This window comes from Styela clava, chromosome 6 (genome assembly GCF_964204865.1).
Source record: "Styela clava chromosome 6, kaStyClav1.hap1.2, whole genome shotgun sequence".
Taxonomy (NCBI): domain Eukaryota; kingdom Metazoa; phylum Chordata; class Ascidiacea; order Stolidobranchia; family Styelidae; genus Styela; species Styela clava.
Window position 1 is genome coordinate 3,827,711 of NC_135255.1, and position 248,217 is coordinate 4,075,927.

Below are 248,217 nucleotides of genomic sequence, written 5' to 3' on the forward strand. Positions count from 1 at the left end.
ACTGTTCGTGTTGCACCGATTGATAGACCAAGGCAATATATTATCACACAAGAACTTCAACCCGGCGAGAATACGGTAGGGTTTGATTGATTGTATGCTGAACTATATATGTTTTGTAATAATATGCTTTTCATTTTTATTCAGTTTTGAAATCATGTAGAAACATTTGTTCATTGGTTGAACTGTTAATATTTTAGATAAGATAGATAGATTAATCACTCTACTTATTTCTGGTCTTATTTTGTGATTTTCTGTTGCACTGAAATTCAAACAGAGGTACTGGAGTTCATTTTTACCCAAATATAGGATAGGATGTACTTATTTAAACTGGGAGAGAGGAAAGCCTATAAGATGACTTAACCCTTAACAACGGCCTGGTTACCACTGCATGTCGAGTATGGGATTAGTTAGTTACTTGTTTTCAGAAGCAGGGACTTGATGGCGGAGGAAGTCGTAATCGACCAGTTGCCAATCAACCATTTTACTAGGCCATGTACATTAAATTTAGATATGTCAACTGGTCAGTCATTATTAGTCCCTGACTGCTAACCTAAACTATTTATTTTCTTCAATCCTATACACCTATCTACACATTGTGACTTGACAATTTGATGGTATGTGTCGCGTTTTATTAAGACACTTTTGTAAATAAAATTTGATCGAATATTTTTAACACTTTTATATAGATAACTCTTGATTCTGACCGACTTATTCCTGGCGAGAGTTATATCGTGACAATTTCATCAAAGCTTGTAGGAAATAAAGAACAAAACACAAATGTCTTGCGAAATGATGTCGTTTTAGGTAACTTCTCTATTTTAATCTTCTGTTTATAATTATTGCTCACTATGTTTTGTGTATATAAAATTTGTTATTATCTTTCCTTGATTAATGAGAAAACCAAGATTACCTAATATTTCAATTTTATTTTTTCACAGCCTTGCCAGAATATCCCGCAATTATTGAAGATGAAATTAATCAAAACAATGCAATATTAACACTGACTCCTCACTACGAAGGCAGTTTGTACAATATTAAGGTATGTATGAGTTAACACTTAGGTAATTTATGATAATAATATATCCAAAGCAGTCATGGTTCTGATACACAGGAAAAAGCATTTAGGCTATATCCAAAGTCTCAATTTCTGAAAATCCTTAAAGCCTAAGTCACCGTGGGTTTAAGATGGAATAATCAATGAGGTGCGTTGCTTGCCGGCTTTGTAGATTTATACACCTTTCCTTATAACCAGTTTAGCACAAAATCAATATTATATGTTATATATTGAAAGATACATACCGTAATTTCTATCCCAAATAATTATTATAAATATCAGTGAATTTCCTTTTCTATTTTATACAGGTACATGACACAGTACAAGGAAGAGATGTTCGAGTTCTCGAAAATCAAACAGAACCTACCATCACCTTGAATCGATTGGTACCAGGACGATTGTATCATGTTTCTGTGCAAAGAAGTGTCCGAGGAATAAAGAGTCCCTTCTCAGAATTTTTTGAACTTCAAATGAGTAAGACAATCATTGTTTTGATAATTTTTATTGCTGGGTATATCTCAGATTTAGATTAACTGTCAGATTCATCTTTTTCCAAATGCATGCTACTTTTTGCAATGTCGATCAAAAATTTTCATCTTGTGAGCATCGAACATGTAATGCATGTGAAAACAATCAAATTATTGTTTTGTCGATTCTTTAATTAGGGCAATGTACAATAAGAATAAGTACAACATTGTTAGCATCTACTGATGTTAAAATCTGCATTACTTTCTTTATCTGCGCACATGATTTGGTAAAAAGACAAACTGAAAATAATTGCTAATATAGTATGAAGACCAGAATAATTCTTTTGTTTTTCAGAACCCAGTTCGATAGCTTCACTCGAAGCTACAGAAATCACAAGAAATTCCATTCAATTTACTGTGAATGCTGGATCTGGAGATTTTACAAGATTTATTGTAAGCTTTATAATATAATTTCTCTCGTTTTACTTATCTTTAAGAGGCGACTGATTGGTTTCAAGGACTTTTGGGTAGTTTACTATATATAAAAAAGGCATTTTAAAACTAAATGTGATGTTACACCATTCAATTTTTTTTTTGTTTCAAATCAAAAACAAAATGAGCATTTGTTTCTAATATTTCAAGTAATCTTGGAATGCTATAATCTCATTTTTACTTAATAGATAAAAATAATAAAATATTTTTGTTTAAAGTTTAACTACTCCTTTGTAGATGACAATTATCAGTCCTAGTCATCCACAGTTGAATGGTAAAAAAGTTATCATCAGAAGAAATAGAAAAGCAACTGTGACTGGTTTAAAGCCTGGAACAACTTACAGATTTTCTGTTGTTGCTGAAAGTGGTGGAAAGATAGTCCAGAAGAGTAGGCAGATAACTTCAGGATTCACAACAAAAAAAGGTATATAATGTCATAAGATTATTTAGAGACAGTAAGAAAATAATAAATAAATATATGTATGATATTGGGGAATTTGAGAACGGATATTTGCTTTTATACAAGTTGTCAGAAAGATAGCACCAGTTATCTAGTTTGAAAAATTGAGATGGACATTTTTTACATAATAAAAACTATGTCTATGTCCCAATACACTTTTTGTGTACAAAAAAGTAAATATGCCTGTCATATCTGATTCATAAGCTATCAGGTATTGGTTATCTCTTATTATCTGCTACCTAGTTTTACACCGGATTAATTGCTCTGAAATATTTTGCATCACTATTGAAATAAATCTGAAAAATTTTCCTTTCTTCTACATATTTGCATTACTAATTTCATAAATTTATAATTGTGATTCAGGACCTTCTAAACCTTCTAAACCAAAGACAACTAAAGCTCCAAAAACTACAGAGGCACCAACGATTAGAATGCCAAAGTACAGGTGATGCTAATTTACTCAGTTGCCAATTCCCTTGTTTGAAGTGTATGAAGTTGATAATTTGGATTGAACATGGATCCTGGTCTTCTTAAAAATACTTTATCTTAATACTTTCATCTTAATTTTATCTTGTAGATAACCTTGTTTAAGACAAGGGACTAAAACACTCAGAAACCAAGAAATAGATATTTTATTATTGATGCATGGGTGTTTTGTTTACAAGTTTGAATTTAAATTCTAATATATAAGTATAAACTGAGTATTGCCTGTTTGTCAATGATTGATTGATTTATGAGACTATAGTGAAATGGAAAAGCAATTTACCATAATAAAAATTAATATAATCACCAGTCATATTACCGCTATAATCATCAGTCATGTTACCACTTAAGCATGGAAAATTTGTATATCTGTACACTAAATGTTATCAAAATAATTGGCATACACATACAATATCTAGCATTTTTTATCTGACAAATGTTTTTTCTTTGAATATTCTATTTTTAATCCCTACTATCTTCAGTAGTTACTGGTATATCATCATTTTGACATCTAACTAATTAAAAATGTACTTCAGAACAATGTCATTTTGAGACTCAGATATAATCGATAGAAATTGAATATTTTTATGCACCTATGATACTAAGTACAGTTTCATCGAAAAAAAAATTCTTAGAAAATCCCTTATATTAATGCTTACTATTTTTTGCAGTTGAATTATCTCTACTTTTATTTAATTCAATTTCTAGTTTCTAACCAAGTTTCCACTTCTGTATTCAGACCAAGATGTGTACTCAACCGTCCAAAACTTAATTTGGTCTTCCTTGTGTCGACTGCAAGAGGAGTGTCCAATAGCGATTACAATCATGTCAAAAGTTTTATTTCCAACATAGTGAGGGAAATTGCTTTCGGAACGCAGTCCGTTCTTGTTTCAGTAATTGAGTTTAATACAGAAGGATATATTCAAATTGGTTTGACCCAGTATTTGTCTAAAACTCAACTATTGAAAGCTATTGGTGATATGAGCAAAAAGGCAGCTGGAAAGAATAATGTTGTCAAAGGTATGTAAATAAGTTGGATTTTATATATTAGTTCGATCATCATGCTGATGCTTTGAAATTCTTTTTTTTTTATATATAAAAAATAAACTATTTTGATCACCTCATTATCAATTGTAAATCAACACTATTCAGTATTGTTTTTGTATGGATATATTGTAATACTGATTTATCATATTTCACAAAGCGCAACACGGATGAAATCTCTCACATAAAAATATGTCTGATATGATACATCGTCAATTTCCCATTTTCGTATAATGTAATTTCTGGTTTCTGCCCGAAAATTTAGGAACACTAAAATATTTGGTGTTAGAGTTATACGGTTCTACTTGCTATTTTGCTTTGATTACATTCTTAAAAAAGGGCAAAGTTGTTTCTTTCAGGTTGCCTCTTATTCTAAATATGTAGAATTTTGTATCAAGTTATGATATTTTTTTAGGATTTGCACAATATATACGTGAGATACAGTCTGCAGGAAGAAATGACGCAGAGAAGATGATTTTCCTCATTACTAAAGATAATGCAGATGATGGACCTAGAGCTATTTCAACGTAAGATCATCCAAAACTTGAATTGGAAATGTATTTATAATGTATGTATTGGAAATGTCAAACAAAATAAGCTCCATGACTACCAACTTACTCTGGGTGTAATGACTATAGTGAGCTATGCTAGCAATGGAATTCAAATTTTTTCAAACATTGTAACATGGTCGCCTGTATGTGAACTTTTATCGGCCAGACAGAATGAAAAACTATAAAAATAGGTCACTTTTTGTGCCTATAACCTTTCAGTTATTTTAACATTCATATATTTGCATTACAGACGTGTTAAAAATGATGGCACTGTTATCACTGCTATTGCTGTTGGAAGCGAACCTGATGATAAGATACTAAATATGTTAGCCTCGAGGAATGATCGAAGAGTGCGATTGCCAAATTATCGAGCCTTCAGAGATAGAACTTTTGTTAACAGTGTTGTTAAGGATATTGAATGTCGTCCTAAAGGTATGCATTACTAACAGAGGCATTTTTAAACATAGTGTTAGCGACTTATACAAAGATGTTTCTTCTTTTGTTCAGGAATTGACATAATAGTAGCCTGTGGAGCCTTTACTCATTATCAGAGAAAAATGCGGCACTAAATCATATTTGAGCAATTTATTGATAATTAGAACATGCATGATAAATGAATCCACGAATTTGAAATAGAATAACAATGATACATCTATTGTTACTTTAAGGAGGTGGCTTGGGAGAACCTAGTGTCAGAACAACCACAGAAAGCATTGTTACAAGTCCTACTTTACCAAGCACTGTACGAGAAAAATCTCCATCAAGTAAGTATAAATGCCAGATAAAGCCTGTTATACTGTATTTGTTTAGAACTCCTAACATATCGGTCAAGTACAAGTTGCTGGAAAACTATGGCTATAACTCCTACTTTGGGAATTATGTGAGGACTATACACTTTTCCTATTTTCTATCAAGGTGGAAAAGCATAATAAAATAAGGTGTTCTCATATTTCATAAAAAAATATCCCAATAAATTAGAGTATGAAACGACTTCTGTTGTAGTTGCTAATTAAACTAGTTAGATATTAATCTGACTCCAAACAGAATATATAATAGGTTACTTGTTCAAGTTGAGACGTCTGTTAATTTAATATAACAGCAAGGATCTAGACAATTGCCTGTATAGATTTTATTTCCTTCGATAAAGTTATTATTCATAACAGTAGCGATCATCAGATTTATTAACGATATTTATTAACGTTTGACGATAATGATGACGATCTCTTGTATGTTATGTTGAAATATTATATTGGAATCTTCTAGAACAGGGCTACTCAACTATTTTTACCGAAGATCCGCATACAAAACTTTAAAAATATTTGGGTCCGGTCTTTCCAGAAATTATATTTCGGCACCCTTAAACACGCATTTCCTCGGCCGACTAATGATTATTAACTAATCAAGATTGTTTAATATGGTGTAATAGTTGTTTTAATATATATTTAAATCTATAAAAGTGATTTTATAAAAGGAAACTTTAAAAGTGCGGCTATTAATCCAAAATAAAGAATTAGGCGCGGTCCGAATCATATACCCGAAAGGTCCAGATTCGGACCGCGGTCTGCAAGTTGAGTAGCCCTGTTCTAGAATATTCTCCAATATTTATGACTTAAGAATTATTTTTAGTCTTGATGTCATTATTTCCAAAATTATTGGTTAATTTGTTACAAGTAAAACAGTATTAATCTGGGTGAAATATAGGGTCCCGTAAGACTCAGAAAAACGTTAGAAATAAATAAAAAGAATAGTAACACAATCCACCACATCTCCAAGTACTGAAAATTTGAAATCGATTGATCCATTACTTGTGGAGAAAAATTATTTTGCCCAATAACAATGACAATTCGACACTTCATGTCCATAAATCTTCAACTGTATAAATCAATGCTTCTTAGTCTTAGAAGTAAATAATATTTCATGCTACATTCAATGCCTTACACAGTAATATACTGTTCAAAAGTGATGAATTACTTTTTATTCCTTTGTATCATTGATTTTGTAAGTGAGTGTATATATTACAGTATATATTTTTACTTTAAAGGCATTGCTTTCATGTGTATGACACACTTAGAAATGTGAAAATGTCAAAATATGTTTTCGCAGAACCCAAAAGAGTGAGAGCAACTACAGTCAATTCAAACTCGATAACAGTACAGTGGGATGAAGAGGAGGATATTAAAGTGAGTTGATAAAATATGGTGCATATTGCAAGGTTAACTTCAACTCAATGAAATAGCTGTATTAAAAGAGTTTATTAATTGAATAACACCGTTTGAGATCTACAATAAGGATGTTAGGAATCTGCTTGTTTGTACACTTTGCTATTCAAAATTGTTATTTTGTAATTATTAATTGTTGTTGCGTACATTTTGAACTCTGTGAAATGTAAACAGTATTATTGTGGCTGCCATGTCATGTTTTGGCTACGATGTTGGCCGCATATTTTTTCTAATTATGACTTTATCAACTAATATCTAATTATCTTTATATCAAATTATCAACTTTTAAATCCTAGGATCATTGCGAGAAATACATTTTCAACAATTTGATAATAATTGAAGTCACTTTCAGCTCTAGAGATCATATTTTTAATACAGATCTACAATCTCAAAATATTCTATTTCGGGAACCCGGCAAATCCTGAAGCTCCAGTAACAGCATTTGAATATAATTTAACATCGCCTTACAAAGAAGTAAAACCATTGTTACCTGGCAGTAGTTACTCAATAATAGCAACTAATCTTCGCGATGGAGATGCATCGGAATTTATTGAAATTTTTGAAACTACGGGTATGTGAGATGGTTTTAATTTGTGACTTGCAAATGCATGTTTTTCTGGACATGAATTGCCATATTTTTATACTAAAAAGAGTGAAGTTAGAAACTTTTGATTCTAACTCATAATGTATTAACCTGAATGAATATTTTGATACTGGTAATTTTTTATTCAATAACTTTGAAATGCAATGTTGCGTAACAGCGGTTATGACAATTTCCACAATGGTATCAGTGTTATTGGTTTCAATTGCTTAATTGCCAACATTTATTTAGGTTCACTCCATAAAAAACTTTGTGTGGTTAGTTTTTCATGGAGTATTGATTATGTGGTATCATTTGTTCAACATTTTTCAAAAAAATTGGCCAATTTTATTTGATATTTAAAGTTTCTCTTTGCATCTATTATCTTGCTTGGACATTTGGAAATAGGGTATCCCATTGCATATTGGCTTATGTTTGATTTCTTCGATTTTTTCATGATAGAATATATTAATTTATCATATTTTATGAACATTTTTTGAGAACATAATTTTTGAATCTCATTTTCAGCACCTTCACCTATTGCATTAGAGCCAACGCTCATTGGCCCTAAAAATGTTGTGTTAAGTTTCTACTCTCTCAGTGGAAATGCTGAAGAATATATAATATCAATCGCATCGAAAGATCAGCCTGATATACCATTAAAAACTATTCTTGTGAGTATTAGAATAACTTATTTTATTGATACAGCATCTGAAGCTCATTTTCTATTTCCTTATTTTGTGTTTCTGTTTTATGATATTGCAATATTTTACCTGTTTCAGAATGAGCACATAGCTTTGGTTAAATGGCAAACTATTGCAACATTTTTAGATGTAGTATTGTTTATTGTTATTTATATTCTAATTTACATAAGGCTTCCGAAAGTACAGACGCGGTTATATTTGAAGAATTAGACACCGACCAAGAGTACATTGTCTCAGGTTATGCTAGAAGTGGGACGAGGAATGGAAAAACTCAAACAATAACTGTGAAAACTCGTCCAGGTATTCAGATGTGTACTGTTAAACTTTTATAGGTATTGGTAAATTTTTGCTATAAACAAGCTTCTGGTTGAAACATTTATTACATTTTTTATTTCAGCACCTTTGATGAACAAACCAAAAATAGATATGGATTGGAAGACAGCTACACCATTTAGATTTGGTAATGCATTATTTGATTAATTTCAACTACATTTTTGTACATGTTTTCATGTTAAAAAACCTTAGTAAACCGGCGTGGCGGTGTGGCTCATCGTGCTAAGCCATGGGAATACGCTCGCCACTGCACCTCTGATTACTCTGCGTGGGTTCGCAGGTTCGAATCCCATGCAGGGATGATTATGTGCAAGAGGATTGCTGGACTCCTCGCCGCCGAAGGGTGATTCACGTAACCGCTGGTCGGTTACGGCTTCCTCCACCATCAAGTCCATGCTTGAAACAAATAACTAACTAACCCCATACCCGACATGGAATGGTTACCGGACGAGAGGCCGTGGTTCGCCATATGGAAAAGCCATATTATCAGCTTTCCTTTCCTCGGGATAAATATGTATATCCTATCCTAACCATCATTATTACTATTGCAGATAAATACACATTCCTTGTCACTGTTACACCTGTATCAGCTGCTTTAAAAATAACTGAGCGACCTGATGATAATGCTTTATATTATGAGATAAGTGTTGTATCATCGAATGGAGAAGTCCGAAGTAGATCATATCTGAGACCAGAGGTACCCCATGTGTTTCTAAGCATCTTGTTTTTTATAGATGGAAAATGCTTGTTAAGAGCACAATTTTGATGGCATGGTTGGCCTGGATTTTGTTTAGTCTCACCTTATTGAGCTTCTCCATTGCTTTTGCTCTCTTTTGGTATGAATTTTTGCCCTATTTTAAACAATTGTTGTACACATTAGAGGACTGCAAGGAACACAAAAAAATAGGCTGGTTCGTTTTTTTTGTGACCTGAATTGACTTACCGGTATACTTGTCTCTTGCCGCTTTTTGAATGGTAATTAAAAAAAAAATTTCAAATTCTCAGCAGGTTCAAAAGCATAATTTTATTGTAAAAGACCTTTCAATGCATATTATCTAGTTTGGTCATTTTTAGGTTTACTTGAGAGAATTCTGATCTCTTTACTAAACGTAGTCTTTTCTTTGAAGCAATAACAAATTTTTTTCAAACTTTAGGAAGACACTTTCCAAACCAACACAATTTTAACACCTGGTGAAGTATACACTTTGCTCGTAACTCCTATCACAGCTGAAGGACCATTAACAGAAATGGATTCACAATTCACAACTCGTTAGTTTTTATCATAAACTTATTTACTTCTAATATTAGTCAGATTATTTATATATTTAGTGAAAATTCATCTGTGTCCTGATAAGGGAATTTGAATTGCTGCAATTGTTATGTTGGCATCTTAGGTCACAGATCTTGTGTTGAAGTTCGGGGGACCTTTCGCTCAAATCAAGCCTACCCTTTTCTGCAAAGTGTTGTAAACTGAAGGCTATTTTGAATTGAAAAGATTTCATTCCTCCAATCGAGTACTGTTCCTTATGCTTTAAGCAGATTTTTGCACAGAGCCTTGTTCAAAACGAATAAGCATTCAAGTAAAAAAGTACTTAAAGAAAACACAATTTGTCATCTTCAAAGAATAAATTTACAATTTTGTTAATCTGTTTTATATTCAGCAACGTTGACAAGACCTTATAACGTACGAGCAACAAATATTACCATGGATTCCTTCAATATTGCGTGGGATCCTGACAATTATGCAAATGTAAGTTACACTAAGAATATCATTCTAATAAAAACTTTCAATATGTTTATTGAAGAGTAGAATGTGTTATAACTTATAGGACTATATACAAAAAAAGTCAGAAAAATTCCGAATACAGTGTGTTCATTTCAAACTGGCCTTACCGAATCTTTTTTGTGACCATTGAAAAGGTATCCTACTTATAATACTGTTTTGCAAGAATTGAACCAACACCAAAAATGATTATTGGATAATACTAAAGCAAGCTAAGCAAATGTTATTGACAAAAGTAATTTTGCTTTACTGCTAATAAATCATGAATTGAGTATTTTCAAAATATTATGTTTACATTCTGACATCATAATCTGTCATTGGCTTTTGTTTACCTTCAATACATCTTTTATCTTTTTATCAATATATGAAAAATTTTAGGTTTATTCCGTTAAAGTCATTTATCTTGGTTATGGTGATGACAGAGGAGAAGTTGTTGTTTACGAAAGCACTGGTTTGAATAATCCTGACATTGATGTCAAGGGACTTCCATCCGGTGGAAAGTTTAGAATTGAAGTTGCCAACAGAGCGAATGGTGCAACATCGAGAACAACATCTATTGAGGAAACTATATGTATGACAATATATGATCATTTCATCTAAACACTTTTCAACATGGCTTATCAGAACTATTGTTATTTTAGATCCAGCACCTTTAGCCAGTTTAGAGCAACTAGGAAGAAATTTGGACAATGTTCGGATGACATTTATTCCTGGACCTGGTGATGCAGATCAATTTATATTCACAATTGCCGAAGAAAATAATCCTACTGTTGTGTTAAAAACTGTTACGGTAAACGTTTAAGGTTTATTACAATAGGTAATAAGATATAGGCAGTTTTTAAAATAACTCATAGATGTAGATGGTTGTAATTATTTTAGACATTATGCTAATACAAGTTTAAAATAAGATACATTTTTTTAATATTTCAACATTTCAATATAGGTACCGTTGACAGATGACAGGGATATAAACAACATTGTTTCATTTACTAACTTATCCCCTAATGAAAAATTCATCGTCACTGGATATGCACAACGTGGAGATCTTAGAAGTTCAGAAACTACTAGTCCAGCTCAAACAGGTGCGAATAGAATATTCAGGATTCATTTTGAGATGTATGTTAATGTGTTGTTCGTTTATAATTCATTGTTATTGGGTACAAAGTCTTCTCAATGATTACTCTAAAACATTGTTATTGATGTCTGTATTCATGTTGTTGTTGCTGACACAAAATATCTTTTTGCTCTCTGACTGATTGACCAGTCGCTTTTTACTGTTTATTAGAAGAAGGACAAATTTTTACAGTTATTTATTTTGTTCTGTATGTATTGGACCTAACACAATATGTATGTTTTCAGTAAAACAATAAGCATTCATTTTTATAGAGTTGAGCATTGATCACTTTTTATTTTTTGTTCAAATTTCAATCATTTCATCAATATACAGAATCAGCTGGTGCTCCAACAAATCTTCGGGTAGAGGACAAAACCACATCATCATTTGTCATTAAATGGGATAGAGATGACAGCGCTGATGTGAGTACATTTTATTCTTTATTACTACATTTGTTGAAGGTCTTTATTGTTGTTGGAATTTGGATGAAATTATACAACATAAGTTAAAATAGTAAAATCAGGCTAAAAGGAACTTTTATCCTATATTATTGATTTAGTAAGTTTTTCTTTATAATGATGTAACTGGTAAGCTTGGCAACATTTTTCAGTCATATTACCTGCAAGTCTTCCGTCTTGGTGAGGAAGGGCAATTCAGAATATATGGCAACAATGGTCTGACAGAACCACAACAAACACTGGATAGACTAACACCTGGAAGAACATATAGGATACAGCTTGCTAGTGTTCGCAGAGGAGTAACTTCAGATACAACAACTATTGAGGAAACTGTCGGTGAGATTAAATACTTTCATTTCGACATGACCTTTGATCTATGAGACGAAAATACTGGAGTGGGCGCAATGTCATAAAGATTTGGTATAAAAATATTAGCCAAACAATATTATCTCCAGCATTTCAATGGTATCGACGTTTTGTGGCACTTTCATGGAAATCGAAATATTGGCTCAGTATATATACGGTATATTAAATTGTCTAGCACAGTGGTTCTCGAACTTTTTAAGCCGCGTCCCGATTTTTAGAATTTGACAAGTCTCCTGCCCCACCTCAAGAATAACTAGCTAACAATAAGCTACAAATAACAGATAGTAAGGCGAAAACATGTTTTATTCGAAAAGCACATTGAAAATATGTGGATGGATCGTAAATATCCAAAATAAGGTGGTTCACCTCTCACCGTTTGACAACCACTGGTCTAGCAGGTATTGCCCCTTTATAGACATAACACAATGTTGATATCCACTGACTTTAGATAGATATTTATAGAAAGAGAAGAAATGCTAACTGTCATAACACTGGTAAAATAACATGAATCGACTTGCTTTTGTCTGCAGTTGATACAAGATATATTAAAGTTGAAAATCATTATATACTGGATATAATTTTTTCTTAATTTAAAAACAAGTACAAATTAAAACATCTCATATTTTCAGATCTCATACCACCTCAAAACTTAAGACTTCAAGAAGTTGGAGAGGATTATATCATTGTCAGATTCGACATTGCACCTAGTTATTTTGACGGTATTACCTTTCAACTTGCATCTAAAGTATTTCCGGATTCTATTATTGACGGCACAACGGTATGTATATGTTACTCTGAATGAAGCATGAGCCGAAACATCGTTATTTTATTGCATCAAGTTTTAAATAGGAATTTTAATGGAAAAACTAAGCGTTTTGTTCATATCATAATTTTGAATCAAAATTTTTGTACAACTACCGTAATACTCCAAGCGTATTCCATACGTGATGACAAATGCTATAGAATGGATTGGGTTCTTTTTACTTTAGGCTCGTTTGATGTCTTCAAATATTTATTTTTATTCCCTGTATTTGAACAAACTGCAAATTCGTATTTTTAGAATACTTTTACTCTTTTTTTTGTCATAGAATTAAAGTTCACATACTTTGTGTCAGTATCTTTGTTTTATATATTTCGTTTTTTCCATTTTATTCTTTTTGTTTTTTGTTTTTTCATGTTGTTTCAATTTAATTCCGTTGACAGGTAAAAGTAGTTGATGGGAAATACAATCCTTTGGTTAGATTTTCTAATCTTGAACCAGGAACAGAATACCTCATTACCGGATTTTCTTATGTTGAAGGATATGAAAGTGAACCAGTAACATTGGAGGTCCAGACTGGTATGTCATTTTTCAAAATAATATAAGTTAATAATGATGACTCTGCATTTGTATACAATATGATTTACTCAAATAACTCAAGTAACTGATATATTTTCTGATATATTTTTTACACTCGTGCATTTCTTGTTAATAAGCAATTTAAATGGATGTTATCAATTTTAGAACAACCTCCACCACGCCCAACTAACGTTCGAGTGGATGATTTGGCAACAACTTCATTTACTGTTAGATGGGATGAACACGAAGATGTTGATGTGAGTATTGAATTCATCTTGTATTCATTTTTAATTCTATAATTGAACTTCTCACAATAATCTGGCTTAGTTATAATCCATTAAATCTGCTAACACTACAAAACTGTTTCATTTATTTGATTTCAACAAGGCCCTGTAAAAACTCTTAAGTATAGTTGTTCATTCTCACATTATTTTTATGAAAGTATTCAATCTCAGCAACATTGTTTTATTATTTCAGCTGTACTCATGTGAAGTATTCTTTGAGCCACAGCCTGGTGTAATAGGCACTCGGGGTAGAGTATATCGCAATACTGCACTTGAATCACCAGAAGTTATTTTGACTGAACTTACTCCCGGAGCTCGGTATACGATTGTAGTTGCTAACATTGTAGGACGAAGAACATCTGAAACTGTTGAACTATCAGAAAGAACATGTGAATGTTTTATATTTTATTTATACGACAGGCATTGTTCTATTTATATTATTTTTATTTGGTATTCAGTACAAGATATGGTTACAGGCAAAGTAGACTACATGGTAGCAGTTCTTTTTCAAAATTCACTAACAAATGTTTTGAAACGCACACAATAAAATTAACAGTTCACTTTCAAAGATTTCCCACTAGGTACACATTTTTTGGCTTAATACAATTAGATACAAGGTAGTCACTGTCTTTCTCATATCAAGTGATCATATATTGCCGGATTATTTTGAAAAGGTTACTCTCTTACTAGCTTTATAGACAGTAAGATACTTAATGCTGTGATTAGAAATGCTATCTTTCATTTCATGTGTGGGAGATTTCATTATATCTAAAATTATTTCAGCATGATCATCATATCTTAAAATTTATTTTGTGAAAGATAGGTTCAATCATAATTTGAGAGCAAAATAATTGAATTGGGTTTGTTCTAAACTTTTTTAATTAGTATAGTTTAATTTGAGCGAATTTGAATACCTGATTTCAATTCAGCTTCATTCTCTTTCAAACATTTGCTTAGCTTTTATAGTCCTCCAATTATTTTACCACTCTTTTTAACTTTCAATTTGTTCTTTTTTAAGATCCTTTGCAGCTGAAAAGTTTCGAACAAACTGGTGAAGGTTTTGATTTCGTCAGATTACAATTTCTACCTGGAGAAGGAGTTGTTGATGATTTCACATTCACTATTGCACGAGCTGATAACATAGAAACAATATTAGAATCTACAAGGGTAAACTAAAGACTATATGATTGATTTCTTTTTGTTGGCTCCACTATTATATTCTACAGTCTCTAACTTTGCATTATTTTTAGGTTGACATTATAAATGGAAGAGTGAACAATGTTGTTACATTTAATGATTTATCTCCTAATACGCAATATGTTGTATCTGGATATTCAACAAGTGGAAATAAGAATAGCGCAGTAACCAATATCATGGCCAAAACAAGTACATTTTATTTATTCAAGTTGGTTTATAGTTGATGTTATTCTGGATTCTGGGAGGATAACACAAGTCTATAAATATATCTTTTTTGTTGATCGAATTATACTACTTTGTATTGCATGCCCTATATTCTTTAGATACCGTTATTATGTAGTACATGTGCAAGAGTGATATGTCACAGATGCCTGTTGCATGTAATTGGGTAGTATATGTTAAATACTAAATTATAGTATCTTCTTATCATTTTTATAAAATATTTTCCATTACTACAGGAGGTGAATTAGCCAGCCCATCTAATCTACGCATTGAAGATGTTACAACTAATTCTTTTACTGTCAAATGGGATCAAGCAGATAATGTTGATGTGAGTATTTGTTGCTTTTCTATTCGAGGTAATCTTAATGTCTTATAATTCTATCAAGATGTCACAGATAATACATAGGCTTTTTTTTAAATGATCATCCGAATTCGTAAAAGGGAGTTATGAGGTTTCGAATGGTAAGAATAGAATCGGATCATAGCTTATTGTTTATTGTGATGTACTTGGTTCCCTAACGGATTTATAAGCTATAAGCTCAAGCTTTTCATTTTTGATTTTCTATTCCCATTTTAGTTCTACTTTGCCGAAATTTTCTTACTGGGCGAAGATTCGAGTCAAAGAGTATTTTTCACTAATGCATCAAAAGTACCTGAAATAAAATCACCTCCTTTAACACCTGGTGGAAGATATAGAATTGATGTTGCAAATATTGGTGGTGGAAGAATGTCGGACAAAATGGGCATTGAAGAAACAACAAGTGAGAGGAAATGATTGAACAAATAGGGCTGACTAAATTGAATATCTACTGACTTGGGAATGAAACAATTTGTTCAAATTGAATTAATTGTCTGTTTGGATAAGATCAAGCAATTAAATCATTCTATTTACTGTAACAACCACGAGCAAATAAGCAATAGAAAATATGAAAGAGTGGATATGATCATGGACAATTTTATCTATTGTACAATTACTTTTTCTCTGCAATATAAAATTACTAGCTGTATGAGTTATTGTTTTGGCGATGAGTGGAGACAAATAATATTACTGAAATGTTCAAGAATCTTTATGTACGTTTTGTAATTTGGGACTAGTTTAGTGTAACATACCTTTATATGAGGTAAACAGATAATTCGATAAAATTTATTGCGTTAAGCACTAGCTTCAGACAAGAATATGCAGAATATGTATCCGATACCTACCTTCAATATTAAAAAGTGACCGACGTGATTGGGATATTTGATACTGATGGAGTTCATTGGTGTTTTTAAAAATGTTCATAAAAAATCACAGTTACCGGTATTACAAAAATTATATGCTTCTTAGAAGAACTGATACTGTTTCAATATGGCTTGCCACTCAATATGGCTTGAGGAGAAACAATATTTGCGTCGATTCCAACAAGGATAGGCTTCAAACATCTAAAAACCTATTCACCATTTCATTTCAGCTCCGATGCCGATACAAAATCTGAGAATTTTAAATCTGAATACTAATTCTGCAACAATTACATTCGATGTTTTACCTGGAATCGTGGATTCATTTGATATAAGAATTGCTCTCAAAGAAGTTCCCGATTTACCTTTTGAATTCAAAGAGGTATGAATCATCATTTCAATGAAAATGAATTAAAAATTAAAATGACATTCAAATTAATTAATTCATTTTACAAGGTTAAAGTTGAGAATGGCAGAGTTAATGCACTGGTTAGATTTTCTGATCTTGAACCTGGAAGGGAATATGAAGTGACTGGAATCGCGAAAAGTGGAGAATCGGAAAGCAGACCCGCAAAAATTCAATTCAGCACAGGTATTGAATATTGATTCTCTGTGGACCATCCTTTGAGTTAAATTTTATGAGTGTCTTTGAGTTATACCATTCTATTATGTTATATCTGTTAGCTTAAATATTACAGCACGGTAACTTATATAGCTGATAGAGGTAGTTTAAAGATGAAATATTTTGTTTTACCTTTGAAGATATCTCTACCCCAGCACCAATCAATGTTCGAGTGGATGATGTAGAAACAACTTCATTTACTGTTCGATGGAATGAGCAAGATGATGTGGATGTATGTTTTTTCTTTGATAATAAGCGTTTTCTAGGCAATCAAAAAAAAAAACCAGTATATCCAATGCTTATTATTAATGATTTATAACAAATCATGTCACTATGCAATTATCAGTTTATTTTTTAAGCAATTACAAAGAAATGAAAATCATAGAAAGCTGGCAAATATTTGCTAATTATTGAACTTGCTTCCATGCTTCCGAAAACAAACAATACAGTAAAACTAACTTGCTTCCATGCTTCCGAAAACAAACAATACAGTAAAACTAATCCCATACCCGACTTGGAATGGTAACCGGACGAGAGACCGTGGTTCGCCATATGGATAAGCCGTCTTATCGACTTTCCTCTCCCCCGGGATAAATATGTAAATCCTATCCTATCCTATCCTTGAGCAAAATATTTAGAGGCCTGCTAAACAATAAATAATCTTGGTTTAAAATAAAGATATTGCTTACCGAGTAGTGGGATTGGTAATCAATTTAGTCAGTTTATTATGTAATCTGAAATTTGATAATATACGGTAGGCCATCCATGTTTCTACTGTAGTATATCTGTATATTCATTAATAGCCTACGTGTTTTGAGTAGATATTTTATATATATAAGTAAATTATATATAATTAAACTGACTAATGGAAACTACTCTTTGTTTTTCAGTTTTATTCTTGTGTTGTTTTCCTCCTGCCACCCCCAGGCAGTTTAGGAGCACCTGCTCCAATATATAGTAACTCACAACTGAGTTCGCCGGAAGCGATCATTACTGGTTTAACCCCTGGTGCTCGTTATGGAATTGAAGTCGCAAATATTGTTGGAGACAAAACATCTGGAATGGTAGATTTGGAACAACGCACCAGTAAGTACCTGTTTTGGATCTCTATAAGATAAGGTCGTCATATTTATTCAGCGGAGAGAAAAGTTGATGAGTCAAATTTATTATATGCTGAACCACGGGCTCCCAGATGTCCCAGATGCATAGACCTAATGGTGGATGTGCAAGGAAAGCATGTTGTAACGATTAGCACAATGTTGACATTTTTTGTTCAATAAATTAGCAGGTTATAGTATTTTTGTGAACGTCATTACACTATGACACCAGTCTTCTTACTGTTTTTATCATTTTACTGAATTAGTCACTAGTTATCATCTATTCACTATAGATGTTCTAGTTTGTCAACAATGTTTTTAAGCACCAAATGTTTTTGTAATTCTTCTTCCATCCATCAGTTTTCTTAATGGCTTTCAATTCTTCACTATTAATGTCTTTGTGTTCTGTGGATGAACTCACAACATTTATGATTTCAATTCTTTCCACTTGTAGTTGAGTGATCGGTGTCTTTGAGTAAAATTATATAAACAAGATTCTATATTTGATTCTATATTACGATTTCCAAAAATTATATTGTATGAAAGGAACTAGAATATGTTTGTTACTTCGTTACTTTGTTACTTATAATGAAGGATTTTACATGTTTTATTTTAACAAGCCTTTTAACAAGCAGTTACAAATCACGCGGAACGCCTAAAATTTGAAAAACTTCTGTTTATACAATGTTCAATTTTCTTGCTTCAAACAGATCCTTCCCCATTGGAAACTTTGGAACAAATCGATGAAGGGTTTGACTATGTCACTCTACAGTTTCTACCAGGAGATGGAATTGCAGACCAATTTACTTTCAATATTGCCCAAGCAGATGACTTAAAAACATTACTGGATTCAAAAAGGGTACTTACACAGGAAGTTTTATGCAGTCTGAAAATTATTTAGCATAATATTGCCTATGTGTTATAAAATATAGAGATTGGACACATGATTCGAAGGAAGTTACTTATGACACACAAAATTTTGACTCGAATTATTACTTTGATTACCATAGATCAGTGGTTTTCAACCGAGTTCACTATATCGAGTTCACTTGGGTTGTGCCAATACAGTCCAAGGTTTTGCAAGTTTCCATTCAAATAAGAGAGTCCACATTAATATATGTATATTGTTCAGCTAAAATCAAAGTTGCCTAGTTATCAAATAAAGATTATTAGGTTAATTATTGTTTCAAGTAAATCTGATCAATGCTTTCTATTAAACTGTATGATTTAGACTAAAATCTATTAATCTACCAGTTCTATATTTCTACATTCCTTTGCCATTGGACATTTTGTAAAAAAGGGACAATTGGAAATTTTCCTGAAAAATAGTCAGGATTTTCCCTCGTAACAGGTTGAAGTTTCTGCTGGTCGTTTCAACAACAGAGTGACATTCAGAGGTCTAGCCTTCAATACCCAGTACGTTGTTACTGGATATTCAACAAGTGGAGATCAAAGCAGTACACCAACAAACACAATAGTCAAAACAGGTATTTTAAACATTTTACAATTCATTTTGCCTAAAAAAATGATAGCTTCCCAAGCACGAAAATGTTTTGATTGAAAACATCTTGCAGCCTACCATATGTCTCGCTGACTGAATACTCATAACACAACTTGGTTTTCTCTCTCAACAAAATTACCTTTTTAGATGGTGAAGTTTCTGCTCCAACCAACCTTCGAATTGAAGAAAAGAAATCAAATTCATTCACCCTCAAATGGGATGAAGCTGAGGGCATTGATGTACGTAATGTGATGAAATTTCAAATTTGACACCGTGTGATCCACTTTTCGCTACACCAATGTGATAAATTTTATTTTGTTATATTTGTATAAAGTATGGAATACATGATTAAACTGCAATGCTAGGTTATGCTAGATTACTTTTCACCAAAAAAAAAGGACGACAATGGAAGTTCGTTTAAAAGAGATGTGTTGCTCAATATGCAGACAATGACTACTCTAATAATTAAATTATTTTTTAATTTCAGTATTACTATATAGAAGTATTCTTACTCGGAGTTAATAATTCGATCCAAAGAGTCTACTTCAACAATGGGTCAAGAGTTCCAGAACTAGAATTACTCTCTTTAATACCTGGAGGAAGATATAGGATTCATGTTGCTAATATTGCTGGAGGAAGGCTATCAAAGAAAATAACCACTGAAGAAACACTTGGTGAGTTTTTTAAGATCCTTGTTTCTATTGTTTTCATTAATACCTGCCTGGACAATTGAGTGATTAATAGTGTACTTAATATTGCTAGTCAGTGTGCAGAATCAAAGTATCAAAACTTCGATACGGAAAAAAAATAAATCTTAAATCGGTATTTGATATAGCTAGAATATTTCTAAGGCTCAAAGTTGAGAAAGAATCATTGTAGTTTTACAAATCTTTAAAACATTTAGTTATAATTTTTCAGATCCAATGCAAATGCAGAATTTGCAAATTTTTGATGTGGGAACTGATTATGCTTTATTAACTTTTGATGCATCACCCGGAATCGTAGATTCGTTTGAATTGACGATTGCAGCAGAAGAACTTCCTGATTTTATAATAAAAACAAATGAGGTAAGTGAATTTCATTCCATTACAAAGAAATGACTAAAAATAATAATACAGGTTGTAAATGATATGAATCGAATGACGATGATAGAGTGTGCTTCAGTCTGATTGTTAGCTTATTTGTAAGAAAATATTTTGAATAATAAAAAGTGACCAACGTGATTGGCATATTTGATGCTGATTATGAAGTCAATTGCTGATTTTGAAAGTGCTCTCAAAAAACACAATTTAAAACCATCTTATTGCAGGTTAAAGTTGTCAATGGTACTGTGAATGCATTAGTTCGATTTTCCGATCTCAATCCAGGGAAATCGTACATAGTATCTGGAATTGCAAAAAGTGGCCAGGCCAATAGTTCACCAGCAACTTTTACATTTACGACTGGTAAGTTTTGACCGACTAATTGCATGTAAGCAATCATAGCATGTGTATCTTTATTTTTGTTGATAAGAATACTATGCTTTATGTATACCTATGCAGTATATCTTACTAGCTGGTTATGATTAGGTTTAAACTGATAATATCTGCTGTTTCTGATCATGACAGTACTCTACGTATTATTGCATGAGTTCGGTGTGGTTAATATGAAAATGGTCAAAATTAAAATAGAGTACTTTCATGCTATTATATATTTATCCAGTAGAAAAAGGAATTATTTATACAATGTAATTTTTCTGTATGAAAATTGTTAATGAGTTTGGCGTTCAAGATATAACATATTTAATATAGAAGACACAACTGTATATTATCATACTCCATGCCAGCAAGTTGGTACAGGGCAATGACTTTGATGGACTATATCCAGGGCTTCTGTCAGCTTGAAGCTAAAAATTAGGATAAGTGTAAAATTGAGTTGCTTTTTGGACATTTAGGAGTATTTATCAACTTCAACGATTTGCTTATTCAATTTTGCATTGACCCTACCAATTTTGAACATATCATTTTACATATAACGGCAATGATTTGGGAGACACATGATTTAAATAAAGTTTTTATTGTCTTTGATAAAATAGATATATTTTCTCTAGATTTGTTTTGTCATAATTTTTCTCTAATATATTATACCCGCTAGAAAAACTTTCACCACGTCCCGGCAATGTAAGAGTTGAAGACTTGACCTCAACATCATTTACTGTACGCTGGGATGAACATGAGGATGCAGAAGTAAGTATTAACAACATTTCAAACAGCTAAAAATAATATTATATAGCTAAAGAGTAGAACCTCTGCAGTTTTGCATACAGACCATTATATTATAAAAAAAATTTTTATCCAATAATCCTATATTTTGAGCAAAAAATGTGGCACTTGTTGTTCTATCAAAACATAAAATTTTATCTACAGTAAAATTATAAACCAAACAAATTACTTTTTCACATTTGCATTATTTCAAATATTTCTTAGTTTTGATTATCGCCATAAAACTTGATACACATGCATAACAATATTTGCTAGAGTAATTGCATTACATTTTCAGTCATATTCGGCTGAAGTTTATCTCATAACACCTTCTGGAGGACGTAGAAGAGTCTACGGAGGTTTTGGATTGACTAGATCTGAAGCCTTCATTACTGGATTGAATCCAGGATCTTTTTATTCCATAGAAGTTTCAAACATTGTTGATGGAAAGACATCAGAAATGGTTACGATTAATAAAATAACAAGTATGCATGTTCTTGAATATCAGTCTGAAAGATTAAATAAATATTTTTTGCAGTAACCGCTTCAAGGTCTTTTGTTTATTTCTTTTAAGTCTTTCACCCACACAGTGTTCATTGACAATATTTTATCATCATACTTGACTCTATATTATCATTTTTAATTATACAATATCAATTTCAATATATATAGAATGCAAATTACCTTTCATTTATATTATTTATAATTCTTACAAAATATTGTCTCAGGGAAAAATATCACTGTCAAAACTTCTATTCTAATTATTGTAGAATTCTAATGGTGAATCGATCGTTAACATTTGATATCAATTACTTATTCTATAACACAGCTCCGAATTCAGTGGCTAGCATGACACAAGTTGGCAGCAGTCTCAATAACATAAGATTTCTATTTGTACCTGGTGAAGGCAGTGCTGACCAATTCACATTCAGTATTGCCAGAGAAAATGCACCAAATGTTCAAATTTTCACAAAAACAGTAAGTTAGAAATGTGATTTTAATTTAAAATGCAGATATGTTTAGATAATTTGTATTCTAGTATTGTAATATGAAAAGAAAGTCTTTGAGTTCTGCATTTGTCCCAGCAACCTATACCGGTCAAATCCTTTACTTGCTACTTGGATGAGACTGAATAATACCAACCGTTGTATTCTACCCCACTACAAATTTCAGCTGTAAAACAAGATGAAATTTTATTTAAAAATAATGTGTTATCTGTAGTTTGCTATGTGTTTTAATTGATTTGTAACTTTGAAACATTTATTTTGCAAAAGCTTTCTATCTTTTACATGGTATATTATCTCAAATTTGCATGGGGTACAAAGATTTTGAAAAATGAAGTGCACAAACACGCAAGCCCTAAGTCCTTAGAGCAGTGTTTCCCAACCCGAGTCCGCGGTCTCAAATGAGTCCGCGGAGCGGTTGAATGAGTTCGCAACGAGCCAGATATTCACTGCGGGTCGCAAACGTTTTTGCGAAACTTAACCATCAGCCACGATTTACGTTAGAATTTACATAAAACATAAAAAGCAAGTTTATTCATATAACATTCATCGAGTCAATAATTTCTGAATACTGAATGAGTAGGGCTTGGCATATATTCGAATATTCAACTATTAGAATAGCAATTTATTATTCGAAAATTTGGTAACAGATGACGCGACAGGTCGCTTGCGCGTCGTTTAATCGAACGATTGGATTTGGTCGTTGTGGTTCGAGGAATAATTTTTCTGGTAGGTGTCAATGGTGGCAACCTAAATTTTCTAAATTGAAAAGCGGCAATACAAAATACTGAAAATAAAACTGCAAACACCATAGGTTTTTTAAAAACGCTTTTTTAGACATGTTGCAAATGCCAAATTTCGGGTGCTAATGTAGTATTCGTATCAGGGCATTTCCCTCAGAATTCTTTGCTTTACTGCAGGGTCCGCAACCTACGGCCCGCGGAGCAATATAATCAGGCCTGCGACGCTTCTCTGAATTATAGTAACAAAACAGCTGTTTTTTACGATTTTACTTAGACTAAATTATATCATAACCGAACAAGTATATAATTCACAATTACTCGTTGAATGAGCCTATAAATTAATTATAATTAGGCATTCAATGGCAACAAAACGCAGAAAAGTTGAACGCTAAGTGCAATTGTTTCAATATTTAAATGGTCAGTCTTCGGGCGCTGCTTAAAATTTAATTTCTGATCTGTGTGAAAAAATGTGATTCATTGGCCATACGTCCGGCTTTTAACTTTCCAAAAATATGAGCGGCCAACCAATGACTTGCAACCTTTAATTTTGGCCTGCGAGCGACAAAATGTTGCCGGCTTCTGGCTTTACTGTTGTACGAACAGCTCATATTTGTCGAATTCACAAAAATACGAATCAAAACAAAATATAATCGGGCACTTTACCACGCCTTTTATGGGTCCACGGATTGTCAGAATATTTTCTGAATAGTTTGGCTTTTATTTCGTCAACACAACCGCAGATTGAAATGATCACAATTAAATTATTATTAAAGCAAGGCAATGAATATTTTATTTTGATTTACTAATATACTAATTATATTTTTATTAAGTACTAAATCGAGTTGTACTTTCTAGAAATTTATAGCAGTCATTTAACTTCTGATCTGTTTGAAAAAATGTGATTCATTGGCCATACGCCCGGCTTTTAACTTTCTAAAAATATGCGCGGCCCACCAATGACTTGCAACCTTTATTTTTGGCCTGCGGGCGACAAAATGTTGTCGACTCCTGGCTTTACTGTTGTACGAACAACTCATATTTGTCGAATTCACAAAAATATGAATCAAAACAAAATATAATCGGGCACTTTACCACACCTTTTATGGGTCCACGGATTGTCATGATATTTTCTGAATAGTTTGGCTTTTATTTCGTTAACACAACCGCAGATTAAAATGATCACAATTAAATTAATATTAAAGCAAGGCGATGAATATTTTTTATTTACTAATATACTAATTATATTTTTATTAAGTGCTAAATCAAGTTGTACAACGGCAATAACAAATTTGCAAGATCGCAAATAATTTATATCAAAACTAAATATATACCCGGCAATATATTCTGAATTATTATGTTCGCAGATTGCCGTGGCATTTCAAAGAAGTAATGCTTTCATCTTGTCATAAATCAACACAACCGCGAGTGACCATGAACACAATTAAATTAAAATAAGAACACATTTTAAATTCTTGTCGTTGTCAAGGATTGAATATTGTGCGACAGGAAAAGCCATTTATACACTAAAGAAGTTGGCCCTTTTAACAAAGGCGTAATTGCGTAGCATTTCCGATTTTGAAATTCGATAAAATTCTGTTGTGTTTGGTTTTATTACTTCTTCACACAGAGTACGGTTGCAATAAACTCACGTTGAGTATGCAAAGGTTTTCGCCAGTGAGAAAATAGTTCGCGACCAAAAAAGGGAAACGCTGCCTTAGAGAAACATATTTGATGTGGTAACTATCGGAGTTGTAAATTTAATGAAAAATAATTTAGGTTGATGTTGAAAACGGAAAAGTTAACAATGTCATTGTTTTTGATAATCTATCACCTGATACACAATATATTGTTACTGGTTTCGCTACAAGTGGAAATGTGAATAGTGCATCGATGAGTGAACTTTTCAAAACAGGTACCAACTATTAGTAGTTTTTTGAATAATTAGTTCAATTGTTTCAATAGAGCCAAATTTGATCTGAATTTTTTTGCTAAATTGATGTTGTTGTTGGGACAGAAAATCGCTTTTTGAATTTTTTTTGTTGAGAATGGAATTGTTTTCTATATTGTCTATGTTCCAACAAAGACTTATGATTTGCCAAGTTCCTGTGGTTCTATTTTATTTATGTCAAATAAAGCAATCTTCAACAAAACTTTTTACAAACTTCATTTTTGCAAATTTAAATTATTTTTAGGACATTGATCCAAGACATGAATTTTTATATAGTACGGTAATATGGTAATAAATTTTTATTATCAAATATAGATGGCAATTTTTTTATGATTTTTTATAAATTCAAGTTGGAGATGCACCAGATCCAACAAACGTTCAACTAGTCGATGTAACTTCCAATTCATTTACTGTGAGATGGGACCAAGCTGATAATGTACAAGTAAGTTTGTTTTTACCGTTCACGAAGCAGCTTGTTTCTAAATATTAATAATCAGATCTACTTATAATTTTATCAATTTTGTTATATTTGCAGTATTACTTTTGTGAAGTGTTCTATGTTCCAAAAGAAGGGGTGCCAGTACGAGTGTATTTTAACAATGGATCTAGAGTACCTGACGTGCGGTTACCAAATTTATCACCAGGCGGAACTTATCGTGTTGAAGTTGCTAATATTGGTGCTAATGGGAAAATGTCAAACAGATTCATCATCACTGAAACTCTTGGTGAGATTGTGAATTTTGTTGAATTAAATATATTTGGATTACTTTGTGTTTAGGAATATTCAATTTTCTCAATACTAGGATAATTATTATAGTGTGGATGGCAACCAAAAGTACGATAACTGCATTGTTAAACACGAATTTTAGCTAACGGAGTTAGTCATCTGATATGAATTTATGTTATAGGTGAAAGAATGTTAGCTAGGCAGCTGCATGTGTAATGCCACAACAAATCAATATACTATAATTGTGTCACTGAATGTCACACATTGTGTGTATCAATCCTAAGTATTATAGCTATCTTCGTATCCTCCATCCTTTTTGAATAAAATGTATGATAAAACCAATAAAAGTGTTAACAGTCTCATCATTCTTCCGCTGATTTATTTGAATTTGTGTTCTAATTAAAATAATAATCCAGCTCAAATCAAGCATAGTTTTGGGTTATTGTTATTCATTTCCTTTTTTATTATTGAAATTTAAACATGTATTATACTATTCGATTGCTTCTTGTTCAAAATTGTTTAAACATTGTTTTCCTGTTTAGAGCCTCCCTCAATTCAAGATCTACAAGTATTTGATGTTGGAGATGATTTTGTGACAATTACTTTTGGAATTTCTCCGGGTATTTCAGACAGCTTTGAATTTTCCATCGCTCTCAGAGAGGACTCTAGTAGAATTTTGGACTTTCGTGAGGTATCATGTGTGATTTTCATTTATTGAACCTCTATCATTATCTTTTTTAACTCTTGATCGTGACTTTGACTTATGTGGGGAATACTGTCCACGTTTAAAGTCTAGATTTTTTTGTCTTACCTATCGAACCTCAATATTGTCAAACTACTAATAGCACTGACTACACATTGTTTCATGCAAAGCTAGTTCTGCTTACTATCTTATTAGTAGTTGGACTAGAGCAAAAACAAGTTTCAAGTTATGTTTATTCAGGTTAAAGTGGCAGATGGATCTGTGAATAATTTGGTTAGATTTCCAAATCTCGATCCTGGGAGAGAATACATTATAACAGGAGTTGCAAAAAGTGGAAACAAATCTAGTTCACCTGTAACAATTGATGTCAAAACTGGTATTCGCTTTATTTTATATTATTTCAACCCATAAAACTAATAAATAAACTAATAAAATAAAACTAAAACTAATAACCTGTATGACGGGAGGAAATTGAAGATGCCACTGTAGGCTTTTTGTACTTTGAATATTAACAATTCTGTCTACTGTAAATTTATGTGCTTCAGCGTGATCCTAAGTGGTGTAATATCTGATACAGATAGCGTTTTGTGATCAAGAAGAAAATTGTTATCATTATGTAATATAAGTTTAGTTCTGTTTTTTTTTTCTGTTTAAGAAACACCTCTTGGTTCTCCAAAAAATCTCAGAATATTTGATGTCACATCAACATCATTTGTGGTGCAATGGGATCGAATGGATGGAGCTGACGTGAGTTTTATTTATGTTTGCCAATTTTGTCCTGAATAAAACTCCATGTAAACAATATTTCAGTATATTATACCTTAAGTGATGTAAATGAATTGTACCATGCAAACAGGTAATAAACTGAACATTTATATTATTGCACATAGCTTTTGTAATGTGTAGATTACAGTTCTAAATGAGTAACATTTTTTAATGAATTCATTGTAAATTAATGAACTTTCATTTTCAGAGATACCTTTGTGAAGTGTATAGAATTGAAAGTGGTGAAAAAGGATCTCGAACAAGAATGTATTACAATACGGGATTGAGTGCTCCAGAAGCATTAGTCACAAGATTGAAGCCTGGTTCCCGATATTTTATTCAAGTTGCAAATATAAGAAATGGTGAAACGTCTCCAAAGATTTCTGCTCAAGAAACAGTCTGTGAGTATTTCTTGTTTACTAACTGTTGCCTATGTTATGTATGTTGACTTTTATAAAGCTCAGTCAAAATTTTTATCTTGTCACTATCAGCCGAAGCTTCGAATTAAAATACCTGTATCGATAAACTGCAACTCAGAAAATCAAATTTATTACCAATTTAGTATATTCTTTATTATACATGTATCGTATATTTTTCCAGATCCATTCCCTATTCAAACACTTGCTCAAAATATCAAAGAACCAGAAAGAATTGGACTTTTGTTCAGACCCGGAGCTGGTACAGCTGAGAAGTTTATTTTTACAATTGCAACTGAAAGCCAGCCAGATATTTTGATTGATACAATTGAGGTAATTGTTTTTTGTTTTTCAATCAGATTTGACAATACCAGTGAACTAGTCCTAGTGCCTTGTCATATTAGTCAGCGAAATTTGGCTGTGTTGGCTGTAAATAAATCATAATGGTTGTGATCATGATTGTGTATTTTAAGGTGATTTCTTGAAAATGATTTTTTTTGCTATATTTGCTGCTTGAACTCATATGGTGTCACTGACTGGATGACTCACTGAGTCTTTCACGACCCCTCATCAATTGCTAGATTCAATGTTTCTGTTTTTGTTGGTTTTTCATGTGTGTTTATTGCTTTACATTGATCACGATAAAAATACCTATTTGAATCTGAATCCATCCAACATTTAATCATAAAGAACACTAAACTATTTCCTTATGTTTTTGATCAGAAATAAGACTTATATATTGTTTCGATAAATTTGTGGCTTCCCATGTTATTAATGGTTGAACAAAAATTACATTTATCTCCAACTATTTGTTCTATCACTTTTAATTGCCAAATAGCTAAATATGAAAGCATCATCTGAATGACTAGTCTTGTTCACTTTTTCTTACTCGCATTGACTTACTGGGACTTGTTTTCCCCTCAAATTTATTTAAAAAAAAAAGCCACTATGTATTTTCTATTGAACTATTTTTGTGACTTTGCATTTATCAAATGTTGTAGTTTGCTTTTTCATATATTCTTACATTGTGCACTATTGGCAAATCATATCAATGTATTTCAAATTTTTGCACTCATATTGTGAACATAGCTGAACTTATCTCTACTTAATATGGCTATAGGTAAATGTATTTGAAGAAACTGCAAATAATCAAATTGAGTTCTTGAATCTTCAACAAGATACAAAATATATTGTGACTGGAATTGCTATCAGTGGAAAAAGAAACAGTACATCAGTGAATAGTAATGTAGAAACAGGTAAATCTCCCCATGTTATCAGATAAATTAGAAGCACGGTTTAATTAAAGAGTGACATAAGAAGCAATTATACATTATATAGGCAGAGACATAAAAACAATGAATGCTTTATATTTACACTATGCAATAGCTTGAGTTTGTTGTGAACTAAACTATTGTTTAAAGTGGGCAGGTGTGAGTATTGCTACAAATCTGCTTTCAATAAGTATTTAACCATTCTTGTTATTAGATTATTCAATTTTCGAACTTAGAATGGACCAATGGATGACCTTAAAAAAGTTTTGTTGTTGTTTATTTTCAACTGCTGTACTAATTGCTTTTGAATGTTTTCTTCTAGAATGCTTATTTTATTTTTGCTGATTTTAAAATTAGATGATAACAGAAACTATCCGCTGAATAATTTTTGACAATCTTGATCTCAATGACATCAAATGTTTAGGCAATGGTAGCGATGTGTGTATCTATATTCTGCACATTGCTATCTCAACTGCTTTTGTATTAGAATATCTCCATTGCAATTTCTAATTCATAATATATATTTCTTTTAGCCAAAGAGCTTACTGCACCAACTAATCTAAGAATTGAAAATGTCACTACTGGCTCTTTCATGGTAAAATGGGATTCAGTAGAAGGAGCCGATGTGAGTACCTGGTAGTGATTATTATCATTTTAATGAATGCATTCATTTTTCAATTAAATGAAGGCATTCTTAGAATGCAAAAATTTCCAGTAAGCCAATGTTTTAATTTCGAATTCAATAATGTGTTCAAATTTATTGGTAATTGTGATAAGATGTGTGAATAAAAAATGGCTCAAGCAAGTGACAAAAGTGCTGTCAGTGTTTGTGAATATTCGATGCAGGTCTCAGGGAAAGCGTATCATTTACTTTTTATAGTTTGTGATTAAATTATCAGCAAATGCTTCAATTATGTTTTTTACCTATAAATACATGATTATCTGTCTTTACATTAGTATTTAGAAAAAAATTTTGGTCTTTTTCTCAGTTTGTGTTCATATCTAAGTGTATGAAAAAGTAATGTTCAAAAAGAAAAACAGTGAGATGATACGACACGGTATATCTAAAGAAGATATTAGAAGAAAATTTTTAAATAATAACTTTCAAGTAGTTGTAACCTATTTTTGAAACCTTATAATTTGGATAATCAAATGAATCTGATATCGATATAAATTTTTTTTTAGTTTTATTCAGTTGTAACTTCGCTCGATGCAGAAACCGTACAACCACTACTTCAGGGATCCAGCACTGGTTTTGCATCACCAGAATATTTTGCTTCACAATTGATACCAGGTGGAAAATACACAGTTGAGGTATCAGCTATACGTAATGATCAAACATCTCCTAAGTCAACTATTGATGGAACAGTCAGTAAGTATTTTTACAAATACAGTATAGGTTTAGACATGATATGTATGATGGCTAGGTAGAAGTATTAGAAAATCACTGCGCCTAATATAGACATAGTTATCACACTTTCTCAATTTTCACAGACCCATCACAGATTAAAAGTATGAGGCAGATAATGGCACGTCCTACTGAAATAGCGCTGAGCTACGAGAGTGGACCTGGTTTTGCAGATGAATTCATATTCGAAATAGCTGCTGATGATGATCCCGATATAATTTTAGGAATGGAATTAGTAAGATGCTTAGTATTTACTGTGAAGTGATTATTATTATTGCTTCATTTTTAGTCCAAATTTTGACCTAATTTTGATTGTTGAAATTTAAATTTTTTATGGTAACTTATGCTATCCAAATTTACAGACTAAGTTTTTGATATCAGATGATATAATTTCACTACTTTTGTTTGAAAATTTGAATATAATTTTTGTTGTTTCTAATGGTATATCATCTTATTCATTTTCAATTATTACTCAATCAGGTCAAGCCAAATGATGGAGCAGTAGTATTTTCTTATCTTGAACCTGACACTCAATATACTGTGAATGGGTTTGCCAGGAGTGGTGACAAAATTAGTAAACGTCTCCCTCTGGATGTTAATACAGGTTTGCATTCAAAATATAATTGTCATCAATGATGTATTATTAGACTTCTCATTTCACCGTCATGAAGTGAACCTGTGAATTTTTTGAACAGAAGTATCTATAACATGGTCTGTGAATTCAAAATTTTGTTTGAATTTTGTGTTGATATTGGATATATAAAAAAATAGTGTAAGGATAATATAGAAAAAAAGATATCTGTAAAAGTTATTTTTTCCTGAAAATTTTGCTTCAATGAAAATTCTATAAGCTTATATATTGCTAAGTTTTGGATAAACGGATCCACATTGTAATGTAAACATCCTGATTTTGAAAACTCCGTTTTAACCAAATCTTTCATTATGCTACTGTAGGCCTATTAATTTTTATTTTTTATAGACTTGACCTTGATAGTGTGTATTTATCATAAGTTGTTCATCTATAAAATATTTTCTATATTATTTTAATTTAACCACTTATAGTACCAGATGAACGTCTGCCACCCACACCAACGAATCTTCGAGTTACAAACGTTACATCTAACTCATTTTTTGTTCGATGGGATGAACATTCCGATGTTGAGGTATAATATCATATCACTAATATATGGAGTACCGGTAATAAGTACCTACTCTTAAGTAATCTATATTTCCTTATGAAAAAAATATACTCATCACTAATTTTCCACAAGTTATACGAGCCTTTATTTCCAGAGGCTGCTAATAGATATCAAATTTCAATTACAACTCATGTACCAAATTAGCAGAACATTGTTAGTAAATTTCACCTAGCTGAAATAAGTTAGTGTAGGACATACAGTCAAATCTTCATTTGAATGGCCTTCTTTGTGCTATTAGGCTGCACTGTAGACACAAATTCTGTGGAGCCATTATGGTGTTGTTTATCACCATTGTTGTAGTTTCCTGAGAAAATATTTTGCCCATAAGATGAGTTTTAGCTTGAAAATTTCAAATATTTTTACAGGTTTATGCAATTGAAGTCATATATGAAGAGCCAGGCAAACAAACAAGAGTATACATAAGCACAGAGTTGATATCACCTTCAGTGAATGTAACAAACTTGTTGCCTGGAGGAACCTACACAATACGAGTTGCCAATATAGCATCTGGAAAATATTCTTATGGAATGACCTCACTAGCAACACTATGTGAGTATTTATACAAGATTAGATTTATCTATTGATTTTTCTTAAATATTCTATTCATAATTGCTGTTATTAAGACCAAAATTCTATTTTATCTTCAATTACAAAACATATCACTTTTTTAATTCTATAACATTCCGTCTAACTTGAGCCAGGCTTCCTCATACAGGTAGTTTACAAAGATCATAGTTGTTGTTAATGATTTGTTCTTTTTTCATAATTGTTGTACACAGCTTGTCTGGAAAAGACTGACTTTTGTCAGACTAATCATTACAGAATAGAATTATAACAAATGCGTCTTCTACTGATTATACTAGCGATATGACCCAGTCTAAAAAGCAGCATTTTGTACCATGCCATCTTAGTAAATGTAGTAAACCTTGCTATCACTAAATAAATTACCTTCAATTTACATACATAATTACCAACTTAACTTTCAGTTCCTTCTCCATTGAGTGATGTCGAAGTAGTTGATATAACTTCGGATTCAGTCGGTATTAAATTTATACCTGGACCTGGACAAGCAGATAAATATACTTTTACTGTATCATCCGCTGCGGATCCTGATGTTGAAGTGGATTCTATTGTGAAGGTGAGTTTATTTGACTTGCATGAACATTTTAAACCGTGAGGAAATATTGTCTCTATTGTTTTCTGGCTCGTTGATACTTTACGTGCTATATATATATATTACATTTGTATGTTTCATGTGTTTTATGTCATACAACCTTCATGGAACATTATTACCACCAGATCTTTCATAAAATTAATTAAATAGTCTTCATATTTGAATTATATTTACAACATTAACATCAATATTTTGAATTTGGCTGATTCTTCACTGCCTCCGATCGATCATAGTTGGTTACGGTTCATAACTTTTCCTATAACATTAACTCGAACTCGATGAATGGAATATTGTCAATTTATCTTTGAACCAATATTGGAATATATCTTCAGTAGGTTTGATAGATAATATGTACAAATCTTTGTTTTTAGATTTATTACCTTTTATAAACTTAAATCATATTTTTATATTAAGCGTGTTATTGATCGTGGAGTGGAGAACGTAGTCACATTCAATGTCTTACAGCCTGAAAGTACATATAAAATAACTGGTTTTGTTGAGAAAGGTGATCGCAAGAGTTCAAATACAACCATCGAAGTTACAACAGGTCAGAGTCATAGCTTATATTCAAATTTTTATTATTTGCATGAATTATTTTGAATGAATGGTTTATGAATTCATATGAGCTGGTATACCCTAAACTTGTTTTTTCTTGGCATATCATAATAACACTGCTCAACAACACTTCTAAAGGAAAGTTATTAGTCCGAATTTTGGCACTTGCGCTGGCATGCTCAAAATACATTTGGTTCAAAGTTTATTTGAGGCTTGGGAGAGTATTATGCCGTATAATGACTTGAAGGCCCTTCTTTGTAAATATCCATTTTAAATACCCTCCTTCCCTCGTTGAGACACTCGTTAGCATTGCCGTAGTGTAGTAGAAGTCATTCAAATTGCAATTGGGACTATATATCCATTCATATTCCCAACAATTTAGAGCAGGGGTCGGCAACCTACGGCTCGTGGGCCGGATCCGGCCAGCGGAGTACTATAGTCCGGCCCTCGACGTCTCACTGAATTATGGTAACAAAACAGGTGTTTTGACGATTATATTCTGTACGTAACAGAATTTATTGTAAGACAAGTGTAGACTAGATTATATTATAATCTAACAAGTATAAAATTCATAAGTACTCGTTTATGGAGCCCATAATTTAATTATAATTAGACAAATGGCAACAAAACGCAGAAAAGTTGATGCTTAATGCAAATGGTTCGAATGAAAGAAATCTATATTCTATTCGAGAGATGTATCACTGCTTCATTTTTATTATAAAAAGTATCATCTGTTCGATTTTCAACTTTCTAGAAATATGTGCGGCTCGCCAATGTCTTGCAACGTCTTTTGGTCCGTGAGCGACAAAAGGCTCTCCTGATTTAGAGGCTATAATAGTGAAGAACAGCAATGGACTTTAGCTTAAGCTTTAACTGTATTACCTTTTTATCTGCCTTTTTTGTGTAAAACATTTGGGTACAACTTGCTTATAATTTTTCCATATTTCAGCCCCAGAAGATGACACAGTTATAAAAGAAAAATGTAAGTTACTTTTTTTCCATTCATATTTTAGAATACCCTTCATATGTAGTGTGGGATTATACTTACTGAATTTCTTTTGTTCCTTCAGATTATCTAAATCCACCACGACACATTCGATATCACAGAGTAACCAGTAGTTCCTTTGGTGTTCAATGGGATTGGGAAGAGGAAGCGAAGGTGAGGAGTTTGCTAATTGAATGTAGTATCTCTACCTGCATATAAGTATAAAAATATTACTCTGATTCATATAGGCTATTTCGTCAAAAATGCTAATCCCACAAAATACTTGGCTCATTGCCTTGAAAACATGTAACTTGACTTCCAGTTACAAGTCAAGTTAGGAATCTAACTTCCAATTTTGATCACTCAATTCACAAAGTCTGTAAATTTGATTTCATCACCAGCAAAAATGGCAGGTTTCATGGTTTAAGTCTTAAAAAACTCAAATAAAAATCACTTTAGTTATAAATGGAATATGCATTTGAAATCTTTTTTCCTTATTTGTGTTATTCAGAAATATCACATCGAAGTGCGGTATCTGGGTGATCCAGTGAATCCAATACAAGAAAATGCTGAGTTAATATTCAGCAAATCTAGCGATGAACCAAGTTTTGATGTATTTGGTGACAAGTTTGTACCGGGGGGACTGTACAGTATTAGTGTTTGGAATGAGGGAGAAGGTGGAAAATCAGCCACACGCTCATTTATAGATACTTTACGTAAGTTTTATGTAGAAAAATCCAAAAGAAATATAAATAAAAGGGCAGTTTTTGTTAAACGAAATTATGTAAGATAACTGCAAACTTGCTTGTTCCACTAAATAATTGTTATTAGTTGTTTTATTATTATAACTGGTTAAAAAGGTATGAAATGTGGGATCGATCAATCAGTCCTAGTCATTGGGTCAATCATTGTCATCTAGTTGAGCAATTTAGAATTTTAACTCAAATCGATGTTGTTAATATGCTCATTACCTTACTTAACCTAATCCTCCCGGTTTGACGCATGCGCGACGTTTCAGACGTTTTGCAATGCTGTGTGTATACCATGAGGTCTGGAATGTTTGTTATGGTCTTGCTTGAAAGGAAATCTTATTCCCCACACAACGATATGAGAATGAACCTTATATGACATTTAGAAGTGATAAAATTTCGCTTACATATCACGCGTGTACTTCCCGCTGCGATATAAAAACGTCGCACAACAAGAAAAGGATTCCATAAACCTTGGCGTTGCGCGCTAACCAATAACAAAAGCTAGTATGATAAGGTCTTATTTTGAAGGTCATTTTATATGCTACATAACATAGGAGAGTGGACATCTCACAACGTCAGGAAGTTATAAAAATATCGAGTCGTTTGATCGCAGCTGCCTCACCGAAAAAAAGTTAGGCGTTTTATCTCGCAAATTCTCCTTGTCTGACGATTATAAGCTTTTATGATTCATAATAAATGTTTTATTATGACTCACAAAAGCTTTCAACGCGATAAAGCACAAACAAACAACCGATCGATCTATCAAGCTGGCCTGATTCGATGTGGTGACTTCTCAAACGGAAAATTTCTAAAACGCTTGAACAATGCGCGCTATGGAAAAGCGTTTAGTATCATATGAAAGAGAAAACCAATGTGCAGTCAACTGTATAGTTACATTTCAGCTTTACAATAGGTATAGACGTCCAACAGCTGATAGAATGAGAGAGTGTAAATATTTTTGTTATTTTTTGACGTTACGAGAGACCTCTTGAAAGAGGTGTTTTAGTTTACGGTCCTCCAGTGACATCTAGCGTATAGTACTCTAAAATACCTTTCCAATGGTATATAATTATTGTATATTGGGTAAATTTTGGGGGTCGTATGACATTAATAAAAATCTATTCAAAATTGGGCTCGATTGGGCGTCTGAATCAGGTTAATATAATAATGTTAAATTGGGTGGGAATTTGGTGAGATTATTCAGATTTCCCAAATGTTATTGACTTTGCTAATGGATATACGAAACGACATAATATGAAAATGTTAGCAGTGTTTTTTCATTGTAGAATATCTATTTGTACATAAAGTATCAAAATATAATTTTTCAATACAAGGCGCCCCACCGGTGAAAAATTTGATGCAAACAGAGACTGGTCCAAATAACATCACAGTTGAATTTACATATGGGGATGGGTTTTCACAATCACATACTGTGACATTAACACCATTCACTAAATCTCGGGATATTTCGAAAGGAGGACAAACACAAACAGTAAGCACTCATTCTCATGTTGTACGTAATTTTATGGTAATAGTCTCTTGATTTTCATTTATGATTGCCTTTTGTGGCTTTACATATCATACAGCTTATGCCAAAAAAAGAGTTTTTGCTCGTTCCATTAATTAAGTAACTTCTTTCATAAAACATAGTGATTGTTTAAGGATGACATAAAAGCATATTTACAAACAAATTTGTTAATTCATTGAAAAAATGATATTGTTACTTCCACAATGTATGTCTACAGTAACGGCATTTGTGTAAGGTAAAATTACCTGTGAATTGCTTGTCATAATGCCTCAAATGATAAACAAAATTGTGTTTGATCAGAAGACACTCGGAAATTTCGTTTTCTAACTTTAAATTTTTTTCCCAGTAGTTTGCTTAAAGTATTTAACTACTGTAATACATGTTATGGATGTTTAGGTCAAACCAAATGTTCATGATCAATTAAGAGTGTAATAATAATGGTTTATGTTTATCAATTACTGGTTGTCCTAAGCCCTGTTTGAACCAAATAAGGGAAATATCTCATAAAATTGATGGTTATAAATCACAACACTATATTTGGTGAAACATTTCTATACTCCTGTTTCTTCTAGGTCAATTTGCCAACTAATGACAGTTCTAAGGTAGAAATTGTAAAGTTCTCAAACTTAATACCAGGACAGTATTATACTGTGTCGGTAGTGGCCAAGAGCGATGAAAGAAAAAGTGATGCTGTGTCAATCCTTGCAAAATCAGGTATTTGAGAGTTTTTTTCCTTTTTTTATTCGGAGGCAGAGGCAACTGTAAAACTGCCTTGATGACTATTTTACTTTTTAGAATATCTTATTTCAAAAGAAAACAATGTTTCACTATCGAAAATGCTGCCGTATATACAGATCTTATATCAGTGCTTATTGAGATGTCAAATACATGAAGTTTTATTTATATGATAACAATGATCACTATATCATATTATCATTTCTAAGCCTTTTTTCATTTATTTACTTTTAACTCAGGGGAACCACTTGAAAGCATCATTGTCAGACCAACACCAACTTCAACAGGAGTCACATTCACATCTCCGTACAAAACTGGACTCACCCATTTTGTGGTCAGTTTCAGAAATATTGATGATGGTAATGATGATGACGACCTACCAACTGAATCTATGAAATACATTCCAGGACAAACAGTATGTTAGAGTTTTTTATTAATGCTCCTTATAATGATATTTCTATTTGCTTGACCTTTTAAAACCAGTGTTTCACCCATTTCAGCATTTATTTATTTAAATCTATTTTCATTCTAATGTATTTTTTTATCTCTATTTTACTGTACAAAATATTAACAAATAGATTCAATAGAATGCCCACAAACGCAATGCTTCTAATTTAAATTCCTCTCCTTTGTGAGGAATGTTTATAATTCCGATCACAAGCTAGTATAATTGAATGCATTCGTAATATACCGTAAGCAATTGACATTACTTATTGTTTGCAATCAACCTAATTTTGATCATGTTTTCAACAGACATACTCATTTGAAACTGGTCAGTATTTTGTACCAGTCACTGGGTATGTTGTAGAAGTTCAGCTTACTGGAAGAATGGAAACTGTTTCATTTAATGAAACATTCTACACATGTAAGTCATGATATCACGAAGGTTTTGAATATTTTACTGATTCTGTATACTTTTTGCGATTGGTAAGCATTAGTTACAAAAGAATAACAAATTGATATTAACGTCTCATCCAATTCCAGAGGAAAATTACTTTACTGCGAAGCTTATCATTATTTTCAATCCAGTAACCCATGCCGTTACTAACATTCTATTCAGTCCATTGCTTTTTTGTAATTTGTTCCAAGTAATCGTTAAAATAGAGTTACATTACAATTATACCGGTATCTTAATTATACATACTGGAACCAGTATCAGAACCCTGTGGCACTCCTCCCTTCTGCCCCTCAAATATCTTTCCGCTTCTAATTTTGGCCCACGGTCAATCAACTTTGGGAACCACTGATTTAATGTATTTGAATGAAGTTACTATGATAATGCTTGTATATCTATAATTTTTTTAGTGCCTCTTGCTCCTCCAAAAAATGTTCGAATTGATGATTTAACAACGGATTCCTTCATTCTCACTTGGGATGTTGAACCATTTGCAAAAGTAAAATTTTTTTTAGTGCTTTGTGAATGCTTTGGACAATAGTTGAGTCAACATTTTAAATAAAAATGTATATTATCAAAATAAAACTCAGAAGTGAATTTTTCTAATTTCCTAACATTTTGATTTGTCGGATGCGAGGAAAAAAATAAAAGTGTAATACATTCATATACCATCAAACCACTAATATAAATGTGCAGATAAACAAAAGTTCAATTTTTATTTTTATATAATGCCTAAATTGTGTAAATGTTCATGATGCATTTTCCACAGAATTATCATTATGAAGTAAAATCTCGTGGCAGTCCTACCAGACCTGTAGAAGATGAAATTCCAATAATAGGAAATTCAGATACTCCACGCTTTGAAGTTGAAAATCTCATACCTGGAAGCATATATTCAATTAAATCCACCAATAACGCCAATGGTGCTGACTCCAAAACAATTGTCACAGAAGAAATCACATGTAAGTTATAAGCATAATATATTTATTTATCAAAAAGGTCATGCCAATAGTCAGTGTTGTCTCTACCATTTTAATTTCAAATTTAATTACTTTATCGCTAGATCCCATACCAGTCATGATCTTTCAACAAACTGAATGGGGACATGATTACATCAAATTAAGATTTGCACCAGGAAAAGGAGGGCTTTATGACAATCATACTATCACTCTCAAAGCTAAAACAAATCCAGTATTTGAAAAAACTGAAACGGTAATTTTGTTATTATTTTTATTCACTCCAGTCTCCACACTATTTGTACTTAACAACATAAGATATATTATACTTGATATGTGTATTGATATATATATTTGTGATTGTATAAACATTTTCTGTGAAATGAGTTGGTAAATAAAATAAATATTGCACAAGAAGTTTGCAAAACAACTTCGCAACTATCAATATTTCCATGTTCGATTTGTGGATTGATGTGCTCAGTCTCAATGGGGAGCCATTCAAAAATAAAAGCACTCCTGATTGAATGTCGTATTCTGCTTCGCTTGAAGCATCTACTCAAATTGATTGTTGGCGCCAGATGCTATAATCAACATCTTGGTCAATAAAATTGACTTTGGCTCTCAGTTTATGGGTCTCGATCGTGGATTACGTCTCCGAATGCCAGCACTTTAACTCTGAAACCCTAGTTTCCAGTTTGTACACAAATCTTGTTATCATTTTTATTATATCCTTTGGAGGTATGAATATCACATTGGGCAAGCAAAGTTATTCATTTTTACTGCTAATCTATTACTAATCTTCATTATCATCGTGCATAAGATTCAAATAATTTCATAAGGCAGAAGTGGATAATGGTATTCAGTAATTCTTTCGGTTGACTTGTTTGACAGAAATTATAAAATTATGCTGGAACAAACATGATATATATGCTCCTATCTGTCGCGTTTGAGTGACAAATTCAAAATAATAATCAAAAATCTAAATAATCAAAATTTGAAATACTTCAAACACAGATTCAAAGTCAAAAGCAAAGATCTGTTACCTTCACTGGTTTGTCACCATCGACTGATTATGAAGCATCCATTTACTCACAAAGTGGCGAACGTAGAAGCAAGGTTGAAGTAATCGATGTTAACACAGGTGAATTTTTAATTATACTTTCTGTGAATCGTAATATGAAATAAGGAAATACGATAAAAGACAGTTAATCTTAAATATGTAAAATAAATTCTTGATTGATTACTTATACTTACTAAGCATATTTCTGAACCAATGAAAAGAGCTGAAAATTCATCTATTTCAATCTAATCACCGGTTGTACTGTACTTTTCCAAGGCGTTTAATCCTAAACTTGGACCGGGATTGATATAGGTATATATTTGTAGCAAATAGTAGAAGTGCGCATATGCAGTGGTATTCATGCCATTGAGGGAGTCTGCATAATTTTTCCCAAAAATGTTACAGACTTACTTTCAATCTATTTTTAGGCTATGAATGTATGAAAATGCTCTGTAGTAGGAGTAAGAGATTTCTTGCAATCTCTGTGTTATAATTTCCATTGTGTCCATATTGTAGATTGTGATTGATTGTATTTTATTGGGAATTTTTAGTGACTGCGCCTCCAGATTTACTTAACGTAACAGATGTAGGCACACGTTCAGTTACCTTAATCTACAGTGGTGACGAGTCTGCAGAGTCCTATGTCTTCAATGTGTATCCAAAAAATTTTATCCATTTTCCACGACAAAGAGAAGTAATTTTTGTGATATTGTTATTTTTATTTTTTTTTCATTTGCATTTGTGTTGAACATTTGAAAATTTCTTGTTTTTTGCTAACTATGTATACATAAGTATTTATTTCTAACAAATTTTCCCTTTTTCTAGCTATCAATTCAATTCAATTTATTGAGCTTAAGTTTAAGTATCAACATGTTTTGGAATACACAATCTTCCAATATACATTCAGTACAATTTTTTAATTAGCTATCACAATATACTTTATTTATGATACATTTTTGACTGACTATATGTAAATGTAATGACTTTTAATGTACATTCTTAAAGTGATAATATTCAAGTGAATTTTGATGTGTATTCATATAACAAAGGTTACAGAATCGAAAGGTGAAATAACAATTGATGGACTTTCGCCGAATATTGAATATATTGTTACATTTCATACCCATACTGCTGGCGAAGATAGTGCGAATTTGACCCAAACTTTCAAAACTGGTGAGATAATATTTTATCTAAAAAATGGATAATTGGCAGAAATATAAACATGTAGCAGATTACAGCATTCTTCTTACTATCAGGGCAACAAACAATATTCATGCAGCCAACAATAAATTGAGTAGTTATGTAACTATTCGTGAATGATAACCATACTGTTAACCATGACTCAATGTATAATTCAATCAACTTATTAGATTTCTCTCCTTACAATAAATATGTCATCTAATTGTTTAACTTGTTTGCCACTTGAACCTAATTTCTTTTATAATGTACTTATTTTCATTAAGATCGAGGTGCTGGCGGAGACATTGATGATAATGTTGTGATTGATCCAAAGCTTCAATATTTCTCGTAAGTAATTCTTTTTATCTGAAGAATAATAGGTATTTGTCTGTTAAATTCCTTCAAGTCTAACACTAATTAGTTTGATTTTGGATTTATGTCTGTAGCAATGTAAGTCATAAATATCATATTCTACCCTTGTTAATTCCTTGTTTATCAAAAATGGAGTGGAAAAAATTCACTAAAAAATAAAATTACAAAACACTCAGTAAATCACCACAAAAGAAGTACCATAAAATTACTGAATAACTATTATAAATTTACTTTGAAATGATATAGAGTTGACACAGAATTTATATATGATTACTACAGAAAAAGTGTGCTCATCTTTAGAACTTGATTTCATTTGCTGTATATTTGTCATGTTTTTCAGTCCTGAATGTGCTGTTAGTGATATACGTCTGTATGTCACATTTATTGTTTCAACATCACAAAATGTCCGTTTGTTTCAATTCAATCACATTCGTAAATTTGTGGCGGCTGTAGTTAGGGATTTGAGGATAGTTCAAATGGACTATGCAGTAATTTCTGTGATTGGAGTCAATTCTGAAGCCACACTGCTCATGGACTTCCGCAATCGACAAAGATATACCAGACATTCTATTGCACAAGACATTGATACTTTGTCATTAGAACCATCTAGACCGAGTGAAAATAATCTTGGGAAAGGTATGATGATTTATAGAAATACAAATGTTTTCATTTTAGTAAATGTTTTCAAATAATAACTAAAAAACATATCCTCTGCTTCATTTGCATTAAATGACAGAGTTAGTAAACTCTATTATTTTACGCAGTCTCCACTTTTTACCCCTTATAAGCCTTCTCAGGCAGGGAATATCCTGTGAACTACCTGGTAGGATTAATGGTATATCTCATATATTATTCTCAAATAGTACTCTGAAAGCTAAAATTCCGGAGCTAATTTTAAAACCCTGTGTGTCACTGCTTAATAAGCAGCATTGGTTTCCTATTGCTTCTCTTCTTCAGTAAAATTGGGTGTTCAATTTTTATTTCTCCTAATTTTGTATGCCTTTTTACTGGCTGAATAAACTTGATTATGACAAAATTTTATAATTGTAGGTTTATCATTCTATGCTGATCATATGAAGGATGTAGATGGTCAACAACTAGTTTACATAATAACAAGAGACAAAGTATCTGACGACGTGAAAACAATATACAGGTATTTTATGCGAAACCTTTATTATGTTTAATTCTTTTGTACAAAAGCCATAACTAAACCAACAATGCATAACCAATAACTTAATTTGAAAAGAATGGAAAATTACTTGTGCGTCATAAACTACAAATATTATAAAATATTATAAATATAATTATAAAGAGGTAGTGAGAAAAAAATAACTGCTAGACTGAACAAAATTTGTTTATATCAAATTTTATCTTCATTTTAGACGTCTTCAATCTCAGAATGTTGTAACGAGGATAATCGGAATAGGAAATTGCACAGATGAACAATTATCATTTATGAGAACATCAGTTTCTTATACAAATACAGTTTGCTTTCCTACTTATCAATCATTGAAAAATGCCGAAATTATTGAAAATGTCACTAGAGATATTGAATGCAGACTTGAGGGTAAGTATGGGATTTTTCTATGTGTTTTTAAACCAGCACATACCTGTACCAGGTGGATTATATTCTTGATCTGTTAGTAATGAATTAAATGTTGTGACATAGGCCAGTTGTGTTCCACTTTGACATATAGCATATCGCGGTAGAGTTTTCACTAAAGCCTCTGCATTGAGTTTCTCAAATCATCCTTTTATGGTAACATATGAATGAAAGATTCTCCCATATTGTTATGTATCTTTGGTTGCAAGTTTTTCTTATTTTGAGAACTGTATTTTTTGACCCCTCAGATTCTATTACGATCGTTCCAACGCCTGTATCTGCAAATATAAGATTCAGTCTACCTGGACTCCTGGGTGTTTTAAAATATGATTATGAAATTACGCTTATTGGTGATGAGAATGCAACAGTAAGCAACTCCATTGAGCAACGTTCTTCTGTTGAGGTAAATTAATATTCAACCATAAATAATTTGTTTTTTAAATAATTTGTAGCCTTTTTCATCTTTTTATAAGAAGTCAGTCAGTCGATAGAACTAGCTATCTTCATCTTGAAAATATGAAATTTTGTACCGCAGTCATATCTTATTATTTAGCTGTATAATATATCATTTTAAAACAATCAAAATAAAATAAATTTCACGGCAAAATTATATACTAATACCTACGGTGTGTACTATATATTTATACAAATATTTAAATTTGGTTCATAAACACTGAATTGGATGCTGAATGTAAAAATACTACGAACTTCATTACATTTGTTGTAGGATAGGATTTTCATATTTCTTCTGTGATAGAAGAAAGATGATGAGACGGTTCTATTATTTTTCACTTGTCCATTTAATATTTTTTAATTATCTTTCTATCATGACCTTATGTGGAGTATGTAAAATCAAGAAGTCAATTTTTTCTAATTACCGGTTTATATTATGTGTTGAAATTATAAAAAAAATGCTGCACGATTGATCGTTCCAAGTTATGCGCCAAATAGTCTTTTTTTAAATTCACTTTTTAACATTGAAGACTTACAATTTTGAGACACCTTGGGATCTGAGGCCAAATTCACGATACATATTCACACTATATCCTGATAGTAATAGGGAGTATGAAGCAAGGCACAGGGAATTTAGAACACGTAAGTTTCAGATATATATTTAAAGTTTATCGTTATCAAAAGATTATATATTATTTAAATAAATGCGTATACCTGTTGATGTAAAAGCATTTTTGTGAGCTTTGGAGATTTTGGACTTAATAGGAATTGCTCAATTTTTCTTGAGTTTGGATTTAAGTTAGAATTGGTTGCGTGAATATAACATTGCCCAAATAGCAAATTCGATCAATAATGATAAATATTATTCATTAAATTTAAAGTATAATGTTTTTATATTTAGTACAGACAAATTCATTTGTTTGGTTGTTATTATAGAGCCTCTACCGAGCCCAAAAAATCTGATCGTAACTGATGTTACTAATGATTCATTCATTGTGGATTGGGATGATGAAAAATATGCTGATGTAAGTATTCAATAGATTTTTTGAAATTGCCATTATGCAGTTGTTTATTGTGAATAAGTGGAATTTTTATATTCGAAAAATACTCAACATGAATAGTGTTTAACGCAGTGGTTCCCAACCTTTTTCTGCATTACCCACTTCTGATTTAGAATATTTCTTCATTCCCGAAATACTGGAGTCTCCGATAAAATATCATAAGACATGAATTTGCTGTTGGGGTAGAATTCAAGGCGCCCAAAAACATTTTTCGTGGCATTCTAACATAATAAAAATGTTGTAGAAGACAGGTTTATCACCCATTTTGATTTGTGTGCTAGTTGAACTACTATTTTTTTTCGTCTACATTTATTCAGTTTTTCATAGTGCTATTCATTACACTTTTGCATACATGCAGTCTTCAATTTTTTAAATTTAGTTTAGATTACCAGAGCAAATTGCACTACAATACGATATAAACACATAAAAATATGAAATAAAAATAGTGATAAGATTAAAATTCTTAGTCCGGGATTATGGGTTTGTGTTCGTAGTGGTGTATGGAACACCAAACAAACAAAGAAAAGATTAAAACGCCAATGTGTAAACAAATCCGACCAAATATACCCAAACCATTGAACCGAAAACGAATTCAGAATTCATGCTTCAAAGTTTTCTTCATGATACCTGACTACCTACGCCTGCGTTGGCATATTTCTCAGCTAATTATCATATATTATGATTCTCTATTGTTTTTAACTGATCTTACAACTTTTGCTCAATCTTTTTAGTTGTACAGTCTTCAAGTGGTCTATCTTGGAAGACCAATAGATTCAATTTCAGCCTCACTTGAGAGTGGAATAGATCGAAAATTCAATACAGAATCGCATTTTCTTGAGGACGACATGTTGCCTGGATCTAGATACTATTTATGGGCCAGAAATGAGGCGAATGATGAAAAATCTATTCCGATACCATCAGAAGTAATCACATGTAAGATAAGAATCAATGTCAACAATTCATTCTGTAATTGACACTCAATCTATAAACGAGTTACTTGAAGTAAACTCATGACAGAGCCCACTTTAAAGGGAAAAGTTAGTCGGATCTAAAGTCAACATATTGCTGCTAATCAAATACACCAATTCATAATTTAGCAATTTGTACAAATTGTTTCATTCAAATTGTTGAGATATGTAGTTGAAAACCATTTTGTATAAGGCTCAAACCAATCTCGAGTCTTGCTTGCAAAAGCTTTCAACTATTTACTACAAAGACTATTTGTCAGTTTCTATCAACATCAATTGATATAAAGTTAAAAAGCTTTTTTCTTTGATTCTAATACAGATCCAAATCCAGTACGAAACTTGACTTTGGCTGAAAAACCCATTAGGTCAATCAAAGTAACATTTGAAAGACCAGTAGAAGATGGATTAGCAGATTATTATATTGCAACGTTGAGAGAAATTGATTCAGACGTTATTTTAGAGGTATTTATTTTATGATTTTGTATTCTCAAATCTTGTATGATAATTTTTTTCATCTATAATTATCTCATTTTTACTTACCTGTATATTTTCAATTCATATTTCAAACTTTTCAAAAGTTCAAAGTCATGATTTAACAAATTTTGTAATGTTTTGTTACAGAAAAGATACATATCATGGGAAACCACAACAACAGAATTTTTCCGTTTCAAATCTGACACAAAATATTTAATATCTGTCTGGGCAAGAAGCGGAAGGCTGAGCAGTACCATTGAGGAAATTACTGTCACGACGGGTATTAACATATTATTGAATATCAAAATAATAATTCTTTAAACAGCTAGGATTTTGGGCATTTTTTCATGTTACAATATGGAATATGCATTGACATCATGTGACCATCTCATAAAGCAGCATTTCAGTTCTATTATTTTGATTTACATTTTACAAGTTTGCTCAATGCAAGGTTTCATACTTTGAACTAAAAGTGGAAAAAGTACTTCAAGTTCTGAGATTTGAGAGAGAGATTTACACAGAGGTTTTGATTAAGGTTAACACAAGACCTAAAACAACGGTAACCATTCCAGCTACTTAGCAGGAATACCTGCCTATATCTTTATGTGAACTTTGTATACAATTACGAAAGTGACACCTTTTTTGTAATTTTTTTTTTTTGAAATGACAAATTTTGCTTTTCATTTTTAAAATATAATTCTGCTTACAATTTTTAATATACCTTGATTCTTAAGAAACTTATTACTCTGTGAGGTTTTCGGTGAATCTCTCAAGTTACTATTCCATATGATATACAACCAAATTTCAGTAGTAAATCAAATTCCCAGCTGCAATGTATATGCAGTTTATATATTTGCCAAGATCAGGATATTAAGCGCTCATTGCGGTATATTATGCCTTTGGTATTTTATCATGCAGATAAAACGGAGAAACTGGTGGAAGAACCTGATCCACCTGGAAATCTACGTGTGATAGATTTTGGAAGATATCACATGGATTTCAGTTTTACTTCGACCGCTGAAAAGCCTGATATGTATATTTTTAAAGTTGTACTTTTAGAAGATCCGGACCAGTTTAGGCCACCTACAATTAGGGTGAGCTAATGGCAATTGTGGCTATTTGTAACATTTTATGAACACTAAAACTTACATTCAGAAAAGCAATTCGATGCAGACCCACTACAGAAATCATAATTTTAATTTTTGTAATAGGAAATCTTTTTATATTCCTTTGTAATAAACACACGTGGCATCGCCTCAAGTTGAAAATTAAGTCTACAACTCAGTATTCAGTCTGGGTAAGAAGGTGGAGTAAAGTGACACAACATTACATAGATATGCAACATGAGTATGAATATTTTAGCAGACATCTTGTGTAAAATCTGTTATTTGTATATTCGTTAGTGCTAGCAAAATCATCTATAATTATATTATTGAGAAAGCAGTAGATTGTTCAAACCAGACCAGCATTTCAATCTCCATATTGTACCTATAGGGTAACATCATTGAAGCATTTGTTCAAAATAACAGTCTTTTTTCATCAACAGATTGCAGCATCTGATGTATCCGATGATTCGATCAACATTCATTCATTCAAAGACTTGCAACCTAGCACTTATTATAAATTAGTTGCTTCTACTGAGAAGGACTCTGTTCCAAGTGATGAGATTGAGCGGTTTTTCAATACAGGTAAACTATATTAGAATAGATCATGAAAGACAGACGGAATACGTTATATGTGATGAATATCATTTCATAACAACTCCTGCACTTTATAGTGGTGGAATCTATGTTTTCTTCTCCTAAAGACACCCAAAAGTAGATACGATTTGATTAGATACTATACGATTTTGAGGCTGCTTTGCTTGATGAAAAGTAATATGTTTCCTTTATTAAATGTTTCAAGTCTCCAAGCAAATATTGTGCTACTGTTGTTAAACATTTCAGTACATCTGACATGACTTATTTTGTTTGCTGATGGTTTTTAAGCTATGCAACCTGTTTTTCGTGTGTATTGGCATTTTTGACTTATTGATTGGATGGAATTGAGTCAGATTATTTTCATACTTATAAGACATGGTTGCGTACCATTGGTCTACAACTATATACCAGTAGTTTTTGGCATTCTATTCTAATGAACTAATTGTATTTTTAGCTCCTGAGCCCATCGAGAATGTAACTGTGATTCCAGGTTATCGTGAAGCATCTGTTTTCATCAATATTCCTCCTCCACCTTACTACATTGATGTCATCAAGTAATATGTTTTTGTTATGAATTTTATGAAAAACTTAACTGATATCTTTCAATTATGAAATAGAATTACAAATTAATCATCAATTATAACAATGAGTGGAATTTTATATGTCAGTTTCAAAACTCCCAGTCCTAGTTTGAGTCATTTTGATCTTCATTTGACACCAAACTTCATGAAGCTCTCACTCAAATTTGTACATAAACAAAGCCAACAATGCTATAATATTCTCAGTTTTATTTTTTATTCGTACAGACAGAAAATGTTTGTGGAAATAAATAAAATTGAATTTTTCATAATACAATATGTATTTTCACTTTTGAATTGCATTTTTTTAGAATTGGTGTTTTAAACGAAGTTTCTGAAATCCCTCCTCGAGTTGTTTCTGTTGACTCTGATGATAAATCAATCAATGAAACGTTCATCTCATTACCACCAGCAACCAAGCATACGGTTACTATAACACCTGTTACCAATGGAGTGGATGGACCAACCACTTATTATAATGTTACAACAAGTAAGCTTAGTTGATATATAATAAATAACACTGTTTTGCCTTCCGCTATATGCTGAGTTAGACTCGTATTAATATATTTTTATGGTAAAATATTTAAAGGCTGAATCTTGTAACACCATATAAACAAAATAATGCTACAGACAAGAGGATCAGTATTGACATGGATAAAGCTAGAAATACATAAATTTGAAGCTACATGAGACCCACAATTATTTCGTTTATTTAGCTTAGTATTTACATTCAAGAGCACTTTGCTCAAATAATTAGTCCTGAACTTGTTTACAGAAGTTGTCTGCGAGCTTCCAATTATTGGGATTTCTCACTTCTCTCGAACCCATCTGCAATTTACTGCATGTCTGCATGTGCCTTTTTCACATATTTTATATTGTAACATTTTCTTTACATTCCAGAACCTATGCCTCCTGCTAATTTCAAAATACATGAAACTGGAGTCTACAATGTAACGCTGAGTTTTAACCCTTCATCAGGAATACCAGACGAATATGTATTTAGTCTGGTTCCCGCTGATGAACCGGAATCAGACCCAGTTGTTGAAATAGTATGCCAACTTTCATATCATTATTTCAGAGTCAAGTTACATTAATGTCCTTTTAAAACTTTCATTACTTCAATATCTCATGTTGAACATCATCTATAAATAGCGGGGGAAGGAAAAAGTGTGATTGTTTTTGAGTGCGAGTGCAGAGCAATAGTTTTGTTTTCTTCTCATTTGTAGGTGTCTGCTGATGGTATTTCCCATTCTGTACCATATCTTGTTGCAATACCATCACTTCAATCGGGTACTAAATATATTGTATTAGGTCGAACAAGGATAAATGATGTCGAAAGCGATCCAGCTATTTTGGAATTTTACACTGGTATGTTGTTAATAAATAGCAAATCTATTTCAAAGTATTTTAATATTCTCTGAATTTCATCGATTTTACAATAATTTCCTTTTTGTAATTTTCTATCTTTTGACTTCTAAAAATAGATTTTTATGTACAAAGAAAAATTGTTGAAAAATGTTAAAATTACTATGGTATTTGTAGCAACTTTCCAAACTGAAAAATCAAAAGTTCCTTTGATTTTGTCACCTTTTCATGATTTTTTTATCAAGTTTTTGATAGTGTATGTAAACCATTAATTAAGGGTTCGGGCATCAACTAAAACAACTAATCATAAATTGAAGCGCTAATGCTACAAATAGCGAGAGCTTTATTTTTGAAATGTTGAAATTTTTCTTTTAAATGTTACAACGATATTTTATTATTGATTTTGTTGTTTTATTTTAGCTCCTGAACAAGTGGAAAATGTTTTCATTGAACCAGGTCCCACTTTTTCTACAATAACATTTACGGCAAAACCAGAACAAAGTGATTTTTATAAGTATGTATCAGAAATGTTTAAAATAACAATAAAAGAATGAATGATTTTATGTAAAGTTTTATAGGACTCAACTGTACGAGTTCAGGTTTTTTATAGAATAAATGCAAAAGTGAAAGTATTTTCTCTGATTAATAATGTATACTCAACTATTGGTTATTTATCATTACTCAATAAAAAAAGATTTGTTTGTCAAACAAAATGCTAAATTGTGCCTGCAAATTTCGAAGATTCTCCTTCTACTTAAAACGTGTATTTACTTTTTCTTTGTCTCCTTCGATTTTTATCCACTGTTCGGGTATGTATTTACTATTTACTATTGAAATTTTGTAAAAATAGTCTCAAAAATCACTTTATCTCATATTAATTATTGGTCAGAACAATCGGTTTTAGTAATAAATAATAACTTGCATAGTGTACCCCATTTTACCCCAAAACAACTAGATATTCAGACTATGGCTACTTGGCTTTACTTTATATGGAAGATACCTGAATTTCCAATTACTATATGATTTCAGTATTACATATTTTGATTTATTATATGTACCATTAGGCTGCTTGTACCCATTCACAAAATCTTCATTCGACACATTGGTTCCCAAAAATTTAAATGAGATAAATATTTTGTTCTATATAATTCCTTAACTATTTGGTTCGACTTTTACATAATATTCATTTCTTCACCAGGATGGTTCTCATGAATAATGCCGGTAATCCAATTGAATCATACGATATGCCTTCAATTTCTGGAAGATATGTATATAATCATACATTTTATCGATTGACACCATCAACACTTTATGCAATTTCTGTGACGCCAATATACAGGAATAACAATGGCCCAGGCATAACAAATGGTTTCAGAACAAGTAGGATTATTTTTTATTTGTTTTTGAAATTAAAATAAATAAAACTAGGCCCGAAGGTACAAGGTTTAGATAGGTACAAGGCCCAAAATTATGTACAATTGTCTAATATATTTTTATTGATTCAGAATCTTTCCCACCACAAAACATGCAAATTATTGAAACTGGGACCAATTTTGTGAACATCGGTTTCACAAGAAATGAGGGAAATGTGCAGCAATATATTTTTAGAGCAACTGAATCTGACAATCCTGATGCCGAGGAAGTTACAGAAACAGTAAATTTACTTTTAAACTAAAACGTCTAAAATATTTGATTTTGAATTATAAGATCAAAACATATGCAAAACAGTGTTCTATAAAAATGTGTTTAACATAATATAAATACAGAAAACTAACTAAGATTTTTAACTATACAATCCAATTGAAGCTTTATTATTGAAGTATTATATGTAAAATAGCAAACAGTCATTTTTATAATCAAAGATTTGATTTTGTTACATTTCTCAATCTGGAAGTGTTTTTCTATTTTTAGATGTGGATCTAACCAGAGTTTTCATATTTCATATAGCACAAATTATTGTGACTTTGAGGTTTTTTTGAAAAAACATGGAAAAATTTTTTTCGTTGTATTTTCTTGAATGTCATTTTGATTAATATTGTAAAATACTCAAGCATTTTGTTATACAGTACATAATTTTATACAAACTTCAAATTACTTGTTCATTGACAAACAAATTAATTTGTGTTTTGGCCTAAAGACTTTGTAATAATCCATATGTACAATTTAATGCCACTATGCATTTGTTACCGAAATGCAATTTTACCATTTAATTTATTTAAGGTGTTGCCACAATTTGTGAGCCCAAGCATAATGAATACAGTTTTACTTGAAACATTGGAACCTGGTACAAGTTATACAATTGAAGGATGGACAACTTCTGATAGTGGGAATAGCGATATACAATCTCAGTCTGTTCAAACAGGTCAGTAGTTACATTGGTCGAGACAAGATGAAATCAAAATGATTTGAAGTTCAGGATTTCATATCTCATGTCAGCGGTTCCCAAAGAATTCTGTTGAACATAACTGATATATGGTTGCCAATTTTACATATTGTAATTATTATGAATGTTTTTTTTTTGGTATATGAATCGAATCAATAAATTTATTTTTAAGAAAAAAGCAGGCAGCGATGAGAAAAAAGAGTTGACCTTTCCATGATGACGTTACATACAACAATTTTATTTATATTCTTTTATCTAGATTGTTTGCCAATAACATTGTATTTGGACATCGCTTGGCCCATTGTATGGAAGAACGATGATTTGCATATTAACTATTCATACAAAATTTTACCAATTGTGTTTTTTAAACTTTTTCTATTTTTTCAGTACCTGCTAAAGTAGTTGTTCAGAGTTCTGACCTTATTGATGATGATGTCTTCATAAGATTCAATGCCGCCGAAGGGAATGCCGATTTTTATAGGTAGCATACTCCATTTTCGCTATGGTATTGTTAGGTAACTAAAATTGGAGTTTTCAGTTGGAAGTTTTATTCATACATCCATGAAGTCTCTTTTGTGTGCACAATTTCCTATTTACTCTTTATTTAATTTTTACCTTTAACGTTGCTTTACAGAATAATTTTCAAGTCGATGGATTCCGGTATCACTTCCTTTGAAAACGACATACCATCAGTTGAGGACCAGTTACAATATACAATAAGTTTTCCTGTAAATCCCGGCACTAGATATTTGGGAACAATTGTTACGCACAGTGGTTTATTGCAAAGTGCTCCTGTTAATGTGAACCTGACAACAAGTATGTCCATTTTAACTGGTTATTTGATTCTTCAAAATTTGGTCAAAAATAGAGTCAAAGGTTCTCTATACCATAATGCTGTTTGTCATATAAGAGACTTTTTGGAAAAATTGGTGTGTATTTATTGGCTATAAGCAATTGTAGTAATAATGTATCCTGTCCTAAAATCATCAGCGGTTTATTCCTAAGGCAAACAACAGCGCACAATATTCGAACCTTTGAATTCACACAAGGTGGAAGGTTCTGATTTTCTACAGTATTGTAAATGATGATCCTAAAAGAACAAATTGTATATTAAGATAGTTTTCATCATTGTCAGAAAGATTGTGCCTAAACTTTTTTCTCAAATATACAATTTCATCAAGATTTGGTTACAATTTTCAGTGCATTTGCATGATTTTTCTATGAGTTCATAGACTAATGAAACAAAATAAGCAAAAATATGTTATATACTGTAATACAATTTAACTATAAAATATAAACCATAAAAAGCAAAATTTAAATGTCATTTGTGTTACAACTTACAGCAATGTACAATAATTCCATTCTTATATTTTACTTTTATTTTCAGACCTTCAACTATTCACAACTATGGAAGTCATTGATTATAGTGAAAATTATCTGTCATTTAGGTGTATATACCCTGATGATACGTTAGATAGCGTTGACTTCACAATATATCGTAATGATAACTCCAACCCAATTCAAATCAAAACTGTGGTAAGTGCTAAGATTGAAAAAAAAAATTAGTCACTCTGTAGTTTATTTTTTCTCCAGTGCTGGAATATGTAATGTACATATACAGTGTAGAATAGAATGAGAAATAGCAGTTCAGAGTGAAGAGAGACATGAAAAACCACTACTGTTTTTTGAGCAGCAACACCCTAGATATGTGTAACACAAACTGAAAATTAAATAACTAAAAATAAGGAAGACAAACTGAACATAATGTACATAGGAAATGTATGTATGTCAAGGCAGCAAGAGTTAATCGTTCATACAGAAAATAGCCTCATTTGATCTAACAAAACTGGATTTGTTTTCACGCCCATAGCATGTTTCTAAGCACATCTGAACAAAATAACACAGGGCTACTAATTTATTGGGATTTTGGGAACCGCTCTAAATTTGTCAGCCTAGCATATTGTGGACCCCATTATCTTCTCATTGCTGTGACTTCAAGATAATAACTAGATCAAGATAACAGGGTCTCGTAGACAATTCAATCATAATCTGAACACATTTTCTGATTGTTCTTATAGGAAAACATTAACAAATCAACAACGTACCAAGTTAGCTTTGGCGACTTGGATCCTGACACATTATATCGTTTAACTGCAATACCTACTAAGCACAACAAAACTGGCCCTACATCGCAGGTTATAACCTCAACAGGTTAGTAATATTGGGTATACATACTTATTTTTTATCTTTTTTTATCATCGATTTGTATATTATAGTATATGATACTGATATATCATTTTATTTTCCAGCACGAAAATCTCTTGAAAATATTGCAATAACACCTGGGGCAGAAAATGTAAACATATTTGTGGAAGTTGATCCACAGGCAACGGGCAATATGATGTAAGAATATTGTTTATTGTGCTTTATGCAAAAGAATAACTGCTTCCATTCTTGAATACATAATAATTTTACTAGTATGATGAAAATACATTGAACTGAATTGAAATATCCATCATGTATTCGAAAAATATAACTTTCTATATCTTTTTTTTACAATTTCTCCACAATTAATTATTCTTTCTGTTTTGATTTGCATTCCTTATTTACACTATGTTAAACTGTACAACAATTTGCAGCATTTCAGTGTCAGATGGCAGCAATGAAGTAGTACCAGAAAAAGAGTATCCTGCCACACCAGGACAAAAATTTTTCAACATTACTTTGGGTCCTTTACAACCAACAGTCAAACATACTGTCGTAATTACTCCTATAGTCAATGGGGAAAAGGGGATTATAGATGAAAGAAACTTCACCACAAGTAAGAGAAACAAAACTTTACTGTTTCATAATACAGTATGATTCCTATCAATTTTTTCTCATTTCATCAATAAGTTTCTATGTTGAAAAAATGCAACGTAGACCCTTTACCAGCAATTTTTTTTTTTTGAATAGGCCATCACATGTGTAATGGGAAAGCATATTTATACAATGAGATTTAGGCATCAAATAATTTTTCTCAATCCTACAAAGAACTTAATGCTGAATGTTACAAAATAGTTACCTACTTGTTGTGGCAACGGTACACAAATTGCCTGGCTTGCAATTACTGGCCAATATATTCAATTAAGCTCTGAAAATATTTTGAATTCTATTTAAGATCATTTCTTCCGAGACATTCCTTATTTCATTTTATCATTTGAATGTATACAGTAATTTTATTTTAATAATTTAGTATTCTTAGACAAAAAATCGAGCTTAGTTAGGCAACATTTGAATGGATTTTCTTAGAATCTCTACCTCCTGGCAAGTTGGAAATGGGAGAGATCGATGAAAATGAGGCCAAATTAGTTTTCATACCAGCACCTGGAACACCTGATGAATTTGTTTTCACGATTGTACCTGCTCTTGAACCTGATTCAACTCCTATTACTGTTAAGGTATTCTATACACAATACCTGAATTTAATGTCATAGTTTTATGAACTAGATGTTGATAATAGCCTAATAATAAACAGCTGAAAATATATACTCACCCTGATATGTTGTTGTTTAAACAATTCATCAGATAATGTTCATTATTGACCGCTATCTCAAGTTGATATTGACAGTCGTCACATTTAGTATTATGCACCATTTTCTCATGGATAACAAAATTCATTTTTGCAGTGCTTTTTACTCTCAAACTTACTAAGAAGTTATTTACAGATATGTAGAAAAAAAAGTAATTTTGGAAAGACTGTGAAATTTTCTGTTTGGCACTCTACCTAATTGCCATGGTCTACCTAATTTATTGCACCCTAGGTTAATAGAGAGTAGGAGATTAGAACAGGACAACTTCAAAATGCAAGACAACATAAAGCAAACACTATAGATTTTTGATACCGTTATTAAGTTGTTCTGATATCATGTGGCACTTTGGCAAGAATCTGCTGCACCATCATAATTTCATTTTTACGTCTGTGTATGTATCACCAAGACTCTTTCACCAATTATTTTTATGAAGCGTCTATATTAATAAATGGGAAATATTTCAATAAACCCTTTTTATCAATAATTATTGCCATTTGTTTAACTAGAAGTGTTACAAATTCAGATTCCTGCGTTTGAAGTTGTGAAGCTGAAAGAAAATACAATTGATATTCCAAAGTTAGCGCCAAGTACAAAATATGTTATAACATCATGGACAATTCACAATAATCGAGAAAGTGATCATGTAACATTGGAATTTTACACAGGTATGAAATCAACTTGTGGTTTTAAAACATTAGTTGATATAGAATCATGATCTGTGTTTAATTTTACTGAATTACAATGGAAGATATTATAAAACATTGAGTGAATGATAATATAAGCGATGACATTCACAGTGTTATATCCGATATCATTTCCTCCTATGAGTCTCAAATTTTTGCTAATAGGCAGGTTGATACTGCAAAAGTCACCAGAAAATTTGTAATTATTCGATTACGGATATTTTTCAAAATTTACAAGTATCACATTTAAAAAATGTTACGACTTTATTTTTTGATGTGACAATATTTCAGTTGAAGTAAAGTAGATAATCACTCATAGTTCCTAACAAGCTTTTGTCTTATTACAGTACCAGAAGAAGTAAGAAATGTAACCATTCTATCTGATGTTGAATTTGTAAAATTTTCATTCGATGTTGAACCAGATACAGCTGATAGTTACAGGTACATATTTTTCACTTAGTTCTGATCATTATAAAAAATGTGGTTAATTTTGTGCACTAGGTAGGCTTGGATTCCAAATCACAGGGCAAAACTGATCTTCAAATTGAAATCTAAAATAATTCTGACAACCATATTTGATAGTATGTGTTCTTATTTACAAATGACTTAAATTATTTTAAAAAATCTTGTCCATTGGATTCAACTCAAGGCTGCACCCAAACCCAAGTCCAAAAATCTTGATCGTTGCATATTACTGATTTTTAACTTACTTGATCAGAAAGTTTAGTTGGTTTAGTTTAATTGGTTCCTGCAACTACACAATCAGTGCAAAGTTTGATGTTTTCACTGAAATTACATATTTAAAAAATTAACAACATGTTATATTTTATTTAAGAGTAATTCTGAAAAATAGAAATTTGTTGACTGTTCGGGAAGAATGGTTACCATCTGTTCTGGGACAGGAGACATACAGTCATTGGTTTTGGAACTTGAACATGACAACAACATATTACATTTCCATTATACCAGTACTGAACGAAAGATCAGGAAAAGAGTCGATGACTCGATTTGTTACAAGTATTTTAAATAATTTATTTTTTATTTTTTTGGAAATCGATCGAACTTTTGATGAAGCATATAGTAAATTACTGAACTGTAATTTGTTGTTCAATTTATTTCAATCAAATTTTAAATCAATACCTATTAAATTATTGTCATTTTCCAGGATCATTGCCACCCAATAATATGCACATTGTGAATGTGGGAACAACATTTATCGAAGTTGGTTTTGAAAGTGTACCAGGAGTAATCACACTATATACCTTTGAAACTCAAGAATTGGACGATCCAACATCTTTGCCTATATCCAAATCAGTAAGATACTAGTTTTTTTCATTAAATGGCTGTGAAGATTTCTGTTTCTAAGTATCCCTTTTCAGTTTTCAAGTGATTCCCCTTCTCTAAATTTCTTCTTATTATTGATGTTTGCTTTTGTAATCAAAATATCCCTATTTCTATGTCTTAACCTCTCTTTTCTCATATTTCCTTCTTCTATATTTATTCTTCATTGGTTTACTAGTAAGACTGAAAAATATACTCACCCAGGTTTCTCCTGTCTTGGTGCGTGTTGCCGCGGAAAACAAATTGTTACTTAGCGGACTGGAACCAGGAACCAATTATACGCTGGAAGGATGGACAATGAATGTTAATGCAAAGAGTAATCTCACTTCAACTATATATCAAACAAGTATGCATAGCTCTATTATAAACATTGGAAGAGCCTATTTGAAATTTTATTTATTTAATTTTTATTCAATAAATTTCTGCAGTGCCTGGCAAAGTCCAAATTATCGGAATTCGTATGGCTGGCAAAAATTCCCTGTTTCTCGGATTCTATGCAGCTAATGGGAATGCTGATTTTTACAGGTGAGAACTTTAAATTTTAATGCAGACATTTCGCAATAAAATGAATTCTAAGTGGCATTCTATAAAACCAGATTATTAATGCGTGTATTGGATAACAAAACCGAGCATATTATGCATAATTTTTTTCTGTATAAAATGATGTGAGCTATTTATATTTTCATTCAAGATTTAGAGAATGAAAATAGAGTAATAAATTTCAAAACGTGCTCGATCAATAAGCAAGCTGGTTCTATTTTAAGAAAATACAATCCTTTGTAACGCTATCTATAAGCCACTCTTATATTTAAAAATATAGTTAACTTCAATTTCTATTAGTTAATACAGTGTCTCTTTTCTTCAGAATTCTCATCAAATCTGAAGATACAGGTGAAACTGTCTTTGATGACGACATCAAACCGGTGCCTGAACAAGTTGTTTATAGAATCAGCTTCCCTGTTAAACCTGGCAACAATTATACAGGAACCTTTGTTACTCACAGTGGACTATTACAAAGTGAAACGGTCCATCAAACCATTATAACAAGTAGGTTTGCTTTTTAGGTTGTTACAAATGATTCATCTTTTTTAAATCTAGGATAATATATTATTCTTTTGTTTTCAGGACCTGCTGCTTTTACATCTTTCAAAGTTGTTGAAACAAGCCAAAACTATGTTGTAGTAATGGCAAACTCGACTGATGACTCTCTTGAAAGCGTTGAATTTTCCATATTTACTGTAGGCGATGGAAATTCTATTGCGAATAAGACTATGGTGAGTGCTGAACTAAGATACTGGTGGATCAGGCAAAAACAATTGAAGTATTTTTTTTTTGAGTAGAAATAAATCTTTTTAAATATTGGAAAGGTACAATTAGTTTTAAATATAATTTATTTGTTTAAAATGATTTTTTAACGCATTGGGCAATTTCTACCTGTTCTTTTTCAAGCAATGAAAGAATTTTGTTGAGACTAAATATTTGGATACTAAGTGAACAAAAATCATCTGACTTTGTTATACAGTGCTGTGTGGCACTTGAAATACGAAAAGATACCTATAAAATATGATAGCCTATTTTCAACAAAATCATCAAATATTATTTAGAAAAACTCAGAGAGTGCCAATGAATATGAAGCAACCTTTTATGGTTTAACAGAAGATACATTATATCGCATCACTGCAAGACCTTTCAAATATGACAAATTCGGTCCAACAGCAGAACTTAATGTGAAAACAGGTAAAATCTATTCCATTAATACCTATTGTATTACATATTGCATATATATTTAATTCATTGTAGATTTATTGATCACTTAAAAATCATCAAATAAACTAGCCATGATGGTGATAAAAATAATGTTTAATCAAACATAGACTGTTCATTTGATGATAATCAGCAAAACTATTTTATTTTGGGATTCAAATTCAGGGATTTTCATTCATATGAAGCTCATTCAAACAGTTGATTCACTTCAAATTTTATGATCATGAATTCGTAATTTGATTACTCTGCATCTATAAAAATAGAATTGCAAAAAAAATTAAATTCCTATACATATAATAATAATTCAAGTCTAAGCGAGATTTCAATTTGTGTGAAATGTTACTACATTCAGTCCTTCATTGATGCCAACATGATCACCAATTAATATATACTGGCACCTCAAGCAGAATTTGAATAGTAATTTCAACTTCTAATTGTTAACATGCTCTTCCATTATTTTTGCCATTTTGCATATTAATGACCATGCTGAAAAAAATTCCTAGGTCCCAAGGCCATTCAGTCAGTTACTGTTACACCAGGGGATGTTTACGTTTATATGTATATTGAACTTGAACCGGATGCAGCTGACAATATCAGGTAATATGGTTTTAATATGATTTAAAAAAAAAAAATCACTGTTATTTTATGGACGAAAACAGTATTTTAAAGTCTCGAATGAATTCAAAGATTCAATCATCAAAACTCATCACTTTCACCAATATCTGAAAACCTAATGTCAAGTCGTAATTTGAAATGATGTTAATTTTGTTTAATTGTTAGTTAATTTAGTATTTGCATATTTTATCTTTATTACCAGTTTCACTATTTATGATGAAACCAAAGACAACCAACAAGAGAAGACTTATCCTGTTCCACCTGATCAAAATTTCTTTAATATTACTTTAATGCCTTTACAACCAACAGTCTTTCATACTGTAGTTATTACTCCAACAACGAATGGAACGATGGGCACTACAATTGAGAGAAACTTCACTACACGTTTGTAATTTTTGTTCTGTAAACAACATTTAACAATCCAATACCCACCTTACAAAAATCGTTCTTTCTCTGGAAACTTTTTTCTATATCTATTTTGATATGGTTCTCTGTATCTGGACGCAATGCGTCATCTTAATTTTGAGCTTTCAATCAGATAATAGCAGTATAGGAAATGTTTTCCATTGTTATGCATATGAATATATAGACATATGTTACCAACATTGTACATTACTTATAAACTTTTATTAGTTGTGTTCCTTATTTATAAACTTATCTCTATTTTTAGTGTCGTCATCCCCATATGATTTGACTGTGGTTGAAACTGGAGTAAACAATATTACATTAAGTTTTGTTCCTGCACTTGGAACACCGGATGAATATGTATTCAGTATTATACCTGAAAGTGAACCTGACTCGAAACCGATAGTTGTCAATGTAATTAAAAGTTTTACTTGTTTTTTGTTATTTATTTTAAAATGTATAATATTGGCTGTTTCTGACTGTTGATTAGTAACTTCAATATATCTAACTTCCATTTCTTGAATTCAGGTACCAGCATATGATGTTAATGTCAAACGAAATAATATTATTAACATTCTGAATCTGAATCCAAGTACAAGATATAACCTCACATCGTGGACAGTTCACAATGATCGAAAGAGCGCAACTACAATGATTTATTTTTACACAGGTGTCATAGTTAATCCTACTCTGTATAAATTGTGAAGTGTTGTGCATTGGGACCAAATAGAAAAATGCCATCATATAATAATGATAGAGAGAGACAAACAATAAAACTTCGATATTGTTCATTTTTGATAAAAAAAATTTGTATATGGTGATTTTTATTTTCAATTATAAAAATGTTTGACGGATTAGTAAAATCAAATAAAATAGCTCAGACAAGTCTGGTTTGGTACTTCTCAATGTCTAACACGAGGATATCTTTCAGCATTAGTCAAACAATGATGAATCGTTTTCTGCATTTGGCAAATATTTGTTGATGAATTGTCGAGCTTATAGATGAACTATTAAAATTCAAATTATAAATGAGTTTTCAAGACTTAGCATTATTCAGTAATTTTATTATTATTGCTCTTGTTATAGCACCCAGCTCAATTGATGACATTGTTGTAGTACCAGATACTTATTTTGTGAACATCAGCTTCCAAGCTGAGCCGGGCACAAGTGACATTTATACGTAAGTTTATTATGATTGGACTTTTAAAAAACATTGACAACAAACGAACAAAATCTTGAAACACCCATTTTTGATAATACTGGTGCATTTCTAATTCTCTTGATTATTTTTTTATAGAATGGTTGTGAAAAATGTAACTGGAGACATAGTAAACACAAAGGAATTATCTGCCATATCAGGCCAAGAATATTATTCTCATGTATTTTATGGGCTCAAACCTACTGCAGATTACATAGTGATCATTACACCATCATTACAAGGGAATGATGGTCCGGATACAACTGCGGAATTTAGTACAAGTAAATATAATATGTCACTATTTCACTTAGTCTCATACAAACTCAGCAATTTGATCTCTATATACCATACCATACCATCAACAGCAAAAGGTAAATAAATAAATCACTATTTACTGATACTAGGGGCACCTGACATAATTTTGTTAGTAAATGTACTTGGTTACCTTATGAAATACATTCAGCCATGATTTTAATAATTTAGGAGCAGTCAAACAGATTAGTATGCCAATGATTTCAGTCTGGATCGTGTTAATGATTTTACATACAAACAATAAAAATGTTTTGAAAAAATAGCTTTTCAGAGTGCTATATTTGATTTGATTTGTTGATGATATTGATATTTTTACTATTCATTGATATTAATCTTTTAATGTAATGTATAGAGTCTTTGCCACCGGAAGATTTACAAGTGATCAAAGTTGGAACTACGGATGTAATGGTTGGTTTTAAACTATCTCTTGGAGAACCAGATGAATATGTATTCGAAGTCACTTCAGAAGATTATCTGACATTAATGGAACAAAAGTTTGTTGTAAGTTATTAAAATGAAATTAAAGGTTTTTTGTGTTTTTAATTTAGAAATGTTCAATGCTCCAAGTGACCCGTAATGCGCTAACATGGCTAGCTTGCTAAGTTTATTTACATGATGTCAGTTGTCACATAACAAGAAAAAAAATAAGGCAACCTTCTGTAGAACAACTTGGATGAGTGAATTCCAAAAAATAGAAATTTTGAGGAAAAAATACTTATATAGAAGTTTTTCTGATTCAGAAAGATTTTTTCCTGTCCACCTGCAATAACTAAGCTCATTCCACAAATTCTTGTCAGGCCGATGAATTTTCTAATTTTTACTTAAGCTGATCTAACTCAAGTTATAAATAATATTGTTCACAGTGGTCATCAGAACTTGACCCATCTATCAGATACAATGCTACTATTGATGAATTGATACCAGGAGCTAAATACCTACTCTCTTCTTTGACTACAAGCAAAGGCATCAGAAGCAACAGCACTAAAATACCATTTCAAACGGGTATGTATATTATGAAACTCTACCATATTACATCTGTGTAATTATTTCATACTTCAAAATATTCAGTTTTATATGAGTGATGTTGTATCAGAATGTAAATTCTTCTTGAATAATCTTTACTGACATGGTTTGATATGTTTAGTTCCTGAACCAGTCAAGAATGTTGTATCGAATACTACCAACAGAGTTATAACCATAAGCTTCCAAGTTCCAAATGGATATGCAGATGAATACAGGTTTTTGAATATATTTTGTATTGATCTTTTTTAGATTTTACTTTGAATAAAGCTTTAAACAAAAAAGCTTCCATTTTGACTTACAGTGTAATATGTTGTTAATGAGCTGACGACGAGGATTTATTTTCTGAACTGTCTGTTCCAGCTTCAAATTGATTTGCATTAGTTTTAAATAAGGTTAAATAAACACCCTTACGCACTTCTATGCAGCTTGATATTTTATAACCAAAAGACTCTCTAGTCTATTGGGTGGTTTAATATTTAAAAAATCAAAATCTCACCATTACAGAGTGCTAGCCCAGCTGGTTTCTAAGTTTGTGAATGTGACAGTTTTTTCAAACCTAAGTTACTTCTATCATTTTTTTTGCACAAAAGTGGAATGAAACTATGAGGTTCCTGTTATGATACTCTAAATTACACAAAATCATCTTTTATGAGCACCATACAAAATTGAATTTTGCATGTACTCCACGATTCAACCAAGTTATATTGTCCTCTTATAGTGGACTGACACATGTTTTGGACTTGCAGTGCCATGTGCGACAATATGATTTTTGAGACTGTTGTGTTAAAAACGGTTCGTGAAACCAGTAATATTAGCAATATGACAACAACAAATCCTTAATCAGCTGAATCAATGCTCGCTTCGAGAAATTGAAGCTATGTCATAAAAAATGTATGCAAATTCAATCGTTTTTCTTTTTTCAGGATAAGGTTTAAATTGGATGGGGCAGAGGATTTAGTATTTAACAAAACAATTTCTGATAGTCCTGATATATCAACACACTATATCAGATTCAATTCTGAATATGGAAAACTGTATGAAGGAAGCATTGTGACTCGAAGGGGTGAATTGGACAGTAAACCTGTTGAATTGATTGTAGTTACAGGTATGCTGAAAAAAATAGAAAACAAAAAAAACAAGGAATGACTAGCATTTTGGCTAATTTTGTGATTTTATGTATTATCAAATACATTGTGTTTATTGGTCATTTTCAAATAGAAAGTTTACTGGCATTTCATTTATTTGTGGTAATTTCATTTTCATTCATGTTAGTACTAAATTTTGAGTTGAACAAAGAAGTGTCTATGTAAAGTGACATCTCTCCATATGTTAAATGTTATAGTAAATTCTATTCAAGTGACATATTTATTGTCACGATGTTTTATTGTTTGAAAAAATTGTATAGGCATATACAAGTAAATGCTAAATTAATCAAGAAGAACAATGAAAATATTACTACTCATGTACAATACTGTTATAGTCACCTTGTTTTATAGAACCTTGGGGCCTGCAAAATTTGTCACAGGTTCATACAACAGAAGATTCTATCACCATTGAAGCCTTTTCAATTGAAGATTTAGACAGCGTTGAATTTTCAATCTTCACTGAATCAAAGTTAAATGTGTTGGACTTCAAAAACCTGGTTTGTTGCATAAATCCAGCTATTCTAATTGTTTATATCCCGGTTTCCTGTAATTCTTTTATTTGAAGTGCACACTTTACGATATCCCCTATCGTTAACGATAATTTTCCTGGTCGACAAATTTTGTCATTGATCTTACTAATTACCGCAACTCTAATGTTAATCAACTGAATCTGACTTTTCAGTCAGTCTCAATCATCAGGATTTGCTGCTTCCATTGCTCACGGAAAATGATTGAAACGTTAGTTCCTTCTTTTTCATCAAAACTTCCCTTATTTAATTTTCAGACAAATCGTCTGGGAAAACTCATTTACAGGCCTATATTTGAAGACTTGAAACCGGCAACCGTGTATATTGTTACCGCTGTGCCAATAAAATACAAAACTAAAGGAAAGGAATCGGAAATTATTGTTGCAACAGGTATGCCTACTTCGAATTGAAATCAATTTTGTACGAATTGACGACATACATTGAAAACAGATGTTATTTATGTACAAATTTTATCTCCCATATTCATTTCTGTTTATTTATTTTCACTTACTTCAGCCCCTTCACCTGTTGAAGTTGTATCGACAACACACAACTACACATCTGCAACAATTAATTTTGTTGCACCCGAAGAAACTGTTGACTATTACAGGTAATTTCGCTAAAAAATATTCAATTCAATTATTTTTATGATTTCGTTCTAATGTGGTGCTTATTTATCGGAAACTGTACTAGGTCAATACATTCTGTGTGACTAAATATATTTTCCTCCAAGTTTGGGCATTTTACATTTCACCTCGTATTTTATGGTCATGTAGTACAAGTTTTCAAACTAAATTGTTGCAGGCCACATGATGTGATAGAAAATTAAGTTGTCTGTGTTGAATGGAAAGAGTTACTAATCACTTCAATCTGAACTATTCATGGCATATAGGCACTATTCTACTTATTGTTTGCTTTCTCACAGTCTACTTTGGATTTTAGATAAATAGAATAAAAATAAATATGATATGATCATGTTCTTTCACAATTCCTCAGCTCCAATTGCTAAAAATTATTTTTCTCATCATTTTTTATGTTTGAATATCTGTAACATCAAAATGTCTCATTATCTCTATCTAGTTTACCAGCTATGTGAAAATTAACTTTCAGAATTACTTTTGTGCAACAATATGGTACTGCTGTTGACATCACTAAAGAAGTTGATCATGTTCCCAACACCACAGCTTATGTTGTTGATATTGATATCATACCTGGTAGTAGATACTTTGGGAATGTATATGCATACTTTTCCGGAATACAAAGTGCATCTGATTTATTTGAAATGAATATAGGTATTATACTTTTCAGTGTTTTATGTATAAGTAAGCTTAAATGTGTTATACTAATATTTTTATTTATTGCAAGTGTGCTATTCGTAAATGCTCCCCGAAAAAGTGCATTAGTGTATTTCTATCAAGCAGTGCTAAATTTGTTAAAATATTCAAAATATAAATTTTCCCTCTGATTTGTTATTTGGAACATCAGAACTAGGCCAAGCACAAAAACAGTGAATTTTTCAGTTCGGCTTGTTCTGCACTCTCAGACCAGGAATCGGTAGTTTCTAGCATATGGCTCTAGTCCGCATTTAGGATAGGATAAGGTTTACATATTTATCCCGGGGGAGAGGAAAGGTGATAAGACAGCTCATCCATATGGCGAACCACGGCCTCTCGTTCGGTTACCATTCCATGTCGGGTATGGGATTAGTTAGTTACTTGTTTTTCGGAAGCATTTAATGTTATATACATGATTTTCTTGTAAAACGACATATTGTGGTGTAATACCTCCTTGTTTTTATAGAGCCAGCACCTGTGACAAGCATAGCAACAGATACAACATCAACTACTGTTAATATTTCATTTGATCCTGCCATAGGAAATGTTGATAGATATCTGTATGTATTTTTATGTGAATTCATTATTGTAATTCATTAGTTAACATGACTATGCTCTAAATAAAACAATACTGAAAGATTAAGCCACCAGAAACTCAAAATAAAGATATTTGAGTTGATCATGGTATATAGATATATATATATTTCTTTTGTAAATTAAATATATAACCTTGTTTTTTCATACTCTATAAAGCATTCGTTGAAATTTAAGATAAGGGTAATAAAATTCATAAGATTTATTGAAAAGAATTGATTGCGTCCCGAATACTTAAGATATAATCATTCAGAAAAATAAACTCATTTACCACTTTTATATTTATATATAATATAATTTATATAATATTTCTGGTATGATCAAGTAAAGTACACCTGCTGTTATTTTTCTTGTTTGCAATATTCAGTGTCCAATTGTTTAAAATGGGGGAAACAACAAATTATATGGATGCATATGTAGCTCACAACCCACCCAAATCAAGATATGGTGTTGAAATGCCAGTCACACCAGGAACCTCATACAGAGGGATTATTGTCACTGAAATCAGAGAATTGAAGAGTGTTGAAAAGGAGTTCGAATTCAATGCAGGTATACAGCTTAAATTTTGCTGACATGTGTTTAAAAATTCTTTTGATATTTGATGCCAAACAAGTTTCTGTATTTTATTAAATTCTTTTTATAAACCAAAGTTCTTAAGAGTGTTAAATTATATGCTGTAACATATTTGCTTTATTTTTAAAACAACTTTTCTTCGGTCTTCTTCCAACTGCTTATCTGCTTATTAATTTTACACTACGCATTGATCCCCGACCCATTTGCTATTGTGATTGCCTGACTCAATCAGCAGATGCATGATTAAAGGTAATAGGTCCAGAAAAATTGATATTTTTATTCACTATTCCCATAATTGTTTGTTTTCAAACTAATATCAATAGCCACTAAATTTGAATTTGATTTATTTTCAGTAACTGGCAAGGTGAAGAATATCACAGTAATAACAACCAACACAGAAGTTGAAGTTAACTTTACCCGTCCTGATGGAGAATTTGATTTCTGCAGGTGAAGCTTACTATACAAGCACACTTAGCATCCAAATTATTTATTTCTTATATTAAAATTTCAGAAAAAACTTCCTAAGTAGTCACTGTATGAACCTTGAATTACTATCTGATGATTTATACTTGAATGATTAGAATCGATTAAATAGTTGGAAATTTCAAGCAATTAAATACATTTATTTATATTTTATGCCCTGTGTTATGCTCTATAAACACAAAACAATTTTGAGTTTGCAAAATTCTCAAGTGAGCAAAAGTCTGTCTTAGCTTTTTACATTTTGCAAAATTTTCCAACCCCTTATGTAGGAAATAATGATAAATGATAGAATGATCTGATAGAATGTAACATATTATGATATAAGCATTTGAATCCTTTTGTTTGTAATTTTAAGTTCAATGTTTTGATTTAGGGTTGTGGAGTGTGATAAAAGTTTCATTCAACTCAGACTCTAGACTTTGTGTCAGTCAAAAACTAACTCAGGCGACGTCTTCTAATTCTTCGTTAATAAAAATTTTGATTTTGACTCAAGATTCAAAAGAGGTTCCAGACTGAAAATCATATTTTAACGACGAAAACTTAGTCATTTAGTCAAAATAGCAATAATGCTTGAAAGACTTGGATGTTTTAAGATTCTGCCTTGGATATTGTTTCAATTGTTGAAAATTTCAACCCGAACTCACCCTTTGAAAGTAAACACTTTGTAAAATATTATTAAAATTTTTGCATTTTTTTAGAATCTACTTGCAAGGTGGTGAAAGAGATATATCACAAGAAGTTTTCCGAAAAGTTGACAGAATTCAATATTCAACCGTTTTAAGAATTGCAAGGGAAACTGATTATGTTGGAAATATTACATGTGTGTCAAACGATGAACCTGGGCCCATTGAGCCTATTGAAGTTTATGCAACAAAATATGAAGGTACCGGTATTGCCCTCTATTTAGCACCTGCTATCAAATTCAATCACTGAAAAATTTTACTGTTTCCTTTTTCCCAAAACTAGCAAACTTATGGATAAACAGGGCTTCAATGAGTTAAAATGTGTTTAAAAAACATGAAATATCTGAAATCCTTGGGAAATATGGCCATTGATAAATCGATTGATCCAGCAGAAAAAGAACTGAAGGATTTTGTTTTAACACATCAATAACAACAAAAGTTTTACAAAGCTCACAGATACACTTTGTGTCCAATATGATTGGATTTTATGATAGACTTCATAGCAGTGGAACAGATTAAGTTATAACTGTCCATTGAATAATTTTGCTACAAATCCCTATTATTTATTAGTATTAACTATATGTAAATAAATTGTGCTCATAATTATGAACTGGAAATATTGGTGTTTTTTTGAAAAAATATCATGTTACCGCAAAATCATCAGTATTCACTTACAATTACTGTAAGAAAGTAGTGCTTTGTTTGACCATGTCAACATCACATCGCACAAAAATTGAAGTTCTGTAAAATCAGATCCATCTAACTGAATTGTATTTGCACCAATCTATAAATTAACAGGACCTGTGGTTTTGGGAAGATTATTCATCACCGATCTACACGCCAATGACGTGAAAGTTAACTGGTATTTAGCCAGTCCTATTGGACGGATGCCAGTCAGCGTTATATTGACTTATACTTCAGAGGATGGACAGTCTAAACAATATGTACATGAGGTAAATTAACATTTAGTTTTTTTTTTGAATATTGGAATAAAATTTTTTTCATACGCAACAAAATAAAAATAATTAAAAACATCTGCTATTACTGAGACCTGCTTTAATTCAATAAATATTTATTTATATCAATATTTATACATGGTATAATTGCCAACCGAATGCAGAACTTTCAACTTATATATTTACTTCTGTCAGTAGAAAAATTAGCTTAAGTTATTTTTCTACATAGCCAAAAATTTATATTCAATTCCAGATTAACAACCCAGATGACAGGCAATATTCTGCAGTCTTGACCGATCTAAATGCTGGAACTAGGTACCAGATTACTGGTAAAACCAGACGAAATAACAAAACTAGTGAATCCAAATCGACTGAGTTCATTACAAGTAAGATGTTTATCTTTCAGGGTACTTGTCAATCGAATTATTTAAAAAAAAGTGAAATATGCCTAGATTAGTTTACTCTAATGTTTCCCAACAGAGGAGGAATTCCTCACCAGGTAGAGGGAATTTAGCTTAGTATTTGTTGTAGTACAATTACTGATCATCCTTATCATTAATATTACTATCGTGCTTATTTACTTCAATCTGTACAAAAGCGTGAGTGACTGGCGCATAATTCTAGCTAAGGATCCATTAGAGATTGAATAAATATAGTGTTTTCCATGCATATCGAGGGAGGAATAGAGACGCTCAGAATAGTCTAAGGGAGTAATTTAACAACAAAGGTTAGCGACCACCGTTTTACTCTAACTAGAATGCCCAAATTGTAAAGGCAAGTTCTAGGTCTCCTACTTACTATTACTAAAATAGGCTTCCCACTAATCGCCGAATGCTGGTGTTTTTATTACAGACCCTGAATCAGTTCGAATCGACCGAGTAGAGGCTAATTTCACTAGTGCAACAATATATTTTGAAACACCACAGAAGGCAGATAATTTCAGGTACTTAAAATCAAATTTTTTATTTGGAAATGTGGATCAGATTACGAGTTATCCCACTGATATGTTTGTTGTTTGTTCTAAACATTCTGTTTGAAGCATTTTGAGAATTCAACAAAACCAAGCTTGCCTTCAGTTGCTGAAAACTATGAAAAAACTCAATAGCAATATATCTGAATTTTGGTTTCTTCTTTCAAAATATGGTAGTATGCGCTATGCACTGTCTCTTTTACTCGTTTGTAGGTTTCCATTATCTATATTAACAAATATTGGTATAATACTCAATGAAGAAGAAGATGCAATCAATACTCCTACAATGCATTAAAGCTTATAATGAACTTGAAAATATCTTGATTCTATTGCAGAATTTTCACCGACCTCGGTGGTGGAAAAATAATTCACACAAAAACTATCTCAAGAGAAGATGGAGTGTCTGTATATTCGTATAATACTCCACCTCTGGATCCGACAAATGTATATATTGTAAGGATATATACGGTCGTAAATAATGCACCGGAAAGCAAGCCAGCCAGAGTGCAATTTGAAACTAGTATGTTTGTTTGGTAATGAATTAGAAGTAGCCAGGCCTCTGGGTTCAAAACTAGTCTAGGCTTAACCTTAACTTGAGAACATGGGAAAGGCATGACAGTGTCTTTGTAGAACAGATATCCAGATGTTGACAGAGAATATCGAGGCTTTATAATTAGAATGATACTTCATATTTGAACCTCTTCACTGTCCGTTTTTGAACATGATTTACTTCACTCATACTCTGGTTTACCGAATTTACGAGTTACAGCGTTTTTTATTGTATATTATATAACACAGTTGTAACTAAACAGACAGGAGGTTTGCCTTAATTTGAAGTTGTGATAACTTTCTGGAATATCAATGGCGGATCTTGCTTTTTGAGCGGGATATTAGGTCTCGGTCATGTATTCTTACTTGAAGCATCAATATTCTTTATTCTTTAACCAAAACGATATTTATATTTAGAACGATTCATCTATCCTGATGGAAGAATTATTCCAAGTTTTGACGATGGTGATGTCATAATCATGATAGAGCATGACCCCACGCCTGTTCAAAAATTCCTCCTCCGTATATCTCCGGAAAATAGTCCTGACGAAGCACCAATAGAAAAAGAAGTGGAGAGCCTTAATGGAAGGTTGAATGTGGCATTTTTCGGGCTCACTCCCGGACAAAAATACCTTATTCACTGGTTAGCAGTTTTGGACAATATCGAAATGAAGCCAGAGCAATATATGGGATTTTTTGTTGTTCGTAAGTAACTTTCATTTCTATTGTTTGCCGGGTTGCATTGGCACCAAACCAATTCCCATCAATTTTTCTCAATCAATTTGAAAGACATCATTGATATAAATAAACCTTTATCTTGCTGTAAAAAAAAATCAAAATGTGGTCAAGTTTATACTTTTTGATTTTAAGATTCTTAAGTTAAACCAATGAGAATTTTTTGATAGATGCTTCATCTCAGAAACCAGAATGTTTCCGTTTTGGCATTCGGTCTATCAAATCTTTACATCCAATTATTCTATAGTGTTAAGTTGAGCGGTGGCGTGATTCGCCATGGCCCTCATATGGTATGCAATTTCAATATAGATTCAGTCTAGGATGGGAATGGATATTAGATTCTGATCGCCCATTAAAACATGTTTTTGGTATTTGACTGCGCTGGTATAGAAGCCGCTTCCTGGATATTCAAATATAATCATATTCAAGTTAGGAATTTTTAAATATGGAGTCACGCATTGAAATTAGAGGGTGTAGAGAACTATAATAATTGAACAAAAATTTCCTGCCCCCAAGAAAACACTTTTGGGCTCTCAATTAGGTAAACACTCTCCCATATATAAATTTATGAATCGTTCTGATATCGGATTTTAACAGCCTCACTTTTGTTTATCTTTCAAATAATTTTGACAGTTGTACAATTTTGACACAATATTATTTTTACTGAACAATTGATAAAATTGAAATATTACTACCTAATTCATGTTTTAATAAATCATGTTTCAAATTTGTGAATTTTTAATTACAAAGTATGAACTGGACGAGCATTTGTTTATAAGATATCACACCTTATTGACCGCCTCCTTCTAACGAACTTATTTTTGTTTGAAAAATGAATATTTAGCTATTAGTTGACCACTCAAATTAAATACTAGGGAAACTGCAGTGAATTTCCATTCATTTCTAAATATTTTTTTATTTTCAAAATTTTTGAACGAATGTTTTAAATGTTTTTTTCAGCACCGGGCAAAGTTAAATCATTATCCGCTACTGCTCCCACTCCAAGAAAAATAAAGGTATCCTACCGACCTCCAGATGGCATTGTAGATCAGTATAGGTGAGAGAACCTGAAATCTATTATTATTTGCCCGGCTCATAGGCACAGTTCCCATTGGGATATATATCACGATTGGGCTAAATTATTTGTACGAAAATCTGTAAATTCTGTGGATTCAAATAAAGGAATATTATTTTGCTTCAATCATAATGTAATGCAGAAATCCCGAATGTTGGAACAAACTGTAAAATACTTACTTGTATTTGTACCTTGCTGAATATTACGATAATCGATTTTATTGTTTCAAAAGACAAAAACACATATTAATACTGTTATAGATAGTTTTTTTCATATCTCGTAATACGCTTGACAATGGATAATTTCTATTTCAAGTTTCTTACTGCCGTGTATGTTTAAGCTTGATAGTGTACTGTCTGATGAAAATCGTAATTATAAAGTGTTGTCTAGTCTTTTTACACCGCTAATTATAAATGCGTAGTAATATAAAGTCTATGAATCCTTGCCAGCTAAATTAGTTTATTCCTATACCGATTTAAATCATTACGTTATGCTTTATTGAAAGCTCATTGGTATCATTTGTATTTTACATTACGGAAATTAAATCCGAATAACTATAACATAAAAGTAGGTTATCGTATCATTTTTACAGTAATGTAGAATTGTAATTCTGCTGCCTAACTATAATTCGGAAGAGGGAAAAATCTTTTAGAGTTAGACTTCAAGTCATATAGACTTGAAATAGATTTATTGGAACTCTCGCTCATAACGTGAAGTGTAGCCAGATCTAGCATTATCTCTAGTTGCTTCCCAACTTACAAAATCGTGAGGTACGCTTTGCATATTTTTTTCGTCCATTGGACGTCTCCACACTAATTTTAATAGCATGCGCCCACTTTGTATTACCAGTACAAATACCAGCATTCATTTCACGCTCTACTATAGACAGTTCATTCTAGTTTTGAAAGTGTTCGAAGCAAGAAAAACTATTTTTATTTATCATTTTCCAAACTTGCCATTTCCAACTATCACATTTTTTTTTGTAATTTTATTGGCGATTAATAATTCTTTGAACTTGTTTTTCTTTCTGTTAAATATCATGTATATACTCGCATTTGTATCGATTCTATATGACTACTACTTATACAAACTGTTTAACGTCGAAATTCTAGATGAATTTCAACTCTGATTGCTGTGAAGTTCAAGGTTTCAAATTACCAAACGCTTAGATATAGAAGTTTCTTCATGTGGTTGTCACTATATTAATTCCCAAGCGCCCTTATAATTGAAGACTATCCTTTTATTTGTATAACAACAAGCGTGGCGCATTGATGATATATATAGACTTCACATGTGTAGTTGTCGAAGATGGTTGAGAGTTGGTTGTTGGTTGGCCTGGGTTTTTAATTGGTTTGTGAGTCAGAACGCAGTTATACCGAGTGCCCATAAATTAAAAAAAAAAACTATCCTACAATTTTTTTTATATTATTAGTTCTCTTTCCTTTGTTATTCACTCCTAATATAGTTTAGAGTCTAGAGTAGACAATCATTCAGTTGCTGGTAGTGAACCTCGTTAATTTGCGACTTGGTCCGACTACATTTGTATCCAACGACAATGATCACTATACTTTATTTTCACGAAATTTACTTATTACACTCGAAATTTACCTATTTCTGTACACTATTTATTACCTTTTTTCTACATGGGCTCGGCTTAACAAATTGAAAACGTCGCCCATTTTAACTCAAATATGTCTCTATGATTAATTTAACTAGTATGTTTTCGAAAGGGTACTAGTATTCATCACTCAACGAAATAGAATTTGAACCCGATGGAAACCGGCAACACCAACCAGCATAATAATCATTTGTACTTATTTATTTCCATTTTCACTTTTGCGTAAGAGTAAATCACTAGGAGAAATCGGCTATAAAAAATTGTATTGTAAGACCGAGTTAACTATGAGCCCGATCAAGTGTTGTGCATTCGATTTAATTATAGCTTACATTCGGTAGTTAATACTCGACGCCAAAGTATTTGATAATTACTAGCGATATTTTTAATTGTTACCTCCTGTATTGTAAATGATTCGTCTGTCATTTATCGTGTATGTATTGAACTCCAATCAAATTAGAATTAGCTTTGCTTTGTCCCTGATTATAGTGTTGTTTTTTTTAATATCAGAAGCGTAGTGTTTGGAAGTGCAGGTAGCCAGCAAATTAGATAAACAAAATTTTTTTTCGGGGAGATATACAGAAATATTTATAGTATACAGTTACAGTCAGTTAGACCAATTTTCAATTACTTTGTTAGTTCAGTTTTTCGTCGATTTCAATTTCGAATTTTCGAAATGGCCTTATTTGTGAGAAAAATCGCAAAAAATAACCAAAATTTGTGTTAATGGCAGTTACAAATCCTTATTTTATCGTATACATGGAAGAAAAAACAATAATTTATATTCGTCTAAATTAGTAATATACGGCTATTTCGATACGCATTGTTTTCGAATCAAAGTTCAAAGTTAGTATCCAAAACGTTTGGATGTTGTACATCTCTATGTACAATAAAATTTAAATATAGTCCCTCGAAATCGTCTTCTTTGCATGAAGGCAGCAATACAATAATACAATAATCGTGGCATAATGCCAGTTGTTTTACAGTACTATATAGTTTCAAAGCATTGAAATATATGTTTGCCTCTTCACATAAATATTGAATGATTTCTGAAAGGTTAAGCGAGGTTTTGTATCTGTAAAGCTAGTAGGCAGCTTCGCATAGAATATTAAATATTAAGGAATGTAAAATACCCACCTGTACCGGAGAATCAAAAAATGCAATTTTATGTGATTAGACCTGCTTTGTTGTTCAAGTCAAATAAGCGCTGCCTGATTTTCGGTATTTAGAGAGAAGATAACTTTTTGGATAAATGTCTGTAAAATAACATTTGTACATTCTACAAGTTGATTGGTATTTTTCGTAGACATTTACAAAGGAAAAGAAGAACACTTGATAAATATACCAAAAAGAGTCGATTTTTAGAAATACGAAATCAAACTGAGTAACGAATGTTCTTATTATTATTCAAATTTTCAGGATCCGCGAATTTTTAGGATCCGATGAATTGAAATACCCAAATTGACTTATATAATTTTTATATGGCTATCGGTTCATCGTATTTTCACTGTTATTGTTATATAATATAATATCATGTTAATTTGAGAACGAACAATTAGAATTGAACATTGTGACATTTTGTTTATTCTAAACCGGGAACATACCCATATTATCCCTTACTTAATCTAAACAAAACGTTCAATTAAATAGCGTTAGAAATATACCGTTGCAAGTACGAATAATGTTTTCTGCTTGTGTTATTTAGATCGTTAAAATTTTCAATTCGCCCCGGGGAATTTGAGCGATCGCTCAATTTCTGTATACCTGTCCAATGGCCACGTATGAATAGGGATAATTCACAGTTATTTTCGTGATTTACCTATTACTCAGGCATGGTTACGTTTTATATTTGGAAAATTTTGTTTGTGGTCATTTTTAATTATATTAAAATATAATTTTGTGTCACACACGCATTTAATATGAATGACCACTCGGATGTGCGTGGCACCTTTACAGTTCTGAACAGCGTAGAAATTTGAACTCGGGCGTTGCTGGTGCTCTCACAAAATAACTGGTCATTTAGTCATTCAGTTTAATTTGATAAAAAATCGTCAGTTTTCTAAGATGCTGCAGCGGCAAGGTCATTTTAATGTAGTTTGAGTCTATGTAGGAAAGAATGTATGATGGTATTATAATAAGAATTGAATTTGACAGTAAGACATGAAAATAAATGAAAATTAAGAGTTGCTATTTTGTTTTTGGTCATTATCGTCATTTATTATAATTTCGATTAGGCTTGTGATGTACTGCATTTTCAAGCGATCATCAATTTGATATTCTCTGCTTCAAAAGTTAAAAATTAAACTTACACTTTTGTGATTATTATACTCTACTTGTTTATTTGTGTTTGTGTAGTTGTCGTACTTAGAACAGTTTAGAAATTCCAGTTATAGTAGTTGGAATACGATTTATGCAGAATAATGACACCTATGTATTGCTTCGGAATCTTTAAGTGATCCTTTTTAAGCGAATGTTCTCTGTGCCACCCAGTACTCCATAACTCGTTCAAAGTTCTTTATTGAAATATTTGTTTCAAATATTATAATTAATTTACTTCGTTTCCTATAGCGTTTTTATTATTTAACATACTTATAGCCCATATCATCGGGACGCATGAAGCAATGCTCATGATCAAATCGATCGAAAATTAAACTATTCGTTGGATTTATTTTTATCATAAATTAATTGTCAACACCGGAATAAGATACACACAATGCTTTTAAACGCATACGTGTGTCGGACATCTTTATTGTTTTTACTTTTACTATGGTAAGTAAGCGATGACGTACAATATGAAACAACTTGTTTTGATATGGTTTCTTTATTACCGGCAAAATTTATTTCAGATTAATCGAAACTTGGCTCCGATCTCTTTTCGTATGCGGGTTTTAGGGATGTTTGTAACACACTATGTATATATTTTTAACTCAACACTCCGATATTATTACTACATAGTTGTTTTATTATTTGATTGTACGTATACCGTTTATGCATATCCCCGCTTTTTAAAATGTACAATCTACTAATAAAAACCTATATTATATTTATTCGCATATTGTGAAGAATCGAATTTGCTATTTCGTGTTTTTCGTAAATATAAACGTGTATTATACAAGTTATCGGTGGTTGACATCACAGGTTAAATAACTCGAGTTCAACCCCATGCACCCCTCACTCAGGGTGAAATAAATTGAATGGGCAATGCTGAAACAAAAAGATTCCGGTCCTCCCGATTAGCAGTAGCTCCTTACATATTAGCAAATGTGTATACAGTGTTTGGTTGAATCAACAGGTGAAAAATAGTTGTATGAAAAGGTGTATTCTAACTGAATAAGATGATAACTGTAATAAACGAGTATAGTTTGTATATTTAGTTGTAGTAAAGCACCAACAATGTTTTACACTCGCTGGATTCCTTTTTTTTTCCCAATCTGAGTTTTATTGTTTATGTCTCTAAATGAATTTGACAATCAATGATTAAAACTCATATTAAAGTTAAACCTAAATTAAATTGGTATGATACTTCTATGAGTCATAAATAACTAGTTTTGTGCGCGTGACTGAAGTGCTGATTGCGCGTCGTACGATTCCCGCGACGAAACCTTCCAAATTATAAATAGATAATACTGCCCGATCAAGGGAATATTTTGGCCTAAATACAAATATGATCATGCGTAATGAAAATGAGCTCTGTAACTTTGGCCAAATTTATTGATGTCATATATTATGGTAAGGAGAATTTTAACCTTCTTTTCCGAAAAATTAGTTACCGTCTATCGTTCATGTAAAATAAGGTTATGCGCGATATTCTCTTATCTTAAAGTTTTTAAAAAATTATCCAACTCACGTAATGATTTTATAATGTTAGACGTTTCAGTCATTATCAAGAAACATTGATCGATTTTATAATACGTTGTAGACAAACTTCGGAATAAAAACCATTACCAATATTCGCCCGATTGCTTGACATAAATTTGTTGCCTTGTTTAAATTTTGGCGAACAGAGTGGCATTAGTTGATAAAAGTTATCCGTTTTAAATCAACGATTTTTTATTTTCAGGATCAAAGTGGTTCGAACACAAGACGGGGCAATCATTTCAGATACTTTGGTCGGCCCAGAAGACGTAGAAAGGGCTTTCAGTTACGGTGTAACACCAGTAACGGAATATAATACATCCGTTGCCGCTGTCAGTCATGGCGTCACTTCGGGCTTTGTTAGCTCGACTGTTGTAACACGTAAGTAGATTATACAGTGGCACCCACAAAAAAAAAACATGAAAAATTCAATTTTATGATGATTATACTTGTGATTTTACATGAAAATTTCCAGAAACTTCTAGATCTACCACCACCCGTACAGTAGTAACGGGTTTTATCGATATATAACCGCTTTGAATCCACGCGAATGACCACCCTGTTTAGTGCAGTTTTGGTAAACGCAATGAGTTAATTCTCTTGTATTTTATAATAAATTATTAAAGTACATGATTTAACAATGATTTGTTTGCAAATTAAGTGTGGACGATATGCCAAGAGGCACATTTGTGTATCTTGTCGACTTTTCCGATTGTTAGTGTCGTTAGTTCCTTGCAGTTATCAATGTAATATACTAATGAGCTACATGATATTTTAGTACGCTATTAGATACATTTATGTTTAATTTCAGCTCAAGAAGATATTCGTCCACCATTGGATGTAATACCTATTGTTAGCGGAACGACGTTAACAGTCAACATACTTCCTCGGCCAAGAGCACAGACGAAATTTGTTGTTGTATTATGGCCATCTGACAAACTGACCAATAAGACACAAAATGTGGAGGTGAGTCAATTGAACAGCAATACTTGATGCAACAATCGTTGTTATAATAATAATCATTACTGTAAGTTATTTTCTAATCGTCATCAGATGAATATAAATTTGGGCGTCGTCTATAGCAAAATGTCGTAATGCTATCAAACGTGCTATCAAAACATTCACCGCATTTCATTAAAATTCGTCCAATTCAGAGCGTTGTAATTTCCTATAGCGTAAAATTGCCTCAGGACAGACGCACGAAGACGTAATTTCAAGTATTTCGCCAATTTTGAACTGATTCAACTGAATTCGGCGATTCAAAGAAAGCGTGCGAATCGTATAAATGCTTTAGTTTCTTATTTTACATTTCGAGAAGACTATTTCGTGCGTGCGTTGAGCATTTTTGGGCAAACATTTAAATTTTATTGAAATAGTCACGTAGGAAAATACTTTCTATTAGAAATATGACACATCATATGAAATGACAACTTTTTATTGACCTATTAGTGAATCTTAAATGAAATTGGGAATATCACACCTTGTGAAATCAATCTCAATATCATCATAGTTAACACTGCCTCTTGGTAGCTCGATTTATTTTCTTATTAAACAATGCGATGACTCAATAGTCATCACTGTAGGTCTACTTCTGTTGTAATCGCATGTTAGGAATATCGAGTTCAAGCCTCATGCTTACCAACTTTAACTATGGTGTAAAATCTAGGTCAGGGCTCATCAAACTGGGGTTCCCGACACCCGGTGGTCACGAAACGGCTCAATAGGGGTGCGGTACCAATTATAGACAGAACTATTCATACTTATTCTTCTTCCTTGTGCCTCCACTTATATGTGTGAAAATACCTTTTTGACACTATCTTATATCAGAACAAACAAATTTGAAAGATTTGGAACTGGTACTGAGGAGAATCGCCAAAATAGAGCCAAGATTTGACGTTTTGTGCGAGAATATGCAAGAACATCGTTCTCACATTGGTCTAACCATAAAGTTCCTGGAGGTTGATAAAAAATTTGGTCATGCCAAGTGGGTCACGATGCAAAAAGTTTGAAGAACACTGATTTAGGCTATGCTGTCTTGAAAAGATTTTGACAAACATAGTCGACCGACAGTATTGATAAACATCACCTCGTCTTTTAAATCAAATTTATTTATCTTGATATTTAGTGGAATCCTGTTGCCCCTCATCTTGTGTCTGCGACATATATACAACTTGTACCTGGAGAACTGTATACAGGAGTTATATATCCAATACTTGGGGATAAACAAGGTCATCCCATTGATATACCTCCAAGGGTTATAGGTTGGTATTCATTCATTTGTTTATGCTCATTTATTATTATTTTTATTATTTTATCTGATATTATTATTTGTGTTTTTTGTGTTGTATCGACCATGTTGATGGCGTGACATGAAAAATCTTGGGGTACAATAACTGGTTATGAAAATGCTATTCTATACCCATAACTTCACCTGTGTGATAAATTGGGTAAGCTATTCACCAAAACGAACTTTTTGGGTTCTTTTAAATCTACATAATATACATATTAAAACCTAGCTCTGATGAGGTGTTCAGAGGTCAGTTGGTCATGGTCAATGTCATTGAATAAGAAGGCCTTTGTAGAACCCATAAATTCTCATCCTTTCTAATTCAGTGGAACTTTTATTCATGGATCCTGGCTATTAGAAGCGGAGATGTGAAATACTACATCTTTTTTGATTGACACCAACATATTTATATGCATTTTTCTATATTTTTAGCGCCTGCCAGTGTTCCCAAAGCATCTGTTCAAGGATCACCAACATCAATAACAGTAACATATGATACTGCAGGCGGGAATGTTGAATATTACAATGTATATATAACACATCCTGAGCAAGGACCAGTACAGGTATATATTTTCTTGAATAATTTCTGTGAGTTTTATTGGAAATATCTTTTAATGCACTCAACTCAATTGGATAATTTGTAACATTATTATTGGAGAATAGAACTGAAAGCTTACGAAACATAAAACTGATTATTAAAGACTAAATTCTCAAAAGAAAGCGCAAACAGTTTCAAAGATGAAGATTTTCCAGGGACTATAATATTGTTCCATTTCTTCATTATACCATGCATAATAAACGATTCATCCCAAAACCACAAAGAAATATTACCTAGGTAAAACGCTGGTTCAAGTAACTTCATAACACTAATGATTTCTTTGGTCCTAAATTTAGAGTACCATCATCGATTCAGGACCTGGTCAATCGGAATATACTCATACTTTTGAAAATCTGTCACCAAACTCTACATATAATGTATTTATTCGACCATACAGCAATGGAAAATCAGGGCCAGCTGCAAACATTACAGCAGAAACGCGTAAGCTAACTAAGTATTGCTTGTGTATCATTTATATTAATTTCCATTTTCAACTCTTCATCATTATCATTATATATACATCTCATTCTGTTTTTCAGCACTATTAACTCAAGCTTCTGGTAAGCTCATTATATCAAAAGACACTATCACTGTCCAAATAACACCTGATTCTACTGGCATTATTGAAAGCTATAGATTGCGTTTGAATGACAAGCCTGATGTTACAATATCATCGGATCAAGAATTGGAACATGAATTCAGTGATTTAACTCCTGGAAACTATGTTGTTACCTTATGGACACAACGTGGACCATTTGAAAGCAGACCATCAGTGTTTGATACTATTACTTTGAGTAAGTTTCCTCAGTTGAAAAATTTATTTTTTATCTTAGATTTCTTTTCCTCTGAAGAAGTGATCTTGATATCATACAGTACTGATTTTTTACATTTATGTTCTTTCAACAGGACCAGCAACTGTTATGCCAAAAATAAAAGCGACTTCCACCACAATAGAAGTTTCATTTGATCCAGAAAACCACTTGGCTGATTTTTATGAGCTTACGCTTGATAATGGTGAAAAATATAAAATGTACACAAGGAGGGTTGGCGAAAATCAAGCAACTTCAACATACACATTTAAAAATCTAGTTCCAAGCACTACTTATAAATTGGATGTTGTACCAAATGAGAATGAAATTGAAGGAACTATGTATTCTCTTTCTCTAACGCTGCGTAAGTTACTTATTTACTTTCAAACCTTCTTATGTAGCCCTATATTAACTTGATTTTAATGCACTCAATATTAGTAACAGGATTGGGATAATCTTTCAATGAATCTGTTGTGAGAACAAATCCAAATCACAACTTCTGCATTTAACCCTCAAGTTCGACAATTGTACGGTTTATTTCAATAACCAATCAAAACTGTTTTCCCTACTCTTTGCTGAGACAAGTTATATGGCACATATACTAGTTGCTTGTATAAATGTTAAAGCACGGGTAACAATGCAAATATTACAAAAGTCTTGCGGCTCATTAAATTATGTTTTTCCGAGAAAGTCTGAATTTGGTCAGGCCAAACATCACAGAAAAATATGTGTGCAAGTGTGCAGCAAGACTTAAGAATCACTTAGAATCTACATTGTACAGTAGGCCTGTACAACGTTCGACTCATGTGGCCCGTGAAAGCTTTTAATGCGGCCCGCAAGGTGATTCGGAAAAAAATGTACTTATGCACACAAAAAAATAAGCAATCAGTGCTAAATAACAATTACAAGTTAATTATAGACAAATTCATCTAAATGTTCAAATTACTAATTCAAATAATGTCCAAGGTGCCCACTATCATATAGCTTACATAAGTACTTTCACGCCCGACATATGATTTTGTCACTATGATTCTTTGTTACATCATAATATCTTGTGCACTGTATGGGACATGTATATATAAGTTAATATATAAAGACATGATATAAGTTATACGTTAATAATGATAAATTGCAGTCCGTGAACAATTGTTTTTGTATGCTGCAACTCTTTCATTCATTTGATTTGTGCAGGCCTGCTCTACACCATCCTTAATTATGTTCATTTGTATCTAAAAGCTCAAAAGCAGTATTTATTACAAAATGTATTGATTTATATTTGCATTAATGATTATCCAATACTACCATTATCAAGACAGATTACACACACACGATTATTGCTAACTTGAATCAAATTTAAAAATTGAAGTACTATAGAGATGCTTAAAAAATGTACATGTTTTCAATATACTTTGCTTATTTTATTGCAGCCCAACCCGAGGTTCCACGAGGTGCAATCTTAGAACAACAGGGAAATTCGTACTTGATAACCATGCGTCCATCACCTCAAATTGGAAAAAGTCGGGCAGATTCCGTTACGAAATATATCATCATCACTAAACCAGAAAGCCCAGAAGCACAAATTATGGAATATGAAGTTCAAGCTAATGGTGTACAACCTGTGGAATACAGAATCACAGATGCAGTTTGGGGAGAAAAATATTTGGTATCATTAGCCAACGTAATCAACGGCTATCAGAGTGCTTCAAGAGAAATTGCAAATGTTGTCATTCGTAAGTATAGCGCTATGGTTTGTGACATCACTACGGACACTAGATGTAACAAAATAACCATTTTGATTCTAACTCTGAATATATTTCCAATTTTTTTGAGTAGTTACAAGTTCGTTTTTTCAGGTCCCGCATCTGTTGATGCAGTAGTCACCCTCGTAAACGACAAAATTAATGTGGCATTTGATCATGTGGAAGGACTTGCTGATAATTACCAAATAACCTTGGCGGAATCGGCTGAACCAGATCGGCTCTATGATATTAAACAGGTAAGAGTTTGATATTCTCACACATAAACAATTTTTTTTTATTACATGAAGCTTAATGTTATTCAGTAGTGTTTGTGAACATAGCCCTTGGTGGTATGAAATTTATCATTTTTTGTCAACATTGTTGAAAAAGAAATTCTTTTCGAACTGATCACTTTCCTTCTGAATTTCCTTCTGAAAATCTCTTAACCTAATATTTTCACAATTTCTTCAGGCTGGTTGTTTTATCAGAAATTTCAGTGGTTTTGGAGAAAATTGTACCATCACACAAATTTTTCGTACCTAGTACTCAGTAAACGAGTCATGGCTTATTGTTCTTATAATTTTATGCTACCTGTGACTAGAGAAGTTTGGCGCTTCAGACGATTGAAGGTTTGGTTACCATCTTTGTGTCCCCGTGTGATATTACTAATTGCTATTTCTTAGCATTTTATTATTAGTTGGATTCAAATTATCTTTCACAGTTATTTCCCACTTGTTCAAGCACAGTGCATTTGAATATTTAGCTAAGCCATGTTTTAAATGTTTGAAAAATAGCATTGTCACCCGTATATAGGACTAATATTTACTTTTACCTAATTTTTGTAGATCAAACATTCTCCCGGGCAGAGGACTGTGGAAGAGTTGTCGGTTCCAATTGTTATCCAAGATACAACATTTGTTGTTAGCATTACAACTTATACCAATAGTGGAGTGAAGAGCCCAACCAAACGTTACAATGTTCAAATTGGTAGGATAGAAAAAAGAACTTATAACAAGAAACTGTAAATTATAACCGCATTAAGTAATCAATTATTTATATTGGTAAATTAGTGGCTAGTATATTCAGCCACTTGTCAAATTCAGATAGGGCCACAGGGCCAACGATCTTTTAGAATATGTATGGAAGATAAAATCAACTCGGCATGGAAAAAATCAAACTGGGAAGATATCAAAACCAATTAATCAAGTTTTACATCTCTATCTCACATTACATTTTACGTTAGATAAGCAATCTCTAAATTGAATCAAAAATAAATGCTGCGGAACGTCAAACTAGCCCTTGATTATGAGGCTTTATTAAGAAGTATAATTTATTTCTTCTTTTTAAAGTTCCGGAACCCATTGAGGGTTCACAAGGACGAGTATCTGTGACACTGGAAAACACAATTTTAGTGGAAATGTTCCCCGTCTTAGAAAATGGAGACAATTTCGTCATTCAACTTAACGGATCTGATGGAAGTCTAGTGGATATAAAGGAGATGTCTTTGCCAAATGATATCATGATGGTATACCATTTTGAAAATTTTTTGGAGTGAAATATCAGTTAGAAGTGGATGTATAATTTCAATTTTCATTTGAATAGCATCCTCCATATGAGGCTGCTATTAGGCATGTGCTAATATAATATGTTCGGGGCACAAGCTAAAAATTTAAACATGTCCCATTTTAGATTAAATAACAAATTATTCTTCTATTTTTGTTCTAGGTTGAATTTGCTGAAAATCTTTTACCTGGAGCAACTTATACAGTTATAGCAACATTACAATACAGAGACGAGAATTATCCTGAGAACATCATTGGATCAGTCACACTACGTGAGTGAATATACAAGAATGCTTTTTTCAATATTAATAGCCTTTCAACAATGATTCGTTTTTGTTCACCATGGTAATACAACACACTCCAAGTGTGGCATATACACGATCATATATACAAAATTAAATATGCAATATTTTTTCTTCTATTACACTTGCAACAGTTTGTGGTAGCTAACTGGTAATAATTCGTGGAACATAAACTAAAACTTAACTTTATAGTTTAGTCTTTTGTGTGTGTTGATTTCTCTGCCTCTGGGTAGTTTTCCTGTTCCTGCATTTGCCAATTTACTTAATACTTAATAGGCTCAATTTTTAGATTTTATACCCAAATAATTTCCAAGTTAATCCAAAATAATAAGTCCAATTGACTTGAAAGGTATTTGCAGATCCAACAACTAAACATGGTTTTTCTTATATTTATAGGACGTGACTTAGATGCAGATGATTTCACAGAAAATACGACTTACAATTCTATAGTCATCACATCCACAAGTCCAGAAATTGTGTTTGATTGGGTTTATTATGAAATCTCTACTAAACAAAACCCGAACGATGTCATAGAACGAGTTACTGTGAGTAAAGATTCACATAATGGCACAAACCCTGGCGAAAAAGAGGTAACTTTTTCTTTTTATCATATTATGATTTATAGAAATTGTTGAATAATTTGTTGCTTGTTTTTTGTAAAAGTTAGACAATGATTTAACCAAATCTGGCAAATATACTTGCTATTTCATGGAAAGAGATTTTGTTCTGTGTATTTTCCACCTTAAATGCTGTCAAATTCAATCTTTCCTTGTTGTAACATCAACATATGTAACTGATGTAGGAAGTAAGGAAAAAAGATTTGTAAAATCCTAGTAACTTCTAATTTATGTCCAGTTCGATTAGAAATTTTGCAACTTCGGTTTCATAGCAAGAATTTTGATTCATAAAAACGTTCTTTTTAATTTTTTTTTGTCAAATTATATTTGGAATGTCCAGCAAATCTAGTTTCATTTGGTGTTGTCTGCAAATTTGGAATTTTGAGTACCTTGGAATACTAGTAATTTTATTCATTTTTATTTTCAGGTTAAATTCTCAGATTTGGTTCCTAACGTTACCTATTCCGTTACAATCACTGGTTCAAGCAATGGTGTTGCCAGCAACCCAACTGAACTTGAAGTTACTACAAGTTAGTATATCAGTTTATTTTCATTTTCAATAACTTTCATAATAATAATTGAGCTTATAAGAGGCGTTATTTTACAATGAAATGAAATAGAAATACAAAATAATCAAAAACTTGCCACTGTTGAACAAATATTTTGTATTTCAGATCTGTATTCGCCATTAATTTCTGGAGAAGCTTCTCTGACCAGTGAAAACGCAATTACTGTTAATTTCAACGTGCCACCAGAGGCTGAAGATGGTCTCAGTTTTATTGTCAAACTAATCCCTGATGATGTAACTGAACAACAATATGAAGAAATTATTCCGTATAACGGCAGAGATGAACATTCAACAAATTTTATTGATTTGAGCTATGGAATGACCTATACTGCGACCATCACACCAGTGCTAAAAACTTTCCAAGGAGAAGAAATAATTCTAAATGACGTTTCCACTAGTAAACATTTTTATTTATACTTCATGCATACTTTGGTTATGAACTGAAATTAAATATTTTGAAATAGATTTTAATATAACTTTTTATCATAACTTTTTGATGATAACAAAACAAAAAATGACAAAATTTATCCCATATGCTATAAGTTACATTTGTGGTTAATTACATTGTCACAATGTCACATTTCATCAGTTTGCTTAATCAAGCTTTAATTTTCAGATCCTCTGCCAGTTACTGATGTAGACACGGAAACTGGTTTAACTTCACTTATAGTTTATTTCACAAAACCATCCAGTCAATATGATTATGTTCGCTTGGATTACTTTGAAAAGAATAATGAGCTGGTAAGTAAATATTTTTTTTGCTAATTGATAATAGTATATATGGTTTCAGTTTCACATAAGCTGAGCTTGTTGATATTTTTGCTCAATTTTTATTGTTGGATATGTTGCTATTGCTTGGCTAAAAACTTTTTTATCTGCTGAATCCATCGATTTCAAGTTTCAGTTGGTAAAATTCAAATTGTCGTTTATATGGCTTTATTACTTGCCAATAATCCCTGAGATGCTCGGGGCCCTTTTTTTACTCAAAATGAACCATATCTTCAACGTTTATCCAGTTATGCAAATTTTTGCAAGCCCATGCTCAATGAATGCTTTATTGTTGTTTATATCGAAAATTTAGTGTCACTATTTTCTTATTCAAAAACTGTAGTTGTAATCGTTTCGTGAGTCAGAAATTTGAACTTTCATGATATTTTATACTCCCAATTTTTATAATCCCATTTTCGATATTTGTTGATCACAAGTTTTATCAAATTATAATATTCCAGGCTTTTGAGAAAATTTGAGTTTTTAGTGTACCGGTATACTGTTTGTCTGCAATAGCAATGAGTGCTGTGTTACCGTCACCTCGCAAATGCTACTAGACTTTGAAATTGTTAAAAAAGTTTTTCACTAATTGTTTCATTTTTATTCTTCATTAATTTTCTTCTCATCTTTTTTCATTTAGAATACTGATGGAATGATGTTGTATGATTATCAGCCAAGCCAGTTAACATTTACAGGTCTTACACCAGGAAAACTGTATACTGTTCGTCTGGTCACTCATTATAAGGACAGTGAAAGTATTCCTGTAGAACAAGATGCTACTCTAGGTACTATTCTTAACATCAATGCAAGAATATTGTAAAAGAATTACTTAATTAATGTTAATCAACTAGAAAAGATAGTATTTATAAATCATACACACCGCAATTCTTCAAATTTAGATATACATAGGCCACTGCTGTACTATGTTAGTCATTTGACCTTTGTGTCCATATATTTCAGCTATTTTTTCTGTAAAGTTTTCAATTATTATTGATTTTTTATTAATTAATGTTAAATATTTTTAATTTTATTGTAGATCTTCCACCGAAGCCTGAAATTGAAATTTCTGAAGTTCATACTACTTCTCTTGATGTTTCTGTACTTGGCGATGACTTTGATTTTGAAGAATACACTATTGAATATTGGATGTATGTTATATCAAAACTTTATAGTGCAGAAATATTCAGTTTGAGAAATACATAGAAACGTACCAACAAGAGTTAATCAATGCCATTCTAAACCCACTTTTATTTTTTTGTTTTTTTTTGTTAGAAATGTAATTGATATTTTTTACTTGGATGCCTTACATATTTAATTAATTGAATTGAAGCAATATTTGGATTATGGAGCCACATGATTCTGAATTCCTTTTACATTCTTCTTTATTTCAGACGTGGTAACCCTGATGAGCGACAAAATGTAACAAAAGGCATTGATGATCCACGAATTACCACAATTGCAGACCTTTTGCCCGGAACGAAGTACACATTCTCAATTACCTCACAAATTGATGAAATTAGTGGTCCTCCCACAGAATCGACTGTGACAACGAGTGAGTAGTCCATCATTAATTAATATTTTATGACTAAACATAAACTAATAATATCTCTTCTTTTTACAGAGCCTGGTAAAGTTATTAACCCGGAGGTTCAATATGACAGCAACAACAGGGTTACATTCATATACACAAAACCAGAAGGAGATTCTGATAATTTTGTGTAAGTTGTGATTATATTTATTAAACATTCTTTTTGTGTTTCCAATAAAAGCATGAGACAAATCTCAATACAAGCAATACTGAAAGTAAGGAGTGTCATATTTCTGCTTTTAAATGCTACCACTAAATTTTCACATTCTGCATGTAGTCTTGAACTTGGTTCAATTATTTAATTTAAGCTGATTTTGAACCCATGATCTCTCTCTTTTATTAAGGCATTTTTTACTTATGTCATTGATACCTACAAATTTATTGTAGTTAAAACAACTGCAACAACAAAACTACCTCTCATGTTCACTAACTACATTGGTATTGCTTTTAACAGCGTTGAAATATTTCAAGTCGAAGATCCCGAAATTCCTTCCTATGCTTTCAAAAAAGTTGATGGAGATGAATCTTCTATTTCTTTTGTTCAAACTTTCCAACCGTTCATAAATTACACAGCTTTTATTTATGCTGAAGTTATAGATCATCTTGGAAATGTTTTGAAAAGTGAACGAGTTGAACTCAAATTTGTTATAGGTATGTTAAAATTAGGACTATTAGTTTCTTGCAAGTGTTTATATACAGAAATTTTTTATTATATTCTTAATTAAAGTATGTAGAATTGTAGTTATTGACCATTGGTATTCAAAATTCTTTCTCCTGTTTTTTTATCTCACACTCATTTAATCACACTTTTCTTTTAAATTGCAGCACAATTCAATATAACTGGATCGACCAATGCAACAAATAAAGATCTCACAGTTCATTTAGATCTTATTGAACGCCCTGAAAGTCTTGATAAATTGAGGTACTTAAGTCTACAGTTTAGACTACATTCTGTTTTTTTGAGTCAGTAGTTCAAATATTATAATACTCTTGTCACTTTCACAAATATTATTGAAACTTTGGATTCTGCTGGATTATGATTGTCCTACTTGAAAATTTGCTATCATATTTAAAAATTTGAGTTGGGTTGCGCGAGTTTAACTTCCTATCTTTTCCCTATGCCTTTATGCTAGTGGATCCGTATGCGTATACTGCAAGGATACTGTAGCTGGAATAAACATGACTATTCTATTCAATTAAAGAGTCCAGCTGCACACTAACACAAATGTATTTCTGTAACGTTTCGTCCGACCAGAGTCAGACTTCCTCAGACAAGCAGTTTACAACAATGGCAAGAAAGAAAATTTGCTAAATGAATTTGAAATATCAAATCAAGTATGACGTAACAATGCATAAACATTTAATTTGCATTCAGCCGTAGAAGTAATGATTGGGAATATTAGAACCACAAATATCAGTGGAGCTCATTTCAGATGTAATTGAAAAAAATAAAATGAAAAAAGGGTTTTATTATTGCATTTACGAAAATGATGGGTAACTAAATGTAATTGAAATTATGGGCACTTAGAGAACCACGAGGAAGTAAACCAACATTTAAACATAAATCAAGGCTTAGTCTGGTGAGGACCAATTTCAAAATTAAAAAAGGTTAAAAGTTATTGCTGAAGTTTGATCTTAAATAGCGTTAAAATATAATATTAATTCATAATAATAAATGAATAAATTAACCATCTAGCATATTTCGAGTAGGACAAAAGAAAATAAATAAAAAAATTATCGCAAGCACATAACTCCAAGGTTTCGAATTATAATTAAAATTAAACTTGGGACACTTGAAAATAGTAAAATAAAACGCCAATCAAGGGGCGAGTAATAATATAAACTTAAGAAAAAGAGTGATTGTTAAATTTAAATATTATATGACGTTGGAATGAAAATTATTATTAAATAATAATTCTTAGATGAGTCTACAGTCTATTTCTCCCGTGAATTGAGTCCTTTTGGTTCCAATGTTCCGAATTTGTTGATGTAGTATGCTTCTACTGTTTGTCGATAGCCCTGGTCTCTGAATAGTTTTTTTATTCCAGTTACTGAAAAGTCACTTATTGAATGTCCCAGTTTGTTGAAGTGTTCTCCCACTACTAAATCATATTTCCTTTTCGTAATACTTCTCAGATGTTCTGTTATACGATATTTTAACGACCTTCCGGTCTCGCCGATATACTGCATCCCACATTTCTTACAGTTTATTAGATAAATAACATTATTTGATTTACAACTTATCCTTTCGTTAATGTTTATATGGACTCCCGTCACGTTCCCGGTACTTATTTTTGTTTCTTCGGAATATTTACAGGTGGTGCATGCTTTTCTATTACATTTATAAAAACCAGATTGTACTTTCTGTGATATTACTGGTTGTAGTTTAGCTCTAACCAGTCTATCGCGTAATGTAGGGCACTTTCTATATGCAATTTTCGGAGGTTGAGGGAAAATCTCTTTTAGTCGTGCATTGTTGTCAAGAATATATTGGTAGTCCGAAAATATTTTTCTAAAGTGCGGTTGGTTTGGGTGGTAGTTGGTAATAAATGGCAATAGTTGCTGACCTTGTTTTGTACTTTTCGGTGTTAAAAGGTAATCTCTGTTCATTTCTTTTACCAATTTTATTGTTTTGTCAATAGAAGTCTCTTCGTAATTTCGTTGCATGAGATAGCGTTTCATAATTCCTGCATGCTTGTCAAAAAATTCGACATTTGAGCACGATCTTCTTATTCTTATGAAGAGTCCCTTTGGAATGTTTGCAGTAATATGTTTGGGGTGGCATGAGGAGGGTAAAAGATATTGGTGAGAGTCCGTGTCTTTAGTGTAAATTTCCGTTTCCAATTTGTTGTCTATGATATGGACTTTTACGTCTAAAAATGTAATGTTTTCCGTTGGGTATTCGAATGTGAACTTGATAGAAGGGTGTATTGAATTCGCATGGTTTATAAAAGATATAAGCTCGGTTTCGCCGTGTGACCAGATCAGAAAACAGTCATCGATGTATCTATAGTAGTATTGTGGCCTAATCTTCGCTGTTTCTAGAATCTCAGACTCTAAGTATGCCATAAATATGTTTGCATATTTGGGAGCCATCTTAGTTCCCATCGCTGTCCCATTGATTTGGAGATAATGCTTTCCGTCAAATAAAAAATTATTATTATCAAGAACCATATTAACTGCTTCTTTAATATATGGAATTTCCCGTTTTTCTGTGGTATATTTACTGAGATACTTCTCCACCGCTAAGATGCCATCTTTATGTGGAATATTTGTATACAAGGAAGTCACGTCCATGGTTACTAAATAAGATCCTGGCGGAATATTGTCAATTTTTTTCAGAATATTCAGAAAATCCATACTGTCTCTGACATATGATGGTATAACCTCTTTGCACATGAGGTTAGTTAATTTGTAATCTATGAAAGCTGATAATTTTTCCGTTGCAGTTCCGTTTGTTGATATGATTGGCCGACTGGGGTGATTTTTCTTATGCACTTTTGGTTGTAAACGTAAACGACCTGGTTTAGGTCTTTTTGGAGTTATCCCTTTGAGTAGTATGTCATCAATAATGCCGGCTTCCCTCATATTATGACATAATTTGGTTACTTTGTTGCCAATTTGTATAGATATGTCTTTTGGAATGCACTTGTATACCAAGTTATCCGATAGATGCCGCATACCTTCTGTGATGTAGTCAGTTCGGGAGAGTATGCAAGTTCCCCCGCCTTTATCCGCAGGTACTATGATGATATCCCTTGCTGCTCTTTGTTCTAGTTCCCTCAGGGCCTCGACTTCGTCTTTTTTGAGATTGGAAAATGTACGTTTCTTTGATGTCGTTTTCTGGATTTCCCGTTTTAGAGTGTTAGCGAAGTGATCTAAGTCAGAATTTCTCCCAGTAGGCGGTGTCCATCTACTTGGAACACGTAAGGATTTCGGATATGTTTCAGCTACTTCGCTGATGGTTTGACTGGAGAATGGATCAAAAAAGTATTCTCTCAAGCGGTAGTTGCGAATAGTTTTATTAATGTCTGTTTGCAGTTGAAAGTTATCGAATCTGTCGGGAGTAGGACTAAAGCCAAGGCCTTTTTTTAGAACTTTTTGTTGTGACTCAGTTAGATGGACATTGGACAGATTGTACAAAGTTGAGGTCACTGTCGCGATCTCTCCTTTGTTTCGTCTTTTCCTCTTTCTATTGAAACGTCTATTTCTCTTTCGTTTGGTTCTAGTCAAGTTTGGCTGAGTTGATTCCACTGTGTTTATATTTATTTCATTTGATTTAGTTGGGTTTCCGTTTGTTATGACTGTATTCCTCATTTTTCTCATCCTTGTTCTTTTAAGTTTTGCCGTTAGATTTGTTCTAGAAATATCTATCATAAGTCGGATGGCATTCCAGATATCTGCTTTTATTTTTGCTCTTAGTTTATTTTCTATTTCTAACCTGGTATTAGTTATCTCATTTAAACTTGAACGACATTCCTTAAGAGCTTGCTTCGTCAATTGTTTTGAAAATTCTTTATGTAAATTTTGCCATTTGGTCAAGTTTTTCAGCGGGGTGGCACAAGTTTTCGGAGTGAATTCGAGTCCTTTCGGACATTTTCCAGTTACAACAAATTGCTCTAGGTTTAGCTTGTGGTGATGGAGTCGGGCTTCTTTCAGTGTAATTTCTCTCAAGTTGTTGAATTCTTTCTTGTGGTATTTGTATATTTCTTTCTTGCAATCGTTGTCGAGTCCAGAGTTAGAAGGATCCATTATGGATACAGAAGTCCCACGAATACAATAACATAAATTTGAGTTGGGTTGCGCGAGTTTAACTTCCTATCTTTTCCCTATGCCTTTATGCTAGTGGATCCGTATGCGTATACTGCAAGGATACTGTAGCTGGAATAAACATGACTATTCTATTCAATTAAAGAGTCCAGCTGCACACTAACACAAATGTATTTCTGTAACGTTTCGTCCGACCAGAGTCAGACTTCCTCAGACAAGCAGTTTACAACAATGGCAAGAAAGAAAATTTGCTAAATGAATTTGAAATATCAAATCAAGTATGACGTAACAATGCATAAACATTTAATTTGCATTCAGCCGTAGAAGTAATGATTGGGAATATTAGAACCACAAATATCAGTGGAGCTCATTTCAGATGTAATTGAAAAAAATAAAATGAAAAAAGGGTTTTATTATTGCATTTACGAAAATGATGGGTAACTAAATGTAATTGAAATTATGGGCACTTAGAGAACCACGAGGAAGTAAACCAACATTTAAACATAAATCAAGGCTTAGTCTGGTGAGGACCAATTTCAAAATTAAAAAAGGTTAAAAGTTATTGCTGAAGTTTGATCTTAAATAGCGTTAAAATATAATATTAATTCATAATAATAAATGAATAAATTAACCATCTAGCATATTTCGAGTAGGACAAAAGAAAATAAATAAAAAAATTATCGCAAGCACATAACTCCAAGGTTTCGAATTATAATTAAAATTAAACTTGGGACACTTGAAAATAGTAAAATAAAACGCCAATCAAGGGGCGAGTAATAATATAAACTTAAGAAAAAGAGTGATTGTTAAATTTAAATATTATATGACGTTGGAATGAAAATTATTATTAAATAATAATTCTTAGATGAGTCTACAGTCTATTTCTCCCGTGAATTGAGTCCTTTTGGTTCCAATGTTCCGAATTTGTTGATGTAGTATGCTTCTACTGTTTGTCGATAGCCCTGGTCTCTGAATAGTTTTTTTATTCCAGTTACTGAAAAGTCACTTATTGAATGTCCCAGTTTGTTGAAGTGTTCTCCCACTACTAAATCATATTTCCTTTTCGTAATACTTCTCAGATGTTCTGTTATACGATATTTTAACGACCTTCCGGTCTCGCCGATATACTGCATCCCACATTTCTTACAGTTTATTAGATAAATAACATTATTTGATTTACAACTTATCCTTTCGTTAATGTTTATATGGACTCCCGTCACGTTCCCGGTACTTATTTTTGTTTCTTCGGAATATTTACAGGTGGTGCATGCTTTTCTATTACATTTATAAAAACCAGATTGTACTTTCTGTGATATTACTGGTTGTAGTTTAGCTCTAACCAGTCTATCGCGTAATGTAGGGCACTTTCTATATGCAATTTTCGGAGGTTGAGGGAAAATCTCTTTTAGTCGTGCATTGTTGTCAAGAATATATTGGTAGTCCGAAAATATTTTTCTAAAGTGCGGTTGGTTTGGGTGGTAGTTGGTAATAAATGGCAATAGTTGCTGACCTTGTTTTGTACTTTTCGGTGTTAAAAGGTAATCTCTGTTCATTTCTTTTACCAATTTTATTGTTTTGTCAATAGAAGTCTCTTCGTAATTTCGTTGCATGAGATAGCGTTTCATAATTCCTGCATGCTTGTCAAAAAATTCGACATTTGAGCACGATCTTCTTATTCTTATGAAGAGTCCCTTTGGAATGTTTGCAGTAATATGTTTGGGGCTTGTCTGAGGAAGTCTGACTCTGGTCGGACGAAACGTTACAGAAATACATTTGTGTTAGTGTGCAGCTGGACTCTTTAATTGAATAGAATATTTAAAAATGTTGCTTAAATTATTCCCAATTTGGATATTAAAGCTTCATGTACTGCTGAGTTGCTCAAGAATATGTTTGAAGTTATGAGAAATTATAATATAAATTAAACTGATTGATCCCCTGTTCAACTCTTGATTATTCTATTGTTCAGTCTACCACTTCTTCAGTTGATTTCATTGTTTATTATCGGTTAAAAAATTTATCAGCTTTCTTTTGTGCATAAAAGTCTTCTTTAGAATCACACATTTATCTTCTTTTTAAGAATTTATGCCAATTTACGAGGATCATCCAAGATATCTGATATCAAAGTTATAGAACCAACGCAAACATTTGTTGTGTTCAACAATCTAATACCCGGTGCCACCTATGATGTTTTTATACAACCGATCATGAAAGGGGGAGCTGAAGGACCACCATCTCCTCTTATTGATACTTTAAGTAAGTTTAGGCTCTTCTATATGACAATGCATAATAATTTCCAAGTAACATATTTATTACTTTAGCATTCATGGCTCTTCCAAAAATGTACCATTATATATGTTTCTTGTTAGATCCTAATCCACCCACTAGCGGCCGAGTAGAGACAGCGAAGAACAATACGATGGTGTTGGAATTTGAACAGCCAGAAGGAGTGGTAGATGAATACACCATAGTAGTAAAAGCAGATGATACACAGGAGCCAGAAACTGATATGAAGACTGTTAAAAACCCAAGTATGATATAATGCAAAACAGTTCAATTTCAACTTTTTCGCAATGTAGTCCCAATGATTCAAATGCAAAAATTAGCCACACTTTATTCATGCATAAATAGCACACATTTTTGGTTGATTATTAACTTTTTGTTAGAGGTTTATATTTACTGGTTTCTTAAGTTGGATTTCCAGCTAAATTGAATTACAATAAAAATGCAAGTTGATTTTCAATAATTTCAACAACAAAGTCAGAAAATTATTGACAAAATGGAATTTTGAATGAGGCATAAAAGTGTTATGTCATTCAGTCTTCTTTTATGTATACTAAATTGCATAGATTTAATGTTTTAGTTCATCTTCTTCAAGATAGATTGTGAATAAAAATTCTAAATATTATTACCTTTTTTGCTAATATTGCTAATATGTGGACAACATATTATTATCAAGAACTTACATGCAGTCAAACTTGTGCAATAACCTCATTTCAAACGTTTTTGATATAAATTCATTCTGCAGCTGCTATTTATTCATATTTTCATTTATGCAGGGAATCGTAGATCAATTATTGTACAATATGATGAACTTGATCCAAACAAAATCCATGTTTTTGAAGTTACATCAATAAGTAAGAACAAATCCAGCGTCATTGCTACTTTCAGTAACCTTGAAGGTAATTTTTTTATAATGATCCATTAGTCAATGAATTAATCAATATTATCAATATTAATCAATATTTTCATTATGAGCTTTATGAATTTAATTGTTTGCTTATATTTAGTAGTAAGCCACTTTCCTTACAACAAAAAATTAAATAGATGGCTGTCGGTTTGATACAACAGTCTTACAGCAACTGTGTTGAACAATAGACAGCCCTAATGATTACCCAAAGCAATTTATATTAATATATTGTTATCTAGTTATTTTTGTGTGGAATGGGTTTTATTTTTATTGCAAACTGTTTATTTCGTTTTTTTTATTATATTTTCATGTTTTATTTTCAGTTCTGCCGCCCACTGATCTCAAGTATCAACTGGAGCAGAGAGGCAACCTGTTTTTTCTTGTATTATCGTATACCGCACCTGAAAGTCCACGTGATTACTTCCGGATAAGAGTGACATCGGATTATTTACCAGAAGTGATTTCTGAAACAACGAACGAAACAACTTATGAAATTCCTGTCGATGCAGGAAACATATACTTCGTCAATGTTTCCACTGTATACAGAGATGTACATGCATGGATTCCTGCTCAAGCTAAACTTGTTATTAGTATGTTTGTCTGTTAATTTATATCATTTCGTTTTAACTACTCATATAAAATAGCCAACAAATAGCCAATATTTCAACAGAACACCATGGATATTTCAATATGTGCATTGGTCTAGCACTGGTAGCCAAAATGATTGATATAGCTGATGATATTGCAAGTTAGAAATCCTGATTCAAGCTTTCTAATAACTCATTAGACTTCAATAAGTTATTGTGGTTTTGTGTTTACAGTTGTATTCAGAGTGAAGCATGAAATGCTAAATTAAAACCAGTCCTGAATATAATTGTAGGATAAATTGTAGGATTGCAGTCATGCAACTCATATTGTTTATTTTTTCCAGATCCAGTTAACGTTCCAGATTTGATTTTGGACGCTACTCATAACTCTGTTAAATTCTCCTTCTCTCCCCCACCTGGATTATATGATCATTTTGTGATAACAATATCAGAGACATCAGATTCTTCGTTTGTACAATTGAGTCAGAATATTTCAATTGACGATATTGGAACTGATGGAAAATTTAGCGGTGTGTTTGGGGATCCAACAATTGAACCTGAAACTGATTACCAGGTTGAAGTTGTTACTTGGCATCGACAGCTACGAAGTGCAGAAGGTGCATCTGTGAGACTTATTACAACTGGTGAGAGTTTTATTTGCTCCTGTTAAATTAACTGGCTATGTCTGGACTGATTGGAAGGAATGTATCTAACTAAAATGCTATACCTAACAGTAGTTTTCAACAATTTTAGAAGTAAATGTGGAACACATCACATAAAAATATTATTTTTTAAATGTTGCAATATCATTTTTACATTGCAGAATATGATAGAAAGATTGACGATTTTGATGTTTCATCAAGGCCGAATGGTGGAATTCTGCTTGAACTTATTGGTGACTTACCTACATTTGGATCGTACATTGTATCAGTGTGGGATGAAGATAACATTCAACAGGTCAGCCTAAGTTATTGAAATTCAAACCACGAATTTATGGAATTGTGAATCCAGGACAACTAGTACTAGATGATATCTAAAAAAGTTCCGATAGTATCAAAACCTATCTTGCTTCAGTTAAAAAATTTTCTCCGATTTTAAGTAGTTTAAAAGTATAATTTTTTAACAAATAAGTTCACGCCCAATTCTGATGCATCTTTTATCTTAATTAGGTTACAAATAAGTAATCTTTTTTTTTTTTTTAGAATTTTACCTTCCAATTTCCGAAAAGAAGCCCAATTATACTTTCTCAATATTTGGATCGAGGCAGCAGATACAAAGTTCAAATACTTCAGAAAGACTTGCTTGAAAAGGAAGTCTGTACTGGTAAGATGAATGAAAGATATTAATGCAAAATTTTCACTTAAAAATAATGTGGGATGAACCAGAATATAATACGATTTAATTTAAAGATATAAACCGTTCAAGCGCTTTTTCTTACTCACTATTTTCTCTTTCAGCTCCTGCATCGCCAACAGTTGATGACTTCAAGAATCTTCCAACATTCAGATCAGAATTCTCTCTGACGCCAGTAGGACGTGCAGAGGAATATATTGTTATATTATTAGACAGCGCAGGTACAGAAGTCGATAGACAAACTTTGTCCTACGAATCTGATCGAAAAGTTGAATTCCGCCGACTCAAACCAGCATCACGATATTCAGTCAGAATTGAAACGTTGTCTTGTGGTGGATCCGTAACTGCAGGATTTGATTTTACATCTGGTGAGTTTTTTTTTTATTTTGAAACCTTTTAATTTGTTCAACATCTCATCAAAGATTAACAGTATGAAGTTTTAATGGTATATGTCCTGTCAAAAAATGCATATTTAGATGTGTTTCACTGCAAAAAATAAAGCTTCCTAGTTTTACTGCCACAAATTTGTAAAATTATAGCCACTTTTTCGATTTCTTGTGCAACTTGTCCATTGAACAGTATTTGCATATTTCTATCAAAAAATCTTCACAAAAATTCTAATGTTTACTGATAAACTTACAATATTTACTGTGTTAAATCTGATTTTCTAGCACGAGTGCAGTCGCCAAATTTCTTGGACATACAAAATGCTGAAAATTTTGGGCTCATTTTATATTGGACTCCACCAGAAGCACCGCATGAATATTTTAGAATTAGAGCCACGCCAGCCACACCTGGCTCCAGACCTGTTGTGCAAGAGACTGAAGAAAGCAGCTTATTTCTGGAAAATTTGACACCAGGAGAAAGATACACTGTCAGCGTTGTATCGGTTTTCAGGGATATTGAAAGTGATCCACTGAGAGGACGTTCTATTTTAAGTATGATAATTTATGTCTCATATTTTTTACTGGTATGGAATAATAATGAAATAACATTGTTTTATAGAATATTTTGGAGTTAATTGTAATTGAGTTGATCAAATACACATCTTGTTTCTGTTAACTCCCTTTTACATGTTAATATAATAATAATTATAAGATTATCATTATTAATCTGTTCTGATGCCTATAGTTAGCCATGGGACAGCAATGTCCGATACTGAGCAGAGATTTCGACACTGACTGCATCATTGTATTATTCCAACCATGCTTTATGGTTTGAAAACTCTTATCTGTTATTATAAATGCAGGCCCAGCCGATGTGCAAGATGTAACGGTCACAACAGGATTCGTTAGCATCACATTTGACATTGGTCCTCCACCTGGAATATATGAATACATTGAAGCGGAATTAACACCTGTTGTGGACCTTAGTACTTTGGATGAAAACTTCAATCCAGGCAGCGTAAACACAGTGAGAAGATCTGTTTCAAAATTTGAACAAGATATCAATGGAAGACACCAAATTTTATTTGAAAACTTAACTCCCGGAACTGAGTATGCTGTCACTCTTATAACATACAATGAAGATCAGTCTAGTTCTGGATATGGCTTAACTGTTACAACTGGTATGTTGTTAGGTTTTATTGGATATTTTTATCTACTTGTTCAAGATTGTTTTTTTCGCATTCCAGGTTATTATCACAATGCTTGTGAAGCTCGATTATGAAGTATCTACTCATGTTTTCACTTATATCCTATGTCACAACTTGTCAATGTAGTACTTTTCTGTCTCCTATTCCAAACTTCATTTTGAGTTTTATTTCACTTTTCATATGGTGTGTCTGTGTTGCAGATTTTAATTTTTCAATTTTACTATTGCTCAGTCCAAAATAAATTCGTTTATCTTTTTGAAACTTGGAGAAGAATCAATGAACAGAGAATTAAAATATATATAATGTTTCCAAAAAGAATAGGTTTTTCTAATAATAGATACAGATGGACAGAATCAACATTCGTTGTTATACCTCTAACTGATTGATTTGGACTGGTTTTTGTGAAAATTGGCTAAAAAGTCTATCTGTTTTTTTTTTTTTGAATTTTTCTAATATTTTGGACTAATTCACCAGAAACTTTAGTGAAAAGATGTCTAATTCATATGTTTAATTATGTGTTTCAGATGGTGTTCCTGCAGTTACATCAGGCCTCCTTGTTGTTGATGAAAACACCATGCGAATGACCGTAATACCAGTAAATGGCGTGGAAGTATACAGAGTGGTTCTTGCCTCTATTGAGGATCCATTTACTGAATTAGATCGCCGTGCTCTAACCACATTACAGGGTGATGATTTGACAGCAGTATTCTCATCTCTGGTTTGGGGACAACAATATATCATAAATGTCACATGCGTAATTGGAGAACATGTTGGGGAAACTGCAATATTTACAGACGCAATTGGTGAGTTATTGCAGATTTTAAAGTCTATATAGAAAAGTTGTGTATAAGATTTTATGTTATGTCTGATTGCTTGGAAATCCTTACTCTAAAATAGGCAGGAATTATTAATAATCATTTTCCATCATATTTTACAGCTCCTAGGAAAATTAGGGGTGCAACAACAGAATCTGATTTTTGTAGTTTCACTTTGTGCTTTGAACCTGCTGAAGGCATTGTGGAGGCTTATTCGTAAGTATACTCGTCCTATCATGCTATAAGCCGATAGTAATAGTCTCAAATGAAATGTTTTGGGGCATATTTATAGGATGCAATTTGAGGTACAATTTAAGATCTATCAGCAAGACTATTCATAAGTTTGTCACCCGTTATACATTGGTTTGAAATGTTTCAATCATTCCACCTGGTAAAGCCCAACTAATTTGACTTGTTCTTGATTTGTGCAATCGTTGAATTTTTATCGAGCCCAAGAGCTATGACCTGAGAACTAAACTAATTGTTAAACAATTGACTGGTGTGTGTCGTCACTCTTTATTAGAATAAACACATAATCATATTTGAAAAAATACTTTTCACCAATCGTTCTTATATATTTTCAAACACCAGGATAACCTGTACTCCTCGTAACAATCAAACAATAATACTGGATGTGAGATCTATCAATGCAAGCACAGATTTCAACCCCGATACTAATCTGTTTTGCACTATTTACGATGGACCTGCTATCAAACCAGGAGAGAGATACTCTATGTTCATAACTTCTTACAGTAGAGGAAAAGAATCAATACCACACGTGAAAACATCAATCATTCGTAAGATGTTCTTTTTTTAGTATTGTGTATATGATTTTGTATTCTGAATTTTTATCTTTATTCACTGACTTTCAAGTCATTATTGGGCTGTTGTGAATGGTGCATTTTAGGCCTGTTTTATGTTTATATTTTAATACTTTGAATAAATGTGATTTGTCATGACTTATTATTTATAATATGCAGCAGTACCTCACTAATGATCCACACTCTTGAAATGTTCAGAAGATACCTCTAATCGATTAGCTTATTATTTCTTATTTATGTTATATAATGAACTTCAAATGAAACTAGTTAATAACTGTTCTTTTTAGCAAATGCACAACGACCGAATTTACTCTCACTCACAAGTCTTCCTTATGAGCCTACGTTAATTGCAACAATCCGAATGGCTGATGTATGTGACAGAGACACAGATGGTGTTTTGGTTTCAATTAAACAAACAACACCAGATGGAACCGCTCCTGTTATTGAAGAAAGGTTTTTCAACTATTCCGAATCTGACATTGTTACCAACTTCTCAGATTTAATGTACGGTGAAAAGTATGATATTTCAGCTCGTATGGTAATCAAAGGAATCCAGAGCAATGCTCTCGAAAAAGAAAGAGCAATCTGTAAGTTGGGGCTGTGCTTTACTTGTTTGATTTAAAATATACAAAATGAATACAATTAATCTCTTGTGTGTTTTTAGATCCGTACCCCATTACAGATGGCAATGTTACATTAGACAAATGTGTTCCTACACTTGAATTTAGCCCATCAATTGGCAAATTCACACACTACCGTGCTCAGATTTTCCAAGAGACTGGCACAAGAAGATCGAGGGGATCCAGGGTATTTCTATTTATGATTATTAGTTCCTTTTTCTCTTTTTTTTCTCACTATTTCGAAAGCGTGATCTCCAATTTCTCTTTCACTTTTTATTTATTTTTTTCATTTTTAAAAACAAAAAACTAGATGTGAGAGAATTGTAAAAAGGTCTGCATTTTATTTCAATTGGTAAAAATTTGCCCTGTTTTACAACAGAGAATTCAAGCAACTGATTCTGACGATCTTGTGAGCCTGACATTTGATGACACAATTTTGAGGCCTGGAAATAACTATACGATTTTTCTATGGCCTATCAGTTTTTCATTGGAAGGCAACAGAACAGGATTCCCAATCAGTTTACGTGAGTAATTCAAATGTTGCTGCTATTTTATATGCTTTTAGCATATTTATTACTAAATCTTGAAAAATTTACAGGTGATCTTGGCTTGATATTTCATAAAAACAACTTTTCAATAAGATTTATATTTTCTGTTACAATTTTTAATAAACAACAAATTTTGAGCTTTCGGTTCTTTGTTTTTGTATCTGTTTCTTATTCTATTCTAAATGTTCTTTTTAGCGCCTCCACCTAATGCAGTTGCAAACATCAACCCATCATCTGTGACCGATAATAGTTTGAGCATTAATATCGACAACACATCTATACCTGTACCCATTTACGAAGTAACATTAGCAAGACAAGCCAGACCAAGAGATTTCCTTAACAATGTAAGCAATTTAACTTTCAACTCAAACTTACTTTAGCAATACTCGAATACATGTATATCCACTACCACACAATATAATTTCATAGTTTCTATGGAAACCAATAAGACAACATTATATGGCTGTTGCGTCATTTTTTTCTCACCAATGTTCTGGAAATAAAGATCTCATACAAGATAAAATAAAATTTCCTGCCGTAAACGATGTCAGTTCGGTTTCATTTATTTATAAGCATTTTAATTAACTATTTAAATAGTAATTTAGCAAAAAACGTATATTGTTAGGAATGATTAATTTGTATCTTTTGTAGAAGGTGTATTCGCCAACTGAGTCTTTGGAGCCTGTGACATTTGACAATCTAACATCTGGGGAATCTTATCAATTAGAAGTCACAGCATTTGTCTGTGCTGTACCTGGAGACACTGCAGTTCTCATTGCAACCTTGTGTAAGAAAACTGTCATAAAATTTATCGTTTATTGCTAATGTAATTGATATTCAACATTTTTTCCCTCTTTAGCATATCAATTTTTTGAAATATCATGTTTGATTGAGAAAGATTACTTTTCTATGTTGAAAAACAATTTTATAAACATCTTAATCAATTATTTAGTTCCCCAAATAGTTGAAAACATTGAAACATTTCCAACTTCTACAACAATCGACGTCCGTTTTAATCAAGTTGAAGGAGTTGTTGATGATTATCAGTTATGGATTGTTCAAGTAAGATTTTTCTATTTATAAGTCAATTACAATTTCACCGCTCTATCATTTCTGAAATGAAAATTATAACGAAATAAAAATCATAATGTATTATACAGGAAAGTTTCCCATCGCTAATACTGGAAAATGTGACTTTGATACCACCAAGGGCAAAAAATCGTCAAATCACGCACACACTTACAGACGGCCGTTTGACACCTGGGGAATCCTATATCATCTTTGTTAGAAGTAGAAGCAACGATAAGGCTGTTACTTCGACTGGATTCCTAGTAAAATTGGGTAAGTAGATTAACATGTATTGATATTTACTAAATTTGCTTGTGTCCTTTGAACTTTGCTCCTGTATTGTACAAGCAGAATACCTCTCGAATCAGCACTGAATATAAATATATTAAATTATATATCATGTTATGTAATATTTCATTATAGTATATTGTGTTTGAGTTCATTTCATATTACACTTGTTATTTATTACGTTTGAATGTAATGTCTGAATGTGACATTATCTGCTATATTTATGTGGTTTAGTACAGATTAGATCAACGATATAGTTACAGGTTCGTAATACAAGGACCAGCTATTTCATGCTTCACATACAATGCTACACACACTCTGAAAATAAAATAGTGTGATGAGTGTATTCTAATTGTGACACATTCATAAATTTTTGATTATGTTCGAGTGAACTGATTCAGTATCATTAGCGTTTAAAACAAAGTGACTTTTCTGTGTAATCTTTTACTTGGAAATTTTTTTCCTAAAACTTCCTTTTCTTTATATTTCTAACTTCTTTTTCAGAAAACACACCACTTGTGACTGACTATACCATACAGACAACACCAACAACATCTGTGGTTACGTTAACACCACCAGAGGATATAGATGATTATTATGTTACTGTAACACTACAGGATGAAAATAAAATACCAATGTTGTAAGATTTGATGATTTAATATCTTTTCTATCGGTCAAAGATTGGTGAATGTTGTCAAATGGCTTTGGTATGCGTGAAGACTTCAACTTGAGATAGGAAACATTTTGTTGATTATTTTGAGTCATTAATTCTTTATGTAGGTATTTGATTGTGTTATTTCATCTACACATTCACACCTTGAAAAACCCATCTGAATACAGCAAGTTTGCTATGTCTCACATCCTAAAAGAAATATTTTTGCATATCTTGTAAAACAATCATCAAACAATGAGATATCAATTTTTCATCTAGATATTTGATATGAACTCGGTTCGTATGTACCAATTGAATTCATCATCTAACATGTTTTAATTGTGTATGCAATTCAGGAACTCAACAATTGTCTTCACTGACATCAGTTCAACTTCATTCGAAGATCTGATACCTGGAACATTATATTATATCACATTAGTAGCAACGAGGAGAGGAGTTAATAGCGGAGATTCCGGCAGTAACTTCACAACTGGTGTGTCACAATATACTGTTTACTGTGTCATATTTTATATTCTCCACCTGACTGGTCACAAGTTGTAATATACTGATTTTCTACTTCTTGGCAATGGCCAATACTGACAATGTATTTTCCCATTGTTTATTTGTGATCATTAATTTGTTTGTACAGAATTACCACAAATAGTAGCGTTTTCATTGAATGCATCATCAATTACTATTGGAATTACAATTGAACCTCCAGATCTTGAATCGTACCAATCAGATGAATATATTATTGAAATTGCGGACGAGAAGACCTGGGTAACAATTTTTTGTAAAATAAAACAACTACTGGTATGTGGTATGAGATAATAATCAGCCATTCATGTTCAACAAATCTCCAGCTTTGGATATTCCAATCTAATAATTTAAACTAAATACAATCTCTTGTGTTTAACTGAATCTTCAGTTATTTTTATACTTAAATAATTTGCCAACGAATCTTCAGTTTTACCCAATCTAGCTTGACATATTTATCTGAATATTTACCCTGGTGTTACATTAATTCATCGATTATTTCAAATTCAATCAATTTGTTTTGACCAGCGAATACCTGGGACAGCAACCGGTGATGTGTTATCAGATATCACACCAGAATCTCAGTACAATGTCAGCATAACATCTGTTATCCGAGGTGTGGAAGGACCTACCAATACTAAATCGATTTCTACAAGTAAGAACTCATTTATTCGGTTTTCAATGTCCTCTCAAAATAAATGCCATGTTAATAAGTTAGAGACGATTAATTCAAGTATCAAATATTTCTATAATACTTCCGGACTGATGAGCTTACAAAACCATTTTATAATATAAATTTACACTTATGCAATTGTGCAAAATTTTATTCAGTTAATAGAATTACTACCTGGAAATAAAAAGTTGTTGACTTGATATGGGGGTTTAAATAGGTCCCAATGCTTTTCTTATACCTTAATTTTTTATCAACCTAATTATTGGTTTATTCTCAGCATTCATGCAATTATTTTACTATTTCATGTTACTGTGTTGCATCTAAATATTATGCCATTTTTACAGGAAAACTCGATCCTGTGGAGTACATATTTGGAGAGCCAGGAATTACTTATATAAACATAACATTCATACCTGTTGAAATTGCAGATGTATATTTATTAACTTTACGTGGATCCATTGACACTATAGGTATGTCAACTAGCATTATCCCAAAAGACATAAAGAAAAATTGAAGATGTTATGCTGTGATGCTATACTATTTGTTTTACTGGAATTAGCTATGAATATTAGTATTTAGTATTTTTTCTTAACTCTTTACTCACATTCTTCAATCTTGGACTAGTGCATGTAACATTTCTTTTGCTAAATTCTGATTAGTAGTTGTAAATCATAGAAATCATGACATAGTCGCAATGGTTAGAATCGTAGATAATCTATCTATCTAATACATTTTTGTTTTTAGTTGTGACAGTCAATCAGTCAGATGCAGAAAAACTTTACTATTATTTTGATGACTTAATACCGGGAACTTTGTATAATATATCTATAGAAGTTGCTGTTGGTGATATATTCAGTCCGGCAACGTCAATAGAAGTGCAAACTGGTATGTTATACTAATTAACTTGTACATGATTTCACGAAAGCCACAGCATATACACATTCTTTTTGTAGCAATCTTGTATATCTTGGATTCACTTTATTTTTATTCACCGGATATAGCCTAATTCTCTCCATTATACCCGTAGAATAATGCATTCTGTATGTCATTACCACTGGAAAATTGCAATCTTTAGCTTGCTTCACACTGAAATGCATTTTTTTTTTCTGTTCTGTCTTAACGATGTGTATTTTTCGGCATGTGTAAAAATAAACTACTGATTACTTACTGCTTCTTTGGAATATATTTATCTGAATTTGTATTAAAAGCCTGATCAGAAAGAAATGAGCACCAACACTGTATCATTTTCCCGACTGCTGTATATCAATCTAAACACTGTTTATTGTTCCGAACACAAGAGTTCTAATTTTTTTCAAATGTTTTCTTGTTGTTAAACAGGAGAAGTCGTGGCTGTTCAATCTGCCAGAACAGAAACAGGCATAACGTTTGTAAACGTGTCATTCCTTCCTGTTGAAGTAGCAAATTCTTACATTTTGGAAATTGCTGAAAATGCCTTTTCAGGTAGAAAAAGAGTTCTTTTTGAACTTAATGATAAAAATAATGTATCAGATCAATGTTTTTTGATTTCCTCCATTTAACACATTTATTTTAGATAATATCATCAACACAGCGTCAGTTGATCAGTCAACTTCAGAAATTTGGGTTGAATTTGATGGATTAAAACCAAATACAGAGTACAATATCAGTATTTATGCTACTGTGGATGGATATAACAGTTCAAAAATATCTGTTCTGGGAACTACAGGTGTGTGTGTTTGAAAAATGCTTTTCAAACAATACCCATTTTAATGAATTACATTAATTAACATTAACACATATTTTTATTTTTTTTCAGGAGTGATACCTTTAATTCCTTTTGAAGCTGTTGCTCTAATATCAAGCATTTTTGTGACATTGGAGAAGCCAGTTGATGTCAGAGTAGACAGTTATGCAATAACTGTGAAATCAGAAGAAGGAGACGAAAGACCACCAGAAGTAACTTTTCCTCTTCTTGATGACTAATTTGAATATTCTTTTCCTATTTAAAAAAAAAAACAGGTTTTTTTGTTTCATCATTTTAAGAAATATCTTTTTTTTAGATTTTGAATTCTGATGATTATCCTGATGACCAATTTTTGATTGATGCTTCATTTGATTATTTGACACCAAATACAACTTATTATATTATGGTTTATGCAACGATTGATGGAAACATCGGACCAGTGTCTGAAGAAGTTGTGATAACAGGTATCCTAGCTTTCAACCGTCTAATATCCAATTTGTACTTAATCTTATAGCTTGGTAAAACCTATTTCACTATAACCAGAGATGTGCCTCTTTGGTCAAGCACATTTTCAGGTAAAAAATAACTTCTGTTCATTCATTCAGATGAAATGCCTGCTTTGACTAATGTGACTGCTACACCTGACTTTACAAGTATAACCGTTTTTGTAACTCCAGTAATAAAAGATGTTGATGGATACAAAATCCAGCTCCTACCGAGTGGTATTACTGGTGAGTTTTTGTCTTCATTTACCCTTATCTCAATTACTTGTTTATATATTTTACTATCATTGATATTTTAAGGTGGTGATAAGACTTGGAATATATCTCAAACTGACTCATTTATTGAAGCAACATTTGAAGGATTGTTCCCTGGTACAGTATATACAGTGGTTGTATCTACTGTCAAAAATGATCATTTTGGTCCAGAAACAATTGTCGAAGTCATGACAGGTTTGTGAGGTTGTTTTCTTACAATTTGTTGTCAAGTGCAGGCTCATATTTGTCTTAATATCTGCTTCGTTATTTTATTATTCTACCTGTAACTAATTGATTGAGTTTTTTGAGTGTTCTAGCTTGGATTCATTATAATTGGATAATGTGACCATGATAATAATCACTTACATATTCTCATCAAATGCAATAATTACTATTTAGCTGATTTTTTACAATTCATTATGAAAATTACAGTGAAAACTGCTTTGATTAATTCCACCTCATCTAACCAGTATCACTAATTGTGCATTGTAATAAGTTTTGGCAACTACTCTGATTAATAATATTGAATGAACATCTAGCGTATTCTTCTTGTAATCAAGTCTTCATTTTTTGTTTCTTAGGTTCTATCCCACTGGTTATGTATGATACTGAAACAACTGCCACCAGTATTACAATAGTGGCAGCCCAACCTGAAGATCCAGTGGATAGGATTGTAGTACAGTTGGATTCGGATGACACATATTCTTCGGTATGTCGACTTTGGTTGTTTGTTATCTCTAAATATTACGGTCATTTTTCACACATGGTTCGTAGTTGTACTTTGAACTTTATGAAAATTGCAATCTATTCAGACTGACGAACTGATTTCTGGGGAAGGTGATCTTGTCACATCATTTACCGACTTGATGCCTAATACAAACTATACCATCTCAGTCATACCTTACATAAAAGATTTTCAAGGACCATATTCTCCCACAGTTGTTGTAACAGGTACACTTTTGTTCAATTTAGAAAATTTGTTGCTTGTTTGTTTTAATTTTTCAAATTTATTTATGAAGGATCTATTTTTTTTATCAGGCTCACCACCATTTGTTGACTTTAGTGTCAAAACTGGTGTTGATGCAGTCAATGTTACAGTTGAACGCCCAGAAGATATTGTCGACTTCGTAGTTGTGAGATTGTATACATTAGATTTGACTGAAGTTGATACGGTAAGATTTTATGTATATTTTTTTCCCAAATTAAATGGTTGGAGAGATATGTATTTTCAATTAGGGGGTGGAGTAAATGATATGTTTGCATTTTTATACCTGCTTATTATAATATATGGTCAACCATCATTTATTAGTATCAAATGATGGATACTGGAGAAAATTGGGAAAACCACTGTGGAAAAAAATATACCTTGTTTTCTTGTGGTAAATATTGTGGTCTAAAAATTTCTCTCACAACTTACGACCTTCATAGCAAAAATAAATTAAAAAAATTAGCTTTAATCTATCAATACACGACTTCACAAGTTGTTAAGATAGCTCTTTCAATTGAATTTTTCTGCAAAAACATTCGCGTGTACTAGTTTTTTTTTAAATCATGACCAATCTGATTTTACAGAAGACTATTCAATATGAAACTGATCCGTTCTTTGCGACCTTTGATAATCTCACTTCGGGAACAGAATACATTGTTACTGCATATTCTGTAATAAAAGAAATTGAAGGACAATCGCATGATGAATTTGTGGAGACTGAGATTGGTAATTCTGTATTTCAACTTTGATAACTAAGTACCAGTAATATAATTGTTATCCATCTATTACTCTACTAAGAAAAAAATTATTTCGCAGATTGATAGTTTTCCAAAATACTATTATAAAATTGTATTTGCATCTGTACAAATAATTATCATTGGATAACTTAACACATCCTGTTTTTGTCGTAATTTAGATATTCCAGTTGTTAATTTCACTTCTACATCAACAACTACGACTGTACAAGTCACCATAACCAAACTCGAAGATGGCAGGGAAGTTGATGAGTTCTTCGTACAAATAATTCCAGAGGACAGTGATTTAATCATGGTAATCATATTAATTAGTGTCTATATATATGTGACAAAATGATTTTAAATGATGTATTCTGTCCGATGTCCTACCATTTTTATGTTCATTTTCTTCTTTATCCTTCCAAATATTCAGGTTCAAACTATTTCTGCTAAAGATGAATTGCTTTCGACTACTTTTGAAAATCTCACTCCAGAAACATTGTATACAATAGAAGTCTGGGCGACCCTGCGTGATCAACGTGGACCTATTACCACAGGAATTGAAGAAACAGGTATGTAGTATATAGATCATGCAGAAACATGCAAAAGCAATATAATGAGTTAAAGTGTAAATGAACTCTAGCGAAAAATTATTTGTCAAGTTCATTACTAAATTTCAGTAATTTTTTTTATTTCAGAGTTACAAAATGTTGTATTTGATAATATTTCAACGATAACAACCATTGAAATAAATATTCTCGATAATGATTTGGAGGTGGATGAATACAAAGTGCGACTTACTTCACCTGATGGCAGCATTAGAGTGAGTTAAAATATTAGCAGTAGCATCTTATTTACTGCATCTGAGACACAGTTAAAGGATTTCAGATTGGAAAGATCTCAATTATTACTAATTGTGCTTTTTGAAATGGCATATCACCTAGTTTCATATAGATAATATGATGCAAACCTATACTATTTTATTTTATTCCACTAATTAGTTGTTGAATATTTCGTAAAGGAACAGACACTTAACACCACTGAAGATCCATTGACTACTTTATTTGAAAACTTGATTCCTGCAACTCAGTACACAGTACAGGTTACAACATGGAACGAAGGTGCCGAAGGACCAACCGCTACAGCATTTATTCAAACCGGTTAGTATGAATTTAAATAAAATTGTTTGGCATTAACCAGGTACTATTGACAGATCTTAGATTTCATCAGTAAGATTGAAATACTGTAGACAACCAAATATTTATTATTATTTTTTTCAAATGGACTTAAGAGTAGTTTGTGAACTCACTTTATAGTTTGCTGTGCAAGATTATGCTATTGTTGTATATCGCTCTCTAATTTAAATATTATTATGAAAACCTCCACATATGGTTCTGTTGTAAAATTTTTAATTATTTATTTTCCCTTTATCCAGAACCTTTTCCATTTGTTGAATTCACAACAACAACTACTAAGGAGAGCATTAGTGTTGCATTAGAAAAACCTGACAATAGAATGAACTTTATTGTAAAATTACTTTCGGAAGACTTGGTACAACTGCAGAGTGTAAGTAGACTTATTTATCTTTTTTGATAATATTCATTTGTGTATGCTTCATTGAATTCGCAATATTTGTTACAGACTCCACTGAGTTACGATGATGACCCTCTCTCTATTACTTACGAAGGTTTAACTCCTTCGACGGATTACATGATTTTGGTTTCGCCCGTTATTAACGAAGATGTAGGACCAGTTAATCAAGAATTGGTTACAACAGACGGTGATGGTAAATAATGATTCTTTACTGTTTCACAACGAGATGAGAAATATTGAGAAAGTGACCATAATCAATCTATGGGATTGGTAATTTAGCACACCACACTACATCAAATACTTGTATGATAGTCCACTTTGGTATTTACTTCTAAAAATATCAAAATGATTCAAAATTTAGCAACTTAATTAGAATATCAATGAAAACAATATTTAGAACATAATTCAATTTAATTTCCGAGTACACTGCAATAAGGTGATTTGAAATTACTTTTTACCATCTGACTTTTAGAACAATAAATGCCATTTCAATTTTCATATCAAGGTTATTTAAATTTTACCTATTTTAAATACCAACATTGATGTGGTCATCTTATATAGGACACATCTTAGCTCAGATTACATTCGGTGTTTATTAAAAAATGATTCCACTGTTTACATATTCATTGTTGTTATATACAGATGCAGAACAACTTCCAGCACCTGATTTTGTGACAGAAGCAACTACAATTTCTATAGATGTTACTGTAACACCACTCAATACAACTGTAGATGAATATGTTGTAACAATCACAACACCTACAGGAAACACCACAGTGAGTTATGTTCAGTATAAATTTGTTTGAAGTCAATTCACAATATTTTCCATTTGTGTATATTTTGAAATCTTTGATAAACCCAATGGCAAGCCAATATGTAGATTTCTAAATCAATGAATTACCTATATTTTCTAGGAAAGCAGTATACCTGGTGCTGATGACCTGATAATAACTACATTTGATGGTCTTTCTCCTGATACTAATTATAGTATAAATGTTCGTGCAGTCTATGATGACATAGACGGGGAAGTCTCATCTGCAATTGTTGCAACTGGTTTGTATCCTTGTCTTGTAATAATTTTGTCTTTTAATTTTTAATTTATAACTATTAAAAATCCTATTGAATTTGTATGTAATTTCTGTCATGAAAACTATTACTAATGGAGTTCCAAGTCTTTCAAGAATAAGGCTACTTAATTTGGTTGATGTTATAATAGTGGGTGAAAGAATTAATCCAACCTTCAATCAGACCATACAATTGTAACACATAGGCTACATACAACGTTTTTCTTATCAGTAGAATGGAACTAATTACACATTACTTTGGTAAATTTTGAAATTTCTAACACTACATTTTAGAACCTGTACCACTCATTTTCTTTGAGTCATCCGCAACTAATAACACTATCACAATCATTTTGCAAAGACCGGAATTTGTAGTGGATGCCTTTGAAGTCAGTTTATTTTTAGCCAATGACGAAATAGGAACTGTAAGTATTGAATCTTAAACAATTAACTCACTGGTTTAAATACCCGTCATGATTAAAATTAAGATTGTAACCTCATAATAAAAAATTCTAACTTTTAACCTAAAATTTGTTGGTTTTATATAAATTCTGTAATCAATAACTTGAATATTTTGTATGTATAGAGTTTTATTCTGTTCGACGAACAAGATTTAGCCACCACATTCGACAACCTGATACCGGAAACTACATATTTAATACGAGTAGTGGCATTAATTGGTGATGTTTATGGACAATTGAATGAAGGACTAGTTACTACTGATGGTGTGTAGTTTTCTATGATTAATGTTTTTTGTATAATTGAAGTTTACAACTACCAGTTTAAGTTTTGATACTAGTTGGCCGAAAAATTAGGAATTTTTCGTTTTATTCATCTATTAGCAGATGAAATTATCGTTAGAGTAATAAATAGGGAAGCTCTACCATGTTAAAACATTTCATGAAAGTAATAGAATTTTATGCATCAAGGGATGCTTGTCTATAGCTTGATAGGGAAAAGGTTTGGAACAATAAAACAACCGTTATTTTTTGATTAACCAGTATTAGTCAGTAAGTAGTAATTTTGACTTTTGATCGACAAAAATTGAGGTTCTGATTAATTCTGCAATCGAAAATAAAAAGCTAAAAATGTAATCCTGATCACTAACAAAATTATTAAAACATTTTGTTGATTTTTTATCCAGATATAGAATCATTTTTTTTTGTGGGTTTTCAGAATCAAAGCCACTACCATTGGTAGAGTTTACCACAGAAACAACTACAACAACTATAAATATCACTGTGGAACCAACAGATATTGTTGTCGATGAATATATAGTTTCACTTACTGATCCAGAAGGAAACGTTATTGTAAGCCATAACTGATATATATTACTTTCCATTCAAAATATACTAATTCACTTTATTGTCAATGCTATCAAAACAAAATATTTCGATATTAGATTTATTGTTCATTATTGAACTAAAGTTTGAATATTTTCTATTTTATATATCATTAATTGATCATTTCCTATGTCAGGAAAATTCTATACCAGGCACTGAAGAGCCATTAGAGACTTATTTCGATGACTTGACACCAGGCACTGAATACATAGTGACAGTTTTCCCACAACTAAATGGGGTTCAGGGAAATACTACATTTGGAGTAATTTCAACAGGTAAGTGTTTTACCATGTAAGGTATATATTTTTAAATTCTCTTTATGAAATAGTAAATTTTGCACCAATATTTTGCAATCACTGAGTGGTTAGGTATTGGCATTGCTTTTTTCAGTTTGATGTTTTTGGTATTCCAACAACTAAGACAAGCTTATTGGCCAGATATGAGCATAGCACCAAACCATGAGAATTTGCATCATTGCAAACTATAGCATTATTTTACTTAAACAGATCTTCATTCAAAATAATGTCGCTAGAAATACTATGCAGAATTGTGTTTCGAAATATTTGTATAGGTGTCTTTAATATTATTTAATACAGCAAGATCGTTTGAAATTATGTTACTGGAATTTTAAGCTTTCATGCGAAATTTCCAACACTTTTCAAATTTCGATAAATATTTTTCACATTTGCACATTTTATAAATTGTGAAATTTTATAAAAACAATATCACAGATTCACTACCCATTGTCAATTTCACTTCGGCTTCAACGCCTACTACAATCCAAATTGTTGTGGAGAAACCTGATATTCCTGTTGAATCATTCACTGTTGAATTGTTAACTGATGGACTGGATCTCCTAGATACTGTAAGTGTATCTGTTCTTAAGCCCTCTCAATATTTATCTTTGTAGTAACAATCGCCTCTTTTATTGAAATTTCTAGAAAATTCATTTTGTGTTACAGTGGTGAAATTCTACATTTAAGTAATTGTTTTGTTAAGTAAGTTTTGTTGAGTAAGTTGTTAAGTAAGTTTTTCTGAAGGCTTCTTAATTTAAAAGTTTTAATATATTGAGAGTATGGTGAATGTCATTTTAACTTTTTTGTTTTAATGATTGTTGTTCTATATTTTTTTGTTTTTGCAAAAAAACTTGATACTATAGCATTATTCTTTGCTATTTTTATTTGTTTTATAAATATTCTCATATGAAAAGATGTTCAATTTGATTTTTTTCTCTCTGATCCCTCTATTGATGAATTTCCAATATTTTTATTTTTTATTCTTTCACAAAACAGAAACAGATAGATGTTACAGACAATCCACTAGAAGTTATTTTCTATGGATTGAATCATACTACCAACTATAATGTTGTTGTTTTTGCCACATTGGATGAATACTTCGGACCAGAAAATCAAAAGATTGTTTCTACTAAAAGTATGGTATTAGTATTAACAATTTGATTGAAACGAGAATCACTCAACTCTGGACCCTATTTTATATTAACTGTTTTTATCTTGTTCAATGTCTAAAAATTCTGTTAGTCAGCATCTATCCATTCTCAGTGCCGTTTATGGATTATTCCTTATAACTTGATAAAACATGGATAAATCTTTAAATTAATTTGCTTCATGTATGAAGAAAACTGTTTACGGTAATTACATTAAAACTGATATTTTGTAAAGCACTGGAGTTTAAAAATAGGTTGAAATAAAATGCAAAACAGTTTTGGGATTGAATTATAAATTAAAATGTAATAGGTGTAACTGAAATTTTAGAGTATTTTTACAGCAATGCGTTTATGACCTTTTCTTTACAAATATTTTTAGAACTACTCCCGTTTATTGAATTCAATTCCACAAGTACATCCTATACCATTGAAATTAACATTGTGAAACCGAAGACCCCTGTTGACTCTGTGAATGTTGAATTATTTACTGAAAATTCAGCCTTTATCGAAAGGGTAAATTTTTTTTCATAAATATATGAAATTGTAGTACCGTGATGGTTTTTATCTAATCACATACAATAGTTTTGAATGTACAGATAGACATTTGTCAATGCTCAACATTTTACTCATGAAACCTTCTTTGCTTGCTTGGAGTCTCGTTGAGAGAAGGTTTAAAATATCTGACCGATGACCAGTTGGAAGTGTCGCATATTTGACCTTATTAATTTTTTCTTGAATCGTCATTTTTGAATGTTATGTCACTTTCTTCTGACAACTTGGTTGTTGTTTGTAGCTTACCATATCTTATGAGGATGAGCTATCTGCAGTTTTCCGTCGTTTGACTCCATCCACAACATACATTGTTAATGTTTATTCGGTAGAAGATGTATTATTTGGACCAGAAAATCAGAAAACAGTCATTACTAAAGGTATAAGAATTTTGTTATATATAATTATACCAGTTTTTGATTCTCAAGTTAACCAGTTATTGAAATCATAATAAGAGTTACCATAAATAGACTGCAGAACAAAACAGAATTGTGCAGGACTTTTCATTGGATAATGAATTTTCCAGTTTTAAGCATCCAGAAAATCAGTTTGTTTGTACCATACCAAAAATAAAAATAGACTTCGAAATAAATATATTTTTTTCTTTCTAGAAGCAGAGCCGCTTGATGAATTGCAGTTTATTGCTGCTTCAACTTTTAACACCATTGTAATTACTATTGAAAGACCGTTTACTGAATTTGTTGAATTAACTGTACGACTTACACCCCCTGAAGGCAATGCTACGGTTGGTTAATTTTATCTTCTTTGTCGAACTTTGCAAATATATCACTATTATGATACATCAATGTGTTTTTGTGTACATCTTGAAAATTTCTATTCTCAGGAAAATAAAATATTGCCATCCGAAGATCCTTTGGCAACAACGTTTATCGATCTAACACCAAATACAGAATATTTCATTGAAGTAGAAGCGGAATATGAGGACGTTCCTATATTACCAGCTAATAGAACTGTGCGAACTGGTGAGTATACTTTAATACGCATGCATCCATTATTGTTGTAATGAACACCGTTATTGTGGCTTCTGCTTTTTTAATGTGGCTTTTTGTGTTACATTTTCAATATAATAATTTGTTGGCATTTCACTTTTTCTCATTTTTTCAGATCCAGATTTATTACCTGATCTGCCTAGCATAGAATTTGATACTATTGAAACATTCACAACTATAGAAGTTATTATTGAGAGACCTAATGTTACAGTGGATGGATTCATTGTAGAACTCATATCACATGAGGAGCTTCGGGAGGTTTGTACAATAAATTTTGTTTTGATTTTTATTTTATTACAATTTACTTCTGTCTCTTTTTCTGATTGTTTTATTTTCTTTCAGGTTGAAACCATTGATTTTGCTGATGATCCACTCACTGAAGGATTTGATGGTTTAACTCCTGGTGTAAACTATAGAATTGAGGTGCAACCGATTTTGAATGAAATCTCAGGAGATAAGACAGTTAAGAATGTTTCCACAAGTATGTCATTTTAGGTTTACAGTACAAAATATTTATACATATTTGTGATTATTAATGAATTTCAGACTTCAAACAAATTCAATCCAACCTAGTTAGATATTAGTTCTTGTTCTGCTTCATTGCTTTAAATTCTAAAATTTGCCATGTCCAGTGTAAAGCTTCAACATCTTCGTTCACAACACTTTGTCTCGGTTAATAGGATTTCATGTTTGTCATTAACCAACAATTCTTAATTTTTAGATTCACTTCCATTTGTTGATTTTGAGGCGACAACCACAACTGCCAATGCTATTAAAATAACAATTGAAAAACCGATTCTGCCAGTTGATTATGTTATGGTTGAGTTGCTGGACAAAAATCAGAATCTTATTCAAAATGTGAGGAAATTTACTGTTATTTTAGTGTAAATTATTATTTTTTCCCTATAAACCAAGTTTTAGCGTCATACTTTTTACACCATAGTTTATCAATTCTGATCATGTTTTCACAGCGGACTTTGCCATATGAAGACTTACCACCTCAAACATTTTCTGGATTGTCTCCTACTACAAACTATGTTATTGTTGTATACTCTACATTGGATGACTTTTATGGGCCGCCTAATGAACAACTGTTAAGCACTGATGGTAAAATTATGAATTTTATATTTTTTATTGTGTATTATTGTCAAATATTATTCATGCATTTGTTGCAACATTTCTTTCAAATTTTTAGATCGTGACTGGTTTGTTAATACTACAAGTTCTGAAGTGATTGTTACAATAGTTGATCTTCCTGATCCAACTCCAGATGGGATTTTACTTGAATTGTTTGTCCAGGAAAGTGGATTATATATAAAGGTAAGTAAGTATGTTAAAATGACAGTGATTATGTCACTCTCACTCTCAATTAAAAAAATTAAGTTGATACAGAATCCTAATATTTTCTGTTGTGTTATTGGCAATATAGCGTGATTGTTTTAGGGAACTTTCAGCAGACTAAATCCTATCCATTTTCAGGAGGAACCAGTTTCACTGAATGACACTAGTCAACCTGTTATTTTTGATGAATTGTTGTCTGGATTCAGTTATGGCATTACCTTATCTTGGATAAAAGGAGGAAAAGTGACAAAAGAAAGTGAAAATGTTACAACAAGTAAGCTGTGTTGACAAAATAAATATCAGAGTCCCTAAAGCAGATAATTGAATAAGTGTTTTATTCCTTATATCTAAACATGTCTGTGTACTCGGAATATCTCTCAGAACTCGGAAATATGAATCCATTGAATTTTACCAGGACGACACTCTTACTGATTGCGCATACCCTACACAATATTTTACTTCTTGAGTGAAATAGTGGGCTTGATTTGAATCGGGGAAAGAAACTATTGTTTAAATGCAAGATATCAAGCTAGTGTGATCTGTCTTACCCATGACACCAGTCCTTGTTATTATGAAGTTTTTTGGTGTCAATTCATTGCTAGCAATTAATATGACAAATCGATTCAGCTGCTGTTGATCGAATTTGTAAACTGATTTACAAAATTATTTTTCAGACCCACCTGCAAAACCAGAAAATTTAATTGTTACTAACTACTCTACAAACCACATCACCTTATCATGGACAAGAGATCACTCTGTTACAAAGTATATAACTTCAATTCCATATTTTGATGGAGAAGAAAAACTCCTCATTTTGGGTGAAATACCACAAGTCAATGGAACTCAAGTAGTTGCAGATACCAGCAACAGGTTTGAAAACTCTAAATATCTTAAGTAAAGTAAATGAAAAGGAAAAGTAGTCAGTTCTCTTTTTTATCAAATATTGTTTTATTTATTATCAAAACTGAAATTAGGTAGTGTCAGAAATGTTTTTCTCTAAATCTAAGCACTGAAGCCCTCAGTAAGTTATGGGTTTTAAGTAAGTTTTTGTTGCTCTGTATGGAAATTTTGTAGCTTACGTAAGAGTAACTCTTATTTTATATTTAAGCGACCAAATGGTATACACATTCTCTGACTTGCCTTCTGGATACATGTACGATATTATTATTACTCCTGTTGGTGATGATTTGTTGTCTGGAGAACAAGCTGAGATTTCACAAAGAACAAGTAAATATACTTGCATGTTCCATTTATATTAATGCAAAACGTTTAGTAATAAACACAGGTTTTAATGGACAAGTTTTTAAAACTTATATATTTCTAATTCTTAGCACCTGAAAGTGTTACTACTGCAGTACTCGTAACAACTAGTAGCAATATTTCACTGACATTCACACCAGCAAACGGATATAAAGATTATTACTTGCTTACTTTGTGGGATGAAGATGGAGTGGAAGTTGATAGTGCAAATAGATCGGCAGGGTATGTTGTTTTATTTAATTCTGTATTTTTTTTTGGTCTTTTATGAAGGAATCAAATTTTATCCTTTGATTGCATTTTTCTTACACATGCTTTCACTAATTAGCACCCAATGTATGTTCGTTATTTAATCTATTCATTACTTTGAAAACAGGGAAGAAGATGTTGGCACCATTTTCAGTAATGATATATTATCAGAACACAATTATTTTGTTGTCATTGTAACCGTAGCTGGAGCTTTGAGAAGTGCAGAAACTGATTTTGAGGCCACAACAGGTAAAATCACTTCAATTGTATGTAGGTAAAAATTGCTACAAATTGAATCATCAAATAAAATCCATCAACATGATTGATTATTTTCAGAACCTGAATCGACCCCAGATCTTCCTATAGTAGAATTCAATACAATTGCCTCATTTACAACTATAGAGGTTGTTGTTGAAAGGCCTATTGTTTATGTGGATGGATTTATTGTAGAACTTGCAACAGATGAAGGGCGACTCGAGGTTTGCATATGAAGATTTATTCATTATATCATTGCAATCATTATATTCATTACATACCACAGACAAAATGTTGTTTCTTTCATAAATACTTCAGCAGACTTTTACCAAACAATTTTTGCTTTGTGGCATACAATGTAACTTTCTCACCTGCTGTGCCAGTTTCAATCATTTCATAATTTGTACCAACTGATTTTTGCATACATCATAAAGATAAAACTTATACGTATATCATTATTAGCGTATCTTTAGTCACTCGTAACTCATCAATCAGTGTTTTCCACTTTTAATTGAATTTTGAATCATTTCAAATTTATACATGAATCATCAGTTATTTACCATTTTTCTGTATTGGCAGATCCAAACTATTCCTTCGACAAACGACCCACTTACTACAGTATTTGAAGATTTAGATCCTGGTACAGATTACAGGGTTTATGTTCAACCAGTTTTAGATGAAATTGGAGGAGATATGAGTGTTAAGAATGCATCTACTGGTATGTTTCATATGCTTTTTAATAGAGCTTCAATAACAACAAATGCAAAACAGCATTATTTGAAGAATGCGATTTCGTGTTAACATTGATATGAAAATCTTTTTATGTTTCTTTCTTTTTTGTACAATGTTTTTCTTTTATGTAATGTCATCCTAATATTTCAGAAACACTACCATTCATCAACTTTACCAGCCAAACAACTGCATATAGTATCTTGGTCGAAGTCGAAAGACCAGAAATTGATTTTGATAATATTACAATTGAACTTCAAGATGACGAAGCTGTATTGATTCAGAGCGTAAGAATTTTTTTATCATGAATCTTAACATGTTTAAATATTTTTCAATATAGATCACTCATCACTGTAATTATTACAAAACCTACTAAATTATTAGCGCTAATAGACTATAAGCGGCATCTAGTTCATATACTAGTACTAGAATCTTTTAATTGATCCAGTAAAATGTATATAGTTTAGTTGTTTAACGGTCTGGTGAATAAATTGTTTTCTTATTTTTAACAGCTCCAATATGAAGTAATTTCTCCAACGTTCTTTGGTTTAACTCCGTCAACGGACTATTTCATTGTTGTATACTCTACATTAGGGTCTTTCATTGGACCTGAAAATCGACAATTGGTTACTACTGATACAACTGATGGTAATTTATATTTTATAATATTTTATGCTGAAAAAAGTGAGAGATTGCTCAATCTAACTGTTATTATTTTTTTTTCAAAATGACGAATACCAACCAGAATTGATTAAATTCAATGCAACAGCAAATGAAACAGCAATCGAAGTGAATGTTGAACGTCCAATAGCTGAATTCTTGTTGCTAACTGTTCGTATAACTTATCCAAACAATGAAACTCGGGTATGTTTACACCGATTTGAGTCATTATCATTACTGTATACCTAATAGATGTTGGATTGGAAAATTAGCCTGATCAGTATCAAGAAAATTATTACGATAGGTATTACATATTTATCCTGGGGTGAGGTAACATGATAAGATGGCTTAATCCTATAGCAAACCATGGCCTCTTGTTCGGTTACCAGTCCATGTAGCGTATGGAATTAGTTAGTCAGGTATGCATGTACTTGGGGGTGATGAAAGCCGTAACCATTCTGCAATTATATTAACAACGCTACAGGAGCCCAGCAATGATCACGCTCATAGATATTCCCCACTGGATTCATACCTGTGAACCTACGCAGGTTAATCAGAGGTGCTTTGACAAGCGTATTCCTAATGCTTTGCATGATGTACCAAACTGCCAGGCAACTACATTGATATTAATAATATAGTATTTTAAATATAAAATTTATTTTCTATACATTATTGCAGGAATATGAAATTTTACCAACAGATGATCTATTAACTGCAACCTTTGTTGATTTAACGCCAGATACTGAATATTTTGTTGAAGTTCTCCCAGATAATTACGAACAACCCATATTACCAGCTAATGAAACTGTTCGAACTGGTTTGTTCTGAGTATTTTTATATTGAGATTTATTTGCAACAAATTATTTTATTTATAATAAATAATATCTATTTATTATAAATTAATTTTCAGCCCCTATTGACGATCCTTACTGGTCTGTGGAAACAACAAGTTCGGAAGTCATTGTTACAATCAATCCAAATATTACTGATCTAAGTATTGATGACATTCGTATTGTACTCGTTACTCAAGAAAACGCATATCTTGTGGACGTAAGTTTGACAAAAATCTATATATATTCAAATCTCACCAGATTGTAGAAATATTGGTACTTCCGTAGTGTGTGTACCATGTTAGAGCTAGGCCACATTTTAATTCCAAATTTCCTTATTATATTTCTATTACAAGTTCAGGGACTGTCTGTGTTAGGCAAGTGAAGATACCCTCTGCCCATATTAATCAGTCCCTTTACACAACTTGATGTAAAGTAGGCGAACAAAATTAGTTACCTCCATATTGGTACACATACTTCAAGAGCGCCAAAATAGGTATATTTGAGATAGAGATATTCTTGAAACAGTCTTTTCATTTTGGGTGTTATTGCAATGGAATGAAATATGGAAATAATTTAAGTTCAATACATGTGATTTTTTGAATATATCCTCATATACGCATAATCCTAGTCTTGCAGCTGTGAATTCTAATTACCGTAGTATTACTATTTTTCTCAAAAATGGGTAAGAAATAAGGTTAAGGATAGGGAATATTCCCATCTTGTTCAACTCATTGCTGTATGCCCAAACTGTATAGAGACCTATTTTAAACATAAAATTGCCATTCTTCTGTGGTTAAGCTTTAATGTAATGTGATTTATATAATTTTAGGGAGAACAAATAACACCTGATGGAGATTATCAACCAGTTATATTTGATGGACTGTTATCTGGATTTAATTATCAAGTTGTTGTAACAATCGGCCGAGGTTTTGGAAAAACTGAAAGCTCTAGGAATGTTACAACAGGTAATCTCAAATTTTACATTGTTCTGCTGTTTTGTAAAACTTTGTTTACAATTAAAGTTAAGATGTTTATTTTTCCTATTATTTATAATCCTGTAACATTCTAGATTCAATAATTCTAACTTTATTTCTTTTGTTTTTTAGATCCACCAAAAAAGCCGGAAAATTTGACAGTTACTGACTATTCTACAAATTACATTACAATATTGTGGATGAGAGATCCTTCTGTAACAAAATATTTAACTTCTATTCCATTATATATTGGAGAAGAACAGCTTACAATTTTGGGGGAAGTAATGCAAATTGGAGGACCTCAGATAGTTGCAAATACCAGTAATAGGTTAGTTTGCTCTGATTTTATGAAGGAACCACTGAATATAATAATTTGGCATTGTATTAGATTATGTAATGTTCCAATGTTTTTAAACTCAGTTTAGATTACTAACCATGCCATTTTGGTCATATTTATCCATATCAAGTTCTATCGTTGAGGACATTTATATTTTGTTTAGTTGCTTTGTGATTCAAAAGCTTTATTTTTTCTGTTTAAGCGACCCAATGGTTCATACTTTCTATGACTTGCCTGCTGGATATCAGTATGATATTATTATTATTCCTGTTGGAGATGATCAGATTCCCGGACAAAAAGCTGATATTTCCCAAAGAACAAGTAAACATCTTTTTATCGTAACATTTTATAAGTTAAGTGTGCTATACCTGTATATTATAGTCTGTTAAATTGATATTCTATAGCTTCTATATCAACCGTATATTACTACAGTTAAAACATATGTATATGACATATATTCACAAATAAGCGTTAAACATACTTACATTTACATCAAATTTTAGTACCGAACAGCGTTACTAATGCATCAATTGAAACCGGTAGTCAAGACATATTAATGACATTCACACCGGCAGAAGGATATAAAGATTATTATTTGATTACTTTATTGGATGAAGACAAAAATGTCGTTGACAATGCCAATGTAACTGAAGGGTATGTTGACATCTTTCTATTTTTTCTTCATTTATCTTTAGTGTGCTTTATTATAACTTTACCCGATTCCTCACATTTTACCAGGGATGAAAACTCTCTTATTACGTTTAATAATGAAATCATACCAGACCACAGCTATTCTGTTTTTATTGAAACTGTAGCTGGGACATTGAGAAGCAATGCAACTGAATTTAATGCTACAACAGGTAAGATCAAATACACAACTAACATGCAATGGCAACTATAAGAATAAAATGAAGGATTTTGATGATGGATGTAGTTCATTGCATAAGTATTTTAGACAACATTTATATCTGCAACAAACTAATTCCACAGGCTGCAATTTATCATTATTACAGTATAAAATGCATGTTATATTTTCTGAAATATACTGTTTAAACAGTGTAACTCAAGAGTGGAAAATTTGCTTTGCATATTTGCATTTGCATCATATATCCCAAAATATATGACAGGTGCAAGAGAACTGAGATAAATTGAACAAAAGTGGGAAACTTGATGTTATTTGAATTAGTAATTTTGACATTTAGATAAATTTATCTAGAATTAAGGATTTTTTCAAATCATCTCCCAGGCTGCGTAAAAAGCTCTTGTGGGCCACATGCGGCCAGTAGCTGGATCATTATTTGAAGTCTCTTTTTCTGTATTTTCGTCTTTTTCGTTTTGTTACAATGAACTACATAAAGTTTTATAAGTATTCCTCTTCTTTATTCTCAGTCCGTATTATTGATCCTGACTGGTCAGTGGAAACGACTAGTTCAGAAATCATTGTAACAATTGATTCAATTATTACTGATCCAAGTATTGATGGTATTAGTATTATGCTGTTTACTCAAGAAAATGAAATCTTTGTTAGCGTAAGTTTCTGAAGAGTTTTCTATTCTCAATGTTTACTAGATTATAGAGATACTTATAATTGTTTTGAGCAGTGTCTGTTCCATCCCGGAGTGGAGTTTAATCAATAATAGTTTCGGTATATTCATTTTTAAAATTTTACTCTATATACATACAATTCTGATCTTACAGTCCCATAAGACCAGTAGTATCAGCCATTGCTTTAGCTTATTTTGTCTGCATCATTACTAATATTGTTTGTTTCGAAACATTATGATTGGTCGGTCCATTGTTTTTCCTGTATCCACTAGTTAAAAACCATTAGCACTATATGTGTAAGTTGGTGCTTGCACTAAGCCCTATTCCACAGAAAAATTTGAACACCATGTCACATGTAACAATTGCTTTTCGCTTAATCACAGGTGGATCAAATTGCGCTAGATGGAGATTATCAACCCGTAGTATTTGATGGACTGCTATCCGGATTTGATTATCGTGTTATCGTATCAACATACAGAGATTCTAGGGAAAGTCAAAGTTCTAGAAATGTTACAACAGGTAATATAGTTTTTTGTACAGGTATATATTTTTGTCATATAGGCACAACTTTTATTTGTGATGAACATCACAATGTCTTAGCTGCAATCATATATTTGACTCAAATTATAAAATGGTGACATTGGTTAATTACTGCTTCATGTTTTTGTATTCTAAATTTAGACCCACCAACTATTCCTGAAGACTTGACAGTGATTGATTTTACTACAAATTACATCACAATATCCTGGAAGAGAGATCCTTCTGTTACGAAGTATTTAACTTCGATTCCATTATTCATTGGGGAGGAAAAATTGGTCCTGATTGGTGAAGTGATGCAAATAAATCAAACACAAGTTGTTGCAGATACTAGTGACAGGTGAGAATGTTATTATCGCTATAGCAAATGTTACTTATTTTGGTATTAACTTATGTCTTCCCACAATATGGAGAATGTTATATTTTTGTGCTGTTTTATTGTTTTTCATCAGTATTCAATTTTTGTACATAAGCTGAACTCGGAGTCATTCATTTGTAGCAGCCTAAACTTCATTTACTTAAAAGGTAACCAGTTGTAAAATCCTTGATAACATAATACTGGTTTAATATAGAATGATATATATGATGGTATTTAAAATATTATGTAAGATTTTTAGTTATTGTGATAATTTACCCAACAATGTTTTGTCTTTTTTGCAGTACCGACATGGTTCATACATTCTATGACTTGCCTGCTGGATATATGTATGATATTACCATAACTCCTATTGGCTCTAACTCAATACCAGGAGAAGCCACAGCCATATCACAACGAACAAGTAAATTCATTTTTAATTTTGCCAAATCAAAATCAAAAATATTTAAAAATAACATTCAATCTTCGAAATTTTTAGTACCAAATGCTGTTCCGTTTGCAACAATTGAACCAACAAGTATCAATATTTCCCTGAATTTTGAGCCTGCAGAAGGATATAAGGATAATTATGTACTGTCTTTGTTTGATGAAGATGATAATGAAATTGATTCTACAGTTGTATTAGCTGGGTAAATACACTTATATCTTCATTGTGGTTTGTCATTTTGAAAATATACTATGCTGTCATTTGTTTCTATGTGTTTTTGCGTTTTGTATAATTTGTTTTCAATTCATACTTTATCTAATTTTTTGTTATTAATTTTTTTTCTATAGCTTACAATTTCTGAAAAATGTCCTATTGGACTCTTTTTATATTTCAATCGATTCATCACTTTGTTTTTCTCATCATATACTCTTTTTTCTAAGGTGATCTTTTTTCATTTTTAATTCTTCTCATTTTATTCTCAACTTCTATTCTATACAGGAATGAAAACAACATCATCTACTTCACTAAAAGTATATTGCCGGAACACAGTTATAATATTGGAATTGTGACAGTGGCTAGCAGCCTTAGAAGTCAAGAAGCTGTATTCAACACCACAACAGGTGAAATCGTCGACCCTATGACTACAACTGATTTAACTCTAACAACCATCAGCATGATACCTGATACTACAAATACTAGTATCTACACTGAAACAAGTGCTATTTTTACTACAACAACTAATAACATCACTGAGACAACTGAAAGTACCACTGACACCACAGATTATGTTACAACTGAAACACTACAACCAACCAACTACTTTACATTACCACCTGTTGAAGAAACTACAACTTGGGAACCTACGACTTTAACTGTCGCAACAACGTCAGCTACAAGTTATTCAACTCAATCTTTGCCTGGGGTTGTGACAACATCTGAATTACCACCTGAAACGACTGAATACTTTACTTTTCCAACTGAAAGTGACACGTCTACCTCCGAAGTTATAGATACCACATCTGATGCTTTTACATCGACCAAATCGATAACTGTAACAACTGCATCATCCACAACAATAGAAGAGACAACTGAATGGACTACTGTTTTTGAAGGCACAAGTGAGGCTGCTTCAGGTGTCTCCATTACCAAAGGCATGGCGCATGATACCAGTACAGCTTATGCTTCTGCTACCATTTCTGATCAACCAAATACTACCAGCTATGATTTAGTAAAAACAACTCATCCTCGTCGCAAAAATATTACAATACCGCCTCCCCCACCGCCTCTTCCCCCTACCCCTCCTCCCCCAAGTTTGTGGACTGTCACTACTAAATTTTCCACAGGTAAATATGATTTAAAACAATGTGATTCAATACCTACTACTAGTTTTGACGAACTACGATTAATTTGATTGAATTAAAAAACAGCTTTCTTTTTCATTCGCTTCTTGCATTTATGAAAAATTGGATTTGTTTGATCATTCATTCATCACAATTCTAATACTCAAATAGAAATATTCATGTAACAATCGATTCGAAACTGAAATATGTTTCATCATGCAATCATAGTCGCTTACATCATCGCTTCAATGCATGGTATAAAGGTCAAAAAAATTTAACAAAACAATGTAATTTTCACGTAATAGCTTCAGCTACCACTATTACCACACCTGAACCAACTACTAGCTCTAGTACCGAAGAAGAAACAACGGAGGAACAAGATTTCACAACTCCAAGTATTACAACAACAGCGGATATTACAACAGGTAAGCATTGGAAATATGCTTGCCACCGCACCTCTGATTTCCTCACATGGGTTCGCAGGTTTAAATCCTGTGGGGGATAATTTTAAGCGAGAGGATTACTGGACTCCTCGCCCCCGTAGTGTGGTTCACGTAAACGCTCTCCACCATCAAGTTTGTAACTGGAAGAGAGGCCATGGTTCGCCATAGGATTAGGACTTCTTAGCGGTTTTGCTCTCCCCCTTGAGATAAAAATGTAAATCCCGTTCTAGGTAGGGATGGGCAATGTAGAATAATTTACTATTCTAGAATAGTTAAATCGAATCCAGAATACCGAATCCTATTCTATTTTCATACTTATTCAAATAGTGGGAATTTTCCTGATTTCTGGATTTAGATGTCAAAAAATTATAAATGTATTACTATAAATGTATTATTTATTTGGAAATGTCCTCAACATTGGATTTGATTTGATACTAAACAGGCATTTCCCAGGACAATGAAATCTAAGAATATTACAATATTTTTGCTTTCAATTGTTCCAAATGTATGTAATCTCTAAATACTGATATGCTAAATTAAGACACGCTTCAAACACTTTAATAGTAAGCGGTTAAATACAAAAATAGATATGAAACGGCATTAAATCATTATTAATGTTAGAGTGCCGAGTGTGCTAAAACACACCCGCTGATAATTAATTACGGTAGATACAGGACCAGCGTGTGGCCACTGCAACCTATGCGACCGTTGTAAAATATTAAATTTACCACTATCAATTAAAATCAACTTTTTATTTTGTGCGATCAAGACGTGCAAAACAAGGCTCCCTTGAACGCGATTTCGTAGTCAGTTATTAGTTATTATTATCTAAAGACGAATTCTGTTAGTATTATTATTGTTACATATCATTATCTACCCAGACTTGGCCCTACTCAAACTCAATACGTAACTATTTTCGCCAGATGTGGCATCTTTTTTTAAATTTATCGGCGAATAAAATTACTCCACACTCGATCAAACGTGCGTCTATCTTGAACGATAGAAACGGACCGGAAAATATGTAATCTTTTGATAGTGAAATTTAAATGCGACAGATCGTCGTGTTTTGCGATATAACTTTGTATTTCGGAAACTGGTGTAATAAAAGTAATAAAGTTATTCCTAAATAATATTTGATTTAAATTAATCGCAAGTAATGTCATAACATTTCACGCCTGGCATTTGGTTTACATGCATCATTTTCTGGGGAAAACTCGCCGGTCGCGGAAAATCATTTACAGTAATGTAAAATGAAGCGAGGCACGCCTGTAAACAATTGAAGATTGTTGCAATCAGATTATCGGAATATCGCCAGTAAGTCGGCACAAATAATTATTATTATTAAACCCTTTCTAGATAGCAAAGCAGGAAAACGCAAAAAATGGTGCAATACCGAGTCTTCGTCGTAAGGTGTACTTCACGACTTCTTGTCCAGAATACGCCGATTGAGATTACAGTGTTTGAAATTTATCGATTTTACGGGTTCTTTGCGATTAGGCAAGTTTAATTAAACGAGAGAAATTTCCACGCGAGAAAGACTGCTCGTCTTCAACTGATAAATTGGAAACCCGAAATATAAAAATTGACGTACGGCGAAAACGCAAAATTGGTAGAATAACGAGTCTTCGCCATGAGATGTACTTCGCCGACTTGCTATCCAGAATGCGCCGATTAAGATCACAGTGTTTGAAGTTTACCGACTTTACGGGTTCTTTCCGAGCAGACGCAAGTCTATTTAAACGAGAGAGATTTCCACGCGAGAAAAACGCTCGTCTTTATATTTGAAAACTGAAATGCAAAAATCGACCCATGGCGCCGGAGAGCCGGAAACCGAATCCTGTTATCGGATCCTGTTGGATTGGAATACTTTGGGATTCGAATCCTCCGGATTCGGTATTCTATATTGTCCATCCCTAGTTCTAGGTATGATTTTTTTGTAATAAAACATTTGAAAATAAATATATTTCAAACAATAACCCATATTTTTCTAAAAAATGTACTTATTCAGATGAAATTACTACACCTCAAGTTGAGACAACAGCAAAACCATCGAGGCGCAGGCCACCTCCCCCACCACCTCTTCCTCCTCCTCCACCACCTCACACAAAATGGTGAGTATTTTTTCGAGTATATTATTTTTAAAATATATCCTATTAACTTTGTTGGAGTTTTATTATTTATCTTGATCTTATTCAGGAGGATCAAGAAAGATATCACCAGAACATTGTATGGAAAATTTGTATTGAACTTACCATCAGCTGGTGAATATGATCAAACAAAAGCAGATGAATTCAAGAAAGAATGTGAAACCTATGTAAGACTATTATCTGTGTCAAAATCCGAAATTGTACTTTTTATATTTTGGCCAGGCAGTAAAATATATTAAAGGCTGGAAGAAATAAATTTTAATATATGAATACAATAAAAGCATTTTATAGAATATATTTCAACTTGAATTCAAAATCTATTAGTAGTCAAAAACTATTTTTGAATTCTTAAGAATGTCAAGCAATATCAATCAGATCCATCATAGTTTGCCTCATTCATTTATGTTTTTTGAAATAAAAATCGTTATTTGTTTTTCAACCGACTCAGATTCCTGAGCTAATGGAGAAATTTGGTGATTTTGTTGACAAGAGAAAGATATCGGATGTTGACGTATATGATCAATGGTTTGAAAAACCTGAGGTATGAATCACATTTTCTTGTTAATACCTACAAATGTGGTATTCGAGTTTGATGCTCGTATGACACTGGCATGACATATGTTTTAGTATTTGCGTATAAAGCTAGAACATTATTTGATAGTAATAATCTTCTAATATATTTGCTAGAAGTTTTTAATAAAATTGACTGCAAAACTATGCATTACAAAGTCCCAAAATGCCTGATAATTTACAATTTTCTAACACATATCTTGCAGGACCTTGTTGTGGTTTTTAAATTTGTGATCAAGGAACCAGGGCCAAATTTCACATCAGTTGATAATCACACAGAAGAATATAGAAACTTACTGGCTAACGAAACAATGATTCCTTTATATGATTTGTCGAGTTTATCTCCAGACTTTGAAGAATGCGTTATAATTGGTGAGATAAGTTCTTTTCTAATAGAATGTAGGAATACTAAAAAAATATTACCAGTAATCAAATTCAATATCAGATTACCAGTATTGATGCTCTTAAAATTTTCTAGACCATTTACTTTAGTTTCAGTAATCAATGCGAATCATTTGAAGTCTTGCCAATATTTGTTTACTGTGCCCCCTTTTATCCATTGTTTGTACTTGCTATATATATTCTTTACAGCATCAATATTTTTCAGTGTTTCAAGAAAATAATACCTTTTTTGATACTTTAGAATATCCTCCTGAGCGTCCAATTTATGAAGGAAGAATATTTGTTGGAGTTATCAATATACAATTACCCGATGAATCTTATCAAGAAATCAACAAAAACAAATCTGACGTATCCAGCTTTTTATCACAAGATATAGAATCTAAATTGAAAGATTTCGTAAGTTATCTGCTTAGTCAGTAGCAATTTCAATATTTTTTTGATATTGGACATAGATTCTGATATTCTTCTTGAAACTGATATTGTCCAAACAAGATGTTTGGGACACGTCAATGATTACAATTTTTGATGTTTCTTTTATTTTTTTATTACTTTTTCCAGATCAATGAGCAATATAGTTTGGAAAAAGAAAATATGGCAGGACCAGGAATTTATGATTTTGAAATCCAATATTACGAAGACAAGGATCCAGATATGGCTGCTCACTTTGTTATGACTATGAGAGGTATTTTTTCAGTCATGAAAATCATATTACAATCGTAGGCCCCAAAGATAAACAATGGAAGATGACCGTGGTATTGTAGAACATTGTAAACGATCTTATTACAAGATTAAAAATCTTTCCTGAATTTTTTCTCAAGTAGTTAGTTTTATTGGGTAATAACTAATTTGGCTGATTTATTAAATTTTCAAAATTCCATGTACAGAGAGTGATGAAGATGAACCTTGTTACATTGAGAAAGTTATCAATCAAGCTATTGAAAACAACACACAGATTGAATATTTCAGTGTCGTGGAAGAATCATTTAGAGTCGACGGTTTGTTATTCTTGTATCTTGCAAGTTTAGTTCATTTTCTAACAAGCCATTTTTCTAACTGTCAATTACACTCCACAATTATTACAGGTCGACGACAGTTTAGTGGATATGCAAATATTACTGATCTTACTGAAGGATACGTCATAACATCTCTGACTGAATCACAGGATGCTTTCAAAACTACTGTCAGAGTAGCGGTGAGTGAATTCATTTTGTTTGGTATATTGAAGTTGAAGGAATGAGTGTGAGAGTGTCAGTGAGTTATATATACTCAAGGTGTGAGTTTGTTCAAATAATTATCTTTTATATTGGAATTGTTTCAACTTTCTTACATAGACTTTCTGAACTTTCAAAGAAAGGTTCAAAGAAACAAGATTAGATACAATATGTCAGAGTACACAAATTGGTTAAACTCCATGTTTGACAATATAGATGGTTCAACCAGGTGAACCCTCGAAATATTCTGAATCACTTGTACTGAAACCTGAAGTATATATTTTTAGTTGAGGAAGACCTTCCGAACATCTTCTTTCCCTGAGCAAGTCAATAGAAGAGTGAAGTGGAAATATGACGGTGTTGAAGGCCAGGCCTCCAATACAAGTCTGGTGCCACATTTCAGTGTCACCACCTCTTCTAATGAGCAAGTGGTGCCGATGAGACTTGTTACATTAGTTGGGTATGGATTCCAGGCATATTTATTCAACTTTGACAAAAACAGTCTTGTCATTGAAGGTGAGAATCATTTTACTAGAATTACCTATTCTTTGTGGATGTTCAGATTGCAAAATACATTTTACCACCAATTTTGAATCCACACAAGATCGCTGTCACGTTTTCTCATATTGTGCACTTGTATTTTTAGGATCTGGTTTTATTTCATCAAGAACAAAGCAGGATCGATATTGTGATGCAAAACCCACACCAGTCCCAATGGGTAAGTAGAATAGTCTTAAGATAGGAAACTATTCTTATAGAATGATATCGCTGGCACTGTTACTTCAAAATTGCAGATTATCTAATTATACATAACAAAGCATTATGTCTTTTTAAGAACATTACTACATGACCTTCAATCTTCACGTCCCACCGCCTGATGTTTATGCGATCGCCAGGATTCCTTCGTCTGATGAATATAAAGACATTTATCAGATCTTGTCACAATTTTTGGATGAAATATATGGACATATGAACGAAACAGCTGTTGTGCAATTGGACTATTTCGAACCAGATGCAATGCCCATGTCACGGTAAGTCAGGGTATAATAAATGGATTAGGATCTCAATTAGCATCAAATTAAATTATAACTACTGTAAATATTGGTGTACTAATTTGGGTTGTTTTGTTGAAATTCCAATTCTCACTGATTACGCTTTGATTTATGAGCAAATGATCCTAATTAGTTAAATGATCTCAAGACTTGCTTCCAGCATGTGCACAAAATTAAATAACATACCGTCATACTAGTACGATAACACACTTTTATGTTTATAACAGCATCATGGCCCATATTTCTGTTCAATCGCCTGACAACATAACTTCTGAAATAGCTGAGATTTTCTACAATTCGACTGATGATCACGAGAAAAACATTTCAGATTTTCTTGACATTGACCAGGATTCGTTTACAACTGATGGTTTGTTCATTTATTTATGCATGAATAAATACTGCTTAACAAACTTGAAAGCACTTTTAATTTTGTGAACTCAAGTAATTTTTGAATACCGTACAATAAAGCATACTGGTTTCATTATTTAAAAACTAAAAACTGGAACTAAAGTTAGAATATATTTTTGGCCGATGCTTTTATTCAGCCTCAAGTAAAACAGAAATAAATTATATTTTTTAGTTAAAAGGACCTTCGTTGGAAGCTTAACAATACAAGATGTACCTTTGGAAGATATTTTATTGCTAAATAGTACAAATCCTGAAGACCAATCATATTTGAAAAACAAATTTGCAACAATCATAACTGAACTAGCAACAGAAGCTGGATATAGCATGCAAACGTCTATAGAAGATGTAAGTTAAATTATATATTGTTTGAATAAATCAAAATTTTTTTCGAGTAGCATTGACCATAGCTTTTAAAACAAACATTCTTCTCTCTGGTATCCTTCTATTAAAACACAAAAAGAATCTTCATGCAATGACATTATAAATATAGCTATATTTCCTCAGTTCATTTAAACTAATATGGAAAATCACTTTCATTTGAAGCAATGTCCAATCTGGTGTATTTATTCATTCAATTTGAGGTGATACTCGATTGGACTTAATTTTATGTAAAACATGAATTTTTGTTTGTTTTGTTAATTTGTATTGATTTCTACCTTTTCAGATGTTAGATCGCGGTGAAGATGAATTTTTTGGTAATGGATGGTTAACTGAAATCTTATATTACATGGAACCTACTGAAGATGAAACATCATATCTTACACCTGAATTATTACAAAAAGATCTGGCAGATACCCAATTGGAAATTAATAAAAACGCTCTAGATGCAATGGGCAGTAGAGTATCATATGATACTATACTTGTATGGCCAGCTAATGATGTCATTGGACTTGGAGTTACAGGTGAGTGTATCAAATTGTGATTGCTCATAATGAGTCTACGTGGTGTCATTTTTTTTTTTTCAAGCATACTTTTAATATAATACTAACTACCTGTATATATTAATTTACTAATCTCGTTTTTTTTTTGTATTTTAGGGAAAGTCAACCTCACTGATGTAAATTATGAAGATATTGTGTCTATGTGGGTTAATCAACATAACACAACAGCTTATACAACAGTAGCAGAAGATTTGGATTCACTCATTATTGAAGCTTTGAATAAGACTACTATCAATACTTTGTTCAACTTAAGTAAGTGTCTCTTCCATTTATAATGTATTTTGTAAAGTTTCAGAAAAGTATGTAATTTATTCACTAAAATTTAGTAAAACTGCCCTTAATTCAATTATTTTCCATTGTTTCATTAATGGCTCCCAAAGTATTTCCATTATAAATAATATTTCTAGGTACTATATCTGTTGACTATCCCGAACCAAGTGAAGATTCGATTTCCAGTGTTATGATTCATTACAAAGTGAGAAAAGCAAACAATCTGAATCCAGATTTCATTCCTGCCTTCATGGTCAAAGAAGAAATGGAAGAAATTCTAATAGGTAAATTATTTTATTTTCAAAAATTGAAAAAAAAAACGAAAGTAATGACTTCTGTTCGAAAATTATTTATTTAAAATTTCGAAACATCATTTTGAAATTTCTAATATAAAATTTTGACAGTTCAAAATTTTTTGATATAAATTAAATTAAAAATTTTCACAGAGCCCTTCCTTGTTTCTACAAATACTGTGGGAGAAAGAAGAAAATTCTGGGGATTTGCTTCACTGGGTAATGCTTCTTCTCTTCCCACAGAAAAACAAACAATGATTCAATCTTGGGTAAGATTATGTATGCTTTACTTGTTTTTCTTATTATATCTTTTAATAACGCCCGGCTAGACAAGCATTCGAGATGGCGTATTTTAAATTTAAAAAGACCTTTTTGGTTTGAATGACGAACTATCTAGAGATCTAACTGAAGCTTTTAACCTTCTTTGGTCAGAAAAAAGGACAATATATTTTCAATTTGAGTTTAATGCTGGTAGCATTCTGATCTGATTGAAATATTAGACGTTCAATCAAATACAGTTATCTCATGTTTTCAAATATATTTTGCAAGGTGGAAGAACTTCTGGACAACATGCCAAACGTATACCATGAAGACATCAATGTGACATCAATTGATGAGGATGAAAATATGCTTTACTTTGATATTGTTATGGAATATTATGATGTCAGTACTCCAGAGATATTGAAGGATGTATTCAATGCATTTTCTGATGAAAGTATACTCCATGACATTACACCTGCAAGCTTTGAGATCTTTGGTAAGAAATGCATAGTATTCTTTATCAGGTTTATTTCACAGATGAAAAATTACCCAGAAAATGTGATAAGATTTATTATATATGACAACTGGAGCTTGTTAATTAATTCGCACATATAAATATATCCTCGCTTATTTTTTTTTATTTAGCCGGTCATTTACCAACAAAACCAGACATGAGTGTACCTGTGTCCTCAACTACTTCCCCTGGTACAGAAAATACAACCATGGACAGCGAAACAACTACAATTTCTGATAATGGGACAATTCCAACCACAGTCTCTGATGAAACAACACCTTTTACAGACATTATCCCTACTCCACAGCCGGCTGGTAAGAAACGACACAGTTTGAGTAGTAGCATATGTTATTTAGCATAAGAGATTCATTCATTCAAGCATTCATTTTTTCCATACTCAAAGGCTTATTATAATCAACACTTAATTGAATCTGTGTCTAAACAGGGATCTCCGAAAAGAGTGTTATTTTCACCTGAAAACTTTCTTTGCAAATTGCTATGTATCTCCTACACATGCATACTCTATTCATTTGCTCAGATTTATTGTAGCTTTCAACATATCATTGAATCTCTTTTATATAAATAATGTATGTTCCCAGTCAATCTGTTATGCATCCGTTTCCTACTCTCTTCAAAGAACAGTTGAAGTATCAAATTCGGAAAATCCAAGAGTAATCTAACTTTAATGATGGTACACTGACCCTCCAATCTCTCACTCATCCAAAGATCTATACACTCCCTTTTTTTTTGTAAATTAGCTCTTTTTTGTAAATTAGCCCTTTTTCTTTTTTTTTTGAATCTGTCAATTTGTATCTTATTTTACAGTGTGGTTAAATGGAAAATTATCATTAATAAATGTTCCTTCTGCTGAGGATAGACGAACTTTGATGTTAGATCCTCAGAGCTTTATACATATTCGCTATATCGAATACACAGAACTAATGGTAAGAAAGTGTGACATGAGTCAGTTACTATATCTAAATGATATAATAGTAAATGTATACTTTGAATTGGTTCAAATATTATGTTTTATTTTAGATTGCCAACATTTTCGAGAACACATCTATATATGGTTTTGCTCAATATTTTGCTCCGGAAGAAGAAAATAAGAACGAAGGATTAACTTTGCATTTTGGTTTGATGAAGTTTGGTGGCTCAATCAATCCAGAAGAAGCCGAAAATAATTTAACAGATTATTTTGTAGATGATCGCTTTCTAGACTTCAGGTGTGATTTGAGATTATCTTTGCATATATGTGTGTATCGTAGATATTCCTTGAATTTTGCAAGGTTTATATGGTCTGATTGAAAGTCCCACTTACATTACAACTTTAATTATGTGAGTAGTACTATTATAACAAAAACTACTGTTATTTTACATCTGTCAATATTTAATAACTGTATTGACATCATTTATATAATGTTCGATTTTCAAACCATAAGAACTTTGATATCTTTTCATTTTACTTTTTTTTTACAATGCATCCAAAATACAGTCAATTGATATAGATTTAATTGTAATGATATTCCTAAAATCTGTTATGCTGATTTTGTATATAGAAACATGCATGTTTTAATAAATAGATCAAAATAAATGTTCACTATATTGATTTTAATATGATTGTTGTTATTCTGCTTGTTTAAATATTCATTACTATCGCTGGGTTAATTCTATTTCGTGGTGTCAAAAGTAATTGTATTTAATTTAAATACATCTCACACACTCAAATATTTATTATTTTTTTTTTTGATTACATTTTTATCTTCAGCTATAAGCCAGAGACTGTTGAAGTCGGAATTAAGAGAGAGTTCTTTGGTGAGATGTATCTGACTGATCTACCCAGTACTGGATTCCGTGGTATAATGCACAAAGATTCAAGTGGAGCTGAAGTTCTATTTGGCGCCATACGAACTAAATTACTCGAAGTATACTCTGAAGTAATTGATGATCAACCAACAGCTTTCCTACCTGATGGAATGGGTTTTTCAATGAAACCTGCAGCAAAAATTGATAATATTGAAATCTTGAGGTAAATATGCATGTTTTAATATATCCTATATACTCAAATCAAGCATTATAATTAACGTTCATTTGTTGAATATCTTTACTTCTGTGATTTGCTCACATTTTTGAATTTATTATGGTGCTTACTTTACTGGAAGCGGTTTATTTATTTTATACTCTGGAACTTTAATCAAGAAGCATATTCCTACAAATCCAAAATTTAATTGATATCTCATTATTTTTTATACTCCAAATAATTCTAATGTTGCTTAGGAGAAATCTTGAAAAATGTTGAGTTTTTCTTATTCATTTTATGAAAATAATAAAACATGTACGGTATCTATTGGACTACCAGAGAAAAGATTGCCAATCGTTTTATTAAAAAGTCAAAATAACAATTTAATACTAATAATAGGTCAAAATCAAATTGATTATCATGTAATAATTATTCTACAAAAAATTGCATTTTTTAGTATTTACTTTGAAATTATTCAATTTTTTTAAATAATTCTTTAAATCATGTTATTGTAGAATTTACTTCTATGGCGAAAAAAAGACAGAAGTTCACTTCAAAGTAACAACGGCCATCAATGAAAACATCACACCATTTGATATGACCGAACAATATAGATTCTACTTGGTGAATGATAACAAGTTTTCTAGTAAGTGGTTAAGTTATAGTAATGGTCTGATGTTCTACAAGTTTATTTTTCTTGAAAATCATGGCCTAACAATAGTTGAACATTGTTTCTTTTGTAACATCTTTCTAAAACCTTACTTTTTCTACCCTGGAATAGTTGCTTCTTTGAAGTATTATCTGTATCAAGAATATAAATCATCTAACACTGCATTGATAATCTCTTAAACATGTGTCACTTTGCACAAATTTCACTGCATGCAAAAAAATTATTTATTTATTTTTTCAGTTCAAATATTTGAGCCAATCATCGAATATTCTACACTCAATATCAGCGTTCTTATTGATCCTCCATTACCTAAAAGTGAGTGTATATTATATTCATTGCATAAACTTAACTAAACCAGCAATATTTTTTTTCCCTGCAATTTTTAAACCCTCTAATCTTGCTTTTATTTAGATTATTTTAACGGAAAGATTGAATTCACCTTGCCTATTGATGATCTTGATTTTTTCCCAATGGATGCCATGACAGACAAAGACAGTTACAGCTATACCTGGATGAAAAACATTTCTGAAAATGTAACATTTTTGGAATACACACATGGTTTTATCAATTGCATATGTATAATTTATTATAATAATTATATATATTTAGGCTCTTTCTGCTCCTATATTTCTTGATGGTTACTCTATTGTTTCTGTGGATTATTTTTCCCCAACGGAAAACGATAGTGTACTTGATGTTAATTTTGGAATCTGGTCAACTGTAAATGATCCAGAAACAGTTGAAATAACGTTCAACACAATTGAAGATGATAATTTGAGGTAAATATTGATTTAAATTCATATTTTTTTATGAATATTTGGAGGATTTAAGAATTATTTTTAAATTGAGCCTATGGCCATGGTCATCATGTCGACATTGCAGTTGGTTGAATTTATGTTTAAGCCGAGTGCTAAGCTGATGAAATGCCCAGTCTATACTTTTCAAATCTCGTTTCAAATAGAAATTAGTAAATCCGCATTTGAATGAAAAAATGAGACTAGATAAACTAAAAGCGATTTTGTAATAATGCTTTCATTTTTGAAATGTTATGTTTAACAGAACTTTACTAAATTTTATTTAAGACCAAACACAACTGATATCATAGTAAAGCGATCTTTCCTTGGTGAATTGTATCTGCCTGACTGGACATTTTTGGATTTATTTGGATCTTCAATCGACGAAAGGAATCCATTTTTCGCTGTTTTAGAACCAATTCAAGATATGTTGCAGGCTTCATACAACAATGCCAGCCAACCAGAAGAACAGATTGAAGATCTTAAATTAACAAAGTATAGTTTATTTTATAAAACTATTTGAATGGAAGAGTATTTATTAAGACTAAAACATGCAATATTCTTTTTGTCACAGGATCTACTTTTATGATATATATAAAACAGAAGTTCATTTCAATCTAACAATGAAAGAAAATGATGGATCAAATCCTTTTGATATGACTCTCAAATTCAGGGAATTGTTGAAGAATGATAAAATGCAATGTAAGTTATTTTTACACAGTATAGTTTATGTTCTAAAGTCTGGAATTGATATTGTTCATCTGCATACATCAACAAATATTCGATTTGTTGTTTAGTGGTAATTTCTTTTCATTGATAATTTTACATTGTTGAGTTTTAATTTAGAATCTCTCAGATGTGTTCAGTTTTTCCAATTAATAAAGCCTAGTTGTTTTAATTCAGGTCAGATTCCAAGCTATTAATACACTCTCATTGAGGTGGCACTGTTATGTGTCAAAATACTTCAAAGTTCTTCTGATTGTGCAATAATTAAGCCATTAAAGCTCACACATTTTCTTGAATTATTGAATTTTTTGTCAGATGTTATTTGTGCCTGTTACCAATATTTCAATAAACTGAACTACAAATACACATTTATTAAAGCTAAAAAAATTATCACTTCTGTTTTAAATGGCAAGTTCTTGTCATGTGATTTACCCAACTTTTCATCTGTTTCTAAATTTTTAGTTTTAGTTGATGATTCAACATACGCTGACATACAAGTGGATACATTCAATATAACAGTTATTTTGGATGAACCAACTCCTCCTGACTCTGATGGTTTGTTAGAATATGACATATTAATCGACATCTACTCTAAAGTTTATATTGTTTTCTAAAACACAATTTTAAATAATAGTCCAGCATAGATGAACCGTGCCTGATAGCTAAATCAATTTTATAATATATTTTTATGTTATCTTAATCCGATTTCAATATGGTACTTTTAAAAATAGCAACATTTAGGTATCTTCATCTGTGCATGACCCCTTATTTAACATGTATACATTTAGTATCAGCTTTTTAATTGAGGTACTGCTTCTTTATTTGATATTCTAGGTGATTAATGTAATAGATATTAATAGAAAACCTTGCATCTAACATATCCAACTTTTTTCAGATGGGAGCACAGGTGTACAATTTGCAGGAGAAATGACATTCCCAATTATTCTGAATACAGTGGATTGGATTGAAGCAAGCAAAAACAATGAAAGTGCTAGTTTTATAATACAAGCACTTTTGATGACTGACGTGGTTAGTGTTTAGATCTTTCTATTTTGTTTGCTATCACAAATAACTATCATAATATTGCATAAAGGTCTTATGTGTTTCTGCATTCATGTTATGTCCATATAATTTTTTTTCTTAATTTTTATTTCAGTTTGAAAACTTTGATCTCGACATCAAACTTTTGCATTTCTCTCCATTTAATGGAACTGAAATGGGTTTAACTACTCATTTTGTTATCAATTCTACATCAACAACTGATCCATCTGATTTGCAAAGAATAATACAAAGATGGGGAATCAATGTGGCTAGCCCTGAAAAGTAAGTACAAACTAATTCTTGATTGGTAATGAACGTTGATTGAATGGTGAAGCCTTTGTATAGTGCTAAGATGATCTGGCATCAGTTGAATCTCTAATAAAAATCCTACGTTCTCAACACCTGTCGATAGAATTAGGTAGTGAATATACAATATTGAAGTAAAAGCTTAATGGTTACTCTAATTGTTCCTGAATGGTAAGCCTTTGACTTTCAATAAATTCACCACATTATTGAAAGATTTTGGCCTTTGAATATGTTTCTACTGAGAACTTTTACAGAATTTATGTGTGATTTACAAAAAAAAAAATTTTGGTATACAGAAATATTATGATATATGAATAGCTTGATGTTATATTGCAACGAATTTAAGATTGGCATAGAATTTATAACATGAGGATGTTTTGCAAAAAAAATTTTCTTTTTCATTCCAGTTTCATACCACTGTCAGTGATAATTCCATCGAAACGAGAACTGTACTTTGAAATTGATTTAATGGTTGAAAACACAACAGCACGAGATGTTGAAAACAACGACACTTTAGCAGAATCTTTTGTGAAAGAAAATATCGTTTCATTCCAACTGACAAATTTGTATATAGAGGACGTCATAGCAGATTTAATGTTGATCAATGTGTTTTTGGATATGTCTGTAGCAAGGTATAAACTTCATGATTTGATGCTATAGCAATCTTTCAGTCTTTTGTGATGTTTATTCTAATCTAAATTAATAGAATATATAAATTTTAATGAAGATTTGTGTACTAGCTATATATAACATAAATATTGTGCAATTGTCTATGCCATACCTGATTACATTTATTTTTATTGAATATTTTGATCAGGAAAATTAGGTATCTATGATTCACTTTACATAATGTGCCGACAAAGCACTGTTCATTTCTGTATCATGTGTGACATTGAACAATGTCTGACCTTTAACATTATTTCAGATTGATTCCAATAGAAGACAACAAAGTTAAGTTAGTTGCTGACATCGATCTTCCATACAATGATTTACTGGATCCATTTGAAACTACATTATTGATGCGACCGGTTTTGATTACCAATAGATTTGTATTACGTTCAGGTAAAATAAGTCTCAGAATTATAACTGTTATCAGTTTGATTTTCATATTTTAAAATATATCGTAACAAATATTGCTTTGTATATGATTTGTTTATATGGCAAGTGATACAAGTAGGCCACAATCACTCAAAATGACTTAGTTTTTGGCATTTAATCTTATAAACTTTGGAATTATTTTGTCCTAATAAGCTCATTCTATTTGTTCTAGGGGACTGGGCGTTTTTACCAGATACAGAGACAGCAAATATCACAAGCTATGTTGATGCTCCTGATAGATATAAAGAGACAGATCCAATTACTGGTATGTATTGCTATGATTATACTTAATGCTATTTTATTTTTTATTTTTATAAATTATTTATAATTTTATTCCGTGCTAGCTGTGAGCAATGGAAAATTTGTAACTTGGAATAGCGAAGAAGATACTTACAATAGATACAATATCATGAAAAATGATACCAGTGAAGATTTTCTAGAATTAAAGAAAATGTCTGAGGACTTGGTAAGTCATATTAGTATATTATTTTTATTATTGCAAATTTATACAGCAGTGTATTTAAATATATTAGGAAACATTGAATATCTAAATTCAAAACAATATCTCATTCTCAAATACTTAAAGCATAAACCAAGTACATAGCTTCTATAAAGGGATAGTTACCGTAAAAATTGAAAATTGTTGTATTTGTTGTATCCAGATGAATATACATCACAGCTATAATTTATTTAATTTGTATCAATGTGATTGCATAATTTTTATCTAGTGTCAAAACCCTACATTGAAATCAGTATTGGGCCTCAAAAATATGAAATAGACTGAATTGAAACCTAAACCTAGTGAAACCTTTTGAAGAGCTGGCAAACAAATTATTTGTCAATGTATTTCAACATTGGCTATTTGTTTTTCAGATTTCCAGTGTTTTGAATGATACAAACGCTGTGGTATTCCTTCAGTATTTTTCACCTGCAGAAACTGAAGATCTATTTACTGTTAACTTTGAAATATTCTGGCGTGGATCAAGCCTGGACACAGTTCAAAATGCATTTGAGCTGCTTTCGTAAGTTGAGCTTTTTCCAGGTGTTACTAACTGAAAGTCAGAACAATGATGTCATCAACCCTACTTGGCTTCAATTGTGACATGGGGCTGTACTTATATTTAAAATTGTATTCTCAACACGCATGGCATAAAGTGGATTGTATGGATATTATTAGATTGTCCTGTTTTGAGTTACAATACAAGGATACAAGGGATACAATAGGCAGATAAAAATTCTAATTTCTATTATGCAGGATGGAACCTGATTCACTGGAACTTGAAATAGAGAGAGAATTTTTAGGTGAAATGATTTTGCTTGGATTTCCTTACCTAAAACAACTCGGATGGTCTGTTGGAAGTGAGAGTGGAGCAACCACAGAATATTTTGAAAAATTCAGAGAAAAACTTCTTACTGTTTACAATAAGACAATCAATATCACAATTGATGGTGAAACGAATGAATTGGATGTCATCAAAAACATTGAAATTACAAGGTTATTACAACTTATTTGAGCTAGAGTTTCGCTTCCTAGCATAAAGCCAGTGGCAAATTTTAATTTACAAATAAACATAACTTGAAATTTGTAGCCTGCTAAATGCGCAAAAACTACAAATGACAAATTTTTTAAAACATTTCATAGGATTTATTTCATTGACGAATCCAAAACTGAAGTTCATTTCAAAGTTCTAATGGAGAAAAATAGTTTGATGGATCCATTCAAAATGACAAAACAATACAGACAACTTTTAGAAAACGACTTTGAAATTCCAAGTAAGTTGAAAATAGGTCGAGGTAAGAATATCCAAAAAGGATGATTTCAAATACACATTGGTATAATCGACCAAATTTCAAAGAATTTCTGAATTATGTAAAAATTCCATTTAACCACTCGTTAGATATAATGGAGTGTAACTTATGGTCCATAATTTTTATTTTTGTCATATTGAATTTTATTGTATCAAAAATATTGGAAGAATGATGGCTGAAGCATATCGTTCTTTATGATATTTGTGAATAAGAATTAATATTGTCTTTCTCTAATATTTTTTTTATCATAGAATGAATAAACTGCCAACTCTCTTGCAATTTTAGTTTTCTTGTGTATTAACATTTACTTATTTAAGGTATCTCACCATCACCAGAAATTGAAATTGACACCTTCAATATCACGGTTATTGTGGATGCACCACCACGAATGCCTGGTAAGTATGAATTAATATTCTAGGATTGAATATTCTACATACAATGTTATCCAAAAAGAAAAATTTGGAAATTTGATTTATTTTTTATTTTTAGACTCGAATCATTTCAATGGGAAATTTATGCTTTCAAATATTGGTGACAATGTTGATTTACGAAAAGCAATGTTAAACAGAACAAGTGATGATTTTAAATACATGGAGGACACAGTGGCAAATATCGTATGTGCTGCAGGATGAAATTGAGCAAAATTAAAAAATTAAAGCAATATTTTGAAATACAACTTTTATTTTTTTTCAAGTTTTCTGATGTATTCCACAACGTGTCAAAAGCAGCAGCGTTTACACAATATTTTTCACCTGGAGATAATCAGGATGAGCTTGTGTCACATTTTGAGATATTCTGGCCTACAGATGACCCAGACTCTGTCAGGGAAATTATTGCGGGATATTCAGAGCAAGAAAGCATAATAAAGTATGTTGCAACAATTTATTCTATATCTTTTCATCACATATTTTATCATATTTTTCTGCTTCTACTACTGTCTCTTTATTTTGCATTTTCGTATTTAATTTATCATTATCAGATTAATTTTCTCTCAAATTCTAACTTTCCAATGCTTACTTTCGCAGAATTTTTTCAGGATTCTTTTATTAGGAAATCTCCCTTTTTTTGGAATTTTCATACATTGCTCATACTTGTCTGTACTTTGTAAAAATGGAAACAACAATGTTGATTGTTTTTAGACTTGAACCAGAAACAGTTGAAATATCCATTCCTCGAAAATTTTTGGGTGAATGTGTTTTATATGGAACACCAAGTTTGTTGGATGATTCTAATCTGAATTGGATTGTGGATGAAACCGATGAGGCCGCAAGAGAACTTTTTGAAAGCATGAAGAACAAACTTTTAGATCTATATAGCAAAAACGATGATTCATTAGGAGATGTGGAGGACATTAAAATCACAAAGTAATGGAACAACAAAAATTGAATTCTTGTGCCAAGCATTTTCAATCATGTTACAACAAAATTTTATCCACACATAATACAATTGAATTTCCCATTTTTCTTAATGTGATAGTCAATGTGTGTTATCCGTCGGTTTTTATGTTACTGAGTGAATGCACCACATTGCGTAGATGTTCTCAAAATGTTCTGTAAAAATCACATTCATACTGATCTTTTATTTTATTTTAGAATGTATTTCTATGATGAGAATGAAACTGAAGTCCATTTTGAAGTTTTTATGGCAAAGAATGACGTTGCTGACCCATTCAAAATGACTGAACAATATCGAGATTTATTGGAGAACAACAATACAGCTTCAGGTATGTCACTATGCATCAGCATGTTAGTCGATTACATTTTTTCATTTGTTTACTTGCACAAAATAAGAATGATGTTGATAATATTACTAAAACCAATTTTTTTGAATTCAGAAGTATTTGCCGATGCAACAATTGAAAGTTCAACATTTAATATATCGGTTCTTATTGATCCACCATATCAAAAACGTGAGTATTTATGAACTTGTGTTAAATTTCGTATTGTCTCGTAATCGAATTATTATTTCTTTATATTTAAAATATTTTATATTTTCAGTACCATTCTATTACAATGGAGAAATTGTATTCATTACACCAAATCCATTTCTATCTGGTGATGTATTGACTGACCTTGATGTAAATATTCGACAAGCATTAGTTGATAGAAGAAGTGAGGACCATAAGAAATTGATGGATGCTGTCCAGGAACTGGTATATTTTCATGAAATATTCTATACAATACAGTAAAGGGAGTTGTTTGATTTGTTGTTGTGTAATTTTATTAATGCAATAAGAGGTTTGCTTATATGAGGAGGAAATATTTTGGTGAGTAGGATACATGTATTAACATTGAGTAACGCATATCCGCCTATATAAGCCGATTTAAAAAAATACAAAAAAATGCCAAACTAAATGGGGCTTATACGCGAGTATCCTTAATCATACTAAAAATTCGGCTCATACGCACATAACTCTGATCGCACTCAAACAAAATGACATTATGCTAACTTAATTCCAACAGCTACAACTCGAACCATGCAGGATAAGTTGTGTTAAGTTTTCACGATAGGAGCGTGCACGCTCACATTGTTATAAACGTGATTGCTTGCATGTTTACGTTATGACAGCAATAACAGTCTGAGTAGGCTTATATGGGAATTTTTATAAATTCACTGTTTTAGGGCTTATATGCGAGGATATATACGTACTTGTGGTATAACTAAACCAAGAATTTTATGTTGATCACAAATGTTCATTGTCAACACCACTTTTGATCTGGTCATCGATTTTTAATTTTTGCAAGTTTATAAATCAAGACACTTAAACACATGCACATCACTGTGCCTATGGTACTGTGTCATCTACGGTATTTGTTACATGAAATATGAATCACATTTTGAGTATCTCTCACATATACAAACTTGTTATAAACATGCTCACAAATTCTCTTTTTTGATTTATAATGATGATACAATTTAACTGTTAAGATTGACACATATTTCGTCAGTCGCTTGGGTGCAGATGGAGTGTTCCTTATACAACCTGATTATTTTGGTCCCTACTCTGTTACCATCGTTGACGAAGATATGTTTTCTCTGCAATTTGGCGTGTGGTCACGAACAAACTCTACAAATACTATAAAGGAGATGGTTGAACTGTATGGATCCAATTCTGATGAATCACCTGACATTGGGTATGTAAAGAAATTATTGACTGGTATCAGAATACTAGGAAGTTGAATAATATTTTTGTGTTACATATTTTAAATAGAAATTTATTTATATCAGAAATACAGCTGGAGGTTCCTTTGTTATTTGAATTTACAAACATCTTGAAATACTACTGCTTTTGACTGTATGAATCGCTGTAAGAGTGAATTTTTTATGAGAACAACACTGGTGTGGTAGTCTTGTACATAGGTGCCATATCATAGATAGATAGATATTATATCATTACTCATTGACAATCTTATATTTCAATCTTGTGACTATCATGTTGAAGTGTGATATATTAAAACTGTATAGGTTATGCAGAATTGCTAAGATTTTAGTTATATTAGCATGTACTCATCGATGGTGAATTGACTTGAACCGTGTTCATAGCAAAGGTATAGAATGCCTTTTGAAATAAACTTGCTTCTACTTCAACTTATTCGTATAAAAACAATTCAATTTTTAATGATTCAAATTTTACAGTTATTACTCCGGATCAGCTGAAATTGGTTTGAATCGTAGCTTTGTGGGAGAACTGTACCTTTTTAATGCAACACAGCAGTTGGGAATGATGCTCAATGATACAGATGATCTGAATAAGTACTCATTGTTAGCAGAGGAGTTATTAGCAATATATAATGAAGATGTGGTGGAATCAGGCCAAATTCAGGAAATAAACATTGACAGGTATCTGATTATGTTTAATTCATGTTTTATTGGCGTCATTTTGTAAAATTGTCAAATTTCTAGTGAATAATTTTATTTCTATGTTTGCAGAGTTTATTTCTATCAAGAAGATAAAACAGAAGTGCATTTCTCCTTAACGATGGGAGAAAACTACCCAGCGAATCCATTTGAAATGACAAGAAAATTCAGAAATATACTGTTTGGAGAAGAATACGTCCAGCGTAAGTTATTGTCATTTTTTATTCCGATTTTTTTTGCTTTTTAACATTTGAAAGCTTTGTATAATATGAATAAACCTTGGCAGTCACGTAGATTCTTTACCAAATATAATATTTATTCACTATAGACAGGATTCAGTAGTTATTCAATTTATCTGCCAAATGCAGAACACAGGCACAAACAGAGCGAAGGAAGGAAATTCCACATTGCAGAAGTTCTTGCAAAACCACTTTTAGGATAAGAGTTTTATTTACAAGTTGCAGTGTATGCAGGCCAATCTAGTGAAACAATCTGAAAATTTTTAGATGAAACAAAGGAACAAATATGAGAGAAACAAAGTCTCTTGTAATAATTTTAAAACAAGTCAAATGAAGCTGCATTTTGTCGATGGGAAATATGTTTTAAGCTTAACTCTATCTTAGTTTATAATTTTTATTTGTTATATTTACAGTATCAGATGATGAAATTGTCAATATAGAAGTGAACACTTTCAACATTTCAGTTCTTTTGGATAAAGATAGTTTGGTTAAAAGTATGATATTTTTTATGTTTATTGTACTGTTTACTCAATCATATATATATATATATTTGTATTTAAATTTCCCATTCAGAATCTTACAGTGGAGAGATTGGATTAAGCTCTATAGAGGTTAATGTTAGTTGGGTTGAGGCATGTGTCGATCAGTATTCTGAGAGCTTTATGCTGCAAAAAGCGGCAGTTGAAGAAATGGTAAGTTTTAGTGGTTTTCATTTGACTATGATATGAATATCAAGCATATAAGCATTGGAAAACTATTTACTTTGTGAAATATAACTTGGGACATAGTTGTTGAGGATGTTATACTAATTTCAAAAAATCTGCCTTATGTGATTGAAAATACTTTTCTATGACCGAAATCACTAGTTGAATAAATTAGACAAGGGTTTTTCAAAAACATAGCAACATTTGGGAATGAATTAGTTGTTTGGTGACATTCGAAATAAAAAGTAAGATGGCTGAAGCTACAAAATATAATTTTAGTTAATCTGTAATTTGTTTTGTTTTTCATGAAAACTTCTATTTCATGTCTGCATTTTTGATAGGATATATTATTATGTTAAATTTTTTATATTTTGTTTCAGCTTAATCCAATTATTGTCGGCATAGAAAATATTCAAACAATTGAAGTTCAATATTTTGCACCCAATGAGTTTGACAATAATACAATGGGTTTGACAGCTCATTTTGTCATTAAGACTCCAATATTTACTAGGGATGGCGATTACTTTGAACAACAAATCGTCAATTCCGGCATTGCCTACGAGTAAGTAATATCATGGATTAGTGAAAAAATTTCAAAATTTTGTTATGTCTGCTATGTTGGCACAGGAACATAATGTCTGGAATATGATTCATTAGTGAACTTGCTAAATATTCAATGAATTGGTTTATTTCGCTTTTTGTGATCTTTATAGATTATTTGACAAAGGTTCCATAAAGTTTTAAAAGTAAGTATCTTCACTTAGCTGCTTAACCATACAAACACAAACTAACCTGGATATCCTTTTGCAGCTTCACTGAATAGGGTAGGGTTGGTTATATATTAAGATCAATTGCATTTGTATCATACCCATCACTGCATTATCTGGTTTGTCTTCAGAAAACTCCATTTCCATATAATTTTTAACCTCATACTCATGAAACAATATTCATTTATTTTTAGATATGCTATAATTCCAACGACAAGAGAATTCTTTTTTGAAGCGCTTTTGGAAATGAATAATGACACTTTCTTTGATGAGCTACAGTCTAAAAATGTTACTCTGCCAACTCCAATATTGGAAACATTCTCAAATGATATCTATGTAGTTTCAGATATAGAATCAGAATTGCAAATTGATACACCCAGGTCTGTATTCAGGCAATTTTCTGTTTTTTTTTACTTGTGCAACTTCATAGCCTTTTTACTTAGTCCACCTTTAGACAATCATAGCTTAAATTTCTCGATAATTTAATATTTTCTTTTTAATTACACTATGTTTGTTCACGACATTTTCAGCATCACACGAGTTGGTGTAAACCTTTTGAAGATTGTCAACAAGATATACATGCCAATGAATTATTTGAATGGCCCATTTATGCTTACAAGGCGACTACGGGACCAAATGGCAACGCATGATTTTGATGTTAAAGGTTAGATCTTACTATTATTTATGAACAAGCTATAATATACCATATACCTATGAGGAAACTGTGTATGGAATGACTAGTCTCTTTCTGTTTTTGTGTGACTTACACAATTAAGAAAATACACTGATTGGTCAGTTGACAATGGACATGGGATCAAACTCTCTTACTCTGTGAAGTTGAGCCTAACACTTGAATTATTTTTCAAAAATTTATATTACAAATGATTGTAGTCAATAATAATGAATATTACTTTTACAGATTTTGATGCGTCTTTCAAAGAAAATGTTAACATTACAACTTACGTCAGTGACTTTGGACTCAGTAAGTTAACATTTTATCACATCAACCTATATTTTGCAAGAAAATACAACTTACTCTTTTGCTTCAGATAAAGCTTATTGAATTTTTTTGTTGTTGTTCAGTTACATTCAATGGAAAGATATCTTTCCCCAACCATGAAGGAGAAAGTTTGAGCTGGGTCGATGCAAGTAAAGACAACAATAGTAATAGTTTCAACATGCAGTTGGAGCATTTGAACGATGTGGTATGTTTATTGAACATTAATTTAGTCATGTATGCTCATAAAAATTTATTGAGGTCGATCTAGTGTTTCCTTTTGCCAATTGCCACATAACTTTTTATAACTAATCTAATACATTTCTCTTTCAGTTGCTAAGTTATATTGAAATATTGTTAGTAAATATGACTAATCATTGACTTTGTTTTCAGCTCCTTCATACATTCTCTGAATATTCTGATTATTCTATCACATACAAACCGCAGTATTTTTCACCATATTTTGCTGATGATGGTTCTGTGGGATTAACTGGATATTTTCTTTTGCTGTCACCTGTATACAATCCTGTAGAATTAGAAATGCAGATCAAATCCATGTCACAGTTCTTTGTGGATTCTGATAATGAGTAAGTATACATTAATAGCTGTATACACACAACTAGCATTTATGTTTGATATGACTGACTTTTGATGCTCAAAAAAACAAGTCTATGAGAGGTTGGGATTCCTACTATACGCCAATAACTCGTTTTCGAAGGGTGAGGTAAATTTTGTGGTTTGGTTGAATTCTACGCTGAAGGACCTATGAATGAACTGCCATTAACCATTGTATTTACTTTTATTAGATTTGTCAATGACAGTGTTTCCATTCTTACACCACGTCAGCTGTACTTTGAAGCATATTTGGATGTGAGAGATATAGAGTTGCAATATGCTCTATTAGAAAAGGACGAGGTTGCTTGGAACAAATTTTCTGAATTGTTCTATTATGTGGAATATAATTTGAAGACAATTACAAACAATGCCAACTTTACTATTGGAATTGATAGGTGAGTACACTGATTGATACAGGTCAAATATCTTGAGTTTGCCATTCATGAAATAAAGTGAGCTAGAAACTAGAAACATTCCAGTCATTCAAATCTATGAAAACCAGATAGAATATTTGAGAAGTAGATTCTGGTTACCAATCTGTTAGTCAAACAAACACTATATTATGTATTTTATGTTATAACAATATACAGATTTGAGATTGATCATGACCGGCTCAAAATTGTCGCAAATATTTCCCTGCCTTCCAACACTCAACTTGAACCCTTCAAAATGACTGCTGATCTAAGAGGTCTTATGATAGAAGACGACAATTATGTAATTTACTCTTCATTGTCTGGTCTCGAAGCTGTATTTGACACTGTCAATGTTACATCATATGTATTACCTCCATGTAAGTAACGATGTGCTTCTGTTAGAAGAAATTTTATTTTTGGTGATATTTGTGATAATCTAAAAAAGGGAAACAGATGATAAGCCATTTCTTTCATTTGTTTCAGATGTAGAAGGAGATATAGTTACCGGATATTTCCTCATTCAGGATTTGGAAATCTATGAAGTTGTGTTATTATACAATGACTCTGACTCGGATTTGGCAAAAAAACTTAAAAAACAGGTTTGTATGTTAAATTACTGGAATTTCTGAAAGTTAGAATAATTTCCAAGAACATTAAATTTAAATCATTTGTCGCGAAATATGGTATTTGGTAGTATGTTTGACCTTTTAAACTTGGAAATATTTCCCAAGCCTCCAGTCATGTATAAGCCATAATTCGCAAAAGAAGTTTAATTATGTAAAGTAAAGCAATCCACCATCTACATTGCAGTTAAAATTCTATCCTAACACTAAAACCAGTATAACTAGTGGTGAATACTTCAACGATGTTCAGTGTTTATCAATAAGGTCTATATAGACTACAGCAGTTCATTTTATTTTTAGATTGAAGATCCAATTAGAGAGAATCAAGATGATTTAGAAGATCCATGGTTAGAAGATGTTGAGGTTCAATATTTTGAACATACACCAGAAGGACCAGTAAAGGCTCATTTTGAATTAAAAATTGATCCCGAAGCTAATCTCACTGATGATGAAATTGAAGATATACTCAATGATTTACCAGATGTTCCAGATGAATTCACCATAGGAAGTTAGTGTCTACTTGTTGTTGGTTTCAGCTCTCTTACTGAAAATTTGACTTAGTCTTGTCAGTCAATATAGTACTGAAGAAATCTTTTTTCACAGGCAACTTAAATATTTTCAAATTAGGTTGCTCAAAAGCCTGAATTAGCAGTAATCTAAATACGGTAGTTTCTAACCTAAGCCAGTCAAGAATTCAACAATCTCTAATGTTATTTATTGGTGGGCAATGCACCACCTGGTTCCCCATCTCTGTGGTCTCTCCCGGCATTGTGGTGAATTTCCTCTCATTATGAGTGAGATAGTTTGACGTTGAGTTGAGCAACTCCTCATGAAGAATAACAAAACAGTAATTCTGGCAGACACAAAATTTAAAAATAATTATTTGTCATGAATTTTTACTTTATTTATATAACGAACACAGGTCCACGAGATTTCATTGGCAATTTTACAATGGATTATGATCCAGAAGTTGATTATGAAAATGAAACTGATCCTACCTATCAAAAGACTTCTGACGACATTTCTGATATGGTTAGCATATTTTTTATTCAATAAACATTCTATACTTCATGTGGTTCAGTATTCTATTAAAAATTAATTTGTAGTAGTTATACAATGTGTAAAAACTTAATAAAATTGCTGGTATTTAGTACTCATGTTTCACAGTCGTTATGTCTATTATGATTGCTGCATATGGTGCCAAAATACCAATCAATAGAGCAGATTAGACCCCAATTCCAGTTTTCAGTCAATTATTGCATTAAATATATAGAAATATATCAATTTGATATTATCCAATTTTCTTATGCCAATTTATCATCTGACAGATCAAAGATGCAGTTGCTAATGACAGTACTGTAGATATCGATCCATTCAAACCAAATGACGATGATGAGAATGTACAAGTTGAATTCGATTTACAACTTCCTCCTAATGATTCATCAATTGCACCTGATCTACAAGAGAAAGCTAGGGAATATGAAGATTTTGATGGACTTGGAATCTTGAAAGATGACATGATTATCAGAGGTAGAAATATTGTTGTTCATTTGTTGATTGCTATTGTTTTAGTCTAGTGACACATCAAACATTTTACCATTAATAATTTTTCACTAGTTCCTGGACCATTCCTGCCACCAGAAACCTTGACAGCACCTGAATATACAGGATACTTTGTTGTAGATGGCCTCAGTACAGGACAAGTTGTAGAAACATGGAAAGATGTTGATTCACCGGTCTCTCAAGAGCTTGCATATCCATTGTTTGATACTGTAAGAATCAAATCTCATTTATATTTTGTTATGATGCGTTTCTAATTGATTGTGTATTAGAATTAGAATAGAATAGGCATTTCCTATTTATCTCAGACAGGAAAAAGCCAGCCAAAATGGCCAATTGATTTTATGTCAACCACAAATTTTGTTTATTTACTAGTCCAGGTAAGGTGTGGAAATAGGCAAAAAGTTAACTGTTAACTATGCAAGGACTTTGATGCAAAAAGTTTGCTTTTAATATCCAATTGTAAATCATTAGACATACTTTCAGTTCAGCTGCTTTTCCTAATTTTTGTGGCCACGTTGGTTTCTTGTATTCCTGAAGAAATGATGTTGTTCATCTACATTGTGAATTTTCTTGACTCCCGTGGTTTATTTCTGACTAATTTTTCATTCCTTTTAAAACTTAGCTGGCATTGTTTCATTTTCTTTGTTGTTTTTTGAGTGAAAACAAATTATGCTCAATTGTAATTTTGTTTATTTCAACTTTTCATTTTAGGTTGATGATCTTCCGTTTACAGTTAATTTCCAATATGTAGAACCTGTGGATCGTCAATCAGTGAAACTGCACTTTTTCTTAAATAAATGTAAGATTTATATATTTTGTAAATAAAAACATTAATAATGTTTTCTAAGAAGAAAAAGGATGATAAAGCTATTACACTAAATTTTGAATTACTTTGTATGCTTGATATGACAATTTTAATATTTTTTATATCCTCTTCACAAACTCATTATCTCATTATTTTGGCAGTTTTTGAGCCCACGAGTGTTGTCAATGTATACTTGGATTTGATGTGGACTGCAAAAGCGAAAAACTACACATTAAATGACTTGCAACTTGCCAATAGTCGTATCTTTGCAGGGCATGTTGTGCTTACACAGAATGTTACCGAAGACAAAGCAATCCAAAGGGTTAGTGTGATGATCAGTAGACATTGAATGTTGAAATGAATCTCAAATAATGCTTATATTTTAATTAATTTAGCTCAGGGATGCACTTGGAAATGATACCATAGTAGAACCATTCGAAAAGGGCAATGAACCAGATTTATTATACTGGGAGAAAGACATTAGTGATATTGTTGAAAATTATCCGGATATGTCTAGTGGTAAGTATTACGAGGCAATAAATGACTTATCTTTTTATTGACGGCTACTGTCCTTATCATGGGTATGATGACCTTATGGTTACAACATTGGACTTGACTAAGTTAGCATCAAAGGTTATGAATCTTGGGCTAAAATACCATGCCCACCACCACACCAGAGATCAATATGTTTGGTAGACAATGTGGACCAGAATGATTCCGGTTTTTCCAAATTTATAGAAGCTCTTTACCTAACAGTCACTGCTTGTACATAACCATGTTTGGAGTAGATGGCAAATCAAACGTATACAGGAAATACTATTTCTTCTAAGAAGAACTTTACTTTGTTTAGTATTCATTTTTAATGATTTTCTTCTCTATTCAGGTTTTGGAAGTGGTGTTGATACTGGTAGTGGTGTAACCTCTATTCCAGAAGAAAGTCCAACAATAATCCAGTTTAAAATATCGGGTCCTAAAAACGAACCTATCATGCCAGATAAAGTCCAGGAAGATTTAACGAGTGCTGTAATAGATAACAACATGGACGTATTTGATCCCAAAACACTGCAGGCATATGGTAAGCCTATATAGAAATATAGTAAGATTATATTTTGGTTAAATATGTATCATGTTTTTTGCAGTTTGTTCCATTTTGACAGCTTTTTATAACTTCATAATATTTCGAAAATAAATTAATGTTTTGAATAATCCTGCTGCTCTATGTGATCATCAACATATGTATCTTATTTTTTTAGTAAAACCACCAAAGCCACAAAAATTGAGTAAGTAATTGTTTTATTTTTATTATTATTAAGTTATTCTGTTGATTTCTTGTTTGTAATTACTGAAAAACATACTGCTCACTCAATTATTATCAAATGGAAGAAAGGCATGAGTCTGGATTCAAGGCTCGAATTGACAGTCAACTCGACTGTTCTGATTTTTTTAAAGTCAAAAAAATTACATTTGTTGTTTCAATAATGCATTTAATTTACCAGTTAGGTATTACCAGTATATATTTTAATGTAAATTAATCTATTCAACAGCTGCGCTCATTCCTGGTAATGTTGTCCTTGAAGCGAAAGATGTTGAAAAGTTCTCCGATAACCAAGATGATATTGAAGACTTTGTATTGGGAATGGTTCGTATTTATTTTATTTTTTTATTTCATCTATAGCCGACAATTCAGAATTTCATTCATATTTTTGAATAAGTATCTAACGCATAAATTAAATGATGCACGAAGTTTTGGTAGCAAACAATATCCTTTACATGTCATGAGGAGCTTCGAAATAATTTTTTTTTAAATATCAATTACTAGATTTTTTCATTCCATTTATATACATTGCTTGTAGCAATATGGAATGTGTGAGGCTATAATTTTACTATTCAGTCAAATTTTAGGAATGTTGAAGTTGCTGATTGTAATATCTTTTTCTCACAGTTTTATATGACAAACTATTATTGTATTTTGCTTTGCAACCTTCAACTTGCAAAATGTTTTACAGGTTAACAATGCATTTGGAGACAGATACATGGTAGCAGATACATTTATACAACTCTTCCCAGAAGATGCAGATGATAGCTGCGATGATCTCAAGAAAAATAAAACACGGGTTAGAGATGTTTCTTACATGAATGAGAAATTTTCATTTTTAAATTATATTTTCGGCTGTTTTGCCCACATTTGCTATGACTCAGTAGTTTTACCATCAAACTAACCACCATTCGTCGATGTCTAAATCAGGTATGTAATTTGTTGGCTAGTTATTTGTTTATACAATGCATGGAAATGGTTGAAGGAGGGCGCCGTAACCAGTCAATAATTATGGCCTCATGACAACAAGTAGTTCAGAAACGCTATCTTAGATAATGACCTGTCTCGGTATTCTAACTTCTATCTCTTAAAATACAATAAGCAACCGCAACTTAAATATGTAGTCATTGTTATCATGTTTATGCCACACAATTTATACCAATATAATGTTTCCAGGTTGGATTTTCTCTTGTGCATCGACGTGGTACATCCACCAGTACACCAAATGAGTTACAAATAGAAATCCGAAGCAGACATGGCAAAAAGATCGAATTTGCTCATGGAGTTATACCAAGAAAGAAGATCTTCATAGGAAGTATGTTTGATCGTTCCATTGATTGCATTTTGTATTAATTATTTCGTTGTTGATTGTGAATGCAGCAAGTTACGACTAAAGTGTTTCCCAATACTGTATTTAAAATGTAAATAAGCTTTCCTCTTTGCCAATAAATCATCAGCCATAACAATAAATATAGGTTGAATAGATATCAACGTATGCTGGAGAAAAATGTAAACATCCAAAATACCATATTTATAGAATTATGTTGCCGACATCTGCCTACTACTTATTCTTGCAAAATGTGATATTTAGATAGGGTTGGTGTCATGGTTAGAGCATACAGTTTCAATGTTGTTTTCGTTTGGAATGACATCACAACGAAGGGAATCATTTTTTTCTAACAATGTCAATAACTAACCATCTCTTTATGTTTCAGTCCAAAATCCTTGCGACAGTCCGTTTACAAATGATTGTGGGGCAAGAGCTTTGTGTTTTGGATATGTCAGCAATCAAACATATACTTGTGAATGTAAAGCTGGATTTATTGATCAATCTCCTAGTGTTGAATTACCAGGAAGATGCTGTGGCCTTAAATGTAAGTTGTCACACACAATGTATTTAACTGGACCAACAAATGCTTAGAATTAAAGTATAAACGCTATATTATTATTACTTTCAGTGAGAGAATCCGGACTGCAGATCGTCTACATCTTGATCATCTTAGCTTGCCTAATGTTAATCGTGATATTTGCTCTCATTTATGCTGCATACCTGAAATTTGCAAAGTAAGCACATGCTCATTATAAATCAAATAATAGTTATAAATTAGTCAGTGACTAGAGACTTAAGTTTTTCTAAGAATTTGTGGTAAGATTACAAATCTATGGATGTATTGTTTGTCCTGCGATAAAATGCGCATTTCCTGTACGATATTTGTAATAATTTTGCTATATTTAATTATGTTCTTTCTGTATATGTAAGCAATTTCATTTACAATTTTTCTATTTTTAGACAAGGGAATTATAACCCCCCTAAAGATGACGATTTGCAACAACAAGTACAAGTCTAAAGAAATATCCAATTGTCAAGTTAAAATTTAGTTTGAGAAAATAAATAAATCTTGTTATTTTCTTTTGTTCCAGCAATTTGCAGTGCCGAATATTTTATCAAATGATTATTAAATATTGCCATTTTAAAGTGCACTTATCAATCAATAATTGTCAAATTTTAATGCAGCCATATTCTATTATTTTAAGATAGAATTTTATATAAAATATAGTCATGCTCATATTAAACTGGGAAATAAATAACAAATTAATAAAAATGAGTCTTCTGAGAAAACACCAAGTAAAAAGTGTCAAATAATCACATCGCAACCGGCTTTGAAGCTATTTTAATATCGAATGCTAAGGTACCGTAATATTGTGCTGCCGATTGCACCAAGATAAATACCAACAAGTATACAACGATGTGCAGTTGTGCAAATACAAGCCCACGTGTCACATTGATGAAATTGGCATGTGTTTCAAAACTTTTTGTTGTCTATTTTGATGTCAATAAAGTGAATGGCTATCCCATAACTATATGTAAATCCTATCCTATAACCCTTCCAAAACCAGGACAGTGGCACAACACAACACTAGAACTATTATTGTAACCCAATCTCAACAAATGTGGCACTGTTAAATGGTCAAGGCATGCGTCTATGCCGGTGCTCCCCGCGACAAATGTCATATTTTGTACCCATAGAACCGCTGCTATATCCCAATCGATATACTGATGTTTCAGGCTCAAGTGTTTGGCGTATGCTATAGCACATTATTTTTTCTTAATTTGGTTGGCTTTTACAAAATGCATTATATAGGGCTTGCCAAAAAAATAAGTTTAAAATTTCTGATACATGTCTTTGAAACCTGTGTTTCTGAATTTTTCGTCCATAGTTGTTAAAGACAGAACATTAATACAAGGGTTCCCTAAAGTTATAACTCCCAACTAAACGATCGCCTATCTCGCATGACTAGATTTTATTACAGTGGAACTACACAATTTATTGGATATCAACTACCGGTAAAACCCTTCTCAAGTTTGAAATACACAAGAAAAAAGGCGTTGAACGTTAGAGTGTACATAATATTATTGAGTAAAAAAGACAATAAAAAACTGAAAATCCATGATTGGGTAATTATTGATTATATTCAATGCAAAATAAAAGTTAATTATACTAGTTGAAATAATCCATCACATACATGTTATTTTCAATATTGACAAAAAGAAATAATCTCCATTTATAAAACAAATAAGACAAACCATATTCTGCCACAATGTATAAAATATATATATATTTATATGAAGAGCAAGTCGAAAGCACAAAATGGTCAAAATCACTAACACACAAGAGGAAAAAGAACAAGGTTCTAGTGGATATAGAAGGTTAAGCTTGTTGCAGGAGACAGAAAAAAACTGCAATCAGTTATTAATTTCATAATGATTAGTTACAGTAATCAGTATCACGTGTCTATAAAAATCGCAACTGTACTTTATTATACCTCAGTTACTCAAAACAAAATTGCCAACGGTAATCAACAATATCGAAATCTTTAACAACAATTAGGGCATGCCAGCCAGAACAGATATTGTCAAATTAGATAACAATCGCCCTCCCATCTCTAGCATGCATACATTTCACTCAATCCCAAAACAGCCAAGTTTTCAGTGATTTCACGAAGAACACTGGAACAGGTTTCAAACTGGTAGGTACACAATGAATAATTCAAAGCAATACTATGAGAAAAATTGTGTAATAGGATGTTTCAATTTCGTTAGGTAGATGTGCAAGATGACATTTCAATTACTGTAACGGAATGACTATCAGAAGAAGTTCTGTTTTTGTCAGAGCATGTTTTGCTACATTTAGAAGTTGAAGATTCATTTTTTAATTCAGTTCTATTGGATCTCTTTCTTTTGGAACAGATTTTACATTGTCTGCAACAGCAAGCAGACAAATGGCCACAGTTATTTTCTGGACCAATAGTGCTGCACAATGCTTGAAAAAAATAGGTTCCATAAAACCAACTCACACCCATGACCAGCATAAGAAAAATTCCAAATTTATAATAAGCAGTCACTTGAGCAGGCAGCATGCACAAACCTGCCAAAAAGGTCGTCAAAGCAGCAAGAGCTATCGCAGGTCCCATGGTGCTGGCCGCATGTTCAACCCTAGATGTTCTGTCTTGCTTGGGTGCAAGTAAGTATGCCACTGCATAATGAACTGTAAAATCGACGCTGAGCCCAATGGCAATGGAGATAGTAACTGACTCGAGGATGTTTAGTTCCCAGCCCATGAGAACTAACACACCTACTGTTACGAATATTGTAAATGCGATTGTCAGATTCGCTAAGATTGTGATGGTTATGTTAAACGTTGTTAAAATTAAAGCGACACACACAACACCCATAGAAAGTCCTATCGCTGTAATGGTGCCTTTATAAAGCCCAAGTTGAAGGGAATGAAACTCCAAATCACTGATAAACCAGGCATCTTCCCTAAGACCAGGTGGTGCATCTTCTAACTCCTTATTCAGCCAAGTTTCAATAGTGTCGTAAAATTCTGCGACCTCTACATATGAACCAGTGTAAGGTTGAGAGCTTGGAAATTCAATGATAACTGCACGTAGTGTGTCATTGGTGTCATATCTAAACAAAAAATCAAATAGTTATTAACGAAAACTATGGAACTGTCATTGTTCATTAAAACAAATATATGGCGATATACCCAGCTTGCTTTATTTTCTGATAACTGTAATAGAAGTAAACAAAGTTTCAACTTTGGAAATTATGAGAATAATCTCTATAAATAAATTAAACATGACCAAATTCGAAATGTATATCAAATAATGGAATACAATTTAAAAAAAAAAAATTTTTTCAGTATAAATTCATTTCAGGCTACGAAATATTCAAGTTTGAACATCACAGCCTATAGCTTTAAATCTTATCACAAAAAACAAACATTTTTTGATCAATCTTGCAAATACCGCATTGTTATGTTATACTTCACACAAAATTCTTCAGTTTAGTTGATCAAAGTCAAAGTTCCAAATGCCTCTTGTAAATTCAAAAGGCCGTGAAATGAAAAATAAAGACTGTTTGTGAAAAGATATTTTGTTAAGTGGCAAGGTCAGCGTTGACCTACTTTGGACTATAATTTTAAGTATAAAGTAGAGATTGTAAAAACTGAAATATATATTATTCCCCAGTAATTCTGAAAATTTTTTTGGAATATTGAATCTACTGTATTCAGTAAGGTGCCATATTCAAAGAATTTGCACAAATCACTGTATATTTATGAACATATTGATATTAGTGTAGAGAAGTGAGGCTTAACACACTTGTATTAGTTACCCTATTTTCTCCAGTTATCTAAGGCCAAACAAAGCCTATTCTTAGTCTGATATCAGGTGTCTATAGCTCAAAATTATTTACAATTATCACAATTGAAATACTAAATGAATCATCAAATCAAGAATTTGATACATAGAATATACCCAATTGAATTTTGAATGTATTTGATGTTTTATTCATTTTGTACAACCATGATATGGTACTCAGTATACCGTTAAAAAAAGAGATCAGGTACTCTGAGTGACTTATTCAAATGGAAATATGTTAAAATATATTATGAACAAATTATTTTATTGAAAATAGATGGTTATTACGTCGGTCCAACTGCGTTAATAACAAAACAAAATTTCTTGGCAGAAGCATTTAAATAAAGACCAAGCTACAAACCCAAAGATATGAAACTACGGTCGTTCCGATAGTATTATCTCTTTTAATTAACTGCTCAGAACTGCTTGTCTGAAATCTTGTTTAGGGAAAAGGTATGAAATGAAAACGCTCTAATAAAATTGGAATTAATGAGTTTACAAAAAGCACAAACATTGACGCCAAACTCAATGTCTTAAACTATTTGTAACAAACAAAATATGAAGTCATCATTGCAATAAGTCTTGTGTAATGTCACCAGTATGAGACATGTGGTCTGTAATTTTAGGACCATACTTTTGTACTAAAATAGGCCACTTTATTACCTATATAAGAATCAATGACTGGTTCAAATTGGGTCATTTTACTTTGCCTCAAATATGTTATTGCTTGTAGTATTGATGAATGCAGTGCACTGAAATACAGTGATTAAAATGTGGTTTGGCAAGAAATGCAGTCACTCAGGAGTCAGACAGGAAATATACATCATTCAAAGTTGATCTGCTTAACTTGGAAGGATGTCTGTACTATTATTTCCTCCATTACTATGATTCATGCTTCCGAATCAATAAAAAATTGAATGAAATTGAAATTTTTTCCCTATATTTCAAATTTCCTCAAGTTTATTAAACAACTGTACATACTAGTAATATAGCATAGGTACATTTTTCTAAAATAAGCAATATTGGGATTTCTGATAATTAGAAAATCGAAAATACTATTTTATGTACATTTGATACTGAAGCAAGAACCCAATAGGTGAAGAACGCCAACTATTTAAAAATGGACAACGTGACAAGACAACAAAACAAACTTTACCAGTTCCAAAATATTTATAACAAGATTAGAACTTCATAGCATCACTAAGCCATCATGGATTGATCAGGGCCAAAAGTTGCATTACTAATTGTTTACACCTACGCCAATCCAGCAAATCCGCTAATACATGAAGGAGTCCCTACCTAATCCCTGCTTAAGCTTACATCAACATCTAGCATTATGACCACAGTAACAACCAATACCCAACTTGAAGTGACTAAAAAATAATTTCATATATTTCGTATAAATTATAAAGTTGAATATAAAAAAGTGTCAAAGGAATTGAAATTCTGAATGTTAACAGATATTAACACATAGCTTACCATACTTCTCCACCAGATATAAACTCATTTTCAATCAGGCTTTAGTGAATGATGAGAGTAAAGTACAAAATTTATTTTAACATTAAACATAGATACTTGCCAGCAAAAATTACCAATTGTTACCAAATAAAACAAACATACAATTAAATAAATAACAATTTAAAATGAAGTCAACAAACCTTGGTCCTGGAGTCATTCGATCTAAACGTATGCCTGGCGTATTTGAAACACGTAGAACAGCTTTTTTCAAACATTTGTTGAAAACCGAAGGTGAATATGGGAAAGTACTTCCTTTGCAACAAGGAGTGTAATCAACTCCATCGACAAGACATGCCACAGAATCCATCCACTTTTTGAAAGCTTCAATGAAACACATTCTAAACAAAATAAGGTACTTGATTCAAGTATCTCAATGGCAACTCAATATACAAGAGTAGAATATAGATTTAATAAGCCAGCAATGATAACATACAAGATATATACAAAAACAATTTAACAATCTGGTCCTAAGAATGAATACGCCACTGAACAGAAAAGAATTTTTCAAAATATGTGGCTGATACCCATTGGCATAGGTACTGGAGCTCACAACTTTAAAGCTTTAGCAATTATCACTAAAATTTCATTTTCAAAAAGAATGACCTTCACATGAGGTGACTTTCGAACTAAAAAAACAACCACCCCTCAGACTTCATTTAGTCTTGCTAGGACAAGGCGAACAAGACAGTAATTGAAAGCAAAGGCTACATTTTTAGAACATTCAAGTACCATACATGGGCAAGTAAAATCATCTTACCTAAAATCTTGATAATCATCTCCAGTCGACTTGTAAAAATCCTGTTCTTGTATCTTTTTACAAAACTGAAGAAGCCAGGATTGACTTCGGGGATCTGACATGTTGAAGTATTGACTGAAGACAAGATTACCTCTGTTGTCAGGGTCTAATGGATTTCCATTGTCTGTGGGTGTAATCCCGAAAATAATAGTGACGGGCATATATCCCAGTCCCCTTTTTTCAAAAGCAAACATCTCAGAGTGGCTTTGTGTATACATTTCAAATGGGTGTGACGATTTGAAATATTGAAAATATGAACTTGTGGTAGGTAACCGCAATTTCGGATTAACAAAAATTACAAAACAACCACCAAAAGCAATAATAGTGCCAAAAGCAAGCCAAAACCAACGCCATTTCACTATGAGGAAAACTTGTAATTTATGGAAAAATACCCTGCTTGCTTCGTCAAACTTCTTTTTGATATATCCACAAGTGTTTCTTCTTGTTTGGAAACATTGAAATAATTTTGTGTATAGGTCAGAAAAGTTTCTTTCGTGTATAATAACAGCAGCCGGAAGCCATGTAACACATAAAAATAAATTCATAAGCACAGTGAGTCCAGTGTAAATCCCAAAACATTTGATCGCTGTGACAGTGCTGGCAAAGTTCGATAAAAATGCAGCAGCAGTAGTCATTCCGGTTACAAACATAGATCTTGCTGCATGTTTGATTGTGACTTTCGTTATAACACCAAGTCTTCTATTGCTTGGTTTTCCGGTAATTGCTTTCTTTTTGAGAAAAAAACCTGCTTCTAGATTGTCTCTTTCTTTATAAGTCTTCCATGCACTACAGTATACTAAAACATTGTCAGCACCAATACCAACCATCACCATTATTGCAGTCAAATTCATGAATGGAAAGTGAGAAAATTCAAATATAACGGAATAAAGAAAGTAAGACATGAAAAGAGAACTAACAGAAGCTATAATGCTCATTAAAGTGATAAAAACTGAACCAGTATAAATAACAATGATAAGCATTACTATCACCATGGCGACAATAGGGTAAATACCATCATTTTTCAAAGCATCATCAAACACTCTATCTTTCAAACCAAAATCAATACCAGTAACTTTAACCATAGAACCATCACCTAATCGTGGTGACATGAAGCTTTGATAATACAACTGAGCTAAATGTTTGCCCCCCTTGAGAGCAGGTAAAAATACTGCAGTACGTGACAATTGAAAATCTAGGTTATCTTCTTGAAGAATATTTTGAAGAAAATTTGTATCAGTGAGGTAGTGAAAAATAGAAAATACTGCATCATATTTAACACATTTCCGAGGAATCTCAGGGCATAAATTGGCACTTCTAGAATCTGCTTCAGCTCTCATATCCCAGCAATAACTAGTTAATGAATTATTTGAATAAAAAGGTGCACAATCTCTTAGAAGTCCTGATATTTTGTGTAGGTTTGCGTCTTTTATTTCTTCACATTTTGGAAGACCAGATAAAAATGCTACATAGTTGGAAAGAGATAGGGTTGGACAACACGTTGAAGCATCCTAAATAAAATAATAAAGTGACAGAATTAAACAAATATTCACATCTTATCAATAGCACGCTATTCTAAACTTCTTCCTAAATGTATTCCCGGCACTCCAGGATTGTGTGTACCAATATAGTAACTAATTTTGTTCGCCTACTTTTCATCAAGTTGTGTAAAGGGAGTGAAACCTATGGGCAGGGGATATACTGTAAGGCCTAGATGAAGAGAGTTTGATGAAAAAATCAATGGCCAAGCAATATACAGCCGATCGACCAATACACAATAATAACTGTTCTATTTTAATTAGATTGAAATAGCAAATATCAAAAATTTGAAAAAAAAGAAATAAGACTCCAAGCGACTTCTTCTATCTTAGAGTACTGAAAATTTGTAATCAATTGGTAGCTATAAGTTGCGAGAAAATTGATTTTTTTCACCAACTACAAGAATAACAACAACAACAGCTAAGCAAAATGATCCACATGTACACCTTAAAAAATAACTGACTGATTGATAGATCATTTGATTTTGAGTTTCTTTAGTCCAAACACAAGATTATGGTCCATACACATCAATCAAAATATATAAGCGAGGTTAGAATATCAATATTAAGTATAGCCTGCACATGATCAAAACAAATGAGTGAAGTAATTTTTTATAGTTTCAATTTCCATTACAAATGCGTATATTATTTAATTAACTCACCAAGTGGGTGCAAACATCAGAATATGACACGTGTGCTAAAAGAGATTTTTCAGCTTTGCAGATCGATCTCAATCCTGCAACACTCCACAATGTTTTGGATTCATCTTTGATTTCCATTATCATTCTCGCATAGGAAGGTTCTAGAAATTTTGAAAAAAATTCAAATCCGTAAATCTGTACAAGATATTAAATACGGTAGCTATTCTCATACCCGAGATGGCTTGGTAACAGGACTATGGTTCACCATCTAATCTGCTTTTCTATTTCTCGAAATTAAACTGAAAAGTCATATCATAGTCTTCTCATGCAATGCTATGCCATTCACGACGGACAAGGCCATGTATAGGAAGCCACAGATATGTGAAGAGCTGATATTTTTGACTCATTCCGTTTTGACATTGCCAACCCGATTCATGACAACTCGAGTTTGTCGGCATATGGTTTGCACCAGAGGTCTTTATTAACCTTCAGTGACATGTAAATTCCAACGCCCGCATTATAATTTTCAACTTACTTGGATTGTGACAAAAATATTTTTCTGTAAAATTCCAAGTATATGACACAACATCTCTCTTGTTTCTAACTTTTATTTTATTCCTATTTCTTTTTCCACCTTTTTTATTCCTTCTTTTAACTTTTCTTTTGTTCTAAATGATTAATTCGCATCGTGAACATCGGTTACTATATAGCCTACTAAACAACATAGGCACTAACCAAATAAAAAATATTTCATTTTCAATACACACAGGCTCCATAAACCAAATTGTATATATTTTACCATATTGCACATAAAATATACACGAGGAGAGGACACTCCGGCCACTCCTATATTAATTACATCAAGTTGTTTAAAGGGACTGAAATTGATGGGCAGGGGTATATTCACTTGGCTAACACAGACAGTCCCCGGACTCGTAATAGAACTAAAATAGAATGAAATTATTGTCTAAACCTAACCTGGTACATACACGACGGACAAATGCATCATCACTCATCAAATAAACAATACCTAAAAAATGATATGATTTATCACAAGTCTATTGCCTTATATATCTCTCTTCAGATTAGATACATTCGAAGAAATCGAATATAAGCATTCTCCTCCAAAAAACAGGAAAATCAAGCCTACCTGCCATTGGAACATATGCTAGAGAGAACAAAACTTTTGTGCGTCCTAGATTAATGAATCGTTTGGGTACAACTGATAGGTCTTTGTTTTCATAAAAGCCATCAGGTAATTTACGAATTCAATTTGTTTGGGGGGGCAGCCTGTAAAATTCAAGCAATCACATATGAAAATAACTTACATCCGATTTTCTGACTTCAGAAAGTCTTCTTGCATACAAAGTTGGATAAGTTGATAAAGTATGATTGAAACCGGTATTGTCATATAAATTCTTCCAAGCTACAACTCTATCTGATAATGGCGTACCACGAACTTCAAATCCCTAGGAAGGAGAAATTTAAAAATATCTTAATAATATTTGAACCACAGAAATTTATATCCAAACTACATTGAAGTTACATACCTTCGATGGCTCACTGAAGTCGGGGGGTTTCACGTAACAGACAGAGACAATGACACATCCAGAAATTAGGAAAGCGCATAGAAATAAAACTAAATATGGATGATCAGCAACAAGCCATGAATACCTGACAGAAAAGAAAAATGTTTACTCAAAGGTTCTAAAGCCAAATGTTAGCTAAATACAACCAACAAATTTACATGAGATTCCATAGTAAATCAAATCATATCCTAAGAATGTATTCATTTAAAATTACAATTTTCAGTGAAATTCTGCCATTATTGCAGAAAATTATAAGTTGCAAACTATTTTATTTTTTGAGAGAAACTAAATATTGCTGACATATAAACATATATATTATGTCAAAGCTTATAGTATTCATTATAGCAATAAGAAGTCCTACAAAAGTAGTACAAATTATTCAATTCTTAATCAGGCTTTCACAATTTCCATTAACAATAATAATTATAACGATATACAAACCAGTCAACATTTTTTTCTTGTTCTTTTCTTCTGCGTCGTCGTTCCTCAACAGATTTTAAAACTCTAGCAACTTCTTCATCTGACTTTTCCTCCATGTCTAAAATAGTTTGTTACAATTTGGCAATAACGTATCTCCATGTACTAACAGCACTTTATAAAGGTCATGGTTGTTTGCTTAGCATACTTCATATTTTCTCATGGAATTTAGCGTAACGAAACTGACAACTATATTACAGGACAGGCGTGATAACAGGAAAACAAAACAAGCAACATTTGTCACAAACCAAAACCCAAAATAGATTGTACTTTATTAATAGCGCATTCATTTACGATATATGCTTGGTTGATCATAAAATTCACTATATATGTTCTGGTACCACATGGAGTAGACAGAAGCAAACAATGGCAACACAATATATATTTATGATTTCATAACTATCAATAACCAAAATTAAACATGTAAAGGAAAATTTCTGAATATTATTTTGAAATTGACTATAAAAAGAACAGAGTTTACCTAATGCATTCAATCTTGTCTATAATATAACCAAATATTTCAAGTTAATTTAGATTAAAAAAATTTCAAATTTGCAGCATGTAAAATCTGCATTTGGATATACATAATAAATATACTGCATAGCAAATAAGGATTAGTTTTAACAGGGCATTACACATTTTCACTTCAAGTCAATATATAATTAGTCACTTTTAATAGTTATAGGACTATACTTTTTTCACTTCAGCATGGCCTACTCATTCTATTAGAACATTGATGAGGTATGAAGTTTTACATACGCCATACGTTAGTGAATATAAATTTCTGGTATTTAAATTGAAAATATTTTTTTTGAAAATATGCATTTTCCAGATAAGTTGTCTGGACATCATTAGCATGCACAGAAATTTGTTCTTTATTTGAAAAATTTTCAATTTCTGACAATAAACTGAAAATAAAATCTAAGTTAGGCCGGGCAAAACAAATCTATCATAAAATCTACAATAAATCTAAATCCTGTTTCGCTAAACAACGCTAGGAATTGTGTCGCACAACAAAAGAATATTCATAAAAGTAGACCATTTCTCATTTCTCAAGTATCCTGTTGTTTGTTTGGATAACAATTTACATCATCATGTAATCTTAAATATAATAGGAGGATAGAAGGATCAAGAGACATTATATATGCGTAAATATCCATGTTATGCGGATATTAATAGCCATGAAAATCAAAAAGTCAGTTTGCAATAGGCCAGTATAATTTGATGAAGCAGCTATTTTAAGCAATCAACACAAGATACCGGTAGGCCTATATGAGATAATTGACTTAATAGCAAAATGATCAAAACAATTATTTTATCAATATTATATTTATTGATTACTTAACAAAATCGTAATAAATTTCACACTATGTGTAAAAACAAGTTAAATCCCAATTCCCAAAGATGAAATTAACACATCACAATGGAACAACTACAGAACCCGGAATTACCTAGGAAGGCAAGCCTACTCTCCAATTTTTGAGTTTCAAATTTCAAAAAATAATGTGAATGACCCTAATTTGTAAAGATATCTTATCTTCAAAGGTATTTTATTATGTTCAATGTAGTGCTCTTACATTCCTACGCTGCAACCTATACTCGAATTTTAAAAAAGATATACGATAACTATATTATGCTGTAAATTCTTGATTTAACTTTTTTTTTTTTCATTTTCATTCTACTTTTTTTCATATGTTCATAATAAAAACAGTCTTGTTTAACTTTTGATAAGTCAGGTTTTAGATAAACTTCTGCTACTCTCACTACTTACAAATACAATTTCTACGTGGAAAATTCTAATCTTTGTAAATATAAAATATGCATAATACGTCATTTAAAAACAATTCAAGATGGGAAAAATACGAAAACTCACCTAGGAGGTGGTGGAGAAAAGTCGTTTAGAGGCACTTTAAATACTGCAAATAACAGCAGAAGCTGTAATATCATCCAGAATGGACGTCATAAATCATTCAGATATGAGTCGAATTTCATATTAATTCCCATTCACTTGTATTCAGTTAACAGATAATGCATTCCGACGAATGATTTTGTTTCAGCCTTACTTTTCATGTTTATATAAACAATTTTATCTGTTTTCTAAATTTTAAAAATGAACAAATACAAATAAAGGTATTAAATAATCGTAACACAGTAAATAAATTTCATGGAAAATTGATTGAAACGCAAGTCAGTCATGTACATGAAAATATAAAATTTTCTGGTATTATCAACATTTTTCACGCTTAATTCTATTGAGTTAGAAGTTGAATTCTGATTCAAATTTGGATTCCATTGCCGCCTTGCTTTGAAGTTAATATTGAATACCATCATAAAAATTTGGACATAGATTAAAACCGTAAGGATGACTCAAAAATGACAAAGCTCATAAATTTCTTAATCACTTGTACGAAAATGGAGAAAACTTCTACATGTGTTGATTGTACACAAAAGTTTTGGCAATTTAGGACGCTTTGCACAAAAGTTTTCTCTAGAATATTCTGTTCTTTTTTTTGGGTCACCCATAAATAAAAGTCATAAACAAGCAATATTGCAATAGACATAAAAAGGGAAATCAAACTACACAATTACATTTAACTGGAATAGCTATACCATCAAATAGGGGAGGAAGAATTCATAACCTTATCTTAGAAAAATTGAAAATTTAATCAAAATGGCATGCACTTGCATGGAAATTTTACATATTATATATTCTGGCACTTATCAAATGAATCAACTTTTCAGAGGATAAAAATCACAAAACCAATTATGTATACGAAGATTCAAATTGGTCACAAATCAAAAATAGTATGAACTATACGAAGACAATTTGTCTCAGATTTCAACATTGTAACTCAAAATTGTTGGTGGTTAATAAATCATACCTGTTGTTTTTATAGTTCTATGATAAAATAATTTTCAAATACACCCTTTCAGGCAAATTCTCTGCTTTTAATGTCATGTAACAAATTACATCCAAATACTATCCCATGTAAGGAATGTTGAAAATAACAAGCATAGTTTTATCAAATCAAAGACATATCCCTGTTATGCACAACGCAGTTTGACACAAAGCAGCAATTATGAAAATAAAAGTGATTCAGAAGTTAGCTCAAACATGAATCATATTTTAAAAAAAGAATGAAAGTCGATAGACATTCGCGTAGCTTATTCTATAATAATTTAAATAAACAAATTTTTAGAATCTAACTGCATATAAACTCCTCCACTTTTCAATGCTTATGAACATATAATTCTTCTTCTTTTGAGTGTCATTTCAAACGTGGGTGGAAACATTGATATTCCGCAAAAATATTAATAATCAAGGCATATGGAACCATTGATAAGAAAAAAACACATAGTAAAAAATTGACACACAATTTTAAATGTACACCTGTTTAGTAATAATAATACTAACAATAAATAAAGTATGATATTACGTTAACTCCTTGATTGTGTGATAAAGTCTTGTTAGTACAAAATAATGTATAGGAAGACAAGACCTGCGATCGCGAGATACAGGGTCGCAGGTCAACCACGACAGTGCATTATAATTTTCCATCACATATCGCAGAACTTGAGCAGTTTTATGAGAATCTAATTCATGATGTTCATCATTTGTTTCCCCACCAGATCCCATACTTTGAACTTCATCACTGCTAATTTGAATATGTAAAGCAAATCGGAGGAACACTGGGCAGCGAAATTGTGCCTGAGGGCAAGACGACCAAAAAGAATCAGGCATTGGGCCTGTAGGAGCAGTAGATACCAAATATCCCAATGCAAGGGGTTGCTGTTGAAGAACAATGTCCTCTGGTATATCCGTAGATGTTAGGCGATCTGGCTGAGGTTTCATATGTCCTATTTCATCAGATTGCTGATTATTACCACCGGGGGAGGTTGGATTAAAAATATCACCTACTTCAATAGGTATATCATCTTGTTCACCAAATACAGATAAGCCTAGTTCATTTGATAGGAAATCAATATTTTCATTTTGGAATGTTCCACCTGCTGCAGTTTGTACATATGATGATGTTGGGAACACATAGATATGAGTGCACGAGATATCTTCTGGGGTTTTCAATTGAACTTGATTGTTGCTATTCGTGCTGCGTCCAAAAGGTGCAAGTTTCACAAGATCGGGTAATATTGTGAACGACCCTTCTGGTTCGAGCGAAGTCAAACACGCACTGAGGATACTAGGATGCTTGAATGCTGCATTCAACATACATTGATTGCATTTTGTTGCAACTTGCCTTGACAACAAAGAAAAATTTCTTCGATTCAAATGTTTGCTCCACTCTTGAATTTCGCCATGACCTAACCGACCAAGTCTGCCAATGACGATTCTCCATTGCACTGATGCAGTACCAGTGATTAAACTTATACAAATTTTCCACAATTTTTCTATAGCAGCAGTCTTTACACAAATTCGTTGTTTCCTGCGTAAGGACACCCTCCTTGGTGGAACATCTATATTAACACAGAAAGTTTCAAGCATTTCTCCATCTTGATCCGTTGCTGAACCGATAACCCATTTCTGATCATGCGATAAACAATAGGTTACATATAAAATATTACATTCTTTAGTTTGTTTTTTCTCAACAGCCAAACAATCTTTCTGATTGTTTCTGGAACCGGCTAAGATGTATGCGGGGGAATGGATAGCAGGCATTGCCAGTTTGAGCCTATTTTCTTGTGCAGCCTCATATTTAGAAGTGGCTGGTCCAAATTCAGTCATGCTACGAACCAGAGCTGGGCTAGTTATCCTATGCCTGCATTGAAAATAAGAACTGAAAGCAAGTGATCGTGCTGCAGAAACACTAGATTTTTTGCTTGAATTTGCATATTGTAAAATATCCTCAAGTGGAACAATCTGGATAACAACAGAATCTCGCTTTGACTCTGGTAATGATTTTACAACCTCGGAATAGCATTTCCAAATTTGGATAGAGAAGGCAGAACAATTTTCTCCAAAGAAAGGATCAACAAAATATAGTAAAATGGTCGCATTATCATTTGAATTATGTTTACTTGCCAACTGTGCCTGTATGAAGTCCTTTCCAGCTTTCAGTTTTGATGGGAGAGGGGTTGCAGGCCTGTTAGAACCAGGAGTACCAATGGAATTAGATAAAGGACCTGTGGACTGAGGTGGCTTCATTGAATCATTTTGTGAATCTGGAACACCAATGTTGAATAATGAAAATAAAATATCACGGCAAGCAGTAACATATGATTCGACAGACTTTGTGGCATTGTTATCTCCAATGTGATTATGCGTTGGTTCTATATTGTTAGGATCACCAGGGATACGGTTGGAGTTGCTATTGAGATTGGCATTATTTACAACATTGTTTCCAACGCAAACAATTCCATCATCAGGCATGCCGCGAATAAATGGTTTATGCATCCCAAGCCTACAAAGATCATAAATAGAGCTCAGTTCATTGAAAAAGAATCTAGTGGCAGTAAACACATGTTCCACTTCGGGACACATCACAATGTAATGGATATTAGTAATTCCAGCATATGGCTCGAGATATAGCTTTTCCCAGTAATCCAAAGCAAATGGTGAAACTGTCATCCAGTCGTGGTTTTGTCCAACAAGAAGCATTGGCACTGGTAAAGGTTCAAGCGCTCCTGTATTATCTTTACAAAATTCTCTCCAAGTTAAAGGTCCATTCACACGCTGAATGAAATTGAATGACCTCTCAGACCTTCTCCTCTGTATTGCATTTTGTAGAATAGGTTTTAAAAACTGCATTAATTGATATAAATCAACAGAATTAGAACATTTCATTAATCGAGTATCTACCCAACGATGAACAACATTTTTGCAATGATGAACCTGAATTTTTGGCTGATGACCTGTTTCCATTACAGTAATTCCACCATTAATTGCCTCAACACATGCTTCCATTATATCTTGCTGTTCCGCGCTGTTATATACTTGATATTTAATAACATTCATCGCTGATATAGTTTTCACTTTCAGATATGGATTTGGTGCTTGTCTCACAGCAAAATTGACAACAGCAGACACTGCACCATCAGTTTGCTTTCGCAAAGCATCTCTGCCTTTTATGATGTCATTTTCTAATTCTTTTCCAACAATTTCAAGTTCGTCTTCCAGAAAGAGCCCAGCCCCTACTGAAAGACACCGATTTCGTATGGCACTAAAACCGCATGAGCAAGGAAATTGTCCATCTGATAAATTATCAGCCATTGATGGTAAATAGCCAAGTTCAACATCCCTACTACGTATATTTTCATTGCATACACACATCGGGCATTGGTCGAATGATATATCACGAAAAAGATTTAAAACAGAGTCAGACAGCATTAGGGTAACATATATAGATGATGCTCTGCAATTACCTATATCTGATTGAGCAACAGATGAGGATACACTTGTCAGTGGTGTATGAACAGAAAACCTACCATGAGCTGCAGGATTAGGTGTTGAAGTAGCAGGGGATACACTACCACGTGGGGTTCTAGGTGTCCTTGGTGTACGTGGTGTTTGCTGGGGAAGTGGAGATGGCTGAGGAACAGAGGCAGGTGTGCTTACTGAATAATGGTGAGATACTGGAGTAGGGGCATCATAGGAAGGCAGGTGGTTTATGTCATCTTGAGCGTTCATTGATGGCATTTCGTTTTGAGGAGCAACAAACTGATCCATGGGCATTTGCCATGAAGGTGTATATGTAAATGTGTGTGGCAGCTTTCCTTCCAAGATTGAATGTGATTTATGTTTCAACTCCAGTGGGGCATACTTATCTGTCATTGGCTGTCTGCTTAAAGGATTTTTCTTGTACACTTCATTAGTTTTAGCTGAAACATGCACAGGCATGAAGTTCGTCGCCATTTTATTAGCTAAAGACCCAAGAGTTTCTACTGAAACTGCATCACCTCCATAGTTGACACTCGATCCAGCATTGGCAAAATCTAATTCGTTATTGATATAAGGTGTCTGATACTTTGCAACATCTCCTTTCATAGTAGCAATGAAAGATTGACTATGTGCAGCCTCATAGGTATTTGAAAGCATTCGAGTGGGATCATATTTGTTTGGATTGACTTTATTTGAAACCATTTTGCTTCCTGAAATATCATCTGCAGCTGCAGTACCCATGTCATCATCTTCAGAATCATTGAACATGTTGTCTAAATCAAAAGCTGAAACTTTTAAGTCACTTTTATCCATCAATGAGGTACCTATTTGTGGCTTTTCAACAATGGGGCCTTCATTAAATAATGACGGTAACCCTTTGGTGAACATACTACCTGGTTCTTGCTTTAACAGATTACTAAGATGACTCGTCTTCGGATTCATTTCAATATTATTGCCTTCTGTATTTTCATTGTTAGACCACATCCCGGTAGGTTGCTTCAAACTTATATCAGCAGTGAATGGCGAATTAAATGGAGCAACATTATCTGTATCTTTTTCTTCATCTTCAAATTTATATGGATCTGATAATACCGTCATTCCAGCAAGCTCACCTGTGATTGAACCTAGTCTAACGTGAGGTGGATTAACATGATCCATGCCTGCGGTCATGTTATTATTGTATGAAGGAGCTGATGAATTTTCAATGTCATCATTGGCAGTGCTTTCTTCATCCACTTTCATTTTTTTCGAATCAATACTCCATGCCAGTTCCTTTTGAATATGTTTTATATTATATTTCATACGTTTCAAAGATCTAAACGAGTTGCTGGATGCACTAGTTTCAGATTCCAAATGTTCTGGTATCAGAGATGGTTTTTTTGGTTTTCCAACTATATTTGCCATCCCTTGTAGTTTTTGCACTTGTTTGGGCAACTTAATTTTTTTCCAAACTGAAACATTCTCTTTAATTTCCCCTACTGGTGCATTTTTGATTGCTTCATCAGTGATAGTATATTGAAATCCAGGTTCTATGGGATCACTTTGAAAATTTTCACGAACATTGGGAATGTCATTATTTTGAAAAAACATAGGCCCACACATACCTTGTTGATCCAATGATTTTTGTTCTTCCTGATTCCATTGCGGATAATTTACAAAACCAACTGGCTGAGGAGGATACATCATTATCATAGAATTAGATTCAGGATTCTGAAAGTATGGTGCAACAAGTTGTTGATTAACAATGCCAGGCGGGGTTGGTTCAGCACTTGTGTGATGAAATGGAACTGTTGCTGGTTGTTTCTGTTTGTCTGATTTACGTCTTCCATCTGATTGTTGATTGCTGTCATTCATATATTTTAGTTTTCCAGTCATCTGGCTCAATTCATCATCATTTGGAGGAAAATAATTCAGTCTTTGTCTCGCTTTTTTGAATTGGCTACAAAGTTGGGGCCATTGTGATGGGCTGTTGTCATGAACAGTTAGAGGTTCAGGGTGATGTGGATGAATTCCATTTACTTCATTTTCAAGTCGCATCTCAGATGAAACGCTGGCATTGACGACTCTGGAAATTAAGCTCCTAACCAATGAGCTTGTACCCTCTGGGTTCAGTGATGTCATACCATCTCTTGCAGATTCTGAGATCGGAGATGTTGCAACTTCATTAACTGATAACCCCATGCTGTCTTGAAATGATCCGATTGAAGTGATATCACCTTGGTGGCTTACACAATCCATTGCTCTTCTATCTGCATTCCAAGGTCTACTTTCGCCATCCTTCAAAGCAGAATGGGTGTCGACAGGTACAAGTATATAAGCAGAAGGATAATTTGTTCGAACACCAGACAAAAATACTTCAACAACTGGGGGCACAGGCTGCTCAACATTGTCATGATCATCATACGTTTGTCTCTCATACATTGATATGTCAATAGGATAAAAGCCTTTCCATTCATCAATTACAGTTTTCACTGCTTGGTCATGAAGTGATTTATAAACCAATCCGGTAACTGAAGCACGAAGTCCAAATGGGCTTAAAATCACCGTTTTGGAAACGAGATTATTGGAAACTTGGATCAAATATTGATTGTTCAATCGTTCCACTGGCTGATGTGATCCTATATCAACAGTGGCACAGACGGTGTTTTCACCTCTCAAAAAGAAAGTGAAAGATATAGAAAGTCTATCAGATTTATCCACATCTGTGTCTCTTTTAAATGGTCGTAAAAACCATTTTCCAATTCTTACAAATCTTTCTGATAGGAGACACCTTTCAATTAGATTGTGAATTGCTTTGAATAATAGTGTTCTACATTCATAAGATAATCCAACATCTTCCCATGAATCTTCTGATTCAAAAGTGAGCCCAACAGATCTACCTACTGCTTCAACTGATGGCTCATTTTCATTTCCCCACCAAAATATCCATAACTCTTTCTTTAATTCAAAATTAGATCCTGAGTTCATTTCATCTTCATTGAACTGATGTGGGTGGGTCTGAGTCAAACTTGGAGTGCTTTTCTTCAAGCTGGGAGCTTTTCTCCAAACAGCTAGTATATCTTGTGACAAGCAGTTGCTGAATGCCACGAGGACGGGGTCATCAGATGGACTAACTGGGAGAGATTTCGGCCCAGAGAATGTTCTCCATCTCAACCCTGTTAAATCTGCCAGAGAATAGATAGACGAGTGGCAATCATCAAGTTTTCCACCATTGTTGGCTGATGTAGAGGTATTCATTGTGTTGGTAAGACACTACAGCACTATGACATAATGTTATTGTACTTAGTACAACAACGTAATGAATTGGACTATATTATTGAAAAAATCAAAAGATAAGAAATTGAAGTTTTGCTCAATTCCTCTGATTACCCAGCTTGGGTTCGCAGATTTGAATCCTGTGTGGGGTAATTATGTGCAAAAAGATTGACCCCTCGCTGTCGTGGGGTGGCTCACTTGACCATTGATCGTTACGACTCCCTCCGCCATCAAGTCCACGCATCTGAAAACAAACACTTGAAATAACTGTCTAACTAATCCTTTAATCCCATACCGTACCCATATACCCAAAACGGACTGGACTGGTGGTTCGCCATATTATGATTAAGTCATCTTATCGGCTTCCCTGTTCAACGGGATAAATATGTTAATCTTATCCTAATAACAGAATACAGGAATAGTGTTTATGTTACACAAGTTCTGAAGTTTGACGCCCGAACGATATCGGTTCGTGTCTGTCTTTTTTATTTTGAATAAATGTTTGTGTGTTGAATGTGGGTAAACTGGCTCATGTATATTTACATGTATTAATAGTATATGTACTTACTTATAACTGTATAAAGATACCTGGATAAACCTCAACCTCATGAAACTCAGAGACTTGAAATATTATTTTCCCATATTACCGGTATCTTACTACTGCTGTACTATATTCAGATATTAGTCTACGTTATTACAAATTCATTGAACTTTCAAAATAGAAGTGCAAAAGTTCGAAACAATTGTTGTATGCGTACTATACCGTATTCTGATATTACTATGGCCGTATGGTCTGATGGTTGAGTACATTGATGTTATAGTACGATATCTACCTTGAATATTCTGTTCTTCATTAGCATATTTCAGTATTTCTGAGTTTAATAAATGCGCTAGACCCCAAGGCTGGAAGGCGATTTGGTAAAGCCAATGGTGGGGCTGGTGAAACGGGTCTCGTGTAGTTTCGTGCCGCAATAACTACTAGTGGGCGTGGCGTAACAATTTTTGCATATATCATTCCCGACCCCTACCTGAGCACGTCATTCAAAAATTACGTCACTGCGACGTCACAATCGCGAGATAGAGCTTGCCAAAAGTATATTGACGATCACTTGTGAGGCGTCACGGCCCCTGCGAGTGCGTAACAAACTCTCTAGCGACAGCAATCTCTCTCGTATCGGATCATTTCGCAGAGCCCAAATTAATACGGTACTATGCAATATCTGGGTGCAAAATAAATATGAATAAATGCCAAGCATTTTGCCTAAGTCAGTGGCGGCGCGTCGATAGGCGCAACCGGGGCAATGCCTCGGTTGTTTGTTCGGTATAATAAAAAATATTCGAAAAATACCTCAATATCGGTTGCACAGACTGTCTACACTAGCCATATTCTCCCGACATGGTTCATTTTTCGCTCGCAAAGCCTTCGCCGAACGTCGACGGGGCGACGCCTTCTGGTTCGTTGGTTGCTTGGAGAGTTAATAGTTTCCTCGCCTTCGTTTTTGTCACTTGTTTCGCTATTTGAATCAGTTAGAGACCTTTAGTCCATTTGCTTTCGATTTTCCACATTCCTTTTGAGCTCCTCACTTTTTTCCGGCTTCGCATTTCTTAGCCTTAGACCTCATAATGAATAAGGTTGATGCACTACTTCGCACTCCGTTTTCGCAGCTGCCGCTGGAACAAAAATTAGAGGTACAACGTCTTGGGCCTTATCAACCAAAAAATTGTTCACTGGAACAATCCCATGACGGAGGAAAGCGTCGGCGTACATTCTGCGCAGAAACTTGGTATAAAAAACACGAATGGTTGTGTTACAGCGAGGACAAAAATGCACTTTTATTGTTTTTATTGCCTACTTTTTGCTACCGCCCGTGACTCACGTTGGTGTAAATTTGGTTTTAGAGATCTTAAACATCTTTCTGAGCGTGTCAGGGATCATCAATCTTCTATGGAGCATCTGAACAATGCAGTAAAATACCGAACATTCGGAAATGTTAATATTGCAGCACAGTTGGATGAAGGACGCGCGGTTTCTATTCGTCGGCACAACCAAAACGTCGAGAAAAACCGCCATGTTCTCGGTCGATGTTTTGAAGTTCATTGGTTGTCACGAGCTGTCCCTCCGTGGGCACGATGAACGGGCTGGCTCTTCTAATAGAGGGGTATTTTTGGATATGGTGGAATAAACCGCATCCCTAGATACAGTATTGAGAGATCATCTTTGTAGCGGTCATGATTCTAAACGGTGACCGCTATTATTATAACTAAACTGGCAACGGTAACTTAGGGCATTGAACCCTGACCATTTTGGTGTTGGCGGGATCTCTTTCGGCGTGAGCCGCTTGGAGGTAGGACGTATAAATTTGTATCTTAATCAATCGGGGGACTTTTGGTATTATTAATTAGGCGTAGTTTAAATTTACATCATATAATTCTATTTTCCTGTTTCATATAGTTATTATTGGTCCCTCCTGTGTAATAGCACTGTATTTTACCGGATTACTGTTTGACAACTATTTCATCATTATTTGACTACTATTTTGACTCAACAATAAACATCTTTGGACAATCGTTTCGAACTTTGAAAGGAACTCAGACAGAACCGCGTCATCAAAAATAAAGTGCCTGTACGATCTATTTATTCCAATCACCCTAACGAGCACATCGCCATCGTATGGTGCTGAGCCGTTATAGTAAAATACATATCTCTCGGGAGGACATTGTCAAAATCTGCAAGTGTTGCAGTAAAGTATTGTGGGGTGTACCCACAGACCCAACACATTGTCAAAGTCTGCAAGTGTTGCAGCAAAACGTCATATAATCAGTAATTTGTGCTGCTGAGAAGGCCGTGTAGGCCTATTGTAATCAGCTGCAATTAGATACCGTAACGACCAACACCATGTCAACAAAATCTAGAGAAAGTCAAATTACTGATATAAAAGATGATTTGGATTCCTTGTCACCATGTGAAACTTTAAAAAGCAAACCAATTAAAATGTTCTCTGCTGCTGACAAGTCCGGCTCTAGGCCTACTAGCAGTGAAAATAGCTCTAGCGTCCAACTAGACCAAGGCACAAGAAATAGTGACTCGTTGAAAGCAGCCTTCACTGAAATGGAGAATGACATTTTAGAAGCCATAGCCGACTGCAAATTGTCTTTCGTCACCTGCAAAGATGGTTCTGGAATTCAAGCGGTGTTTCCAAAACTAGTGCAGTATAAGTCAAGTTTATCTTCAATTGTCAAGGATATGAAGAACATTTTATTGGAGACTGATTTGATTAATTTCACACGTCGTTATCAACAATGTATTGAAAATATTATACAAGTTTCTGAAACTGCTAGTGCGAAAATATTAGAACTAGATGAACGATCCCAATGTTCTCAATCATCTCGCCCAACTTCAAAGCGGCATCGTTCTGCTCGAACTGTAAGCAGCGTGAAATCAACAATGTCTGGGGAAAGCAAAGTTTCAAGCAAAAAAGAATTCTTCGACTTGCAAAAAGATGTGGCAGCAATGGAGGCTACGAAAGGCATTCGTAAACAGCAATTTGATCTTCAGATTCAAAAAGAGATAGCGGAGAAAAAAGCCAGGGCGCTAGTTTGTCTTCAAGCTGAAGAGGCCGAAAATCCTTTCAGTGTTGATGTGGATCTAATGAGAGGTGCAAATAATTATTTCAATTCAAATAATAGTTGTTTTAATGCAAATTCAAAATCATCTCCTATTTTAAATGAGGCCCCAGCGTGCATGGTTATTGATCCTCAAATTGAGCTAAATAATTCAGATATTTCTAATCATGATCAAGTTTCATCCACTGTTGTTGATATTCCCTGCCAAGCATCGAGCTATAGTCCTGTAATCAATCCCCGACTGCCCATTACTAATGTTAGTGCTTCCCAAGAGGCCGTTTCCACTGGTATTGTAAATGTTGGTAGCTTTTCCTTGCCACCCCCTAATGTGAATTCATTCCCATCAGTGCCTACTGTTTCTAATGTATCACAAAATGTTTTTAATGTATCCAGAGTTGCTAGTGCTCCTTTTAACTGTTGTACACAAACCACCACTGTGTCTGCCAATTCAGGCAGCTTACCAACTCATTGTAATGATAATAATATCTCTGTTCCCACTGTGAATAGTGCTGCTCTTCCTCCACAAACCTGCAATCTTTCCCATGACATGACCAATTTAATGAGTAATATTTTATCAGTCCAAAGGGCTCCTGTAGCCAAAGTTAGGGTGTTTGATGGGGATCCATTGCAATATCCACAATGGGAGAGCTCATTTAAAAAGCTAGTCGAGCAAAGGTTGCTTGATGACGCAGATAAAATGAATCTGCTTGAACGTCACTTGACAGGTGAACCCAAAAGTATGGTTGAAGGTTTGTTTTTATTACAATCCGAGAATTCTTATGAAAGAGCTAAAAAGGCCCTAAAAGATCGCTATGGTGATGACAGTGTCATTAGTGTAGCCTTTAGAACAAAACTGGCATCATGGCCTAAAATTGGTCCAAATGATATAAAAGGCATGTTGGCATTTTCTGATTTCCTTCAGCAAATTGTTGAGGTTAAAAAGGTTGTAGAGGATTTAAAAATTCTCGATTTTCCCTCAGAGCTATGTGTGTTAATCAAAAGAGTTTTGCCCTCTTCATTGTTTAACAGGTGGAAAGAGTCAGTTTATGAATGGAAGTGTAAGTTTAATGTAAACACATCTGATAACTTGAAGGTAAACTGCCCCAAATACCCTCCATTTGAGGAGTTTGCAAAATTTATTTTAAAGCGTGCCTCAGTGATGCATTGTCCTGAGATGACAGTTTTTGATGAGAATCTCAACCCGTCCAAGTATAATACTGAGCAAAATAGTAAGTCTAATCATTCGAGATATGGTCATCGAATGAATAAAAATTCCTTTAGCACTAATGTTTCACGAGATAGTTGCTTGCATTGTAATGGGTCTCACAAAATTGGTGATTGTCAAACATTCTTACGAATTTCTTTGGTAAAAAGAAGGAAACTGTTCTGGGATAATTTTTTATGTTACTCTTGTGGAGTGAAAATGTCCAAGGGTCATAGTGCAAAGTCATGCAAAAACGTGGCTTCTTGCAGAAAGTGCAATAAGGGCCATTTGACATGTTTTCATGTTGACAATAAGCCAGAACAGACTGAAAGTAACCAATCTTTCTGTTCTGAAGTATGCTCAATAGTTGACCAACATGATGGTGTAGACCAATCCATGATTATCCCAGTATGGGTCAAAGGTAACACTTCAAAAGAAGTGTTATGTTACTGTCTGCTTGATGGCCAGTCTAATACAAGTTTTATCACAGGTGAGTTGCAACAGCAACTGGGGTTAAAGGGTGTTGACACCCAGATATCATTATCCACTATGTCCAGCCGTAATGACTTAATTCAGTGCAAGGTTTTTAAAAATATTCAAGTCTCTAGTTATGATCATAAAGATATTATATCTGTTCCCAGAGCATATACCCGAGATGAGATCCCTGTCAAGAGATCTCAAATTCCTAAATCTGAAGTCTGCAAAAAGTGGAAACATCTAGCTGATGTAGCCAAGCACTTAATGCCATATATGCCAGATCTCCCTGTTTCTATGCTTATAGGCAGCAATGCACCAAATGCTATCAGACCTCGAGATATAATAGCCGGCCTAGAAACTGAGCCATATGCTCAAAGATCCATACTTGGATGGGGTGTTGTTGGGAAAGTTTGCCATGGTGATGATGATTGCTATGTAAGTCATAGGATGCTAGCATGTGGTGCTACTTCCAAAGTCGATCCCGGGGAGAAGTTTGTCTTCTCTACTAAAGTAAAAGAAGTATTATTTCCCAATCAGGTGTGTTCGATGTTTAATGCTGATTTTGTTGAGCACTGTGGCAATCAACAAAATATGTCAGCAGAAGACCACAGGTTTCTAAAAATTCTCTCAGATGGCATCACTAAAAAGGATGGCCATTACAAACTTCCATTACCTTTACGATCCCAACAAATCAACCTTCCAAATAATTTGCCTCTTGCTCAAAAAAGACTTGAGCAGCTGAAGAAGCGTATGCTTCGAGATCAGAAGTACAAAAATGATTATTATAAATTTATGTCGGACATCATTGAGAATTATGCTGAACGGGTGCCTGATGATGAAGTAAGTTTGAGCAATGGTAGTGTGAATTATGTTCCTCATTTGGGTGTGTATCATCCAAAGAAACCTGATAAAATTCGTGTTGTGTTTGACTGTTCTGCAAAATATGGTGGTGTGTGTTTGAATGATTATTTGCTTCCTGGGCCTGACCAGATGAACAGTCTTTTGGGTATTTTGCTCAGATTTCGTATGGAGAGAGTGGCTGTGAAGTGTGATATTAAAGCATTTTTTCATCAATTTTTAGTTGATGAACCGCACCGTGATCTGTTACGTTTTTTATGGTGGGATAATAGTGATATGACTGGTAACTTATGCCATTACAAGTTGAAAATTCACCTATTTGGTGCAATTTCATCACCTGGCTGTGCAAGTTTCGGGTTAAAGCATGCTGCAGATGATGGTGAGTCTTCTTTTGGTAAGGAAGCAGCAGACTTCATTCGTAATGAATTTTACGTTGATGATGGTCTGACTTCAAAGCCAAATGCAGAGGATGCTATTGAGTTGATAAAAAATAGCACAAATTTGTGTTCGAGTGCTGGTTTAAATCTCTGTAAGATAATGTCTAATAGTCGGGAGGTTCTTGAAAGCGTTCCTCAATTGTCTGTGTCTCCTAGCGTGCAGTGTTTGGATCCAAAATCTGATCCCTTACCTGTTGAAAGAGCTCTGGGTGTGGACTGGTTAGTGGAGAGTGATTGCTTGTGTTTTCGTATTGACTCGAAGGTTACTCCTGTTACAAGGAGGGGAATTCTTTCCGCAGTCAGTAGTGTGTATGATCCCATAGGTCTGGTTGCACCAGTCATTCTTGAGGGTAAGAAAATCCTCCAAGCCTTGTGCAAGGATTGTTATGACTGGGACGAACCCATTCCTGAGATTTTCAGGGTTAAATGGGAAAAATGGCAAAAGGATCTTTGTCATTTGGTGAATCTGAAAGTAGATCGTTGCTATAAGCCGGTAAATTTTGGTAATATCAAGCATGTGGAACTGCATCACTTTTCTGATGCCTCTGAAAGTGGTTATGGCCAGTGTACATACTTACGTCTGGTTAATGATTGTGGCAAAGCACATTGTGCCCTTGTAATTGGTAAGGCCAGAGTTGCTCCGTTGAAACATGTTACAATTCCCAGGTTGGAATTGACTGCAGCAGTGGTGTCTGCCAGAATGAGTAATTTGGTTAAAACTGAACTAAAATTGAAAAATGCCACAGAGTTTTTCTGGGTCGATAGTATGGTGGTACTGGGGTATATACAAAATGAGAGCAAACGTTTCAATGTTTTTGTGGCTAATAGGGTGCAAACTATCCATAATTTTTCTAGTCCATCATCCTGGCATCATGTACCTACCAAGGCAAACCCGAGTGATGATGCGAGTCGAGGCTTGCAAGCAGACCAGCTAAATGCTGGTTGTAGGTGGTTGAACGGGCCAGAGTTTTTGTGGTGTGAAGGAAAATTTGTTCCTCCATTAGTAAAGCCTGAACAGAATGATGAAGTAATTTTAGAAGTGCAGAAGGAGATGAAGGGATGCTCTGTGCATCGAACCATCGCCTTCAAAGCTGACTGTTCTGGCAAAGATTTTGATATCTCTAGACTTAATATTTTCTCATCCTGGTTTAAAGCAAAACGTGCAGTTGCAAACTGTATTAAGTACAAGGATTTGCTCAAGAATCCTAAATCTGCCTTTCAGAAAGTTACTTCTGATGATTTGTGCCAGGCGGAAAATTTAATTATATTTTCCCTTCAGCGTTCATATTTTAGTAAAGATCTAAGTGTACTAAAGAATTCTGATTGCTCAGATCAAGTCTCATTTAAAAACCGGTTTTCAAGATTAGACCCCTTCCTTGATAACTCTGGCATTGTCAGAGTTGGGGGACGAATTCGAAACTCTATAGAGGAGTTTAAGGTAAAACACCCTGTTGTCTTACCTAGAAAAGGTCATGTCACAAGTATTATTATTCACCATTTTCATGTCCGTGGTGGCCACATGGGTCGTTATATGACTCTAAATGCTATACGGCAATCTGGTTATTGGATTTTGGGAGGCACTTCTGCTGTTTCTCAGCAAATACATGCTTGTGTTCCTTGTAAAAAAATTAGAGGTAACCCACATGGCCAGAAGATGGCTGACCTGCCAAAAGATAGGTTTAATTTGGACAGTCCGTTCACATATTGTGGCATGGATATCTTTGGGCATTTTTTTATTAAAGAAAAAAGGTCCATGTTGAAACGATGGGTAATTTTATTCATTTGCTTGTCATCACGAGCTGTACATCTGGAATCTCTGAATTCTATGAGCACAGACTCTTTTATCAATGCTTTGCGTAGGTTCACTGCTCGAAGAGGCCCTGTGAAACAGCTACGCTGTGATTGTGGTAGCAATTTCATTGGTGCAAGTAACGAATTAAGAAAGGCTTATAAGGAATTTGATCAAGTCAAGATCAAAAATTTTCTCTTACAGGGTGAATGTGACTGGGTCGATTTCAAATTTGGGGTGCCAAATTCCAGTCATATGCAGGGTTTTGTTGAAAGGCAGATACGAACTGTTCGTTCTGCCTTGGAGCCCCTGTTTTTACAGTTTGGTCACATATTATGCGAAGAATCATTTCGCACTGTGTTAGTGGAGGCCGAGCAGGTTGTTAATTCGAAACCATTGGCAGTTGCTAATTTGAGTGATCCTCTGGCACCTGAACCACTGACTCCTAACCACATTTTAACACTCAAGCCCAAGGTTTTGTTGCCACCTCCAGGTAATTTCCAAAAGTCTGATCAGTATCTTTTAAAACGATGGAGACGTGTACAATATCTTGTTAATGAATTTTGGTACAGGTACCGACGAGAATGCCTTCACCTTTTGCAAGAAAGACAGAAATGGGTCTTTCCAAAGAGAAATCTTGCTCTGGGTGATATTGTCCATGTTATTGAGGATGGGTCTCCTAGAAATTCATGGAAATTAGGAAAGGTTGTTGAGGTTTTCCCCAGTGGTGATGGGCTAGTACGTAAAGTAAGACTTCAGCTTGCCACAAGTTTGTTAACAACCAATGGTAAGCGGGTTGGGGTCACAGCTTATTTAGACCGGCCTGTACACAAGCTTGTTCTTTTAATTGCCAATGAGGGTTCCAGGTCTGTGGAGGATTGATTGCATTACACATTTATTGTGTTAGTAACTTGAATTTACTTATTTACTGTGTTAGTAGTTGATTAATTTTATCACTACGTTCTTATTGTGTTAATAATTTTTTGATGTTTTGCTATTTGCATATGTTTTGTGTGTTTCTATTGAACGTAATTGACGGGTTTACAACTTTTCTCACAATTTGATACCTTTGTAATTTTATAAACTGCTTTCTGTTTTTCTCGTATGTGGGGTTTCCCCGACGGTGGAGCCAATCGTTTTAGAACCTTTATAAAGCGTTTTTATATTTTCGCTTGTTATTACTTGTTTGTGGGGTTTCCCCGGCGGTGGAGCCAATCGTTATGTTTTGACATTATTCAATTTGAAATGCTTAATGGTGCACCGGCGGCGAAGCTTCACTTTGGTTTTCACAGTTGGTTCTTGTTTGTTTTTATTAAATAGAAATCAGTCCCCCTTGTACTTCCATACGAGAGGAACTGATTTGGGGAGCCATGTAGCGGTCATGATTCTAAACGGTGACCGCTATTATTATAACTAAACTGGCAACGGTAACTTAGGGCATTGAACCCTGACCATTTTGGTGTTGGCGGGATCTCTTTCGGCGTGAGCCGCTTGGAGGTAGGACGTATAAATTTGTATCTTAATCAATCGGGGGACTTTTGGTATTATTAATTAGGCGTAGTTTAAATTTACATCATATAATTCTATTTTCCTGTTTCATATAGTTATTATTGGTCCCTCCTGTGTAATAGCACTGTATTTTACCGGATTACTGTTTGACAACTATTTCATCATTATTTGACTACTATTTTGACTCAACAATAAACATCTTTGGACAATCGTTTCGAACTTTGAAAGGAACTCAGACAGAACCGCGTCATCAAAAATAAAGTGCCTGTACGATCTATTTATTCCAATCACCCTAACGAGCACATCGCCATCGTATGGTGCTGAGCCGTTATAATCTTGATGCCGCAACTGTTTCGAAAGGGACATCTAAGGATATCCAAAATGATTTGCTCGACTCAATGTATAAAATTTATTTACAACATTTGGCTCTGGAAATTGAGAATTGCCAGTTCCTTTCGATTCAGTCTGACGAGACAACTGACATCATGTGCGTTTCCCAACTGGCTGTGATTTTTCGGTTTGTGAAAGATGGTAAACCTACCGAGAGATTTCACAGCTTTGTACCAATCGTTGATCGCACGGCTTGCGGGATATCGGCTGTACTGAAAGAAGTGTTACAGCCTTACAACGCGAAGTCAAAATTGATAGCTAAAACTTATGACGGCGCGGCAGTCATGAGTAGGTCGAAACATGGTGTTCAAGTTTATATAAAAGAAGATTTTCCTCATGCGCATTTTTTACATTGTTATGCACATCAATTTAACCTCGTTATTACGAATATGTGTCTTGATACCCCTCTCGTCCGTATATTTTTTGCAAATGTTTCGGGGTTTTCTTCATTTTTTCCGTTTCGCCGAAGCGCTCTGACCTCCTTCGCCAGATATGTAGCCGCCGTCTCCCTGCTTGTGCACTAACATGTTGGAACTTCCAATCACGCGTGGTTCAGGGCGTGTCCGAAATTAGGTCTGAGCTCATTGAGTGTTTCAATGGCATTCAGAGCTCTCCGGTTTGGGACGAACGCTATGTGAGGGAGGCGACAGGTCTAAGCGTCTGCTAGAAGATGGTGAGTTTTCATTTTTTCTCGCTTTTTTCTCCACAATATTCTATCACGTGGATGTATTATACGGCGCATTGTAGTCAAGGCTAATGGATGGAGCGTCTGTGCAGTCGTGTATTTCAGACTTCTGCGATGCTGTATCTCGTATCCGGGAAACAATAAAATACGACGACACATGGAGTGCTTCTTTACGCCGCGGGCAAACAACGCAGCGTTTGATTTTGTCTGCAAAGGAATGCTGTGACATTCTGGTGAATCAAATAGGCGATCGTCTGCGCACTGAACACCTTGCCGCGTTCTCTTTGATGAACCCCAAAAATTTTTCAAAATTTGCACGTCAATTTCCCATCCATTTGTTGGCTACTGTCTCCAAATTTTACCCCATGATAAACGTGGGTAAATTGGAAAATGAATTGCGATGTATATACACCAATCAAACTTTTTTGAACATCACATCAACTTGCGCGCTCTATGGGTTCCTCATAGATAACACTCTAGTAACTAACTACCTTTGCGGCGTCTGATTTCTGGACATCATTTTGACGACGCCTGTTTCTTCCGCCGACGCAGAGCGAACATTCAGCACGCTGAAGCGTATTAAAACGTATCTCAGAAACACAATGAAGCAAGATAGATTAAATTCCTTGGCTGTTTTATCCATTCACAGAGATGTTATTTCTGGGATGCATGACTTTAATCAGCGCGTTATTGAGCATTTTGCTTCCAAGAAACCGCGGCGTGTTACATATATGTTCAAGCAGTAGAAGTCTAGCAGCATATATATCTATGAGTGAGCGACGCATGTCCCTATCTTTGCATAACTTTCCTTTCTCTTCATAGTTAGGCTTACCATACGCCCCGGTTTAGCCGGGACAGTCCCGGATTTGACAAGCTGTCCCGGCGTCCCGGCCGGTTGACTCAAATGTCCCGGTTTGTCAGCACGGTTTTCATGGGTAAAAAATTCAAATTCAATATTATTACAAATTTTTTTTTAACGGTGACAGCCCATTTACCACTGTTTTGCGACACACTTTGCTAGTTCAGAGAGAGAGAAATCGCTCTATTGTTATGTCACAATTGGTATATGTTTTAATGTGTTTTCTGGCGTTAACTGCAATGTCGTTAAGTTGTCGAAATGCCAAAAAGAAAGTACAAGTTTTCTGATGAGTTGAAGAAAGATTTTCCTTATTTGAAGCAAACTGAAGGAGGAAAGGTACACTGTACGCATTGCAGATCTGTTTTTCTATTAGTCAGGGCGGACGTTCAGATGTCAACGATCATATCCAAAGCAGGAAGCACAAAACATTGAGGCATCGACTCGACTGACCAATTTTGCCATAACAAATTCGGATGATTCTTTGTCGTTGGCAGCCAACATTTACCTATCACACTGCTATTCATGACCAAAGTTTTGACTGCACCTCTAAATTAATTTCAAATTTTTTTGAGGCTAAATTTGCATTAACTTGTAAATATACACAGTTAGAATTTCTGATGTCCGCTGTCTGATAAGCGGATTCGCTGATTTTGCACGTTTAGCCAGAAATAAATGAGAGTTGGTGCATTGCTCCGCTGTTCTCCTCTGAATTTAATGATAATTTACTTCAAGCTCGAATGGCAACAAAACGCAGAAAAGTTGATGCTAAGTGCAAAGGGTTCAATGGCGCTGAAAATATTCAAATGGAATTTTTTGAGATGCAATGAGGAAATAAATCTATATTCTATTCGAGAGATGTATCACTGCTTGATTTTTAATATAAAAAGTATCATCCGTTCAGTTTCAACTTTCTAAAAATATGTGCGGCCCGCCAATGACTCGCAACCCTTAATTTTGGCCCGCGGGCGACAAAAGGTTGCCGATCCCTGCCGTAGATGTTGCAAATATTCTGTCAGAGGTGAAGCTAAATTTGCAGGGAAAAAAATTGTATTTAAAATAAAAGGTTTGCGATTTTTACGAGAAATGTCTATCGTATATAGAGCTGCACGATGAAGCCTACAATGGTGCCAGACCACACATATGGACAAATTTGAAGAGTGAAATAAACTGGATTGAAGTGTTTGGTCTGCAAAATTGATAAATGATATGTTTGGTTAGCTGATCAGGTTTTGAATAGCGATGCACTTTTCGACGAATACTGATAAAGAGATATTTATCTGAGCATGGTTCAAATGCAATTTGACTTACTTTGCCGGTTGAAATTAAGTGGACAGAGATGTTTAACGTTTTTTCTAACAGAAATATTAGCATTTCGAATTTGCAGCAAATTGGTTGATTTTGTTTTTCGGAACATCGGCATCTGTTGAAAGGATTTTTTCCATTGTTGAAAAATTTTGGTCCGAAAGCAGGTGCAGAATGCCAGAAGAAAATATAAAACCACTCCGTAACCTGCAAATTTAATGGTGATGTCTCTTGTTGATGTCATCAGTTTTATGACAAAATCAAAACAAGAATTTTTGAGAAAGGTTCCATCTGCGGACAAATACTTTTGGTCTAAATGAATAATACAAACTAATTTTTTGTGTTTTTTCTAATTCAATGATCAGTAGAGATTTACAGCCGTATATACCCGCAATAGCATGGTAGACGTTCCAATATTATCAAGACTGGCAATCGACCGAATGTTTGCCAAATCGCTCCGTCCCGGTTTTTTGTTTCAGATTTATGGTAAGCCTATTCATCTTTCATAGTAACGTTTTAAACCTTATTTTAGGTTTTGTCTGCATTCCCGAAGTTTCTGTTAAATAAATTCTGGGTAAATATTGCCTTTCCTTTTGAAAGAGGTTTCAAAATAAACTATGTCTATATTCATCAATCCATTGACTTGGACCGGTTTTAAAGACACTTTCTTATCGTTAAAAATTGTCGCTTTTGCCGATTGGTTGTTACCGATGGAATGGTTTTGATAATTTGATAGCGATCATTTGCAAGTGTATATGGATTCAGGTGAAATTTTGCTGCGGTAACCACGGCAGGTGGGCCGTAAAGACAGGGTTGTCAAATATTGGGTGAGTTGGGATGTTTTACTTAGGGATACAGTTTTGATGAATTTGGGGTTAGGGTTACGGTTTGGTATATATAATTCCGCTTGATCAATTGAAATCTGGTACATTAATTTGTGAATATACCGTTAATACTGATTACTAAATACTGAATAGCGCTATAAAACCATGGCAAGAGCAGCCGCGGTTCGTTCGTCATTGGTGGCAGGAGCTGCCATGAAGTGGTACGAACTGCGCTTCTGATCGTCGCTCTACTTTGGCAAACTCTATTTCGTGATTGTGACGCAATTTTTAGACGTCGTAGTCAGATTGGGGCCGGGAATGATATATGCAAAATTGTTACGTCACGCCCGTTATGAAGAGATATTGTAGGTCCTACAATGTAGGACGACACGAGAGACGAGACCCCTTGCGTTCTATGTCACAAGGTGCGATTGCTTATGACAGTACAGTACCGGTACGTTACCGGTACCGGTATATGCCTTTGTTGCACCAGCCGATATTCCTTAATGGCGCTTGTTTATCAAGATCTATCAAAGAATTTCTGAAGAGCAAAAAGTAACTATCAACCGCTATTATTGGGCCCAACTTCCAATGCGACATCATAGTTTGTGGGGCAAATAGGTACTGGTATTGAAATATATCAGATAATTTAGGGTCTCCCTAAAACCAGGCACTTGCGAATTCAGGCACCATTTCAGGCACTTTGATATTTTTTATTTTTACCTTACGTCATTGGGGTTTCCAATTTACCTGACAAGATGATTAGACTTTAAATAATTTTTTGCATTCCTATATTGCAATAAAACAATATTATTTCCAATTTATTAGGGTATAAATAATTTTTCAATAGTAAAATGTGGCAACGTTGATTACAAAATATAGAAATCAGGCACTTGTGAAATTTCAGGCACTTGGTCAAAACCTATTTTACAATGTATCTGATTACTCTAAAGCAGAAAATTAAATATATACACTTTGTATGGTTGAATTTACAATATTTTGGTAAAATACAATACCTTTTGTGACTGATGGAGACGTGTCATATTTTGCAAGTGCCTGATTTTTCATTTTTCTTGGTGACAGTTGCCATATTTTTTCACAATTATTTTCTTAATTTATTTGCGTCAGCACTTACTATTTTTTGCTTTTTAACGCAAATTCATTGTTCCACAACAATTTGAGCGTTTTTAATAATGTAATGAGCAATACCATTTGACAATATATGGTCAACCATCGTACTTTCTGGATTTATTTGAAATTGACTATGAATGATAAAATCTGGCAACCACAAGCACAAAATACTAAAACCAGGCACTTGTGAAATTTCAGGCACTTCGTAAAAACCTATTTTTCGATGTTTTTACTTACTTTGAAGCAGAAAACTAAAATATACACTCTTTTGTATGATTGACATGACGTCTTTTTGGTAAAAAACAAGAACGATTGGGACTGGTGATGAGGGGTCAAACTTCGCAAGTGCCTGATTTTTCATTTTTTTCGATTACAGTTACCATATATTTTTGCAATACTTTTCATAAAATCATTTTCGTCAGAACTTAGTACTTACTATACTTTTCTTTCTCGGTAAAATGTTTTTTAAGACAATCCGATGTATATTGAGTGCTATTCTTATCGCTAATTTCAATTCGACGTCTGCCCGAAGGTGGTGCAAGTATTTATATTTGAAGTGAGTACATACCTCTTCAAAACGCCCAGATGAAAGATTGAACAAGGCGGAGACAAAAAAATTCAATCACATTTGGGACGTTGTCGCACTGCATCGTCGCCACTCATATACTCTGACATTCCGATGCATGAATTTTGCTTTCTGGAAAATAATAATTGGAGTGTCTGTTAAATTGCGTAATGTATACGGGAGCACGTACAATACTAATGCTGCGTTTGCTAGCGTTGGTATCATGATACATGTGAAAAAGTATCGAAAGCGAAATTGTGGAAGTGTAAAATTTGTATTTGGTAAGTCGGTGTTGCAAATGTGGGTATTTTCAGGGCGCTCCCGTAGTAGCCTATGTGCTCCAGGATGGCGCACAACCTAATACCTCTATCTTTGTACATATACTATGTTCGGGTTGTGTGCCAACTTTGTGCACATACTACGGGAGCACCATTTTCTGCACAACCTATTCTGATGCTCATTCGCGACATGAAGAAACTATACGCCCGACATATAAAAGTAGCAAAATATACACAAAACCTTTTCATGTTTAATTTCAGAACTGACATTTAAAATTTTCAATTCTTAGATCTGTGGTTTTACCTAATTGCAAGATACGTAAATCATATCATGTCAAAATAGAACAAATAGTAAGGATTTTTATTGAATACTCAATATTTCTATAATAATTTTCAAACTGAAAGCTTCAATTAGTGTTCACTCATACACTTCCTTTGTGAAGTTGTGTTTTTAATGTTTTATCTCCCTAATAAATTTAAATTCAAATTTAATTCTCCAATTACTGATGGAGAAAGATCTATAATCGAGAGTTTAATACGGCTTCTGTGACATTAAAAACAATTACTGTTTTACGTTTTTATATATTTGCAACTTTTTGAATAACGCAAAAAAATTCGTTGGCTGACTACCGGCGTGTTGAATATTGAAGGATTTTTATTGTAACATTCGTTTAACGATGCTTTTAAGCCTAACTTTGGGCATATCAGCTACCTGATGTCATTCGCCGAGCGAATTTTGTTTAGGTGACATTGCCATCTCGTATTTACCATCCTGTAGCCATTCTTCTTATTTAGGAACTACGTGTTTTACAGTTAGCTGTTACAGCATGAAATAATGTACACATAATTCTACGTAAACTATCCATGAAATCCATTCCATAAACTATCCATGAAAAGATATTACAGTCAGATCTTCAGGTTGTAAAAAATATTATACAACAGCAACAGCAAGTGATCGAATATCTTTATTATAGCCGTGGTTGAACACCGCTGGTTGTCAATATAGATTTTGCACAGGCTTTTATACATTTTGTGAACGGTAAATTATGTTCTATTAGGGGATAATGTGACTTGGATACGTATTATAAAAGATTCTCTGCGACATAAGTCAATTGTTTCTGTTATGTAGTTTATATGAAGTCGTAGGCCAAATTACATTATTAAAATCGTCGTCCGATAACAATTAAAACTGGAATTTTGAACTAATATTGCCAGAAGACAAATTAGGTTGTTTATAACGATGCGATTGTTACTACCTGGGTAATATATTACGTCGAAATGTTTATAACAAATTAGAAGAAGTTTTGAATCAATTTCAAGGGTTCCGAACATTACTATAAAGATGTCGTCTGAATAACTAATATTCCCTACAGATCTGTCAAATTTCAACCCGTATTTAAATAATACATATGTCATACTTTTGAATTAATAAAAATAAACAACACAATGTCATTCAAACTTTACAATATTCAAATAGTTTTGCAAAAGCGTGATTGGTTTAATTAAATACCGATTTCCGGATGTAAATACTGATGATAAAAGTTTAATTCCATTTATGCTAAGGGGAGCTCTCATACAAACATTGACTTTTCCAAAATAATGCAATAGGGAAACAACATATGAAAAAAAAATAAAAATTATAGAGATATGGCAACTACCATTGACAAAACCAAAAAATCAGGCACTTTTTAAACTTGCCACATTCCTACCAGTGATAGATCTTCTAGTTTTGGACAATAAAAATACCAAATTCAGTCATACAAAATATGTATATTTGGATTTTCGGATTTAAAGTAATCAAAAACATCGGGAAATAGTTTTTTACAAAGTGCCTGAAATTTCACAAGTGCCTGATTTTAGTATTTTGTGCTTGCGGTTGTCAGATTTTATCATTCCTATTAAATTTCAAATAAATCCAAAAAGTACGATGGTTATCTATATGTTGTCAAATGATATTGCTCATTGCATTATTAAAAACGCTGAAATTGTTGTAGAACTAGGAATTTCCTTTAAAAAGCAATGATTAGTAAGTTCTGACTCAAATAATTTAGAAAAATTGTTGCGAAAATATATGGCAACTGTTATCGAAAAAAATAAAAAATCAGGCACTTGCGAAATTTGACCCCTCATCACCAGTCCCAATCGTTTTTGATTTTTACCAAAAAGACGTCATTTCAATCATACAAAAGAGTGTGTATTTTAGTTTTCTGCTTCAAAGTAAGTAAAAACATTGAGAAATAGATTTTTACAAAGTGCCTGAAATTTCACAAGTGCCTGGTTTTAGTATTTTGTGCTTGAGGTTGCCAAATTTTATCATTCATATTCAATTTCAAATAAATCCAGAAAGTACGATGGTTGACCATATGTTGTCAAATGGTATTGCTCATTGCAATATTAAAAACGCTCAAAATGTTGTGAAACAATGAATTTGCGTTAGAAAGCAAAGTATAGTAAGTGCTGATGCAAAGTATTTAGAAAAATTGTTGCGAAAATATATGGCAACTGTTATCGAAAACAATGAAAAATCAGGCACTTGCGAAATTTGACCCCTCATCACCAGTCCCAATCGTTTTTGTTTTTTACCAAAAAGACGTCATTTCAATCATACAAAAGAGTGTATATTTTAGTTTTCTGCTTCAAAGTAAGTAAAAACACCGAGAAATTGGTTTTTATCAAGTGCCTGAAATTTCACTAGTGCCTGGTTTTAGTATTTGTGCTTGTGGTTGCCAGATTTTATCATTCATAATCAATTTTAAATAAATCCAGAAAGTACGATGGTTGACCATATATTGTCAAATGGTATTGCTCATTGCATTATTAAAAACGCTCAAATTGTTGTGGAACAATGAATTTGCGTTAGAAAGCAAAGAATAGTAAGTGCTGACGCAAATAATTGCTAAAAACAATGGCAACTGTCACCAAGAAAAATGAAAAATCAGGCACTTGCGAAATATGACACGTCTCCATCAGTCACAAACGGTATTGTATTTTACCAAAATATTGTAAATTCAACCATACAAAGTGTATATATTTAATTTTCTGCTTTAGAGTAATCAGATACATTGTAAACTAGGTTTTGACCAAGTGCCTGAAATTTCACAAGTGCCTGATTTCTATATTTTGTAATCAATGTTGCCACATTTTACTATTGAAGAATTATTTATACCCTAATAAATTGGAAATAATATTGTTTTATTGCAATATAGGGATGCAAAAAATTATTTAAAGTCTAATTATCTTGTCAGGTAAATTGGAAACCCCAATGACGTACGGTAAAAATAAAAAATATCAAAGTGCCTGAAATGGTGCCTGAAAAAGTGCCTGAATTCGCAAGTGCCTGGTTTTAGCTACAGGAGTGGTGACTCCTCTACGGCCCATGGGCCGGGGCCACGGCCCATCTAATTGGGCCACATGGGCCGTGGCCCATCAAGCTATGGGCCGCGGCCCCATCAGGAAAATTTCAATTATCTTACCAAAATTTTCAATTTTTACAAAACTGTCAATATTCGAACAAAAAAATATACTCCTGTAGTATGTGTACCAGGTTAGGGTTAGGACAAAAAAAAATTCAGATTTTTTACATTATAGTTCTATTATGAGTTCGGGGACTGTCTGTGTTAGCCAAGTGAATAGTCCCTTTACACAACTTGATGGGCCGCGGCCCATAGCCTGATGGGCCGAGGCCCAATTCGATGGGCCGTGGCCCCGGCCCATGGGCCGCAGAGGAGTCACCACTTCCACTCGGTTTTAGGGAGACCCGATAATTTATAAACGTTTAAAAATTGTCAGGAGGTGAAAACACAAGGCGAATTTCCATCAGCTCTGTTAAGCCCAGTAAAGTTTAACATTTAGCCTACTTTGGTTAACCAAATAAACTACATCTGAAGGCGGCATAAATAACATGAGATATTATGATTCAAAACTAATGAAAAATTAAATAGAAAACCATCGTAACATTGATTATTCCATTGATAAACAAACAAAGATTTTGGGTCTGTAACTTTTCATGCGATTTGAAAACCTTCTAGATATGTCCTACACTTTCTGCAGTTTAATATTTCAATTAGCCAAGATACAATTTTGCCTTATTTTCAACTAATTTGTGGAATTACTGTACTGTAGTGGTGATACTGATATTCAGATATTGTAGTTATTAGCCCATCTGTCAAATAATATTATTATATACATGATTCCGTTGTTAACAAATTTAAAATATTTTTCACCAATGTTTATGCATCTAGAATTCTGAAATGATCACCATTCTTAGCACATTTCCATATGCAATTTTGTGTTTTTTAACTGTTGAGCAGTAGGCTATCACTCCCATCTAATATTTTCCAAATTCAAATATAACTTTATTCTAATTCAAAAACTGTTTTTAATTAGCAGGATTAGCCCCCAGTTATAACCACTACTTTCCCAGGTTTGTAATAAATTTAGTATGTGGAATCGGCGAGATTCTGGTTCTTTCAAAAGTAGCGTCTTGAGTATCATCTTTGAAGTGGAGTTTTAAAAAAAGTTTTATGTCATTGTATTCTGCATTGGTCCTATTTATGATTTTTTGTGTTAGGATTCAACTTACCTATGTTGCGAGTATTAAAAAGTATACGCCATAAGTGCTTAAATAACGCCAAACAAAAATGTGATGTGAAAGTACAGAAGTAAATGATGTAACTGCTAACATAACGCCAAACAAAATTTATTTTCATGAAACAACAGTCAGTCTCGAAGAATTCTATACACTATTTGCTGATTTTGCAAGGGACATACCTGCTTAGTTTAAGATTGTGTGTGTTTAATTTTAACTAAACACGTCTATGGGCAACTTCATTGCGCACATCACATTTCTGTTTGGGGTTATTTAATCAGCTTCACTTTTTTGTTTCGTGTGATTTAAGGAGTTACGGCGTTTACTTCGCTGGACCCTATTTTGCCATGTCATAATGTTTCAATTGCTTATGTAATAACAGATAGTTAATTATAATACTATAAATTTTTAAGAATATAGGCCAATGGCGGCAGGTCCTATTTCTGAACGCAATCAAGATGCGACTGTTTATGTCGGCGGACTGGATGATAAAGTAGCAGAGCCTTTGCTGTGGGAATTATTTTTACAAGCAGGTCCTGTCGTCAGCACACATATGCCAAAAGATCGCATTACAGGAGCACATCAGGGGTATGGGTTTGTTGAATTTCTTGGTGAAGATGATGCTGATTATTCAATTAAAATTTTGAACATGATAAAACTTTTTGGCAAACCTATTCGAGTTAACAAAGCTTCTTCTCATCAGAAGAATTTAGATGTTGGTGCAAATCTTTTCATTGGAAATTTAGATCCAGAAATTGATGAAAAATTATTATATGATACCTTTAGTGCCTTTGGTGTCATTCTACAGACCCCTAAAATTATGCGTGATCCAGATACAGGAAATTCGAAGGGATTTGCTTTTATTAACTTTGCCAGCTTTGAAGCATCTGATGCAGCTTTGGAAGCTATGAATGGACAATATTTATGTAATAGGGCTATCACAATTTCGTACGCATTTAAAAAGGATTCTAAAGGTGAGCGTCATGGCAGTGCAGCTGAAAGATTACTGGCAGTTCAGAATCCTCTTTCTCAGGCAGACAGACCACACACAATGTTTGCAGATGCTCCTGTTATCCCACAGCCTGGTAAAGTAAATTCAATTATGGGTAATGCACCAATGCCAATGGGAATGCCACCTCCACCACCAGGTCCACCAAGCATGATGCCTGGTATGCCTCCAATGCCACCTATGGGTATGGCTCCTATGCCTCCTCCTCCAATGCCACCAGGTGGCCTTTCGCAACCTATGGATGGTATGAATTCACAAATGAATATGCCAATGCCTCCATGGGGACCACCACCCCCTATGGGAATGGGCGGACCGCATGGCATGATGGGCGGCCCACCTCGCGGCCCCCCAATGGGTCCTCCTGCTCCATGGGGTGCTCAAGGTCATTTTCCTCCCATGCCACCTCCCGGTGGACATCTTCCCGGGCCACCTATGCGTGGCCCACCACCGCCTCCAAACATGGATGGAGCAAGATGGAACGAATAACTGGAATCATCACTACCAGAAAAAGGAAATCAATCAAGTTGATATCTTTTGAAGACATTGAAGGATGGGAGATGAACAGTACATTTACATTCCATATTAATTTATGGCTGTAATATAGGCAAACCACAGGGTGGATAAATATATTGTTGTATATTGATTGTCTCGATGACAAATATGTTCATCCCAGTTTGCAAACCTGAAGATGTTCCATCTAAACAAAATTTTGTTCTTGTATCACTATACATGAACACTTTTGCAAAGCCAAATCTCTTAATAAGAATAGTTATGTATTATCTGACTCTGATTGATATTCAAGCCAACTTATCGGTATGCGCCTTGCTTTTTACTTTATGAATATTGTCCCATGAAAATAAGTTTGAAATTGAACAGATTGAAGTGAAGTGAAAATATCTTATGACTTTTTAGTTTGTGGATGCCAAGTGTTTATATTGTTATTGTGTGCATATCACAAGTTATACCATAAACATGCACCTAATTGCTAAGACAGATTTGTAATATTATTTTGGTCTTCTTGGAGGTTGTTTATGCTGTCTTTCAAGAAATCTTTCTTCTCAACTGTTTGAATCATACTATTGAGCCATTTCTTATGTGGAAATAATCTTTTTTAGATTGTAATCATAGTGTTATTGCCTAATTTTTACTTAAAATGGCAACTCTAGTGATGGATCAGTTTTTGATGGATTTAAAACAGGATCGCTTCAAATCGTCTTATGAAACTGTATGTAAAACCATAAATTATCTACGCCATGTAATAAGTGCTGCAAGATTCAGCCATGCAAAAGATTTGATGAAAACTATTCAACAGGTGATTAATTTTTATCAGTATTAGGTTTGTAAGAAATTGTGTTTACAGTGAAAGATATTACACAATTTGATCTTGTATTTTTCAAATTTGTTTATTTTCTATTCAATGTTTTACCACTGATGGAAAACCCAACCAATTTTGAATTCTTATTGGAAATTTGGTACTTTCTATTTTGTGCATTCCTAGTAGCAACAATAACATTTCCCCATTACAATGATACTGTGGTAAACTGCAAAAATGCTATTGCGCAAATATAATAATTGAAAAGAGTGTGAAATGCAAGTTGTTATAACGATAAGAGGAAGATACACAAGTATTTCTAATGATTTTCATAGGAGGGGAAAAAAATTATTGCTCTGCAACCGTCTGCTTATGTTGTTGGTAATATGGTTAGAAGAGTCCTCAAAATAATTCGTGAAGAATATGCCAGATTACGAGGATTATCAGAAGAATCGGCGGGAAAGGAATCTCTTCATCGCATGCTAACGACGTCTGCCTCAGGTTTGTCAAATCAAATCCTCACAATCGAGCAATGTCAAATACATACATCAAAGTACTGAAATTGTTAATCACCGGTTCTCAAACTGCAGTTCACAAACCCTGAAAATTTATAGAGGGTTATGTAGATGGCAGTTGAGTTTTATGCATTATTACATTTTAATGTGGAGCATGACTTATACATTGTCTGTTCAATGCTATTATTTGCAACAAACAGACACAGCCTTCACACTAATGTTTAGGATAAAGTGTTTAAAATGAACATGTTTTTAATATCCTTTGTAATACAATTCGAAATTGTAACTGTTAGTCACTTAACTCACTTTATAAATTTGGTACAATCATGCTGGTGATTCAGAGATAAGTTGTTATACAAATTGAGGGTACTTAGCGAGACAAGTGTTAAGAATCCCAGGCATGGATGAATAAAAATAGGAAGGTTCCATAAAAATAAACCTGTTTCATGGTAGTTTTTAGTGATTTGCTAGGTGTAACTTGTAATATAATAACAATATTAACAGTGTTGAGAAAGCCAATATGCTACTGGAATAACAAAAATTCCATAGACAGTTTTGTGATTAGTTGGCTACTTGTAGAAATATTGCACAAAAGATATAGATGTAAGTGCTGCTAATTTCATCACTTTAATTGATTTTTCTTGTTCATTCAATTGACAGGTGATGATTTTTTAATGTCTCTAAAGGAACTAAAGATCACTGTAATGGAAGCAATCAAGGAATATCTCGATGAATTGGAAGTCTCAATACACAATATTTCAGCACAGGTTTAGTCTGATAATTCTATATTGTTTTGATTCATCTGCAACGTGAGAGAAAATGATAACCATCATTTAAAATAGATTGAATTTCTCAGAAATCATGGCTTGAAATGACTTACCAGATAAGATTTGTGTTTAACTTATAAATACGCTTATTACAAAGCGCTCCAGAAGTGTGCTCAATATGAATTTTTGTTCGCTTGCTTTACATCAAGTTGTGTAAAGGGACTGATTCCTATGGGCACACTATGGGAGTACCATTACAACGGCATAGCTTATTCTTTTTAAATAATTATGTTGAAAAGTTCAGAAATATCTTATTTAAGATTTTTTGAATAACACAGGTTCCTTACACATCATGTTTGTAACATTATATTGCTCTTGACAGGCAATCGAGCATATTCACTCCAATGAAGTTGTTCTCACTATAGGAAAATCAAGAACAGTAGAAGCTTTTTTAAAGCAAGCTGCCAAAACTAGAAAATTTCATGTAATTGTTGTGGAAGGAGCTCCTAACTTTGAGGTAAGTATTGTGCTTGGAGTGAGTGATCTGTCTTTCACAATCAGGTTAACCAATATTAGTGGTTCAAAGAAGTAATATTCTTGTTATATGTGGATCATGTGGCATAATTTTTTTTTTACCTTTAGATCTCGTTTTCCCCAGGATCTTTTTAGAATCAGGCATACTAATCGATTGCCTTAAAAAAGTATCATCATTTCACTTATTGACAAAATAAAAGGCTATGGCCTATGAGTTTACTTGGCTTCATTATAGAAAATCTTGCACCAAGTTGATCAAGTCAATCAACATATAGAATCCATTATTTTTACAGGGTCATATACTTGCGAAATCTCTGGCTGAAAGTGGAATTGAAACAACCATCATTACGGATTCAGCAGTGTTTGCTATCATGTCTCGAGTTAATAAAGTAAGATCTTTGATCAAGTTCGAATATCACTATTTCAATGGTGAAAAAGTTCAGGAAAAACGGATTTTAAGGAATGACATCTTGCTTAATTTCTAATTTTGTCACTTTAAACATCACAACAGGTTATCATAGGAACCCATTCTATACTTGCCAATGGAGGTTTAAAAGCTGTGGTCGGAACTCGTCTAGTTGCACTAGCGGCCAAACGCCATGCAGTACCGTTAATTGTTCTGGCAGCAATGTATAAACTTTGTCCCATGCATTATGCTGACAGCGCTGGGAAAGATGCCATGTTCAACAGGTAAGTGTCATCATTTTTGCCTTTGTAGTTTTGTTTATTAGTATAATATTGGATTGGCAGATGAAAGTAATCCCAAACTGTTACCAAAGAGAAATGATGAATAGTTGCGTAACTGGTGATTACCAAGTAACACTGAAGATGGGATTAAATATCTTCTTGACTAAAATAGTTAACAAAGCCTGCTTGTCCTCCCAGGTGGAGGAAGATCACTTTGAGATAAAGATAAGTTACGACGATCTTTTCGCAAAGAAATAATTCAACTTACATTAATTACAATATTTCAAAGATGTAGGATAGGCAAGGCCTCTTCGTCGTAAAGCACACCATTTTCATCTTGATAAAATCCCAAGTATGCCAGTGTGAAGACGAACACTTGTAGGATTTTCATGTTCATCGCGGGGACGAGGAAGAGCGGATAAGACGACCTCATTCATTATTGCCTTTAGACATTTGTTGTGTATATGGACATGGACTTAGTGGTGGAGAAAGCCGTAACAGACCAGCGCGTATGTGAACCACCCTACAGCAGCAATCCTCTCACACATAATTATTCTTCACAGGATGCGAACCCACGTACGGTAATCAGAGGTGCAATCGTGACGTATAACGCTTAGCTCCTAAGAGAGCATCAACTCAGACCGCAATGTAATTCCTATTTTTAATTTCAGGCTCACTTCGCCGCAAGCTGTGTTGGATTATGGTATAGCTGGAAGCAATGAACTATGTGGTGTTCAAGTATATTCACCAATGTTTGATTATGTTCCACCTGAACTAGTGACACTTTTCATATCAAATATTGGTGGTAATGCGCCTTCTTACATGTACAGATTATTAAGTGAACTTTATCATCCTGATGATCACGAGTTGTGACAATTTTGCAAGGTGAATCTCTTCATCAGGGTTATGGGAACTTGAGTTCAGGAGTAGTTCAAGTTTGGGTAGATGCTCAGAAACGAGAATAATGTATTTTGTTAAAGAAGAAATGACGAATTGGTGCAATATAATTTTAAAAATATACTTGTATTTCTGAAAATCAATTAGTCCTTTTGAAAACCCGAAGAGGCGAGCTTGCGCAAGATTTGCACTCTGCTAATTTTGTTGTTTTTCATCGGCATGGCGTGGTAAATTCGCCCATCGACAATTTTGTCGGCAATCTGTATTCCGCCAGTCCTTCCCTTTTCACATTCTACAAAGTACTGGACGTCCTTCTCCATGAGGACAACCAAAATAATATTTTTTCTCACGCAACTATACTTTCGAAAAAACGCGTTTTATGTAATTTTTGAGGTGATGTATTGATGTTTCCATTGACTACATTGGAGATTTCAATGAACTTCAATTTAGGATAGGATTCACATATTTATCCCGGGAAGAGGAAAGCCGGTATGACGGCCTAATCATATGGCAAACCACGGCTTCCCGTCCAGTTTTAAAATAATGATGATATAATTCAAAATCTTCATATTTGTGAACGAAAATTTGCTTGCGTGTAACAAATATTTTACGTGCGTGTCTTCCGAGTTTCCATGATAATATCGGTTCCTCGTCTGCGCTCTAATAATGATAAATAAAATCATCATTGCAGCAAACAAATTAACAGTGCTACTTCCAAGCGCCTAAAGTTTTTGGAAGAGATTTCGTCAATCCACTCTTATGTTATTACTTACGATACCGATTTCCAGCCAAACCAGATGTTTTTTGTGCACGTAGTCAGAGGTCGAAACTATTTTGCCTCTTTTTTAGAAGTAATAGCAGTTTGCTGTTCGAATATCTAGTAGAACGTGACCTGGACACGGCACGGCACGCCAGTTGCGCGTCGCTCCTTCAAAGACTTGGATTTCATAACGCACTCGTGAACCACTTCTGGCGACCACAGAGAATCTGCACCACTTGTTACCAACAATCAAAGACGCTTATTCAATATTATATTTGCGTTATTGTATTTGTTTATTCATTTTCGGTGACTATGATATTGTTTAATTTTTAAATGAGCATAGCGTGTGCCAATGTTTCGTGAATTTAATTACTTTTCAGTGGGCGATTTGTACAATTCGAATCGCCAATATATATGAGTATTTGGAAAAGTAATATTACAAAGATTTCCAAACGAATACATTAAGTTGAATTTGTAAAAATCCCAGTAATTAAGTCAATTTTTTGACGTCGTTGACGGATGGCTATAAGGGAAATCGGAGCCGACACGAAAGATAGCAATCACAATGAAATTAATTTTTAAATTTGGGTTGCAAATTCGTTTATATATATATATATATATATGCGCAGCGTTCATCGCCGATCATCGCACAATATCTTTCGAGTTCGTCGAACAGAAAGCGCAGTAGGCAACTGCGAGAAATATAATAATCGAGAAATATATAATATCAATGACCTAATACATATATATATTTAGATAACCGGAACAATCAATCCAAAATCACGAAACATACTTGAGCCTAGATATAAAGCTGAAAACCCAAAAAATCTGCTCCCAAACTCCTTTACAGCGCTCGTCACAGAAAACAGTCTGGTGGGCCGCGGGTTGGGCAGCCTCTGTCAGGAGTCTCCTGAAGCTACTGATTTGCCACTTCCACCATCTGGAAACATATTTCCTACGTTGCATTTATAGTTTATAGGAGGAACCGATGAATTGTTGGCAGGGCGTCTTCGCGTAGGGAACTTCACTATGCCATAGCTTAGGGAAAGGTGGACAGTTTATAATAGGGTAAGTAATCACATTCGGTCCGAGCATCGACACTAATCTGTGGGTCGTCCAAATTCACTGCTATTTGAAGCGTCGACAGCTTCCGCCTGGAAAGTCTCAAAAGTATATATATGTATAACAGATTGGTGATAAAGCAGGAGTGAAATGTGGGTCAAAATATCCTCGCCGTCGTCCCGCATTGTCCTCTAGCACAAATTTAAACGGTGTCAGAATACCAACGAAAAACATTGGATTTCGCTTCATTTAAAATGTTACTCATATTTACGCTATTATTTCGTATTTTGCCCGTTTGGAAACTAAAACCATATTCTACACTTTTCGTCAGCTTGTGCGTGAACTTCGATATTATGTCGTTGATTTCTATTTCCGCAAATTCTCCCCGTCTCACAAATATCTCTCTGCACATCGTGTGGACATTGACAAATAATGTTTTTCTCGTCTGGAACTGAGCGTCCATTGTAAAAAACTCGTTATTATGCAATCATCAGAGACGAGAAGATGACCAAAGATGTGAATCCTCAACTCAAATTTCCGACTGAAGACACGGGAGTGATTACTGTGAGTCAATGTTCCCTCTAATTTTTGTAGTATGTGTGCGCAGAAATTTTGGTGTGTGCGCACTTTTTTGGAAATGGAAATCCCAACCTGCAATCGAGAACATTGTTACATTACATCCAAATACGTCTGTGCGCAGTAAATCTATGCGTGTGCGCAGCCTCTGAAAGCTGTGTGCGCGCGCACACCTTAGAGGGAACACTGACTGTGACCAAGGCGGTTCTGTAAAATACTACAAATTGAACGAAAAACAACATACTTTTCGACCTGACTTTCTTGATTTGAAAGCAAAGGGCACGATTAAACCACAAAACTCATAAAGTCGGTATCGATCAAGGAAAAAGGGTATCGAAACAAGCATAGCATATACAAAGGGCAAAACATTAAACCACTAACACAATTAAAACAGTGGAATGCAATCAGTTCCCCACAGACCCAGAACTCTCACTGATAATTAATAGAATGGGATAATAAAGCCTAATGAAGTAAAAAAGCGGGAAAGAGAAAATTAGGACGAAAACTCGGTAAAAAAAAATATTTGTCACAGTAAATTAATAATAAAAGGATTGTCGAATAGAATACTGGATGATCAAACGGTAACAACAAAATATCAAAATATATTGCCATGTTGATATACATGCATTCTATTACTTGTGTTCAAAGTAGTCGCGATTCCGTTATATAGATAAAGCAAAGAAATACTAACACTCTACTAACTAACCGTCTACGCCAGCAAGCTAACAAGTCACCCAACCTAGACTACCAAAACAAAAGACAGACTTGCTTGAAAAAGTTTAATAGAATGGCGATGAATATTTGAATCCGCGCTCCTTGCTTTGTTGTTTTCAGGTAAATAGTGGAACGATAAGTTGGGAAAGTAACGGCTATCACCAATTACACAAAAGGATGCAGCAATGAAACTTGGAACCACCAGACGCGCCATTGCAAATGAAAGTCCAAAACTGTCCACACGTCACAGCGAAGCAAAATACAGCACTTTCCCGTGCTGACACGAAAAGCCCGACACATAATGACATAAAATGACCGTTTTCCCCGAAAATAACACTAGGGCTTACTTTGGGGAGATTTGTTCTATTTTTATTTATCAAAAACAAAATTACAAAGTAGAAAATCACGAAATTTTAAATTATACAAAATATTATTTCTTGCTATCGACTACGTCAGAAAAAATATTTCGCGCCATCGAATACCGGTAGGTCTTATTTTGTTCAAGGGGCGGGCTTATATTAAAATCATTTATAAAAATCAGGCTAACTCTTAATTTATGATTTGGCTTACAAGTGAATGGAATCTGCACTCGAAAATGACAAATCGGCTATTCCGTGGACTTGACCGCCGGTGTATATGTAAACTTCAAGACATATAAAATAAAATTTATTTAGATACAGTAGTCGTCATAGTGTAAATACATACTACTAGGGTCATAGCAGTCGAGAAAATGCCTAATAAAAATACAAATTGTCAGTTTTTAGTTGTATTTCCGAAAATAAGGAATTAATTAATTAACTCAAGTATGATTTTGTTTTTAAAGGATCTCAGTAAGCCGTAAATATATACTGCAGACTGCAAGTAATCAAAAATGAGTCCCTCGGCCGCGTTAGACTAAACTCAAATTATCCACCGGTAGGTACTTTATGTGGTAGAATGTTTTGAATTAAAATAATGGTTTGAACATGTAAACCAGGTTGGGAACGCGAAATCACGGAAGTAGTTTCGAAAAATTTTGTTAAGTATAGAAAGAATTTTTTGGGGTCAAGGGTCGGGGAAACTTATATCAATCACGGCAGTTATCATATCATTTGTATGCTATTATGCTTATACAGTATATATATCATGTTTCCCCCCGCAGAATATTCTATATATTCGATTGGTTCTGAATAAAATGGTTAAAACACCCGCCTTCAAATCAACCTCATTGAATCACATCATGGTTGAATGGTTAAGTCACGTGGTCGTAGTTCGGTCTTTCTTTACGGTGTTATTGCTGTTGAAGGTGCTCTGTTCTCTTTTGGGCTAAGGTCGATTTATATCGGCGACGTGCATCGTTCATTTTGACCATCGATTCTTGAATCTCACACATACACTTTTACTATGACGTCTACTTCAGAACTTGCATGCGTTTACGCTGCTTTGATCCTCACAGATGATGAAATTGAAATAACCGTGAGCAGTTTTTTTTATATATCTCAATTTTCTTGGTATGATTTGTAACCGTTAAGGAGATCAGGACACGTTGATGTTGGGTGTTCCTGACAATGCCGGGTGTATACCTCAGTCTGCCAAGAGCAGGGAATGTTAAGTTTGGTATTATTCAGAATCCCAGTGTTCATAGCAATCATGGACTAATTTCTGAATTGAGGCATGTTTGCAAAGTCCATAAATGGCTCATCCTACAGTCTGATAGTCCTAAAATAATAATGGTCAGTGCTTCAAGCTAATTCGCTACTGATTGCTGCATTAGGCAGTTAGGGCACAGTTTTCAGATTTCAAGAATAGCACCCACAATAAAAGACTTTAATTATAAAATTGGATGCAAACCCCTCCTTTACAAGATAGTCTGGGCCTCTATTTGCAAACCGGCACTGCACAATACACTAGAAGAAATAATCCCAAGATACCAGAATGAAAAAAAATTTACCATAACATTCGAAAGTTTTTAGCAAAAAGATGAAATTTTGGTCATGTGACAGCCACAATTAATTTCCGATTACAGGATTATAATCGGGACAAGCCAGACTGGATTTCGTTGCAACTGCACACCTGAGTATACTAGTACTCCCTGAAAATGCATGCAAGCGAAATCCATTTTGCACGTTGGAAAATTTGTGATTATTTACCATTATATCTGACAGTCTGAAGGGTGGTTGAATGAAATGGCCACCAATAAACAGTACTGACGAGTTCTAACATTACAAATATACTAGGAATATGTGGGTTAACTTAAGTTCATTAATAGGCCTTATAATATTTGTTTTGTTACAGACTATTTTAATCTATTATTTTATCTACAGGCTGACAAAATCACCACTCTTACCAGTGCTGCCAATGTAACAGTGGAGTCATATTGGCCCGGCCTTTTTGCAAAAGTATGTTGGATGCAATTTTTATTTCTAATTTTAATTTATTGGTTGCAATGATGAAAACTTAAGCGCAAGCGATGTCTCAAATGAAGATAATCCTATCCCACTGAGCAACCACGATTTAATGAAAACAGCAGCTAATGGGGCTTACTAAACTTAAAGCAGAACAGATCACATATACAGGGAGTCCTCGACTTACGACGCAGTTCCGTTCCTGAGACTCGGTGTAACCCGAATTTCAGTGTAAGTCGGAACGTACAGTGGTACAGTGCATGAATTACTCTATACACATCGTACTGTATTGTAAAGTATGGTACTGTACACTAATGAAATGTACAAATAATGCGAATGAGAACTTTATTAGAAAAACATAAAACAATTCCATATCACGTGAATAAAAGCAAACCTTGATGCACTAACATCAGTATCATCTTTTTTTTGCTTTGAGTCCATAACAAAGCGCGAAAGTAAAAAAAAAACGATCAAACAAGTTACGAAAAAACTGACCTAAACAACCAAAATGACTTACAGTATCACTGAAACTGTGTACAGTACTACATCACTGGAACTGTGTACAGCGACCGTTGTAACCCTAGGACTCCCTGTATTTAAGGTGCATTCTTCGCTCACATGACTATGGCATTGGTTTCTCAATTTAGAAAGTAGTTGGAAGTGTTTATACGGTAGCAACTTTTTGTATATTTCTACAATTGATAATTTCATTTCGAGTCGCTATGGAAAAAAGGTTCATTAACACATTTTAATTTTTTCAATGGTGGATTTTCAGGCTCTTGACGGTATTGATGTGAAATCACTGATCAGTAATGTTGGTGCTGGAGGTGGAGGTGCAGCGGCAGGTGGTGGAGGTGCTGCAGCGGCAGAGGGCGGTGCTGAGGAAGGTAAGACAAATTCCATACAAATTTTTCTAGCTAATTTTTTTTTCAAGTCTAGATGCAAAACGAAAATTATAACTAATGAAATGGAACAATAATACTACATTTGTAATTATTGTGACATTAGCCAATGAAATATATGGTATTCTTTGTTATTAAAAGAGAGTGATTTACTAATGCTTTCACATGAAATTCATTTCAAACCAAAAGTGAAGGTAAAAGGATGTGGTTGCTATGATGACACCCTAAAGCGCAAACAGATTTTATGTGAAGATATTCCTATCCCACTGAGCAACCTAATAATAAATCTTTTCTTTGGGTACATGAATTATCAAATTTGTGCTCCAACTGATAACCAATTCATATTTTAGCTAAAGTGGAAGAAAAGAAAGAAGAGTCTGAAGAAGAATCCGATGATGACATGGGATTCGGACTGTTTGATTAAATAATGTATGTATCTCTGATGTGCCATTAAGTTCAAATTTGCTGTTTATTTTTTTATTCACTAGCATAATATCATCACCATTCCGAAGATAGTTATCCCCAAAAAATGAGGTCTGTCCAAATAAGCCAGTTCGCTCAAACTTATTCAGGTTATCTCATATAAGAAACCGCGATTCTTATTTCCATTTCTCATTTATTGGTTGCAATGATGAAAATTTAAGCGCAAGCGATGTCTCAAATGAAGATAATCCTATCCCACTGAGCAACCAGGATTTAATGAAAACAGCAGCTAATGGGGTTAGTTATTGTTTGCTGTACCCTTAAGTTTGAATTTGCTAGCATAATATAATCACCATACCGAAGCCAGTTATTCCCAAAAAATGTGGCCTGTCCTAAAAAGCCAGTTCGTTCAAATTTACTCAAGGGTATTCAATATATGAAACGGTACATGGACAGCAGACATTTAAGTTTTGTTGTAGAAATAAGTGATTAAAATCACCATGCTCTTGATTAATAATGTTTGCAATTGCAAACTTGAACGTAGAGCTTTGATATAATTTGTATTCTCGTTTTTTCCAGAACTGAAGAAATAAAAGAATCGACAGCGCAAATATGTTGCATTTTGTTATGGCAGGTATAGATTTATTGGTAGAAGCTATGGCAGCTGTTGTATGTTGGAATTAGCGATAAAGGTACAGGTCTTCATGATAACGTATATCAGACAGATTACCATGGTCCAGTTCAGGATTAGTTTGTGGACTGTCTAGTCCAGTGTTTCCCAACCTTTATCCGCCCACGTACCATCTCGGGATTTGGTGTAGTGCTCGCGTACCACCTACACAAATAATGCGCGCGAAAAGCTATTTCTCACCGTTTGTGACGTCATAATAACGTATTTGATTCATGCAAAATGTAACAACAAATTCTATTAAACTAGGCCGCATCAGCCAAGATTGATGTGGTGCATGTTATTGTTTTTCCGCCACTATTCAAAAGAAGAGCAACATAGTGAAATGACAAAACAATCCTTTTAATATGATGGCTGCATTTGTTTATTTTCTACGAGCTGGTCGATGCGTGGCATACATTTGCTCACAGCTAATCGGAAGTCATGCATTGGCTCAAGGAGTCTGTTTCGTTTCTTAGATTTGATAGTCGTAAGGGATGAAAACTCTTGCTCTCACTCCCACGTCGAAGGGAAAATTAACAGCTGGGGAATAGCGCGAGAAGCAAGCGTCACATATGAGGAAGCCATGCTAAGCCAGAAGTTGATTGCGAGAACATTCTTTGTGTTTCGTCTTTGCAGTCTGGTCAGCCTGGATATCTATGAGCTCCTCTTGCTCGACAGGCAGGTCGGCTGGATCAATAGAAAATGGATCGGTTATGTAGGCACAACATATAACATCCGGAAAGTAATGCCTCAATTCGGCATTGAGCAGTGACGGGTGATCAACGATTTCGTGGGAGACTTCATCATCGGGCGCGCTGGGAAGGGTTGTCACGGATGTAAACATTCCATATTGCTTGCTTTCTACGTTATTTTTCCAGAGGTCCAACTTCCGGACAAGCGCTCTCAGTTTTGAATGAACTCTACGATAGTACAGTTTGGTCCTTGAAATGACAAATTTAAACGGTTGATGGTTTCAAAAATGTATGCCAAGTAAGTCAACCTTATGACAAATCCCTCATCCTCCAGATCTTTCTGAAACTCGTGATCTTTCTCCCGTAAAAACGCAAGTAGTTTGTTCCTCTATTGAAAAATACGTTTTGTTGTATTTCCCCTGGAGAGCCAGCGCACTTCTGTGTGATAGAGAAGACAAGTGTGATCGGAACCGAGATCTTCACAGATCAGCTTAAACAGGCGACTATTTAGAGCTGACGCTTTAACAAAATTTACAATTTTAATAATTCGGTTCAAGTACGATAACAACTTCGGTGGAAGTATCTTGGCGCTAAGGGCGAATCTGTGTATAAAACAGTGTACACCGGTGACGTTTGGTGACACGGCTCTCACATGGGCTTGAAACCCAGACTTTCGACCAAGCATGGCCGGAGCCCCATCTGTCGTGCATCCGATTAGTTTGAGCCAATCCAGTCCATTCAGCTTGAAGAAATTGTCTAGAACAGTGATTCCCAAAGTGGGCGATATTTTTGCATCTTGCTGATTGGCCAAGTAAACAAGGAAGTCTTTGCCAGGGGAAACATCCAAACGGCGGTTTTAACGATGAATTAATTTTATTTATCATCTACGCTCGAGGAGTAAATTACATTTCTTTTTACGTAACAGAATTTATCGTGAGACACGTTTAGACTAAATTTTATTATATTCTAAAAATTATATTGAACAGCTAGCTACTCGTTTAAATAGCCTACAATTTAATTATAATTAGACAAATGGAAACGCGCAGAAAAGTTGATGCTGAGTGCAGGGGTTCAATAGCGCAGTAAATATTCGGATATGTTGCAATGCAATAAGGAAATCAAATTCATATTCTATTCGAGAGATTCATCACTGCTTAATTTTTGTAAGAATGCGATCCGCAAAAGAATAGCAATCATAATATTGTCCCGCGAGCGACTTAAAATTTACCGACCCCATAAGCCATCCGGGTCCACGAATCCAAAACAAATGGCTGCTCAATTCTATGGACTGGCTGTGCCGCAGAGAAGGTCATGAGAGTATTCACTATATTGTGAATAAATTAGTTATTTATGCTAAATTTGCTTTTCTCAGAACAAAATAAAGCCCTCACAATCGAAGAAAACATGATGCTCCCAGTATATCATGATAGGAGATCAAGAAGATGACACACACTTGTACCTGAGCAACGTCACGCAAGGACTTACTATATATATGTACAGTATTTAAATATGGGTAATATAGTGAGATTAAACGCTGAGGGGAAAGGAGCACAAGTTGATACACCAACTATAGTTCTAACTGAGCTTAATTGAGACGAAAAATAAGTGGTTGGAGAAGTTGACGTAGCTAGCCTGGCTTACGAAAAAAGTTTTTCACCAGGATAACATTCAGTCGGTGGGAAAACGTTCTGGTGATCGGACTGGAGGACGTGGTAGGATGAGGCGTGGGGGATGAATTTTACCGAAGACCCTATATATATCATGTATTTTGGTGAAGGTCGTCAGGCTGCAGGGATGAATGACATGTACCTAAATCATTATTATAAGTTTTGAAAAATTAATTTTGTTTTCATTATTTTAATGTGAAACGGGGTGGATTTAGGGAGTTAAATGTTATAAGGCAAGAATACACGGCGGTTTTTGAGGAGGTAGAACCCTGGATTCTTTCATATCCGACCTCTGATATGGTGAAAAGAGAGTTTTCAGCCGTGACACTATTGCTATCAAAACAACTAAATTGCCTTTCCATCAGTAAACGGGGTAATTTTAGATATAATAAAAAAACTCGTCGAAGAACACCAAGATCGTCCATCTCATTAAAAAACACTATAAACCAGGGGTTCCCAAACTTTATTAGCCGCGGGCCAAAATTAGAATCGAAAGCATGTTCACGGGCCGAAAGTGCGCTGCGGTTTAGCTGGGATTTAGTAGATTCACATTGGACACATTTTTGAAACTTGTGTGTTTGACTCGTAATGAAGTTAAATGTTGTATTCCTTCAGAACTAGAATAGTTCGCTGGCAAAGAGGACAAATCGCTGAAGTCTGAGTCATAGTCTAGGTCAGGGCTACTCGACTACCGGTATGACAATGTTTCAGTTGTGTAACTTAGCGCCGACTTGCTGGGATGATTACAAATATTCGACCCCATAGCACCCGTGAATATATGTATATATTTATAGGTCTTCCGGCGACTTATATTATTTTTATGACTGAAAATTTAGAATTTTTTTTTTTAAATAATATTAAGGTAAGCCACAACGTTCACGAGAATTTTAGCATGACGTTTCATTAATCAATTTCGTGTCCAATAGCAAAGTTATCCGTCAATCGTTAGTCTGGAAAATTACATTTCAATCTTGGCTCTAAGAAGTGAGAGTATACTATTTTGCAAAATCGGGTTATTTGTTCTAATTTTAAATTTCAAAAATACAACTAGAAACTGACAAATGAGTACAAAGCCAAAACACAGTCTAATCGTAAATATATACTACTACGGGTCTAATATGTACCAACTTTTCTAAAAATCTTTGAAAAGTGTATTTTTTTCTCGTTGTTTAGCGAAAATGCATTACATCACGATTGTGGAATAAAAAGAAACGATGCATTCCAACCGGTACGTATATTTGAGATACAGCTATAATCGAATTGCTATGATAAACACGAGCTTAGACTGCGATGATGACATAACAATTGGCGGTATCTAGTTTGCAAAAAGGTAGAAACAAAATCTTCACTTAAGCACGGCGGGCCATTTTAAATCGTTACGCGGGCCGGATTTGGCCCGCGGTTTGGGAACCCCTGCTATAAACTATGATTTGTCCTCTTATTTGGTCTGTAATATATTCGTTTCAGCCTTTCAATTTTTTTTGCAGTGCCGGGGGCGATGAAGTTGTATAAACTAGTGTAGGGAGGCGATGGTACAAAAAGTTTGGGAACCACTGGTCTAGAACGCTGAAAACATCCTTTCCTTTTGTTGTACTGCACAACTCTTGGCTCAGCAGTAATTCTGTTTTTTACAGCATTATCCTGTGTGAAACGGACATAGACAAGTAGTTAACTGCAGTTCGAAACATCTGTAGATTCGTCGACCTGTATTGCAAACCCAAATTTTGAAGCTCTTACTCCCGCAGTAACTTGATCGGCAATGTCAACTGACATCTCCTCGATACGGCGCTTTAGAGTATTGTTAGAGAGGGACACACTGTCCAACTTTGCCACGGACTCCTCTCCCATCACACGTCTGACCAAAATCTTTGCTGCCGGCATTATGAGAGACTCTGCAATGGTATGAGCTGTAATGCTTTTAGCCACCAAGAAAGCGACATCATACGACGCTTTGACAATCTCTGTCCCCTTCTGGTGGAATAAGCCAGTTCTGTCCAAACGCTTCCGCTTCATTTGCTCCGCAAGTCGCCGGAAGTAGCTCTGATCTCGATTTTTCCTATCAGCGTGGTTCGTTCTAAGATGACGTAGAAGCAGGCTGGGTTTCATGGACGCGTTGGAAAGACCACTGTGAATCCAGCAGAATTTCAGCAGAAAAATATTCTGCAGTTTTCAACCGATTCCCACGCGGAATATAACAACTTTTAATAATATTAATTACGAATAAACTGATCCTACTCAGAATTAAATGTTCCGAGAAAAGCACATCGGAGAAAAAGATACGTTTAAGCACATTAAGCTGGTACTGGTAATTATTAAATACATAAATAAGATTCACATGACGGAGAATCACATAAAAAAAGAATATGTTAGCACGAAAAACAAAACAAAATCTAATATCACATAAGGGAACACCAAAAATATCGGTAGGTTTTTTTGCAATGTTACTAATGCTAACTGTAATGTATGAGCCCAAATTCGAATATAATCCGCAAAATGCCGACAACTTATAAAAGTAATTCTGAATGATATAGATAGTCACGAGTATAATATGATATGGGGGTAAGGAACAAAGCGAGTCTTCATGAAGTATAGGATATTGAAACAAATATCGGCCGTCAAAAATTGATGAAAATCAGATTTTGTCATATTTGATGCGTCATCGATTGTTCGACGCCATATTCGAATATGTTATTTTATTTTCCGACAACTTTAGACAGTGATTTTATTTACATAAATAACTCAAGTGTCCAATAACAAAGTATGATCACCAGCAGAATGAAATTGAAAAAATATGGGCCTTCAAATATTGACGAAAATAAGATTTTGTCATATTTAGAGCGATATCGACTATTCGACGGCAATTTAGAATATGTTATTTTATTTTCCGACAACTTTTGACAATGATTTCATTTACATGTATAATTTAAGTCTCCAACAGCAAAGTATGATCACCAGCAGAATAAAAAAAATAAAATGAATAGGATTTCAAATATTGGTGAAAATCGTATTTTGGGCAATATCGATTATTCGACTACAAATTCGAATATATTATTTTACTTTCCAACAACTTTTGACAACGATTTCGTTTTTATGTATAATTCAAGTATCGAAAAACAAAGTATATATGATCACCAGCAGAATGAAAATTAAAAAAATATGGGATTTCAAAAATTGAAGAAAATCAGATTTTGTCATATTTGGAGAAAAATCGTTTATTCGATGCCAAATTCGAATATGTTATTTTATTTTCCGACAACTTTTGACAAAGATTTCGTTTTTAAGTATAATTGAAGTGTTCAACAAGAAAGTATGATCACCAGCAGAATGAAAATAAAAAATACGGCCCTGCAAAAATTGATGAAAATCGGAATTTGTCATATTTGGTGCGAAATCGATTGTTCGACGCCATATTCGAATATGTTATTTTATTTTCCGACAACTTTAGACAGTGATTTTATTTACATAAATAACTCAAGTGTCCAATAACAAAGTATGATCACCAGCAGAATGAAATTGAAAAAATATGGGCCTTCAAATATTGACGAAAATAAGATTTTGTCATATTTAGAGCGATATCGACTATTCGACGGCAATTTAGAATATGTTATTTTATTTTCCGACAACTTTTGACAATGATTTCATTTACATGTATAATTTAAGTCTCCAACAGCAAAGTATGATCACCAGCAGAATAAAAAAAATAAAATGAATAGGATTTCAAATATTGGTGAAAATCGTATTTTGGGCAATATCGATTATTCGACTACAAATTCGAATATATTATTTTACTTTCCAACAACTTTTGACAACGATTTCGTTTTTATGTATAATTCAAGTATCGAAAAACAAAGTATGATCACCAGCAGAATGAAAATTAAAAAAATATGGGATTTCAAAAATTGAAGAAAATCAGATTTTGTCATATTTGGAGAAAAATCGTTTATTCGATGCCAAATTCGAATATGTTATTTTATTTTCCGACAACTTTTGACAAAGATTTCGTTTTTAAGTATAATTGAAGTGTTCAACAAGAAAGTATGATCACCAGCAGAATGAAAATAAAAAATACGGCCCTGCAAAAATTGATGAAAATCGGAATTTGTCATATTTGGTGCGAAATCGATTATTCGAAACCAAATTCGAATATGTTATTTAATTTTCCGACAACTTTTGACAATGATTTCGTTTTTAAGTATAATTGAAGTGTTCAACAACAAAGAATGATCACCAGCAGAATAAAAATTGGAAAAATATGGGCCTTCAAAAATTGATGAAAATCGTATTTTGTGCCAAATCGATTATTCGAAACCAAATTCGAATATGTTGTTGTATTTTCCGACAACTTTTGACAATGATTTCGTTTTTAAGTATAACTGAAGTGTCCAACAACAAAGTATTATCACCAGCAGAATGGAAATTGAAAAAAATATGGGCCTTCAATAATTGATGAAAACCGTATTTTGTGCGACTTCGATTGATCGGCGCCAAATTCGAATATGTTATTTTATTTTCCGACAACTTTTGACAATGATTTCGTTTTTAAGTATAACTGAAGTGTCCAACAACAAAGTATGATCACCAGCAGAATGAAATTGAAAAAAATACGAGCCTTCAGAGATTGATAAAAATCGTATTTTGTGCGATATCGATTTTTCGACGCCAAATCCGAATATGTTATTTTATTTTCCGACAACTTTTGACAATGATTTCAGATTTTGTCATATTTGGTTTGAAATAGGTGATTCGGCTTCAATTTCAAATATAATCCGCAAAGTAACGACAAATTGTCACGGCGTTTTCATTCATAATAGATGAAAAATGCAGAACACCGGCAGCAAATCTTGACATAGTATGCCTTCAAAATCTGCTTGAAATTGAGGCTCGAATATGGTTCGAAAAACGCCGTTTACATATTTTAATCTTCATCTCTATAAATGTTCGTTTTAACTATTAATAATTCTAAATAGATTAATATAAAAACATATAATAAGAAGACACTTTTGCATATTGAATCGAGTTGAATTCTGGTGCCGTGCAATTACAAATTATCAATTATTTTAATTTAAATGCATGGAGTTAGTAGCTTTGGATTTAAGAATGTATTCATAACACATACAGTATATGAACATTGTTATTTCGAATGCGCTAAACTTACTGGGAGATGGGCTAGATGTGCTGAATAAATGAAATTGCATCGATATAGTTGTTTTATGCATTGTAACTGATAATATGAAAGAACCGAGAAATTCGTCGTACCAATCTTAATAATAGTTATAAATTATAGCCTACATCAGGCCTGACCAACCTTTTTCGTCTCACGGGCCACTTTCACTTGACGAAATTCGTTGCGGGCCGCAAACGTTTGTACCAAACATTAATACCAGCAAAGTCCTAATTTCGGTGTAGATAATTTACATAATACGTAAAAGGCAAGTTAATTAACATAAAATTAATCACGTTAATAATTGCTTTCTGGTTATTGGGCAGGGCTGGCAAATTATTCGAATATCAAGTCGAATATTAGAATAGCAGTTTACTATTCGAATATCTGGTAACACGGGGAGTGGACATGACACTCGCGGGCCGCCGAATCAAAGAATCAATTGCGGTTTTTTGACGACCACACAAGAACACATACATCGCGTCAAAACTGAGTGTTATATTTGGGTTACAGTGTTTTATTCATTTATTTTGAGTAGCTATGATACTGCCTCAATGTTTAAATGAGCATAATGTGCGCCAATGTCAAAGGAATATCAAGTTTAAGTGGGCCGTTTCGTAACATTTAAAACACCAATACAAGTACTTAATGAAGTAACATTACAAAAATTTCTGGATGAATAGCCCATATATACTGATGATTCCATTACATTTGAACCCAGTACATTTGAACCCGCGTACATTTGAACCCACGACAATTGCACCTGCATACTATTGCACCTATGGGAATTTTTTTGTTTTACGGATATTTGAACCCATACTAACCCTAACCCATGGGTTTTAGCACCTGCATATAGATTGAACCCTGGTTATACACATGGGTTCTGAGGTACATGGTTAAAATGTACGTGGGTTCAAATGTACGGTCACCGATACTGATTTATAACTAATATGTAGCAATGTCATCAAGTCAATTTTATCAAAATTATTGACGGATACGCAGTGACGACATTTCCGAAATCTTATTTAACGCAAACATAACATATACAAACGTAAAAGGACAACGAGTCCCGGAATCAAATATCAACCAAAGATATTGTTGACTTTTTACTTCACGTTGGCGATCAAAGTCGACACGAAAGAAAGCAGTCAGAATGAAATTAATTTGTAAATTTTGGCTCCAAATTCATTCCTATAATCGCGCTCAGCGTTCGTCCCTAATGATCGCACAATATCTTTCGAGTTCATCGAACAGAACGCACAGTTTTGCGAGAAATAAAAAAAAACTGACGTCGATGTCCATCAGGGTGCAAGACTTGACACATACGTAATCATAAAAACCGGCATTTGAATGTCGATAGATGGCAGGAATAATCACACCAAAACATACTTAAGTTTATACAGGATGTCTCAAAAGTAAGTATACACTTTTACTTTTGATTTGCCTTTCAGGTACTCATCATAGGGCGATCATTTTTTCAGGAAACATAGTATAGATAAGTAGTAAAATTTAGGGGTGCTCCCGAAGTATGCGAACCAAGATGGCGGACATCGGAACGTAACAGGTTAGGGTTAGGCCATAATTTTTTTCCAATTTTCCTTATTTTAGTCCTATTATCAGTTCGAAGACTAGCCAAGAGCCTCCCTTAGTATTTATATATACCTAAAATTATGGCCTAACCCTAACCTAGTACACAATTAGAGATGTACCGATACCACTTTTGTCGCCGATACCGATACCGATCCGATACCAGCTAAAAACGCCGATACCGATACCGATACGCCGATACTACAAAAAGGCCGATATTACCGATATTCCGATACCGATACTATGTAATTATTACTTAATTAGGTATGCTGTGTAGAGCAGACGGGTTAAAACAATGGTCTTTAAGCGTTGTTCATAGTACACATTATTTCAGATCGAAAAAAAAGATATATATATCACATAATATGAAATTAATGTTTGGTATCCATATGCTGTAACTGATTAAGATACATTGTACAGTAACGCTAGTAGCTAGGTGTTCAATTAGAAAACTCATAAGCCGGAATGTCCAATTTGAATTTAATATTAATATCGCGAGCTTCGAATATCGTTATTCGTGTTTAAAAGAATATCGAATATCACCCACACATTCTAGCGCCGCCGTCCTACGTTCAAATTAAAAGCATTTTACAAATATTTAATTTAGTGGCTAATCGTAATCGTCGACGCAATAAGTCAAAGCCAACATGAAAGAATATCAATCAGCACCGACAAAAAGAAAGCCCACCGTTAACCGTTGAGGATGTTTTTTTACTTCTCTATTTTATAATATTTTACAATTGCTATCATATATTTTGAGACAGTCTAGGGCTAGGCGGTCAAGTCAATATATCTATAAAGAAATCGTGTAGTTAAGCAGAATTAAAATTAATACCTGTGTAGTGGGATAATTGTGTCGGAATTTAGTTTATCGATGTCGACGGACTAAATGACACTCGTACTTGACGACAAACAGCCAGAATTTATACCCGTGCCAAAAGTCCATGTGCCGTTAATAAGGAAGGACCCCAATTCCACTGTATGATTTAAAACTGGGCGCCTAGTTGCTTTTTGTTATGTGCTGTGTTGATATATTTCTTCATAAAAACTATGTAATATTGAAAATGTCAATATAAAAATTTGACAGCGAAAATAGCCAAATTAGTTGAGCTAGTTTAGCTGATAAATAGCTAAAAACACGTGAATCCTATTCTCTCGCAGGGGTGGGGACATGTATGGCTCATAGCTCACGATCTCTCCAGACAAAAATTAATTAAAAAGTAGTATTCCATTCCAACTTATCTTTTAAAACATTCTGGACCATATCAAAAAGGTAAATATATCGGTAATATCGGCCTTAATCTAACCGATACCGATACATGGCCGATACCGAAAAAATGGCCGATATTGCCGATACCGATACCCGATACCGATACATCGGTACATCTCTAGTACACATATTACATTCCGATGTCCGCCATCTTGGTTCGCATACTTCGGGAGCCCCAATTTAGGTATTGTTTGCATTTTTCAATAACTCACAGAATGACAAGGAGAAAATGGGGTGAAAATTGCTGTTTGCAAGAAGCATAAAACAGTGAGGAATTCAGCACTTAACGACGAAGAATTACGCTATTCATCAAAAATTCATGGAAACTGGATTTGTAATTGATGCACAATGATCAGGAAGACCAAGGGCGGACGCTATGAGGATCCTGAATTAGTTTCAAATTCTTTGTTAAATAGGCCCTAAGTTTGCCTTACTGATTTACATGCTTCTTGCCAATCAGCAACCAAATACTCTATGTATTTTAAATATCGATACACAAAGTATTTTTATGTAATTAATATAGTATCTTGATGACGTAGATTTTGGATCCTATTCAAGAATAAATAGCAGAATGCAATTTCACACCACATTATTACGATATTTTGCGATACTCGATAGACATAGTCAGAGCCGAACAGCAGCCGACCGGGTAAAATTAAAATTACCCATTGTGACATCATCAAAAATGAACGCTGTGTGCGATCAATATGTCGTTAGTACTTTACAGGGTTTTGTTGGGTTCCTACACTCGTGAATGAAGATATATGTCACCGCCTACTGATCAATGTAACGTGTAGAATTAATCTTCGGATTCCTTTGCCGTTGTGTCCAGTTTCGATAGAGAGATAAAATTCGAAATCTAAAGCGGAAGTTTCAACATAGACCAATATTCACACTTTGATGGTAAGCATTTTGAATCTGTTGAAAATGTCATATTATAATGTCAACAAAAAAAAATAAGGGAAAAGCATTTCAAACCTGTACCTAACCCAGTGTTGGCAGGCGTAGAAATTGAATTCCATGAGAATGTCACTATGAAATTAAAGGCACGTGAGATAGAGATCGCGCACCAAAGTAGTTTTAATAACGCTGAGATCGCAGTAGCACCTAAATTGAAATGTGAGTCTTGACAATCATGAAGCTAATCAAAATATTTCCAAGCGAAAAATGTTTTATCAATAAACAATAAATGTCAGCCCCGCCATATGACTGAAACCCACTATTATTCAAACAAAATATGCTTTCTAATTCAAAATAACTGTACAGTTTCACAGTTACATTGTCTTTATTTTTGTAAAGGCTAATAAAATATAGATATAGCTATAACAAAATGACAAAATGGAGAGACCATTTTATTCGTAAGTAATGTTGCACTTGTCAATGCAGTATTTGGGCCACACCCGCTCACTTTCCGGAACTCAAAACGAGTGTTATGGTATCGTGCTTTCTAGGGCTACGCCGTTTTTACACAGCCTTAAGTATCTTTTGAAGAGTTTATAAATTCAACTTATTATTCTATCTAATTCGGTTATTAGCGCAAGTATCTTGCATGTAGAATGTCGCATTTCAGGCAATTGAAAAATTATTTATGAAGTTCAATACATTTTACGTAAACGTTGAAGGTCTGTTATGAAATTATTAAGGATTCTTTATGACGTTGCTGCTAAAAACGGACCGAACAAATGGCATATCTTAGACAAGGGCTTCTCGACGTTTAAATCCTACCCCGACCTCAGCTCACGAACTGTGAACAAAATTAATTATCCTGTGTAATATTTATATTAATATCTTGTTTGTTTAATCTGCTTTCATTTTTGCAGCATGAGTAAAAATATTTATGACATAACATCAATTAGTTTAACCGTATACAAAATTCAGAATATCGACGATTCCAATTGATTCGGACATTATAGCATTAAAAGAGCAGAAATAAAACTATGAAATATTATTTCAAGAATAGAAAATAAATCATATCGCATGCAAAATATGATATGAGCAGTTTCAACTGAGGTGATAAAATGAAAACCAGGGCTGACACCAGCAAAGGCAACTTTATATCAGAACCACTGAAAACTAGGAAAAGAAGAGAGACAAAAAGAATCAATAGGCGAATAAGAAGTGACACAAGAGGAAATAAAAATACTACAATAATTAATGACATTGCAAATTTCTTTTTTTTGAATGGAGAAACCTCATTCAGTTCCGCTCATGCCGAACAGGAATTCTTAAAAATCAACAATCGCGATAATATTCAAAAGTTGGTAAGGTCGGAAGATGTACAAATAGATGAAAGTACCAGTCAGAAGTGTAAAAATAATGATATCTATTGCATATGCCGAAGTGGATGGAACGACGAACACATGGCTCAATGTGAGAGTTGTAAGGAATGGTTTCACCCACGCTGCATTCTTCCGGAAGAAGATTTGAAAAAAATATCTCATAAAGACTGGGAATCTGTAGCCCTTGTTTGTGATGGTTCTCGGATAGTAGTCCACAATGACTTGGGTTCAGGATTAGTTTACAACGCAACGTGTACAAAAGAAAATGACAAAAAAAATTTTCAACAATCAAATTTTATGCAATGGGATTGTTCTTATATGCCATGTAAAAAAGGTACAGATAAGCTGATGAACGCTACTCAAAAACAGAAGTGCTAACGCCCGATGTTAATTTTTTCTCACCGTGCATCTCTGAAACAGCATACAACACTGATTCAATGCAAGATTATGAAGCTCTAATTAATTTGGAACAAGGTGATGGCTCGAATGAATGCGTGAATGCTAATGATTCAGACTCTTCTTGTTCTATTTTCAGTACTTATAATTCTTCTTCCGACAGCGACTGCGAGTCAACATAGGGCAGCGAAATTTTGGACAAGTATATTAAAATCAGACATACTCAAGAAATTCCTCTCGACACTTGGAAAAGACTAACTAAAAAACGAAACGACCTTAGATTTGGAAATTCGGCTTATATTAATTTCGCTGTCAATTTATTCCACAAACTAGATGACGGATGTACCCCAGCTGTTAAAAACCATTATTTGAGAAAAAATGATGCTGTTCGGACCAAGGAATACTACGAGGGAAAAATTACCTTGTATTGCGCACACACTAACTGCAAAAGCAAGTGTCATTGCGAGGTAAAGGGCGTCATAGAAATATGGTCGATTGGACGAAGTATTGAGGCGCGAGTGAAAATTGACGGAAGGAGACGACATTTTCTGTCATGCTCGAAAAGAAGGCGGGTAACTGGAACAGCCCGAAAGCATCTCAAGGAAAAATTAAAACTGGCATCAGCAAAAAAAAATTATTTGGACTGTTACGACAAATTATCGGAAAATCAACGCATGTGTGGCAATTATACCGGAGCTCCAACTAAAGCAGCTATTCGTAAAATGAAAAGCTAATTAAGAGACCATGGGGAGACAAAAAGTTGGGTAGAAAATTTAAATATTCAACGCAAACATGAAATTAAAGAAAACAAGCCATTTTTGCGGACTGTTTCAGCAATTCCACCTGCTGTAAGCTTCATGACAAATTTTCAAATCAGAGTGTACCGAGAAGTTGTATAAAACGCTATTTTGTACTTTGATGCAACAGGAAGCGTTGTGCGTCGTCAGCCTGAACTCGCAGATTTTCAAATATATACCCTTCTTGTACGAAACCCTTTCATAGAGAATGCTCCGCTACCTGTGGCATCTTTTTTGACAAGTGAGATCATACCTACGTAAATATTAGTCACTTTCTAGACAATTTCCTCAGCGAATGCGGGTCTAATAAGTTGCCAATCAGAATAATGTTAGACGGGTCACCTGCAATGTGGAATGCGGTTTTGCGATCTTTTTCCAAGGAAACTCTTCTTCAATATTATCAACGATGTTGGAGAATTGTAACAGGCCATCCATGCGTATCAGATTTAAAAAAAAGTTATTGTGACAAATTGCTACAGCCATGCCATGAGAGCGGCCAAAATCATGTGCACAAAATATCTCAAAACAACGAAGCACATTATAACGCACTTCATTTTCCGGATATCGAAATTGTTTAAAAGTAAAACTATGGAGGAACTAGATAGTTTAATTTATTCATTCATTGTGATAACGAATACGTGCATGAATTGCGATTTAGTGGACAATGCGTTCGATAATTTGAAACAAAGCGGTGGAAACGAAGACCTCGGATTGGATGATTTGATCAAAGCTGATTTCTTAAATGACGAATTTGTGTTACACAGAAACAAAAGTGACACGTTCGAGAAAAAATCTCCGTTCTACCAAAGGTACCGAAAAATGGTAGACAGTATCGCCTCACACACATTAAAAATAAAACTTCAACAATAACAAATAAATATTACGATGAATCATTTTGCGACATCTCAATTCAATTTATTATCAGTAAAATACCCACTACATCGGAGTTGATGCACGGCGATCTATCCCGGCACATGACAGAGTGCAAGATACAGGATGCAAAACTTTCTTTTCAAAATTTCTCAAAGAGGTACGCATCAATAGAAAAGAAAAACACCCAAACAATATGTTCAAACAATCGTACACAGGGAATAATAGAGCAACATTTTAGGACGCTGAAAAAAATAATATTAAATGGTGATAGAGCTTCTAATCCAGAAGATTTTATTTTAAAATACAAATCTGGCTTGAATATACAGGAAAAACAGTTTATTGATATATTGAGACAAAACAAGTATAAGCGTGTTGATTTGCGTTTGAAAAACTCATTAAAAAGGCATACTTCACAAAATCGAAGTTCCGGAAACGTAAGCGCAGAGGATCTGGGTATTTTGGTACTGAAAAAGCAAAGAACATATTTTGCGTTAACAAAAAAAGGCCGCCACCGCCAAAAACCCCCACCTAAGGAAATATACTGAATATAATGTATTGGATTATGGTAGGGAATTTGTGATTAAAGCATGGCATATTGCCGAAATAGTTGATAAAATGTATGATATTGCTATGGTCACCAAAGGAGGGAGATCCATCTCTTGGTTTGATTTGTCTTCAGTATGCCCGAACCCCACGTTAAAACTTCTGCAACGATTAAAAGGAGTTTCGCCTAATTATTCACCAGGATGGCTAACAGACGAAATAGTCAACAGCTACTTCTCAGTTAAACTCAACTACTTCAATAATGAACACAGAGACCATTTATTCGGTTTTGGAGATACAATACTTGCGCAGCAAATATTATCCGGCGATCAATTCAAGATACCTAATCGCGCATGCAATATATTATTCCAGAACGATGATCTAAATTCAATTTGTCGAATAGTATTTTTTCCACCTATATATTACAATCACTTTGTTTTACTATGGTACAATGTCCAAATGAATTTACTGGTATTGGCTGATTCCAAATCAGAGACCGACGTAAATTTCATAAATAAAATTAAGTTGACTTTCATTCGTTTTCTAGAAAGGATTTTGAAAACGAAAACAAACAAGAAATAGTTTTTACAGAGAAACGTATTGTCAATCAAACGGACTCCATAAGCTGTGGAATTTGTGCATGCATTGCAATGGATTTTGTATGCTTTGGATATCTTCAAAAAAGATTTGAAATTGACAATGCCCAGCAAACCTACAGGTACCTAGTTCCTTATGTTATTTTCAATTATTCTTCCACAGCAGATTCTCGTTTAGAAAATGCTGCTAGTACCATAACGGAAGTGACAGAAAAAACGTCTACACTGAAGAACATTTTTAACAACTGTTGGTTTAATTCAGCTTCACAGTGTCTGTGTTCTGTCCTATCATATTACCGATTGGCTCGCCCAATTTTTTCTAGCATTCGCGATGGAAATGTATTTTTGAAGTTATTAACAGTCTTGTCAAAAATGGTTCTAGGTGAAACAGTTCGGCGGTGAACGAGGTATCTTCGGCATTTGGTATGGTCTTAGGCCAACAGCAAGACACTGTGGAGTTTTTCTTACGGCTATTACAATCAGAATTCCGTACCCAACTAGAAAGAACCGGCCTTACGATTGATACTATTGCAAGTGTATCTTACTCGTATTGACAAGCGGGCTGTCCAAATAAAATTCTCCAATGTAACTTTAAATGCGTCTGATTATGAAGATGTTGAAATTTGTTTGAGATCGCACCTTAAAGAATTCGCGTCAGAATTGGCATCACTACAATTGTCGTCTAATGCCAATTTGCGTTTCAAAGAAGCAGATGTGACATTTACATAACATTGCTACCAAAAATGCTTGTTTTCGATATTAACCGAGGCGCCGTCGAAGGCAAAATATCTACTCGCATTCTCTTAGATGAAACCTTTACAATCGATTTAAAAGGTGATTTGGTGCTTTACAAACTTAAGTGTGTTGCAGCACACATTGGTAACGCGATGTCTAGCGGTCATTGGTTTACATACGTTTTCCCTGAAAACAGTCAAAACGTTCTGTGTTATAACGATTCGACCGTTAGCAGTCTGCCTAAAGAAACAACCATTTCGAAACTGCAAACCGAGTGTTCTTTAGCTATTTATGTCCAGGAAGGCCAATCAGCTACAGCTAGATATAGACCCATCGACAACAGCGATTTATGTGAAAGCGACGATGACGAGTTGCCGGTTACTATTATAGCTCGGCCAAAGAAGGCAGAGCTTTCATTAATGTTCCCCAAGTTGTCGAGGAAAAATACCTTGTTTCGAAGTTTAACAAGGATTAAAAAATGATACTGATGACGCTCGCCATTGGATAGAACTGCCCAATGATTTTTCATCGGCATTATTGCAATATATTACAGATATTACAAAGCTTTCGAAAGAAAAATCACTAACAAAAAATGTTGGAAGACGGCATTACCTGTTTTTACAACTGGATCACAGCAAATTGTTAATGGTTAATAGAAATATGAAATGTAGTACTGTTTTCGGCGAAGATTTCCAATTCAACTTAATTGTGTATTTGCGCTATACATTTTGCTGCAGACAGCAGAAAATTCGTTACCTCAAAAACACAGTTTTATCAAGAGGAATACAGCAAGTGACAAGTTTTTTGTAACACCAATTTATGTAACTAAATTAAATCGTCTAGTCTAGTTGATATTATTGCTCTTATCGTCTGCCTGACTAATGAATTCTTAAAATCTCTCCCAAGTTTCAATAGGCATAATCACTTCTCCGATGCTCGCAGCACGCTGTCTTTGAAGATTTCACAGTTTGTACGCAAAGCCTTGAATTTCACATTGTTGCGTCACAATCACAACAACGCAAGATCAGGGAAAGTCTGTTTCGATTGGCGTCTAGTTCCAATGCCTCAATGGGCACGCATTTTCACATGGTAGTAATAAAGGATATTAAAAAACAGCAACATATAAAAACTCGACTGCCATCCAAGTACCCCTGGAAATCTTCTCGTGAACCCCTGGTGTAGAGGGAATAGGTACGCGGCCCGACCTGGTATTATGACGTCGCAGTATATATTGAACCATGACGTTTTGTTACAATTCGGAACGTCCTCATGTCTTTATATCCCAGTTAGCATCAAGTGCACTCACTTATTCTTACATGTTTTAGCTATATATCATCTGAGTGTCTTGATTAGTTTGACAATTTTCGATACCGAAATTTTTTTTCTACATTCGGATAATACATGGTAATTATAAAAAAAATATGGCAGTAAATTTATTTTCCTGTTGTGTAAAATACAAAGTATAGCTTCATTTTTTCACACAATCCTGCGCACGCAACTACATGTAATGGTTTTAATATGATAGGTAAACATTTACCTCTTTCAGCCTTTACAGTAGACAACACGCTGAGCTTTCTAATCGAACGCGTCTGTTCCCAGCGCATGCGCACAACGGAACGTCCGCAGAACCTACAATGATTTTTTTTTAAATATAGAATTGTTGAAGCCAAGCTTTACACACGTAGGTACATGCAATACGTTGCATTCAACCGTAGTAGTATATATTTACTATTCAACTCAAGTATATATTCCAAAAACCGTCGACAGTGAGTCCAGTAACACGTCATTTTATATGCATATGAGTCACAGCTATCGATTTCTTGTGTTCTGAGTAGGGCTGGGCATTTCGAATCGAATAGTGAATTATTCAAATCGGTTCAGAGCAAAATTTCGAATCGCCGCCATCTTGTTTTCTTCTTTCCGCCAATGGTCGACGTAAATTCCTCAATTTTTTTTTATTGATGCCATATTTTTTCAACGCAATTCTGACATATGACTATTTTCTGTAATGAGTTATTGATGAAACGTATTTTTTATTGTGTGTGAACGCTCAGCAATCTGCCTGAGTGATGTATTGTATGTTTTCAGTAATTTATGTGCCCGAAGGGCCTAGTACAATAAGAAAGTTACATACAATTTTATATCTCCCAATCAGTGTTCTCTTTAAGAAAATTTCACACTGCGAAATGTTGTTACTCAAATAGCTTATCCTTGTTTTCGTGCTTTTCCAATGTTTATACACTTTGTCCATGTAAATTCCTGAATCAAGCGACAATTAAATAAACAATACTTTATGTACAATATCAGCATTTTGTTGTTGAAAATTCATTACTTTTATCAACAATAAGAATATGAAATTTTGCTTGTCTTATGCTCTGTAAGATTTCTTCCCTGTCGAGAAAGTCTCTCTATGTATTTCAGAAATACAAAACCGTAATTTTTGCTTTGCCATGAATGTGGCAATTCAGTATATTTTCACATACGACTATTTATTACTTTGCGGGACAATATTGATGAATTCAGTTTAACACGTGGTATAACAATATCAATAAGATGCTTTATTTCACTTGACGGAGTTTTCAAAACTTCACTCTCTTCAGCAATTGGCAATGTGGTGAAAAAGTTCAAACTACTACCCAGTCCCGATTGATTCAAAATTTCGCTTCTGAGTTAATGCACCTAGTGCCGAAAAAGCGAAAAGTGTGATTACTCGGCGAATAAACAGATGTTTTCGGTGACGGAAAGACGTCGCAATATGACGGCGGAAGAGAAATTGCGTAATAAATCAACGCAAACTCGTGTTCGGTAAAGCGATGGACCTCTCCCCGACCTTTGACCCTCGAAATATTCTTTCTATACTTTATCATTGCAAAATTTTCGGGGCTATTTTAAGAGTGCTTCTGCAAGTTGGCGCCTGTAAAATGGGGTATGTGTTCAAAACCATCAATATGATTCATCGCATACAACAATCTGTTTTTTAAAAGTACTGGTAAAGAATTTTAGCCTAGTCTATCACAGCTATTTCTACACTATTTTTTTATTACTGTAATTATATTAAAACACCTAGGAAGACAGAGTGATCATTGAATTATCTGATTTATATTTGAGTTTCCGAAACACAAATGAAAACTAACGAATAAAGTTCAAAAACGCGAAAACGAGGTAATGTTTACTACCACGCTTGAAAGTCTGTCTGAGTGAGAAAAGTGTCTGAGCGGATGCGAAAAGGGAGCATTTTTTGCATCTTGCTGATTGGCCAATGTCACGAAGTAAACAAGGAAGTCGATGCTCGGGGAAAGGCCCATTGAGACGGCATAAAAACAACAAAACAACGTAGTTTCTCGCGGACCGGCGAAAAAGCTTTGCGGACCGGCGGTGGGAACCACTGCTCTAGTCTATTCAAACAGACACGTACGCACCCGACGACGACCGGAATGGAATCGCCATATGATTAGGCCGTCTTTTCGTCTTTAGTTTATTTTTCCATATTTATATATTGAGTACTATTAGTGTATCTGTAATAACTGCCATCTAATTCTGAGCCTAACCCTTGCTGATTCAAATAATAGTTTATTTCTTCATATTTATATATTAAGTACTATTTGTGTATCTGCAATAACTGCCATCTAATTTTGAAGCTAACCCTTGCTGATTCAAATAATAGTTTATTTATCCTATTTATATTTTGAGTACTGTTTTATGTATTCGCCAAAACTGCCATTTAATTTTGAGGCAAATCCTTGCTGATTCAAATTATAGTATATTTCTCCGTACTTATATATTGAATACTGTTTGCGTATTTGCAATAACTGCCATCTAATATTGGGGCAAACCCTTGCTGATTCAAATTATAGTTCATTTATCCATATTTATATATTGAATCCTATTTGTGTATTCGCAATGACTGCCATCTAATTTTGGGGCTAACGCTTGCTAAGTCAAATAATAGTTTATTTATCCATATTTATATATTGAATACTATTTGTGTATTCGCAATAACTGCCATCTAATTTTGAGGTAAACCCTTGCCAAGTCAAATAATAGTTTATTTATCCATATTTATATATTGAATAATATTTGTGTATTTGCATTAACTGCCATCTAATTTTGAGGCAAACCCTTGCTGATTCAAATAATAGTATATTTATCCATATTTATATTATGAGCACCATTGGTGTATTTGCAATAACTGCCGTCTAATTTTGAGGCTGAACCCTTGCTATATTCTTTATATTGAGGTCTATTTTGTGCATTTGAGAGGCTGACCCTCTCTATTTCAAATAATGTTTATTTATCCAAATTTCCACTTGATATTAAGATTACCAAAATTGTTTCACATTTGGGGTATATAATAGTTTATAAATTGGTACTTATATATGTATTTGTGGGTATTAATCACCCATCTGTCTAAATTCTTTCTTGTTATAAGGCTGATTCCACTCTTTATACAATTGTTTCCCAATATTATATTCACATGACTATGAGTACCATTTTGTTTATCTCCGGAAACTTATTTTTACATGTGAGGCTTACCGCTTGCTGACGCAAACAATTGTTATGTGTCCAACTTTACATTTGAGTATAGTAGTCCAATAGCCAAATTTGTTTTTTTATTCATGGGACTTAGACCTCGCTTTCAAATAATAGTCTGTGTAATAGTTGATTATTCGTTCAAACTGTTTCATTTCTCAAAGACAAATCTTATCTTTTAAAAATTTACTTCGCTAAAATATTTATATTTTTTTGTTCAATTTGTATAACGCGCCTCAGCCCATCTCTTATTTTCTCATTTTGTTTTTAATCTTCACATGTTGATGGCTATTGAAATTTGTAGCCCAATTGCAGGCAATTTAGGTAAATTAGATAATAACATCACATGTAATATCAAAACGATAAATAGCATCCCGATCCCGCTTACATATATTTTCCAAATATGTATCCATGACGAATGCTTGTAATATCCTTACCTGACCCCTTCATAAATTATTCTCCCAGTCCAAAATGAATGTAATATCTCTTCAAATGAAAAATAGTAATGGGCTTCTTAGTTGCATCATACCACATTTATTTTGTTAGTTTTATAACTTTTCTGTATTACTATGTTTATTCAAATTGTGTGTTTGTATATATAGATGTTAACACGAACAATTGATTAGTCCATTTTTTTGTTTTGTTCGTTTTTTTTTCAAATTTTGTTTCATGAATTTTAACCACTTCAAATAGTCATATTTTACTGTGAACTTATCAGCGTAAACTTGGAGGGAGCTGACTTCGATGACCGCATGGTCGTATCGCTCCTTCCAGTCTATACCGAAAAAAGTGTATTTTTTGTTACCATTATTTATTGTTATGACTGTTTTTTTTTCTGGTTGACGAAAATAAAAAATCTCTCTCTCTCTCTCTTTTCGGCTTTCTATTCCTACCGGACCTACGGGATATATATATGTAAATCCTGGACTCCTCGCCGTCGTTGGGTGGTTCACGTAACCGCTGGTCGGTTACGGCTTCCTCTACCACCAAGTCCATGCTTCCGAAAACAAACAATATAACTAATCCCATACCCGACTGGGAATGGTAACCTGACGAGAGGCCATGGTTCGCCGTATGGATATGCCGTCTTATCGGCTTTCCTCTCCCCCGGGATAAATATATAAATATTATCCTATTCTGTCCAATGTATCCTGATCTCTGATACACCCATCCTGCTGGCATTGAGGATGGCAAAAATATGATCATCTGGCAACCCAAAAATAGGCGTCACACTGGGTGATGCGTTTCTCTGCTCTCGAAGGTTCCAGTTAGGATAGGATAGGATAGTTCGCCGAGCAGTTGGTTTATTTGGTAAAAAGAGATTCCATTTCGTCGCATGTGAACTACTGGCTGTTGTACGGATACGGTACCTAGTACGGTAACGCTCAATCATTTATTCCCATCGCGTGGGAGTGCTGTTATTTAACTTAGTTATGAATGGATACGGTACCTCACCAAATGAAATCACAGTATTCTGGTACGGTAGCCTACCTGTTTACTGTATTCTGGTATTAGGTACCGGTACCGTACCGGTAGCCTACCAGTATGCTGGTATGTAAATCAGTTAATTACGGTACCGTAACTTCTGAACTTAAATCAGTAGTCTAGATTCAGAGATTAGAGTAGCCTAGTGTAATTATTCTTTACTGGTGCGGCGTAGTTAGCTTTTTTTAAATGTGGCAATAATGAAATCTGGAAATACCCGATGGATAATAGTCTACCAGACCATACTCTATCAACAGATCAATACAGTACGGTACAGCAGTACAAATATGGTCTCATGTAGTTTCGTACCGGTACCTAACATACTTCTAGTGGGCGTAGCATGACAATTTTTTCACGTATCAATCATAACCCCTGCCTGACTACACCTAGGGATGGGCAATGTAGAATAATTTACTATTCTAGAATATTCTAGAATAGTTGAACCGAATCCAGAATACCGAATCCTATTCTATTTTCATACTTATTCAAATAGTGGGAATTTCCACATTGCTGGATTTAGATGTTAAAAAATTGCAATGTATTACTTACTATAAATGTATTATTTATTTGGAAATGTCCTGAACATTGGATTTCATTTGATACTAAACAGGCAGTTTCCAGGACAATAAAATTTAGGAATATTACAATATTTTTTGCCTTCAATTGTTCCAAATGTATGTAATCCCTAAATACTGATATGCTAAACTAAGACACGCTTTACACACTTTAATAGTAAGCGGTTTAATACAAAATAGACATGAAACGGCGTTAAATCATTATTAATGTAAGTCTGCCGAGTGTACTAAAACATACCCGCTGAGAATTAATTAGATGCAGAACCAGCGTGTGGCCACTGCAACCTCTGCTCCGTTGTAAAATATTAAATTTAACCACTATCAATTAAAATCAACTTTTTATTCTGTGCGAGCAAGACACGTAAAACCAAGTTCCCTAAAACGTGATTTCGTACTTAGTTATTAGGTAATAACATCTAAAGACGAACTCATTTTCTATGATTATCGTTACATATCATTATCTACCCAGACTTGGCCCTACTAAAATTCAATACGTCACTATCTTCGCCAGATGCGGCAACTTTTTTCAAAATTCATCGCCGTCTAAAATACTACAGACTTTCGATCAAACGTGCGTCTATCTTGAACGATAGAAATGTTATCATTAATCATTATCTACCCAGACTTAGCCCTACTAAAATTCAATACGTCACTATCTTCACCAGATGCGGCAACTTTTTTCAAAATTTATCGGCGACCAAAATACTACAGACACTCGAACAAACGTGCGTCTATCTTGAACGATAGCAACGGACTGAAAAATATGTTATGTTTTGAGAGTGAAATTCAAATGTGACAGATGTTCGCGTTTTGCGATATAACTTTGTATTTCGGAAAATGGTATAATAAAATTATCAGTAAATAATATTTGATCTAAATTAATCGCAAGTAATGTTATAACATTTAACGCCTGGCTTTTGGTTTACGTGCATCATTTTTTGGGAAAACTCGTAGGTCGCGAAAAATCATTAAATTTAAAATGAAGCAAGGCATGTCTGTAAACAATTAAAGATTGTTGCATTCAGATTATCGGAATATCACCAGTAAGTCGGCACAAATAACGCTAGCTAGATAGCAAAGGAGGAAAACGCAAAAATGGTGCAATAACGAGTCTTCGCCGTGAGGTTATATTGCCGACTTCTTGTCCTAAATATGCCGATTGAAATTACAGTGTTTGATGTTTATTGATTTACGGGTTCTTTGCGAGCAGACGCAAGTTTGATTAAACGAGAGAGATTTCCACGCGAGAAAAACGCTCGTCTATAATTGATAAATTAGAAACCCGAAATACAAAAATTGACGCATGGCGGCGGAAACCGAATCCTGTTATCGGATCCCGTTGGATTCGAATACTTTGGGATTCGAATCCTCCGGATTCGGTATTCTGCATTGCCAATCCCTAACTACACCATCCAAAAATTACATCATTACGACATCACAGTGACGTAATATAGCCCTTCAAACTATATGAACTGCCATCCAAGAGTCCCACATTCGGCAATTTGGATGATTTGTCTTCTTTTAATCAATATCCACATTTGGAATTTGAGGCAAACCTGTATATACTCATTCGAAACCTAAAATACAAGTTCCAGGAAAACGTAATACAATGCAAATTTAGGGTAGAAAACTCGATTAAAGTTAGCGTCAAACAATGCTTTTTAGACATTAATTAATCGTTACTTTTTACTTGTCTTATCAAGGTTAACAAATTATGAAGAATAATATAATTAGAATTGGCTCATGAACCACACATAATCTAAATTTATTGTACAAATTGATTTAAAGGCAGTGTTAGTAGTGCTGAGAAAATTAAACATGGATGTTAATACTTGGAATAGTGTTCACCTCAGTGAACTGTTGTCTCAAACCAAATGTGACGAGGAGGTGGGTAATATTATATATCAGTATTTTTTTTTTAGAGTGGATCACTATTTTGTTTTTCATTATTTTTTGTTTCAGCTAGTAAAAGTATTCGACTACATCATTATTTTAAATGCAATAGTGCATGCATTTGACTATCGTAATTGTGCATTACAATCAGACCCAAAAGTTACCCACAATTTTACCAGCCTCATTCAGCCAGTATTTTGACCTATCATAAATGTCCATTTAATTTTAACTGTAGGATAATAAATGCACTATACTCAGGGCTGCCATCGATATGAACCCAAAATTAAAGACATCAGGGAAACATAATAATAAGATAACAAAGAATGAAATAAAATAAAATGTATTCATGCCAGAGCGGAAAGTGTCTAATCATACTTTGCACTAGAAAGGATTTGCTCTAGCAGTATTTTATTCTTAAAAACTATCTGAACCATCTCACTTTTGAGTTGTATTTTGATTCAAGTTACACAAACTGATCTTTGCTGGTAGGCTATAGCCTATAGTATTGTCATGGAAATTAATTTGCTATTATGAATGCGCATATCGATAATTGTGGTGCTAATATCATTTCTAGCAAATCAATCATTCGAATTGCTTAATCTCAGTGCCCGGTATAAGAACCTCTCCCCCTAAAATAAAACAAAAATAAGGACGTTTCTTAGAAATGAGAACAAAAATATTTTCTAAGACCGCCAAAATAAGGACAAATCTTAGAAAGAAGGACAGTGCATGATTGCCACCAGGTAAACTCATGTATCGACTGGGAAAACAGCAGGATACTAGAAAAAGAAACTCAATACAGGAGAAGATTATTTCTCGAATCTTATCACATAAATAAAGAGAAGAATTCGATGAATGACAAAGAAACCACACTTTTCCCCGCCTGTGTATAAATCATTGATTAAATAGTCTTCTTTTTGTTTGAACTTGCGCTAGTTTGTTTATTTATGCATATTATCTTATCATAATCCTTTTAGATTAGAGTTGACGCCATGATAATTTTTATATTTTTCCTTTTTTTTTTTCTTGCTCTATTTATATCCACTTGCGTCCTTTCCATTTCATGCCCTGATGAAGTTTTTCTGTATAGAAATTCGAAACGTCGGCAAATTACATCGTTTTGCTAACAGCGGTGGTGCTTCATTTATTAGAAAGAAGGACGTTATGGCAGCCTATACTATATATACCCAATGTGTCGATTGCTGCCTTCTTGCTGATGAGTATCATTATGACATGTCATTTACATGGCTGGTTTACTCTTGTCATTAATTAATAATGTTTCATCATCATGTTGTCACAATCAATAATAACCTCTCAATCCGCACTCTGTTATTTATGCTATGATATATATATATTGTCAGGTTAAATTTGGAATTATTTTGTTGATCAAATTCACTTTTATGTTTGATATTCATGAATCATGATAATATTTATCCATGAAATAGAAGTTTCATACAGCAGTGTCATTTTTGCTTACATGAAAACATCGTATTACGTTTCAAAGAGACTAAGATATTACCAATGGTGCCAAATGTTATTGGGATTGTGTCATAGTTTCATACTCCATCCCTATGCTGGTTAAAGGATAGGTTTTCTATTCATTTTGCATAGGTATCTTTCTAGTCCTTTCTGTACTCGGGGAAGTTTTTATATTTAAAACATCGCTTCTTGTCAATGTGTTCAATTGACAGAGAATGGTGAATGTACAAAATTTATTTGTTTAAAGGGCAACTTGCTTTGGATTTCAAAGAGAAGAAAAGAGAGACATTTGTGATTGTATGAATCAGCTACACTGGTTACAGAATGGTTGAAACTTTCCACATGCATATATTTACTTTATTACGGCAGATGCACATTATATACTCCTTTTGTGTAAGAGGCTCATTCATGTCGAAGTACAAAAATATGAATCAAAGAAGGGTTTATGAATGTGGAATTAGTTATGAAGCCATAGATAGGGCATGATATACTTTTACTACCAGCTTCTTATATTGTTTCTATTAAATTATTCCAGAGATTGTTTGATCATGACGTATTAACAAGCCGATTGAAAAGAACTTTGTGTTACGATCCATTAAAACGACCTGATATGGACACCCTTTCCTTTTCTGTCACAAGTAAGTCATGACTTATGCCCAGGTATTTTCACAATCTTGTCTGATCCCTTAATTCCTTAGTACGTTTATTTTAGACTGTGTGCACTTTATGGTTTGCTTTACATGGAGAACTATGTTATCCGTTATTATCAATAGAATTTAAATCTATGCCACCACTTTCAAAATGTAATAAATTGAGGCTACAGTTAATTTATTACTGTATATATAATACCATTTCAAAAGCTGAATAAGTTTATTGTTATATAGAGCCTTTTGCAGAGCCGAGTGTGCACTACTTATAAAGCATATACAATAGATGGATATGAGATTTATTGTTCCTGTTGTTGTTCAAAGTTGTTCATGCGATATGTAGATAATTCTGTTATATTCGTTTATAGAATCTGCAGTGTCTTGTTTCCGTCATGCAGCTCCAATGCCCGTAGGAAAACTAGGACATCGATATGCATCTCGTGTAGCCAGGTTAAAATTCAAATCTTTTTGTTATATTTCAATAATATGTTATTTTATTAACATCTAATTGACTTGTTTACCAGTAGTGATTACCAACGTTCTATTTATTTTCTTGGGGTGTCAATATCTTGTCACATTTGACAATGATTATTGTTTTTACAAATGACTGTGTTTATTGCAGTAAAAGTGTAATCAACTCCAGTGACCCTATTCATTCTTTTATTATGCCATCTTATTCTGTAGAACTTTCAAGGGGTTGCTGTCACAAAAAATCTCAAGCATTTAATGATGTTACCCATATCCGAATAATTCATTAGTGTATTTTACAGACCAAAGGGCACGCTTAATATCCTTTACTCTCAAAAACAGGTTGTGCGCCTTATAGACCCGCGCGCCTGATGTATGGATCAGGTATTGCCTCATGCTTTATTATATATATACTCAAAATTAGTACCGGTTGCGCCCTAATGTCCAGTTTGTCTTATTACGTATGAACAAAAAAACGAATCTAAGCAATTTATTGATAGTGTGCCTTATGGTCCGTAAAATAGCTTGTCAATTTATTCTAATCTGAACATTCAAAATTGGTGCATTTTACAGGAATATCTTGTTATATACTAACTGTATCAGGTTTATTTACTACAAAAAGCTTTTACTACAAAAAAATGGAGTATAAAACATAGTTTTGATTATCTTTTCATGTTGTTCCACTGTTTTTTTGTTTTGTTTTAGAGATGCTTGTATATCTCCATGTGCTTTGCTCCTTGGATTAATATACATCGAAAGGCTGAAAAGCAGGAATCCAAATTATCTGACACAAATTTCATCATCTGAACTTTTTTTGATATCAATGGTATGCTTGTTTAGGCTAAAAAGTGTTATTTCGGGGTTATTTTATCTGGTGTCTTATGAGTCAATTTTTTCACAGATGGTAGCTTCAAAATATTTATTCGATGAGGGTTGTGAGGATGAGGTGTTCAATGATGAGTGGGCTATATCTGGTGAAATGGAAGTAGCCAAAGTAAATAAACTGGAGAGAGAATTTCTTGGAGCTATTGATTGGAATTTGTATGTCAAACCTCATGAATTTTCATCAATGCTGACCATTGCAGAAACTGAGTAAGAAACATAATGCATACATATGCTGAGACTAAGTCTACTAGATTACTAATCAATAAATTTGTAAATATATTATTAAATCATTGAACTGATTTGTAATTATATAAACATAAATAATCTTTTCAATGAAAAATAGTGGCCAACAGTTTTCTGATATCCTATCTGAATTATCATACGCTTAGTGGAATGGTGAATTTTGAATAAGCACTGGAATGATATTAAACCAAGATGTATATCTTATGATCACCATGTTTATATGTACACCATTTATTATAGTTACCTCAAGTTTTTAGAATAATCCATTTCAGATATATCAGTCATTTGAACCATTTAGTGATATGAAACGAAAATAAATTTTTTTAGCCTTATTATATCAAGTAGGTAGTTGATGTATCCATTCCATTGGTGTTTTTTACCAGATTTATTCATTCATTAAATTCGTTATTTTCATTTAATCACAATTTATACTATACTTCTTTCAAATTCAAAGAAAGTTACCGATATATGATGTTATACTAAATAGAATCGGATATTGAAATATTCAAGTTGAAACAATTCTGATGAGGAATTAAATTCGAAAATAACATAGGCTATTTGAAACTTACATCCCTAGTAATTGCACACAAAAAATGGATTCCATAGAGCCCACCGAAAGTTTCTCAAACATACAGTAACTGATACCCTACATGATTTTCATAATTGTATCATTATTATGTGCATATTTGAATAATTAGGCCTATTGTTGTTAGATACACGTTTTTTTAATATTTTGGAATGCGTAAAAACAAATCAACATAATTACCATTGTTTCTTGTAGCAAAAAAAGTCAAATCGGTAATCGAAAACCAATCCTGAACGAATTATGTTCGACTACCAAGATATCACTGTATTTATTTACATATCTGGGTTGCCCCTTTTATATACTTTTCTATATAACAAAAATGTTTTAATAGTTATCGTAACTTTAAATCTGATTCGAAAGAAAAATAAATACGGTAGTCGTTTTTCTCAATGTTATTCCTTCGACTGTATCGTCTTTAAGCTAAATATCCAAAATAATAAATGGTTTGAAAGGATCTAGTTTGATATTGCTCCTCAACTTTAATTAAATTTCTGTCATATTGAAGTACCCTTAAATTAATACTTTCACTTAGTTGAGAAAGTATTGCTTTCGTTTGAGTTAAACTTCTATTCCAGTGAATTTCAACTCTTTTTCCATGTGATATTTCAGTGTTGCACTATCAAACGGCTGTGAACGTGGATGGCTGACATATAGTGATTTACGCTCTTTACTTGATTGTCATAGTATATATAAACAAATGACTCAAACTGCTGGAATCTTGTCAAAGGTATGTTTTATTTTGTGACAACTGCTTTCAATTTAATGAACAAATGTTATATTGATATATATGGGTTTTCAGGCCACCTGTATATGCATGATAATGTATAGTGGACTGGTATGTTTGGCTGCCTTCACTTCTGCTGCACTGGTCTCCGTTTCACAAATGGCATATCAGGGGGTAATGCCAATGGAACCACAACCTCAAAAACTTCCTCTCGATACATTCGGAACACATAATGATACAGATGAAGGTATTTAGATTTTAGTCAAATGAAGATTTTTTTTCGTAGCAGCAGTTCCTTATGCCATAGATTTGCTTTTTGCAGAACCTCTAGCATTTATGCAGGAACCAGAAGAAAATCTGCTTGATGCTGAGGAATTTCCTGGATTTTTTCCACAGTCCAGTGTTATCTACACAAATCAATTAAGAAGCCGAATGGAAGGTGACCATGGTTCCATTTTCCGAGGTCGTCCGCCATCACCGCTGTCTCAGCCTGTACCATTGCCTGTTGTTGATTTTGAAGACACGCCTAGGACGACTCTCCAATATGGAAATATTTTCACCAAATATTCAACAAAAAGCTCACATGATCAAGATGTTGACAAGCAGTATGTTCCCAAAGTTCTACACTCAAAGAAAGCTATCTGCACTATTCTTGAAGCCTTTGTGTTTATGACTAACGTTCCAATGATCTTCAAGGACTCTTCCAAACCTGTTTGCAGCAGTTGTGGCCGGCCGATTAATGATGTGGCGTCTGAGTTGCCTGTTTGTAAGAGGTAAGAATCTGTTCTTTTTTTTTTATTTTTTCAACCACTGGCAATGTTCTGCACATGACATTTAACACATAAATAGTCTGAAGGAATTTACCTTTTTTTCAGGTTTGATACTACTTGCCCAGATGTTCCCTCCAATTTCTCCAATCATTTCAATGCTGCCCTAGGTAAGAACTGTTGCTTGTTCATTTTATCATTTATTTTGATGAAACACCTCAACCCGGGTCTACCCTAGATCAGTGGTTCTTAACCCTTCTTACACTCATGCAGGGGCATAGCCAGAAATTTCTATTTGCCGATAAATTAGATTGAAACATCTAGCGCAGGGATTCTCAACCTTTTTTTTGTCAAGTACCCCCCGAGTCACGAAACAATCAACGCGAACCCCCGGTAATCTGACACCCAACAAAGTTGTGATATATCGACTAACAATTTGTTAAAACAACAATTTATTGACCAGATAAAACTAAATTTAATTTCCCTGTTACTGATATTGCCCTAGTCCTTCGCCTAACTAATAAATTCTTGAAATCCCTCTCCAGTTTCAATAAGGATATCACTTTCTCCAATGCTTGCACACGCTGTATTTGGAAATTTCAGTTTTCCTGCAAGCTGTGAATTTCACATTGTTTATGTCACAATCACAACAACGCAAGATCAGGGAAAATCTATGTTTCAATTGGCATCCAGTTTCAATCGGCACGCATTTTCCTCTGATAGTAGTAAAGGATATTAAAAAACAGCAACACACAAAAACTCGACTGCCATCCAAGTACCCCCTGAAATATTCTCGTGAACCCCCGGGGGTTCGCGAACCCCAGGTTGAGAACCCCTGATCTAGCAGTTCTGGCCGAATGCCAGAAAACGTGTGTTTTCATGAGTCTTGAGGGTCTAAAAAGCGTTTCAAGCTACGAAAAATTGCTATGTATGATACAGAAAGATGCTTTTATTTTTTTTACATTTCAAAAGGGGGAGGGGAGGGGGGGTTCAGACTGCTAAAACCATCCCCTGGCTACGCCCCTGCACTCATGCCATCAGATTTATCGAAGGTTGAAATAGGTAACAGATCATCTCAATCTGTACATACAATGAAGCAAATGCCTATAACTTAGCAGATTATATGTCTTTCTAAAAGTTAGTATTTTGAGGCTATTTCTTCTGCCTATATAATATAATCTTCATATGAACAATATCGTATCAGAAAGTTGGCTCGGCGGTACGGCACATCATGCTAAGCGTTAGGAATACGCTCGCCACCGCACCTCTGATTACCCTGCGTGGGTGGTTCGAATACCATGCAGGGATAAGGATGAGTATGTGAGAGAGGATTGCTGGACTTCTCGTCGCCATAGGGTGGTTCACGTAACCGATGGTCGGTTACGGCTTCCTCCATCAAGTCCAAGCATTTGAAAACAATGAACTGTCTTAACTAATCCCATACCTGACATGGACTGGTAACTGGACGAGAGGCCGTGGTTCGCCATATGATTAAGCCGTCTTATCGTCTTTCATCTCCCGAGGATAAATATGTAAATCCTATCCTTGCAGTTAAGGATGATTTGAGATTTACTTCTATTGCCAATTGAAAAATTCCCTGTGCTTCTTTCAAACTGATGCAACCAATGTTAACACTTCTATATTTTCTTTAAATTTTAGGTCTCAAGATTCTGTCATCACGCTATTTACACCATCAACCAGCTAAACACACATATCAATCTGGAAAAAACTTCAATCTCACTATTCCTCCATCTCCAAATATTACACCTGGCATCACAATTGTTGTTCATTAATGTTACTGTCTCAAATTAATTAATTACCATTACACTGATTAGGTAGAAAGTACAGCCACCAAGTAGTAGTAATGTAGCAATATACCGATTTTGGCCATTTTGACAATTAGAAGAAAAATAAACATAGTTACTTCAGAAATTATTCAGGTAAAAAATACTATTAAGAGTTTGAGGAAACACTAAATCTTGTTCTATTTATTGCTTCCAATGGTATTAGTTTTTTTCTTTATTCTGATGGTTGTGTATTATTAACCAGGGAATAATGGTATTATCATTTGATTGGCATTTACCATTTTAAAGGTAGCACTGGTATGTTGTCATTGCAGATGCAGGGTGGTTTTGTTTTCTGCTTTTCAAGGAACTTGAATGTAACTTTGATTGGATCATGATAAAAGTTATTTTCACACCCTTGCATTTCTTTGCCCAGTCAATGTTGCAGTTTGTCATAGTAAGATAAGATGAAGTAGGTTAGCGATGCTTTTTATTTTTCTCACTGCTAGTTCAGTATTGTGCCTGAATCTGTTTTAGAATGATTTGGATATTGAATAAATGATATTATTTGGATAGTGGTTCCTAATTTTTCTTGCGTGGGAGGGAGTGGTAGTGAGTAGAAGTTATAAGTAAAAGTTTATTTGGACTTCATAATCAGCATAATAGACGATAAAGTAGTTCGTGAAAACAAAAAAAATGATTATATATATATTATATAGTTATGAAGAGCAAACAAAACCTCGGGTAATGTTTGAAACTTACAGATTTTAGAGGGAAAGGTGTTGATAAAAGAAGTAGTACGTGTTTGCTCACCTAAAGTTCACCACATGGTTGAAAATTTGTAAGTGAAATGATGTGTGTTGTTTAGAGCAGTCATATTGAGTTGTGGTAGTCTGTGATGGGATTCATGATTTTGAATTAAATGCAGGCACATACTGAGATGCATATTCGATTCTTGAATTTTCTTGGTAAAATTTGCTTGTTACAGACATCGTGTAGATTTTATTAGTTACTCATACCTCGCCAGCCAAGCTTTATCAAAAAGGTCAACCACACGCCAACCTAAAAATATAATTATTATTTAAATTAACTGATTTTTATTATAAGTGCTAATGTGAACAATACCTTGGAAATTTATTGCGTCTGCACGCGGTATAAAGTTGGTGAGTCGGGAAACTTAGTCGTACTAGGCGATAAATAAATATTTATCAAATGCGAGCCTTTTTATTTAAACTATAACGAAATGTAGCTACTGCTTCTAGTAATGCCAAAATACACTTTAGTGCAAAAATGAATTGTGTCATTTCGTATCCCACAAATTTTTGATTTTATGTGTTTGTTTAACACAAATTTAAACATGTGTACAGTTGAAAAGTATATTGGTATTGTAAATCCTATGTTCGATACTGTCAATGAGTATATATCCTCACCGGTAATGGTAGTCTTTTCATTATTATAATTTGCATATTACATATGGCGCTGGAGGACACACCCTGGCCAAGTAAAGGTCAAAGGTTAATCTCGGATTCATGTTGCTAGACTTTATTTCTGTTATGGGCCGTTCCAAGCAAAGTCCTTATATACCTGGTTCCAAGCAAGCACTGTAGAATGGAAACGGCGGTACCGGTACCGTAGTGTTTACTGTGTGTTTGAGTTCGAGTTTATTTCGATCCCATATCCACTGAACGGTGGTTGACGGTATTGGTAACGTGCTGTATTGTCGAATTCGCCAGTTTGTACGGTGTTTAATTGCAAAGCAAATAGTTATGAGTTTAGTACCGTATCCGTAGTTTTTATTTATATTTTGTACAGATGTACCTAATAT

General features: G+C 33.3%; 12 protein-coding genes and 1 long non-coding RNA gene across 15 annotated transcripts; 10 read left to right on the forward strand and 3 right to left on the reverse strand.

Moving 5' to 3' along the window:
* Positions 1–11,149: 11,149 nt before the first annotated feature.
* Positions 11,150–11,984, forward strand: LOC144424369 (uncharacterized). Its single transcript, XR_013476662.1, has 3 exons — positions 11,150–11,252; positions 11,618–11,706; positions 11,895–11,984. It is a non-coding gene; the product is annotated as an uncharacterized LOC144424369 (long non-coding RNA).
* Positions 11,985–12,204: 220 nt separating this feature from the next.
* Positions 12,205–18,270, forward strand: LOC144424448 (tenascin-N-like). The gene is made up of 14 exons (XM_078113787.1): positions 12,205–12,265; positions 12,738–12,886; positions 13,312–13,447; positions 13,613–13,704; positions 13,925–14,120; positions 14,750–14,898; positions 14,982–15,117; positions 15,387–15,478; positions 15,728–15,911; positions 16,602–16,750; positions 16,825–16,960; positions 17,131–17,222; positions 17,881–18,076; positions 18,128–18,270. The coding sequence occupies exons 1-14, from the start codon at positions 12,205–12,207 to the stop codon at positions 18,268–18,270; spliced, it is 1,911 nt and encodes a 636-aa protein (XP_077969913.1).
* Positions 18,271–19,993: 1,723 nt separating this feature from the next.
* On the forward strand, positions 19,994–27,739 carry LOC144424449 (fibronectin-like). The gene is made up of 13 exons (XM_078113788.1): positions 19,994–19,999; positions 20,076–20,262; positions 20,507–20,655; positions 20,898–21,033; positions 21,722–21,813; positions 22,127–22,313; positions 22,658–22,806; positions 25,352–25,487; positions 25,874–25,965; positions 26,059–26,248; positions 26,793–26,941; positions 27,194–27,329; positions 27,609–27,739. Exons 1-13 carry the CDS (start codon positions 19,994–19,996, stop codon positions 27,737–27,739), a joined length of 1,740 nt encoding a protein of 579 aa, XP_077969914.1.
* Positions 27,740–28,577: 838 nt separating this feature from the next.
* LOC144424450 (tenascin-N-like) lies at positions 28,578–39,609 on the forward strand. The gene is made up of 19 exons (XM_078113789.1): positions 28,578–28,607; positions 29,255–29,390; positions 29,939–30,030; positions 30,591–30,777; positions 30,900–31,048; positions 31,294–31,417; positions 31,876–31,976; positions 32,378–32,561; positions 32,999–33,150; positions 33,601–33,733; positions 34,691–34,723; positions 34,812–34,900; positions 35,238–35,442; positions 36,813–36,970; positions 37,579–37,720; positions 37,981–38,156; positions 38,495–38,606; positions 39,047–39,135; positions 39,406–39,609. Exons 1-19 carry the CDS (start codon positions 28,578–28,580, stop codon positions 39,607–39,609), a joined length of 2,496 nt encoding a protein of 831 aa, XP_077969915.1.
* Positions 39,610–41,680: 2,071 nt separating this feature from the next.
* Positions 41,681–160,690, forward strand: LOC120331262 (uncharacterized). The gene is made up of 240 exons (XM_078113790.1): positions 41,681–41,825; positions 42,116–42,179; positions 42,544–42,839; positions 43,254–43,356; positions 43,586–43,770; positions 44,055–44,209; positions 44,790–44,901; positions 45,196–45,284; positions 46,052–46,253; positions 46,608–46,750; positions 46,910–47,042; positions 47,681–47,856; positions 48,309–48,450; positions 48,917–49,016; positions 49,352–49,530; positions 49,941–50,089; positions 50,267–50,408; positions 50,826–50,919; positions 51,604–51,785; positions 51,911–52,059; positions 52,626–52,767; positions 53,176–53,269; positions 53,423–53,604; positions 54,176–54,324; positions 54,867–54,999; positions 55,098–55,191; positions 55,428–55,609; positions 56,080–56,228; positions 56,884–57,025; positions 57,391–57,484; positions 57,897–58,060; positions 58,209–58,357; positions 58,589–58,730; positions 58,813–58,909; positions 59,250–59,431; positions 59,510–59,658; positions 59,989–60,121; positions 60,652–60,745; positions 60,966–61,147; positions 61,434–61,582; positions 61,697–61,838; positions 62,255–62,348; positions 62,466–62,647; positions 63,031–63,179; positions 63,542–63,680; positions 63,823–63,916; positions 64,625–64,806; positions 65,198–65,343; positions 65,631–65,763; positions 65,890–65,983; positions 66,484–66,665; positions 67,174–67,267; positions 67,669–67,850; positions 68,228–68,321; positions 69,056–69,240; positions 69,839–69,993; positions 70,250–70,382; positions 70,849–70,939; positions 71,302–71,486; positions 71,933–72,220; positions 73,211–73,307; positions 79,001–79,176; positions 79,607–79,761; positions 80,921–81,056; positions 81,515–81,645; positions 81,977–82,121; positions 82,220–82,474; positions 82,587–82,853; positions 83,917–84,219; positions 84,343–84,485; positions 85,074–85,215; positions 85,578–85,753; positions 85,954–86,062; positions 86,489–86,682; positions 87,137–87,239; positions 87,330–87,674; positions 87,894–88,018; positions 88,686–88,830; positions 89,082–89,193; positions 89,437–89,597; positions 89,667–89,763; positions 90,088–90,284; positions 90,459–90,555; positions 96,481–96,656; positions 96,770–96,931; positions 97,460–97,582; positions 97,914–98,180; positions 98,522–98,821; positions 99,001–99,134; positions 99,380–99,500; positions 99,635–99,898; positions 100,202–100,468; positions 100,780–101,097; positions 101,649–101,927; positions 102,062–102,155; positions 102,531–102,736; positions 103,048–103,347; positions 103,425–103,567; positions 103,760–103,904; positions 104,124–104,272; positions 104,580–104,715; positions 104,881–104,990; positions 105,089–105,269; positions 105,789–105,924; positions 106,293–106,429; positions 106,586–106,716; positions 107,002–107,128; positions 107,491–107,616; positions 107,891–108,031; positions 108,485–108,607; positions 108,699–108,851; positions 108,942–109,081; positions 109,186–109,333; positions 109,475–109,600; positions 109,673–109,822; positions 110,209–110,336; positions 110,440–110,578; positions 110,666–110,799; positions 111,200–111,341; positions 111,532–111,665; positions 111,783–111,921; positions 112,048–112,172; positions 112,371–112,509; positions 112,785–112,915; positions 112,991–113,135; positions 113,585–113,718; positions 113,857–113,995; positions 114,301–114,431; positions 114,593–114,731; positions 115,183–115,316; positions 115,486–115,624; positions 116,081–116,214; positions 116,642–116,780; positions 117,173–117,306; positions 117,587–117,722; positions 117,954–118,087; positions 118,187–118,325; positions 118,468–118,610; positions 118,695–118,833; positions 119,074–119,210; positions 119,324–119,459; positions 119,548–119,672; positions 119,832–119,967; positions 120,368–120,563; positions 120,802–120,920; positions 121,025–121,175; positions 121,327–121,448; positions 121,536–121,678; positions 122,034–122,172; positions 122,337–122,470; positions 122,696–122,831; positions 122,929–123,047; positions 123,522–123,660; positions 123,754–123,893; positions 124,506–124,641; positions 124,783–124,978; positions 125,190–125,308; positions 125,491–125,641; positions 125,726–125,847; positions 126,377–126,516; positions 126,916–127,051; positions 127,214–127,409; positions 127,730–127,848; positions 127,924–128,074; positions 128,371–129,215; positions 129,518–129,637; positions 131,664–131,766; positions 131,852–131,969; positions 132,251–132,343; positions 132,579–132,744; positions 133,016–133,170; positions 133,333–133,456; positions 133,659–133,769; positions 133,857–133,966; positions 134,273–134,501; positions 134,632–134,703; positions 134,821–135,016; positions 135,265–135,404; positions 135,618–135,790; positions 136,110–136,347; positions 136,483–136,638; positions 136,794–136,940; positions 137,103–137,218; positions 137,499–137,706; positions 137,856–138,038; positions 138,550–138,668; positions 138,763–138,950; positions 139,493–139,753; positions 140,260–140,390; positions 140,655–140,729; positions 140,826–140,947; positions 141,024–141,193; positions 141,497–141,703; positions 141,783–141,910; positions 142,397–142,489; positions 142,830–142,963; positions 143,091–143,257; positions 143,689–143,913; positions 144,207–144,343; positions 144,552–144,644; positions 144,724–144,845; positions 145,253–145,401; positions 145,635–145,874; positions 146,022–146,152; positions 146,506–146,583; positions 146,678–146,802; positions 146,883–147,055; positions 147,328–147,552; positions 147,781–147,911; positions 148,023–148,097; positions 148,186–148,340; positions 149,117–149,322; positions 149,825–150,028; positions 150,119–150,249; positions 150,699–150,779; positions 150,859–150,977; positions 151,370–151,551; positions 151,951–152,136; positions 152,287–152,420; positions 152,676–152,738; positions 152,840–152,961; positions 153,147–153,340; positions 153,560–153,763; positions 153,959–154,158; positions 154,265–154,380; positions 154,705–154,912; positions 155,327–155,436; positions 155,733–155,934; positions 156,022–156,176; positions 156,679–156,766; positions 156,934–157,094; positions 157,168–157,291; positions 157,656–157,847; positions 158,026–158,052; positions 158,317–158,411; positions 158,779–158,886; positions 159,264–159,402; positions 159,803–159,961; positions 160,046–160,151; positions 160,378–160,690. Exons 1-240 carry the CDS (start codon positions 41,681–41,683, stop codon positions 160,433–160,435), a joined length of 36,549 nt encoding a protein of 12,182 aa, XP_077969916.1. The 3' UTR covers positions 160,436–160,690.
* A 685-nt stretch (positions 160,691–161,375) lies between these two features.
* LOC120330941 (protein dispatched homolog 1-like) lies at positions 161,376–172,436 on the reverse strand. Its single transcript, XM_039397932.2, has 9 exons — positions 172,223–172,436; positions 170,314–170,410; positions 169,834–169,957; positions 169,612–169,752; positions 168,819–168,951; positions 168,305–168,444; positions 166,069–167,615; positions 165,452–165,649; positions 161,376–163,059 (listed from the first exon to the last, which is right to left on the reverse strand). Exons 2-9 carry the CDS (start codon positions 170,406–170,408, stop codon positions 162,186–162,188), a joined length of 3,252 nt encoding a protein of 1,083 aa, XP_039253866.2. The 5' UTR covers positions 170,409–170,410; positions 172,223–172,436; the 3' UTR covers positions 161,376–162,185.
* A 6-nt stretch (positions 172,437–172,442) lies between these two features.
* Positions 172,443–180,197, reverse strand: LOC120330943 (mediator of RNA polymerase II transcription subunit 13-like). The gene has a single exon (XM_039397933.2). It carries the CDS (start codon positions 179,978–179,980, stop codon positions 173,783–173,785), a length of 6,198 nt encoding a protein of 2,065 aa, XP_039253867.2. The 5' UTR covers positions 179,981–180,197; the 3' UTR covers positions 172,443–173,782.
* A 2,697-nt stretch (positions 180,198–182,894) lies between these two features.
* Positions 182,895–189,269, forward strand: LOC144424452 (uncharacterized). Its single transcript, XM_078113791.1, has one exon. It carries the CDS (start codon positions 182,895–182,897, stop codon positions 189,267–189,269), a length of 6,375 nt encoding a protein of 2,124 aa, XP_077969917.1.
* Positions 189,270–200,898: 11,629 nt separating this feature from the next.
* Positions 200,899–202,643, forward strand: LOC120331012 (splicing factor 3B subunit 4-like). Its single transcript, XM_039398029.2, has one exon. The coding sequence runs from the start codon at positions 200,943–200,945 to the stop codon at positions 202,011–202,013; it is 1,071 nt and encodes a 356-aa protein (XP_039253963.2). The 5' UTR covers positions 200,899–200,942; the 3' UTR covers positions 202,014–202,643.
* A 31-nt stretch (positions 202,644–202,674) lies between these two features.
* Positions 202,675–207,458, forward strand: LOC120331011 (translation initiation factor eIF2B subunit beta-like). 2 transcript variants are annotated; one of them, XM_078113863.1, is made up of 8 exons: positions 202,675–202,839; positions 203,175–203,340; positions 204,015–204,121; positions 204,504–204,638; positions 204,949–205,044; positions 205,167–205,345; positions 206,014–206,227; positions 207,089–207,458. In XM_078113863.1, exons 1-7 carry the CDS (start codon positions 202,681–202,683, stop codon positions 206,213–206,215), a joined length of 1,044 nt encoding a protein of 347 aa, XP_077969989.1. In that variant the 5' UTR covers positions 202,675–202,680; the 3' UTR covers positions 206,216–206,227; positions 207,089–207,458. The 2 variants fall into 2 exon arrangements, with proteins under 2 accessions (XP_077969989.1, XP_039253962.2); XM_039398028.2 differs by lacking the exon at positions 207,089–207,458 and having other exon boundaries at positions 206,014–206,624.
* Positions 207,459–210,600: 3,142 nt separating this feature from the next.
* Positions 210,601–213,671, forward strand: LOC120331871 (large ribosomal subunit protein P1-like). Of its 2 annotated transcripts, none has more exons than XM_078113985.1 (5): positions 210,601–210,806; positions 211,655–211,729; positions 212,511–212,622; positions 212,988–213,066; positions 213,210–213,671. In XM_078113985.1, the coding sequence occupies exons 1-4, from the start codon at positions 210,735–210,737 to the stop codon at positions 213,059–213,061; spliced, it is 333 nt and encodes a 110-aa protein (XP_077970111.1). In that variant the 5' UTR covers positions 210,601–210,734; the 3' UTR covers positions 213,062–213,066; positions 213,210–213,671. The 2 variants fall into 2 exon arrangements, with proteins under 2 accessions (XP_077970111.1, XP_039254969.2); XM_039399035.2 differs by having other exon boundaries at positions 210,602–210,806; positions 213,640–213,671.
* Positions 213,672–217,757: 4,086 nt separating this feature from the next.
* On the reverse strand, positions 217,758–218,195 carry LOC144424453 (zinc finger BED domain-containing protein 5-like). Its single transcript, XM_078113792.1, has one exon. It carries the CDS (start codon positions 218,193–218,195, stop codon positions 217,758–217,760), a length of 438 nt encoding a protein of 145 aa, XP_077969918.1.
* Positions 218,196–238,595: 20,400 nt separating this feature from the next.
* On the forward strand, positions 238,596–246,965 carry LOC120331004 (uncharacterized). The gene is made up of 10 exons (XM_039398020.2): positions 238,596–238,803; positions 240,824–240,926; positions 241,304–241,385; positions 242,109–242,229; positions 242,305–242,495; positions 243,727–243,844; positions 243,917–244,088; positions 244,164–244,614; positions 244,717–244,778; positions 246,268–246,965. The coding sequence occupies exons 1-10, from the start codon at positions 238,735–238,737 to the stop codon at positions 246,399–246,401; spliced, it is 1,503 nt and encodes a 500-aa protein (XP_039253954.2). The 5' UTR covers positions 238,596–238,734; the 3' UTR covers positions 246,402–246,965.
* Positions 246,966–248,217: the final 1,252 nt, after the last annotated feature.

Bases quoted from the DNA above. Each gene is read 5' to 3' on its own strand.
- LOC144424448 (XM_078113787.1), top strand. From the start codon at position 12,205: ATGGTATCGACGTTTTGTGGCACTTTCATGGAAATCGAAATATTGGCT. The intron at 15,118-15,386 runs GTACATTTTATT...CCATTACTACAG, and splicing joins CAATATCATGGCCAAAACAA to GAGGTGAATTAGCCAGCCCA. The intron at 16,961-17,130 runs GTATTGAATATT...TTACCTTTGAAG, and splicing joins AAAAATTCAATTCAGCACAG to ATATCTCTACCCCAGCACCA.
- LOC144424449 (XM_078113788.1), top strand. The intron at 20,263-20,506 runs GTGAGTTTTTTA...ATAATTTTTCAG, and splicing joins AACCACTGAAGAAACACTTG to ATCCAATGCAAATGCAGAAT. The intron at 22,807-25,351 runs GTAAGTTAGAAA...AAAATAATTTAG, and splicing joins TTCAAATTTTCACAAAAACA to GTTGATGTTGAAAACGGAAA.
- LOC144424450 (XM_078113789.1), top strand. From the start codon at position 28,578: ATGGTTGTGATCATGATTGTGTATTTTAAG. The intron at 30,031-30,590 runs GTGAGTACCTGG...ATTTTTTTTTAG, and splicing joins ATTCAGTAGAAGGAGCCGAT to TTTTATTCAGTTGTAACTTC. The intron at 39,136-39,405 runs GTAAAATTTTTT...CATTTTCCACAG, and splicing joins ATGTTGAACCATTTGCAAAA to AATTATCATTATGAAGTAAA.
- LOC120331262 (XM_078113790.1), top strand. From the start codon at position 41,681: ATGTGTATTCATATAACAAAGGTTACAGAATCGAAAGGTGAAATAACA. The intron at 49,017-49,351 runs GTAATATGTTTT...GCATTTTTTTAG, and splicing joins TACTACATTGATGTCATCAA to AATTGGTGTTTTAAACGAAG. The intron at 122,832-122,928 runs GTAATTTATATT...AATACCAACCAG, and splicing joins TACTACTGATACAACTGATG to AATTGATTAAATTCAATGCA.
- LOC120330941 (XM_039397932.2), bottom strand. From the start codon at position 170,408: ATGGAGGAAAAGTCAGATGAAGAAGTTGCTAGAGTTTTAAAATCTGTT. The intron at 169,753-169,833 runs GTATGTAACTTC...TCTCCTTCCTAG, and splicing joins ACTTCAGTGAGCCATCGAAG to GGATTTGAAGTTCGTGGTAC. The intron at 163,060-165,451 runs GTTTGTTGACTT...TTTTTTGTTTAG, and splicing joins CGAATGACTCCAGGACCAAG to ATATGACACCAATGACACAC.
- LOC120330943 (XM_039397933.2), bottom strand. From the start codon at position 179,980: ATGAATACCTCTACATCAGCCAACAATGGTGGAAAACTTGATGATTGC.
- LOC144424452 (XM_078113791.1), top strand. From the start codon at position 182,895: ATGTCAACAAAATCTAGAGAAAGTCAAATTACTGATATAAAAGATGAT.
- LOC120331012 (XM_039398029.2), top strand. From the start codon at position 200,943: ATGGCGGCAGGTCCTATTTCTGAACGCAATCAAGATGCGACTGTTTAT.
- LOC120331011 (XM_078113863.1), top strand. From the start codon at position 202,681: ATGGCAACTCTAGTGATGGATCAGTTTTTGATGGATTTAAAACAGGAT. The intron at 202,840-203,174 runs GTGATTAATTTT...TGATTTTCATAG, and splicing joins TGATGAAAACTATTCAACAG to GAGGGGAAAAAAATTATTGC. The intron at 205,045-205,166 runs GTAAGATCTTTG...ACATCACAACAG, and splicing joins TCATGTCTCGAGTTAATAAA to GTTATCATAGGAACCCATTC.
- LOC120331871 (XM_078113985.1), top strand. From the start codon at position 210,735: ATGACGTCTACTTCAGAACTTGCATGCGTTTACGCTGCTTTGATCCTC. The intron at 211,730-212,510 runs GTATGTTGGATG...GTGGATTTTCAG, and splicing joins GGCCCGGCCTTTTTGCAAAA to GCTCTTGACGGTATTGATGT. The intron at 212,623-212,987 runs GTAAGACAAATT...TTCATATTTTAG, and splicing joins AGAGGGCGGTGCTGAGGAAG to CTAAAGTGGAAGAAAAGAAA.
- LOC144424453 (XM_078113792.1), bottom strand. From the start codon at position 218,195: ATGAAACCCAGCCTGCTTCTACGTCATCTTAGAACGAACCACGCTGAT.
- LOC120331004 (XM_039398020.2), top strand. From the start codon at position 238,735: ATGGATGTTAATACTTGGAATAGTGTTCACCTCAGTGAACTGTTGTCT. The intron at 238,804-240,823 runs GTGGGTAATATT...AAATTATTCCAG, and splicing joins AAACCAAATGTGACGAGGAG to AGATTGTTTGATCATGACGT. The intron at 242,496-243,726 runs GTAAGAAACATA...GTGATATTTCAG, and splicing joins CTGACCATTGCAGAAACTGA to TGTTGCACTATCAAACGGCT.